The sequence below is a fragment of the Rhipicephalus microplus genome, chromosome 5 (assembly GCF_043290135.1).
Source record: "Rhipicephalus microplus isolate Deutch F79 chromosome 5, USDA_Rmic, whole genome shotgun sequence".
Lineage (NCBI taxonomy): Eukaryota > Metazoa > Arthropoda > Arachnida > Ixodida > Ixodidae > Rhipicephalus > Rhipicephalus microplus.
In genome coordinates, this window is record NC_134704.1 from 101,687,195 (window position 1) to 101,975,552 (window position 288,358).

The 288,358-nt window shown below is 45.9% G+C and overlaps 2 protein-coding genes across 3 annotated transcripts; both read right to left on the reverse strand.

Moving 5' to 3' along the window:
• Positions 1–2,183: 2,183 nt before the first annotated feature.
• Positions 2,184–31,150, reverse strand: LOC142817889 (homogentisate 1,2-dioxygenase-like). Of its 2 annotated transcripts, XM_075895825.1 has the most exons (11): positions 31,100–31,150; positions 27,067–27,158; positions 25,965–25,999; positions 25,753–25,832; positions 23,559–23,658; positions 19,549–19,670; positions 18,833–18,937; positions 18,028–18,154; positions 14,239–14,291; positions 13,577–13,705; positions 2,184–2,414 (listed from the first exon to the last, which is right to left on the reverse strand). In XM_075895825.1, the coding sequence occupies exons 2-11, from the start codon at positions 27,075–27,077 to the stop codon at positions 2,280–2,282; spliced, it is 897 nt and encodes a 298-aa protein (XP_075751940.1). In that variant the 5' UTR covers positions 27,078–27,158; positions 31,100–31,150; the 3' UTR covers positions 2,184–2,279. The 2 variants fall into 2 exon arrangements, with proteins under 2 accessions (XP_075751940.1, XP_075751941.1); XM_075895826.1 differs by lacking the exon at positions 27,067–27,158 and having other exon boundaries at positions 31,100–31,136.
• Positions 31,151–43,279: 12,129 nt separating this feature from the next.
• Positions 43,280–226,194, reverse strand: LOC142817888 (uncharacterized). Its single transcript, XM_075895824.1, has 21 exons — positions 225,364–226,194; positions 187,665–187,760; positions 171,415–171,573; positions 170,885–170,968; positions 155,778–155,883; positions 142,496–142,567; positions 138,619–138,690; positions 123,137–123,208; positions 120,851–120,922; positions 108,179–108,250; positions 107,529–107,600; positions 106,761–106,832; positions 98,457–98,525; positions 95,738–95,809; positions 94,153–94,224; positions 87,019–87,382; positions 86,097–86,343; positions 67,017–67,244; positions 65,823–66,082; positions 62,702–62,800; positions 43,280–46,011 (listed from the first exon to the last, which is right to left on the reverse strand). The coding sequence occupies exons 1-21, from the start codon at positions 225,500–225,502 to the stop codon at positions 45,820–45,822; spliced, it is 2,691 nt and encodes an 896-aa protein (XP_075751939.1). The 5' UTR covers positions 225,503–226,194; the 3' UTR covers positions 43,280–45,819.
• Between the last annotated feature and the right edge of the window lie 62,164 nt (positions 226,195–288,358).

A 288,358-nucleotide genomic window follows, 5' to 3' on the forward strand; every position in this document is an offset into this window, starting at 1 on the left:
AAACAAGTGGATCGTGGTAGCTACCGACTACCTCACCCGCTACGCCGAGACAAAAGCCCTGCCAAAAGGCAGTGCATCCGAGGTAGCTAAGTTTTTCGTCGAAAATATCGTCCTACGTTACGGCGCCCCGGAGGTCCTTATCACCGACAGAGGAACGGCATTCACTGCCGACTTAACTCAAGCGATCTTGGCATACAGCCAAACAAACCACCGCCGGACGACAGCGTACCACCCACAGACCAACGGCCTCACCGAGCGGCTTAACAAGACGATCGCCGACATGCTGTCAATGTACGTCGATGTCGAACACAAGCCGTGGGACACCATTCTTCCGTATGTGACCTTCGCATACAACACGGCGGTGCAGGAGACGACGCAGATATCTCCATACAAATTGGTCTACGGAAGGAGCCCGGCAACGACGCTCGATGCCATGTTACCCAACGTCACCGACGAAGAAAACCTCGATGTGAGCGAGTACCTTCAACGCGCCGAAGAAGCCCGACAACTTGCGCGTCTTCGTATCAAGAATCAACAGACGACCGACAGCCACCGTTACAACCTTCGACGACGCTTCGTGGAATACCAGCCCGGTGAACGTGTTTGGGTGTGGACGCCGATACGCCGACGTGGACTAAGTGAAAAGCTTCTGCGACGGTACTTCGGACCGTACAAGGTGGTTCGACGTCTCGGTCCACTTGATTACGAGGTTGTCCCCGACGGCATCACGAACTCTCAACGACGCCGATCGCGACCTGAAGTCGTCCATGTCGCGCGCCTCAAGCCGTTTCATGCACGTTAACAAACTGAAACAGTGTTTTTTTGTATTATTGTTGTATTGTAATTTATTCATTGTACTTTCTTGCATTATTATTGTACCTTCATCTTTAGTTAAAGCATCGGGACGATGCCTTTTTTCAGAGGGGGGCAATGCCACGTTCCATTTCACAAGTTTTTGTTATGGTTCCGAAACACCACACGATTCTCGGCGCAAACCGCGCCTGCAGGTTTCTAGAAGGTTCCGGACTGTAGTAGATCATTTCGATAAGATCACGCCCACTGTGCGAACGGTACAGATTGTTCTGGAACCTACGCCACCGCCAGCGATAACGCTAGAACATTCGACGGCAAGGGTATAAATGCCGACGCGCTTCGCCGCTTGTGAGTTGTTGATCGAAGGCCGACGCTGCGTTCGCCGCTATCAGTCCGAGACTGCTATCTGTGCAAGACTGCTGCTGTAATTAGACTTTCCCTTTACCGGGCACAGGTTCGCCCAAATAAACAGTTAAATCCCAACACGAAGTTTTCTGTCTTTGGCCACGTCACGACCCCGTGACAATATTCATTCAGATACAATTATTTCTTGCGAGCTTGAGATAGCGTTACGACTAGCGTGGCTATAGTACTTCATCCCAGAGTTGTGCTATGCTAGTAGTGTTCTTCCACCCTAACCATGCACTCTACCATCCACCGTGATGATGTTTGGGTAGTCCCTGCACACTGAGCATCTTGGCAAAGCATTGCAGAAAGAGAGCATTCAGTACATAATGCAATGGTTCTGAAATGAAGTTCCGCGGACCCCAGTAGATCTGTGAAAGCAATTCTAGAAAAAAATTAAAATAAAAAAGCATTCTTGGAGGCACACTATATATCCCGTGACAGACACCTTATTAACGCTGCATGTGGTGTTAGTTTATCACCCCCGTCCTTTGCTTTCTCTCTTCGAGGGGTTTCCCATCACTTCTACAAGCCCACGGCTGAGAACTACTTACATATTGCCGATACTATACAGACTAAATATCACCATGGGCTTGAGATATGACTTTCCATCCATGCTTCTATACGAGATTTCTTGCTTTGCTCTTAGCAGGTAGCAGTGTTTGTTTGTATTTGATTAAGGTGGTGGGTTGGGTCTGTTGGTATATAATTATGCCACACTATAACGCAAAGAACACACGACGGACAAAACCACAGACGACGACGAGCGCTGTCGTCATTGCTTGCGTTTTGTCCGTCGAGTGTTTTCTGTGTTATAGTGTGCCAGAACTATGCAGTTTAGGAAGGAAGATGTAGGTTGCACGCGAATGTAGCCTTGCGAGATTTGCAGCTGTAAGGAGAAAAAGGCTCCTCACGAAACTTTTTAAGGATTCCAGTGCAGGCAAAGTAAGCACACGCTTTCACCATTATACGAAAACAAGCGTCACACTTTATTGTTGAGCGTAAGACCGCTGCGACGTGGCGAGGCACATGCGGATGACACCGATATTGCTGTACTCGTACTACGGCTTCCATCTGGGGTCGAAGTTCTTGCGCAGTCCCTGCCAGCAGGTGTAGTACTCCTTGTCGAGCGCCTGCGACTCGTGCTCGGCCCACGGCGTCACCGCCATGCTCAGGGAGCTCTCGAACATGAACGCCTGCGAAACACCACTTGAGCTTAAGTCGCAACACTATACACCCTTGGCATATCGATTTGCGACAGTACTGTGCGATTTTCGCTCAAGCGCCGCTTTGAAGGGATCATGAACGATCTCTCGATTGGGCTTGGTGAGAAACGGTATCCTGCGTATAAGCAGACCCTTCCATGGGCATCTGAGCTAAACCTTGCAGTCGTTCGCGACAATGACAGCGTACAAGCGAAGCGCGAAGCTGCCGTTTTCTCAGGCAGAGCCCTGTGCTCACTCTCTTCGAAGCTGCCAGCGCCTGCTATCAAGCGTCGAACAGCGCAGCGCGCCATTGGCCGACAGCCAACGTATATCGAGTGCCGCCTTTGGATCAGATACGCTTCTTTCTACGGAGTGGCGGCGCTGCGCCCCATAGCCTGCTAACATTACACAGTGAGCCACACTCGCACGCATGATTAGCACCGGGAGAAAGCGATCGCCTTTCACCATAAAGTTCGTTCGGTCAGCGACCATTGGAATGATGGGGAGTACACGGACTAGCCTATAGTCTTCGTGCTTGCGTGCTTCAAACGCACTTGTGGCTTTGTTTATTGCTGTGTTTTTGTCTTGTTTCGAATAAATGAGATCACCGTTTCGAACTTCGCGACCCGATTTGAACTGGTGAACCTAAAAGCTTACGGCGGTGACATGCAACTGCTAAACAACTGCTTATTATCGTTTTCTGTAAAAACAGCCCCAAGCTACGCGAAGCCGAACGGAGCCGAAAGTACAAAGACAAGACGAATACATGTACTACCCATCATTCCCGTGCTCGCTGAAGCGCCATGCATGGCAGCTCCTATAGATACTATTGCGCCAGATTTACCTCTAGTGTAATGATAGGAAGTTTTATGATTTTCGTAACGCACGCTCTAAGTCATGAGTCATGACATATGCTGACGTAGCTTTCTTCGCGCGATTCCTCCCTGCTTACCGTTTAGCACGCTCGTTGGAACGAAATTAAAAAAAAAACTCTTTAGGCGAAAGCCTTTAGTGTGTCATACACACGCCTGTCCATCCGCCCGTTCTAAACGGTGCCAGCTGTGGCATATCCCTCTTACAGTCGCTCAGTAACCACGTTATTGCTGAGAGAGTGTACAAATAATAACACAGGAACGAAAAGATACGCCATAGTCAGTCTTAACAAAATAAATTAGGAATCCCTGCATGCGACCAGAATTGAAGTTTACGGGTTCATTTCCACACCACATTACATGTCAAGACACAACTTCGGTTCAGACTATAGATCTGTCTGAAGTTTGAGGGAAAGTTGGAAGGTGGGAGAGGAGGGCGGCTCCTTTGCCCCTGTAACCAACGCTCTCGGTTGGCGCATGCATTCAAGTTGTGTGCGCAGCATGTTATTAATGACCTCTATTCGTTCGAAGTTTCTACGCACCATCTGTCACAGACTCCTACGCACGAACAATCGCTACAAATTGCCTAACGAAGCCCCGAAAAAGATCAACTCTCGAAAATTGCTTATTGTACGGTCTCGGGCGCTACAAAAGCGAACTGCATCGCATTATTTTCGCGCAAAGCTCTTACAATATCACATTTAATGGGCTTCCTTTCTTTTATGGTCACGGCCACTGCATCGTTGCGCTGGAAAAGCAAAGCACAAGGACGCAGAATGTCATGCTTGCAGTTTCCTATAACGCGCACCCAATTTATCGAACGACGCTCTTTGATGTCGAGCATCAACTAAAGGCTCAGCAATTAAGTTCAGTGGGCTGGATAAGCGCCAATATGTTGCTACTAGGCGGGCACTCACGACGAGTGACTTTCCTCAAAGTAGGGCGGGCTGTGGTAGCTCTTGGAGAGCGTGGCGAGGGGGCGGGCGCTAAAACTTGTGCCGGGTAGTCTCCCCTGCCAAAGCATGCATGCTTTAACAGAAGCGCTCGCAGCGTCCTTTCTTGAAGAATGCAAATACTATAAGCTCACGCAAGCGCTTCGTCGAGCTCGTTTGAGCACCGTAAAAAAACTGCTCGTCACAAACTGCAACCTTAGCCCGTCTCGGTGATGGACGTGCGAAAGTAGCTTTCCTGTCGCGTTTATTATTTTTTTTTTGCTTAAGCATTTTTAATACCTTGTGATGGTGGTCGCGTCAATGCACTCGGGCGTGCTTAGAAGCAAGACAGTGGGTATGGAAATGATAATGTGCTTTATCATAGAGTATCAGCTCTTTTGTGCGAAACAAATGTTTCATGGAAAGTATACAAACTTATACTTCGATGCCCCGCCAGCAACGTCGTCCTACACTGGACGTCAATTCAAACTCTTCGAGCGGTATTGAAAATTTAAGAAGCAATCTCACATGACGAATGCCGAAACAACAAAAAAGAATGCATCACGACACTATAGAACCATTCTCTTATAGACCAGTGTTCAAGTTTTGCTTTGATACGTATATCGCAGTGTGCACGCATTGCTGCATCACCAGGGTCATATTGAGGCGTTCTATTTATTATAATATATTTATTTAAAACTACCAACAATAAATAAGAATTAAAAACAAAACAAGAAAACAATGTCTGAACAAGCTTGTTGATCACACTTGAGGCTCAAGGTATTCGATTTTTTACTCAAAATGTGCCAGTGACATGGCGTGCTGACACAAGTTGTTTTTCTTTGTGTTTTATTATTCGGGATCACAGTTTTCTAGCGTTGTTGTTTTTTGCTTAGAAACTTCTTTTTGTTAGATTCTGCTTTTTTTGCTTTGTCAATTAATGAAGGTCCGGTTATAGCGATCTTAATTAATCAGTTTCGTACCACCCACCTTGTCATTATTTCTTGCCGTTTTCACGCTCATGTTTGCGTGTTCATACGCGCCCCGCCGGGGCGGTCTATGCTGGCTAAGGGCTGAGATACTCGGCTGCTGACCCGTAGGTTGCAGTATCCAATTCCGGCGGCGGCGGCTGCATTTTCGCAGGAGGCAAAAATGCTGTAGGCCCGAGTGCTCAGATTTGGGTGCAAGTTAAAGAACTCCAAGAGGTCGAAATTTCTGGAGCCCTCCACAACAGCGTCTCCCATAATCATATGGTGGTTTTGTGACACTAAACCGCACATAAATATCTACAGCGTCTCTCATATTTATATGGTGATTTTGGGAGGTTAAACTCCACATATCAATGAATCGTGTTCATAAAATATTCATTTGCCGCGTCTTACAAACCCTTATCAAAATTGATAGAAAAGCAAGATGGCCGAGTCGCTCGATAGTGTTTGTGCCGTAGTTCCATACGCTTGCCTTCCTATATATGCTCTGCCTTTCAGATAGACAAATGAGTAGATATAGTCAGCGCTTTTTCCTGCATGCATATATTCTTCGTCCTATCGCCTGCACTGTTTCACAGCTGTTATACCCCTATTATATCCAGTAGAAATATCAGCCATCATGCAGACAATGCGGAATCAGGGCGTCGATGAAGTATATATAAACACCCTGGAAAAAATCTACAGGGGATCAACTGCTACCATAGCACTTCATAAAGAAAGCAACAGAATACCAATCAAAAAGTGTGTAAGGCAGGGGCACACAATCTCACCAATGCTTTTACCGCGTGCTTACAGGAGGTTTTCAGAAGCCTAGAATGGGAACAGTTAGAGATAAGAGTTCATGGAGAGTGCCTTAGTAACCTGCGCTTTGTCGATGGCATTGCATTGCTGAGTAACTCAGGGGACGAATCGCAACTCATGATTACGGAGTTAGACAAAGAGAGCAGAAAGGTGGGTCTTAAAATTAATCTGCAGAAAACGAAAGTAATGTACAACAACCTCGGAAAAGAGCAGCGCTTCGAGATAGGTAATAGTGCACTTCAAGTTGTAGAAGACTATGTCTATTTAGGGCAGGTAATAACCGCGGAGCCGAACCATAAGATTGAAGTAACTAGAAGAATAAGAATGGGGTGGAGCACATTTGACAAGCACTCTCACATTATGACAGGTAGATTGTCACTATCCCTCAAGAGGAAGGTATATAGCAGCTGCATCGTGTCGGTACTTAGCTACGGAGCAGAAACCTGGAGACTTACAAAAAGGGTTCAGCTTAAATTGAGGACGACGCAGCGAGCAATGGAAAGAAAAATGGTAGGAATAACCTTAGGAGACAAGAAGATAACAGAGTGTATTAGGGAACAAACGGGGGTTAAGGATATCATAGTTAAAACCAAGAAGAGAAAATAGACATGGGCCGGGCATGTAGCACGTAGACAGGATAACCGCTGGTCATTAAGGGTAACTAACTGGATTCGCAGAGAAGGCAAGCGAGTTAGGGGGAGACAGAAGGTTAGGTGGGCAGATGAGATTAAGAAGTTTGCGGGTATAAATTGGCAGCAGCAAGCACAGGACCGGGTTGGCGGAACATGGGAGAGGCCTTTGTCCTGCAGTGGACGTAGTCAGGCTGATGATGATGATGATGATGATACCCCTGTCACACGGGTGTTTGGACGGTCATTGAACCTATGGTCTATTGACTCAACTGTCAAGCACAGATTCCACTCGGGCGGTTTCGAAGGCCATTCAGTCAATAGCCCAGCAAGGCAACGGAGCACTTCAACACTGCGTTGAAACTTCAGCGGTCAAGCGGAAACAGCGCAAGCGCACAACGTGCCCTCTCCTTCGCAGAGTGCGGCAACGGCGGCTGCATTTCCGATGGAGGCGGAAATGTTGTAGGCCCGTGTGCTCAGATTCGGGTGCACGTTAAAGAACTCCAGGTGGTCAAAATTTCTGGAGCCCTCCACTACGGCGTCTCTCATAATCATATGGTGGTTTTGGGACGTTAAACCCCACGTATCAATGAATCATCAATCATCATCAATCCTTCGCAGTGTGCTTGCACACAAGTTATAAAGAAATAATCTGACCAGTATGCTTTAACATCGGCATATCTCAATGTTAGTAATTACTTATTAGAGTATTCTTACCACCTTGAATGTGCAAATCGCACATACTCTCGACAACAGCCACGTACTTGCCGTCAGTGTGCTCTCTCGCAGTGTATCGCTCGCCACAGTTTCACTGCTCAACAACTTAAAAATTTATAACTCGCAATAAACACTTGATTGAAATATTTAAACAACATCAACAGCCATATTTTAGTTTTGAATGAACTTGTGTTATTTAATATTAGGTGGCATTATTACGAAGGGAAGGATCCGCTGCGCCACAAAGTTTTTGCAACAAATGCCTGAAGCACTCAATGTCCATCCGAAACTGCCGCTTATCGCGACAACACCATATCTAACCGATAAAGTTGTGCAAAGAAGCAGGCAAACGTCGACTGGGTGAACAAAAAACTATATATTTCGTGTAAAGCCATTTAGTCTGACGCGAACAAGAACAGACGCAACCATGTCGCGCATGGTGCGTTGTCATCGTCGTATTATGGCCGAATTCTTCTGGTTTTCACTAGCGAGCTACAGAGTTGTGACATTTCGGTGGCCATGCACTAGATGGTCTTTCAAAAGGTCCCGTGTGACAAAGTTGTGAAGTCAGTTATTGAGACAATCAGCGGTCACGCTTCGTTGATCTTGGCAACGCTTCTCCTGTCTTTCTAAGCTGTATCATGCTACATTGTCTTCGAGAGATAAAAGTACGGAAGTTCGCACGAAGGATAAAAAATATACAAGTTTGACTAAATAAACTACGTCGTCGTGTCTGGTATTTGTCTTCTGGCTCCACGAGTTCAACATTTTCGCCGATGCCGGGCTATAATTGACTCAACACGCACTTGTTATCCGCGTAAGCATGGATGCATAACCTTGACATGTTCAGAGAAATAAAAAGAAATCACCAACCAAGCACTCCGTACATGTTGTTAACCAGCGAAAGCTGAAACGTGTGGCTGTGGTGTTTGGCAGTGGGTTTAACCCACAATGCACTGAAGCCTGTCACAATTATTTGTCACATGTTCGTGCTTCTTAATGAAATTATGCACACGTTTGCCTTGAGTTTACCACAGTGTTTATTTCAAGTGCCGCACATTGTGCCTCGCATGATCACGATTATGTAAGAGTGTCATGAGCGGTTGAATGCGTTTCGCAATCAATTAATCACAATGGTTGTTTTCGAACTACAGGCGCTCACAGACTACGCAGCCGAAGCCAAGGAGCCGCGGGAGAAACTCCCGCCGAAAGCGGGCGTTCACCCCATGGCGAACACGCTTCCGCAATCGTCACGTTGACGCTGTCGTGCCTGCTACGGCGCTTGTTAGGCGCGGCGTGACTGTAAGCGTTTGACATAGCGAGTTAACTTGGCGGCGTGGCTTGCATGATCCGCCCACCACCGGCGCTTGCATTCCCGTTCGCGACTTAGCCACGGCCGGACTCGACTCCTTCTCCGGCGCTCCCCTTATGGCCTTCGCATTGGGGCGTTTTGCTGCCTGCCGCCGCAAATTCGGGGTGGCGCTGCTAGACCACTGTTGCTAAGGGGCCTTAACTGTTGCTAGGGAGCCTACATGAACAGCCGTTTTTAGGGTGATGTCAGCCTTTGACCCACTACATGCCGCCGCCCGCCAAAACACAATGTTGCCAGACAGCAACGCCGCGCTGTCGCCCCATCTTGGTGCCCGCACTGCGTGTACGCCCGGTTGCGTTTAGTTCTCAATAATACGGCGTCGAAGGTTGCGGTAGCATGTTAAACGCTGCCGGTGAAGCCTTAGAATGCCTGGATGCTGCGTACCGCTCTGCACTAACCACAACAGAAAGGGGGTGCGAATGTTCCGCTTCCCAGCGAGCCCTGGCCGACGACAACTATGGCTGGCTCAAGTGAAGCGAGACGGCTGGGAGCCCACCAGTGCGCCTCGTATTTGCTCTGTGAGTACTGCGTATTTCGTTCACTGTTTTTTCCTGCGGCACACGTATATGTGTTTCGCGGTGTTCGCGAATGAGTGATAACCGAAGTTGTCGTTGCTGCGTCCACGCATTGCGAGTAGGAAGCCCACAAACGGGACGCGTCCGCGCGTTCGTACGGAGACGCGCTCGCTAGTCTGAGCTGTTGCCACGCTTTCGTTCGTGTCAGCGTAACCTCAGTATTATGTCGCAAGTGTTTGTGTGTGGGCTGCGAATTTCTTCGTGCGCTCACTTTGAGAACTGGGTCGCTTACACGACCCTGAGAACCGCCGCTGTCAAAAGCCCAGGTGTTGTGTGTTGTTACAAGGGCGGCTGGCTCCAAAATGGCGGCGCACAGAAAACTATGCTGAATTTGGTGGAAGCTGGCAACAGCGTGCCCCGTTGCCCGCTGGTTTTGGCTGAGTTTCTTGAAGGCACTTATTAAGATGTCTCCACCCTAAAAACGGCCGTTCATGTAGACTCCCTAACTGTTGCTCCGCCGCCTCCAAGCGCGTTCACGGGCGCAGTGTGCGCGCCACAGCGCTATGGCCATCATAACAGCGCTGAGTACGAGGAACAGAACCAACTGCGGCGCCTGAATTCTTGAAGATGAACGTTTTATCCACACAACAGAACATACAAAGGATCAGCTTTGTTCGTAGTCGTCAGCATCGTAACACAAGCATCACACTCAAACTCACTGACGAGCTTCACGATGTATCCACTCCCCGTAGGTAGACGGCGATGACTCCGCTTTCCGTTTCGTCGGCTGTCGAGGAGCCGAGGTGGCCGAGGGGCCACGCGCTGCAGGTTCTTTACGCGGCCTCTTCGTAGCCGGGACCATATACGAAGGATACTGATCGAAGACCGTGGGCACAGCTCCTAAACGCAGTTTCCGGATACGATATCCGGGAACATAGTCATTTTCCGTGAAGTGTTTGCTGCACACTACAGTCGATGCGGACTTGTCATTGATGACGAGGTTTTCACGTGAAACATTTTTCCTCCACTTCGAACACAGTTCCTCATCGCTAGGAAATTGGTGGTACGACACACCCGGTGTCTTCCCTTGCTGTGACTTACACAGCGGCACGCAACAATAAACCATGGCTACGCTAGTGCAGTTAGCGTGCCTGAGCATGTCTGATGCATTGTTTACCCGAGGTCATCGAACGCAGTCAAGAAAAGTCGCAGTCGGCGACGCGGGGAGCCGGCGGAGCTTACAGTGAGGTGGTGCTGCCCTCTACGCGTCAGAAAAAAATATATGCGCGGCGCCGGTATTGAGAAGGCCGTAAGGAGCGTGCGGAAGGAGCGTCGAATCCGGCCGTGACTTAGCGCGGCTTGGAAGGCTGCTAGATCATCGGTACGCAGTTGCTGCCGGCCCTCAGCCTCTCGGGCCTGTTCTTGAGCTCGGACTGCACCATCAGCCCGCCCACGAATGTGAACTCTCTCACGTTCCCACTGTCGGCGCTTTTCTAGAGTTGTCAACGGCTTATCCATGAGGAAGGTTTCAGTAGAAGCTCATGCGCGCGTGCTCGGCACGCGCGCATGAAACGGGATAGACAACGTCACTCACAACGCAGCCAATGACACTCATGCTAGTGTACGACGGTGAGAATGACGTAACTGATGGTGCAGCCAATAGGGCGCGCTCGTGACACTGATGCCGAACAGTTTTTCGTGTTTTCTAGTCATATACACCTTTCGCTGTAAAACTGATATAATTTGGAAGTTTAGAGAAAAGGAAAGCATAAGAGGCAACGCCTCAAGAACGTGCCTTAAGTCTCAAGAGCATCTAGATTGTACTAGAGTGTGCTAGAACCAATTTGAGTGGGCCGAACAACCAGTTCCACGCCTGTTTTCGGGTGAGTTGCGGTGAGGGTAAAAAAAGAAGAAGGTGAAGGACACTTGGTAAATTCCAAAGTGTGCTCCGCTAAAGCATGTGGGCACTCAACTGACTGAGTCATGTCTCTCTTTTTTTGCTACTTTTATCACGCTCTCTAACCGATCACCTGATTGACGAGATCGTGTAAGGGAGAGAGGCCACAGCTGTGGGGGCGGCAACTGTTGCTATGCGCCGCTCTGGCATCACGTCGTTGTTGAGAGAGTGTTAGGGGGAAAGGCTACAGCTGGCACCATAGCACGTACAGTGGGACGCAATGAGGAAACATCCAAACCTTTCGGTCGAAGTGGATAGAGTTGTGTTGCGCAGGCTGCGAAGCACGCGCATCTCACCAATCATTCTTTTGGGATGCGGACTGTGTGTGGCAGAGACGCTGATGAGCGTCCTTTGCAGCACACTCGCAGGTACCATGAAGTCCCGCGTTCCGCAATATGTGAGGTACGGTGTGTACATGCATCCAGCCTCTTCCCCTCGATCACAACACCATTTTGAGGCGAAAACAAATGTCTCATGCTCGCGTCCGTCTGTTCATGCTCTGGTTCCAGCCGTGGCCTCTCTCTCCCACACTATCTCAGCAATCTCGTGATAGCACAGCGGCGCATAGCGACAGCTGTGCCGCCACAGCTGTGGCCCCTATCCCTTACATACATAAATCACGTGATTGCTGAGGCTAAAAAAACGAAGAAAAAACTAACAAAAGAAGAGAAAAAAAGCACATGGTATAATCAGTTGAATATCCATAGGCTTTCGCGAATACACTTTGCAATCTGCAAAGTACCCTTCAATTTTTTTTTTCTATCCACGTCCGGTGCCATATTTTGAACCCCTCTTTAATCCAACTCAAAATTATGCGAATCCACGCAGCATACCCACAGTTTCCATGGTAATTGAACGATTACAGCAATAGAGATGTCACAAAAATGCGGTGGCGCTGTCATCGGGCGTTTAGTTTCGCGTGGTAGGCAAAAGCCGTCGTGCCTATACACAGTTGCTGCCGTGTTTTCCCTGATCCGTGTTTTCCCTGTTTGTTGCCCTTCAAAGTAAAAAAACGTTGTACCGACGAGTAGACATGATTATTTGAGCGGAAAGGCACGAAAAAATTGGGCTAGGTCTTTTTTTTTTTTTTGCAGTTACAAAAACCGTCGCAAGAAGATTAGCCACGCGAGAACTTAGCTTTGATGACGGTTCATCAATTATGTTTTAAAATGGCTGGCCCAACAATAACGATTCGCTCTATCAAGCGTTTGTCGTTTGAATGTGCCACATCGCGTTTTCCTATTGTTTGAATAAGCCTTGTGTGGAGGCATAACGAGCTTGTTTACCTCAAAGCACGTTAACGCTGTGGACCGCATTGTCATATGCAAAGAAACACGAATAACTTTTCGCTATTGCCATTCTTGATATAACTGCAAAAGTCTTAGCGCGACGCGTCAAAACAATTTCGTTATACTCGTGTGAACAGTCACTCGGTCACGAAGCATGTGTTTCTTTCTGTGTGGACGCGCTTAATTAGAGCAGCAGTGAACGAAACGATTGCTTTGACTATGATTTTCCTGTTTACATGCTTTATATGCGGCTGCGATGACACTCCAGATACCTGACATATAATGTATCGGGCAGAGCTGTTCTGGCTGCGCTTCACGAGGTTTTCACGTCCATGAGAATTCACAGAAAAAGAGTAATCCGGAAACTTGCCGCGTCTGTTCACTGTCTGTACGCCTTTAGCGGCCCTGACTTGAGCGTACTAATTGAGCCACGGATCTGACAGGCACATAACCACATTGTCCCCAGCATGTAGGTAAATCATTATCGCAAGCGTATTGAGGATGAGCGACTCCTAGATAAGCTTGGTCATTTGAGTGAACTACTTCGGCGCCTTTGTAATACGCGAGGATTTACCGTAACGATTCGTGGCTATGTATTCTTACACCACGCATTTGTATATCGTAACCTAGAGCTTCTCGCTGAACTCGGTCTGTCGTTCTTGCATTAGCTAACAAATTAAAACGTACAAACGTGACGTAGACTGCCAAAACGGCGATGACATTCCGCAATTGAGCCACATTTCCACCATCGAGTTACCTCATGCTTTGAATGAGGTTCTCAAGGCTAGAACGTCAACGAGGCTTACATGTTCATTTCAGAGTCCCTATTACAGCCACTGCAACTTCCTTTGTTGTGGCCACCGCTTGTATACACATGCGGAAGACGTCCCGACGTGCCATGCTCGGAGGCAGCTTTCGCATCTGCTGCGCCAGTGTTCCCGTAACCATAGAGGGTGGTAGCGAGCTTTTGGCTGGAATGGCTGGACGGAGCGTACACGCACCGCGACGTCGCTACAACAAATCCACATATATCGACGGCGCCTGCCGCTGTTTACAAACATGTAATAAATCTATACTCACCATGCATCCATCCCCGATGCGCTGCGGGGCCAGCTTGGCCTTGGATGCCTGCTCGAAGCAGTCCACGTCTGGCCCGTGAGGGGTCATCATGCTGTGCAGGCTAGCGCCGCCCCACTGGAAGCCCGTCTCCTGCAGATGCACACAGAAGGGCTCACGAAACATCATGATGATTTTTTTTTATGTAGCAGGGAAGCATCTACTATGACATTAGGTGTCATTCTTCGAAAAGTGTTGTACACGCTGCACACTTGAAAGTAATTACGTGCACTTTGCTGATGGTGTGTCTGTTTCTGATAAAGAACTGTGCCCAATGCTTTTGAAACGGGTTGGAGGATTCAACCACCCACTCCTTACGCGATTCGCATTGTCTTACGCATGACTGTTACGTCGCTGTTTTAAAGCGCTGTACTACGCATGCTGTCAGATATTCCTTACCTTACACGAAGTCTGAATATGGCCAGTTTGCAACGGAGTTTCAAGCGTTGGTGTAGCTCAATCCGATAAAAAAAAAATCCGCGTAGCTCAGTCCCATAGGCTGCCACCAGAGGGTCCGAGTACTATCTTCATTCCGTCCTCAGTATTTCATTATTTAGTTGTTGTTTTTTCTTATTTCATGCGATAATGGTTACGCATTCGCTGCAAAAAAAAGTGAATACGCGTACCTTGGCTTCATACTTCCCGGTGATAAGACCCATGAACTCGCTCATGCAGTTTCCTAAAAAAAAAGAAAACAGAAACGCAAACTGTGCAATGGTGTCTTCGATGTTTCTCGTTAAGAAAAATATCGACGAGGAATTATTAGGCAAAAAAACACTTGCGAGATTTCAATCCGATTGGCGTGACAATATACTTCTAGTGATCAGGGTCAAACATGAAAGAACAATGCACTATCTTGAAATCAAAAAACGAAGAAAGAAGGATATCAATAATACAAAAAGTAACTAAAGTATTATTACTAAGGAAAGAAACGGTGAAAAAGTGTACTGTTGTAGAAAGAACACCCGAACTATGCCAGCCTACGGTACCTTATTAAGTCCAATTGGTGCGTGCAATGAAAACGTAGAGGCGCTGTTTTCGAGGAGTTCAGGGGCTGCGCCTCTCTTAGATTAGGAACTATTTTAGCCAAATATTTCACACCGCTAATACCTAAAGGGTCATTAACGCCTTAACAAGATAGTGCGATTGTTTCATTTTTCCTTCCATTTTTTTTTGCGCGCTTCAAAATGAGAGCTCGCCTAAAACAAGGGAGGTAATTACGCGCTTTCAAGGGTATACCGACGCGAAATGTAGTGTTTCTTTTTTTCTTTCTTTTGTTTTTGTGTTGCGGCAGACGAAAAATTGAGTCCTTGGAACTCATGTTTAAATGTCCATGAACTCACGAACATTGTAATTAACTTACTCGTAATCCCATCAGAAGTGCATCGGGAAAGCACGTGGCGGCAGCAAACACAGGACTGCGTTGACTGGCGGAGGTGGGTGCAGTCAGAATGATGATGATTGTTGTCGTGGTTATTAGGATGTTGATGATGATGATGATGATGATGCAGGACATTGTGCATACCTTGTGCACAAGTTTCGGCTTGATGTTTGCTTTGTTTCGCCAATAATTTGTTACTTTTCTTTACTTACTTCCTTCTTTCTTTCTCTCTCTTTCTTTTTTTCTTATTTCATACAAAGTTGTTAATAGTACTCCAGACAGAAATTATCGTCTGTTCGTGGTTGTAATTGATGCATGAATAGACGCAATGATCATTCCCTTTACAACGTGCGATAACCTGAGTGCCACCGAGCTCGAAAGGTGAAAAACAACTTTTTTCTTCTTCTAAGTCCGCCTAATTACTCAAATATATCAGTTAAAGCAATCTTACTTTAAAAAAGAAAATACCCATAAATTTTCTACCCATTACATTCTCGTGCCGAATTACCTTATCTGTCTCGATATTCATTTTTATCCGTTACATCTACTTTTGTGCTACTAACACCTTAACCACCTTTTACATGTATATTTCTATTGCGGGTTTGTTTTCCTTCTTATTGTTGTCCCTAAATTCCAGGGCTTCATGTAAGCCACAGCTAGAACACACACCCAGGTAGATATCTCCACATTCAGTCAAAAGGGGCTCAGCCGTTTCCTCAGGTTCGCCACATTTAGCATGCACGTTTGTCTTCTTTACTGAGCTTCGTTTTATGACTACGCAATCTAATACAACCTGAGCTCCCTTTAAACAGTACACAGCGCCTCCGCTTCAATTATTATCAAATGCATTCCTCTTTACTTCATCTTTGCTTTTTCAGCAGTTACTGATAGCAGAGTTTTTTTTTTCATTGCTGCTATCAAAAAAATCCCCTCCACCTTCCTGACTTTTGCTAAGCGCTCTTTGTTATCATAACGCCACCTCTAAGTCAACGCTCTTTCTGCACAAATACCGGAACACTTCCTCGGCCCACCTACCCTCCTTCATATTCCTCAGCATCTCTTCTAAACTCATTCGCCTCACGTCAGTAAACAGCTTCCAGCGCACTCTATGCCCAAGTATAGGCGAAGCTGAACTGAGAAGGTTCAGACGAAATCGGGAGGAGAGGTACGCGACTGAACGTCGTAGTACTCACAGCAGTGACAAAAGAGTTGACCCAAGCTTCCAATAAAAAAATGCAGAAAACAGCGCCAATTTCAGCCTCTTTAAAAACCACTGCAATCGACGACTCCGTTCTCTATATAATCACGCAACGCAAACAGAAAACGCTACTTGAGTGATATGTTTCGTCGCCGTTAAATGTGTTCAGAGACAGGTTTGTACCTATAGGTGTGGCTCCAGATTTTTCGTTACATAATAGTTTCCATCATGAAGTTGTCAATAATGGTAAAAAAGTCCCCAACTTTACACGTGATTGGACACGCGTGAATCAACGATGGGCTGCAAATTTGGTGCTCTTTTGAGAATGGTTCGTCGTGCAAACTTTCTTTTCTAAGCTTGCGGTCTGCTGCACTCCCTCTTTTTGTGCCCTGAACAGTAAAACTATCTCCCCGATTGGCTAGTACAAACGGGCGTGCCCACCTTTCTTTCGGACGCAACAGAGTGAAAACCACCCCGGACTAAATCTAATGAGGGTCACGCGTCCAGAATTGACACTCACCCCCGCTGACATAATTGGCCAGCGAAACAGTCAAGTGCTATATAACAGATGCTCTTAGACTACATTCTTGACATCAAGCCCATCTGTCACGTCAATTCAAGGAGTTTAATCATAGCGAGATTCACATGCACTGACCTACCATTCTCCAAGAAGATCGATAAAATGGTTACGGTAGAATGCACTGCAGTGACCGGTGTTCCGTAGTAAAGGCATCGCCAACGTTGCGATCACGCGAGTACTTGTCATTCATGCTGGGATACAATTATTGTGCAAGGTGTTTGAAAGCTTCGCTGACGACTCATGCGAGCAAAAGTTAACGCAACTCGTTCTTATTTTTTTCTTCGTCATATCTGCAATTTTAACATGCGATTGCCGAGCGCACGTTGTACTGAATGGTGCAAAAAAGCGATCTATTGAAAACGAGTTACTACGATCTATGGCAGTTTAAGTTCAGACAATTTCTTCGCTATCGTGTATTTACACAGAATCATTCCGTTGTACGCGTTGGCAAATATACGAGTTGATTAAGGCACTACTGCGTTTCCGATATTTATTCGTTAATTTCTTTAAAATACGTTACAGGCCGAACAGGGCATTGCGTAAAGTGAGTATAAAAATGTCATGCACGTGGGCATACATTGCTTGAATATAAACAATAAAAATTATCGATTATTATACCATGTAAAATAGTTGTAAACATAAAGAAAATACAACGGGAGCTAAATACCGAGAACATGCTAAATATGGACTGTGCGACAGGCTGCCAATATTAAACAAAAGCTTTTAAAATGCTAGTGTTTATATATTTCATGAAAAGCAAACACTGCTCGAGATCACGCATCAGCTATGAAGAGCAGGTTAGTATCCAAATGCAATAAAAGTAAGAAAGTGTGCAACACAAAACAACTTATTGTTAAAAACGTGAGTAACAAACTAAATTTCCGTTAAGTAAGCAGCTAAGACTAGAACTGCGTGTTGAGATGGTTTCGGAATTTATCTTTATTCCGCTCACCTACTACGTCATTTGGAACAGAAGATGAGTTATTTAAGGCGTCGGTTTTGAGGTAGACGAGTGTGGACGAAAGATCATTCTGTAATCTTAAATGGACCCCTGTACCTGCCCTTCAATGGGCACTGGGGTCCTACCTGTATATTATTAGCCAACTGTGTATTTTACACGCACTAAACTGAAGATGATTGATCATAACAAAGGTTTCTCTCTCTTCTCTCTCTCTCGCACACACACACACATACATACATACATATATATATATATATATATATATATAATGAACAGCAAATGGCTGAATACTCACGGTGATAGTATGGGGGTCTGAAGGTGTTCTCGGCTACCGACCAACGCGGCGGGAAGATGACGAAGTCGGCGATGGCCGTGCCCGGCTTGGTCGATGGGCAAGTGAGCACCGTGAAGATCGAGGGGTCCTGCGTGATTGTTGACCAGGGTATGGCGCTCGCTGACCAATACGCAGCCAAATGAATACGTAAATGACAAACGCTTTTAAAATTGCGTTTCCCATCTCTGGTTGGTTGCTCCAACTGACCAGCGGTTTTCTTCCCTGCTCTCTACAATTTAAGAAAAAATGGAGTATTCGGGAAGCAGTTCTGCTACACAACAATAATTGTCATCTGCTGGCGCTGGCCTATTCCTTGTCGGGAATGCTATGTCACACTGATAACGCACACACCGACCGCGCACTTATATATATATATATATATATATATATATATATATATATATATATATATATATAACGAGAGCAAGCTGTCCTATCGGCAATTTAACTACTTTTGCACACACAAAATCTTCTGTACGTACTCTTTCCCGTATTCTAAAGAGTGGTTATTGAGCTCACGCTCTTGTTGTATAGCCAAAATACTGAGAATTCTGTTTGTCTTCAGCATACTGTGTTCATTTTTGTCCCGACATTCACAATTTCTCAGTTTAAGCATTCCATCATGTTTCGCACTTCATCACCATCACTGCTAGCGAGCAAAATATTGTACGCAGACGTATCTGACGCGGAAGTATAATGACGAACGCAATAGCCAAAGGTCAGAGGTAAAGAACTTTTCAGTTTAAATTTCACCATTTTGACTCACGCAGTGGTCGTATGAGACGGTGTTGACGGTGTTGAACTTGGACAGTTCATACTTGTAGGGGACATAGTTGCCATGCCACGCGACCACGTCGAATGGAGAGTGGTTCTGCATCCCAATTGAAAAAAGATAACTAAAAAGCTGCATAATTGCAAAACATCTTTGTCATTTCAGAAAAACTGATCATGCTGTACCTGTTTACCTTCAACGGCCTCTGAGACTCGCTAACATAAAAATCTATGAGTTTTACTGGCATTCTGTCGCATTGCTCTCAATAATCTATCTCTCGACTTTCAAGGTCCGCTGGCCGAATCTGTTTTTCAATCACCTGTTACAGTGCTTGAGGCAGCGACACATCCTAAACTTGTATCAAAGCTAAAGCCATGGAGAGAAAACGACGAGAACAGCGTCGTTGCTGACCTGTTATCTCAGCCTCACTAGTCAATAATTTTTTTTGTCTTTTACCAACTATCCAATACTCACCGTTTATCACGCAAGTAGCCAAGTTGGTACGTTATTATACTTGGTTGAGCAAACAACGTGAGGATGTGCCACAAATACAAGGCCTTACCGTACTCTACCCTTCGTCCCTTGTCTATGCCACGCTGCACATTCAACCGACATGACGGTTCGCCAAGTTTCTCGTGTAGCTAAAGACACGTCGAATCGTAACCCGCTGTCATTACGTGTACTTTAGTAGTCATGCTGTCAACACTGACCTGAGAAGCCTGGAACAGGCACCCTTGGTACTTGCTGACGACCAAAAAGCCGTTCACGTCCCGGTCCTCATACCAAGCTGTTGGGGTCTTGAAATCGCGAGGGTTTGCCAGCCCGTTGGCTCCTACATAGCGCAGGGTAAATTACACATTTCAATTAATTTTGTTTCGTGACAATTGCAGAAGACGGCCAGTTCAGTCATACACACATCCCTGCTTCGCTATGCTGCGGTCGTATAGACATCCGCCATGAGAACTCTATATGACTATGCAAATTGTACCTGACGTGCCGTTTTAACACGTTCAGCGAAGGATTTGAGGCATGATAGCTACATATATAACAGTGGCATAATAAATTAGGAACATGAAATGAGACTGTGACTTAACGACAAGCTATAAAATATACTCTGGAAATAATTTTCGCCACGGGTCTCTTTTATACCGTTCGATCTCTGACAAACACTTCATGTAATCTTTATGTTGACGTGAATGCAATTGGATAGAAAGTTGGGCTAGCTGGCAAGAATGCATCCTTGAAGCAGCGCTAAAAGACGCAGACCAGGAGCAACAAACACACAGGATGAGCGCTGGTTGGGGAACTCATTTTTTAGATGAATTCGCAACGTGTTGTGTAGTTGTAGCGAGGGCATGCACTGATCTCGGCATGGGCTTCAATACCAGAGGGCGCGAAATTCATTCGTAGAAGCTCAGAAAACGCATGGCAAAAACATTTAAGGCGGGTAAGATTTTCTATATTCAACCTAATTTATATCTCTTTGAAGAAAGCTGTGCGCCCGGAAACGAGCAAACCTTCACTTTGCGATACCGTTAGAACATTATTACGAAAAAGGACTGCCCTACCAGCGCCATCCCAACGTGCAAAAGCCTGCAAGGTTCCTCGAGCCACACATGGCTACAAATATTGTACCAAAATGCCAATGTCCCTATTTTCTATATAGCAGCATTGAGATTGTTATTCATGCAAAAAGTGTAGCAACGGCTCCGTGGGACCCGAGTTTGGAAGCACCAAGTTTTCACTCGTAACGCCAAGCGCCGAAATTATCGCGGGGTGAAAAAGCGGTAATAACAGGGTCGCACTTGATAGCCAACTGGTGTCTGAGCATCACAGTTCCTAAAAGAAGCTGCCTCGATGACGATGACTATAGGCTCTGGCTTTTCACAATTATGCGATCACGTATCATTCGATTCGAATATGGACCCGAATACTCGGATGCCCTCAGCATCGCCGCATTTTCGCGGGAAAACGTCGATTCTGCTGCCTTTCTGGAAGTAGCGGAAATCAGCAGGATCTCTCCATCATGCATGGAAAGTCATAGGTCAGCGAACTCATTCTAAAGTCGACTAACTCGGACTCAGACTCAGATCAAGCCGCAAGAGCTGGAACCACCAATTGTAACGTTTTCTGACTATGCTCAAAAAGTGTTATCCCTACTTTTTACGAGAACGAGGCAGAGAAGAGCATGACGGGACAGACGCTTTTTCTTTATGCGGCGCCCATCCTGTCATGCTCTGCTCAGTCTATAGACGTCGGCTTTTAATGCCTTATACTCGCGTCATCCGTTCGACGGTGCACTGGAACGGTGTAAGTTGTGGCCTCTCCCCCTTACACTCTCTCCGCAATCATGCGATTGTTGAGAGTGTGTAAAAAAGAAAATGAAAACACAAAAAAACAGTTAAATAACCGCACACTATCGCTGAACTCATAGGAATATACAATACAAAGTGTGCCTCAATTTTTCTAAAGGAAAGCAAAGTATCCACGCAACCCCACCCGCTTCCCCGACTCTTCCTTTCCTAGGCACTTTTTTTTCGTACGGCAGGGTAAGAGGGAAGGGGGTGCTCGAGTACGAAAAAAAAAGACGCAGGAAAGGAAACAAGAAAAAATCTAGAAAATACACGAGCAAAAAAAAGAAAACAAGAGGGGCGGTTGGTCGAGTACGAAAGAAAACAAGCTTAAAAATTGATTTAAAAACATGGCTGATCCCTTTTATAAGGAACTGGTATAACACTAAAGTGAAACGATTCCTCGCAGAAGTAGCTCAGCATTCATTGTGTATTGTTTCACCACAATGACGAACGAATGAGTGCTAAAGAAGAAAATGGCAATTTAATGCGAAGAGCGGCAAGCCGCTCAAAGCTTACAGTGCACATCTCATGCAGAAATCAGCCACGAAATGAGCATAAGCAGCACGAGCGCGGACAAGCAAATATCTCAGCTCATTAGTTAAAGCACGCTGTTCAAACATAAAGTCGCACGAAACAAACGCACAAGTATAGGACGAGCGCGATCAAACGTCACAATTCTTACTTCATTGTCGTATGTGAGCAGCGTGCTCCTTGTCTGAACGTGACCGCAGCAGCGAGCCAAGTGACCTTCGTGCTGTCTTGAATCAGGAGTCTGATCTGATACGCGCGAGCAGCAGAGACCGTTCCCATGGAGGCACGCGCTCAAAAAGACACGAGAGTTACCAACGTTAGAGTGCCTCGATGCGCGCATCGAGGATCCCTAACCAACGTGAGCCCGTTGCGCCATCTCGCTACTGATGACGAAAACGTCGTGAAGTTGAGGAGCTCTGAGGACTGTCAACGGTATATGGCGTATATAAATAGTTTGCTGTTAGCATGCTTGCGAACGTACGCTTTGCGACTTCAGTGGAGCAGCGAGAGTTCCTCATTGAAGCCACGAAGCATACGTTGTCAAGCATGCTAACGGAACTTCGTTACTCGTCGAGTGTGTCACCACTAACACCAGAGCGCTTATCGTCGCCGTGTGAATATACTTATGTACTGTACTATTAGCGCCATTTTATGTTCATTCCAACGCACAGCACGTCCCGCGCTGGAAAGTGAGATGTCACTGGTCCGACGCCCTGCTACGGAACTACTCCATCTGGCTTTTTTTCTTTGCAGTCTCTTATTTTACTACGGCATACATCATATCTGTGACAGAATTACGTCAGCGGAGCCATCGTGGACCCCGGCATAAAACACTTTCATGTCAAATGAAAACGACGTCGTGACGTCATTCTCGCAACGGGCGGCCCTCGGTTCGCAACTTTACGAAGGTAGCCACGTGAGAAGTAAGCAGTTATTGAAATGCAACAAAATTTCCACAATTAGCCACCATTAGGCAATTAATATGCGTTGTCATCAAGGAAAAGACACCTGAGCTCCAAAGAATGAGCGTGTAAATCCGACCAACAGAAAGAGGGTAACATGGCGCTTTCTTAGATAACCTCAGTGGGAGCGTATCAGCTCCCCTCTCCTGCCTCTCTGCTGGCTCCCCTGTGCGCTCTGCTATGGCAGTGCCCTTGTAAAGGGGCCCTCAAACACTTTTCTCTATAGCCCTGGAATCGATTCACTAAATGAGCTTATTATCCCACGAAATAACCACTGCAAAAGTTCACAAAACTCTTCCAGTACAAGTGGAGTTACAAATAGTTGTCGCACGCTGCTATTGCTTTCTCTTTTTTTCTCGTCCTGACTAAAGCGCTAGACGCTAAGCACACAGAAGGCACACAGAAGAAAATTCGTCATGCACGCCTCGTGATTTTGAGCATGTTTTCTCTTTATTTTTCCTTTATATGCGCAGCCTTTCAGGGTGATCGTGCGCACGCGTGGACAAGTTGCGGCCTCTCGTGGCGGCCCCAGTAACAACCGAGCGCGCCATGCTCAAATCAAACAATGGCTGATACTTCACTTGCAACGCCGTAATTTTTGAGCATATAGCGCCTTTGTAGAGAAAAGGGAAATCAATGTTTTTGTTAGTTTTGAGAATTTATTGCAAAATCCGGACCTCGTGTTGCGCTACAGTATTTGGCTCGCGCGGTCTCGGCGAGCCTCGACTACATAAGGCAGCGTTTTCTGCCTATGCTCAGAAAGTGTTGCAAGGCCCCTTTAAGTTCCTTCGGGCTTGTCAGCACTATAGTGTGAAGTTGCCATAATTTTTTATATACCGTGACACGGAAGAAACCATACGAGAATGCGCTCACCGATAGGACCAAGGTTTGGCAGCACGAAGTGGTTGTCGAAGATCTCGAGGACGTAGCCACGGCTGGGACTGGATACGTACACTTGGAAACGCATTCCTTGCTGCAAGAGGCAGGATAACCAGTGCCATTGCTGTCAGGACGCGCCATCAACGTCTATAGATTTCGTTTCTGTTACGAATATCATACTTCACTCGCGCCGTCTCGTTGTTTTGCCTAATATGACAACCCGCGATAGTGCGTTGCAGCATCTCTACAAAGGCTGGGCCAAAATATGTAAGGTGGTGAAGTAACGTGCGTCTTTCAAGTGTACCGACTACGAAAGTGAACGTCATGGTGGCTGTTCACTTGTAAAATACACAAAGGGTTTCTTGTAGCGAGAGCTACAGTGGCCCTGTTTTCTCCGTTTCGCTGTGGCTGGTGGCCGCTCAGTGAGCTGAGCCATTGCATAGCAACTACCGCAGCTCGTAGCACACGTCGCCACGCCATCTGGCGTGACGACAGAGGAGGAGCCGCCATTGCATCGCATAAATACAAAAATGGCGGCTCGGTGGCATTCGTCGGCACATATGGAAACTGAGTCGTGGAGGCTGAAAGAAGCCAAGATTTGTCGTTGAACCTCGGTGTTGCCAGATATTATCGAGCAAACAAGCTAATACTCATCACAGGAGAAGCTCAAAAGAAGCGGAAACATAATCAACTTTCTCATTATTTAACTTATAAGTAATTAGAATAAAAATGTGTCCCTCAAATTCGAAGGGGAGTTTAAAAATCATCTAAGCGTATTGTACAGCGAAATGATGCACAAAAATGAACGAAAGTAAATAGGTGCCTCTTAATAGTGTCTTCTCGGTAGTTTTCATTTGGTTCATTTGACAGTGCATGATACAGGTTACTTGCTCATTCCCCCAACGTATCTTTGTCTTCAACACTTAACTGCCTCAAGGCCACCGACAAATAGGCTATTGGGGAACGACTAATGCGCACAAGTGAGCATGCCATGATCACGAAAATTACTATATCTGCCGGGAAAATCCTAATTTGCACACCGAAGCGCGGCAAGCGACCGGAAAATTACACAAGAGGATCGGCGAAAGAAAGAAGCAGTCCAAATCCAATTATTGTAAGTGGAACTGACAACTCTGCTAGAACTAAAAGCGAGAGGAGGCAGCGAGTCTAGGAAGCGGAAGTAGAACGAGCTACAAGCCTTGGGAAACGTGTAGTCGTGCTAAGTAATATAATTAACAGTACTTTTCCGTACGCATAACTGAATTAAGCCAATGCCAAATTGAATTTGTGTGTCACGGGTGCCAAGCAAGACTCCTCCTTCTGTGCCATGCTCTCGCGCTGGAACACTTAGTTCTAGTTTTCGAAATATTCACAATCTTCTAACTAAATAAAACTGGTACAATTTCGATGGTTCTGGCCGAAGTTAAAAGCTTCATTGCATATAATATGGGTACATAGCTTTAATTAAAATAAAAGCCGATTCGCTTAATAACAACGATTCTTTTAATGTTATTTCATTAGCCTAAGCAGACCAAGTGTTTCTATGCCATAATGTGTTCTGATGCAGGCGTTAACTACCACGGATAGCAAGAGAGGAGAGGATAGCGGAGAGGGGGAAGGAAAATCCTGCGTTTATCTGAGTGCATTTTTCGTAAATATAGTTGAGCACAAAACAACTACGTTTGTTCGGATTACTACGTTAAAGCTGGTTGTAATAGATGCAAGCGTAGTTTACGAGGTTGCTGCCACTGGTAGAGGTGCGCGCTGTCGAGTTTCCGTGACGAACGACACCGTGTTGAACACGAACGGGAAAACGCCCCCGCACTCTTTATTTACTCTGAATATATACATGTGCCTCTATGGCACGCTTGCGCAGGGCGTTGCCCCGGTAGAGGCGGCATGACACAACGTAAACATGATAACAGCTGACCGATTACGCTACACGCGCTTTCCTACACATGACTGGTAGCTTTCAAAATGCCCTTTCAATGTTGAAAGTGTTCTTTTAAAAAATCTGAGTTTTACGGATACATTAGAATTGACGAAAACTTTAATAATGTGTGCTAAATGGGTTTTTTTTTCAGATTTATCAGAAAACACGGCGCTTTAGTGGTGACGCAACAATTTCGCCTTAAACTCAACATCAACGAAGTGCCACCATATCCTCTGAATCTTTGCTGTCCCTCACCTGAATGACGCAGATCTCGTTGTGTTCCACGTGCATCCTGCCGAACTCGGTGACGACGTTCAGGCTACCTTGCTGGGGAACTGAAAGGGGCAAAGAACAAGCAGTGGTATAAATACTCGCACCCTGTCCTCAGTGCATGACTTCACAATTTTTTTCAAGTTAACATCGAGTACTATTTTTAAAGGGATGTGGTACAAGGTTGATAGACTTGCCTATCAGGAAATCTCCATCGGAGTTGTACATGGCCCTGAATAAAAAGAAACAGCGAGAAAAATCGCTTTAAAACATGCAGTTTTTTCACAAGACTTCTTTTTAGTAGAGTTCAAGGAGGCTTAGCTACATGTAATAAGAATATCCGGGATTTTACATCTCAAAACCAGCTGTATGATTGTGACGGATGCCATAGTTGATGGCAACGAAACTTTCGACCATCCCGTGTTCTTTTACGTGCGCTAATATCGCACGGTACACGGGCGTCTATCATTACGCCTCTACCTAAATGTGACTACCGTGGCCACGTGATCAAACGCGAGACCTTCGGGGCAGCAGCCGAACACTATAATTACTGATCCAACGTGGCAGATGTTTAGCAACATGTGGCTTGCTTATGATGCTCATTTAGGCTTCCTGGTAAATGAACCACTGAACTTGTTTTCTATTGAAATATATCATATCTTATGGTCGTACAAAAACGAGCATTTCGATAAAGAAAAAGCCCCACTTCCCCGAAGAAAATTCGTGAGGAAATGAGAATGCATTTCTTGTGCCGAAAGAGGGTACCGTTGCCGTTCAACATTTGCCTTGCCCGACTTCCACTATCACCTTGAGAAGCGCCCAGCCAGCGAACGGCTGAGAGTGAGGAGCTAGCGAATGGCAGAGTAAACTGCCAGCGTTCTCGGCTGGGCATTTCCCCGCGGCGTCTCGAGCACACATTTCCGGATGTTAGTGGGAGGCGCCCAGTCAGCGAATGGTCGAGAGTGAAGCGCGAGCGGACGGGCGAGTGGTGCGCAGGGATGAGAGAGAGCATATGACAAGAGAAGGAGCGGCGAAGCACTGCACCTAAAATTATTCTTACACCATGCACTGCACGTACCCTCTCCTACCCTCTATCGCGCCACATGCTCTGGTTTCTCGGGAGAAGGATAAGCGCGCGTGCCCACAGCTGTTGCTGTCGGATAGGGAGTGAGAGCGAAAAGATAACACCTGCTGGCGCGCAGACGCCGCGGACAACACCAAATGCCTGACATTTTAGCCCGACTAAGAAATGCATTCGTATTTAAAATGCAGTCAATCTCGCAATGATTCGGCACATACTTGTCCTTCATCGAGATATTACAGCAGTACACATGAACGGCGACTCCGTGGCGTGTCCTGGCGTCACCCGTTCCACAAACAGTGTTCAGACCCTGGGAAAAAGAGCCGATTAAACGGTGAACAGTAAATCATCGTCTTTCGTTGGCAAGGAGAAAAAAACACTTCGCAGGACAGCGCAAAAAAGGAAACAAAACAAAAAACGGCATAGTGAACACACCTGACGCATTACTCTTCGCTGCCCTGTTTTTTCGCTGTTCAGCCATAATGTTCATTAAACTAATAGCCCACATAAGAACACCTCTTTTCTCCCCTTCATCACTTCCCAGTGCAGGGTCGCAAACTAGATGTGCGTCTGGTTAACCTCCCTGACTTTCCTTGCATCTTTATCTCTCTCTCTCTCTTTGAACAAAATAAATGTTAATAACTAGGACGTCTGGGATACCCATTTGTACAGGTGTCTCTGCCTAAGAAACCTGTTGAAATACTAGGCATCACATGTTTCCTTTTTCTCCTTGTTTTTTTCACAGTATAATATTAATGCGTTGTTATGAAGTGAGCGTGCGCACATATAAAACGAACACTGTCAAGCACGATAAACTGGTCTAGTTGGTACGGTTTCGCCATGAACACTAGAGAAATGTTCTCCTTTCTTCATATGCATATATACGGTCTGGTATTACGACATTCGCTCATACCCCAAGTCACTATATGCTTCCGTAGCGGCTACCCCGTATTCTAAATCGTTTCCCATAGTAGAGTACCTTGTGCTCTAAATCGTTACCCACTTTTTCTGAACACACCCACTTAGTAGAGTACCAAGGGCTTTAAGTCGTTAAACACATTTTTCTAAACGCACCTGAAAGCCCTCTGTGTGAGGCCCCAGGGACGACTTTCAGCTCTCCTGTAGTAGAGAACCGAGTACTCTGAATCGTAAAAAGAACCCTGAAACGGTTTTGACGATTTTTCGCAAACACATTGGGCCGGTAGACCAAGTCCTAAGGGTAATTTAGAGACTGATTTGAGCTCTCTGCGTAAACTGTGTAATTCGGTATACAACGCTTTCAACTTGCGAATCACTTGAGATCGCTGCAGATCGCTGCGGCTCAGCCAAGCGCGTTTTCAACCACCCATGCACTAAGTCACACGCTCTGCTCCACTGACGTCATCGTTTCCAGCTGATCTGATTGGTTGTGGAACGCGCAGCACAGACGGCCGGTATCGGATCTGCGGCGGGATTTACGCGTATGCGGTCTCACGCCACGTCGTAACGCAGGTGCCGTGAAGGCGGAGCTTGGCTCCGAGCGCTTGAAGAAAGAGTTGAGGGCAGTTAAGAGTGAAAGGCAAAGTGGAGAAGGCTGGTACGTTTTTAGTAATCGTAGATCCGTTAATAATAGATGTTTCAATTGAACTTTGGTGCCAATGATTTGCTCCAGTAGTGGTCTAATCAAAAACGAAATGTGAAAAAACCATTTCAAGGACCCTTTAACAACTTTTTGGGGCGAAGCTCCCTATGCCGTGAATCGTGCGTCGGCGATGTATGTAGTCGTCGCCGTAGTAGTTGGAAGACGGACTAGAGGAGCGGCACGTGTACACCCTTTTCAAGTGAGGAGGAAACCCGCGCAAGTTAATCATAAGTAAGAAGATAGTTGTTTCTGATAATATAACTTACAGAGACGAGTATTGTGACTTATCCCCGTATCCACAAACACTCCTCGACTCGACTTGCACCCTTCACTTGACATAGTTGAGCACTGCGCCGCTGCTAGGCTGAAAATGGCACTGCGCTTTTCAAGAATCGCAGCAGATTATCGTTGATATGCAGTGACTTGCCCGGCCTAGAGACGGTGCTCCCATCGGCTTTCTCGAGTGAAGGGGAAGCGTTTGAGTGAAGGGACGTTCTAGGATACGGGGGTCAGTCAAGTGAAGGACGAAATTCGAGTCAAGGAGCGTTTGTAAATACGGGGGTTAGGTTTGAATACCAGCCACTCGAACATGTGACAGAAACTTCTTACTTAACATATGAGACGTATCAGTGACTAATATACGTTAAGCAATCTCTTTGATCTTATCCTGATTTTCAATGGGAATCTCCAATAAAATTTGCCTTCAGTTTGATGCTCACTAAAAAAAAACTTGTAACAGAAGGACGCACTTTGAGAACTATCTGACCAGAAAGTGTTGCCACGTTAAACTTGCTGGGCGTAAACTACCTGGTTTCAGCAAGGTTTAGCGAAGGTTGGGTCGCAGTGCCATGAATATCATGAACTAGTATATATACATGAACTAGAAGCGGTGAATGGTGGGAAGTAGACACAAAGGGCAGGTTGTGAGAAAGTGCCCGAGTGCTGACTCTCGTTTAGTCCATGAAATGTCCGCTGGACGGCGGTACTTATATATGCTGAATGTATGATGAAAAGATGCGAGATGGCTGTACTTGGAGTGTTCACTAGATGGACGGACGGACAGACAGACAGATGCACGATAGGACGGACGCTTCACCCCACTCATCATCATGAACTCCGTGCTTATGATGTGATTTTTTTAAACAGAGCTCGTTCTTTTGGCCTCGCGGTACAGAATTATATCGCGCCCCTCGGTAGCGCACTGTATTGGGAGGTTTAACTAACGATCTTACGTCTGTGCAAGCACTCGCACGTTACCAACTAAGTCCATCTCTACGTGTATAGTGCCCAATGGTCCTATCAACTGTGACCCACAGTCCTCCCATTTACCGACTGTGTAACGTGCCTTGCTGGCCTCCCATCACTGTCTACAGACTGCATGCCCCGGAATCGATGTAGCTGAAGCGAAAGTGGTGGACATAATGGCCGCACTTGGGAAGCCTATGGTACCCCGACACCGACATGCGGTCATGAGTCACCCGTGGGAGCACATGGCCGCAGCAGCGTTGCCAGGTCATCTTCGTCACTTCGTTTGGCGATGGGAATGGGGCTTGTTCCCCATTCGCGATCGGCTACAAAAACCTCCTTGGGCTACAACGATGACAGGTGGTACGCGAGTCCACTTGCCCTAACTGCGTAATGATTGAGGTCAACCGGCATGTGTCGGTAGAATGTGTGGTCACCCGCCTTCTTGACGTGCGGTCCATGCTGGTTTTCATGACCAACGTGTCCGAGAGTTCGTGTCCGGTGACCGGTTCCGATGGGGGCGTTTCGCGGCATTCATAGTAGTTGCCGGCCTGCTCAGCCTTAGGCGTAACTGCAGCAAATCCGTCACTGAGAATGGCCGTTTATGTGCCTCGTTACCACTATTGGGGCACATGAGGCGTGAGGTGTTCGCATTTCTACTTGTCTTCTTGGGAGAGCTCAAGTTTTGGCGTCATTGGTTATGCTCTTTTGTCAACGTTGAGCATGAACGGGTGCTACTTAATTTTCAGCCGACACGGTGCGAAGCCGTACCATCAAGTCAGGGTTGATGAGCTTGTCGCCTTGCCCTCTGTAACTGCGTTCGCCACCTTGATATCTCATGCCCTGGTGATTCTACCACCAAGTTCATGTATACTAAGGAAAAATATGTGCACCTACCCATTCACCCATTTTAACGATTCTTTATAGCGTCAGTTCTGAGTCATAGGCGTTTGTTCATCTGTTGATCCGATTTGTGCTGTTTGCTGTATGTGAAAATTTAATTATTTTTGTTGTGTTGATGTGATGTGCAGGCGCGAAAATGTTAATGTAATCTTGAGTACTGATTCGTCACACATAACCTATGATCTGTACATATTGTAAATAAATTCTTTCTATACATCATCTGTCATTCGTTGATACCCACAAGACGGCTTTATGCTCTCCCATAGTAGAGTAACTCGTACCCTAAAGTGTTAACAAGTCTTTTCTAAACACGTTTTTTTTTCACTCAGGGACAGACTTCTGCCCTCCCATAAAAGAGTACCAAGTGCTCTGAATAGTCAAACTCTTTCCCTAAACACTACGACCTTTAGCAGCAGCGTGAACTCAGTCGCACAGTGATTTTTGTGAACAGTGCCCAAGTGTACTCTTGTTGCTCAACTTACGTCAGCAAAGTCTACGGATGCCTTGCCCTGCTCCGGAATGCTGAAGGGCTTCCACCGCAGGTGTAACAAAACGATAACGCAATCAGCGCTACAGCACTCTTGCAAAAATCAGCGGCGCTCCAGGGCATCTTTCAAAAAAGTTAACTGTTGGGCGAGTTGGTGCTTTCACATAGAGACAATCGTGAGGCCGCAAATATACACAACACACAGAAAAAAACCGACGAGGATAGGCGCAAACTATTAACTGGCTCTATTGAAAAAATATAAACACCTTCATGTATCAACATCATACGCAGGGGCACCGCCACAACAATCACGAAAATTTAAACCGAACGAGAAAGAAATTGGAATTCGGCATTGTACAACGCAATCGAGGTTTCACTTAAACATTTCTATCTGGCTTAAATTTTCGTGGCTGTTGTGGCGGTGCCCCTGTGTATGATATTGCTATATAACTGTTTATCTTTTATGCGAAGCTTTTGAAGGCGTGCGTCTGTCCATTCATTGTATGCATGTAGTAGTACGTAGCCACCGGGGGCACATGCCCGTTCTAGAGCGGGTATGTGCGACAGGGGATGCGAGATGGGAAATGACGGTACTTAGAGTGTTCACTACAAGGACGCATGGACGGACGGACAGACTGACTAGCAGACAGACGGACCGATGAATAGACGCGCGGACGTACGGACAGATGGACGCACGAACAGACAGATAGAAGGATGGATGGACTCACGGATGGACGCATGGACAGCTGGACAGACGCATGAATTGACGCACGGATAGTCGCGCGGACGGACGGAAGCACGGGTGGGTTGACGGACGACTTGTAATTGGTGATGCTTGTATTTGATAAATTTAAAACTAGATAGCTGTACTTGTAGTTGATGATGCTTGTAGTTGATAAATTTAAAACTAGATGGCGGCACATGTAGTTGATAATGAAAGATGCGAAATGTTATAATATGAATGATGTCACATATGGCGCATACCATTGGTTGAAGGCAATAGTTCAACGGTGTATGCTAGGGGGAGCGTTGTAAAGAAATTCGCTCGCTGTTGCCGTGTGCACGGAGTCGTCAGATGGTGGTGGTGGTAGTGGTTAGAAGAGGAAGAAGGCACCTCATTTCGGCAGCCCGGTAAGGAGCACGAACTAAATACGGAAGATTCACGGTTTACCGATGATTCCCTCCGGAGCTTCGCCCACTCGTCATCATTCACCCCGTTGATATGCTGTGATTTTTTTATATAGCCAGTTGGTAGTTTGCGCCCTTCCTTATGTCTGTCTCTTTCTGTGTGTTGTGTATAGTTGCGCCCTCACGATGTTTAAGAGTATAAAAGGAGCATGGTAGTAGTAGTAGTAGAAGTAGTAGTAGTAGTAGTAGTAGTAGTAGTAGTAGTAGTAGTAGTAGTAGTAGTAGTAGTAGACGACTCGTAGCGGCTACTGCTGCTATATCGTAGTGTGAGCGCAGTAAATGAGTGTCCCGTCTTTCTCATCTCTATGGTGTATCATAATCAGTGGCCTGATAGACAGTGCTCGATGTGAACATTTATGATAAAAAAGAATGATCAGTAACGTTCTCGCCTACATCGCTATTATCTAAAGAAAAGCTACTTATAAACCATGCAAACATGCGCCGAAGATATAAATACGTACGCATTCATGCGAATAATATTAGTATGCTCGTAGTGCAGTCATGTGACCTGAAAACGCACCTGGTTAGGGTTCGGGTGGTTGGAGTTCCAGTCGGAGGTGAGGTTCTTGTTTCCATTGTACTTTGTGAACGGCGTGTGCTGCACCGATGGTCTGATGCGGTACAGCCAGCTGCAATTATAGGTGATTAGCATTAGAGGCATAGTGGTTAGAGCATATATATATATATATATATATATATATATATATATATATATATATATATATATTTATATATATATATATATATATATATATATATATATATAAATATATATATATATATATATAATGTGAAGAGGTTTATGAGTCGTTTAAGACAGCGACGAGACAGCGTGAACAACCGTCCAGCGATCGGCACAGCAACGAACCGAAGCACGAGCCGAGAGAGCCGGGCGTTGGCGATGCTGCTCGCTGCAGGCACATCTTCTTCTTCACAATCGCCCCCGCTGAAAAAGGAGCCATCCTGGCGACTTAAGAAGTTTCAGGCAGAGGCTCATGGTACGGTTTCAGTCGGGAAACATGGACGATGTCACGTGAACGCCGGCGCATGTCGTCCGATCGGGAAACTGGTTCAATTAGAAAATTAACCGGAGATGTTTTCTCCAAAACGGTGTAAGGCCCCTCGTATCGGGGGACAAGTTTCGAGGAGAGTCCCGGTGTTTGGTGTGGGATGGCAAGCCACACAAGAGACCCTGGGGCATAGATGGGATCCGGAAGAGAGGTGCTACGGGTTTCTTTCTGGCGTTGTTGCTCTTCCGAGGTGAACGCACGGGCGAGCTGGCGGCACTCTTCGGCTTGTCTAGCAGCATCGGAGATAGGTGGACACTCGGAAGCATCAGGACGGTAAGGAAGTAGCGTATCAATTGTATGGGAAGGCTCGCGTCCGTAAAGAAGAAAGAAAGGTGAGAATCCCGTGGTGGTTTGTATTGCGGTGTTATACGCGAACGTGACGTATGGGAGAACACGGTCCCAGTTGCTATGATCAGATGCCACGTACATTGAGAGCATATCACCTAGCGTGCGGTTGAACCGTTCCGTTAGTCCGTTAGTCTGCGGGTGGTATGCTGTTGTTTTCCGATGAATGACGTGGCATTCCGAAAGCAGAGTTTCGACGACCTCGGAAAGGAAAGCGCGGCCTCTGTCACTAAGGAGCTCTCGAGGTGCACCATGTCGAAGGATAAAGCGTTGCAAAATGAAAGAGGCGACATCCTGAGCTGTAGCGCTCGGCAAAGCGGCTGTTTCGGCGTAGCGTGTCAGGTGGTCAACCGCCACTATAATCCACCGATTACCATCTGGTGTCAATGGAAGGGGACCGTAGAGGTCAACACCGACGCGATCAAATGGCTTGGCAGGGCATGGAAGTGGCTGCAATGCGCCAGTCGCACGTGGCAGTGTTGATTTACGTCGCTGGCAGTCAGGACAGCACTGCACGAATTTACGTACAAAATTGTACATGCCGCGCCAGTAGTAGCGATGGCGAAGGCGTTCATATGTTTTGAACACTCCGGCGTGGCCACATTGCGGATCGTCGTGAAGGGAGGCACATACTTGCGATCGTAAAGTGCGTGGAATGACCAGCAACCACCGGCGGCCATCGGGAGCGTAGTTGCGTCGATGAAGAAGTTGATCGCGGATGGCGAAATGGAAAGCTTGACGTCGGAGGGATCGAGATACTGGAAGGTTGGGCGTGCCAGATAAATATTCGATAAGAGAGGCGATCCACGGGTCACGACGTTGTTCGGTGGCAATCGAGTCGAGATTTAGTGATGACAAGGTCTGGAGGCAAGTGTTTCCGCACGTCTGGTCTGGTGGTAAAGGTGAGCGGGACAGAGCATCAGCGTCAGAGTGTTTGCGTCCGCAGCGGTATACGACGCGAATGTCGTACTCCTGGATGCGGAGTGCCCATCGCGCAAGGCGGCCAGAAGGGTCTTTCAACGTGGAGAGCCAGCGAAGCGCGTGGTGATCAGTTACTAGATCGAACGGGCGGCCGTATAAGTACGGCCGGAACTTTCCAAGCGCCCACACCAGAGCCAAACACTCTTTTTCTGTCACGCTGTAATTAGTTTCGGCTTTCGTCAGAGTGCGGCTAGCGTAGGCTACAACGTATTATGAATAGCCGGGCTTTCGTTGAGCGAGGACCGCGCCTAGCCCGACGCCGCTGGCGTCGGTGTGCACTTCGGTAGGAGCCGTCGGGTCGAAGTGGCGAAGAATAGGTGGGGAAGTGAGCAGACGGCGCAGAGTAGTGAAGGCAACGTCACATGCAGGGGACCAGGAGGTGAGGTTCACGTCACCGCGAAGAAGCTGGGTTAACGGTGACATGATAGATGCAAAATTGCGAACAAAGCGCCGGAAATAAGAGCATAGGCCTACAAAACTGCGAAGTTCTTTCATGGTCGTCGGCTTGGGAAATTCTGCGACTGCTCGAAGTTTTGCTGGGTCTGGTAATACGCCGTGCTTGGACACGATGTGGCCTAGGATGACGAGCTCGCGTGCAGCGAAGCGGCATTTTTTCAGGTTAAGCTGGAGACCAGCGTTGGTCAGGCAACTCAAAACGTGCCTGAGGCGAAGGAGGTGCGTAGGAAAGTCATGGGAGAAAACCACGACATCGTCGAGGTAACAGAGGCACATATTCCATTTGAGGCCACGTAGCGTATTATCCATAAGACGTTCAAACGTGGCAGGCGCGTTACAAAGCCCAAAGGGCATGACGTTAAATTCATATAGTCCGTCTGGTGTAATAAATGCCGTTTTTTGGCGATCGGCTTCTGCCATTGGGACCTGCCAGTAGCCAGACCGCAAATCTAGCGACGAGAAAAATTCCGCTCCGTGAAGGGTGTCAATGGCGTCATCAATGCGCGGCAAAGGATAGACGTCCTTGCGGGTTATCTTATTCAAACGACGATAGTCCACGCAAAATCGAATAGATCCGTCTTTCTTACGCACCAGGACGACGGGAGACGCCCAGGGACTGTGAGATGGTCGAATGACGTCTCTACGAAGCATATCTTCGACTTGATCGTTGATGACGCGGCGCTCTTCAGCGGAGACACGGTATGGTCTTTGACGCAGTGGCTGGTGTAGGCCGGTGTCAACATGATGTTTGACTTGTGATGTGCGGCCCAGTTGAGGTTGCGACACATCGAACGAACTCCTGAACTCATGCAGAAGATCCAGCAGGTCGGCATGTTCGGTGGGAGTGAGAGTGTCGGCGATGGCGCTGGAAAACGTATCATTGGATGACTCCCCGAGTGCCGACAGTGCTTTTGGGTGGTCGCAGTAGTCGTCCGGGACATCAAACAAAAACGAAGGGTCGAGATCCTGCACGCGGCCGAGACATTCCCCCGCAAGCAATGTGACAGGTGTGGAAAGCGGATTGCTTACGAACATGTTGCTTCTTCCGGCGGCAAGGTCAATTGTTGCGAAAGGCAGCGGCAAAGCTCGACGACATTTGAAGATATCGGAAGGCATAAAAAGAACTGTAGCGTCAGTGTAGGCGTTGCATGAAACGGGAACAAGGGCGCAATTTTCAGGCGGAATATCGGTATCTTCATGAACGAGCAACTTCGGCGGCTGATGAGGAGCGTCCAGTAATGGGACATCACACAAGGGTGAAAACTCAACTTCGGCGCGTGCGCAGTCTATGACGGCATTGTGGCGGGATAGGAAGTCCCACCCGAGGATGACGTCATGCGAACAGACAGGAAGAACAATAAACTCCACGATGTAAAGAATGCCTTCGATGGAGATTCTTGCAGTACAGGCTGCGAGAGGCGTTACCTGCTGTGCGCTTGCGGTGTGAAGCGACAGTCCGGAAAGCGGCGTGGTTACTTTGCGTAATAAACGGCAGAGATTAGCGGCAATAACAGAAACAGCGGCGCCAGTGTCCACAAGGGCGAAAGTACAATAACCTTCAACAGTTACTGCGACCACGTTAGCAGGAGAGGAGCGAGGGCTTAGACAGTTCGAAAACGGCGCAGTTCTTGCCTCTTGAACTGCGTTGCTTAGTTTTCCTGGTCGGAGGGTCCGGGCCGGCGACGCATGGGGGAGGGTGATCGCCGACGAGGAGAGGGTGCGCGTTGCGGCTGGAAGTCAAGGTGGTCAGTAGGCGCATAGCGAGGTGGCGAGACGGGCCCGTATTGGACAAAGGGTTGGCTGCCGGGATGCGACGACCGGGCATAGTTGCCGAACGTCTGAGGTCGACGGCGGCAGTAGCGAGCAACGTGTCCGGGAGTGAAGCAAGCGTAGCAAATCGGTCGGTTATCGGGCGTCCTCCAGGGATTGGCGACTGTTGCTGCCGCCCAAGGTGCAGTATAAGCAGCCGGGTGTGCGGGCTGTGAGCGCGTGGTGTAGGGTGGTTGCGGGAGCCTACGTACAGCGTCTGCATATGTGAGTGGCGCGGCTACGGGCTGCATCTCTTGCGAAAAGGCGACAGGAGGAGCCACAGGCTGCGCTGCATACGTTAGGGGCGCGGCCACAGGCTGAACGGCTGGTGGATAGGCGACAGGAGCGCCTACCGGCTGTGCGCCACCCGGGCAGGGACCACGGCTAGGTAGAGGTGGCTCGTAGTGCGCAAGAGGAACAGCTTGTGCAACCTCTTCCGATATAGCAGTGCGAAGCGGGGCAGGTAGACGGGTGGTGGTCTCGTGAGTAAAGGGCACTAGGGAAAGTTGGCGGGCGACTTCCTCACGGACGAAGGCTCGGACTCGCTGGAGCAATGGTGAATTGTCCGGCATGGAGTCGAAACTGGACAGCGACTCACCACCAGGCTTAGGCTGCCTAGTCAGAGCGCGTTGCTTTTTCAACTCGTCGTAGCTCTGACACAAGCTGACGACTTCAGAAACTGTGCTCGGATTCCTTGCCAAGAGCATTTGAAATGCGCCGTCGTCGATGCCCTTCATGATGTTTTTCACCTTGTCAGATTCGGGCATGGTGTCATTCACACGTCGACAAAGGTCGACGACGTCCTCAATATAGCTGGTAAAGGTCTCGCCAGTCTGCTGAGAACGGACGCGCAGGCGCTGTTCTGCCCTCTGCTTGCGGACAGCCGGCCGACCGAACACTTCAGCACATGACGTCTTGAAGACGCTCCATGTGGGGATGTTGTGTTTGTGGTTATTAAACCACAATTCGGCGACGCCAGTGAGATAAAATATCACGTGGCCCAGCTTGCCGGCTTCATCCCATTTATTGTTGGCGCTCACCAGTTCGTAGTGCTCGAGCCAGTCTTCGACGTCGGTCCCATCTGCACCGCTGAAGACCTTCGGCTCCCGTAGCGTAGGATGGCCAGGGCAGTTGAACTGGAGCGGAGGCGTCGATGTAGTGGCGTTGGCAGTCATGACAGGTGGTAGCGTGCGGCTTCGCAGCTCCAGGGTGTAGCGACGGGGATTAACAGCACCTTCCACCAAATGTGAAGAGGTTTATGAGTCGTTTAAGACAGCGACGAGACAGCGTGAACAACCGTCCAGCGATCGGCACAGCAACGAACCGAAGCACGAGCCGAGAGAGCCGGGCGTTGGCGATGCTGCTCGCTGCAGGCACATCTTCTTCTTCACAATATATATATATATATATATATATATATATATATATATATATATATATATATATAAATATGAAAGTAGATGCGCTTTCACATAACAACTGTTTATTGTGCCGACGTTTCGACAGGAACCCTGTCTTTTTCAAGGCATAATACTATTTACACATGTTCCGTGCTTTTTTATATCCTGTCGAGACAGGAGGGGAGGGGTCAAATGAGAAAGAGAGACAAAAAAAAAGAAAAAAAAAAGAAGGAAGAAACAGCGAAACGGGAGGACAAACAATAAATAAAATATAGAAATTCTAGGAGAAGAAGCAAGACCGACATGGCGTAATTAGAAAGAGGCAGCATTTCAACAGAGTAGGGCAGAGGTAGATGACGAGTGTCATCATTGTCAACAATACCTCCCCCGCACCCACACTTCCCCAAGTGGGCAGGGAGCCGCCGTTTTTGTATTTCCCCTTTCCGTGTAGTCCGCTGGCGGCTCGTTCCTCTTTGAAGTGTATGACAAGTTAATGGGGAGGGCTTAAGTGCTTTAAGTGCATGCTGGTGGCATCGGGAGTAGCGAAAAAGCCGGTGAATGAGGCACTGCCATCGATATTCATTATATGCATTGGTTCCTTGTCAGTGAAGGAAAAGAATGTGCGTTAAAGGATTAACGAAGGAGAAAAAAAAAAAAAAAAAGAACAGGGGGGGGGGCGAGAGACTGTACCACTCCGGGACAGTCACCACACAGTTGAGGCCCACTGGGAAGATATGCGCTTGGATAAGCGACAGGGTTGTGTGTGCCATACGATTCAACAAGTGCCCTTACACCATCGTCATGTGGGATATTTGTGTAAGGGCACGATGGTGTAAGGGCACTTGTTGAATCGTATGGCACACACAACCCTGTCGCTTATCCAAGCAAAAAAGTAATTGAAATCTTCACAAGACTTGTACTCGATTTGAACAGCTTTGAATTTAACAACCAGTACTATCTTCAAATCAGCGGTACGGCAATGGGTACAAGAATGGCCCCAAACTACGCCAACATATTCATGCACCACATAGAGTCCAATTTTCTTTCATCTTGTAATATCAAACCATTACTCTATAAACGGTACCTAGATGATATATTCATAATTTGGACACATTCGGAAAACGAGCTCCTCAAATTCATACAGGCATTCAACCAGGTACACCCCAGCATTTATTTTACACACACCTACTCTAACACTGAAATAAACTTTCTTGATGTACTCATTCGAGTTGACGATGGTGCGTTGGTAACTAACGTATACAGAAAACCTACAGACAGGCAACAATACCTGCACTTCAAAAGCTGCCACCCGCGACATTGCAAGACCAGCATTCCCTATTCCCAAGCACACAGATTTCGACGAATCTGCTCCCGCACCGAGGACTTCCACAAAAACAGCACACATATGCGCGAAGTACTCCTTAATCAAGAATACCCGTCAGCTATCATCGATGACGCCATCAAAAAAGCTGAAAATCTGGACCGCCAGATTCTTCTCAACCACCAGAGAAACGCCGACCAACACCGCAACAAAAACTTGCTATTAACTTTCACGAGCAACCCTCCGAACATAAACAAGGTCCTAAGAAAACACTTTAACATATTGGAACAGAGCGTGCGACTATCCAAAATTTTCACTTCTCCTCCTTGTGTTGTATACAGAAGGCCGAAAAATATAAAGGATCATTTAATAAATTCAAAGATAGGTGTGAAACCTCAAATTGGGTGTCACCCTTGCGGAAAAAGCAGATGCAGGGTATGCAAACACATGCAGACAACGACAGTGGCGAAAAGCACCCACTCGGATTTTAAGCACAGGATAAGAGGTGCACTAGACTGTGACTCAGACAATGTCATATACCTCTTGGAATGTGGGGTATGTAACATGCAATACGTGGGCCAGACAGACACTCCGTTTAGAATTAGATTCAACAACCATCGGGCACATGTACGATCTCTTCCAGGCCTTCCACTTTCAAAACACTGCACATTAAAAGACCACAGCTTTGATGACATCAGGGTTACACTACTAGAAAACAACTTTCGAACAATCAGAGAACGGGAACAACGGGAATCTTATTTTATCTACAAATTTAACACGATAAAATACGGAATAAATGAACACCCAGGCACTCTGTCTGCGTTACGACCGCTAAAAGACGCAAACGCTTCTCTCTAATCAGTCCGGTTTCATTACGACAATAATATTACCCGCTAACGAAGCTTTTGGCCTATGCATCTGACAACATAGAAACGATTTGCCTAATCAAGCACAGCCGGAACGCACAGATAAGTGGTCCCGGAGGTCGTACAACCCCCCCCCCCCTTTTTTTTTTTTTTTTTTCCTTTTTTTTCTTCGTCAAGCTTCAGCGCACATTCTGTTCCTTCACTGACAAGGAGCTGACAGCTAGGTGGTTTCGTTAACTTTTTCCTACATGCGCGCATATCTTCCCAGTGGGCCTCAACTGTGTGGTGACTGTCCCGGAGTGGTACAGTCTCTCGCCCCCCCCCCTGTTCTTTTTTTTTTTTTTTTTTTTTCTCCTTCGTTAATCCTTTAACGCACATTCTTTTCCTTCACTGACAAGGAACCAATGCATATAATGAATATCGATGGCAGTGCCTCATTCACCGGCTTTTTCGCTACTCCCGATGCCACCAGCATGCACTTAAAGCACTTAAGCCCTCCCCATTAACTTGTCATACACTTCAAAGAGGAACGAGCCGCCAGCGGACTACACGGAAAGGGGAAATACAAAAACGGCGGCTCCCTGCCCACTTGGGGAAGTGTGGGTGCGGGGGAGGTATTGTTGACAATGATGACACTCGTCATCTACCTCTGCCCTACTCTGTTGAAATGCTGCCTCTTTCTAATTACGCCATGTCGGTCTTGCTTCTTCTCCTAGAATTTCTATATTTTATTTATTGTTTGTCCTCCCGTTTCGCTGTTTCTTCCTTCTTTTTTTTTTCTTTTTTTTTTGTCTCTCTTTCTCATTTGACCCCTCCCCTCCTGTCTCGACAGGATATAAAAAAGCACGGAACATGTGTAAATAGTATTATGCCTTGAAAAAGACAGGGTTCCTGTCGAAACGTCGGCACAATAAACAGTTGTTATGTGAAAGCGCATCTACTTTCATATTTATAACCTTGCGGCAACCGAAGTTATTCTTCTGTATATATATATATATATATATATATATATATATATATATATATATATATATATATATATATATATATATATATATATATATATATATATATATATATATATATATGCGCGAAGCAAATATTGCCCCTCAGTCAGTATCATGTCGGAACCATTATGTGAAAATCGTCGTGAAGCATTTGTATTTAGCGTATTCCGGTCTGCAGCGATTGCGAAGTCGTATGCTCCCAAGCTGCAAACAGTGAGCACGCGGGCTGTTTGTGTTCGAGCGTGGGGGTTTACTGCGCATGAGTGCTCACGGCTCCGCTTGGTCTACTGGCTGCCGCGATGGCAGCGCCACTTTTCACCGTGCTATTCCTTTTACGTCGTAACTTAAGCAGCACAGAATTGAGCGGGGCTGAATATTTATTCACATACTTGAGTTTCGAGGACTGGCGTGCACGAGAATATCAGACTACGCGACCACGTTGAATAAAGTGATCGACTACATATTCAGTCCAGCTTCAAGGCCCTTCTGCTAGGCTGCGCAGCAAACTTTTTTTTGACAACTTAAAGCATTATATAAAAATATAAATCCTAGTCACAGTGCGAAAAGAATGCTGCAATATGTCATTACGTTTCGTGCTCTTTTAATTTCTACTACGATCTAATCGCACGTTCTGGCCAGTTTCCGGTTCCCTTAAAGCGATTTGTCTCGACCTGACTAGCCCGGTTGAAGGCAGACAAGAACAGAGGGCACAGGAAAGAAGCTATACATAGTTCAATGTGCGTGATGACCTTGAGCACTCTTCACGAAACGAAATGGCCCTCTCCCGTTGCGATTTTTGTGCGCGAGCATGACTCACTGTATAATACTAGCAGACTACAGTGTGCCGTGCCGGCCCAAATTCCGTCTGGTCCAAACGCCTGGTCTTGATTTACGTCAGCTATTGGCCAATGGCACGCTAGCTGTTTTTTGACGTCAAGCAGCAAACGCCTGCTGCTCCGAAGAAAGTGAGCACGGGCCTCTGTATTCGGAAAAGTGGCGCCTGAGAGAATAGTAACTACGCGCTTTGCTTGTAAACACTCCTTTCCGCGCATGACAACACGATTTGGCTGAGCTGGCCATAGTAGAGTCTGCTTTCCATGGGATGTGTTTTGTAACGAAGTTCGGGGTGCTTCATGAGGCATTAGTTAAGTGCGGCCTTATTTATCTAAAAGCAGTAGCCGGAGAACGATGGAAGCCTGCGATGAAATTTTAGTAAACAGACGTTGCGCGGGAACCGGCGTTTCGACAAGCAGATTTGTCTTCTTGAAAGATTGATTTGTGGCTTGAGCTGCTGCTGCATTCAAGAAGGCACCAGGATTGCCGTGAGGGGGATTTCAAAAGGCGCCGAGTTTAAAGTATTGATGTCATTTAAAAGTATTCATGTCATCTATGCACCAAATTATTCATGCTTTTTAGTCTATTTGCCTCATTTGTAGCTAAATAAAGCAAAAAGAATGATTGATTGATATGTGGTATTAAATTTGTATAACGTCCCAAAACCACGATATGATTATGAGAGACGCCGTAGTGGAGGACTCCAAAAATTTCGACCACCCGAGGTTCTTTAGCGTGCACCCAAATCTGCGCAAGCTGGCCTGCAGCATTTCCGCCTTCATCAGAAATGCAGCCACCGCAGCCGGTATTCAATCCCACGACCTGCAAATTAGCAGCCGAGCAACTTAGCCACTATAGACCACCAAGGTGGGGCCCAAATAAAACAAGAATGCAAGTGTAAATGGAATATTTAGTATTCATGAATAAGTAAATCATGTTTGAATATGTAAAACCAGAACTTTGGAGGTAGCCAAAAAACAGCCATGGCGCCGACTGAAATTTTTCGTCGCCAAACGGGTGACAAAGTTCGCATTTTGGGGCAAGGTACCCACCAACGGCAACCCTGAAAGACAAGTTTGCTTGAAGTAAGGTCACTTCATCGCCACCACTGCTCGCGAACTCTCACACCTATTTTGGTACTTACGCGGAGGCAGTCGTACTCACGTCAAAAAGAAACCTCAGGTACAGCTTTAACTTTCTATAATGCAAGTGAAACATTGAAGCCCCGGGCAGCCACAACGGAACTGACGGATTCCAGCTGAACCTCAAGATACCGCTGCCTATAAACTCTGAGAAAATAGTCTCACGTCTACTACAAAATACACACGAAAACAATGACGAAGCATTTATACAAGCGCGTCAAGGTACTGAGGCCAACGCAATCGCGACGTGGACGAAAAAGTGTAGCGAGGGCATTTCAGCCACTGATTTTGTACAAGATGTGCTCATGTGAAAAGCAAGGACTAATTGCCGTTCAGAACTGGCAACACCTCTCTATCGTGCGACTAAATGAAACGTGGTGGTGGCGACTTTATAACTAAAAAACCATTCAACTCTGACAAGGGTATGCAGAATGCACAATGCACAATGCACAATGCACAACACACAATGTCCATGTTAAGATTACGAAGAAATACAAGGGACACGAAATCTCAGTGGTCGCTTTTAGTGCTTTCAACTTTCGCGACACAGTGGGCGTAGGAACCGTGTCTTTTTTTAACACCTTGGGATTGCATGAACCATACAACTTATGAGCGAAACCGCATTCAACAAGGTGCTGTAATAGTACTCAGCCTCCTACGTTACTGACTTTAGTGTTGGCACCACTCAACAGGAACAAAACAGATTGATGAAATGAGTATGTTATAGAGCCGGAAGAATATCGTATTTACAGTATGTACATAATGACATATGCGGAAGTGAAGTTTATATTAGCAATACAGAGGGTCTTCATTGGCACCGGCAATGCAGTCTGTCTGACATAGTACTGCACTTTTTCAATGAAATGCAAGTGGTATGATGGTATGGGGTGGCAATGTCGTGCCAGAATTGTACAAGCGAAGTTTAGGCTGTACGTGGAGAAATGCGATGACATTATCCCCCTTAATTACCATAAGCGTGTCGTGCTCTCTAACACTTTTTTTTCTTACCCCCGTCAAGCACACTGTTTCTGGGACGCACTGTTGGCTCCCGCAATACCAATTTCGGGCTCGTGCAGTGCGCACGGTGTAAACGCATACCCATTTGACACTTTGATAAAACTAGTTCCACAGATTGCTGTATCCTCTAGCAGTAGCGACAAGTTCACATGCCCACGCATGCGCACAAACAAAAAACTCGGTTTTTCCTCTTGAATATAGGACGCGAGCGCGTCACAGCATCGAAAGCTGCGTGGCAGGGATTCATGTCCTTTGGTTTCTGGCCTGGTGAGTCCACTATTTACAGGTGACGCAGCTGCTAGACACTGCAGCTAGCGATGTATATTCAGATAATATAATGTACAGCCTCCAGCATTATAATGTATCGCGCGTGCGTCGACCGCGGGCAGTGTCAGCGCCTTACAACGGCAATAATGCGCTAGACGTGGAGTCGCGTGCGCCGGCGCACAAAGCAACGCATTACAAGCTCCCGTGACATCTGCCATACTGCTCTTTTCAGGGCGAAACATTCGCTTTCTTTGTTATAAAGAAGCCCGAATTCCACACAATCACTGACGGCTCACAAGATTGCCTGGCGAGTCAACTTTGCGCAGTTCATTTCGCTGCGGTGGCAGAAAGGTAAGCAGTAACAATAAATGTTGGGTTTTACGTTCGGAAACCTCGACATGATTATGAGAGGTGTACGGGATTGGCTCCGGAGTTTTGGAACAACCAGGATTCTTAAGCGAGCACCTGATCATAAGCACACAGACCTCTAGCAATTCAACTTTATTGCAGCCGCCGCGGCCAGGATTTCAACCTTTCGCTTCGGGGTCTTCATTTGAGCACCATAATTGCTACAGCACTGCATTGCGTTAACAGTAAAGATCAACAGAACGTGCATCGATAAATCACCGCTTTTCTTCACACACATTCTTTTGTTCGCACAACTATTGTTTTACTTCATGTCTTCTATAACAGAGGCAAGAAATGGCAGATCAAGAAAGGCAGTGAGGTTAACCTGTCCAAGGTAGCCGCTTTGCTACCGCGTACATACGAAAGGGAAGGCCTTGTGTAAGATACTAATACAGGCATTACGACAAGGCGCGCATCGTACTGAAAGGAACAGCGTGGTAGAGGACACTTGCACTAGCTTTGTTTAGTACGGTTGTGCGTACTGCCGGTATCGCAGATCATCCAATGGATTATCGCCGATGTAAGGCGCTGGTACAGCACGCGGTCGACGCTTGCGCGATGCACGTAAAATTGTTGGAGGCTGTTACATCATCCCCAGCGGCGGTTATAAGGAATCTTCGGATCGGAGTCTCGTGTGCTGACGTCTCTTCCACTTCGACTTCCCAGACGCCGACGTCGTCGACAGCAGTGGCGTCGTCGACTTGCCACTGGAGTTTGTTCTGCGCGCTCCAATAGCACCTGCCGGCCCGTAGCCAGTGGAAAAAGTCTTGATCTCTTCTAGCATGGGCTCGCACACCTGCAATGGGGGGGAAGGGGAAACACAAGAATAAAAAAGAGACATTAGTGCATAAAATAGCTGAAGCTGGCGTTTAGCCTTTAAGCTACAACCCTTGTGAGAAAAAAAAAATAAAGTCAACGTTTCGCCTTAAAGTGACGCAAAGAGATACCAGAAAGTTGAAATGGTAAACTTAGTAAGGTTAGTAGCTAACTCGCATTGGATCAAATGTGGTACAACTCTGTATGCAAAACACTGGTACAAGGGAATACGGCAGCTCTAACGAGCAAATTGACTTTCGTTCTGTATTCGCTTCGGCGTGACAGAACAGTGCAGCATATGTAGAGCTATTGGCTGTCTGCTGAGACCCGCTAGGAATATACGGTGCGCACGACCAAGAGTTACAACGCCCTGATCGTTAAAGAACGCATTTCGTCTCGGAGGTCCACAGCTGGCCCTCCTCTGCCTTATACAAACATGCACGCTTCGCGCGACGATGTACGGAGAAGGGGGACCATCTGCGACAGCTCTCACCCACGGCCCAACGTTATCGAATGCACCCTTCGCGCTGTAGAGATAACTGGCTCGTTTCATCTCTGCTTCGGTCGAGTTCATCGCTCGCGCTCTCAGGTTTTCAATAGCGCGTATAACACAGGAACATAGATACTGACATTTAGTGCAACCTTACGGCAATAGCAAATATCTCCCCAGAGTCTCCATATAATTCGTACGTCAATAATTGCGACCGGCAAGCGCGGAACACACCGCACTGTCACATTAAAAACACGAGGAGTGAAATTTTGAAAGCCCTTTGCCAACTCTCCAGATGAACGATTGCAAGTACAGTTGCGAAGTACCAACGAAGCCATGAATTAATATACTTTTGCGAAATAGAAATATACCCACTATGCCGTAATTCGTCATCCTAACAATAGTGAGGTACGTCCTTTGCGTCTGGAAGGCACAACGCTCACTTACGTAGCTTCACACTTTGTGGATGCTTTGGCTGATGACGATGAAGAATTATGGCAGGGCTATTTGTAATGCGTTGGGAGGTTTTAACAGCCATGTTGTTCTTCGCCAATCTTTTCATATCCGGTGACCATCATAGCTCGTAGTAATATTTACCCACAAAAGTGATTATATGCCACTGCGGATGTGTGCCATTCGACCCACCGCTCCCACTGCTGACTACTCCCACAACTCACCATTACATCACTCCCTCAAACAGCTGCCACTGCTCAATACTATCACAACTCACCACTACGCCCACTACTCCCCCCAACAACAACCACTGCACACTACTACCCCAACTCACTACTACGCCCACTACTTCCTCCGACCGCATCTACTGCTCACCACTAGGTCCACTAATCCTCCAACCACTACTACTGCCCACTTCTAAAGCAACGGAACAACAGGTCTGCTACTTCCTCCAACTACTACCACAACTCACCACTACACCCACTACTCACTCTAACCACTACTACTGCTCACTACAACCACAACTCACCACTATGCCCACTACTTCCTCCAATTACTACAACTGCTCTCCACTAGGTCCACTACGCCCTCCAACCACTACTACTGCTCACTACAACCACAACTGAACAATAGGCCCACTACTCCCTCTAACTACTAGCATTACTCACTACTGCCTCAACTCACCACTATGCTCACTCCTTCCTCCAACCCTAACTACTGCTCACTACTATCACAACTGAACAATAAGACCCCTGCTCTTTCCTACTACTACAACCTCTCACTGCTACCAAAACTCACCACTACGCCCACTACTACTGATCACTACTCCGTCAACTCATCATCAGTAGGTTCACTACTCCCTCCAACCTTCACTAGTGCTCACTACTACCACAACTGACCAATAGGCCCACTACTCCGTCCAACGACTACCACTGCTCATTACTACCCTAACTCACCACCACGCCCACTACTTCCTCTAACCACTACTGCTGCTTACTACTCCCTCAACTCACCACTAGGCTCACTACTTCCTCCAACTACAACCGCTGCTTACTTCACCATTCCTCCCACTACTTCCTCCGACCACTACTACTGCTCACTACAACCACAACTGAACAATAGGCTCACTACTCCCTCCAACCACTAGCACTGTTTACTACTACCTCAACTAACCAGTGCGCCCACAATTTTCTCTAACTACACTACTGAACACTACTACCTCAACTCACGACTCGGCCCACTACCACTGCTCACTACTCCCACCACTGAACAATAAACCTGTAGCGTCATCATCATCGTCATTCATCATCATCGTCATTTTTCTAGCCACCGCGCTGCGCCTCTCGTGCGGCTCATGCGAGAGCTCGTGGCGCGAGAGGTGGAGAACGAGCACCAGGCCTGGCGGTTCGGAAGTGGCAGCCGCTGCCGCTCCGCTTCGGCAATCGCCTTTGATAATAAAGTGGCGAGAGAACGACACGACCACGTTGGCCACCGTCCTGTCTTCCTCTCTTGCTACAAAGCTAATACATCCAGCCACTGGCAATGCTTCCCCAACTCACCACTAGGCCCACTATTGCTTCGGCTGCTTCCCAACTTCACTCGCCTACTTCATGCCGCGTGTGGTAGAGTACGCAATTTCCCCATCGAGTCCCTGAGTTTCTGTAGTCCGCGTTTGCAAAAAAAAAAAATTATAAACTGTGGTAAGGCGTGAATAGCTTTCCACACCATTGAAGGATGAGGCAGGGTTCTAGAACTTTCATTTTAGGAAATGTGCAGCTATAGCCACTCGGCTTTTTTGCGATAAATCGAGAATAAAGGGAAGGCCCTCACAGCGTGATGTGATGCTATGGCAAGAATACCAAAGCAGTGAGTTGGTAAGGCATCGTGAAACTGAGAAAATCCTACTTTGCAGCACCCTATCAATGTAGATTTTGTGAAACGCGCGTCAGCCTGTTATAGCAAACAGCATCAGAAATTTGTCACAGCCAGTGGTACGACTGTACTCTCGAAGCGTTCACACTGCAGTGTATAGACCTTTTTATTCAAGGCGATCTGGGTGCCATCATAGTCCTCTCTGGGCTGTTGTTAGCGCGAGTGACCCTCCAAGAGATGCAATGCCGAAGCTGTGACGTTGGCTTTCGTACTCTTCTGCAACAACCCAGAAAGGAGGAAATCCCTTTCTCCGTAAAAAAATGTCCATACAGTAGACCACTGGCGCACGCACTGATACACAACTACCTATGGCTAAGGTTCTCTGGCCATACGTGCAAGAATCACCGCCACGCTAGAGTTTTAGAACGACCTCTACCCCGCAACGGTTCTGTCTCCACGGGTTAAAAACCATACGCCGGACCCCTAATCTCAAAACAGACGCTCACGTGCTAATCTGCTAGCAGATGCATGTGCTGTTGCGTTTGGCGGGCCACCCTTTTGCCGCAGCCACCAGAACGGAAGAAAGGCAGCCACCTCGTTTTGTGGAGAGAAGAAGCAGCGCCAAGATGCCCTGCTGTTTCCGTGTAATGGGCACTGCGTGGGTCCTTCGGGTCCACGCCAAGATTCGACACGTGACGTCTTCAGGCCCCGTTAAAGGCCACAATGCCAACCTTCTGCCGATTGCGGACGTCATACCATCACGCTGGGCGTCTCTGACTGATGAGCCACCGACGCTCAAATCAGCACCAGATGTCCAGGCATGGCCCCTCAGAGCCACCTAGACCGTGACTGCCGTACGACAAAGCATGAGTGGTCAGCCAGAGTGGCGAGATGGCAGACTCGTTTCACCTGCTCAAGCAAGTTTCGCCGGAGGAGGCAGCATCGCCGAGGCCATACACGTGTTTGGTTAGTGTATTTGTGTATGTGGGGGGTGGTGCCAGCATAATACGCATAATAACACTCGTGTATGCTGCGGGACATGTTATTGGACAGTGGCGTATGAACCTGTTCTCTGATCTAGGGATCTGGGGAGATGAGTCTGTATTTAATCAGCCCTCGCGGGATGCTTAGTGTGGTTCACTGAGCTTGTTCACTAGACAGCCTTTTTCAATGTAGAGCTTTCAATGTAGAGCTTCAGACCAGAGAGCCTATGCCACGTAAATATTGTAATTAAACCCTCTCTACGAAGTTCAATCTCCTCTTGCCTCGATATTTCTATCCCGGATCGCCGGTGCCGCAAACCCTGGTCGCAACAGCGCTCACTGTGTTTTTACTTCAGACACTAACAAAAAAATGACTCCACCATATTTAAAGAAATCGTAATAAAATGCGAATGCATTTCTTGCGGCGAAAGTACATGGCGTAGTAATTGTAATGGCATAAATTGACGAGGAGGTGAGGGTTTGTACCATAACAATTTATTTACACATTCATAAGAACCTGTTTGTGTGGTCATGGTCATTTCCCTGGCTTGCGTTGGCACCACGTGCTCTTCGCTTCACAGCCTTGTCTTCCTTTTTTTTTCTTGTGGTCGATGTTGACGTTGAAGCTACTGCAGTGACGTCACCTCCAGATAGAGGTGTAATGCTCGGGTGGGATTGTGTTACACTTCTTGTTAGGGGTACCCTTTCCCGTCAGACATTGGCCTTCACCGACTTCTGCCATCGCCTTGAGAGTGAGTGCCAGCAAACGGCCGAGAGTGAGGCACGCTTTTCACTTCAAAGTGGGGAGCAGAGAGGAGAGAGATCGAACGACAAGAGAAGGAGCGGCGAAGCACTGCACCTGTCATTTTAGCAGAGGAGCATAATGCCAGCGTCTGTTCAACACAAACGCAGCAGAAATGCTACAAACGCGTTGAAACGCACTCCACTGAGGCGCTGGCAAGTCAATGAGATGGAAGCTCCAATTGCTAGGGGCAAGGATAAGCGCGCGCGCCTGCAGTTGTTGCCGACAGCTGTCGGTGCCCAAGCGTGACATTGTGGGGGCTCTGGTTGCCAGAGACGCACGCGCCCGCCGCTGTTGCTATGGCAGAGGGTGGTGGACAGATTCCGACGGATGCCTGACACAGCCAGACTGTGAAATGCATTCGCATTTAAAACATTCTGAGAGTTGAACTGACGGCACACGCCAAGGTGTGTGAACTCGCGAAACGCGCCAGAGACCGTCGCGTATGGGGCAACACCAAAGGTCGTTTGACAAGCTACGATGTAATTACCGATGTCTTTTACGTGGCTCACCAAACCTTTGCTGCGCCCAGTGGCGAGCTGGGCAGGACGCACGTGGTGGCTCTACGACAACTGTAGATGCGTACGTATCCCGACCCCCACTGTGTAACAGACTCTATCCTAGTACACAACCGACGAATACAAAAAAGAGAAATCTGCCGCATTGAGGTCACCTGGTTAACCCACATGCTGCGGAATTGTACCAAAAATATGCAAAGTGCTAACTTCAGAACTCTTCCACCGCAGTAGGCCGCTACCTTACGCAGCCCCAACCTCGGTGACTAACTTTGGGCCGTCCTAGGGAGCCTCATGTGAAGTTCTAGGGAGCCCTCACGTGCTGGTGGCGCGCACATGAAGGCTCCCTAGGCCGTTCAGCTAGCCCGCGATGCTGTGGCGAGGAAAAGCCTCAACGTTCCCGCGTGGGAGACCTGAGGCCCAATGGTCAAATGCCCTCCCGGAATAACAATAAAGCTGTTACCCACCATACTTGACTGACGAGACGACGGATGTGTTCGCTGTATAGCTTGTACATAACTTTGACGCCACAACTAAATTTCGCCTGCAGTTTGTTTACGGATGCTCTAATAATTGAAGACAAACGGCATATCTTATTTTTTTGCAATGAAGCATACATCACAATGTTCAGTTACGGCTGCTCGATAACCGTTTACATTGATCGAGCGGCCGTTGTTGAGTATAGTCATGTCTATGAAGAAAACCACATAACAAGCATTGAAACAGCGTGCTGGATGACAATACGTCCTTGAACAATGGCAAAACTCGCCATTGCGTACCCGGAAACCGGATTAGTTTGCAGGGCTTTGTACTTCACACGAGGACTTCGAATTACATCAGATGGCCCCTTTTCTCCACGCACCTGTTTTTCGCTTTCGTAGAGTATAAAAGAGAGACCTGTCCAGCCACTCATTGAGTTCATTATAAAGCTGCCGTGTGTACAACACAGAAATTAAAGACACTAGAAGAAAAGCCTGAATGGAATGGTTGACGAAAGCAACAAAGTCATTCAGCTAAAATGATGGTCGCCGAAGAATATACGGTTCTACCACAGTGACCACAAAGCGATTATGGATGATATTACTCTAAAGTATTGATAATCCATTCTCTCATTCAAACCCCCTCAGCAACATGTGTGGTGTTTCATACAGCTACGCTGGATATTTGCGTTTGCGGGCGGGATGATAGCCATTTTTTTCGCTTGGAGGAAAACCATATCTTAAAGCGAATATCTCTTAGTCTACCTCGTATCTTCGTTGTCATCATAATAGTAATATTAGTTGTAGTGATTGATTTGATTGATATGTGGGGTGTACCGTCCCGAAACCACCATATGATTATGAAAGACGCCGTAAAGGAGGGTTCCGCGAATGGCGACCACCTGGAGTTCTTTAACGTGCACCCCAATCTGAGCACACGAGCATACAGCATTTTCGCCTCCATCGAATATGCAGCCACTACAGCCGAGATTCGATCCCGCGACGTGCGTAATAGTAACAGTAGTAGTGGCAGTAGCAGTTTTAGTTACGTATATCACTTGCCCGTACGGATGAGTTAATAAATAAATTTAAATTACAATGATTATGCTCTGCGTTATGATGATAGTTATCATCATTACCTTCATTACCATATTGCTTACCGATGTTTTTCATGACGTGGAACTGGATCAACGTTTTTCTTGTTGCTTTTTATTCCTAATGAGAATTGGCAATGTAGTAAGCTGTAGCAGCGGTCGCCATGAGCCCGCAGTTAAACGACCAGAATCAACATTTATGTATTTGTCGCATTGGGCGCTCCAGATCATTAAGCCAACCCAACGAAATTCACTGTGAGTTTGCATCCACCAACCACACACACTTAAGCGAGGCACATCCACGCTCATGAGACAAGTACAAATCATAAGGGCACTCCCCCGAGCTCCGATTATCACAAAGAAATCACCTCAGGCGTTTATTGCGGCACTTGGTCGAAAAGCCACCGTACGAAGTGGACACACCACCATGTGCCTCATACGCAATTCAATACACCACGTACAGATCCTCACTTTACAAGCACATACTGGGCTGGGCAGAGCTACAAAGAACTCTAGCAGTACGAGTGTATTAACGTGGCAATGTATCTGTCATGAGGCTCGTTGAGGCCGCCTGATCACAACTCCCGCGAGTGATTATCTATCTATGCTTTTAGGGACGCCTTATTCTATAAACATACGCGCATCCGGCTGTGTGGTGATCTGATATGGATATGCTTCTTTCTTGTCGTCACATTTAAGATTACGCCGAGATAATAAATTACCTCGGCGTATTTATTTATTATCGACTTTTTCCACTGCGCGACTCTCTCGCAGGGGCTTATAGGCTGTCGTGCGGCCGCTGTTAACGAGGCGAAGCTACAACGAGTGAACGCTGTCAGGAATGGCGTGATGAACAATCAGCTCTATTGCTCTCTTCTCTGGTTCTGCTGTCCCTCGACAAAGTATCGCACCAGATGTCGTTCTCTCACAATAAATTTCCCCTGTCTTCAGAGGCATAAATCCACAAAGACCTCAAGGAGGGACACACGTCTTGCTACGACGTGGTCATTTTTTTCAAGTACTGAATCTTTTATTGCACAAAATTAAAATTATGCATTCACAAGTAGTAATAATAATATAATAATAAAAATAATAATATAATAATAATAATAGTATTAATATAAGAAAAGTGGCAGATCCCACGCAAATTGGAAATCGACGATATGCGAAGCACGAATGAGGAAGGTGGGCATGTTTCTTTGAAATCAGCACAACGTTATGAGGCGGAGGTAAATTATGCCGTGAATGACTTTCATGTCATGAGTATTTTATTTGTACTTGTCACTTACTTTCGTCGTCTATTCACGTCCCCTGATCCCCTGATGCCAAACTTGGTATATGTGGAATTAGCGAAACGGTCGCGACCATGCCAATTAGCGTGGCATGTTGTCAAGTTTTACACGGCACACTTATGAAGATTATTATGTTTCAACCTATCATATACATTCCTCACACATTCACGTCACGTGATGCGAAATTCGGTATATGTGGAACTAGTGAAACGGCCACGACCACGTTCTGAGCGCAGCATGTAGTCATGCTTTTCATAACACGCGTGTCATGATTATCATGCTTGCACCAGTCATATACATTCGTCATCCATTGAGTTCACGTAACAGCAAATTTGGTATATGTAGAGCTAGCGAAACGGCCGCGAGCGCATTATGAGCATGGTATGTTGTCATGTTGTTACATGACACGCATCTCATGATTATCATGTTTGCACCAGTTACATAGTTTCGTCATTCGTTTGCGTTCCATAATACCAAATTCGGTATATTTGTAGCCAGCGAAACGGCCGCAATCGCATCATGGGCGCGGCATGTAGTCATGTTGTTAGATGACACGCACCTGATAATTATCATGTTTGCACAGGTCATAAACCTTCGTGATCTATTCACGTACCGTAAAATACAAAATTTGGTAACGAAATGGCCGCGAATGTATCATGAGTGTGGAACGTAGTCATGTTGTTACATGATACGCATGTCATGATTTTTCATGTTAGAGCCCATCGCTTCTGCTCGCCATACAGTCATGTCATACCATACCAGTTTTGCAACTATCATGTCAAGATACCACATCAAGAGCAGCAATACTACAAAATTTAAATCATAACTTTTACACATACATACTATATTTTTATGTTCTAATTAGTTACCTATGCTCATCATATATTTATGTCATGCCATACCAAGTTTGGTATTGATACTATTATTGAAACGGCCAGGAGAGCTAAAAGTCGTAAGTGGCTAGTTAGATAGATACGTTCAAAATCGCTAAAGTTTGCCAAAAATGCTTCGCATATAATAATAATAGTAATAATAATAATAATAATAATAATAATAATAATAATAATAATAATAATAATAATAATAATAACATTATATTGGCACCTGGTTAGAAGAAACATCACTATCTAACTGCATGTAAGAGACATCACATGGCGAAGGTTCGTTCTCATAACAACTCATAGGCAGGCACTAGCATTTTTGCGGCTGCATCACTCGTGTTAAGGTATACAATGAAATTGGTAGCACATTTTTTCGCTAGCGTATAGAGTTGTCTTCCATCACGCACACCGGCTTCATTTCCGAGTTCTTCATACTTAGTTTCTTCTTTTCAGTAAAAGCGCCTCACCTTTTAGGGTTCGCTGAACGGAAAGTGCATTGTCCTTGACTGTCCAAAATTTCAAAGGGGAAATTCGGAAGGTAAACCTCGAAGGAGGACGCTTACATTGGGTGCACTCCCCCCCCCCCCCCCCCCATCCCAAGACTGTACACGGGATTAAGGCTCCGCCCCAACCCCCTGACCCTCCCATACTTTACGCCGCTGCCTGTACCGACATAGATGGCAGACGCGTGCGCCGCATCGTGCTGCAATAGGTCAAACGCAAAACAGTTCTCACTTCACTCTTTGGACTGCGCTTTCCCTAATCCGTCGGGGTCGCGCATGACACAATCCCTTGAGGAAAGAGTGGGGCGCTGATTACACGCTGAATGCGGCACCTCTCTTGTACCTTGCATCGGTTTGGTCCTTTGCATCTCTCTCGTCCCTTGCGATCACGCAAGCGAGCTTATGTGCTCGGCTGATTGCGAGCAGACGTGTCAGGCCGGCGCGCGTGCGTTCGCAAACACTCTAGCTCTCAGTGTGTGATTGATGATAGTGGGGAAACTCATAGGGCTCATCGCCGCGTCTTCACATGCTTATCCAGTAGGTGTTTGTTTGTTCTAGTTTTCACGTTCCACAGAAAAACCATCAGCCGACCAGAAGACGAGATGTCTTGCCCAAGAAAGTCGACAGTGAGCTACTCAGGTAAATTGTGCATACTTTATGAAATTCCAAAGCGCAATACGTCAAGGAAAAGCGAGTCTGTTCCTCGGTCAAGTGCCTTCTCATTTAATAACTAAAACATTTAGCGCCGTTGCTAATATCAGTCGACACATAGCTGTGAGCCATCGGGACGCTAAGCCGAGCTTCCTAGTGTGACGAAAGTGGGATGAGTTGAGAGTGGCACCCGTAGGGATAATTATCCACATAATTTTAACGCGACAAAACAGTGTACCTGCACGCAGAACACTGACGAAGTCGGCCACGCTTCTGTAATAAAAAAATAATGTGCAAGCATTTTGGGTTGATTACAAGTACTATAGCTTTCAGTTATGGTCTGTTATTATCTTGGTCGACCTGTTTTGGATGCTGTGACAAGCTTACGCGTAGATCATTTATGCACGAATGCGATGTGGGTGTCCGGTATTACGACACCACCTTAATTCTAAGCAAGATTGAGTGCGAAAGTTTGGTGCAGCAGCGAATATTGTCGGCAGTATGATAAAATACACACATTCTAATTATTGCACAGATAATCTCTCCAGTACTACTAGAAAAGTGCCGTTCTTTTCTGTCTCATTATCTATCGTTTTCTAGAGAAGGTGTGAGAGAATGGAATTATGCGAACGTGAAATAGCCAAGCTCATTCATGTGAATCTAGACAGCCTTCGATAAACGTCCAATCATCCTATCTTCTTAATTATTCAGCGGAGGCTCGAACAATGACGCTATTGTTTTGGCCCACTACACATGATAGGGTGAACTTTAACAACACCATTACTGAATCTGTCCTGAAAGGGTGAAAGCTTTGGGCTTTAAGAAGCATTCTCCGGAGAGAATCCACCCAATCGCTGCGGGCGGTGGGCAATGCCTGACGTGATTCGCTCATCTATTAAGAATGTCCTTCTCTGACTCTTTCTCGGGCCCCTAGAGATGAGATCTTTTCGTACGCATCAAAGCGTGTCGACCTTGCCCAATGCACTTTGAAGCCTTTGCTAATATTTCGGCGAGATGTGTAGAAACGTCCGCTTCAGTGATTTTTATTCCACCCCACCTCTGTCCTCGATACTGTTATGCCTGCGAGTCCGCAGTGAACCTCCATGCCTCGGAAAAAGGAAATCTGTGTCAAGGCCAGCACGCGAGCCCGCCTGACGCGATCAACAACTCAACGGCGTCATCACGCGACGGCGTCTTTCTGGCGCGCACGTGCAGTGAGTCATCTCATCCAGCGAGCCCATCGAGTAAACAACCGGCGCCTTCCTGTCTGGGGGGGTGACGCAATGCCTGGCGTCCTTGGGTGCAGCCACCTGCAGCGCAGCCTCTCCAGATTCGATGAGAAAGAATGACGCGGCCTAGCGGCGACCCCTTTGGAGGATTCGGACCTCACGACCAGCGGCGCTTCTGGTTGGACATTTGGTTTCTCAAAGAATCCACCCGGTGCATATAAAAGAAGCCCTGCGGCGCGTCGCGAGCAGCAGACCTGTTGGAGAGCAGATATGTGTGTCGCAGTTGAGCTATGTGTTTGCAGACATGTGTGTCAGAGAAGAGAGCTATGTGATAGAGGGTTGAGCTGTGTGTCAGAAAAGAGAGCTATGTGATAGAGAGTTGAGCAGACCCATTTGAGAGCAGAGGAGAGCTCGGCTCTTCGGGTCTCTAAGCTGTCGGCCCCAGTGCCGAATTTGTAACGACTCTGTATATATGCTGCACATAAACCTTGTTTAACTCACCGTCGTCTCGTCCGCTCGTCTATCAGCTCTGCGCAGAAGCAGTCGCGAGCTGACAAACCTACGCTACCAAACGGCTGGTGACCTTTCCGGCGGAGTTCCAAGCAGTGGCGCCTTCGGGACCGTGTTGGCGTCGCCGTCTTTCGAAACAGTGGTTGCAGCGGTGAGATTTCGGGGCGCCCTTCGTAACGTCGTCGGAGGCGCGCTTTGTAACAATACCCGTCCGTGTTAAGTACATCTGAGTTTCTCTTGATGTATTCATGCTTCTGAGCTCTTCTTAGGAGAAACCTTCCGAGACATGGTGATGAGCTCAACATACCCAACGTGCTTCAAACCTCTCTTCAATCTTGCAAGATAGGAATAGATTAAACGACCATCTCTGAATCCTTGAAAGCTTCTTCTCATAGCCTGTCTATGGTGTATCGTATAGTAAGACAGTACTATCGATGCTACTATCAATACAGTCAATGGTGGGTCACTATCGAACTTTTGATAATATGTTCACCCGCAGGTCAAGGGTAAACATACCATCACGGTAGAATTTAGATGGAGGCAAAATGTTAGAAGCCCGGATACAGCTCCATGTTAGTGCCCAATAAATAACACCATATATTCAAAGTCTCCGGTGTTTCCCCGTACAGCATTCCTCCTAGACCAATCATGTTTTTTACAAAAACTATGGATAGCGCTATCTATAGTGTGTTTGATAGTACTATCAATAGTATAAAGTTAGCCGCACGAAGTGAATGCAGCATAAACTTGATTCTCCAGTGCGTGGAGCAAAAGGAGCACACTGAGAGACAAAAAAAAGTTGACATTACGCTCCTTCGCCAGATATTTTGTTTGACACATGACAATAAAGTCGAATCGTTCAGTTGTTTAGAAAAGAAAACCCTCATATGGCACTCACCTTCGTGACTTCAAGCTTGTATTTTTTGCATTTAAATATATCAGGATCTTGATTCGTTTATTGTAAGTTGTTAGTGATTTATTGCATAATAATGTAACGATGCACATATTCCAGCATTTTCACTGCGCTAATAATGCATTGCTTTAAAAAAACATCCTCATAAAATAAGGGAGCTCAATATTGTGTACAGTAGGCTAATGCCTATGCCAAATTGTTTGGCGATATCACCAATTAACATCAGCCTGACTAGCCCACTGCAGGGCAAATGCCACTCCCATTATCCACCAATCAATAAGAAAATAACCACTCACAGCACTGTCGACAGTAACATCCGCTCTAGTACCATGGTAACAATTTGTTGTAATACCGCATACCAAGCCCCCCTCTTCCCTCTTTCCCCCTAACCACAATATTTTTCTGCGCCATAGAATAGTGAGCATAAGCATGAACATTTCAAAGAGGTGCTCCTTCGACCACACAAAACCTGTCCTTACGCTCCTTTCACAGGCCCGACACAGGTGTCTAAATTGCAGAAGCAAAAACTCGTGTTGAGACCAAGCGTTTGCACTTCTTTTACATCTGCGGCCGCATCATCATTGGTGCAGGTCTTCTATCACTTCAGGTCCTTCTTGTGGCCACCGTTGGATTTTACGCTGCCTAGTATTTTCTCGTTACGTACTCAGGATCTTCGGATGACCACCGTTGCTTTGCAACCATTTGTTTTTGGACTAACTGTTGCCTTCTTCCTCTTTAGGGGACCAGTAGGGATCAGTGCGAACCACCCAATTTTCTTGGCACATCCCAGTTTATAACGACGATAGTTTTTTTTCTTTACGGCCATACGCAGTGCACCAAGAGTTAACTCCTTCGCTATTGAAAATTTGTAACAGAGTTATCATGTATTTTATGCATACTGGTGTCTGTGTTTACTAACATCACGTTTGAATGTGAACCGAAATCAACTAGCCCGCTTTATAGCTATGCTAGAATTGATATGTGAGGTTGAACGTCCCGAAACCACCATATTATTATGAGAGACGCGGTAGAGGAGGGCACCGGAAATTTCGACCACATGGGGTTCTTCAACGTGAACCTACAGCAACGGGCCTATATCATTTTCGCCTCCATCGAATATAATCACGGCGCAGCCGTGATTCTATTCCGCGATCTGTGAGTCAGTAGCCGAGTATCCTAGCCACTATACCATCACGGCGGGGCTCTATCTGTCCTCTAGTAAGTGAGAAAACTGTAACATTTTTTCCCGGAGTATGTTAAAAGATTTTCATTATTATAAATCTGTGAAGAAAACTCTCAACAGCCAATCTACTACGTCGAAATGGTCGTACAGCGTCGTCTTTTGTGTAGAATGATCTAAAAGGACTTACACACACGACCCCATCAATTAAGCAAGTCATAATCTAGAAGTGGCTACACACTACATACGAAGGAGGAAATGACACACGGCACAAAAAGCTTGGTTCCTAAAACCGTTGGTCAGGTTGCTATCTGCTACCACAACTACTACGAGTGTACTACTAGTATTACTACTATACCACTATAGTGCATGGCATGCTGACGTACACTTGACTGCTGTGAAAAATACATTTCGTGAAAAATAGGGGTGAATTGAAGAAAAGAAAGTGAAGCGCCGACAAGCAAGTGTTGGGTGTCGCTCTAAGAAGCGCACAGGAAAAAAAAAAGAAATTTCCCGCGTAAGTATGAAGAGTGAAAGTGTTATGTGCAACGATATGCTTAAAATAATACGTCATCGAAAAAGCGCATCTCTGAAGAATACAATGCTGTAGACGTGTCAGGGCCACAATAAGCTCCACTATCATTTACATCGTAGGCTTTCAACAACGATATAAAATTTGTTTGATACTTTTGGCGAGAATCGGCACTTGCGCTAAGCATGGTACTTAACTGCAGGCGTTCTTATGCGCGCGGTAAGGTGCGCATAATTTCTCTTGCGTAGCCCTTAGCTTGCTCCCTCAGTATGTCGTTAATGCAAATGCCCCGTTTTCCTCATGCGGATCTACCGCAGCTATATCCCTAAGGTGCGGAAAGAGTGCCCAGTGCCTAAAAGAATTTGCGTGCTTCTTCTGGCAGTCCCTGGGCTAATAGCACGTGATATGCGAATAAAATTGAGCCGTTTTATAGAAAGCTAAAAGATCGAGCAGGATGATGTATCGAGTAGCCACTAGAGTGTTTAGGGCCACGGTCAAGTGCAGAAACAGTGGAAGCAACAACTCACCGGAAAAAAACTACCGCATATCCATGAAGCGACTGGTGGTGAAGGAGCTTACTCTAGAGGCTAAATCTGGCGAACCATGAATAGCGGGCCCCCCTTCGCTGCCACCTTAGCTTTTGCGGTGTTCATAGTGAGTAGCGCTATCGACGTGCACTGAGTGGTGTCCGGCGAAAGAGAAAGCAAACAAGCAGAGAGCGAGCGCTATATATAGGCGCAGCCACCTAGCGGTCTCCTACCAAACTTCTCGGTGGTGCGGCCACGATGTAGCATGTGGCAGCCGTTGCCTTGCAGCCTAAGGCGCGGCGCTGTGTCACCTTATTGCTGCCAGAAATTGAGTGCCTTTCTTCCTCTTTTCGGACCACTACCACCAGCACCACCAGCCTACGACGAGAAGCAGGCGGCGCATCGAGCATTGCAAGAAAACATGTCTCGTCAGCTGCTTCCCGAGCCAGTTGCGCTGCCGGGTGACAATGTCAGAGTAAGCTGAACAATGGTGAGACGTAAAAAAGAAGTTTGTACTGTGGTCGGGTGCAGAAAATGTGATGGAGACATCAAGACAGACCGCTGTGCCCCATTTGCTGGCCTCCCCGGAAACGGCGGCAGCGCGGAATCGGCCGGCCTATGGCAACGCAGAATGGGAAGTGGAAAGGAGGCCAGTAAATCACGTGTTCAAACGTGGCAACGTGGCAGCGCCCCTTTGCCACCGCGGATAACGGTCTATAAATGGCTTGCCGTTTCAATGTTGGACTAGATGCTCTTTCATGGCTCAGTGGCTAACGCCTCGCACTCACAAGCAAGAGGTTGAGCGTCCGATTGCCGTCGGTTCGCACCGACGGACGCTGGTCACGCCTGGCGTCAGACTATAGAGTGCTCGCGTTTCGCTAACGAAGCGTCACTGTGCCCAGCGTGCGCGCGCGTCAAAGCTACATTGGAGTATATTGGGCTCTTCATGATGAGCTCACGGCCATTTTGCTAGCTCCACATATACCAAATTCGGTGTTACGTGATGTCAATGAATGTCTAAATATATGACTGCTGCAATGCATGATAATCCTGACACGCGTGTCATGTAAGAACATGGCACCATATCACACTCATAGTGTGCTCGTGGCCGTTTTGCTAGCTCCACATATACTACATTTGGTATCACGTGACGTAAATAGAAGACGAAGGTAAACGACACATTCAAACATGATAATAATGACACGGAAGTCATTTACGTCATCATTTACCTCCACCCCATAACGTTGTGCCGATTTTAAAATGACATTTCAACATTTCTCATTCATGCTTCGCAAATCATCGATTCCCACTGTACGTGGGATCTGCCAATTTTTCTTTCTTGCGTTTTCACGTAAATAGATACGCATACTTATACGCTAAATGGCACCGACGACGGTGGCAATATCCCACCAAGAGTGTTCATATAATTGCTGTCGCAAGGAATGTAGTTTTTTTAGAATACTACTGCGTCTCAGAGTAGCCTATAAGACAACTACGCCGTAATTATTGCAAGTCCTAAAGAAGAGAGCCCTTCTCAAGCTTAAAACGCGACGTGAGCCTAAAACATACCTTCTCCACGATAATTGCTAATGAAACATATATCACAGTTAAAGAACACGGGCTTTCTTGTTACTGCAATTGACCACCGATTCCGTAGCTCCATGATAAAGAGTTGTGTTTATAATCATCGCTGAGATTTATTGGGCACGGCTCTTGAGCACATATAATATCAAAATAGAAGCTGAGAAAAGCATTATCACTGACCTTTTCCGTGCATGATTGGGTGGCCCGTAGCGGCAATATCACGCCGTTTTTCAGCGGATAGCACACCACGCTCGAGGTTTTTTTCTTCCCGAAGGTGTACTGCGAGAAAGAAAAAAAAAGTAATACAATTAAATTTTTCCATGGACAGCACAAGTATTCAGGAACCTTCAAGTGCAAATAGAATTGTGAAGAAAAAACATTAATACCACGTAATGAATAAAGTTGGTGACGCATGTGAATAACCACGAAAAGTTATGTTTAGTCGTTGTACAAAGTGTATTGTGATAGAGAAAGTGTGTCAGCGTTATTTAAACTACGTTTATATAACAGACTATTAGATCATAAGGTTTCATTGTGGGGAACACAATGTTCGATCTTGCAAGTGGTCTGTAAGGAGTTCGGTTGCGTGCCCTGGATGTCTGGAGCTAAGCTGTTATTCAAGATTTTAAAAGATAGCTGCGCGAAACACTGAGGACGTGTTTCTTTAATAACAGATCTGGTGACACCTCCGTCGTGGAGCCCTTTGTCGTGTTGTACGTCACTGAGTTAAATATCTCGAGTGCCAGCCGCTGAATCAAATATTCTTTGTTTCTTTTTAAATTCTTTGCGCGAGTACATTGCTGTGTTTTTAATAAAACACAGTTGATAGTTGGTCCTTTCTCTCTCTCTCTCTCTCTCTCTCTCTCTCTCTCTCTCTCTCTGTGTGTGTGTGTGTGTGTGAGTGTGTGTGTGTGTGTGTGTGTGTGGCGTGCGTGCGCGCGCGTGTGTGTGTGTGTGTGTGAGTGTGTGTGTGTGTGTGTGTGTGTGTGTGTTTTCGACTAAACAAGGTTGCGTAGTTGAAATGGAAACCTCCACGCAGGAAGCAGTAGGAATTGTAGAAACCTACGCTCACCGCAGTGATGGGCTTCAGTGTTCCCCCACAAGTTTGGACTTTGTACACATTCGTCTCACACAGAAGTGTATAGATTTATAATATTGAACTATTCCTCGCATACGGACCTATCTCCGAGCAGGATAAGGAAAACAATATCGATCGAATTGACATAACTTTCTAGTTGTGCTGAGGATGACGAGACGAGGACGATACAGAGGCTACTGGACAGGGATTGCAGATCACCGCTGAAGACACAACCCTGACCGCCTTGCGCAAGGTGAGCGACCACGTAGGCCGCAGGATAGAGGTTTCAAACAAACGTGGCATATCATACGATGCAAAGACGTTTTGCGGCTGGAGCGCGTTTTTGTAACAAGACGCGTTCGGAATTCTACCCACTATCTACACCTTCTAAAATCCGACGAAAAGGCTGTTGAAGTCGCTTATCCACAAAAACGCAAGCGAGCCTACAACCTTCCGATCAATGTGCCTACTTGGCATATATGAATGACCAACACCTGCCAAGAACTCAGGGAACCACAACCAACGAATCAATAGGAGATTCATTTTAAAAACACAATCAGGACGTCTTGTTCATACTAGACTGCACATTCAACAACCTACACGAAACGAAGACCATTTACGCCTCCGGGAAGTCCTGAGACACGCCATCGGCGCACGCCCTTTCCTAACGGCATAGTACCAGAAAACCATAGTGGTCGGCATCTAGCAACAGCCAAAGCTCTGGCGCACCACTGTGCGGCGAACAGGCACAGTGTTGTTTAGGTGGATGCCTCCAGCCCATACCATGAGGGATAGTACACGGCCGCGGTAGGGCACCAAAACACACTAATAGGCGGCCTAACTTTCAAAAACATGAGAGGCAACAATTGCGGAAGTGGCCACTGTGCTGGCAACCTGTCACGAGCATTCGAGAGTCATCATCACAGACTCGCGAGGAGACTGTAAACATATTGGAAGAGTGGAAGAGGATACACCCGATACCTAGAGCATGAAATTTTTGAAAACAGTGACCGCACCAACGCAACTGTGCACCGGACAACAGATGGTCCCTCACACACGTGGGCCTCGGGGAATAATGAAGAGGCCAGCGCCGTGTCCAGCGGGCTTCATTGCCGGACCATGCCCGTGCCTTACTCTGAAGTGGATGGCAATTTCACTGCAGTCTTTCTCTTCGAAGAAATCACCGAAGGCTAGCTATCAGTGAAGGCGACTTTTCATAGCACTAGCAAAGCGCTCACAATGCAGAAGGAGCGTTTATTTCTTCGTCTTATACACCAAAAGAGTACTGCGCCCCAGAGTTCCAAAACAGCAGCAGAGAGCAAGAGAGAATGCGGGAAATATATCACGCGCGTTTCTAACAAAATAGTTATGTGCCCATTTTCCTCTTTTTCCGGACTTGCTAAGTATATATCTCTACGTAAGCCTATGAATTATTGTGCAGTCGTTCTGCAAATATTGTGGCTAAGTGAATTTATCACTAGGTCAATGCTACAATTTCAAATATGCATTACACTAAATACTATGAAATAAAAATAAAAAGCTTTCGTATAGCTTAGTCAGTGGAGCTCCGGGCACTTATCGTAGCAGGCTGTGCGTTCAAAGGTTCGACTCCTGGAAGAGGTAGTTTTTCATAAGGTATTTTTTTTCTCATTTTGATGAGTTACTTTTATCAGCGTCATATCGGTGATAGAAATACATCACTAAAATTTTGGTGAACCCTGTCGTAAATTACGCATTAAAGTTATCATCACGCGACATGCCTCTGAGTTATTATCAGGAAGTCACAGAACGCCGAAGTCTATGACGTCATCAAGACGTCACTTTGTAACGAGACTTCACATGGTAACGTCATCTGATAACGTCGTCGCCTCGGCAAAGGAGCTCCAATCATGGAAACATTGCAGAACCAGCCGAGATATAGAGAGATGTTAGAGGGAGACGGCGGAGGCTCACTTTTTACAGCGAAACTTAAATAATGCTTCCGCCTTTGAGTAATATTAGGGCAATGCGCAAGGAAGCTTGTGAGTTTGTTTCCTCCTGATGAGGCACGAGTTTTAATTGTGCATGTTGTGCTAGCACGATATGCGAGTATAGGACTAATACGTGATTCATTTAGAGTAATTCTGGAAAACATCTTTGACCCGTGTCCCAAAGTACGTTGTTTCAGCTTTCGCAGGCCTCAAGCAATGAACTCCGAATGAGTGAGTAATGAGAGCATCTCACTTCGGAAAGTGAAGTCACGATCGTCTTCTTTTGGCCCCGCACCGTGGGAATGGACGACCACGACTGGCCCGACTGGCCCGACTGGCCGGACTGTCGGTACGAAGGTACCCGCTCACACTGGCGCAAGTTCTCCAGGAACCGGTTCAGCTGCTGCTTGAACATTCGCGTGGTGAGCGTGTAGAGGACGGGGTTGAGCGCCGAGTTCACGGGCAACAGAAACACTGCGACCCAAGCGTACAACGTCTCGTCGATCTTTGTTCCTGCAAAGAGAATCGGTGGAGATCACAAAACGGCGCCGCAACTTTGGGAAAATTGGGGTGGTGTGAATGGTTGTAACACGAGACACTGACAAACGTCTAGCTGGCAAGGCCGATGCTTTCGCAGCGCAATCGGTCAGTGGGTAGTTTATGCGCGCCATATTTCCCATCAAAAGGCAATGTCTTGTCGCACGCGTGGACAAACCTTCATTTGAATACGGTAAGGACATATTTGTTAGCAGAAAAATAGGTAATGTGCCGTAGATATTACAACAATGAACAGTACGAGACTACTGAGAGTTGGTCCGAGCAAGTGCTTCGAACTTTAAACCTTGTGAAATCAGGGTAAAAAGGTGAGCCGTAATTTTTGTTTTCTATTAGAATAACTTGTTCAGCTGTGGATATTTTAAAATCGTTTCTCGTTTTACGATATAATTCTGCAGAGAACACTGTCCGAAACCAGCATCCTTCGGGGGTAGCTCAAATAGTGCCATGCATACACATTTTTGAATTTTCTTACTAAGGTCATTAACAAATGTCTCCCAGGGGCGTAGACAGAATTTTTTGGGGGTGACATATCTTTGATTCGAAGTGTGGGTCATGCAGGCAGATGTTGTCGGGTGTGATTTTCTGATTTGTATGCCATGGAAATAGAAATAAAAATTTGAGAGGCCTGGCTACGCCACTGAAGTCTGCATCCATCCCTTTGCACGCGGAGAACCTGGCAAGAATCATCGACAGCTTGCGAGAGCTTCTGGAACCTCATGCACAGGCTTCCATACGCTGCTTCACAGTGTCTTTTTTTTAAAGAATGATGTTCTTGTTTCCCTCCTACACCCTTGACTAATCCCCGTAAATGGCTTTTAGGGTCAATAATTGATCGCGATGAGATTGCGAAAACGCGTTCGGGCGTCGTGGAGTTCACGTGCTCACGTACCGGCTATGGCGATGATCTTGATGAACACGATCGGCATCCAGCACAGAAAGTCGGTGCCCACGATGAAGGCGAATCGCTTGGCGATGGCTCGATCCTGCAGCTGCTGCGTGGAGCGTAGGCCCACCTTGGAATGCGTGATTGTGATGAACATGTTGAGGTAGGCGTAGGCGATGAAGGCGAACGCCACGCTGTTTACGATGCAGAACACGAACGCCGAGTACTCCCAGCCTGGGAAGGAGCAGCGAGTTGTGGAACATGGAGGACTGTGAGTAGCGCTGTAGAGCGTGAGAAGAAAACAGTACGAAAATAGCACTAACAAGAGCGCATCATTTCTAAGAAAAAAATGGGAGAATTTTCACGCACAAAACCTATTTGCTTTCTCCACTTGTTTGCACCCTTCTACCCACTTCACCCTTCACTTTTCCCAGTAAACGAACCCTAGATCAGCTCATGGGTTGTAAATAAACTAACAACGACCTTTATTCGGATATTAAAAAAAAAGGTAGGATAACTTTAGGCGACATCATGCAGCGAAAATTCTCTTTTTTACGAAGTCGATCTCATTATCATTAGGCAGATGCGACAAAATGCTTATACTGCAGTCGGAACCAAGGCCTATTAGATTGAGCCCTATTACTTCGCAATTGAGCCAATTCTGATTCTTAGGTTTTTGCCGAGACTCGGTAGAACCTCCATCCTTGTGATATATGAACAGGCACAATTCGTTGCTTTACGAAAAAAAAAGATGTAATTAGTTGTGCGATTTTACATTGCCGTTCTATGATGACATTTATGCGTTTCTTAAATACCTTTTTAACACACAATTGTTTTATGCCGGGGTCAATCGAGATTTCAGTGATGTATTTTTGTCCCGGAGATGACGTTGAAAAATTCACACGATCAAAAGACAAAGAAAAATCTGATTCGAGTTATTGACCCCTGGGTCCGCGATATCAGATGTCAGGAATCCTCTCCACTACGCCTCGCTCACTTTTTATTTCCTTTACCTACCTGGCATATCAAGACTCTTCACATTTTACATATTCGAGAAAATACGAGGGCATCACAAAGTACCGCCACAAAATACAATGAAAAACCATCAGCTATGAACTGAGTATTGGTCCATACTTTCCTATTCCTACAATGGTTATATGCGCAGAATATACTTTGATACATCATCTTGCTCTTTCAGCACTTCAAGACGCCATAGTGGAGGGTTCCGGAAATTTCGACAACCTGGGGTGCGTTAACGTGCACCCAAATCTGAGCACACGGGCTTACAGCATTTCCGCCTCGATCGGAAATGAAGCCGCCGCAGCCGGGATTCGATCCCGCTACCTGTGGGTCAGCAGCCGTGTTCCTTAGCCTATAGACCACCGTGGCGGGGCAGGAGATAAAGCTCGCCTTTCCTTAAAGCCAGGCCGTAACCATGCAAACTGTAAGGGCCTACTTTGCTAGAAGTATGACGATGAGCACGCAATAAAATGCGACTGTTATAATCAAAGTTAATATTTGAGAAAATTAAGAAATTACTGGGAAGGGCATTGCCGATGCCGTCTACAAGAGTACCGAAATAAGATAATTTTAGTCAAGAATTGCTTTTGAATGTTTAAGCAAAGGTAGAGCTATCGATTTATAAATATGTAGAAACGTTGGCCTGCTTTGAACTTTGATCTCGTCAGGGAGGTGTGTTTTTATCATGTTGCGGCTGTCCCACACCGGATTACTTGATACTGAACGCTCATCCTCTGTGTGTGTGTGTGTGTGTGCGTGTGTGTGTGTGTGTTTGTTTGTTTGTTTGTTTGTGCGTGCGTGCGTGCGTGCGTGTGTGTGTGTGTGTGTGTGTGTGTTTGTGTGTGTGTGTGTGTGTGTGTGTGTGTGTGTGTTCAGTCTTAGAAGTTGCTTCTTCTCATAGACTCACAGACTGTATAGTGTCCGTGGCTTGAGTGTTCTCAGTTTCCGTATCTCTCGTATGTTTGCAGTTCTCAAGTATGATTCTTTTCTTGCTAAATTATAATGGAAGCAATCAGCTCAACCCTTGCGTCATCAATGATGGATGGTCCTTCGGGAATGGTGAAGAGTTATTCTCGGTGGCCACGCTTTCTTCGTTTGTCGTGCATCGTTTTGCAGCAATATGGGGTTCATTTTGAAACGCTGCGCTTCAAACTTGAGTGCTGTTGATTTCACGTGATCTGTCTTATTGTGTTTTGTTCGTGGCGGCTTTTCTGCATGTTTGTTTATTTTGTCTCCTTTTCTTAAATGCTTGGTGTCCAAAATCGGCAGCCTATTTTGAACAAATAAAAAAAAGAACTCCGGGGTTTCTTTCGATTCCATTTGCTAGAGCTCCGTGGAAAAAATACACAATACTTCAGCAGTGCTAGCATAAGAGGGACTTCCTTCGTGTAACCAATGCGTGAAACTATCAGCACACAATAATTAAGTAGCGGAGTAAACACCTTAATAAGGTCCTGGTCCACCTTACAGTAATTCTGTCCAGACGAAGTAAGTGCATTCGTAAAACAGTCCGGAAATACCACACAAAAGCTCGGGATAGCCGGAGCGAAAAACCTGCGAAAAATGCTCCCGAGGTACCACGTAATCTGTCCGACCAGCTGGAGGAAAATGCCAGTAGAAAGTATTTCGGTGGTGCCACGCGATTGCTCCGGTCGACCACAGTGAAATAACTTTCGAAAGTGCTTCGGGTGCGCCACTTAACTCTTCTGGCGAGCCGAGCAAAAGTTTTTCTCCGGACGTCCAGAGCAAATATTACTCCGAGTAGGACGGTCACTAGAAGAAAAGCGTTTTACTCCGACCTCATAGTAATTTTTATTACAGTGTATACAATATTTAAAAAAAAATACTCGCGTGTGTGGAAATGACTTGAGGCGTTTTCAATCTTGCGTAGGAACTTTTTGTGTAAGACGTGTATTCTGTGTAGATTTTCTTGAGTAGTGGTGCCCCAAACTAATTGACAGTAATTAAGTCTGGACTGATACCAACTGTTGAGCTTTCCCGCAGTGGTCTAGTGGCTACTGATCCGCAGGTCGTGGGATCAAATCCTGGCTGCAGCGGCTACATTTCCGGTGGAGGCGGAAATGCTGTAGGCACGTGTGCTCAGATTTGGGTTCACGTCAAAGAACCCCAGGTGGTCGAACTTTCTAGAGCTTTCTTCTACCGCGTCTCTCATATACATATCGTGTTTTTAGGTCGTTATGCCCCACATATCATATAAAAACTGTTGAATATTAGCATCATAACATTCTGTGGCAGTATATGATCATTGTGCTAAACAATATCAATCATTTGAGATAGCTTTGATACAAGGCAATTGATATGTGCAGATCAGCATCATGGTTCCTGAAAGACGCCGCCTAATGTTTTAAAACTGGATACGAGGACGATGGGTGAGGAGTTTAGTGTTATATTTTTATTAACCGTAATCTTTTTTTTGTTTTTACTGCGAAACAACATTGTTTTTTTACTTGATTTTAATTTGAAACTGTTTTGACTTGCCCATTTGTCTAACTTTTGTAAGGTTAAGTGGGCTTCATCTATTAATTCATCAACTAATTCTCGAATAAAAATATTCTAGTATCATCAGCCTGAATTACATATTTTGCCCGAATGTTTACGTTATTACATCTATATTATAGAGATTAAAAAAAGAAATGGCCTAAGATACTGCCTTGTGGCACACCTGAAGACACGACGAGTGCACTAGAGAGATCCTGGTTTATGCCGACTCGCTGGATACGATGTTGTAGGTAGTATTTCATTAGGTATGCCACTTTGCTGTGGTAGGTTTAGCATAACAGTTTCTCTAATAAAAGGGTATGATTTATAAGATCAAATGCTTTGGCAAACTCTATAAAAATTGCTAGGATTAATTTACTTTCGTTAAATGCTGTTATTACTAGGTCTTTTTCAGCCAATAACGCCAGTTTAGTGCTAAGACCTTTGCGGAAACCAAATCGGAACGGTACTATAAAGTTATGTTTTCCTTCACATTCAGTAAATCGATTCAAAATTATTTTATCAGGTAATTTTGAAAATACCGGAAGAATAGATATAGGGCGATAGATACCCATGTCATTTTATTATTTTACTTAAATAACAGTGTCACACGTGCAAATTGCATTCCGCGGGAAAGACATAAGTTGAAAAATGTAAGAAAGAAGAGGGGCTAGAAGATTAAATACATGCTTTGTAGGTTTTGTGGTATTTAGGTAATCGTATTTAGGTGATGACTTATATCAATTACTTTAGGCTCATTTACAGGGTTCAAAAAATTGTGTTTGTAATGCAAGGAACACTACTTACATTTTATTGCCCAACGAGACGCTAACAAATTGCTTATTAAAAGCGTTTGCAAGTAGTGTACCTGAGAGCTCTTTACCCATTTATCTCTAATTTCGTGATGTTTTCAGGAGTGGCGTTTACTTTTAAGACAGTGTTTAGCCTTTTCCGCATAAGCTCAGAGCATACAGTGCATGAGATAGTTTGCAAAGTAGCTAAGCCTAGCTTTATTTATTACCTTATTCCAAGTGATTACGGCTTGATTTAAATTTGCGAAATAGCTCACAGTCTTTAGTTTGAATAAATCTGTGCTATAGGTTGTTCTTCTACTCAATTCTAGAAAGTAGCTCGAAGCTTATTCAGGACTTTCGAATTTCCCACCCTTGCTTGATGCAAATGGTAGGAAAACTAGTTGCATAGTATAAATTTAAGAATACGCAGGATAATTTCGCAGGGATCAACGTAAGTACCCCAGTGGCTTTGACGCATTAGCACATATGAACGTGACGTAAGAAGAATTCCTGAGTAATTGTATTTAGTGGTACAAAAAATCAGGTTGTGATTTATGTTGCAAGAAAAATTGTGAACTGAGTGTTTTCGGGTAAAAAAGATGACCTTGCATTTAGATGACTTCATAGTAATGAACAAAGTTTTACACCAACAGCAATTAAGCACGAGATCGTTCTGTTTAATGTGATGGTCATCTGAACTGGAAAAAGGATAAAATGCACTCATTTTCTAACAGTCGCACACGCGAAGCTAGGTTATTAGGGAGGTCATTGATATATAACAGGAATTGTAGCGGCTTAATCTACCTTGCGGTACACCGGCGGTATTGCACCATAGTGGAGACTGGAGATTGTTGACTACTGTAAACGGCTGGCAATTCGAAAGAAACTTCCAAACACATGCTAGAGTCTATGAATCTAATTTAAGAGCAATAAACAGTTCGCTTAAGATTAGTTAGTTTAGGAGCAGTTGTTATTGGCCTCTGTGCGTCAACAACAACCAAAATATGGGAGATGCTGCGATGGTAACATCAACTCGACGTCACAAGCCATGGATGCCTTGTTTCAACATGATTATTTCAGTGACGTTAGTGCAAACTATATGTAGCTTGCATGTTCAGTGTCTATTACATTATTTTAAAGGCATATCGTCAACATTGCAACAAAAAGTTGCATTGGCCCGACCCGTAGTTGGTGGGAGAGTCCTTTAGTCGAGAAGTTTGAAGCACTCGCCTGGTCCTATGGTAGAATTCTGGGCTGACATGCCGAATACCCGAGTTCGATTCATGCGAGTATGTGCATAAGCATAAGGCGGCTGGTGGAAAGGGTTTTAGACGCACGCGGCAGACAATCCACATTACTCACATCGTGACCTATGATTGTTTTCGTGATGTACTCAGCAACGTATTCACGTCCTCGTATGCAATTTTGGTACACCCCATGTTACGATGACTACAAAAGCGCTCCAACGTAGGCGGTTTGATAGAGATAGATAGATAGATAGATAGATAGATAGATAGATAGATAGATAGATAGATAGATAGATAGATAGATAGATAGATAGATAGAAACGGTCGAGGTGCCCTAGTTTCGCTATCAATTACGTTGCAGTTTACAATTGAACAAAATCAATCATTTCACATTCGTTCTTTTTATGGCTGCAAAATAGTGATAAGTTGGACCATCTGGTCCAGTTTTTTGTGAAGTTATACCACGAATTTCATGGCTGAGCTCGTTTATTCGAGCCCATTACCCACTGTTTCGTTCGCATCTGTCGATGCGCTTCAATACGCGTCATCCTTGAATCGTGATGGTATATCGTAAGCTACAAGACCTTCATCACAGAAGAAAGAAGCATAAAAAGCTTTTCCGAGGGCTACCCTTCCTTTCGATTGCGTTCAGCCCCTTTTCAAGTTGTTGCAATGTAGCCCTCATCCTTCAGACATGCATATTTTCCTTATAATTTAGGTAACACTTTTTAGATGCGCAGGAGCTCTTAGACTCACGTTGATGCCACGATTTCCTCGCAGGTGTGCTGTGACGTCATTTTGCCCCTCACCCGCAACATGCTCGCCGCAGCACCCGCAACTGCCGGTTCTTCCGCCCAAGGCACCGCGCTGTGCTCCCGACCGGGTTGCAGAAATTAGGCGCCTTTTCTCATCTTCTAACCACTACCACCACCACCACCACCCGCTCGCAACACACTTCTTGCTCGCTTCACACTCTCCAGCGCCTGCAACGCTCGACCACACGCAGAGTGGAAACGCTCTTTCGGTTCGGTTGCCTGTGATGAAATTTACATGAAACCCAACCCGCCTCCCGTGTCCTTGCGTTTCAATTGTTTGCTCAAGTAAACTCCAAACCAAGTCTTGCTTCCAATCGTTCTTCTAGCACGTGCATCATGTATACTTGTGAGGCATGCTGCATTGAATTCTAAAAGCGACCTGTTCTAAATGCTGAGAATGCACGACGGGATGCAAATATTTAAAAAGATCATGGCATATCCACGGAGTGAGTAATGATGGGTGGGGCGAAGCGTCTATCAGTCTGTCCGTGCTTACATCTGTCCATGCGTCCATCCGGGCATCCGTTTGTTCAACTGTCCGCGCGTCTGTCTATTTATCCGTCCGTACGTCCATCCATAGTCCGTTCGTCGGTCCATCCGTCCGTCCAAGAGCCTGTCTGTCTGTCTGTCTGTCTGTCTGTCTGTCTGTCTGTCTGTCTGTCTGTCTGTCTGTCTGTCTGTCTGTCTGTCTGTCTGTCTGTCTATGCGGTTGTTCGTCCGTCCATCCATCTGTCCATCCATGCGTATGTCCATCCATCCGTGCGTCTGCCTGTCTCTCTATCCGTCCGTTTTTGCATCTGTCTGTCTCTCTATCCGTCCGTTTTTGCATCTGTCTGTCTGTCTGACTGTGCGCGCCTGCATCCGCACGTGCGTCCGTCAGCCCATCTAGTGATCGCTCCAAGTACTACCATCTCGCATATTTTCATTGTATATTCATCATATACAAGTGCCGCCATACAGCGGATATTCCAAGAACTATACGAGAGGTGGCTACCTACTACTACAACTACTCCTTCTACATACATCGTGGATGCACGACCCACGGCTTAGAGAGCTTCGTCCGTAAAAACAAAGGCCTGGCAACGAAAGTGAAAGAGAATCACTGTGTCAAAATGCAGCAGTGGAAGTACTTATCTCTAAACCCTATGCTACCAAGAATACAGTTTCGACAGCAGAGTCCCGTCACTGGCGTTGAGCCATATATCGCTATCAACGTTAAACAAAGTTTTACAGAACTTGCAGTAAGCACATGTCATTCCTAAATGTTAAATGATGGAACACTGGCACGCATCTTTTTTTTTTTTCGCGTAAAAAGTTATTTTCCCAGCGTTCTTCTCGCTCAACTTCCTTTGCTTTCTGTTATAATTTATCTGTATTTTTTGTTATTCTAGCGTTTTCTCAACGCGACTCTTTATGTTTGGGCTTTGATGAGTGATTCAGCCCTTTTTATTATCTTGATATTTTAAACAATGGCTTATCACTGTTGCATTTGTCATCATAAATTCTACACTTCTCAGGATGCGAAACCCCGGCCGATAAAATATTTTTGAATGCCTAAGCGTTTCTGCGCTGACATAATGAGTCTGGGGCCCCAAAGCGCTTAGCGTAAGCTAGCGTTTGGTCAAGGAAAATATAAGAGATTTCAAACGCAATTTTAGGCGCTTTAGATATTCCTTCTATTCAAGGTCCCTCTAGTATTGGCTGAGGGCCGGCTGTCACTTCAATAGCTGCTGGGATGTTTGTTTGACGCAAGAGCTCTTGCGACCACCTTTGTGGCTCCCCTTAAATTCGAGAAATAGGTTCACCAAAGCAAAACACAAACTTCGTTTGGGTCTCACTTAAGCGCAGTGGCCTCAATGCTATTTCTTTGGGGCCCCAAAGTTATTAGGGCCCCTATTTGAAAACTTCATATTAAAAGAAGGTCATCACATAATCTTCTCTTCGGCGTCGTCTATGAAGTTTAAAATAATTGAGGTTTAGAGGTTTATTGCATAAAACCCTATGCAGACTATCTTCTGTCCTGTGGCCTCGGTGATGTGGTCCCGCAGAACTGATTGCGGAGGACCCGTCCCTTCAACGCTGTTATCAGGTGGAATTGCCTCGGCGTCGTGCATGTTTTTGCTAGCGCATAGATCAGCGTGTGGAATGGTGCACTTGTACTACATCACGTGTCCGCGCGTCCAATTTCAGCGTATGGACACTCGGACTAGTTTCGATACCAAAAATAAAGCGTCCCAGTGGCTATGGTAGCAGGCAAAAATTAATTCAGCAGTTTTTGCAAATGTGGTTTTATATTTACAACCTTTGCGCAAATAAATAGATGCGAGAATTAGCAAAACAAAAGCGTTTTCTTAGCTATACTTCTTTCTCTTTAACACCGTATAGATTCGTCCACACGCTTAATTTGTCACATCGATGGGCGGCGCTCTCGTCCTTATCTTTTTCGCTGCTGTTCCGTTCATCTGGCCCGGCCACTTTCAATGTGTGTGTACAGCCGTGGCCTCGTCTGTGTCGAGCACGCGAACGGCGGGTGTTTGCTCTGCGGGGTGAAACCTTCGGGCAGTATCAGGCTCTCACGTGATCAGCCTGGGAGCTAGGTCGTGCATGCTCCTGATACATCATTCAGAGCCCAAAACTGCCTCAAGGTTTCGACCCACAGAGCAAAAACGAGCTGCTCGAGCACTCTGCACAAACGTGGTCGCGGCTATACGTATAGAAGTTTTCTGGTATGCCTTGAAGGTGAAATATCTGGTGTGTGAGAGTGGAAACGCGCCCAAAAAGACAGGAAAAACCACGAAAAGTACACAAGGTGCTCTGTGTGGCTTATAGGTGAGACCACTCGAGAGAGTGCTGCGATTTTTGTTGTGGTTCAAAATAGATGACAGGTAAGCACACCTTTAATTCGGTCAGCGATGAAGGAAGCATGATCCTTGAAAAAAAAAGCTACAGGGTGAACCGAGAAGTTTCCGGCTATTCCTTGCAGCAATGTTTTTTCTTTTTGTTTGGCACAGCGAATTTTCCGGCATGTATTAAGCTTGTGAAGCCACTTGTCGGCACTTTCTTGTAAGCCAACTGCTTCCGGCTCGCTCGCGTAGGCTCAGAGCTTCATACCGTATCACCATGGGTCCAACTAGGCACCCTCCAACAATTTTTAGACAGTTCTAAGCATCATCATCATCATCATCATCATCATCATCCCAACTATGTCCACTGCAGGACGAAGGCTTCTGCCATGTTACGCCAGTTAACTCGGTCCTGTGCTTGCTGCTGCTAATTTATCCCCGCAAACCTCTTAATCTCATCTGCCCACCTTAGCTTCTGTCTCTCCCTAATCCGCTTGCCTTTTCTGGGAATGCAGTTAGTTACCCTTAATGACCAGCGGTTATTCTGTCTACGCGCTACATGCTTGGCCCATGTCCATTTTCTCTTCTTGATTTCAACAATGACATCCTTAACCCCTGTTTGTTCTCTGATCCACTCTGCTCTCTTCTCGTCTCCTAACGTTACACCTACCAAATTTTTTTCCATTGCTCACTGCGTTCTAAGCATACCACGTGCTGTTTTCTGAGACCTGAACTTGCAGAGTCTCTTGTGCATTCCCCTAAGTCAACTTCAAGATGAAAGGACTCGTCTCCTTCTCGAACCTTTCATCTTCCACTTCTTGCATTTCTTTTGGATTTCGATTGTCTAAGAATTGCAGGAGCGGTCTTCAATGCACGGAATAATCTAATGAACGTCTATTACTGACACTGACTACACTACGGCGTCTCTCATTATCATATGGTGATTTTGGTACGTTAAAGCCCACATAGCAATCAATCAATCAATCAATCATCAACTTTTTCGTGCATTATAACGTTAGCTTTAATATTTCAAGAGTACGACATAAAGTATAGTCGGTATTGGATAAAACACCTAATAGTTACTAGACAGTGTGTGAGTCGATTGATTTACAGGTAACAATTACTTAGCGCCTACCGACATTCGTTAACCTAACAAATAGAGGTTGGAACAAAAAAGCACATACCTAAAGCACTCGCTCGCACGTGAAAGTTTTTGGCATGTGTGAAAAAAAGACAAAGAAGAAAGTGCTTCGCGCATGCCATAAAGAGGCACAAAGGCAAAAAATGAAGGGGCGTACTCACGATCGGTCAAACAAGTGTAATTTCTTGGCTGGCAACAGGGACTTGCCGAGTGCGGCATTTAGTGCCTTATGACATGTCCCCGAGATTTCTCGCATGGTCTGATTAAGGCAACGGTAGCAAATATTCGTGCTGTTCAGCACAATTGAACTTTTCAGGTTTGCGTTTGCGTGGCTAACAATTGGAGGCAAGATTAGGCGGCTCTAATACTATATCGTATCAATACATCGACCCCAAGCAGCAGATGCACAATGTGCACACATTAAGGAGGGATTAACAAGGTTAACAGATATAGCACAAAAATCAACAGAACAACTGATTGTGCGCCTCTGAAAGCATTTTCCTTTGGTCACTACATACCCTGTGACCTCTTTCGAACTGTTGAACAAATACGGCTAAGCTTAATTGATGCTGAGAACACAACCCTCACCCTATATCACCATGCTACATTTTTCAGACCACGTGACCTACCATATGGAATAACTGCAACACTGCCATGTACTCCTGTTATTCATAGGTGAACGACATCGGTATTTAACTTTCTTTGCGATGCAACTGGGCTTTTCAAAAACTGATACAATGATGCACAGTATACCCACCTCCTTGCGGCAATCAACATGGAGCTTGAAACAACTGTTCAGCCTATCGGCTCAAGTCTTTCTTCCACTGTTGCGCGTAAGCACGACATCACAAATTCGGAGGGGTTGGAAAAGGGCCAAGCAAGCTTCCTCCCCCTACAGTGAACGCTAATCTGACAAAGATTCAAGGGAGGATGGGGGAGGCGGGAGTGCAATTGCTCAGTTCCGAATAGAAATTCAAGATGTCGGCAGGAGGGCCGCTAAAAATAAAGAAAATGACCATCCATCTTTTGAACAAAATGCTTTATTCATTCGCTGTTTTTATTCCTTTTTGTTTCTATCAAACTCGTCAAATGACTGCTGAGCGTCGGACGCATAGGCAAAGTGCGTGCCCTTGACCGCACACTAAGAGGTCTCCTGACGTGCCACCACAGACTGCAGGCGATATCGAGGACTCAGGGGAGCCCAGCGTGCATGCAAATCCTCCTAACAAATTCAGTGCATTAGATATGACTTTCCCGGTAAATCATGGAGTCAGCATGTTTATCGAAACGGCTGCTCAAGCGTGGAATACGAAGCACTTGATATTTTGATGGAAAGGTTTACGGGTGTTTTCAAGGTGGCAGGGGTGCTTGCTCGACCATTTGAGCCTATTTCAGGTCTGTCTAAAAAAAGGAGAGGAGGTCTAGCATGGCTACCGAATTTGCTGGACATTTCATGGCAATAATACTATAATAGGCTGGCAAGAAATGAAACGCCGATTTAGTTGGGCACGGAGTAGGTAAGTAGGCTGCCGACGTACATGTTTCGCGGTGAGCATGTGCAGTCACAGCGAAAGAAGATTGCCACGAGTTATCAGTTACCGAAGCGAGAAGATTGCGACACGTGGAGCTGCTTTTTTTTATTTATTTATTAATTTATTTATTTATTTATTTATTTATTTATTTATTTATTTATTTTACTATCAAGGCCCGAGGGCATTACAGAGAGGAGTGGTGAACGGAAAATTATGCAAATTTGGGTAGTAAATAACAGAACAAGAACGTAATACGACAGTGCAATAAAACAAACGACTAGAAATATCAGTACATACAATGTAGCAAGGAAATTTTTTGCAAAAATATTAAAAACAAACAAAGTAGCATGACGTTATTCCTGTTTATACAACTTTACAGCAATAATAAGGTGCCATAGATTCCAAGTTAAACAATGTTAGCTATAGCCTTTCGAAAAAGTTTATTATCAATGATGGTGATATGTCCTTGGGAAGGTGGTTCTATTGTCGAGATGTTCTAGGGAAAAATGAATAATTAAAGGTGTTGGCGTTTCCTGCTTGAATTCGGACTTTGAAGCGGTGGTCTAAACGGCGCGATAAGTAATGTGGCTGTGAAATGAAGTTATTATGAAGAAATGGGTGATGGTATATCTTATGAAACAGAGTTAAGCGAGCTATTTTTCTCCGTGATGCTAGTGATGGAAGACGTAGGTTAGCTTTCATTGAAGATAAGCTGGAAGTGCGGATATATTTGGAAAAAATGAAACGAACAGAATTGTTTTGAAGGAGTTCTAGAGAGAAGTTGAGGTTTTCTTTGCGTGGGTCCCACACTGCTGCGGCGTACTCTAGTTTCGGGCGCGCTAAAGACTGATAAAGTAGTAATTTAAAAGATGACGGGGCGTTAGAAAATTGGTGACGTAAGTAGCCAAGCGGGCTGTTAGCTCTACTGCTTATGTATTCAATATGAAGAGACCAGGTCAGGTTTGAACGCCTAAGTATTATATGAACGCCTAAGTATTTATATGAATTCACAGGGTCTAAGGGAATATTATTCATATGGTAGAATGGAAGGGTGGTAGAGTTTCTATGAACACGTTAAATTTTACATTTGTTAATATTTAGTTGCATTCGCCAGGTATTACACCAATCGCTTATAAGGTTTAGATCTGATTGAAGAGCATTAGAAACGTCAGTACTGATTATTTCACGGTAAATTACGCAATCGTCAGCAAATAAATGAACATGAGATGTCAATGTAGATGGCAAGTCATTAATATAGATTAGAAATAGAAGTGGTCCTAGTACTGATCCTTGAGGCACGCTGGAACGAACTTCAGTTACAGGTGAGTCATGATTATTAGCAGTAACAAACTGCGAACATGCAGATTTTTGTGAGCATGCAGATATCGAGAGCATAAATCGCATTTTATTTTCCAGAACAGGGAAAAGATTTTTGATGTGTCGACCTTGTGGACTGTCTACTTTGACCACCACTGACTGGCTGTAGTTACGCCAACTACACGCCCCCTGCTTCTGTTTTTTAGATGCGGAGCATCTTATACTCGCGCCTTGTAGTGCGCCGTCCGCGTCGTCCGCGCCGTCCACACCGCTTCTCGAACATTCGACAGCTGACGCGCGCGCATGCGCCGTCGCGCCGTCGCCCACTCTTCCACCATCTGTGCATCCCTTCCTCCTCTACACACCGTGCGCGCTTCACTCCTCCACCATCTGTGCACCCTTCCTCCTCTACACACCGCGTTCGACATCTACAATTCTCCTGATTCTCCAGTGGACGCGCATGTGGCGTCGCGCTTCGAGAACATTCAACAGCTGACAGTGCATGCGCCGTCGTGCTGTATATATACTCAAGGTCGGCGCTCGCTCGCTCAGTTGCCGCTCGTCGGTTGGTTTGTACGGCGCGTCGACGTCCAAGGTCGCGGTGAAATGAATTCCAACGAATCCACAAACACAATGATCGACGTCCCTTCGACCAGCGCCGCCCTTTCGCATACGTGTGTACGTGTTCACTCATTTAACACCCCCTCCTACAACCACGTTAACCAATTTAGCCATCGACCCAAGTAAGTCGCAATTTAACACCCCATTTCACAACCACGTTAACCAATTTAGCCATCGACCCAAGTAAGTCGCACTTTAACACCCCGTTAACCAATTATATGGTCCGCATCCTCCTCAGTGTTCCCCCGAGGGAAGCTGCGGGCAATTTTTTTTCTTCCGAAACGTTATTTTGATTTCACGAAGCTTTCAGAACTCTCGACACACATGAGAAAACTGGAGTGCAGTTCAGTGCAACAAAATCCGTCCCCTAGCTGAGATGTAGCTCTAAATGCACATGTCGGGCGATCGAGTTAACTCTGGACGCGTTCCTACGGCAGGCTTGTAGAGTTTGTTTCAGGCTCCTGTTACTGTAAAATTCACCCACTTTCTTTTCCTTTACAATGGAAATGTGCTGTCGACGTCGTCAACAGCACCACGACGTCACGGATCACCGCTTTTTCGAGTAACTGAATGCATTCCGCCGAAGTCCCCTTACTAGACCCCTTATACTAGCCAGTGGCTATGGATATAACAAGTGTTGAGTATTTTCAAGTACTGATAAAAACTTGAACCCATAAAGAACTTGAACTTGAAGTGGCAATGTACACTAGATGGACACATCTGTAATAGGTCCCCAAGGGTGACCGGGCAAAGCACTTCGGCAAACAGCTTTTAAGGGGCAACAGCGACAAAGATACGGTTGCATTGAACTACTCCATCGAAAAAATTCAAAACAGAAGTATTCTGCACATCCAGATCTGTCGATAGGCAATAAACAAACATTTACTAGAAGATATTGGCTTTCGGATATGCCAACACAAAGATGTGAAGCTTTCGACCAGTCTGCCAGCCATTCCTGCCATGGAAGATGGAATGCGCTTGTATTCTTGCTATTGGGCTTGGTCGCGAAAATTAACGATGCATGTCGGAATTTAGCAGCGAAACCTGTTATCAGGTCACAACGCCAGTGATAGTGGAGTCGTCCTTTGGCACCGCCATCACGCGAAATGAGAAAACAAAAGTAAAAAAAAAAATTCTTGGAACACCGGCTGACTGTAATGATCAACACAACGGGAGCCTCTCTAACAGCAGCTAATGTTCTATGCCCTTAACCTCGTTTTTCAAGATTAAGGAAATAGGGTAAGAAAAAATATTGAAAAATTATTTTTCTGTGATTTGTAATCGCTAGCGTTTTCTGTACCAGAATGTGTCATGTGTCGCAGAGCGCTTTTCTTTTTTCTATATATGACATTTCAAAACTTGTGTGGTGCCCTGCAATGCTCCACTTTTTACGTAAAAAGGTATTCCTTGCAGTTGAAGCATCATAGCCAATTGGAGAGACTACAGTTAGCAAGGTAGTGTGCATTTAGCTTATTCAAAAAAGAATGAACCCAGAACTGCGAAAATGGAAGAAACACTGGTACATAAAGCTTTTGGTTAGGAAAATATATCTGTTCGCGGACGTCTTACGGGTGGTACTATTGACAAGCACGAAAACTATTATTATTTCGCCATTAAAGTGATTAGACCCAACTTTAAGCAAATGTGAAGAACTGTCCGGGTCAATATTTATATATGACATCAAATAATATTAATCCCTCTTGACGCCTTGGCCAGAAGGCAGCTCAGACTTGGTGCTAATTCTACAAAGCCCAGTTAAATGGTTAGCCATTCATTCATAAAGAACACCTTCCAGCATCTGCTCATGAGGGTCTTAAGCCAAATTATCCGGGTTCAGCTAATCCAGAATTACTTAGTAAATTTCTCTATCGGAAAACTCGAAATCATAATGAGTAGTTGCATCTGGGAGCACTCTCCAAAAAGAAAAAAAAAACACGTTTTTCTTGGACACCAAACACGGAAAATATAAACTCTTGATGCTGTGTTCACGTTTGATTATGGCACAGTTGCCCACGAGAATAAGCCGAACTACATTGGAATTTCGTCACGGCACTGAACAGTGCAGGGCCTCGCACTTTTGACCTGCGTCAATAGTACTTTACCGACGGGACTGCACAGCAGTCGACTAAGGAGGCTCAGCAGGCAAGACGTTTCAACACAAAAATAAGTGGTATTAGTGATAAAGTTTTTCCATTCCATTGCATATTGGTGATGAGTATCTGGCTGGTGCCTACAGAACAAGGCCATTAATATGCTGCTATCTCATTGTAATTTTTGAAATAATGCATATTTTTAACTTTAAATGCGATTATCTCAAGATATGCTGTTCTTGTATTTATGTCCCTTTATCTCAGGAACTACTTTATTTACGATCATCTCATGATATGCTGTTCTTGTATTTATGTTCCTTTATCTCAGTAACTACTTTATTTAGAAACATAGCTTTCGGCCATTATTTTGATGACGTCATAGGAATGTGCTGAAGTATTGATTTTGATTGAGTGATATGTGGGGTTTAACGTCTCTAAACAACCATATGATTATGAGAGACGCCATAGTGAATGGCTCCGGAAATTTTGACCACCTGGGGTTTTTTAACGTGCACCCAAATCTGAGCACACGAGCCTATATCATTTTCGCCTCCATTGAAAATGCTGCCGCCGCAGCCAGGATTCGATCATGCGACCTGCAGATGAGCAGCCGAGTATCGTAACCACTTGACCACCGCAGCGGGACATGTGCTGAAATAGAAATGCGGCGGTGTGAAGAGGTACACCTTTTCAACATATATAATAGCTGTTACCAAGATCTTATCGGGTACCTGAAGTAAAAAAATCCTAAAATGAGCGTTTCAACTTTCAGTGCTAAATCTTCTTCATTGAAAAGAGAAATGGCTTATGAACACGACAATACTAGAATAATTACTGTATCTTATATGGTAACGGAGAAAAATGTACACAAACTTCGCCTGAAATACATGGTGGCTGAAGAGCTTACCCGGTTCCCTTAATCAATGAATGCTAAAGCGAGAAATTTGAACGTCACATTAAGAACGGCAAGCAGCTCGATACCTGCAGCGCGCCACTGAAGCGCGAACAAGTACGCTCGAAAACAACGCGCAGGTATAGACAGGACAAGCGTGAACTAACAACTGGTACAGTTGTTACGCCTTTGCGTTTCGGCTATACCCACCGCAAGTGTCGACAATGCAGAACCTGACACCCTTAGATACACATTTCTCTTGGAAACTGCGGCGCGTGTCCACCTCTGCGTTTCCCGCCACGCTGTAGAGCCGAACTATAGACGGTTTCAAGGTCGCAAGCGTTGTACCAAAAAAAAAAAAAAAAAACTTCCTGCCACCTCATGTACCAGCTCTTAACGTTGAAACCGAAAGCATGTTTTCAATTTCTTTTCAAACGTAAGGAAAGTCTCTTTCTCGTTTTTCACATAAAAGAAACGTGCGTGAAGTACGAGAAATTTTTTATTGTTTTTATGTAGCTGAAAACAACATTTATTTGAATATATTTTGCCAAATAAGAGAAGAAAACTTTAGAAAATTATTGGGCTGTTTTTTAAAGCTCTTGTGGTCCCCCAATGCTATTAAACCACATAGGTGAACAAAACCGGAAGTAATCAAGGCGCTGTGCTTGTAAACCTTGAAAGGGTCTATAGAAAGTTCACTATAAACCCAACGCAAGGTGATTCCGGCGTTTCTTTTCTTACTTTTTTATGTTTTATTCTACATCTTGAGGGGGTACGGAAAAGGGTACTGTTTGATGCGCATCTCGAGGGCAGCTTTCAATATGTAGGAGCATCGCATAATATAGAAAGCACGCTGAAGATCTCCGGAGATCCGCGTACCATTAGCGGTGAATGCTGCATGCAAATCACTCGCCGTTAATAAACCAGTTTGTCTATGGTGATTTTCACTTCAGTAGACTTTCCCTCCCGAAAATCGATTGGAATGCCTGTGGGTCAATATTATCTTACCGACTTTCCCCGGTGCATTCTGTAAACTTGTAGTGCCTTTTTCAGTGAATGGGCATCGCATTGCTCAACTTCATGAAGTGACAGATGGTCTGAAGATTCTTTGAGAAAAACCAAGTGTTCGCAGGGGTAGAAATAAATGCGCTCGCACATCGTTAGCCAACTTGAACATCATAGAGCTTGTGTTATGCAGAGAAATGGAGTGTACGTCAAAGCATTTTGTCGAAGAAATGCCTTCTGCAGCCTGATACATCGATGCCTCAGTGACACCGGTGTCCGCTTCAAGAGACGATGATTTCGAGACTTTCTCACCCACAGTGCTTGACAGTGTGATTGTTGCTAAGAAAATTGCAAAAGCCTGCAGTTTTCGGCAGCCATAGGCTGATTCCGGCTGTCTCACTAAACTAACGTTAGAGCGCAATTACGTGGACGAAAGAAGTGAAGACAGACAGAGCTGTTCATTTCGTAAAACTGGCCCAGTAACAAGTGCATAGCACTCCCTTTCTCTTTTGTTTGCTCAGCTCCCTCTTTCATTTTTGGGTGTTGTGTTATATGGTTTACACTTTTACGGGCTGTCAGACGGTATGAACCGAAAATCTCAGCACATCACTATACTGCTAAGCAGAGTTAACCATGACTCACGAAATTGCCCAAAATGAAAACCAACAAAAAATGAAGCTGCCTTCTGAAGGCATAGGCGATTTTGTTTGTAGTCTTTCATCTGTAATAAACCTGATAATTATACATAATAAAGTGAACGAAACACACCTTGACGCCGGTATGGACCAAACCAGATTCCTATTGATTACGTGCCAATTCTCTGCCAATTGAGTAACAACGGTTGTTTTCTTCCTATCAACTTTATTGGATCTTACATTGTGTGTATATCTTATAGGTGTGGCTACTATCGACGCTAACGCTTCCAAGTTTACATGCAAAGTAACATCCTATAAAGTGTGCGATAGGACGACCACCACTGCAGCTCAATCGGTGAAGCAGGCTTGGTCCTTGCTGGCAGCAAGTAGTCCTTTCGCCTCTTTATTGCTTCATAATTGATGTCGCACTTCAGTTAAAAGACTGCACTAAGTTAAAAGGTCTACATTCAGACTGCATTCAGTTAAAATACCTCAAATAGCTTCTCTTATACATTCCTTGATCTTAAACATCGTTGCTTTTCAGGAAGTTTGCATGTAACGAAGAAAAAATGAATCTTTCGATTCCCTTTCTATCGTTCACTATACGGGACGAAACTTTCACATGCTTCACCTACCCTTGGAGTCGGGGTCGTGAATGTGGAGAGGCAGGCACACGCCGTTGCTTCCGTAGAACTCTTCACCGTAGTAGTCGGGTCGCATCATGGGCACGGCGGCGAGCAACAGGGTCATCAGCCATACGCAGAGCATACACATCCACGCGAACCGAAATGTGCGACGCTTCAGAGAGAGCGGGTACACGATGGACGCAAACCGATCGACCGTGATCACCGTCAGGGTGAACACCGACGCCTCGCTGCTGACCTGCACGAAAGAACACAGCGGAGTTGGTGAACTTGTGCACTTGAAAACCTACCGAACACGACAGAGAACTTGGAATATAAGCCAGTTTCCCCGTAACAGTTGATCAATAAAGGAGATAGTAAGAAATTGTAATGGTATAAGGAGGAAGACTGGGAACAAACACTTTTGGGGCTAATCTCACGCATTTCAACAAAACGCTGTTGTATAGGAACACAGCTGCTCCAGGGACAATTTACGCACAGTGTCTTCGCATCGAGGACGCGGAACGTGGAAGGGTATACGAGCTGCCCGCTGACGGCTGCCTAGATGGTGAGATAGCATGTAGGCATGCTATCGCGACCGCACCAGTAAAATCAAAGTTGAGAGTTGCTGCTCGAGCAATCCGTTTCCTTGCCTCTTTTCGTGCTTGTTAAAGACGCGTGAGACATTTGCTTTCACTTGATCTCTGCTTCAGCCACATTCGTCACCCCCCCCCCCCCTGCGCTATTGCCCTTGGGTAGATTGTAAGATGCGCGAGGGGTCTTATCAATTTGGACTCTATACGGGACATGACGGCGACGCCAACGGTGACAGCAAAAACTTATCGAGACTGTTCATATGATCGCTATCACAATAAAATTGATAAACACGCTTAATAAATGAATCAATGGATTGAAAATCAGATGTTGTCCTTACCGTCGACAGGAACCCAGAGACGCTGCAGCCGACGGAGCGTCGCCAGCGGTAGTCGTATCGGATGTACTCTCCTCGGAACGCCACGTCGTGCGAGGCAATGACGAAAAGGTATACGCCCATGATGAGGTCGGCCAGTGCCAGGTTCTTGATGTAAAAGGAGTGCACCGCGTTCGGCTCGCGCAGCACTAGCCTCCCAACGAGCACGAGCAGGTTTCCGAGGCAGGCAACCAGCGCCACCACCCACACGGCCACGCGCAGAACCACGCTGTCCAGGAGGTGAGCCAGGCTACTGATACCATCTCCGCGTGGTTCGCAAACGCGAACGTGCAGTGCGGACGAGCACAGGCTGAAGTCACTGAAGTAGCTGCACCAGTGGGATGTAATGAAATGTTAGGAAAGGTAATGACTCCTTCCACACCACAACCGCTTCTGTGAGAAATAGATATGCTTTCAGCTTCAGTTTCAGTTTATTGAACCTACGAGGGGAGAAGGGTACAGTTATGGAGAATCCTGAAACAGGTTCCTTAATGTGAGCACTGCTGTGGGACCTCAAGTTATCAAATACATGAAGTATAGATAAAATCAATGTCAGGATCAACATAACAAAATGCGTAAATACGTTGAAAACAATAGGCGCTGCATCATGGGGCGCAATGACAAATCGAATATTTATTACAGAAATACATGTAGAAATTGAGTTGGCGAATACGTAAAAGGTAACAGAGTGGCGCATATAAAGGGTGTCACGGACTGCAATACTATTAATACATCATGCTCAGCTGCTTAGCCGAAGGTCGCGGGTTCGTATACGAGCACGGTGGTTACATTTTGATGGAGGAGGAACGGTAGAGGTCCATGCAATGCTAGTGCACGTTAAAGGGGTGGTGACATCAAATTTTGAGGCTAGAACAAGCATCTTATGGGTTTCTTCTGTATCTTAGGACCCTACGCACGAACGGTCGGGCACAGCAGATGTTGAGAATATACTTTGATTCACCTTCAAAAGGTATACCTAAATGCTCATTCTCCTGAACGAAGCCCTTCGTAAGCGCGTCTAGAACTGTCGTAGCTCTGTAGGAAGAGAACGAACGTTGCTGTGACACACCCCTCCTCGTAGCCGGTGACTGTGGGAGTGGCCGTCCCCTTACCACTATCCCGTGCGCACGACTATTGAAGTGAAGTGAGCCAGCTCTAAAGACCTCCGTTAGTGTACTGCATGGGCCGATTTTTCCGGCATGAGTGCGGCCCAGCCCGAAATTTTCATGCTCCGGTCCGCCAGAGTGTGGCCTTCTGTTTTTAAATACAGCCCGTATCCGGCCCAGGACCGAAAGGTTTGGCACCACCACACCCCGGTCCAGCCAGTTTCAGCCAGCCATCCCTAATACAAAAACGAGAAACTGTCCACTCTTCGATTATTTTGAAGATACCTGCCTCATACAAGATATATCTCATTGAGTGTTTCGGAACTTTTTTCAGTGTTGAGACTCTCAGTGGTATACTCTGTGTACTTTCGAGCAATTACGCTTGTAACGCTTCTGCGAAATTATTGCAGGTCAGTATAAAATATAATTGTAGTCATAACTGGCTGGCTCATGCACGCAGTGCTAATCACAATATCCTATTTTTGCATTTAAAAGAACGGATACGTACTACCCCTTGAAGGAAAAAAAATGACACACATCTATTTACAGCTTCAGTTTCCACAAGTTGCACGCTACCTGAGGTTGCCGACGTAAAGTAGCAACTCTCCTGCAAACGTCATTTATAACGCCATGCCTTTAAAGAAAAAACACGCTCCAGCTACTTCTGAAACGAGTACACCAGGCTGGGAACCATTACTTCATTTAAAGCCATCGTGTCAACTCTTCGGCAGTCTCCGACGCATACACTGTTATCATGCTCAAAACAGTAAGGTTATTTTCCCTATCCTTCTTCCTCGACTCGTCGCCACAGCAGTTTTATATTGATCTGTCAAAACGAGACACAAAGAGAACCGAGCAACGGTCTTCGTTGTTTCCTGATGATGCCCATCTCGTCGCCTTCTTGTGACGGCCTTCCATCTTTGAGAGCTTTCCGTCTTTTTGGAAAAATCGCTCTGGAGCCTTTTTTGGCGCTGAACTCACTGCCGTCGTACTTTCTAGTAGTCCAAGAATAAACAAGCCTCTGCCTCAGTACCCTTCTTCATCACTCCAGTTCGTGTCATGCACTACTTTCTACACCCTCCACCCCGACAATTTCACTGAACTTTTCTTATTATTCTCCGCAGGCAGCTTTTCACAGCCTGTATAATCTTTCCACAAATCCTCGCCACAGCAAAGAACGCTCAGCTACAATTTTCACGTTATTTACATGATTGTGGAGAAGTCCTTATATAATGCGTCTCAAAGGCCTCAATTTAGGTTAACAACTATCTGTCTTGGCGTTGCTTCCTTGTCGGAATATGACCGTCTACGCGTTAAAGGACAAAAAGCCTTCAGATATGCGTTAGCCCTTATGACTCCTCAAATATGTGCACTCCTCTAACTGGCACACGTATAACGATGACTTTATATGCTTTCACAGTAGAGTCCTCCCAGCAGCCATAGGCAAAACACTGTCGGTACGGTTGACATCAAGCCAAGTTAATTGGCAAACAATGTTTTGTTGGAAAGGTGTTGTAGCTGTCGAGAGATCATTGAGTCAAAAACGCGCGCATCCATCGCAACTACTTTGTTCAAAACGTGGAAGGCGTCTTAGCGACCAGAACTGACCAGACACGACCTCCTAAATGACCAGTTGTTGTTCTATAGGCCGGATAACTGCATGTCATTAGGGATAAATGACTTGATTCCCAGATAAACTAAGTAGGTGAGGGGAAGATAGAAAGCTAGGTGGGCAAATGAGATTAGGAAGCATGCGGGTATAAAATGGCAGCAGGAAGCACAGAGCTGAGAAGACTGGTGGAACATGGGAGAAGCCTTTGTCCTGCCGTCGGTGCAGTCAGGCTGATAATGATAATATATATATATATATATATATATATATATATATATATATATATATATATATATAAATATAAATATATATATATATATATATATATATATTTATATTTATATATATATATATATATATATATATATATATATATATATATATATATATATATATATATAATTAAGAATGAAGGAGCACACTTACGAAAATTTGATAATTGTTTACTCGACGTTTCGGCCGTGGCACGGCCTTCGTCAGGATTAACAGAAATACGAGTATGTGGCCGCTTTTATGGGCAGGCATGAACACGTCAGTACAAAACACGTGCGATCAGCATGTGAGTGTCACAAAAAGTTTTTTAAACAGCCGTGACTACACTACAAACCATTAAAATCTAATACAATAGACAAGATTGTGGGCATGTAAATGGCATTTGTAACATTCACCATTGACGAAGAGGATCACGCATGAAAAAAATAAATATGTGATAACCTTTAGAATGTATATTATACGTCAGGGATGCTTCTTTGAATATTTCTCAAAATTTCGGACGTCAGGCCATCGTAGAAAGGCATGACACTTTTCCTACGCATTCGTTAATGCCGGATAACAGACTGTTGAACTTGTGAATCAAGAACGATTCTCGAGTTTCGCGATCATGGTGCGATTTAAAGCCAGATTCTAATAGTGTTACCATGATCTTGTCAAACGAATGACCTGGTAGATGACAATGCTTGGACAATGGAAGATGTGGCAAACTGTTTACATCTTCCATTGTCTTCCATTGTCCAAGCATTGTCATCTACCAGGTCATTCGTTTGACAAGATTATGGTAACACTATTAGAATCAGGCTTTAAATCGCACCATGATCGCGAAATTCGAGAATCATTCTTGATTCACAAGTTCAACAGTCTGTTATCCGGCATTAACGAATGCGTAGGAAAAGTGTCATGCCTTTCTACGATGCCCTGACGTCCGAAATTTTGAGAAATATTCAAAGAAGCATCCCTGACGTATAATATACTTCCTAAAGGTTATCACATATTTATTTTTTTCATGCGTGATCCTCTTCGTCAATGGTGAATGTTACAAATGCCATTTACATGCCCGCAATCTTGTCTATTGTATTAGATTTTAATGGTTTGTAGTGTAGTCACGGCTGTTTAAAAGACTTTTTGTGACACTCACATGCTGATCGCACGTGTTTTGTACTGACGTGTTCATGCCTGCCCATAAAAGCGGCCACATACTCGTATTTCTGTTAATCCTGACGAAGGCCGTGCCACGGCCGAAACGTAGAGTAAACAATTATCAAATTTTCGTAAGTGTGCTCCTTCATTCTTAATTATATTTGCACCGGACCCACAGAATTTCTTTTTTGAATCATATATATATATATATATATATATATATATATATATATACATATATATAAGGGAAAGCAGTGTATACATAAGGGCTCGTTTTTCCGTGTTTTAACGCAATATTAATGAGATCTAACAGACAGTAATGCCAAGTAATGTACAGGGGAAGTTATTAGAACCAATGGAATGTAAATAAGAAGAAAGAAAAGTGGATGAAAAAATAACCAGCCGTGAGCAGGAACTGCTCACGGCTCACGGCTGGTTATTTTTTCATGCACTTTTCTTTCGTCTTATTTACATTCCATTGGTTCAAAGAACTTCCCCTGTACATTACTTGGCATTACTGTCTGTTAGATCTCCTTATATATATATATATATATATATATATATATATATATATATATATATATATATATATATATATATATATATATATATATATATATATATGACGTAAGAAGGCAGGGATGGTTAGGAGAAGTAAAGAAGGAAGAAGTGCAGAGTGGAATAAACATTGGGTATGAGCCAAGCCACGTCGCCAGTACATCATAGCGTCTCACGAGTCGACAGGATGAAGACCTGGCCTCTACTCATGAACCTGACATCATTCACGAAGCCACCTGCAATACGCCTCAACTGAATATCGACCACAGAAGAGGTGATCTCAGGCGCATTCAGTTACCGGCACCATGACAGAACCATCGACTGACCTCGACATCCCCAAGTACACCGGATCAGCGGACGACAGACCCGTACAGGACTGGTTCAACCTATTCGAGCTTCACGCCGCCGCTGCATCCTGGTCGGAACGGGAGACGATCATCAACTTCACTGACCACATCTCCGGTGAGGCATTTAAGTTTTACCTCACCCACATCTTTGAAAATGACGAATCATGGCAAAAAATCAAAGAGGAGATGACTACCCATTTTAATGACTATGACCAAGACTTACTCATTGCCAACCATCTAGAGACAACTGCACACTATCGTCAATTTCCTAAGCAGTCCTCAAGCATTCGAAAGTCCAGCGCGAATCGACGAGTGCCTCAAGACCAAGTGGCACATGCGTTTACTTACAGAAGGCCATGCGTACATTGGGAAAAACCCAACCGTCAAGCGCGTCTCCCTTGTACGCGAATGTCGGCATTTCCGAAGTCATCGCTTCAGCATATGACACGAGACGTTGCTGAACCACCTGATGCCCTTCACTCTTCGTCTCGCATACGTGGTCCACTACCTGGGTTTTTGTCACGCGGATCTTCAAGCGCTCCTAGCGCTCACCACTTGCCTTGTAAGGACGCCGTATTCATGGTAGATGACCTGGCGCATCGGAAAAATACCCTGTTAAACCATTCTTATTCCGTACGGTTTCATGCATCACCGTCCGGTGCACACACTCTCGAGAGTCCAAACAAAACAGAAGGCTCAGACGCATCGAACGTCGCACGCTACCAGGTGCAAGAACTACTCGCAGTGAACAGCGAAAAAGAAGCCCCTGGAGAGCTTCGTGTCGTTTCCACGGCACCGCAGACTTGCCAAAATCTGCAGTTCAAACCTAGTAATATGCATGTCACCTGTGGCGCCCACATGCAGAGCTCACCAATTCAGGAATCGAACAAATTCAGAAGTGCATGATACATCAAACCTCGTACACAGTTGTCTTTCGGAAGCGCCCTTAATGAACCCCGTCACTGAAGCCTCTGAAGAGCATGCTAGCAATGATGACGCATTGCCAACTATGCCCGACAAGCAAGACACTAGTTCACCATTCATCAGCTGTCTACAGGACGCGTCAAACACCGAAGGAAATGAGTGCCCCATTCCGGAACGGGTGTCACTACAGCCATCTCTTGAGCAGCCTCAGGAAAGCAAGCAAAGCCAAGTTCATAAACTCATGCTACAACGAGAGAGACTGCAACGAGGGAATCGAAGAACGCAAAATTCAACGGAAGCGCACTCACTAATAAAAGAACATCGGAAAATAAGATCTCTAAACCAAAGACCAATTCAAGATGTCAGGCACTTTCGCACAAAGAAAAGTCACCAGAAATACTCCCTGCACCTGCTATTACACCGACTGCACCACCACAGAAGACGCCGAGAAAGACGCGGAGGGACTGCTTGCACACCGCAAGCACTCAGACACTCCGTCACAGTCTGTGAAGAAACACGCAAGCAAGAAGCACCAGGATTGCACCATTCACGACAAAAAATACAACCCCCACGACATCCGAGCTGCCGATGCAACAATGCGTTCCAACCTTGCTCACTCCCCAGAACAGTTCAAGCAGTATTGTCAGTGTTCATGTGTAGCCCACTCTGTCCGGAACGCAACAGTCAAGCTCGTCCACCAGAGTCGTCATAAAAATCGCCGGACAGCTCCCTCGGCCTGGAAGATTTAGTGAGATTGTGAAACTCTGTCGGGACGTGAAACTGTGAATTTGGCCATTATTTTGTTTATTCTCTGCAATTTGTTGTAGCTTGTAACACGTGCCATCTTTCGGGGGGAGGTGGAATCCTGTGACGTAAGAAGGCAGGGATGGTTAGGAGAAGTAGAGAAGCAAGAAGTGCAGAGTGGAATAAACATGGGGTATGAGCCAGGCTACGTCGCCATCATCGCTTCACACACACACACACACACACACACACACACACACACACACACACACACACACACACACACACACACACACACACACACACACATATATATATATATATATATATATATATATATATATATATATATATATATATATATATAAATATACATACATAAAGTCGTACTTACATGTGAGTGATGTTGCGAAGAGGAGCGAATAGATCTGAAGAGGCAGTGCGGAACACATTCTTTCTCAGATTGCTGCAAAAGGAGAAGTGAACGCATATCTACTTGTGCTACTCGAAAACTTTAAGCAAACATAAATTTAAGGCGAAAGCCTTGAATGCCTCACTGAACGCAAAAGTTGACAACCAACACGAGTGATTAGAACAAAAAATGCCATCGCCTGAATTCTAGCAGGACTGCGAAGAGGCAAACAGTTTACTAAGATTAACTACAGGGGACTCTGGCGCTGCGATCCTTCAGTGGTCCTAAGAATGAACACATTTGATAGTCTTCGTACTTGCGGGCGGCGAATCGCACTTGCGGCTTCGTTTATTACTGTGTTTCGGTTTTGTTTAAAAAGTAAAATTCAGTCATTTTGAAAGTTTTGACCGAATTTGGAAAGGTAAGTCTAAAAAAAAATAAGGTGGTGAAGCGCAACCACTGAACATTTGCTGATTTTTGTTTCGTAAGAAAACAGCTCCAAGCCACACGATCACACACGGAGCCAAAAGCAAACACGTGCCTCTGAACGGGACCCGTCGGTCCACCTGACTTCAAGAAGTGGCCGTGATGCGGCGCTATATGAGGGGTCGCGCTGCTCGTGTCACACATGCGTCCCAGCAATTTCCCCCGAAGATGCGATAGACGTGTTTCATGCAACAATATTATACGTCTATCAGGTTTCTTCTTTCGGGCTCCTCTGTGGCTCGAGACAACGCCTCCACCGCGTCACAGAGCAGCGCACGCAGAAACTTTGCAGTAACGCTTCCCCATTGGTTGAACGCATAGCGCCACGAAAGGCAACACGCTATCTCAAAACACCGTATATTTCACAGAGCCAGCGTGACTGCCAATTTTGTGAAGACGAGGAATGCGAGACGCCGCCCCACGAATCTGTACACAACTGAACAAAAAATTACTTCATATGATTTCCAACATGGATTGCATGAGTGGCTACTCTCCCCCATGACCTGAAAGCACACCCAAACGCAAGGCGTTAGAAGAAAGTGGAAAAGGGCTGGAGGAGAGGATGGTGAACAGCTGGATTGGGCGCATCTGGCCGGCGTTGATAAAATAGAGGAGGTGGTGGCCATTCTATGCTGGGATAGTGAGATTAAGGGATAAAAAGATAAGAAGATAGGAAGAACCGAGCGCACTAGCAAAATGCTTGTGTGATCTTGAACTGCACTGAACTGTTCCATAGTGCTGCGTTCAGGATATCAGGCGCATCACGTTTCATTGCAGCTCCTCGATTCATGGTACCCACTCAAGACTTGCAAGTGATGGACGCACAATATCCAGTAGCTGTTTCACGGGAAGCTTATGGTGATTTCAGTCTGCCTATAAATACACGATGTGTGTCCAACTGTGACTGAAGCACCATGATACTTCGTTTGTGTTGTTTTGAAAACTTGTCAGCTGGCCTGACGAATGCTACTTATACGTACTATTCACTCATGGATAGTTCTGGTCTGATGCTCTGCCTCATAACCATAACACTCGTGCACGCCGCAAGAGTTTTGCATGCGAAGACAGCCATGATTCTTACAGTGATTCGATGCTTCTAAGAGGCCAGAATGTGTCGTCAGGGATAACGTCGAGTCTGTTGCCCTCCAGGTCTCTGGAAGAAGCAAAAAAAAATCTGCTATAAAAGAAACTGCAGAGTGGCACTAATAGAATTGGTTGTAATACAAGTCATATAACAGCAGGAATTGAGCACCCACACGCATAAAGAAAGAAATGATTATGTTACACGGCATTGAAAAAAAGCGTTCCTTTTCTATAATTTAGTGACTGACGGGGCTCACCAAAAAACAACCCACTTGCACATAAAATGAGGAGGGATGTAAAAAAAAGACATAAACCTTGCCAGATCCCTTAAAAAGTTTAGGAGATCTCACATACCTTGAGAATTGTTGTTATGGAAAAAATTCAGATCGAAGATGACTTAGTTGTAAATTTTCATTGAGTGAAACGTTACGAAGTGACGCTACAGATATGTACAAATGTTGCACGCGCATACATACGTTGAACAGTTGCGCATGATCTATGTAACTAATTCTTTACTGTTGCGTAATGATGGCAACAGAAGCATGGGTATTAGAAGCACCAGAAGTGATAAGCCGGTATGTAGTGCTCGTACTAAGTGAGGATATTCACAAATATTGCTTACGTTGCGAAGAAATCATAACGTATTGCTTTGCGCGCCTGTTTTCAAAGCGAAGATTTCGTGAACTACGAGTTTCTGTGCCGGTTGCATATGTCACAAAAACCCAGCATTGACGAGTGTATAGAAACGTGAGCGTACAAACATCGGCCCTTAAAGGCGTGCTGGTCACATGCATATTTGCACGCGCCGTTTTATCAATAAACATTGCTGTCTCGATTATTGCTCTCTCCTTCACGGGCTGGTGGTGCATTCCAGAGACTTTCTAATCGACCATTGTCACCCACCCAGAACTTCCTTATTTTTAGAAGGGCATGTCTGAGAAGCGATGCTAGACAAGTGAATCAGAAGACAAGCCTTGGACATAAATATGCATTGACAAATCAGGAATAAAGCAGTTGATAGATGGCGCTTGTGTGTGTGTCATTTATTTTCTGTGTGGGGTGTGTTGTGTATTTTTGCTGTTCATTTTAACTTATGAATACCTACCAACTAGGCCAAAATAAAGTTTCATTCAAGGGAATGCGAATACCATGCGAGCAGAACTCGATGATGCTATCACGTTATACTCTTGATGGCGAAGCTCAAGCGCCCTGTAGATTTAATTTTTTTTGTTAAACGAAAATTTCTCGTGAGACAGGCTTTTAACCGTGCCATCTGAATACCACAGAAAAATATTATGATGTAAACGGTCAATATTTCGGACGCGACGAGGTCAGACTATTGCCTAAGAAATTTTTTTGTGTTTTGAGCCTTTTATCTTATAGCATGTCTGATGTATAAAGGTGCCAATGTGACAAAACCCAGGAACGAGTCAGTGTCTTCACGAGAGAGCTCAGATGCAACAACCAAAAGAAACGTGTATGCACTCTATTCTTTTCATCCGCCATAACCGAACAATACAAAGCGTAAAAGCAACTGCACGTGGGCCCTCTGACCTTTTGTTTGAATTAGAGTGGTAGTCGCGCCATCTCTGCCTACCATCTAGCTGTTTTATTTAGGCGAACTAGCTAATTAAGGACCCAGACAAACTTACCCAGTCCTACATCATTGCATAAATACTGTCACAATATCTGCGTGAAGTTGCGCAAAGAAAATGCAGAAGCCGGCGTAACTAAATTATGTTAACATCCAACCCCGAACGGTACCACAAACGACAGAGGAAATACAGGAGCAGATGTCGGAAACTCTACCACATTTTTCTTCCTTTCTCTCAAGCATCTACTAATCCATTTTTTTCGTCATTTCACGTTTGCCTGTACTTTTTGAATGCCATTGTATAGTATGCGCATGAACACATGTCCAGTCTGACTGGTGCTAATCTTGTATTAGCTGCTTCGTTACACTCAATGATTTCGTATGCGTAAGGGAATAATTACGATTATTGGTATTTTTTTCTCAGTTTGATGTTTTGAGCTTTTCTTATGTTTTTGCTTCATTAAAATTTATTAGACTTGTAAAAACTGTCACTAAGCTTGTTCTCAAATTAGTACATTTTCGTCGTATTGAATAGATGTTCCCTTTGCCACCTTTGTTGCCCTTGTTGTCGTGGTCGTGATCGTGGTCCAAGTCAAGCACACTGAAGGCTTTCCAACTACGACCCTTAGCATCCCAAGTGTTGAAACTGAAGTTTTAACGTTTATTCAAGGGCTGGCATAATATTATAGGCAAGCAACGCGTTGAGTACCTCTAGCTGTAGGCTTAGACTTTTTGCCTGAGATATAACTCATGCGCTCATGCGGGAATTACTGCTCGGCAAGTGCCCCTTTTCTGTCGCTCTACTTTGTTTCTCGGTCCAGGTAAAATTACTGGTGTACAGAGCATTGAAAAGCCAGCCAAGTACGAGGGGAGAAACTTCGAATATGTTTGGCTTGCGAAAGCTATGCGCGCCTTCTCCTGTGCTGTCTTTCGATTTCCTCCATGCTCCGTGCCACCGCAACGTTTACACTGTGACCACAAAAAAAATATTTGTCGGCCTTATGCTACCCTAGCTACCTCACCTCACTTTTTTTGAAGTACATGCTCTTATGCGCCCTCTATTTGCTTCTACACTAAGCAGTTTTCAAAGGTTCAGAAGGAGCTTGACGAGCAAAGAACTTACAATGTCCGCAGGCTTCCCAAGACAGTAAATGCTCCCGTCACGTCGGACAGCTTGTTGTAAGCCAGGTTCCTGTGTACGAAGGATAAACACACTTTGAACCTATGTGAACATATAACCTATAACCAGTGTTATACGTTTGAACCTATAAAACCAAGGAGGGAGAAGGTCGAAGGAACACCAACAGCGCAGATAGTTCCAAAAGTTCATTTTTGTATTCTTTGTAGTAATATGTAGTAATATGCTGGGGGGGGGGTCATTAAAATTGAATATAGTATTATGAGGATACCACATTGGAGGGCTCCATAAATGTCCATCGCCCGGTGTTCTTTAACTTGCGCCTAAATATGTAGGTGTGCTGGCCTACTGCGTTTCGCCTCCATGTAAACGCGGCAGCATCAGCGGATTTAAATCCCGCTATCAGAAATCATGTGACGCGAACCCTGCGAGAAAAAAGTGCGTCGTCGCAAGATATGCGCGATTCCCTTTGAATGTTAAAGCGTGTTGTAGCAATATTACGCCGTATACTAAACAGCGACTATGAGAGAGTGTTCACGCAATGAGAATTGCGCTATATATACTTCTTTTAGTCCTAAAATGCAACGCGCGATAAACGATATATTATACTGCACACCTGTATTCCTAAAAGTGCAACATGCGGAAAATCAGTAATCAATCACTAGCGCAACAGCGCGTTGCACTCGTGTAAAACATGCGGGGATTGCCGTGTGTTAAATGGTTCTCAAAATCTCACCATTGACTACAGTTATAGTGACGTCTATCGCAGGCAACGAGTGATCGCTATCACGGCTGTCGTGATGCGCTCTACATTCATTCAAATAATCTGAGTCCCGTATAAGTGAACTGTCCAATTTATGTCATGCAATTGCGGGCTATGCTATTAAAGAAATCGGCAGATCCAACATACAACGCGAATAGATTTTATGCTAAGCATCCGGATGGAAGGTAACTGTGATGCAATAAATTTCAATGCGCGAATCATTACGAAGTGGCGTTAAATATATGTACAAATGCACAAACACACTTACTTTAACAGCCGAATATGTTTTATAAAACCAGTGGTTCACAAGTTGCGTAACGATTCCAACAGCTACATGAATTTTCGCTGCACCAGAAGCGGCAAGCTTATATGAAGCACTGGTGCGTGCGAGGACGGTAGTCCTAGACACCGCTACATAAATAAACTTAGGCGGGTGGCGCCCAACTGCAACTGACGTTGAACCCGACGTGGCGGATGCATCATATGAGTAATGTTGTATTGCTTATTAAATTAGATGACCGGCGCTGCAACCACAACTGACGTTGCACGAACATTAGGGTCTACTAAAGAAGAAAAAGGTTCCGAGGCCTGGTGTGGCCCTATAGAATATTTGATTGCCATGAAGGATGCTGGGTTGCGGTTCCTGCTGGGACCCTTTGCATTCTTTGCATTCATCAGGCCAACGCTGCCGATGTTAGCTTTTACATTGAAAGCAGTTATGAGAACACAACTCGGGTTACGGGCAGTTGTCCGCCACCACCATCGCAAAATACAAGCGCGCAAGCGCACATACTTAAATGTGTCTTATATCTGGCACTGTTTGTATAGATTAGAGCTGTGTGCGTGACATCCGTTGCAGCGTCCTCTTGCAATTATATTTTCCGATCTTTACTCACTCTGGCTCTGCTTATGTGATTCGCTTCTTCACGAACGGTGTCTTACTTTATTCACGCGCAGTAGACTTGTCGCATTTATTCTGACTTGATTGGCGTCTTTGGTTAACTATAAATGCAACGAGTGACCTGAGAAACAGCGCACATGTGTAACAAGAAGCAGTAATGCTTCCTGTTCGTTCTCTCTAAGTCCCCGCCGGTCACCACGCTTCCAAGAGAAGATACAGCATTAGCCATTAGTTTGTACATCCACCACTGTACTACTGCTACCTTGCAACAACGGTCTCCAGGCTGCGACACGCTTACTTTCGTGTTTCTCGTTGACCCATTGCTGACGAATCCGCGCGCATCTTAAATGTTTAGAGGAGATTCATGAACACGGACCAAGGCGAAAGGGACCAGTATGGACACGAAGGAAACAAGAGTAAGGCAAGGCTGTGTGTTCCCTTCGTGTGGTCCCGTCTTGATAAAACTGCGTTAGACATTTCAGATATGTCCTTTTAAGAAGCAAATTTCTTATATAGTCCTATTTGCTAATCTACCATCAACAATCAGTGAACGGACAAGGGACAAGAATGAGAACATAGACAAGCGTGCTTTTCTAAATTAGGATTCATATTAAAAAGGCGCATGTATATATACGGCAGCACACTACGTCACATAAGCGCGCGCAAAAAAATAAAATATCACGTAGACGTGGTCAACAGGTGAGGCAGAATTAACTTATCTCACATGACAAAATATGTGATATGTGATAAAGAAATGCGCAAAATAATCAATGAGACCATATCACTGGTATAAACCGTGATTAACCATGTCAAAAAACCAGCTCTTTCTGGGTCAAGGCTTCCAAGACGTAGATTATTGCTAAGAGTATCTGTGTCAGCAAGCCCTCTGTTGCCTTGACCCACAAAAGGTTGTCCTTTCTTGACAGCCTAAACCACAGTGCACGCCCGTGACTTGCTTTTCATGGTTTTTTCCTGTGAATTGCTGCTTCATATATTTGTCACATTGAATAACATCTTTCTGCTTCTTGGGGCTTGTTACGAGACTGCTCGTGCACTATCACGTGTTGCGGAATGCCAACATATACACATATGGTGTTTCTCAATAAACCCTCAGACGTAGGAAAGCGCTTGTCTCTGATCCTTTTCTTGTCCCTTCTCTGATCTGCGCTGATTGGTGATTGCGGGGCACCAACATTGACGGAAGTCATCTCTTTCTTCAAACAGTCGCGACGATATTGAATCGTATTTTCTTTTCGTTGCTGGATGCTTTATGTTATTGTTCCTGTTGAGCTGGAACCGCAAGCACAAGTGGTGTGAGGGATATTTATTAGCCAGCTCTCACACTACACACACACACACTCACACACACACACACACACACACAAGCACACACACACACACACACACAAACAAAAAAAACAGAAACTAAAGCCTGACTATGTTTCAGCAAAATCTGTTACAAGTATCAAACCAAGGAACGCAAACACGAAGCTTTGGCAAATACGCGACCAGAAGGAAGGCCGGCATTGCTTGCAGAAGCCGCAGTGTGGGCTTCCCTGCGGGAATGTGGATTCTCCACGTGACCGCACCCGGAGAATGGCAGTGATACGGCACGTGAAAAAACCCCATGGCCGACTCTGGTTCCCTTTGGGACCCATATGTGATAGCCGTACAGACCTAATGACACGTCACCGCCTGACGTACGTCGGCTAGCAGAAAAGACATCGCCGTCACTGCATATGCGCCTCCATTCGAACAACACTTCAGTGGGTACAGCTCTGTACCTCTCTCTTTAGAAAAAAGCCCCCATTCTATCTTTACTTGAATTACCTTATTCCCACAAAACTAAGCGATAGGAAAAAAAACTGGAGACAGACAGAGAAAATAAACTTATTTTGTGCAAGCGCAGTGTGCGCCCTAACTGGACTGTCTTCTCATGCTAGCTGGCCGCGAGACATGGACATCTTTTGTACCCGCTGAATCTTCGTGTTTGGATGGGACAGATTCACCTCTCGAGTTTCTCAGATTATTCGGGGTGAAGGTCCTCGTAGTCCAACCTTGTCATGCGTCACGCGTAACGGCAAAAAGGAGAGACGAGAAAAAAGGAAGGCAGGATCTCCCGAACAGTATAATAGACGGCGCTGTCTCACAAAAGTACATACAAATTGCATTTGAGTGAGGATATCCTAGATGGCGCTGTATTGCTACTCTCTGATTGGCTGCTGCGTGGGTTGTGTCTGGGTACGCGTAAAACAAGTATTCCCCCCCCCCCCCCCAGATAGAAAATCTTGCGTCCGTCTATCCTCCTTGGCTCAGGGAAATGTGTTGCTGAAGTCGGCAATTGCACTGATAAGTATGGACACTACAGTGACTACAATCATGATTTTCGGGTGCTATGATATGAGGCGAGGCGTGCTTACAAGTAATTATCACGCCATACATGCCCACCACTTTCAATTTGGCCCTCGATTCACCCAAACTGCACATTCTACTCTATTGCTGGAAACGATTAATGCAGGGCTACGAATCGGGCTAGTTCCTTATTATTCATTCTTAAACAAAAAAGCACAATGATAAAAAGTGGGAACGGCGAAAAAGGTACGAGTACTGCAGCTTGACTAAGCACTGCTTTTTCTGTAGGTGTGATGACAGGGTAAACGAAGTAAATATGCTTAACGCAGCTGCCTGTAGATGAGGTGATGCACTTTCTTCAAGATAACATGTTCACTACAGAAGGGCGCAGTGACGAGTGAATTTTATAGACTAGACAGACAAAATCACGCTACGCATTGAAGTCCCTTGGGCAACCGAGTCTGATATATAGACTGCCAGTAAGCGCAAAAAATTTTTCTACGCCGTAGGTAAACTTGTCGCAGAAGACTCTTGTGCTGAGCCTGTTGGTATGTAGCTTGAAAAATTGAGTCGTTCGTGTGTACATAGCTTGCAAAAAGACGTCGTTCATCCGATTTAATTGGACTAGCAATTTCCTTGCCTTGTCACTATATTTTCGCTTGATGGCTAATGTCGTTTTAGAAAACAACTTAGGCCACCGTACATTTGGGACTGGTAGAAATGAGTAGTACTTTAAGGTAATTGACCAGCTGCCTGCGGGCCATGGTCCCATATCGGTTTGAAGGTGATAGAAGCAAACTTCTTATCAAGAGACGACTAGCGTTGAACAACTAGAACATATATGTTTGATGATGAAGTCCGCTAGAGAAAGATGGGTCAATCTAGAAGAAATCACCGGTTGCAAAGTCCTAAAAATGTTGTACTGATCTCGTGTTTTCATCTAAGAAGCACCAGAATGCAGCTTCCATTTTCTGCGTCATGCTGCTTGGAGATATACTGCCTGCTGCGTCCGTGCTTGCGATCGATTCTTTATTATTCAGTGCCAGCTTAGCTTTGTAGTTTTGTTTGCATTGGTGCGTCTCTGGGGAAGAATGAGGGGACTCGTACGTAGGCTCCGTGGTTGCGGTGTCCCTGGTTTCACCAGCATTGCTACCGCCAGTGCCAGTATTCACCGCAACGTGCCGATACACGATACAACATGTAAGATCCCAGCGAAATGCACACATTTCCGCAAAAAGAAACGTCAAGCGAGAGAGACACCAGGATGCTGTACAGATCTGACCGGAAGATACGCCATTTTGCTTTTTAGCACAAAACGCGTCTACTTATCAAGGAATGACCCACTTTCAATGAAGTTAGGAATAAGTTGAAAACGGAAGCAGCCGAGCGAAGATAAACGAAGAAAATTCAAGTAGGGTTGGTGGGAGGAAGGTGTCACTATTGATCTACCACTTCTGAGTGCGTGATGTTGTTTAACGTATGGGAAGAAGTTATTGGTGAGGTTTTCCTAAACGCCAATGAAGAAGCTTGTGCTTCGGGGAATATACTACATTTATCGCCCTCTTCTTTTTTTGAGTGCCCCATTGTAGCCTCAGCTAGGCTGGTGCTTCACCTGAACCGACCAGGATTGGCGCAATAAAAAGTATAGAGAGATAATTGCTACATAAATCTCAACCAAGGGACAGCAAACGCAACCAACATTGGCAGTGAGTCAGGCGAAGTAAAGAAATTCGAGTTCCCAGGAATAAAATAAAATCAGCTTGTACAAAATCGACTAAATCAGACGTCATCGAAAGAGGCCTTTGCCCTGCGGTGTAGACTAGAGTAGCAAATGATTGCCATGACGAGCAAAATCAAATCCCCTTTACTTAGTTTTTCATGGTAACTCAGCTTTCATTTCAGGGTGGCTTACTGGCACTGTTACTTTGTGTGCCAATATTTTTTATATATTGAGCATGGACACGTTTTTCTCGACGACGCACAAGGCAACGAGAGAGCTGCTAAAACACCTATTGTCAACAGATCTGTGCGACCACCTGTAGAGATTTTCTGAGCTGCCCCAAGTGTGGTTGTGACTCTGCCTATATTACTGTTTCATTCTAGCTCTCTTTTCGCCACTTCATTCTTCCCCACACAGCACAATAGCAAACCGAGCGTGAGTCTGGTCAACTTCTTTTTCTCGCCTTGTGGCTCGGGTAGCATTCAGTGTTATTCTTTGTTGGTCTTTAACTGTCCCTCATTTTCTCTCTGCTGCTCTAACACCTTCAAAAAATTGATTGAAGTAAGTGTATTCGAAATTATTTCTTGTTCCAGGGTATCGCGCGGACAGCTTTCATAGACACACACAATGCTTTTCATTGTTTCGAGTCAAAGTTTAATGTCAATATTCCGTGCTCTACAAAAAGCGAACATGCATAAACATAATACACACTTTATATACGGGGAAAAATAATTCGAAATCTGTTGTTTGGTTGCAAGTCCTCGTTATTTAGGTTCACGAAATGCACTTGTAATGCGATTTTTTAGACATTCTACAACTGTACTTCCAGCAAGTATTTTAGGAAAGCTTGAAACGCCCAATACTTTATTTTTTGCAGCATGTTTGAGGTGTACATGAAGGAGAAAAGCCAGGCTATTGACTGAGAATGGGATTCTAATGGTGTCGATAACACTATCGGATTCTTGGTCTTGAAAGTGAATGTAAGGCGTCCTTCAAGATTGGACGCCCTTACGTTTCTTTTAAATAGCTTTGGATGCTGTTTCTTTTTTTAATTATAAATTAACTTTCTTAACAATCAGAATGTAAGTCCTTCTTGCGTGCCAACTGACGTGATCCTTGATAATGGTTTATGATGCGACCCAGCTTCGATGGGCTACAGGCAGTAGTGTTTGGTAGAGTGACCTACTATTCCGAGAAGCCGAATTCAGTTGGCCTTGTTTGCTTTTTTTATGCAGTCAAGCTATTGAGCACCATTTACTATAAGCAACAGTCAGTCCAAATTTGTGCACATTTGTTGATCTGACCTTGTTACGAGCACAAGTGAGTCTGCGGGTAAAAGCAGTCTTTTGAAAAAGTACGCCAAAGTTCCCGCGCCTGCTAAGAAAGTCAAGTTATACTTTCAGGGAAATATTTACGGCCAAAAGCACATTTCTTTTTCAGAAGTTTACGAATAAGGCGTATGTATTTTGTTGGCATGTCAAAGTAACACTTTTGCTTGAAAAAGGCCAATAATAATAATAATAATAATAATAATAATAATAATAATAATAATAATAATAATAATAATAATAATAATAATAATAATAATAATAATAATAATAATAATAATAATAATAATAATAATAATAATAATAATAATAATAACAATAATAACATCATTATATACGAATAATACCTTCAATTACACTGCCAGCTTCCCGAGATTGTTATAGGGCAAGGTTCCTGTACTGTCGGCTATCAGGTCTTCTTTGACAAGCGCTGCCATCGCCGAGCCAATGATGCTCAGCGTTTCACTTCCATCGAAACGCTACCGACGCGACCAGGATCGAACTAGTGACCCGCAGCCGAGCTCCGGAACCACTGTACCACAGAGCCGGACAAAAGAAGCCTCATGGCGTCAGCGTTGCATTTTTACCTAATTCATTTAACAGACAAAATTAGCTTATCTGTTCACCTTTATCACGCCATCCGCTGCTCTCACTGTTTATTGACTGCTGACTCATAGGTCACGTGTTCGAATACCGGCCGCGGTGGCCGCATTTTAGATCGAGGCGCAAGTGCTTGGGGCCCATGTTCTTGAATTTAGGCGCACCTTAAAGAGTCCAAGGGGGTCGAAAATTTCGGAGCCCTCCACTACAGCGTCTCTTATAGCCATGCGGTGGTTTTATGACGTTACATCCCAACAATTGTCATTGTCTTACTATTTATTCGGTCGCACTCACTTCTACTGGGATAACATGTGATTAGAACAAAAGAGAGACAAAGTTCAAAGTGGAATAATTGTGAGGAAGCAATCAATCAGGACAACAACCTACTACAAAAAAGCAGTATGTACTACATATTTTATTGCTTTTTTCTTAGCTGGATTGATGGCTCGTTTACGCTCTTCATGACGGTCAAGAGAGATTTGAACATTTTTTTATAGAAGGAAAGAAAACACACAATACGTAATATACACCTAGAACCCTTGGAGGAGCAGTGTTCCAAATAATAAAACTGAATATATCATCAGAACACTCAGAAAAGGTCCCTAAAGTGCTAGATTCAACTTACAGTGTTCGGAGAGACACAAGACCCGTGAAGTCGTGCGCTGAGAGGCGGACAAGCTTGTTCCTTGTCAGAGACCTAGAGATGCGTCAGATCTTGAGAAGCAAGCACAACGGTAGGCCTAGTACTCTGGATACAAAGCTGCAATGCGAGCCGTCCATATAGAAAACAATAGCATCTGTGAAAACAATTGAAATTCAGTAACCAATACTCCAGTGGTGTCTTCGTTATGCAGCATCGTATAACGAAATGTAATACTAATAAAAAATTTGAGGCCAATAAAGTAATAAATATAATACTAATAATAACTAAAAGTAATACTAATAAAAAACTCGAGGCCAATAAGATACGTTGTTCAAATCAATGTAATGTAAAAAAAAATCATCGACCTTGACATATCGTAACTTTACATCATGCGTTCCACAGCACTAACCGCCGTATTATAAAACATTCCTTCACTCGACGCTTCACCTTGACTTGATAAAAAATCGAGGAAAGCGCCATCTTCTGTCAAACCGAGTCACTGCATATGGGCAATAATCTGCAGTAGTTCTTGAAAAGCTCAGCGTCAATTTCAGTCGAGAAGCGGCGCAGTGCTCAGCTCAGTCAAGTGAAGGACAAAATTGTAATCGAGGAGCGTTTGTGAATATGGGGGTAAGTCTTAAATAAAGTGAAAAAAAGTTTCTAAGACTTGATTTCCAGATTCCTGAAAATTATTGCCTTTTTAAGTACTGCTAAATCATATCAGAAAAGAGTTCGCGATATGTGACTTACAGAACCTGGAGACGACTCAGATGTGAGAAGGCACGTGGTTGAACGGACTCAATATCGTTGCCATCGAGCCAACTATAAAAAAAAGAATGTAATAAAAAATGAACCAAAATGTCAGTGAACTGCGTCATTATATCGAGGTTTTATACAGGCGGCGAATCATGCTTTTGTAATTATGTCAAATGGCAAAAATATTCACATATATGGGTTAAATTCACATACAAACCCCAAAAAGTGGATGGAAGGAAGGCCGCTGTGGTAGCTCAGTGGTTAGAGCATCGAACGCGTTATTCTAAGGTCGTAGGTTCAATTCCTGCTCACGGCTGGTTATTTTTTCATCCACTTTCTATATATATATATATATATATATATATATATATATATATATATATATATATATATATATATATATATATATATATATATATATATATATATATATATGTATATATATATATATATATATATATATATATATATATATATATATATATATATATATATATATATATATATATATATGCAGCAGTGTGATTTTCTTCGCAGCAATCTTGACTACGGAAAAACACGACAAAAAGTGCAAGGCAGCCAACAACTACATGTACCTAAAGTATTACTACTGCGGAGATGCCAAAAGCGTGCGCAGTACTCACAGATGAGTGAGGTTCTTCGGATGAACGAACAAGTCTTCTTGTACGTCTGTCAGCGAGCAGCTCCTGAGGTCTCTGGGTTTCAAGGCAAATTCAGTGCAAGTGTTGGAAACTGTATAGTAGACAAATGTATATACATCGACATGTTTGCTCTAACGAAATAAACACGAATGAAAAACAGGCGTGGCATCAGCTGTATGGTGCCCTAATCTCTTACCTTATTCACTCCAAGCAGTACAAACAAGTGAATATTCAGTCCCCCAACTAGCCAAACTACCATTCTGTCAATATGTACATTTATACCAAATCGTTGCATTGATTTTAGTAATTTATTTTTCATAATTTGTTATTGAAAGGAACAGAAGCAAGCTGGAAATAGTGCCCTGAAAGAGATCCACACGACTATTCAGTATCGCAAAACAAAAATGATACATATCGGCAAATCACAGCACACGCAAAGCAAATAAACATCCGCATGTTAAACTAGAATTTCATCTCAACTTCGTAAACCACATAGGCGGTAAAAAGACGTCGTGTACAGATCAAAATGAACATAGAGCTTAATCTGGGAAAAGAAAAAAAAAAGTCATACCAGAGATTCTGCCGCTACAGATAGAGTATATTTTTCAATATTCATGCGGCCACTTTAAGTGACAGCTGTAACGAAGCTATTTCACAGAATTTTTTATGTTAGCCTCGGCGTCATTTGCATTGTTCTATGTATCAGCGTTGTTTGTGAATAATATATCAAGAAGATTTGAAGAAAAAAGAGAGAAGTGGGAGCCCTGATTCTTGAGTGAGAATCTAACCCAAGTCTTCTGGGTTTTAGGCAAATTTTCTACCACAGAGCCAGGTCATTGCTTGAAAACACTAGGAAAGAAAAAAAAACTCTATAAAAACGCCTTGAAGTGAGGGGAGTCTCCTTAGCCCACGCACGGTTGCGTGTGAAAAGCGTAGAATACCCCGAGGTGTAGGAACCTAAGAGTTGCTACAAGGAGCCACGCATTACAAAGTGCTTTGGCATATTGCACCGTGCACTACCAGCAGCAAAGTCATCAAAATGTCAGCTGCAGCGTAAGGTCGCGTGTTGCCTTACGAACGCGTCGCGGTACTTCATTATTAGTATACTAATTGTGAAGTACCCGAAATACTTTTTCCTTTATAAAGGAAAAAAGTATTCCGCAGTGGGAAGACCGAAACTGGGCATGACATTATAGGGATCTTAGGAGAATCTGAAATGGGCAATCGTACGCTCAGAGACGTCCGTTTCTTTGCGTTATCGTTGTGACTATAGTGAACTAGATTATTCTAGTTCACTATAGTGTAGAGATTTGCAGGAGACGGTGCGCACAGCATTCGATTGCCCTGTCATGTTCTTCTGTTGAAAGTGAATCTTAAGTGTCTTCCAAGTTTACTCTGCGAAGTTTTGTTGGTTAGAAGCCATGCCTAAGCCGAAACTCCGGCTTGGGCACTCTTTCAGATTCAGTTCTGATTCGGCTTGATGCTCTCATCACAAATGCTACCAGACGGGTTTAGAGGCAGTGTTTGCGAGTGCCGATGGCGTGGTGCCATGATGCCTCGGGGTTAATGGCTCAGCAAGAAGCAGTAGCCCTCCGGTAGAAGCACTTGCACAGCTGAAGCGCACTGAATGTGTAAGAGGGCCTCCACGCGTTCCTACACAATTCCAGGCATGACCCTGCTCCTCTTGATAACGACCATTCCTTACTGCGTCCATTCGAATCGGTGCCCGATAAGTGTGCAGCTGAATTTACACTTATTTCTATGAAAACATTACTTCATGTGGTTTACAGGGAATGTCGCGTGAATGTTGCTTATTTTCTCTGCAGCGCCTTTCTAATCTGTGTATAAATACGTGTAACGGATTGCGACCCTCTGAGTAATCAATCCTGGTTGCTTCGCCAACCTCCATAGCAGTTTTGTAAATGTACACTGGTGTGGTACAACTCATAAGGGCTTAGAAACTAGCAACTAGTGGCGTGTCACAGCCATCGTCTTTCATAGGTAAACTGATAACGTGATTTCACGAAGTTGCGGTATTGCTCGTGTAATTGCGGTGGACTCCTTTGGCGTTAAGGATGGTCCTGTGACAACTGTTACTCTTGCGACTCATTGTACCATCTGATCGACCAGAAATTGCCGTGCACCAGCGAATTCTAATGCGTCAGTAGAAATTAGTGAATGTAGGCTTGCTAGGACACCTATATACATTTACACCGTGTCACCCTTAATGGAAATGAACACGCGATTGCACAGCCTGCACACTGTGGCGGCTACCTACAGCTCCATCAACCAACAGCTAAATAAAGCACGTCCATCTTTGGTGGCATCACCTGTTGCGAGACTAAAGTGGGAGCATAATCTATCAGCGATTGTCGAGCGACCATCACCCTTTATTATGTTTGCCAACAGAACACGCCAGCAGCGAATGTACTTTCTTCAACTGTCGGTATACAGGGTTGTGAGCAGCCGGCGCAGAGCGCACGTTACGTGCCTCTGTGTTCCCTTTAATAAAAAACGAGAGTGTACATATGCTATCGGCGTGAAGGCGGCCGCTGCTATAGCTACCGCCCTAGGGTACATCGTTCATGTTCTGCCAGTTCTTACATTGTGCTAATTAGGTTGCATCTCGTAAATAAAGTCATTAGTAGTTAGAAATATTAAAGCACACACTATTCGTATGTCTTAATCATGAGATGCTTCGAGACAGTGACACATCCTTGCTGTGGTTCACGAGGTAAAGAGAACCGTAATCTATTCGCGATGTGATTAGTCGTTTTCGCCGTTATGTGGAGGTTCTGACCGCTGAAGACCAGCTTATCAAAGGTAAATAGTGGGATAGTGTCTGGCGCTTCCACGTGCTCTGATTGCCTGTGTGTAATATGGCGACTTCTAAGAACGTGGTGTCCTTTACTTTTGCTGTATGTCTTCTACAGGCCGATTCGCTTATGACTACTGCCCATGTTCTCAGATTTGGGTGCACGTTAAAGAACGCCAGGTGGTCGTATTTTTGGGAGCCCTCCACTATGGCGTCTCTCATAATGATATGGTGGTTTGGGGTCGTTAAACCCCGAATATTATGACTTCAGCTTTTTTTCCATGTGCTGTTTGCTCGAACGATAAGTTGGGTCATTTTTATTGCGATAAACTAAAATGCACTATGACAGAGAAAAGTATACGACTGAGCACAGAGCCTGAATAGAGAAAGAATATACACCCTTGCGTTGAGAGCTGATTGGGTGGCCAGTTTTTGCTTACCAAGTAAACCTATCATAATTCATACTAAACTGTCGTCTGTGCACATGGGGTAACGTAACCCGTGTATTTTTGCAAGGGGCAAAGGAAACGAAGAACAACGATGTTAAAGGTGACACGGGACACCACCCTTCGTTTCCCCAAGGTCATGTGCGATGTAATGAATAATCAATAATAAAAACTAGCAAGCCCTAAGGGAAGGGGTGATTTTCTATTCCTCCTTACTTTCTTTCAATTTAGTTCAATAACCCTACACTCAATTAGGAAAAACAATGAATAATGCCCTGTGGTTCTTTTCTTGGCTTGATTATCTGTTGGTTTCGTGAGCTGTGTGTAAGATAGAAACCAAGACCCTCGAATAATTCCCCTTCTTTCGTGTACCGCTGTACAATTTGGATGGAACCGTCATGCATAGATGCACAACGAAGTGGTTGCAAGGCGGGGCTCCTCGAGAGCACGCAAAAAAAAAAAATAGCAGCATATCCACGGAGTGAATGATGGAGAGTGGGGCGAAGCATTCGTCCGTCCATTTGTTCTTGCTTCCGTCCGTCCATGCGTTTCGTTTGCCTGTGTGACCGTCCATGCGTACATCCGCCTGTCCGTGCGTGCGTCTGTTCGTGCGTCCGTCCCTGCGTTCGTCCATGCATCCACCCCTGTGTCCTTTCATGCGTCCATTCATGCATCTGTCTGTGTGTCCGTTTGTCCATCTATTCAACACTCCAAGTACCACCATCTCGCATCTTTTCATCATATATTCCCCATATAGAAGCACCGCCATCCAGCAGACATTTCAAAGACTAAACGAGAGGTGGCACACGCACACTTTTTTACGGCTTGCGCTTCGGGTCTACATCCCCCCTTCAACCACCTCGAGTTCATGGTATATACTAGTTCACTGTATTCATGGCACTGCGGCTCAACGCTCGCTAAACCTTTCTAAAGCTAAGGAGGTTACACCCAGCGAGTATAACGTAGCAAGCCTTTCTTGTCAGATAGTGCTAAATGTACATGCCAATGGCTGCTAATGGGGATCGCAGCGTGCACGTTAACTAAAAGCCGAATGCTCCTGTTTTTCATTCCTCATTAGCAGGTTTTGCATGTACATTGAGCACTATTTTTCATTGTTCAACATCGGACTGAAGAAATCTGTCACCGGCACCACCTTGGAGGTCGAAATGTTATATTTGTTACACACTACAACGGCTACGAGGGACGAACAGGTGTCGATATAAGGAGGTTCGCCGCTAAAAAAAGCGTTCACTCAGATAAACGCGAGCGTCGATCTCTTCTCTGTCTGAGGTACGGTTCATTTCGTGGCCCATTCCCCGTGGTGGGTTTCGCCCAAGGAGGATTAAAGAAAAATGGCTGGAGTAGAAGCTTCCGCAATGCCTTGCCAGCAGAAGTGAAGCCAGCTTTTGCCACTGCCAAGATGGCGAAAACATGCTCTTTTTTGATAGTGACCACTTAAAGATCAAGTGGCTTTGATATGTTATGTAAATGATACGTTAGTTCTATATTATAAGATAGTTGTTCCCGACAAAATAACACACAGAAACGAGTATGGATGACTGAATTTTCAAAGAACTTTGCCTCCAATTAGAGGCTCACTAAGGAAAACTAGTAACTGTAAGACGCACTTGGAGCACTATTTGACCCGAAAATTTCCCGCATTGAACTCGTTGGGCGTGCGAGAGAAGCGCTTCGTTTTTAATCGCTGAACGGTGATACTTTATCATGCTCCTAGTAAGATGGCCGCCACATCTGCCATCTTGCTAGAGGAACGGCTTCACTTCTGCGCAATCATTTCCACTCCAGCAATTTTTTAAATCCTCCTTGGTTTCGCCAGCACTCTGAGGAACAACCAACCAACCAACTCTGCTCTGTCTCTGAGGTTCATATTACATCTGACTGCAAAAAAGTGATTCCCACAGAGTCACTATCTGGCTGTTGGACATAACGAAATACCGCTTCCATTTTTACCATTTTTGACAATTGAATTTGGTTGCCGATTTCGGCAACCAGTTGGCCCAACTTGCCATCTTGCTAATGTTCAAAAGGTAGGTAAAAAGACAGTCAGTTGATTTCCTAACATTTCAACGTACGTATGCAACCGAGAGCATTGATGCATTCAAACGCTGTTCGGGACACCCGAAAGAGAGCACACCGGGCATCGGTGATCGACAGCGCACTATTGAAGGCACTTACAGATTTACTCGCCGCAAATGTTTTCAGTACAGTTTCACTCACCCATAATAGCCCACTGTTAGTTTGCATATGTCAGCTATTTCATTGTCCCCCAGATACTCGATATCGAAGTAGTCATTTACGTTTTCCTTCGCACAAAGAAATTAAGAGAGCTGAACGAATCCACTATGTGTTGCGTTTGCTCTTGCAGCACTCCAGGACGGCGTTGAAAGACGTAACTTCGAACTTCAACATGACAGTAAAGTTCCAGTGTCAGGACGTAAAGACAAGATAGAGTGTGACACATTGCCCTGTCCTTCCTTATCGTCCTGTCCTTGCGCTGGCAGTTTGCTCACGTAAGTTTCCAAGCCCAAACCTGGAGCGTTCTAACTTAACATCACTAGTTTCTAATTTTTGAGGCCATCCACCTTCCTGCGGGAACCGAACCCAACCTACTTGACCTTAACAGTCTAGTACCGTAAATGCGGTAAGTCACCGCGGTGTGTCCTGGCATAAAGTAGGTCGAGTGAGATAGGCTATTTGACCGATGCATGCTTAAAAAAAATTAAAAAATCATCTAGAAAGGAAGAGGGTCAGTAATTTTGCGAAGACTTGAAGAGCGAGAAATTTATTCATACAAAGGCAGAGAGGTTGGCCTGGGTGGCAGAATGCTCTAGTATGTGTCGCTACACCTGGAAAGAGGAGGGAAAATAGTCCACTGAGTGATGATTGGGAAGGTAAGGAGGTGATTGTATAGAGTCCCGTCAAGTTGGCGCAATGCTATAGCTGCACATCCTGTCCAGTAGCGTGTAGAAAAGCTGTGACCACTCTTACGACCACAGTTGCGCTGTCGACGTCAGGCGAAGGACTCAACACAACTTACTAAAAAAAACAGCACATCAAGCGTTTTGCGCGCCATAATGCACCGGAGCAGGTATTTCAGTGCCTTGTGTGCAGACAGAGCCTATTTATTCGTTCGTGCTATTATACGACGCCAAGGCCTGTGTGTGTCTGCCTCGCAGACAGTGAAGCAACGGGAAAATAATGATCTCGACGTCGCTCACGCTTAGCGCTGTCAGTTACTCGGGAAAAGCTGGAGCAGAATGTCGCAAGCGCAGTGCATGCCCTACTGCTGCCCACGCAGGAGAGCTTCATTCAACGTCGAGCTTAGAAGGAAATGGAAGAAGGGGAAGGTGCATGACTAGAAATAAAGCCCTTGATACTTAGCAATGTAACAACCTATACGGTTAATCACTCGCCTCCTCTCTTTTCCTCCAATTTCAACTTCTCCGAGGCCGGTGCAGCGTTGGTATTGGCCAGATGCCGCCACGTGGGACCACTAGCAGTGTTCGTTTGTTTACGGTCGCTCGCGACTGCCATCTTGGCTCTGGAGGCGTGGACTCCTTGGGGCACAGCGCATCTGTTTTGACGGATATAAACTTGTATGAACTTGTCCTTTCGTGGGCGCTGTGCTGTGAAATACTTTTCATCCAAGAATGGCGTCGCTGTTCGTTGCCGCGGACGGCTGTTGCGCCTTCTGCTGCCAGAACAATTCTAGCGATGGCCGAACACTCTGTATGATACCGCCAGTTTAGCGCTATCAGTTGCGACAAAAGACAGTGTTACATTGAATCTGAATTGGGAACTTCAGGCCTACATTTACGAATCCACTTTCCAAAGTAAGTTGCCCGTCTCTGATTATTAGTACGGTTCAGTGTTTGCTATATTCATTGCTTGCTCTAACGCCGTAGAAAAGTCGCGGTCAAGTGTGAAGGATGTCGCTATCTCTCACTGAGGGTTCATCAACGCTTCCGCGGGGTCTATTTTTGGAGGCGAAGCTCCTCATGCCATGGGTCGTACGTCCGCGATGTACGTAGTAGTTGTCGCAGTAGTAGGTAGCCGCCTCCACGGCCGGACTAGAGGGGCGGAACGCGTGCACCCTTTTCAATGGAGAAGGAAACTCACGCACGGTATTCATATATAAAAAGATAGTTGTTTCTGATGAAATAAGTTACATAGACTAGCATTGGTGGCTTAATCCTCAATAAAGTTTGCCTTGAATTTGGTGATTACATAAAAATACTACTATCAAAAGGACGCACTTTGAGCACAACATGACCTGCAAGTGTTGCCACGTTATTTACTGGGCGTAACCTCCTTAGTATTGGCAAGGTTTAGCGACAGTTGGGCTGCAAGGCCATTGATATAGTGACCTAGTATATAGCCATGAATTAGAAGCCGTGAAAGGTGGGTAGTAGACACGAAGTGCAGGCCGTAAGAAAGTCCACGAGTGCCGCCTCTCGTTTAGTCCGTTGAATGGCTGCTGGATAGTGGTAGTTATATAAGCTGAATAAATGCTGAAAAGATGCGAGATGGCGGTAATTGGAGTTTTCACTAGATGGACGGCCAGATGGGCAGATGCATGGATGAACGCAAGGACAGACGAACGCAGGGACGCACAGACGGACGAATGAACGCACGGACGGTTGCACAGTGGGACGCATGGACGGACGGAAGCAAGAAAAAAAGACGGACGGACGTTTCGCCCAAGCATCATCATGCACTCCGTGCATATGCTGTGATTTTTTTTTTTTGCCAACACATGGTTACGTGTTCTGCTTCTCGTTGTGCGCCAACTGGTTTGAGGTTGCGGGACTGATTTGTACGCTTAGGATGTACGCGTAAAGACGCTCAAAATTGTGATTGCGCAACTTCAGATATCTTGCATTGCTGTTTTGAATAAACAGAACTAGAGTGCAGTAACTCACAATAATTTGGTACTCCCTGCTGGTTTTTGTTCCGTGATCATATATTTGAGAGCAAAATGCTCACTGTGGTTCTTTTACGTTGACCGATCAGCCGGCCGGGCAACGCGCGATACATGGTTTACAAATAATATTACAGTAGGTTACCAGTCTACTCTGCAAGCGAATTCTACGTTCAACTAAAATATACATTACCGCTTCATAAGTTACATGAAGTTTAAACTTACAGGAAGTTTTCAGAAGTCTAGAATGGGAACAGTAAGGGATAAGAGTTAATGGAGAATACCTTAGTAACCGGCTCTTCGCCGATGACATTGCATTGCTGAGTAACTCAGGGGACGAATTGCAACTCATGATTAAGGAGTTAGACCAGGCGAGCAGAAAGGTGGGTCTTAAAATTAATCTGCAGAAAACGAAAGTAATATACAACAACCTCGGAAAGGAGCAGCGCTTCGAGATAGGTAATAGTGCACTTGAAGTTGTAAAAGACTATGTCTACTTAGGGCAGGTAATAACCGCAGAGCCTAACCACGAGACTGAAGTAACTAGAAGAATAAGAATGGGGTGGAGCACATTCGGCAAGCACTCTCAAATTATGACAGGTAGATTGCCACTATCCCTCAAGAGGAATGTATATAACAGCTGTATCTTGCCGGTGCTTAGCTACGGAGCAGAAACCTGGAGACTTACAAAGAGGGTTTAGCTTAAATTGAGGATGACGCAGCGAGCAATGGTAAGAAAAATGGTAGTTGTAACCTTAAGAGACAAGAAGAGAGCAGAGTGGATTAGGGGATAAACGGGGGTTAAGGATATCATAGTTGAAATAAAGAAGAGGAAATGGACATGGGCCGGGCATGTAGCGCGTAGACAGGATAACCGCTGGTCATTAAAGATAACTAACTGGATTCCCAGAGAAGGGAAGCGGCTTAGGGGGAGACAGAAGTTTGGTGGGCAGATGAGATTAAGAAGTTTGCGGGTATAAATTGGCAGCAGCAAGCACAGGACCGGGTTAACTTGCGGAACATGGGAGAGGCCTTTGTCCTGCAGTGGGACGTAGTCAGGCTGATGATGATGATGATGATGATAATGAAGTTACATGAACAGGACTGATTCACAAAAACAAGTTCATGAACTCTTGAAGACGAAACTAAAGCGCACAAATTTTTGCCTGTCGCATTCAGCCACTCGGTAAAATTTCAAGCACTTGCTCAACGCCCTGAGATATTGATCCGGTAGTTGCCCTCATACTCTTGTCAACATTGTCGATCAAAAAGCAAACAAGCCTATCTCAGGCGCAACATATTTGTGTAAGTACTGAAAGGTGTGGTGGTTCTTTACTAGGAAATACACTGCTACGTAATTAACAAGACCCTAGTGCTTCTTACGCTGCACAAAATATGCGATGCTATGCACGAAAATGCGGCTGTTTCTTACGCTTTGATGAAAATGGCGTGCTATGCACAAAAAATTGTTCTGTCAACGACATGGTGCTGCCGCCTGCCCCTGGCCCTGCCTTCTGTGAATTAAGTTTGCGTTTCCCGAGATGACTACCAGATGGCGTCCGTATCAGAAGCAGCGCCTCCAGACAGAATAATATCGTCAAACGACGACATTTGCAGCGACGCATGCTGCTACGCGGTATTTTTTTCTTCTTTACCAACATGGGGTTATTTATTTTTGAGCAACCGGTGTAGGGCGTCACAATCTACGAGACACCATTTTTCTAGGCGTTTGAGGAATCGCGTTCATAGCCGAATTTTAAGGGGCCATTCTGGCAATGTGGAAACCGAGTGCGCCGCGAACGTCGAAGTGGCAGCCGCTCTGCTACGTCACAAGGTAATGCTCCATGTCAAACAAGTCACAAGTCACAACAATAAACTATTATTTTGTGTTTTACATATGAAGATTACAAATATACGAAATCAACAAGTTTGAAGAACCATGAAAATTGCCACCGTAGGGATTATGTATTCTGCCTCTGCATTTATGTTGTAGAGATTCTAGGATTTTGCCTTTTTCGAAATTGGCATTACCACATCTGGAATCAAACCTGGGACATTGAGCTCTTCAGAAAAGCACAATAAAAGAAAAAATAAACGTGGCTAACAGCAGAATCTTGTCGTTGAAAACGGCAAGTCTTTAGGGATATACAAACGGACTGCTTGTTATTTGCTTGTGGTGTATGGTATTATTCGTAATTTTTTATGTAATAAAAAGGAGGCGCCAACTCCCTCGAAGCTTTTCAACTTATCGAACATAAAAAGTGACATATAAACATGCAAACACAAGAGCATCAAGAAAAAACACATGAACGCCGATTACTATAAAGAACACAAGCACATGTCAAACGGCACAATATTCAGACCGAAATGTGATTAATAGTGCCTATAACGATGTCTCCCGTCATCTTGGCGATCAGTCTGCACGTATAGACAACATGAAAGCAACAGATTACGACATACCTATAAGAATCAACTGAATGTAAAAGTACGCAAAAGGCCTCTGATTGGCAGTCATGCCATTGTCTTCTAGAAATCGCTTTAGTGCTTTTAAAGCACACGCCTCCAGGGGCGTAGGCGGAAAATTGTTAAGAAGGGGTGCATCTTCTTGATTTTTTTTTCTATATGTATGCCATGGCGAAATGAATTTGGGCGAGGAAGGGTAAGCCTTGGTTGGGTGTGGCACCCCCAGTCTACGCAACTGCTCGTCTCTAACGGTCATTTTGGCCAGCGGCGCAAGGGTTTCTTCGTACTGAACGGTTTCCATCATAATGTTATTAGTTCTTATTCAAGTGAGTGTCTCGGTGTGTCATGATCCGGACAGTCTATACGGAGGCGGCATAAAGTTTCATTTCCAAATCCACATTCGCCTTCAGTTGTGTCAGTTGGGTCAATGCTGTGCGAAAAAACAACATTGTGTAGGCATACTTAGCTTTAACCTGTGAATAAGTGTATCCATTCTTAACTTTGTTAAAGTAGAAATAGGTGCAAAATGCTGTGGCAATATCTGCAAGGAAATGTGCCGTATTTGTTGCTTCTAGTTTTCATGAATCTAGAAGTGAAATAATGATGATGGAAAGGCCGGTTTACTCAACAGCTGCTCCTAAGAACCAGAGAAGCATTTAGCATAGCACGCAACGGTAAGGTGATCCACTAACGAAAATGAGAGGATTTCCCACGTTGCATCACAATAAACTGACATGACCTGACCCCCCAGAAACTCTGTCACCGTCACGATGTGCTCCAGCCTGACGTACAGCGGCGACATGTTCGGAAATTCTGACTCTCTTGGTTTCCATATCAGCTGCACGAGTGTCTTGCAATTATTCTATGATGAATATCTCAAGTTAGGCATCTTTTCCTGAATTTCTAAAAAAAAGATTGCCGTAAGTTGTGAAACGTTACGTCCATATTCTTTGTATATGAAAAAAAAAGCCATGGAACATTCGTTAGGTTCTTCTCGTGAGAGAAACTTCCCTCTAGTTGATCATGAACATTATAATAAATTACATTTCTTTCTTGCTTTTCATGCAGCTGTAATCTTAACAGTGGCCAAGTATTTTCCTCCTAGACATAGAGTTTCTCTACGGAGGCGAAAGGTGAATAGTGAATATAATAATAATCTCTACTGCTTAAAAAACACTGTGCATTTTCATTAAGGTACAGTCGGGTTCACAGTTAAAGGGGACCTTCGTGTCCACCATGTCTAGATTTTGCTCTCTGGGTAAAGCATCGTGGCTTATATCTGCGTAAGACTACGTCTGATGGACTGTTTTGACTCCTTCTGATAGACTAGCGCCATGCACAAACAATGTTCTTGAGTCTACTTGCAGTTGTGATGCCCGCATTATGTCACGTGCTCATTAGAGTGTTCGCCTTTACAGTGGACGGCGCTGTACATCATTCCAGCAAAGTTTTAATACTTTTCTCTGTTTGTATTGTCGCACTTACGCTTTAGTTGTTTTTTTAGTTCCGCACACTTTAACTTTTCTTGTTTTTATTATCCTATCCGCAGTTCTTATGTTCCAGCCCACTATATTTATTACAATGCAGCATGACTTCCGCCTTTTTAGATGCAAGTGGCCAGCCGGCTTTCATGCGTATTGATTCTTGCTTATTTTTCAACAATTTTAAAAAAATCAATATGCTTATCCTTTTTCATTACTGCTACACCACAGTATAACTTTTCCAATATTGTGGTGTAGCGGTAATCGAAAATGATAAGCTTATTGATTATTGAGCTCCCTCGAGCTAACCAGGGCAAAACACTGAATAAAAATTTACAACAAAAGGAACAAACTGTGCAGGCTAAGCATCCCACAGACCAGCCGCAAAGAGGAGCCCCTCTATTGTCTCTGGTCTGCACGTGATGGATAGCCTGCGAAGTTGAGATGCGTTCGCTAGCTCAAAACCCAGTCCTTCGAGAGTTCTTAATACGAGACAACTTTTCTCACAGTGTTTCCAGCGCCGTAAGACCGTGGAAGGCCCCCGCAGTGATAAACTCGATGGGGTTGTGAGACAAGTACCTGCAAGAATAAAAGATGGTTTGGTGCAGTGAGAGCCTGCGTTCTTTAGATCAAAATTACACAGAGGGCTTTAGCGAAATCCCCGCCTTTCGCAAACTGACTTTTTCTCGAAGCGCGTAACTTTCTCCTGAAGTTGAGAAGCTTCGGATGTCGGGCCCACTAATTCCACCTTAGGGTATATATACTATGCCTTCGGGATCAACCAGTGGCCTTACTATCTAGCCGCGCTCTAACTGGGCGTAATGCTTGGGTTTTAGCAAAGGACAGAGCACTGTTCTCCCATGGTTAAGTACGAAGTACTCGAAATTGTTAAACACTTTTTATAAATACAAGCCCTACAAAAGAAGATTTAATTTCGGTATTTATATATTTATTTTTTAAATGCGAAGCCTTTCTTAGTGAACTTCGGCGACTTTGAGCGTATCTATCTATCTATCTATCTATCTATCTATCTATCTATCTATCTATCTATCTATCTATCTATCTATCTATCTATCTATCTATCTATCTATCTATCTATCTATCTATCTATCTATCTATCTATCTATCTATCTATCTATCTATCTATCTATCAAGCTGCCTTCGACTTCGCTGTCCTGGCCGTTTGGATAATGGTATCGATACCAAACTTAGTATAGCATAACATGACTGTTTGGCGAGCATATCTGACTAGTCATAACATGAAAATTTTGACGTCTATGTCATAAACGTCATGATTTACATTTCATGGTCTTGCTGCTCTTGTGGTGGTTTCGTTGACATGACATGTTGCAAAACTAGTATGGTATGACATGATTGCATGGCGAACACAAGCGACTGACCCCAACATGAAAATCATGACATGCGCCTCTAGTAACAACATGACTACATGCCACGCTCATGATGCGCTTCGATGATGATGATGAAGTGCTGAGTGCAACGCGCTTGGACTGCTCCAGCGTTGTACTTATTTGCTCGCAAATATATCTTGCGCATATACTTTCTTCTCCTAACATCTTGGTGGAAGGTGCGAGGTAGGACTCGCTGTGTAGCCCCAGGAGTTGGATCTTCGCAGCGGACGGCGTTGCTGCTATCACGATGACTCAGCAACCAACCCAGTGTGGACAACATCCATCAGGCCCGCAGCCGATGGTTGTAATACAGCCCCGTTATCTTCGTCCATCTAATGGCACAAGTGACACAGACGTCCAACACTGGCTAGTTTACGTAACTTCACGCCACAGCTGCATTTTCCCCTTTTTTACCTACTGTTTTTGGTTATGACCAACATTTCCCTATGGACGCCAAGCGCCAGTCTGACATTCACTCATCGACTGCCTATGCTCCTGATAGTCTGGCCCATGCCGACATCGCCCGTCAAGTCTCTCGGGACCCTTCATGTGCCTCGCTGGTTTCTCAAAGGTGTGTTTATGATCACCGGCACCGCGATGTGCAGTACTCTCCGGGGTCGATAGTCTTGATTGTTATGCTGGCCCTAAGCGCGTCATACGAAAGGTCACTAGAATAACCTATGAGATTGCTTCACCCCATTACACGTCAGGAACGGCTTCAGTTTCAACCACTATAGTGCATTTCTCGATACTTAAACGATACTACTCATGCCCCGATGATTGATCGCACCGTGACCGTGCTTCTGCCTCCAGCGGTGATGTAACAGGTTGGGAAGATAGTCTACAGTCATGAACTTGAACTGTAGCAGCGTTGTGTGCTTGAACTACAACAGCGTTGTGTGCAACTGCTCGCAAATATATTCTGGCTACACACTTCCTTCCCCGTAACAATGTGTTCCTTTGGTTCTTTAAGGCACATTACGCAAACGCAACTTCCATTACTGGGAAAACTAAATGGGGTGTATGTGGGACACTGAAATAATGATACAGGCCGCAAAAGCGTTAACTGCGAGGTGGCATGCCCACAGTGGCATTAAATTGCAGCAACTGCGTACGAAACGCGATTGCCAATAGTTTATAACAATTATCAGCAAAACCATAAAGCAGTGCTTGTCTCCGTAACCAGGAGAGTGCAAATCACTTTCGTGTTATGAATGCAAGCGTTGAATCGAGGTCATTTTACAGTGTCATGACTCTCACGTTAATGATCACGTGAGTGAGATTGTGAGTAAAGACACGTAAGGTAACATACAAAAAATATAAGCAGTATTGCATTTGAGTCTGCAACCAAAAAAAAAACAACTTTCATTGAAACTTGACTCACAAGTGTCGCAGGTTCTTGCTGCTTACGAAGGTGTCAGCCGCAATTTGTCGAATCCGGTTATCTCGGAGATACCTGAAAAAAAGTGACCAAAAAAAGAGAGAGAGAGAAAGTGACCTTTAACTTTGAGATGGAAACATGAAGCTGCATAATCTTTTTATAAAAAGTGCACCGATACTATCAATTTAGACTAATCCTAAACATTCCGAAAATTGCATGTTTTCAAGCCCATTTATTTTTTATGAAATTCAATATTAGCTAACAACTCTACTGATGTTCCTTCGAGAAAATTAGTGAACTACCAAAGTTACAAAATGTACTCCAAGAGCTAATTGCGTTTTTTTAAATTTACACTCACGTAAACTAAACTAATGGTCGATCACTCCACTACTGCAGTTTTTACACTGGTGAATACTATAAGCATCGCGGAACACGTGAAGAAGGAAGCCTGGAGCACTTCAAGCTGTATTAGACATTTTTCCGATATATTAAAGGAATGTCGTTGACGGTCGCTTCTCCTGCTTGACGAGGTCTCCGAGGCCTTCGTCTTAATGATGTTCCTTCGATTATTATAATAAACTACCAAACCTCAAAAGTGCACTCAAAGAGCACTGTGCGTTTTTTTTTTTTGCGGGGGGGGGGGGGGAGGGGTATGTACGCTCCTTTAAAGAACACTAATGTTTGATCATTCCACTACTGAAGTTCTAGAACCAGAAAATACTATAAACATCTCCGAAAAAGACACGTGAAGGAGTAAGCCTGGAGTATCGCAACTTAAAATAATGAGAACATTTTCCCATTATTTCAAGGCATGCCATTGATGGTAGCTTTTGGTGCTCAAGATGGCCTCCGATGGCTTTTCCTTCTCAAAAAAAAAAACAAAAAAATAGCCTTATCTTGTGCAACATGCTTCCAATCTTCCTCGGAGCTATCAAGCAATAGCAGTAAAACTTTCGCAACAAACAAAGCCTGCAAGCTCCAAGAAACAAGGCAAAGTGTTGGTGGAAACCTTGTATATACTGGACGTCATTCTGCCTACGTCCCAAGTAATTCAGCTGTCTCGTCTCCAGACGAGTAATCCTTTGGTCGTTCCTGGAATGAGGCGCAAAACTAAGTTGATAGGCGACGGGCTGTCAGGCTAAGGCGCCGGCATGATAAAGAAATATCCGTGTGCATTGAAATGAGAATTTTACTCATTTTATGTCTCTCGTTTTTATTTGTGGCTAGGCATCACGGTAAACTAGAATGTAAGCCGGAAAGCTGGAGTGTTGTAAAGATTGAAGGAAGACGGATCGCCAAGTATTACCATGGTTACTGGTTGCGAGGAAAGGTCAACCGACGCAGCCTTCAGCAAGAAATCTCGCGGCAAGCCCCTCTTAGATTAGGCCCACAGGGCTCAAGGAAAGCGCTCTGCATCGCGTCATGTCTCATAGTATTAAAACATCATCGCGTGCGCCCTTTTCCCAATTTTTTAGTTTTTAGTGTTCTTAGGCTCTTGCTTTCACAATCTTAGGAAGCTAATAAGTATCGGCCCTTGTTTTTTCTTCTTTGTCGAGACACAAACATATTAGGCGGACTTGCTGGTAACGCTTTCGAACCAGTTGATAAGACTACTCTCAAAGCTCTCGAAGTTTCACGTGAGTCGACTTTATACGCTGAATGAAAACTTCTGTGAACCACTGCTGAGTATATCTCAAACTTGAATGATACAAAGGCAGGAGTTAATCAACTAGGAGAAGTACTTTCGCTGACTGTTTCTTTCATTTTAGAAGTATTTGTTGGTAGAACAACACAAGCGTTAATCGAAGGTCGCAGATTTGGTCCTTCCCTACGGCAAGGTATCTTTTCGCCCACCTTTCGTTCCTTACATTTAAAACACAATTACTTTTAATACCATCCCCTGTACTTTCCTTGGCATGATTGTATGTTAGGATTCATTTATTATATTATTGTGTCTGACACAGAGAACGAGTCCTTAAATGAACACTTTTTCTTTCTTCAGTCTTTCTCCTTTAGTGCGTTTTGTGGTTGTTGTTTTCATTGCGTACCAGCAAGCTAAATATCTGAGCGATAAAAAAAATGTGTGCAGCGTGATAGGTGGAGTAACTAGAGTGCGGCATTACGTGCGGCATAGACGAACGCTTTCGCTTCGTTCTACTGACTACACGGACAAAACGTTCACTTGCCATGCCTTTCACTTTTTCCTTCTCTCCTCTCTTCTTTCTATCACATTTACTTCCCCTCCTCCATCCTTAAAGGGCTAAGCCGTGCCCCTTTGATAGAAGGCAGATCATAGCGCCACTTTTATCTCTTCCTGTTTCATTACCTCTTTCTCTCCTTTTGCCGTTCGCTGTTTCTCCTCTCTGCATCCCACTTCCCCGTCCGCTCGTACTTCACTCTCGACCGTTAGCTAGCTGGCCGCCTGTAAAGAACATCCGGAAATGTGTGCTCGAGGAGACGCAGCTTAGCTGCCGACGAGAACAGACGCGTTTCGACAGCTCCATGTAATCAGCTGATAGAATAGGCTTGCGCGACCCCTCCCTCCCCCCCCTCCAACGTTCCTGCACTGTCTGCACCCTGTTATGAATTTTGCTCTGTCGCGATGGTAGCGGTGGCGAAGAGCGGCGAGCCGTCGAGCGGGCTTCGCTGAAGCCTTAGCCCGAAGGCGAAACAGGGAGGCAATCCGTTTTGAAAACAGCAACAAAAGTAGCGTTTACTGTAGCAGGTTGTCGTTTGTACAGAGCCGGCCAGCACGACAACGTCGGCTGGGGCAAAATCCCTCTAACATGGGGCCAGCACCGCCTTAAATAGCGTTTTGGGACTCTTCTGCGAGACCAGTTCCCCGTAACGGCACAGTGGCTCGGCTGAGGAGACCAGCCATACCCGGAACTGCAAAGTGGTTCGGCGGAGGAAGCGACGTTATCCCCGGAACTGCACGGTTCTTCTGCGCGGAAAGCGGCGCTGGGAGGGGGGGGGGGGGGGGAGACAGTTCGTCGGAACAGGGCTCGATCTCGTGAGACGTGCTCCCGAACGAGGAACATGTCTGTGGCACAACAGCACCCCCGCCGCCAGACAATGCATCAGGAGTTTTGAGCCGTCAGCGCGGCTCGGAAGGAGGGATGCTGGTTGACCGCCGGTAGCCGTTCCGCTCTCTCCACCCGTTAAGACTTCCTTGGCCTGCGGAGGTTCACTGGAACGACGGAGTCGAACACAAAGCCGAACCACTCTGGCCAAAGCAAGCACCCTTCAAATGCTGATCAAATCGCCAGACCAGCAGAAACGAAAATGATTCCTCGAAATTAAGCTGAGCTAAAATAAATAGCATCACGAGCAATGTACCTGAGGAGCAATGCATAATGTGGACACACCTTCAGCCAAGTGTCAGTGCATGACACTGTTGAACCAAACAGAATTTTTTTTTTCAAGCGATTCTCAATTGTGATTTAGGCAGATTGGGGACGATCAAAGCTGCTGAGTTTAACTCAATTTCGCCCCGAAACTACAATTTAGATACCAAGCACTTCTGAATCACGCACATTGGCGTCACTCGCAAGCGCCAGACTGCTACACATAACAAATTTAGTCCTCCTACAAGCTCTGACTTCAATGCGCACAGCCAATGATCATCAAAACAAGAGATAACACGCTCGATAAGGTAAGTAAATAATAATGAAAATCAAACTTGCGCGCATTAGACAGAACAAATTTAAAAGTTAACCTACACCGACGTGCAAAATAACACGCAATGCTAAACACAGAAGGTATCTTAAACAGGGGCTTTTACTATGCCTTCTCTGTTAAAATAAAGCACACTAGCCTTTGAAATATTATGAAAACAAATTTAATCGAACAAACATACTAATGTGAGCTTCTGCGATGACAAGGCAAGTAAAACTTGCAAAAATTTAGAACCATTCCTTGCTCATCAGCAGACGACAAATCTAGAAAAAGTTATTCTCAAAATAAATACAAAAAATACACTCTTCGTATTAGCGAGGCGGCACTCTCTCAAGCGAATTCTGGGGAGTCGCGCACTCCCCAGCTTCTGAGGGTTGCGGTCTGGACAAAAGGACGACAAATCAACCTGTTCGCCGAACTCAGTAGTAGTGACTTTTGACCCGCAGCCGCTGGACTCGAAGAAAGGGGCATCTGCACTGCATCGTTTACGCCACCCGTTCGACCAGTTACCCTTTCGCCACGGTGGGGAACAACCGCTTGTTTTACAGCTCAAGCGCTCGCAACGTTTCCCCATTTGCTTGCATCTACGCGGCAGAGAAAAGGATGAGACCAGGCGGTGATTTCGGCATTCCAATTTCCTTGAAATTTGGTCTTTGTTGACCTGCTTCCCCCCTAATCTCCATCTCAGTGATAGTCTGAGCCTCAAACATTTCCTGCAGGGCCCTTTCGCGATCCTATGCCTAGCCCTGAACCGGGCGTATCGACTAATGACGTCATTGCCCTTAACAGTGGCTTCAGCGCACTTGGCGCCTGTCGTCTTTTCCGTGTTACGCTTTCGCCGATGCCTCCTTTTGACAGAATGGCTAGGAATGCGGGCTGTTTCGACAAACCTAATTTCAAGTGCGCTGCCTTTGACAGGCACTGCCAAGACTCTAGACTGGTTAGCTAGCCTTTCTTCGGGCCCGTTGCTAGCTGTCTCTGCTTGCGACAGAACGGGATTCCCGATGCCATCAAAGACAACAAACACGCCTAGAGAGCTTTTGATCTGTGGGGGTCTATCGCTGTCGTGGATAGCCCTAATTCTCTGGCCTTCGAAGTCGGCCTCATGCTCTCTTTGACGCGATTCATCCTGATCGCGTGCGCTGCGAAGCGGCTCTATCACCAGTGCTTTCTGATGTACCTCGGCTTCCTTAGCTATGCGATGGACCTCGGCCCCTAACTCCTCGCGGTGCACCTCAGCGTCACGCTCTCTCTGGCGCACTTCGGCGGCTTGTGCTTCACGACGGGCCTCAGCCTCCATAGCTTTTCGGCATGCCTTATCTTTACGCGCTTCTCGACGCGCTTCTAGTTCTAGCGCTCTTCGGCGAGCCTCGTTTTCACGCGCCTCCACCTCCATCGCCTTACGCCGCGCCTCATCTCGCTCTCTCTGACGCACGTTGGCGTCCTGCGCTTTGCGATGGGTCTCAATTTCTAGCGCTTTGCTGCACGCTTCAGCGCTGTACTTGTATGCTCGACTTTCACAGTCGGCAGTACTCATAGCAGCAAAGTGGCGGAACAAAGCGTATTTAATCCTATCAAAGTCATGCGCTTCCTCGGCGGAAAAGCACCCCAAAACGCTTGCGACTTTGCACGGAAGCAACGTGGCAAGCTTTTCCCACCATAAGTCTCGCCCGACACCAACATCGTCGCAGACCTCTTCAAAATTAACGAGAAAAGACACGATATTCTCGTCCATTCTGAAGAGTTCAAGTCGGTATTGTGCTCGTTGCCACTTAATCGCTTCAATTTGACGATCAAGCTCTTTCATTCTGAGAGCATGCTCTCTCCTTTTCCGACTCTCTTCGGCCTTCCATTGTTCGTGCCTTTGAACTTCTTCGGCCTTCCATTGTTCGTGCCTTTGAGCTTCTTCGGCCTTCTGCTTATGCTCACAAATAAGCTCCCAAAACTCGTCAGCTTCCTCGGCCGTCACATTCTCTGCCCGCATTACCTCGAGAATCGCTTCCCTTGTTTTAGCGGACCCGGCGGAAATCCCCATGGCTCCACAAATTTCAAGGAGGTCCTGCACCAGGTACTGCTCCATCGCGATCTCGTCCCTCGTGATGCTCTACTACTGATATTCACCATACTCTAAAACTAATCTCGTGGTTTAAAGTAGGTGAATATTAAATTATAACCGCTCAAACAAAACAAAACAAAACAAAACTCTCTCCTAACATCTGCCTGTGCTAGAGAGGTCTGGCGAAATGAACAGTAAACGTTGGGCACTCACCCAACCAAAGTAGCCGACGATGGTCCAACTCGTGGCTGCCGTCGAACAGTATCAGGCCTTCAGGGATCCGGTCCAACTTGCCAATGTTGAGATCCGGGGTTGCTTGTCCCAGCTTGCCGAACGATGAGAACAGGGTAGCGTATACCAGCGTATCCAAACGCTGATATCAGGTCGGTCGTCCTCGAGCTTTCAGGGGTCCGATCCGGCGTGCCAAACGTAGGGTAGCGTATCGCAGCGTAGCCAAACGCTATCACGGCGGTCGTCCTCGTGCTCAGAGATCCGATCAGACTTGCCAAACGTAGGACATCGTATCCCGAAGCTGCCAACCACTGTTATGAATTTTGCTCTGTCGCGATGGTAGCGGTGGCGAAGAGCGGCGAGCCGTCGAGCAGACTTCGCTGAAGCCTTAGCCCGAAGGCGAAACAGGGAGGCAATCCGTTTTGAAAACAGCAACAAAAGTAGCGTTTACTGTAGCAGGTTGTCGTTTGTACAGAGCCGGCCAGCACGACAACGTCGGCTGGGGCAAAATCCCTCTAACATGGGGCCGGCACGGCCTTAAATAGCGTTTTGGGACTCTTCTGCGAGACCAGTTCCCCGGAACGGCACAGTGGCTCGGCTGAGGAGACCAGCCATACCCGGAACTGCAAAGTGGTTCGGCGGAGGAAGCGACGTTATCCCCGGAACTGCACGGTTCTCCTGCACGGAAAGCGGCGCTGGGAGGGGGGGGAGACAGTTCGTCGGAACAGGACTCGATCTCGTGAGACGTGCTCCCGAACGAGGAACATGTCTGTGGCACAACAACCCTAGCTCAACGCAACGACGCCCAGCTGTCCGGCCCCACCGGCTAAGAACAGACCTGCGGGACGCCCTGGACGAGGCCATGGGGTCGCCCCATGCTATCTCCTTCCGGACACCATTGACGACCTGGACTAACCACCTTGGCGCCGTTCGCTTCAACGTTGTGCCTGTGACGCTGGCCAGGACAGTTCCGGCGTCTCACCCGTTGCATCTGGCGGCGGCAACGCTCCCGCGTTATTGATGTGAACCAGTATCGAAGGCTGCAGCGGAGCTCATGACGCAGCCATCACAACTAGCCTCCACTTCAAAACGCAGTGCGAAACGCGTGGCTGACTGACAAATGAAAACAGACGATTTGTCTGCTTCTACCCCACCGGAAAGCAAGCGGCAATGTCCCTCTCCGGCAGCTGTTGCTTCGCCTGGCGCCGAGTCTAAGTACAAGGTCGTCGTAAAACCACGTGAGTGATTCGACGTATCAAAATTCTCAGATCACCTCCTTCAGTCAGCCTTCGACGCCTGTCTCGAAACCACCGCGTTTCAAGTTTTCTCTATTCACCATCCCACCAACAGCGTATCCTTATTAGTGCGTCCTCTAGCGGATGTTGACCAGCTCACCCAACTGCGAACTCTGCCAGTCACAGCTGATTGTATCGTGCAAATGAAAGCGTACTTGAGTTCCGGCTCGGACCAGCGTGGGTATGTGGTTTCTGGGGTTGACCCAGGGGAATCACCAGAGGGCCTTGTTGCTTCTTTGACCTGCTCCACTCACAAGATCGTAACACCTCGTTATATGGGCCATGGACGCACATGCCTGCTCACTCTCCAAGGGCCTCGAACGCCACCAAGCCACATTACGTATTATAGATTTTTCCTGAAATTTCATCTGTACAAGCCTGGTGTGGCACACTGCTATCTGTGTTTTCGTACTCGTTACATGCGAGATTCTTGTCCCCAGCCGGCAGACACTTACATGGAGTCCTCCGAGACGTGCACGTACAAATGCGGGCTCTGCCAAACGGATGATCATGATACAACGTCGAAAGATTGTCCAGTTAAACAAAAGGCTCTCAAAGCCCATCACCGACGCAAGCGCAGCCAGCGTACAGTGACACAAGAAGAAAAGGATGCCGACATTCCGATTAGCAATCAGTTTGAACTCTTGTTCCCCTCCGAAGAGGACACACCAGCATTGGTAGAACTTGACAATGTTCGCTATGCAGCCCCCACGTACACCGACGCCATCAAGCGGGCAAAAAACGCGTTCAGCAGGCTGCGAACACGCCTAGACTGAGTTATACGTCGACAGAGGATCTGGCGAAGCTTGAACAACAGATAGCGCAGCTCCAAGTTGAAGTCATGCGCCTCGATCAATGCAGAACCCATCTCGCTCGACCCGCTGGACCAACTGCTATGCGCGGTACAGACGTGCCGTATGCTGCTTCTGTGCCTGAATCATCCTCTGCAAGCACGTCAGCTCCAGTCAAGATGACTCCGGTAGAGCTCCTCCACTTTGTTGCCCGGCAACTCCAAGAGCTTTCAAAGGTGTTGCTCGCAAACCTTCCACCACAATGACCGCTCCTTCGAAAGCGACGCACCACCACTGTGTCCTGCAGTGGAACTGCCGGGGTCTTCCAAATAAAGTTGGTGAGCTTCGCTATCGCCTTGCGCTGGGGAAGCTCCCCGCTTGATGCCTGCTTCTACAAGAAGCGAATTCACTTCCAAGCATCTCTGGATTCACTGCGTATGTTTCCCCAACCATCCCTGATCAATGCTGTACCAGTGCGTTAGGACCTCCAGGCAAGGCTGCGGTGTATGTTGTGACTACATATCCTCAAATGTAAGTTCCCCTGCTGCCGTGGTGTAACCAGTGGCAAAAAGTGGTAGCTGTGCTCGTTAGATTTCCGCGTACTGACGTGATTGTGGTCTCAATTTACGTGCGTCCGTATAGTGGCAGCGCTCCTCCATTGCGTTTAGGGGGGCTGGCTCACTTGCGTCAAACCAACCCGGGGTGCCCAGTGCTAGTTGGGGAGACTTTAACGCACCTCATCAATTGTGGAGCTACCCTTCTTCCAGTTCTAGAGGCAACATCGTGCTAGACACATTTACAGACGCGCACTTTGTCCTTCTGAATGCCGCGGCCACTTCTACACGTCGATGGAATCATCCTTGTGCCCCACCCTATGCGCCGGATCTCTCGTGGTGTTCGGGCATGTGTGACGTTTCGTGGGACCTAGAACCAGACTGCTGGGGAAGTGATCACCATCCGTTGATAATCGGTTTGGCCGCATGTAACCATCATCGCCTCCGACGTCGATGCCGTACAACCAACTGGGACCTATTCTGCAAGGAACTCAATGTCTCGATTGCTGATAATCGTCTGATCCATTGCAGGTATTAACCAGAGCTGTACAAGCCACCACGCAGTCAAGCTGAGTAGAGGAGAACAGACCACATCCAAGTTTACATCTTCTGCGTGTGTGGGCAGCTCGTCGTCGTGCAGAGCCAGCCTTACACCGAGATCGGGCAGCCACTGAGCTTCGTGATAACCTCAACAGATTTACCGCTGCAGCGCGTCGCTGCGAGAAGCGTCTCGCCCGGGAACGGTGGATGGACTGGTGTGTGTCACTCGGTCCATCGTCCTCAACCACCTCAATATGGCGAACGTTCTGTTCCGGGGCATAGAATTAGGCACCTGTACGCCGGACCCAGCGGTCAGTGCGTGTCTTTCTGGACACACGCCAAGCCAGTTCGCTCCAGAAATAGTTAAGGCTTTTCGCCCAGCCTACAACCAGGCCCCACCCCGATTTGACTGTCCGTGTAACCTACCTGCGGAGGTTGGCGCAAGTCCCAGTATGTCAGACATCGAAGGCATGCAAGTGCCGTACACGATGGTTGCACTCCAGGCAGCAATTGACCAGGCAAAAGTATGCAAGGCACCAGGACCAGTTGGGATCTCCTATGAAATGTTAAAAAAACATCCAGGCTGCGGCGGCTGCATTTCCGATGGAGGCGGAAATGTTGTAGGCCCGTGTGCTCAGATTTGGGTGCACGTTAAAGAACCCCAGGTGGTTGAAATTTCCGGAGCCCTCCACTACGGCGTCTCTCATAATCATATAGTGGTTTTGGGACGTTAAACCCCACATATCAATCAATCATTATGAAATGTTAAAAAACTGGGATAGCCCTGCACTGCAGTGGCTGCTGAACACGCTTAACGCCATCTGGACGACCGGATAGCTGCTTTAATGAAGGAAGCATGCCGAAGTTGCGCCGATACCAAAGCCTGGAAAGCACTCGAGAAACCTCTCTAATCTTCGGATGACTGTTCTAACCTGTACGTTGTGAAAGCTTTTTGAGCACATCCTGGTGGCTGTGAAAACACGCCTGTTACCATCCGGCCTAGATATGCTTTCGACCGCATCTGAGCACGGATGATGGCCTAGATCATTTGACGTCCATGGTGCTTATGGGAAAAATATTAAAGCAGCATTCGAACGCTTCTCGCCACGAACGTTCCTAAGGCCTACGACAACGTCAGCCGCTGTTCAATCATTTGCATAATGCAATGGCTTCGACTTCCGCCTCACGTCTGCGACTCTGTGGTGTATTTTCTGGCACACCGTACCTTCTGCATCCGAGTAGGCAAAGAATGAACAGGACACTTTGTAATGAAGCTGGTTGTACCGCAGGGCTCGGTGCTCGCCCCGATATTCTTCAATCTTGCCCTGTTGCCCCTCGCGGGGCAACTAGCACGCATTCCAGGTGCCTTCTTCCTTTTGTATGCGGATGATTTGACTGTCTGGACACTATATCAAGACCTGCAACACCAGCAGGAGGCACTCCAGAATGCTCTGGACAAGGTGTCGGACTGGTGTGCGTGCATAGAACTGACACTATTTGCTACGAAGACTGCATTCATGTCTATCACCTACAGACGAGGTCACCATCGCCACCTGCAGACGCCAATTTGTTTGAGCCTAATTGCCACACCCTCACTCGTGTATCCACAATCCGTGTGCTCGGGGTCGAACTGGGCGCACCTGCCTCCGCGAATGCGTAGGTTCGCTCTGTTCATCGGAAGAGTGCTAATACCCTCCATCTCATTCGTCGCATCTCTCAAAAGACCGGAGGTGCCTGTTCTCGAATGGCCCGTATTTTGGTGTGATCAATCCAACAACCTCGGCTCGGTTATCAAGCTCAGTTTCAATGACTGACATTGAGAGACTGGGACTTGCTCGAAACCGCCAACCGAGATTCCATGTGGGCGATTACGTGCCCTTCTCGTATCGCGACCCTCCAGGCGGAAGTGCAGCTCGACACCCTCGACGAAATTGTGCACCCGCGTTGAGTCCTTCACTACCTAAAGAGTCAAGATGTTCCAGCAGCTCTAGCTAACCACTCTAATACAATGCTGCCGCAGCCTGACGCACCTTTGGCAGAATTTTCACCATGGCTCAAGGCACAGGCCAGTGATAACCAAGCACTGACCCGCCTGCGACAATCCTTCGGACAAGCGGTATGGGTAGACGCATCTATTGATAACTGCGTTCTACAGCCAGTCTTGTATGCCCCACGCTACCTGAAATTCCACATATCTGCTATTACATAACAGAGGCATCGTTACGATCCGTATTAACGGAGCTCACTGCGATACGCGACGGGTTAACAGTAATGCTATCCAGAATGGATTCTTTGTCACACGATAAATTGCCTGTATATACGGACTCCACGCAGGCAGTTCGAGAGTGGCGAAGAGCGAACAGCTCCCTCGATATAGCCTGTGATATACACCGACTGATTCACTCGTGTGCCTGTCCTGTCCGCGTATTGTGGACCCGCCGGTCTACACCGGCTCACTTGGAAGCAGATGCCGCTTGCCATCCAGCGGCTGTCTAACACCCGCGGCCTCTACTTCGTTTGGACCCGAAGGACAGCTTGCTCGTGCACAAAGAAACCCTCCGGTGCTCCACGCTTGCACTCATTCCTCCGCGTGGATCAGACCATCCCGCTGGCTTGACTCGCCGAGAGGAGGTTGCTGCGCTCAGGAGGATTCGTGTGGGCGCCGCCTTGACTCCTGCAATCCGGGCTACATGAACATCCGGTGCACAGCATCTGCCAACGACATGCTCATTCTGAGCGGCCCCGGCCACAGAGGCAACGCTTGATCACCTATTGGGAACCTTCACCAGGCTCGCTCTCGCGACCAACGCGGCCTTCACCACCACCCCGGCCAACCACCCGACTTGACGCACTGGACGCATGGTCCACTGCATCGACCACTCCTGGCCTTTTTACAGGAAACAGAACTTTTTTTTAAATGCGAAGCATTTTTTACTGAACTTCGGCGACCTTGAGCGTATCTATCTATCTATCTATCTATCTATCTATCTATCTATCTATCTATCTATCTATCTATCTATCTATCTATCTATCTATCTATCTATCTAATCTCTCTAGCAGCCTACGACTTTTAGCTCTCCTGGCCGTTTTGATAATGGTATCGGTACCAAACTTGGTATGGCATAACATGACTGAATGCAGAACATAATCGACTAGTCATAACATGAAAATCATGATATATATGTCGTTAATGTCAAGATTTACATACTATAGTCCTGTAGCTCTTGCGGTCGTTTCTTTCACATGGCATGTTGCAAAACTGGTATAGTATGACATGATTGCAAGGCGAACACAAGTGACAGACCATAACATAAAAATCACCACATGCGTGTCATGTAACAACATGACTACGTGTCATGCTCATAATGCGCTTGCGGCCATTTCGCTAGCTTCGCTTATATCAAATTTGGTATTACGGGACGTGAATGGATGACGAAGGTATGATACTGGTGCAAACATGATCAAGATGAGATGCGTGTCATGTAACAACATAACTACATGCTACGCTCATGATGCGCTCGCGGTCATTTCGCTAGCTTCACATGTATCAAATTTGGTATTACGTGACGCCAATGGATGACAAAAATGTGTGACTAACGCAAACATAATAATTATGAGATGCGTGTTTTGTGAGAACGTCACTACATGCCAAGGTTAAGGCACAAATACATTTTGACATGACGCGGTGCGCGTGCTCGCCGGCGTTGCCACTCCAGGCGCCGGTCCTGCCATATACTCGCAGGTGCGTGCCACGTTGTGTTGCTTTAACGCATGTGCGTTTCAGCGCGTGCGGCGTCCCTCCGTCACGAAAAGAGGGAGACGCAGTGCTGTGTGGGTAACGCATCGGCATAGAGTAATGTTACTCTACGGCATCGGCGCGAAATGCAGCATGTCGCATTTCGCACGAGTTGCCGTCGGGCCGCGCCGACGGACGCTGGTCGCGCCTGGCATTACACTATAGAGTGCTCGCGTTTTGCTAACGTAGCGCCACTGTGCCTAGCGTGCGCGCGCGTGAACGCTACAGTGGAATATATCGGACCCTTTATGATGTGCTCGAGGGCGGTTTGCTAGCTGCACATATACTGAATTTGGTGTTACGTGACGTGAATAGATGACGAAGCTAAAGTAGACATCAAAACATGATTATCAAGACACCGAAGTCATGTATGGCATCATCTACTTCCACCTCGTAACGTTGTGCTGATTTTAACATGACATATCAAAATTTCTCATTCATGCTTCGCATATGATCGTTTCCCACTGTAAGTGGGATCTGCCAATTTTTTATTCAGCCGGTGCCGTAGGGCGTACTGGCGCCAATAAAAAAAATTGCCCGCAGCTTCCCTCGGGGGAACACTGAGGAGGATGCGGAACATATAATTGGTTAACGGGGTGTTAAAGTGCGACTTACTTGGGTCGATGGCTAAATTGGTTAACGTGGTTGTGAAATGGGGTGTTAAATTGCGACTTACTTGGGTCGATGGCTAAATTGGTTAACGTGGTTGTAGGAGGGGGTGTTAAATGAGTGAACACGTACACACGTATGCGAAAGGGCGGCGCTGGTCGAAGGGACGTCGATCATTGTGTTTGTGGATTCGTTGGAATTCATTTCACCGCGACCTTGGACGTCGACGCGCCGTACAAACCAACCGACGAGCGGCAACTGAGCGAGCGAGCGCCGACCTTGAGTATATATACAGCACGACGGCGCATGCACTGTCAGCTGTTGAATGTTCTCGAAGCGCGACGCCACATGCGCGTCCACTGGAGAATCAGGAGAATTGTAGATGTCGAACGCGGTGTGTAGAGGAGGAAGGGTGCACAGATGGTGGAGGAGTGAAGCGCGCGCGGTGTGTAGAGGAGGAAGGGATGCACAGATGGTGGAAGAGTGGGCGACGGCGCGACGGCGCATGCGCGCGCGTCAGCTGTCGAATGTTCGAGAAGCGGTGTGGACGGCGCGGACGACGCGGACGGCGCACTACAAGGCGCGAGTATAAGATGCTCCGCATCTAAAAGTGTGCTTGAGACGCCGCTTTGAAACGCCAACGACAAGCCGAGAACGCTGTTTGTTTTGGTCACTTCATTGCATTTTTAAAAAGCTAGCTATTGGAGGTGAAAACGCATACCACGTTTCTCGCGACAGAAAAACACCACGCGTGTCTGCACGGGTCAAGGAAAATAAAAACATTATTCTTCTGAGGCTGGGCTCTGGCATGAGAAACGCCGTTATGAGCGCCATGCATGCAATGCATTCGCATTTCCTCACGATTCCTTTCGGGAAGTTGGGGGCATTTTGTTTCACTAATAAGTAGAATGATCGCTGGCAATTTTGTCTCACCCCTTTTACTTAGATGCTGCGCTCTCTCGGAATTGCATGTTTAAACCGGAAACAACTATCTCTTTAATCGAAAGCCTATTACAAACTGTGAAATCTAAGAATCAATTGAGCAGCTTTTATGCTCATGAAGGAATTCGGGTACGGCTGTGTGCACCGAATAATGAAGTATACTATCAGCGAACCATATGTTCGCTTTCGCAGCACACTCAAAACGTGTCATTCGCTGATTGAGATAAGTGCAGGGCACTGCTTTCAAATTTAAATGCCGCTATGGGATGTTTCTGTATCTTTATAACTTTTAAAAAATCAGCAAGAAACGCTAGCACACTAGAGCTAAGTGGTCCCAAATGTTTCGCCATTATAGCCCATTTCCTGAATACTCGCTATAATTGCCAGCTCGCGTTTAGATTTTAGTAGTCGTACACTTGACGACATTATTGAAAAAAGTAAATGGCCGCGTGGTAGGGACATATATTGGTAATTACCGTAAGTTTCCTTAATGAACTAAAAGCACAACTAACTTGCTCACCTTTCAGTTAAAAGTTAAAATTTGCGCTTAGATTACTCAACTTCCTGATGCACAGTGAGTTTCAATAGATGAGCTATTTGAAGCTTTCACCAAAGACAAGTTTGGGCTCTACTAATATTCCCAATAATCGGCATTATTAATTATGGGCATACAGGTTCATGAGAACAAAATAACACTACCCGCACTGCTTACTTCATACATATTTGAACATGAGCCACAAACAGGCTGTTCAGTCTATGTTCCTCTGAAGATTTTCTCCTTTCGCCATGCAATCGACTTTTTTTCTATTATTTATTATTGAAGTGCACGTCGTTTAGAGGATTTCTTGGTGTTGACGGTGTCAACTTAAACAGAATATAAAAACTAACACTATATATTTTAATATGTATGTCACTAAAGCAGAACCGACTTGTTCGTTTACAAAATATTCACACATTCTTGTTTTCGAGCCACATTCAATCAAAGTGACTCACACATTTTTCAGCATGGGAAGGTTCCCAAAGACGTCTTCATCCAAGTTGATGACCTCAGATGAAGACAGCACACTGCAAGGAAATGCGACTATGTTTAATCAAGAGATGACACATACCAAATTGGTGCATTATTCTTAACTTTCTTAATTCGAAAGCGAATATCAGTACAGTACTCATGGACTGAAACTAAACATGAAGTTGTCTGGTGCAGTGACTGATATGCGCAATAGCTGGAAATAACCACGCCATGTCGCAAAGAATACGGTCGCTAAATATAATGTTGGCTCTAATCTACCTGTTCAAGTCAAAATTACGGTGGTACAATTCCAACTGGTGACAGTAGAAACTAAAGTGTTTGTGTTACTTTGCCCTTAATATTCCCGTTTTAATATGGCATTACTGTATATAGCCTCATACGACGAACCAAATTAAATTAAACACAATATTTGTAAAAGAAACGAAAAAGTAAGATCACTACACACGCTCAATTTGAGTTTATGATTACCAGTGTGTTATGTATGGCTGATAGGGAGCGTATGAGGTCATCCCCTGGAACAGTCTATTAGCCCCGAGAACGAACACTGGCATTACTGCAAGCGTCACGGCAAGGACACTACCTCTCCGCCGTCGCTTCTCTTGTCTTTCGGGGGCCGCCGCGTACTCGCTCTTTAGTGATACGTTGGTGATTACTTCGCAATTGCGTGGAGTAAATCTCAATATACAAAGTGAAAGGTTTCGTAACTAGTGAAAGTAATCGAAGCTGCAAAAGGCTTTCATCACTTAGCTTAGGATCGCCAGACTCCCGTTCAAACAGAAGATTTACTGTGAAATTGTTTTTGTTTTTGTTACGTACACCGAGAAATAGGAAAATATGCCAAGTGGTTGTAACGTGGTTACTACTAGGCGTACACTCTGAGATGAGAACATACACATTCCAAAGTATCAGAAGTTAAATTAGGATGCTTTCAATTCATTGAATACATTCTGCTTCACCGTGCAAGTTGCGCCTGCGTTTGCTAGTAATCTAAATGCATTGGCGCAATTGCGCTTTCTCAAGCAGAAGACCTTACATGAATCTGCTTGTCATAAGCATGAACTTGACATATTCGGAAAATAAACGATAATGTACCGAAGCACGTGCAATCATTTTGGAAGTGTTGGTATATGTCCGCTTACTTCACATTACGTGTTTCTTCTCAACGGTCGCCAAACATTGTGTAGTCGTATATCCTGATTTGCGTTTACTACTGGGGTGATCCACCACCACGTCCCAAACAGTATTGAAAACTTCATGTGGGAGGATTGCGCTGATAGCAACCATTCCAACACAAACGCCAGAAAGTCGAAATGAACTCTTTCGATGGCACAGTCAGTGACGTGGCCCAAGTAATAATTGAACCAGCTTCGCTTCAATAAGGTGACGACTAGTCTCTTACGTCATGTCCACGCACAGGTAATCAACTGCTAGGAAAAATCAATTACGAGGTGGCTATCGAAACTGATAGTTACGAGTGAGATAACAACGTTGCTACGATTCTGCACGAAGACAGAATCTAACGGCAATAAGAATTTCTGCACATAACAAAAATAAATTTCGTGAAATGAAAGTTTAAAACTATCGCGAGAGAACCTTGAAACTAAACAACATGTTGAGTGAGCAAGTACACGAGAAAAACAGATAAAACAGCGGCGATGGTATTCTAGGGCAAGCGCATTCGAGATACTTTGCAAGACTCGATAATGCTCGTGAGCGCGGAGCTTGTCACACCAGCGAGAGCACTGTCTTTAGATACGTTGATTCCTCTGTTACAAATAACTCTGTTGGAGGAGAAACCCTCAAATTTCCTATACGAATCACCCATGAACAGCTCAAGCTCATAATGTAAACATTGTGCCTTGCGTCTTAAAAACACGTGATTATGTGCCAATGAGTTCGGTGTATCTAAGCAGAAGTGTGTTCCTGCTTTTCACAACTATCGGAGTTCGGCTGAGTGGGCAGGAATTAAATCTGTTATTGGGGTTAGCAAGGCGACACAGACCTCTTCACCACTTTCCCATTGCCTACGGCCACGCGCATGATTGTGCAGAAGCAAAAGTAGACATTTGTTGTTTTATCAGCCGCATTACCGATTCTGTTTTCGTCATTCATCTGGAGCTTCAGACGAGCAGAAGTGAGCGACAACAGCGGAACAGCGCACGAATCGACCGCGTCATTATGTAGGTGCGCGGCGGTGGGCATGGAAGTGCCAGATTTATTTGTGACGTCACACAGGCTTGCCACCAGGAGGCACCACTTCAACTTCTTAGGGCTAATAGTAGGTTACAGTTGAAGAATAAATGTAAGCTGCTCCCACAGGGGTTACTGTCCCTACTATAGGGACAACTTGCATAATTATTTTCCTTAATTTCATTCGGTTATTTACGTTACGTCAGGCAGATTTTACGCATCTGGGGCATATCACATGCCTATACAGGCTCCTTTGCTAGTGTTTAGTCGCACAAGCTTAGTTCTTGGCCAATCGCATGAAAAAAGTCTAACTTCATTGCTCCACCTAAAATATCGTTTCAACAAGAAACGAGAAACTTTTTATTTTTAATGAACGTAGTGTTTCCATTACCAGCGAAAATGTACTCATGGTTGGAACGGAAATCGCCAATCATTGCTCTCTCAGACAGATGCATAAGAAGCATGCTACAGTACTGGAAGTGGAGCGTGTATATTTAAAAACGATATTCTTTCTTGGGATACTTTCTCCCGTATTCAGAAACGCTGCTTCACTTGAACTTGACTTGCCACTGACTTCAATGTAGCACTAACTCGTTTCGAACTCACTGTCTTTAGGCGGTGCCAAGGCCACCAACCCACCGACGCGTTCCAAACGCGCTGCATTGAAGGCGGATTCAAGTCAAGTTGAAGTCAAGAAGCGTTTATCAATACGTGGTTTATACGCGAAAATTTCGGTCTGTCTACACCTGTGTCTATTGGTCCACTGTTCTGTTTCTCATCCCAAAACGGCTCAAACTGAACATCTGCAGTTCCCACCAACACTTCTCTGGTCTCTGTCTTCATACTTGTGCGTATTATTGATTGAAAAGCAAATGTTGCACATATATGAGGCAGAACATCAACACGCCACGGACTATACTGTGGCGTGTTTCTTGATACTACAAAAGGCATACGTAAGTATTTTTTAACACCGTAGCTTTTACTACGCTGCGCTTACAATATAATGCTATGTCGAAAAGGCAGGCGGAAGAGTATCGTCGTTCAACGACTCTGCAGTGAACCTTGCAGATAAGGGGCCAATGTTTTTTTTTCTTAGGTTTAACTGAATATAGCTATAATCTTAATAAATGCAACTCTACGACAAAAACTGCTCAAAATACATGTAGCTAGTTTGCGTCCGTTCTCTCATTCAGCCAGGAATGTACCTAGCGATTCACAAAGCATGTTGCTTGAGTTCTTAGAATGTTTGTCATGTTTGTAATAATTTACCACTGACCGCTTAACTGTGCAGATACTCAACTACCACCAACATCCTACCAGCTGAGTGCGCGAATATCTTTATTACTTAGCCTCAAAGACATGCCTATTGTGCCGAGAATTCTACCAATGATGGCTGAACATCAAGCGACACGATATACATGTCTCGTCTGAACTATTCCTCACTGTACGACTCACAATAATAACTATTTCAACATTTTCCACCTATAATAGTTGGCCTGTGTCATGTGTATTCGTGGTAAGATGCCACCCAGAGTTCACGCGGCACTCTCCATGCTATCTGCAAACGAGGTTGCATATTATGCCGTAACGTTAATGAACACGCCGACGAACATTACGCTCATGTGGAAGTGGGCTGCCCGGTAGACTTACAGTATGGTTAGTTGAGGCATCAGCGGGAAGTCACTCTTCTGTAGCTTGGAGAAATGGTTCCCAGAGATGTCCCTGGGAAAAGAAGGCAGGATGGAACGAATAGCATTTTACTACCGCTCACTCTATTCATTGCTTTGTCTTCATTGTCTCAAAGCTCAATTTAACGTGAAGAAACCACCATATGATTACGAGAGATGCCGTAGTGGAAGGCTCCGGAAATGCCGGTCACCTAAGGCTCTTTAACGTGCACCCTATGCTGAGCACACGGGCGTAGAGCAATTTCGCCTCGAAATGCAGCCGCTGCAGCTGGGATTCGATCCCGCGACCGGTGGGTTAGCAGCCGAGTGCCTTAGCCACTAGGCCAGTGCGGCGTCCTATTTAAAAGCTGATGAAATAGCTGTGAAGAGAGCAGCTCATGGATTGCAAGAAGAATAATACTAATCATAGTACCAATAATGAAAACGTTATATTTTTCTAATGCTGTAAGTTCAGATAGAAAGGCAAAAGATATAAACGTGAGGCAAGTATAGCAGCATTGTAGGTAGCTCTGCTTTTATATGCGCATATTTAAACGAAATGAGTTATGAAATATCAGTGAACTCAGTTTGTAGGTGTCTGTGCATTCTAAGAAAAACAGGGCATGCAAACACGGACACACGGTGGAAGTCCGGACAACACGAGCACCTGCTAATGACTCCAGAAGCACACAAAAGGCGGGAGATATAGAAGTCACGAAAGCCCATGTGCGCACGTCCATGCAATATAGCAGAACCCATCAATCTAGCACGTGGCGCTCTACATGACAGATAACTGTCAAGGCATTTGATTTTATATTTATTCAAATTGACTGAACGTTGCCTCATGCGTGCACTACAGCTATTATCGATGTGTCAATGCTTAAATATTCAGACGCGTTGCTTCATTCTTCTTCCGGCGCAAAACTTCACATTCTTCGAATCTTGACGTGCACATAAACTCATGAGAGTTGTTAGTAGGCTTCTCCAGTTTTAAGTATGTGTTTCTAAAATAGACGCAAGAAATGCGAAGCATTTCTTTACGTACTGCAAGCGCGTTTATGTCTATCTATCTATCTATCTATTTATCTATCTATCTATCTATCTATCTATCTATCTATCCATGTACCCACATCCTGGTGCTCTTATGTAACCGCCTTAACTTGGAGTACACCAAACCAATGTCATTAAGGTGGGGGGGTAGGGGAGTGGTAAGATGCGTTTGCGAATTCGACGCACTTGTCACGACATAACTAATGCCCCAATGTCGTCGTGCACGTCATCACATTTCCAAAAAAAAAAACTGGCACATACTCAGGAACAGATAGTCCTAACCTGTCCGCCACGTCTTTGCCAGACATGGGAGTGGCTCGCTGCGTGCAAGTTCACGCCCCGCCAGACCTAAATAAAGTTTTTCCTACCCATACCCATGCTCGGGGTCGGGTATGTGCTACATGGTATGCCGGTATATGCCCCAGTTAATAGACATTTTATGTCGACCCAGGAACGGCGAGAACAGAAATGGGTAACTCTAACGATTGACCGTTAAAAAATCACAGCATATCTACGAGGTGATTGATGACGAGTGGGACGAAGCTCTCCATAGGAAGGTTAATCACCCTAATCGATCATCAAGCCAAGGGCGTGAGAGACACTGTGTGCGGTATACAGATAAACTTTCATTGTTGTTGAAGAAGAAGGACGGATTGTGGCGTTCCTTGAATAAGACGAATGGACTGACGGACCGAAGGACGGAAGAAAGGAAGGACGCACGGACGCACGGACAGCCACTTGGATGGACGGTCAGAAAGACATATGGACGAATGAACGAACGTACGTATGGACAAATGAATGAACGCACGCGTTGACGGATGGATGGACGGATGGATGGACAGATAGACGCACCTTTATAATTGGCCAATGACTGTTGAAGCTCTTCTGGCATGTTGTCGACAAAGAATATTGCAGCTGAAGGCGACCAAAGAGCTGCTGAAGTTTTTGGCGGCGAAGCTCCCTAAAGGGCCCCTAAGCCACCTCTAATATTTTCCCAAACATTTCAAGTAAACAAGCGCGTTGCATGCCGAATGCCGTCACGATCAACGATGCCGCACGCCCCAGTGCTACAGGTAGCGGGCGCGTCACAATTTCGCAAAAAAAACTATGGCTTCTTCTTTCCGGTCCCCGCCATTCCAGCCACTGACATGCGCGACATCACCAGTGAAACTCAATGACGTTACCACTTCCGATGCTTGTGATTAACCGAACGACAACCGACGACTCCAGGTCACTCGGAAAACACTGTTTGCGCGCACCTTGCTGTTCTTGGTCGTGCGGCCCGTAACGCAACAAAGGGTCCATACCGGCACGATTCGTAAGTCATGGGCCGGCACGACAGCAACAGCGGTTAGTCAAAAATCACTGCACCCAAATGACACACACAATACCGTTGACGGCGAGCTCGGTCGTTGGAGGGGGGGATCGCGGCAACCGGAAGTAGACGCTGTCTCATACAGTGTGTCAGCAGTGACGTATGTCACGCGAGATGAGGAGGGGAACTCAGCTGACTAAGCGAGGAGGGGCCAAGCGGTTTTGTAAAGGGTAGCGTAGGAAAGAGGGAAAAAAGCGATCGTCGCGTTTCGATCATCAAACGCGTGTAACTCCTCGGATATCCCGTCCCAGCACTTGAGATTGAAAGCTGTCCCACGCCCCTATCGCCTGCGATACGTAAAATACTAAGTGTTCATCCCTTACCACGTAACATGCACACCCAGCATGACAAGGGCCGGCGCGAATCCCACGTACGATACCTCAGCCGTATGCTCGAAGACATCCCGGAATCGCGTACTTTTTACACGGACACAGCCCGAACTCGCGAAGGTTACACCTCGGTAGTGTTAGATTCATGATGAAACAAGCGCAAAAATACACACACTCAGCGAGGACACAGACAAGCGCCACCAACACGCCCAACTGGCAGTCATCCTAAGTGTTAGATGGCACCAATTGCCTGCAGGACTGGGCTGCAATGCGTGGGACACATGACGTTCACGGCGAAATTCTTGGAGTTGCTCTAGCGATACAATACGCTATCCGTGTTCACAGTGAGGTCTACATATTGACAGACTCGCAACAGGCATGTCAGGTCTTCCTATCAGGGCATGGCATCCCAAGAAAGGCCCACCAAATTCTCAATCAAATGCCACTAACAGAGTCTAAGAGTACTTTTCGCATCTACTAACTCTGGACTCCTGGTCATGCCTGTCTGCCAGGCAACGAACGCGCACACGCTGTTGCCCGCGAAATTTCCCTCTGGGCGGCCCGGCAAGACGAGACGACCATTGTGGAGTGGGGGGATCCTCTTCCCTTTTACAAAGACATTTTTCGTCACTACAGGAAAGTCCATCGCCCTCAGAGCGCCCCACCGCCATCTTTCTCACGAGAGGAGGCAGTAGCGTTACGCCAGCTACAGGCTAAAACATTTCCCAATCTAGTATCGCTTCATAAATTCTACCCGCAGTGCTATGCAGACCGTTGCCCTGGCTGTCGAAACTCCCCCACGACTTTCCATGTCTCGATAGAGTGCACTGAGAACATCTTTTTCCCTTATCTGCTTTCCTTCCCCCTTTACGTAACGAGGAGCTGTGGGATGATGCTCTCCGCGATGGACCTCCCGAGGTCCTCCGAGATCTGATACAACGGGCCTGGCTCGTCACTGGAGTCGTCTTAGGGACCCCGGACTAGCGGTTCCTCCCATACCCTCCTTCTCCATGCTTTTGTGAATAAAGATGTTTCTCCCTCTCTCTCCGCTATTGCGGCACCGTTTCGAAAAATTCTCATGACTACGTGTTCGTTGTAAACTCAAGCACGACTTGCTCACCTCAACTAAACGCTGGGTGGTTTAGGAGCCATTTAAGGCGTGGGTTGTGCATCTCCTGTATGTAGTAGCCACCTCTAGTTTTAATTCTTCGAATGTCCGCTTGATGGCAGTACTTGTATATGATGAATATGTGATGAGAAGATACGGGATGGTGCTACTTACAGTGTTTATTAGATGAATGGAGAGACAAACAAACTGACGGACAGGCTGACCGACAGACAGACTGACGGACGAATGGACGTTTAGACAGATGGAGAGACGGACGGACAAAAAGCCAGCCAGATGAAGAGACGGAAGGACATACACACGGCGGATGGACGAACACAGCGATCGGATGATTCAGGGTTAGCCGATTAAACACTTCGAAGCTTCGCCCCACTGATCATCATAAACTCCGTGGATATGCTGTGATTTTTTCGGGGCGAAACTTTTCTTAGCCTAGCCTTGTCCTGCATGTAGCGTAAGCCAAAGAAGAGACAAGAAAATAAGGAGCCCCAGTATAATAGACCATGCTGTCTGATAGAATTACATACAAACTGCAGTTGAGGGAAGATATTTTAGATGGCGCTCTACCGATACTCTCCCATAAGCTGCTGCGCGGGTTGTGTCTGGGTGTGTGAGGAAGAAGTGTCACCCTCAGTCTCCACGCTAGTTGCCATACGAGGCGGATCGTTGGTGGGACATGAATGAAACAGAGCGGTGGGCGCGTTGAAGACGCTTACGCTCGGCTTCCACTGCTCGCGTCTCGTCGGTGTTATCCAGGCACCGGCTGCATTCTTGAACGTGATCGGACGCATGCACGCATGCACGGATCGACGGATGGACGGGCGGACGCACGGACGGATGGACAGAGAGACAGTCGGATGAACGGACAGAGAGACAGGTAGAGAGACATATGGACGGATGGACAGATGCACACACAGATAGAGAGACAGGCAGACAGACAGATGTACGAACAAACGCACGGATGTATGCATGGATGAACGCACGAACGGTCGCATGGCGCATGAATGGGCGCACGGACAGACGGAAGCATGAACGCTTCGCCCCACTCTTCACCATACACTCCGTGGATATGCTGTAATTTAAGAAAAACGACCTTGACAAGTGGCTGGGATAGTCATGTCGCGTTTCCGCACCAGCTTGGTGAACCCTTACTTGCTGAGTGATTGCGCACGTGCTATGTGATGTGCTCCCTTTCTGTATATTTCCTCCCTTTCTGTCCCTATTTGCTCTCTTTCCGCCCTTTCCTCTGTTTTTTGTTAGAACGGGTAGGGTAGAAAACGGTTATTCTCGACTGGTTCACCTCGCTACCTTTCCTTCTCCACCATTCTCTCTCTCCCCCTATCCATTGTCGTCATCGCGCCTTACACTTCAAAAATGGTGACGTTAGTTATACGAGTAAATAGTGGGTATATGGCTATTGCGTGGATAGTTTCGCCATTATTTGAGCGCGGTGAAAGAATCGCTGGTGGTAGAGAAAGATGAAGGCTGGCTGCTCGGTCGGACGTTTTCTGCTGTTTGCCGTGCTGTTACTCTTTCTAATTTTATTATCGTGCGAATAGTTTTCTGCTGACCATGTATAGCTTGCGGCCGGGTTTCCTATTTTATTGTTTCATGCGGCTCGTATGAGACGGCTGTTACACCAGCACAGTGCCGCATCTTATGCTGTTGTAACGGCTTTCTAACAGACAAACAGATATCGATTCGATTGTCCACAGGAGCGTTGCTGCCGTGAAACACCGAATTGAACGCGACACTTCATCATGTGCGCAAGTATGTGGATGGAAAAATTTTATTTCGTCAGAAAGCAACTGAGGATGATTCCGTGTTAGATGGCCATCAACCCAAGGTTGGCGGCGACCTGTGTGGCCCACTCCACGACCCTTAACTGGACGACTGGGTCTGAGCTGGTCAACACGGCCTCCCAGTGCTCAAGAGAGGGATCACGCATAATATCCACCGGCGGCGGCACTATGCTACATTCCCAAAATATGTGATCATATGTTGCCACAGCCTGACACCATTTGCATTGCGGCTTAATCTCCTCCGGGTACATTTTGTTCAACACGTAAGGGTTGGGAAAAGATCGCGTCTGCAGTTTTCTCCAGACGCATTCCTGCGCCTTAGTCAACCGCTTGTGCGGGGGCGGATAAAACCTCCGCTCTAGTTTATAATGATTCGTTATGTCATGAAAGGACACCAGCCCATCTCTCGCGGACCTCCCCGGAACTGGCGGCTCACCTACCCGGCTGACGAAACCTCGAGCATTCAGGTGAGCCGCCTCGTTCCCAGGGTTCCCAGAGTGTGCTGGTACCCAGACAATTTCTATTTCTCTCATTTCTCGTCCCGTGGCCCTATGCAGAAATCGTGCAGCGGTCGCCGATATTCTGCCCCTCGCCAGATTTCGGATGGCTGTCTTTGAATCACTGAAAATCAAATCTGACTGCGAATTAGTTATAGCTAGCGCTATCGCCGCTTCCTCTGCAGTTTCCGAGGAGCGGGTTTTGACCGATCCAGAAGCGATCAAGCGCCCCCACCTGTCCACCACCACAATCACAAAAGCGTCTTTGTCCTTATATTCCGCAACATCTGTATAGACTGCCGCTTTGTACTCGCCGTACTCAACGTGTAAAGCTCTGGCTCTTGCCTGCCTGCGCTGCGTATGGTGAATCGGATGCATATTTTTGGGCAAAGGTTTTATGTACAGGGCCTTATGTAACTCTCGCCGCACCTGAATTTTAGTGTCCCCAGTGGGAGCCTCTGCTCCAATGCCAATCCTTTCCAATATAATCCTGCCCGCTTTGGTTGTCGAAAGCCTAGCGTGCTGCATCACCAGATGCGCTTCCCATAATTCATCCAGGGTGTTGTGTACCCCTAGTTTTAACAGCCTTTCTGTAGGCGCGTTGTAAGGCAACCCAAGCGCTGCCTTGTAAGCTTGCCGGATCATAGCCTCGACCTTACCTTTTTCTGCGGCATCCAACTTCATATAAGGTGTCGCGTAAGTAATCCTGCTGAGCACAAACGCCTGTACCAGCTTACAGAGTTCTTTTTCTTTAACCCCGCTCTTACGGTTAGCGATTCTTCTGATTAGCCTGACAGTAGCATTGACCGTGGTCTTAAGTTTTTCAAGGGCCACCCTATTCTTCCTGTTAGTTTGCAGATATAGGCCAAGAATTCTAATCGTTTGAGCTTCAGCTACCGGCCTACCCCCTACCTTTACCTCTAACGGCGGTGGCGGAATATAGTGTCTTGCATGTAGCCCTCTGGGTTTGTCCCGAACCACAAAGAGCTCGGACTTTGGCTGAGAGCATGAAAGTCCCGCCTCCCCTGCCAACTCTTCGACAATATTAACTGCCTGTTGCAGTGTTTCTTCCAGATGCGCGTCACTACCCCTGGTTACCCATAAAGTAATATCAACTGCATAAAATGTGTGTTTGAGTCCCGGTATCTCCTCCAGACTCGGCGGTATTTTAATTAAGGCGATGTTAAACAGGAACGGTGACAAAACTGAACCCTGCGGCGTCCCTTTGCCTCCCAACGCGAATGAGTCCGATTTGATATCTCCTATTGAAATTTCTGCGGTTCGGCCCTCCAAGAATGATCTGATGTAGCGAAATGTCCTGACCCCTGGGCCAATTTCCGATAGGTTATTCAATATTGCCTCATGCGAAACATTGTCGAAAGCTTTATTCAGGTCAAGCCCCAATACAGCTTTGGTGCCCGTGCCATGCCCGGGATTGACTACATCATGTTTTAACTGTATCATGACATCCTGTGTGGACAAATTGGCCCTGAAACCTATCATAGTTGGGGGAAAGATGGCCTTGTCCTCTGCATAATTCTGAAGCCTGTTGAGAACCACGTGCTGCATCAATTTGCCCACGCATGATGTCAGCGATATGGGGCGCAGGTTTTCCAAGCAGAGTTTCTTGCCTGGCTTCGAAATAAATATAATCCTAGCATGCTTCCATTGTGCTGGGATCTCCCCGGCCACCCAATACTCATTTATCAAGTCAGTATTTGCCCCGACCGATTTGAAATCTAGGTTTCTCAGCATTTTATTAGTAACTCCATCCGGACCTGCGGCAGACGTAGTACGCAGCTGCCCCATGGCAAACTCCACCTCCGCAATTGTGAACTCTTCATCTAGGTCTGAGTTTTCCACCCCCGAGTAGTGTGGCAAGCAACCGTCTACTCCATCAGTTATGTACCAATTCCGGAGTTCCTGTATAAACTCTCCAATTGTGCCTTCATATTGATGCATTAACCGAGTCATTTGCCCCCGTTGCGCCGATTTTGTTGCTGCCGGATCCAAAAGATGCCTTAACAGCTGCCATGTCTTTTTGCATCCAAACTGTCCATTCATGCGATCACAAATCTGGCCCCACTGCTTGGCTTGTAACTCAATTGTATAATTTTCGATTTTACGTTCTAACTTGGCAGTCCTTCTGCGAAGGACGCCATTATGTTTTTGCTTCTTCCACCTTCTCAAGAGACTCGCGTGTGCTTCCCACATGTGTAATAGTCTCGAGTCAGCGGTAAACTCCTCCTGCTCGACTGGCACTTCTACCGTGGTATTACTTACATCCTCCTTGAGCGCCTGTACCCATGCATCCAGGTCATTAATTTTCCCGTTTACAGTGTCCGCTCTGTTTTTCCTAAATCTGTCCCAATCTGTAATTCTATGCCCCCTCACTTTGTCTTTATGCTTCGCAGCGCTAAACGTCGTGGAAAGGATATAGTGATCACTTCCTAGCGCTTGTCCCGTGTTAATCCACTTTGCATTACTGATGCCTCTAAAAAACGTAAGGTCTGGGGAGGTATCCATGCTTATGCTGTTGCCTATCCTCGTATGATCTTGTGGATTGCTTAACAGCGTCCATCGCAGATCCCGGGCAACTTGCCAAAGCCGATTGCCCTTTGGGCTGGCTCGAATATAACCCCACTCCGGGTGAGGCGCATTGAAATCTCCTACCACTATAAGCGGAGCGCGAGCTGCTAACCGTTGAGTTTGAATCAGGAGTTGTGGCAAGCCCAATCCTTTATCTTTTGGAGAACTATACACATTAAGTAAAAACAGACTCTTCTCATACTTTCGTTTAGGCAAAATCACAAGCAAGACATAGTCTTCCCTGCTGCTATCTACGGAATGCTGAATGGCAGTGATGTTGCGATGGACTAGCACGGCTGTGAAGACGCGTGATACGCCCCTTGAATCAATTCCTGGCGCTGTAAATGCCTTAAATCCAGGTAATTTTACGGAACCACTAGCCTCCTGTAAGGCTATTATGTCTGGTTTACTGTGCAGATTTTGTACGTGCAACTGCAGGTTACCCCGCTTTTGACGAAAGCCCCTGCAGTTCCACTGCCAAACCTCAATTTGCTGGCGAGGCGCCATGATGAGGCACCAGGTTGACTAATGGCACTTGGCCACCCACGGGAGGCAGTCTTGCCTCCAATAGAGTATGAATCTGCAGAAACATGCCCATGACCTGGGTTTGGGAATCCTTAAATTCAGTGGAGAGCATGCCGAGACGCTCCTCTATTGTGTCTAATCTGGCTTCGATCTTTTCGACTCGAGCCTCCAACCTATCCTGTCTTTTCCCTTGTTTGCCTACTTTATCCGCAAGTGTTGTTACATCCGACTTAAGACTAATGACCTTAAAAACAGGCTGTGGCATGTCTACTGGTGACGTTTCGGCTAATCGTTTTGCGTTAGCTACCTCATCCCCCGGCAGTGGTCTCTTCACTGTCCCCCGATTCTCCACTTCCATAGCTGCACTCTCCTGTACGCGAGCAGACGCCTCTTGCGTCGCTTTCTGTAGGCCTTGCACTGCTGGTGCCTGTGTCCCCTGCCGTTGGTCGTTTCTAAGTGTGCGTTCCATCTCAGCAATTCTGTTTTCCATTCTTTTAATCAAGTCTCCCTGTCGCTGAACCAGCGCTGCTAACTCGCTCTCTCGAGCGGTTTCGTTCTGGGAGGCCGTGCTTGACAAGCTCACCTTTTTGTTGGTGTCGCGTGCGAAGCTGTTGGTACTGGATGCTCGTCCACCATCTTGGCCGCCCCCGCGCCCTGGCAATGGCGGGAAGGAACTCGACCGGTCCCTGCTTTTGCTTCTGCCTTCTTTACCCCTCGGTGACCGCTCCGTGGCCCTCGAGGAACGCTTATCGTTGCCAGCTTCGCTCTCTCTTTCGATGCTCTGCTGCCGGCCTGTCGGTGGCTTGTGAGCCAGGCGAAACTTGCAGTTCAGGCTCCCTGTGTGATGCGCACCATGGCACACGATGCAGACCGGCGTGCACGTAGGTGGCTCTTCTTCTGGCGGGGCAGGATGGTCCTTCCCGCAACGGTGACATAGGTTGCTCTTCGGACGATAGCAAACGTCCGCTCGATGTCCAACTCGTCTGCAGTTGTAGCAGGTCTCGACTAAATTTCTGTACGGGATCACAGCGTACAGACAGTTCCAGTAAGTAATCTGCCGGGGTATGCGTTTTCCCCCGAACGTAATCTGAATCGCCTTTGACTTTCCCAGAGGTCTCGCGTCCAGAATGTCTATGCCTTCATTCTTCTTCAGGAATCCCGCCCGAACTTCTTCCACTGGGCATCCATCATAAGCATTATAAATCACTCCCCGCACGGAGTTCTCCAACGGCGCCACGAACGCCGAAACCGGCAGGTCACGATCACTCAGCTTGAGCGTCTTCACAGTCGCATATGCCCCACTGCGATTTATGCACGGTGTGCTCACCGTCAACGTGTTGTTTGTGCCATTAACCCGCACAATGTCTTCTTCCGCGGCAATCGCACTCGTTAGACGCGCTGCTGCTCTCAGTGCACATCCGAGTTCTCTCGCTGTCACAACACTCAAGTCCCAGTTCTGGGGCCTGTACACAATCTTGAAATCCGTGGCTGGCAACTTGAGAAACGGTCCGCGTTTCTTCCATACCGGCGCTTTCCCCCGCTTGACTTGCTGCGCTCCGTGCGTCTTGCGCCCGTCGCTGCCGGCCTGCGTCTCGCAAGGCTTACTCTTGGCGTTGTCGCCATGCTGAGTCTTCTTAAATCGGTCCTGTGCCTTCAGCACTGGAGCCCACTCTCCCGCTTCAAAATCTTCGGGTGTTATAGTCTCCCCTTCGACGTAGTACTCCATCTTCAGCCCAACAAGACCCGCGGTCACCGGGCGCAAGTCAGACGCCGGGCGACGCGGCCCAGGCCAGGCTTGGCCTAGGAGATAGGCCTAGCCTTGCCACCGCGGGGTTGATAGGAAAATCTCGGAAACTCCAAAAACGGGGAAAAACTTGCCTAAACGAGTGGTGTCCGTAGGTACAGGGCAACCTCCTGCAGACGAGCCCACTGACAGCAAGTCCAGAAAAAAGCGCGTCCGCCGATAGTCGGTCACCGGGCCGGAGCTCATGCGAAACACGTCCGAACAGCGTCTAACTCCAGCCGCCTCTCCATTTAAGAGCCTGTGCGCAAGTAAACGCCAGCAATGTGGCGTGCCGAGCAGCCGTCACAGTACGTAATGAGACATACCATACGTAATACGGCACTAAACATGAGATTTACATCAGTGCTGCCCTGTTGTATTCACCCCATACTATTTCTTTTCATTTCTTCAATGAACAGCTGCTCCAGAGTGCATGTTCGGCTTGTTTGTCGTTCATCTTTAGAATGAAGCAAACTAAACACATGACAAGAAACAATGTGAAATTCACATTCACTTGCCTCTGACGTTCAAAAACGAAGTTCTATTGAATCATCACATAACATATACAGCCCTTCTTTACACTTTATTAAACCTTGCACTTGGTTGTTTTTGACAGTGCCGTTAGTGACGCGCATGGGTGCATGTTAATGTGATAAACAATCGTGCCATTACTCGAACTCTCTATCCATTTAATGAAATTAATGGTTTACTTATACACTCGTTGTCACCGGTGAAAATATGACGACGAATTTCACTCACTTACTTTACGTTTTTGTAAGAAGTCGCCGAATCAGTAATCAGAGCAAGACAGGTACACACACTTCTTTCACAGTACTGCAAAGAAAACTATGAGGCTGTTATTTTTTGTGTGTGTGTGTGTGTGGGGGGTGGTGTATATATGCCCACACATCCTGTCGCTGAGGCATCTATCCAGTCTACTCAGTATAGCTTATTCCTCAAGTGGTTGTAATCCAATAATTGACACCAATCGCACACACTACAATCTTTTTCTTGGTGTGTATTTTCACAAACTGTCATTTTCGTACGTTTTGACGGGGTCTTCTAGAAAAGAATGTTAAATTTCGTAGGGGTTGAAAATGAAATAGAAATAATGAAGCTATTGGCCTTCTTTTTTCTCATTTCTACCCTTCGTCACCTGTTATAAATATATGGTATCACCACCAAATTTTTTTCTGTGTTCGTACCTGTTGACAATTACTTTCACTGAACCTGCTTCAGCTATGCTTGCGACACTATGACGATGAGAGAAACAGAATATGAATAGTATTGGTGTCAGACGATGCTATGTTGATCGCAATTAAGCCTATCTGGGACCTAATATCTCACCATTGATCGGCACCCTTCTTCATCTAGCGTAAAGAACTAATCGCGATGAAGAGATACGATTCGGATAAGGCCCGATTGTGATCAAAAGCGTGTGCATGACCACGGTATAAAAGAAAGACAGAGAAATTAACCGGAGCTGTGCTCGGAAGGCAACACTGCACTGGGCAACGGGTAAGCAAAGTTAAAGAGGAAAGAAACGTCAGTGCTTCAGCCGACGTAGTAATTTGCCGCTTGATATCACAGAATGTGAATCAGTACAGTAATATTTAAAAAAAGTGCTGTTGTTGCCGTTTGGAAATGTGATGAGCAGCCGTGTGGTCGCAGTATCTTCGCAACGTTGAAAAAATGCTTAAGTTCAGGTATTCGACAGCAATGCCATAGCGAAGCGTCTCGTTCAATGAAGTCGGACAAAAGCACAAGAAATGCACAATAGTTTCACCGAAGGCCCACTTGTTGCACTCGGTGCTGTATGCTATCTCAACCTTAATTGGGTCGTTGTTGATTAACAATGCACACAGGCGCAGAAGGGTGCAATACAGATTCTTCTGGCACTATCCCACTAAAACGACATGCTTCAGCACTGCCAAGTGATTGCGGCAACTAGGGCAAGGACCTCGCTTATGAAGCTGCCACAAAAGTATGCACCGAGGCGAACCTTGGTAGAATACCTTTATCAAGTATCGACTTGCCTGTCGAAATGGCAGTTCACATATAGTTGATTGCCTTCCCTAGAACCATCTCTACGGCTCTGATAAAATTATGTGGCTGAGTAGCATGCACAAAAAAAAATCTAATCCACAGTTGCATATCTACAAAAGTATGTAAATTTCCGCTGTTCTTACAGGTTTGTGACGTTTTGAGGAATGGTTGGTGGTAGGGCCCGCAGCCCGGTGTTCTCACAAAAGAAGCTGTTGTTTTTGGAGCAGCGGCATCCGGGATGGATCCAATCTGAAATAGAAAAACAAAAGTATTTTAAATAAGCAATGAAAAAGAAAGGTATAAAACTAATGTTTCTCAGTTGTAGGCTTAGTCATGGAGCTTAGACAGTAAAGTTGGCCGTAAACATGTTCTTTGGGATACTGAAGCTTGTAATAGAGATTTTGATTCACTTGACGACACTTCGCGAGACCGGCATTGGCGTCAATAGATAAAAAAACTAAATAAAAAACCGCCAGGCCTGTGCGGGACGCGCAGCACAGTGATAGTGAAAGCTACAAGAGCGGCCTTTCTATAGAGCCTTTTTTAACATTTTTGCGGCAGATAGTACAAATGACATAAAAATAACTTTTCTGCAGTGGGCAAGCGTCCACTATTCGATTGTTGTCTATTTTTGGAAAATCATGGTGCCCCGCTACAACCTTGTAAGGCATCATTGCGCTTTGCTGATGCTTGCTTATATGTGCTTTACGGATGCTTTGACCTGAAACCTTCATAGGGTTAGTTTGCATCGGCGTTTCAAGCAACGATGCTTCAAGCGTTTTATGAACAACTAAAGTTTCGGCCGGGCTGATATTCGGAGTTCGTGAAGTTCACTGCTGAAGAATCCGTTAAGAACACAATGTTGTATGGAATTCGTTTTGTAATGGCTATAATACATTTGTCGGGGTGGCCTTCCATACGTACGTTATGTGCATTCCTTGACCTCATTTGTAATAAATACCAAGTAACAGAGGAAAAAAAACGTTGGCATAGCTCAGAGGCACAATACTGGACTACCACGCAGAAGGTCATGGTTCGATTCCCACCCAATCGATGCTACCTTCCATTATTTATAGTTTTTTATACTTCGCGTGATTCTGGTTCTTGTTATCAATGAAAGCTAGAGACATTTGCGGTCCAAAAATGAGTCCTTGTGATCTCATGACAGCTTTCACTATAAAAAGTCCGTCAAATTCATGTGATACTCAAGTGAATGTACGTATGCGGTCGGCGTACCAAAAGCCACATGACCTCATTCGAAGATGACATAAATGATGCCACCCTATAAATTCACGATAACTTCAAAGACGTCGGGAATTCGAGCCACCATAGCGACCTAATTATGACGTCACAATGAAGTCAGAACATGACGTCTCATGATGGCGTCATTGTATAATTTCGACGATCAGTCAAACTCAAAGGCAGGCTTATTACAAAGGCTGTGAAACTCTCTGAAGTGTAGTTTGGAATATGGTAAAGTAATACATACACTGAGAAGGAAAATCAGAGTAAGAAGGCGGCTTTCACTTTCTACTCGTCTTGGAGGTTGCATAAAAGACACTGCGAGAATTCCCATTCTAAATCTTTCCATGCCGTGTTTTCCATGCCGTGACGTGTTTTCGTCACGAAAATGATGTCAGAAAATGCATGATCTCATATAAAAGAAGAACTTGAAAAAAACGTTACATTGACGATAGTCAAACTCACGACCTCTTGGCCATCGACAAGAATCACCGGGCACGCTATTCATAGCGTGGCGAATATGTGGGACGTCGCAGTAAACAATCCTGAGATGAAAGCCTAACAATAATTGATTCGAGAAAAAAAAAAGCAGAAGCTTGATGCTGCTTTTGCTTGCTACCGGTCAGCTGTCAGCTCACAATAAGATAACCTGTATACGTGTAGCCAACAGCCAAAATAGAGTGTGTGACACTCGCCTTTTTTTTAATAAACGTATATAAAGTGAGGTTGGTGCCAATGCGTGGCACCGGCTACTCCTCTTCTTTTGTACGAAGGTCGACATCCCATAGTTTGTAGCAAACACAAGGCTATATAATGTACATAACACGACACTTACACAATAGGTCCACGTTTTTCAATACTGAAATGTGTCCACACCTCACAGAAATGTGTCCACACCACATATAAATGCATCCACGCCATAGAGAGCTTGTAAAAACACAAGTAATCATGCCAATTCACGTGTCCACGAAAAATAACAGCATATCCACGGAGTGAACGACGATGAGTGGGGCGAAGCATCCGTCAGCCCATCCGTGCTTTCATCCATTCATTCTTTCTTGCTTCCGTCCATCCGCGCGACCACCCATGCGTCTATCCATGCATCTGTCCGTCTGTCTAAGCGTCCGTCCATGGGTCCATCCATCCGTCTGTCGGTTCTTTCGTGCGTCAATTCGTCTGTACTTCCGTGCGACCATCCATTCGTCCTTTCGTTTGCTAGTCTGTCTGCCCGTCCGTTCGTGCGTCCGTTTTTGCGTTCATCTAGTGAACCCTCCAAGTACAACCATCTCTCATATCACATTCCATGTGACACATACCTGCTCTAGAGCGGGTATGTGCTACCGGTGGCTACTTACAATTACTACTACATATATCGGAGGATGTACAGACTCACGCCTTAAGGAGCTTCACCCTTAAAACATTACACCATAGTGAAACACCAAAATATTGTTATGAAACATACCGGCTATCAATAACGATAACACAGTTTTTTTTCTTTTAATACTTTTGAGATATTTTTTATTCTTCCAAAAAGTGAACAAGTGCACACGCTGTAGTAGCTTGTAGCTTTCCTTTTGGTCATGGACCCAAGATTTCCGCAATCGATTGAGGTGGCTTATTCAAAGAATATAGTTTTTGTAAAAGTTTCTTTGGAGGCCTGTCATAATTTTTACAATGTAGAAGAATCTGCTCCACGTCTTCTTGTGCTTCTCCGCATAAATGGTTGGACTACCACCTTTCCTTGTTCTATAGAGAAAGGCCTCCTCACACTCGCCTTATGACTACTCATGATGCCCGCTGAGGCTTCCACGTTTAAGTGCACATATATACCCTATAAAATTGACCAAGGAGTGACCGCCGCCGTAGCTCAGTTGTAGAGGATCAGACGCTTCATTCGATGGTCGCAAGTTTGATCCCTGCTGATAGCATTTTGCCTTTCGTCTACTTTTCTTTGACTCATTTACATTGCAATTACTTCCAATAACATTCCATTATTTCTCTCTATGTTGTCATTATTATTGTATCTAACAAATAAAACAAGTCATTAGACAGACACTAATGTGAGACGATGGATTGGTTTAGGTTGATAGTGTTTTTAAGAACTGTAACGTCGTTAAACTTACCACTGTAAGATCATTATTCGAGGAGTAAATCAAAGTCGAAAGTACCGTTTTTTCAAGTTCGCGCCGAAATGCAGCTACGTGACACCGCTAATTCAAAACTTTACTTGTACTTAGGTAATACGTGCTTGGCGAAGTTTCGCGAAACTTGATTGATTGATTGATATGTGGGGTTTAACGTCCCAAAACCACCATGTGTATATGAGAGACACCGTAGTAGAGGGCTCTGCAAATTTCGACCACCTGGGGTTCTTTAACGTGCCCCTAAATCTGAGCACACGGGCCAACAGCATTTCCGCCTCCGTCGGAAATGCAGCCGCCGCAGCCGGGATTCGATCCCGCGACCTGTGTATCAGCAGCCGAGTACCTTAGCCACTAGACCACCACGGCGGGGCTTCACGAAACTTGGTGTATAAGTCCCTGGCCCATATTAACATACAGGGTGCATTTTTAACCTGTATACACCTTTTCACAGGAAGGAAAAAAACACCGCCATGATGGGCTGTGCGCGGGAGTACAAAGGCTAAGGGCACAGCGTTGCCAGTGCATTTTTGAGGGGACGGGCCAATTTGCACAGTCTAAGGAGGGCTATGGCAGTGCCCAGGCAGGCGTTTATGAAAAGGAGAATACAATGTCTAAGCTCATGCCGTCATGGCACTTGGTGCAGGAATTTCAAGGTGACGCCGTCAGCCACATCCTTTTTGTGCGTTTTATCGCTTGCCAAGCGTCATCTTTTGGCCAGCCTGGTAATTTTGAAATTTCGAAATGGCTTTTACTATTAAAAGAAAAACTATTTGCCTCTTCAGGGTTCCTTTAAACTTACGCTTCTTTCATTCGTTCATAACAAGGATCCCGTTCTGGCACACTTTGTGCCCTCTCGTACATAGTGTGCGAGGGATCATTAGCCAGCTACCACCTCGCAATAAAATAACGCTTCACGTGACACCAACCGCCAGGAAACAATTGTTCCACTCTCGGTGTCATGGCTACTAGCGGCGCGGACCAATACCCCCAGGTCCAAAATGCGCATATATACCCTTTGAAGTGGACGTAGGGATACCCCCCCCCCCCCCCTGTAGCTCAGTTCACGGAGCATTGGACGCGTTCTTCGAGGAGGCAGGAACACGAAGAGAAAAGGCAGGGAAGTTAGCCAGATGAGCGTTCGGTTTGCTACTCTACACTGGGGATAGGGGGATGGCGATTAAAGAGAGAGAGAGAGAAAAGTGAAGGAGAGCACAGCACGCACAAAGATGTACAGTCAGTCAGTCACTGAGGCGGGGAACGTTTCTGACCGACATGACTTCAGCATTCTTACATGCGACAGGGAAATTGCGACATTGGAGAGGGTCATGGGCGATCCTTGAGGACTAGTGAAGCGCTGAAAACACTGGATTAAGAACCTCCAGCATTGTCAGGGCTGTTTGAGCTGAAGAAGTATTTAGCTTTTTCAAAAGCATAAATATGTTCTCTATGATAGATCGTAGCGTCACAGGGATGTCATGGTCTTTTTCATGCATGGCGTGGTTAACCAGCGCTGTCGTTGACTCGGTCAATGTCGGCTCGGTCTGCTGCGACCGTTCCATTTGCTGTGGATTTTGCTGTGGTTTTGAGTGCGGTTGTGGTTCTGGCTATGGTTGTGGCTCTGGCTGCAGGTTTGGTAATGCCGAGCCAATTATCGGTGTCCATGCGCTCTGGTGTGGTCCTGTCTTCCGGAACTGACGCGGACACGTATGGTGTAGGAAGCAAAGGAGGTCGTGTCACCTGTGAACCACGTGTCACAGAGTTCCTTGAACCACTACAGTGTCGGGAGCGCTGCATTCTGACGACAGCAACAGCTTCCCGACGAGACGACCGGTCTCGCACCATGCGCTTAAGAATGTCTTTTTCATTCTATATCTTGGGGCAGTCATTTGACGAAGCGTTGTGGGACCCGAGGCAATTGCAGCACTTGACTACCATGTCGGCGCAGGAGTTTGTAGCGTGTGGTTCGGCGCAACGCGAGCAAATCATCATGCTCTGACACTTGGCTCTCACGTTTCCTAACCTCTAACACTTGCGGCATGAAGTGGCCTTGGAATGAACGGTCGTACAGGATGCTGAAAGTGGCCCACCTTGACTCGCGAGTGCAGAGATCGCAAGGACCCTGCCGGCAACAGTCACCTTCTCGTACACTTTTCTTTCTTCAGGTTTACATTACAATAATTTCTAATAACATCACCTATACATATCTTGCCATCAGGTTTTCTGTTAGGTTTCAGTAACAAAATGTTTTACTTTCGTGTTACACCAATTCTTACGAAGTTGGGATCAGCCATATTTCGATTGCGAGAGAGAGAGAAAAATAAACAAAAGGAAAAGACAGGGAGATTAACCTAGACGAACTGGTTTGCTACCCTGTACAGTGGTGGGGAAAAGGGCCGGAAAGAGGATAGCTATAGAGAGATTGCAATCTACGAGAAAGGCATGACCTTATTAAAAACACCACCTTCTTTGATAGACACATTACCATCTTCCTAATCCTAATGATGACCAAATTCTTGCGAACTTAAACGGCAAAATGAATATGATTCTTCACTAGCATTGCTTGCACGAATAGCTCAATCCTTGCACACTTACGGCGTTTACCTCTTACTGCGTAGGCTCAGTGACTCGCAGTGCCGTGGGTTGCAAAACTCTAGAGAACTTCCGAGAACTTCCGAGTCGGGATCTGCGCTGGCCAATTCTTCTAAAACAACTCATTCAATCAGTGCATCCCGTTAGGCAGCACTCACAAGGCACGGGCCACAACTATATTGTTAAAAACATGGCACGCGTGAAAAGTCCGAACAGCTGCCGCTTCTTGAATATTTATAAGTGCCACAAGAACTCGACGAGACGCGTTGGATTCGCGCGGACAAAGTGACGTGCCATTTTTGCTGTTGTCACGACAGAACCTAGCAACACTACGGGTTTAACGCTCACTGGTCGATTTTTCTCGCGCAACTCTTGACAGTGACATGGCCGATCAATAAAATCGAGCAGCCGTGACAGTTCCTTGAATATGTGAGCACTGCGCCAACCTTGGCGATTGCAAAAGACTGGTGGGTTATTGCAATCAATATTTGCCACCTCACTGCCCCAACAGACAGGAGCCTGTTCTTGGGGGTCTCATGTGCAAGTGATGTTACTTAACGATGGTGCTGATCACTACAGACTTCACGGCAAAAGGCAGAGGTGGGGTCGAACGAGCCTTTTCAGAAAGACGTGGTGCGCAGACATATATGTGCACGCAGAAAAACTGACACACACAAACACACACACGCACACACACACACACACACATATATATATATATATATATATATATATATATATATATATATATATATATATTTATATATATATATATATATATATATATATAGAGAGAGAGAGAGAGAGAGGTAAATTTCTCACAACTAGTTTCCGTATTCCGAGCAATCAGATCTGTGATTACGTCGAATGCATGGCACGGAAAGCCCGCTGATCATTCAGGAGCAGCTCCACAATGAAAAATTGAAGCAAGAGGTGCTACGGAACGACCGCTGGTATTTAGGACTATTGCTTACACATTGTTCGCAATGATAATGCTCTATGTTCGTAAAAGTCAAACACGTTCAACGTAAGTTAATAATACCTTGGGTTATACGTCCCGAAACCACGCAATGCTTATGAGATTATGAGAGACGCTGTAGTGAAGCGCTCGGAAACTTTTGACCGTCTGGTGTTCTTTAGCTGTCCCTGACATCGTACAACACACAGGCCTCTACTGTTTCACCTCCATCTAATACCGGTGTCACACGGGCACTTTTAATCGCAATCAGGGTGATCCGGATGAGTTCTCTTGATCGCGACCAACTTCATGACCGCTGCTACACGGCCCAAGCTAATCCGCTTCAAGCTTGCATCAGATGAAATACTCCAGGCAGCATTTGCGTGCCGTAAAACATGTCACTGATAAAACTCGACGCACAATATATCTATAGAGCCCTTTATCAGCAACGTTATTCGTGCAAGAACCACTCGAACGTCCAAAACTTTGCAGGCCACTGCGATAGTAATTTCATAAATCCATCACTCGTTGAAATTTTTCTAGCACTTACTTGTATTGCTGTGTGAGATTAATAACCTTCACTTTTTTTTTCTGATGGCCCCCGCTCGTAGCCGTGTTGTCGTAGCGAAGCGTCAATCTCGTTGCACGCGTCAGTGTTTCACTTCTGGCACCTCAAGTCTGTTCCAGTCGCTGCTGCCAGCAGTCAATTGCTCTCAAGATCTCTTCATTCAACCACGAAGTGCGCGTACGTTGCGACGTAGTCGAAAGGCTTGCTACACTCATAATCAGTTTGCTTCTAAGTGTTCCAACAGCTCCGACGGAGCGAGATTTGAACTAAGCGCTGAAGGCAACAGTCGACTGCTTGCCGTCTGCTCTCCCGTAACTACATGCGGTTGATGCGAATCCTAAACTATGCAATATTTTAGTGATTGTTTCAAATTAAACAGTTTAGAATTTGCTTTTTTATATACAACTAGTTGTTTCAAAACGTTTTTATCGAGCTATGCTCGATTTTTTTTTCATTATGGTGCTTTCGACAAGCTCAGCTAGGGGGTGCAAACGGCAGCAAAATGGCGATCTTTCGGGCAGATTCCGATGCTAGGGTCACGATAGTCTTGATCTCGATAACGCCTGATCCTGATTAAAAGTGACCGTGTAGCAGCACCTTTTCTGGATCGGGATTAATCCGGATCGATACTGATCGCGATTTAAAGTGCCCGTCTGACACCGGTATGAATGGGATCGCCGTCACCGGGATCGAACCCGGGACCTTCGAATGAGCAGCTGAGCACAGTAGCCACTGTTCCATCGAGGTGGATGTTTTCCGAAAGTTCAACACGAGGAATACGTGAAAGACAAATTTATCTTCTGCGTGTACAAGGGTAGTAAAAATTTTGCGGTCTGGCATCTCAAGTAATCCTAGGGCATCGTGGCATGCGAACATTTGACCTCCCCTGTACAAGTAAAAAAAACGAACTTGATGAATTTATTGTGTCAATTCACATATTTAAAAACCCGGCACGGACAACTTCAATCTTGATTAAAATAAAATGCTATTTTACTAGAATTCTAAGACAACAAAGTACACCAAAAACATTCGACAGATGATGCGAGAGAATGCTGCTGCGCAATAATATCGAATGGTTGTCCTAGCTATGGCATCGTTTCAGTGTTACTAAGATGTTGAAGCGCTGAATTTGTGAGACCCCTTGACTATTGTGAGACCCCTTGGCGGTGAGCGTGCGCTGCAGCCGCTTTCCGAGCCCTCCGCTCTGCCACCTTGTCTTCGTCGTTCATAGCGAGGAGCACAAGTGCAGTGACTGCCGGTGAAAGAGCAAGTGCGCCATGGTCGAATACACGCAAGAGCACGAAAGGCAAGAGCACGCGCATTCGACCCATCGGAGTGGAGCGAGCGTCCCCAGCACCTTCTAATGAGCAGTTCGAGTACAAGCAAAGCGAGCGCTATCTATTGAGCACCCCGATTATTAGCGGGTGGCTACGACGTGACGCGGGACTGACCCACACTCTAAAAAGCTTCGCTCCTAAAAAACTAGCAGTTCCATGTACGAACACAACGGATCAGCAAAGCTCCTTGAAAATGGGACGCAGGCGACTATGTGCCTGATCTCGCGGTTCGCTTCCATGAAGACGACGGGGTGGGGAGCGTGTGCGGAGAGCGTTTGCTGCGCTTGGTGGCGCAAACAACTCAGCGAGTGAGTGTGGCGCGTGCATCGCAGACACTGCGCCTGCCTTCTCGCTGCACTGAGAGCGTGCACCTGTTGTTTCGCTCGGCGTGCTCTCCCGGTGCAGGAATCTTCTACGGCGACAGCTGCCAGGGCGGGGTACCGGCCTAAGTTACCTTGCAGACGATGTTTGACTAATGCCGACCAGTGCTGTGACTAGTCAGCCGAGAGGGCAAGTGCAGTCACCACCTGGCGGCTACCTGCGAAAGCATACCTCCAGGTGGATTTCTCCCTGTGTCATCTGCTAGCCACGCCGTGATTGAATGTGCATTTACGTCTTGCACGTCTTCAAATGGTGGTTTGTTTCGTAGTGTTAGCGCCAGTTTAAGTGCTTGTACGTATGCTCAACGCTATGTACAGAAGCATTTGACCTTAGGATTTAGAATGTTGTAGGTTGCTCGATTGGTTGATTTATATGCGGGGCTTAACGTACCAAAACCACCTTGTGATTATGAGAGACGCCGTAGTCGAAAGCCCGGGAAATTTCGACCGCTTGGGGTTTTTATATGTGCACGTAAATCTGTGCACACAGGCGACAGCATTTTCGCCTCCATCGAAAATGCAGCCGCCACTGCCGGAATTTGAGCCGGCGCCTTGCGGTCAGCAAACAAGTACCTTAGCCACTTGACCCTTGCAGCGGGGCGTTGTAGGTTGCTTGGCTGCACATGCACTCTATAATTGATTGATATGTGGGGTTTAACGTTCCAAAACCACCATATGATCATGAGAGACGCCGTAGTGGAGGGCTCTGCAAATTTCGACCACCTGGGGTTCTTTAACGTGCACCCAAATGTAAGCACATGGGCCTACAACATTTTTGCCTCCATCGGAAATGCAGCCGCCACAGCCGGGATTCGATCCCGCGACCTGCGGGTGAGCAGCCGAGTACCTTAGCCACTAGACCACCACAGTGGGGACATGCACTGTAATAAGATCAGTGGGGGCGTTTGTCGAGATTCTTGGGTATTACCGTCAAACACCGCGCTCAACAGAATCATTTGAATTTGATTGCTGTTTCTGCAGTTTAGGCAAATCGTAGAGAACGCTTGGCATCGCCCAAATATCTATCTATCTAGCCTCTATCTATCTAGCCGCCTACGACATTTAGCTGTCCTGGCCGTTTCGATAATGGTATCGATACCAAACTTGGTATTACATAACAACAGTATGAGGAACATATTTTACTTGTCATACCACGAAAATCATGATGTGTATGTCATGAATGTCACGATTTATATTTTATGATACTGCAGCTCTTGCGGTGGTTTACTTCACATGGCATGTTGCAAAACTGATATGGTATGACATGATTGCATGGCCAACACAAGCGAGAGACCCTAACACGAAATTCATGGCATGCGTATCATGTAACAACATGATTACATGCCACGCTAACGATGCGCTTGCGGCTGTTTCGCTAGCGTCACAAATACCAAATTTGGTATTACGGTACGTGAACAGATGACGAAGCTATTTTACTAGTGCAAACATGATAATCATGAGATGCTTGTCATGTAACAACCTGTCTACATGCCACACTCATAATGCGCTTGCGGCCGTTTCGCTAGCTTCAGATATGCCAAATTTAGTTTTACGTGATGCCAATGGATGACGATGGTAAGTGACTGGTGCAAACATAATAAACATAAGATACGTGTCATATGATATGTGATACCTTCTACCGAAAACGAGGAAACCACAAGTGGACATGGAGGAGCTCTAATGGCGAAAATAAGAACGAAATAGACTTTATAATGAGTGGACACCCAGGCATCGTGCAGGATGTGGACGTGGTTGGCAAGGTACGAAGCAGTGACCATAGAATGGTACAGTCTCGAATTCGCCTAGACTTGAGAAAGGAACGACGGAAACTGATACGCAAGAAGCCAATCAATGAGCTAGCATTGAGAGGTCAAGTACAGGAGTTCAGAGTCTCGCTTCAGAACAGGTACTCGGCTCTTAGTGAGGAAACCAACCTTAGCATAGATACAATGAATGAGTATCTGACGAGTATCATTACGGAGTGTGCAGTCGAAGTTGGAGGCAGGGTAGTTAGACAGGACGCTGGCAAGCTTACCCAGGAAACGAAGAATCTCATTAAGAAGCGCCAAATCATGAAAGTCTCAAGTACAACAGACAAAATAGAACTGGCAGAGCTTTCGAAGCTGATTAATAGGCGTAAGGTATCCGATTAAGAAGGTATTAACTGGAGAGAATTGAACACGCTCTGAAAAATGTAGGAAGCGTCAAAGCAGTGAAGAGGAAACTTGCGATAGACAAAAATTGGATGTATGCACTAAGGGACAAAGAACACAAAATAACTTTCAATATGGATACGATAGTTAAAATAGCGGAGGAGTTTTACAGGGATCTGTACAGTAGCCAGGACAACCACGACTTTATTACTATAAGAACTAGCAGTAACCCATAATACTATAAGAACTAGCAGTAACCCAGATGACACCCCACCAGTAATGATAGAAGAAGTCAGAAAAGCTTTGGAGAGCATGCAAAGAGCCAAAGATGCTGCTGAGGATCAGGTAGCATCAGATCTGCTGAAAGATGGAGGACATATTGTGTGAGCAGAACTAGCCGCTCTGTTTACGAGGTGTCTCCTGACAGGAAGAGTACCAGAGTCTTGGATGAACGCTAGCATCATCTTAATACATAAGAAAGGAGATGACAAGGACTTGAAGAATTACAGGCCGATTAACTTGCTCTCTGTAGTATACAAGCTATTTACAAAGGTGATTGCTAACAGAGTAAAGAAAACATTAGAATTCAATCAACCAAAGGAACAAGCAGGATTTCGAACAGGCTACTCAACAATCAACCACATTCATACTATCAAACAGGAATAGAGAAATGCTCAGAATGTAACCGACCACTATACATAGCCTTTCTAGATTACGAGAAGGCGTTTGATTCAGTAGAAAGATCAGCCGTCATGCAGATACTGCGGAATCAAGGCGTCGATGAAGTATATAATAACATCCTAGAAGAAATCTATAGGGGATCAACTGCTACCATAGTGCTTCATAAAGAAAGCAGCCGAATACCAATCAAGAATGGTGTAAGGCAGGGGGACACAATCTCCCAAATGCTATTTACGGCGTGCTTACAGGAGGTTTTCAGAAGCCTAGAATGGGAACAGTTAGGGATAAGAGTTAACGGAGAGTACTTTAGTAACCTGCGCTTCGCCGATGACATTGCATTGTTGAGTAACTCAGAGGACGAATCGCAACTCATGATTACCGAGTTAGACAAGGAGAGCAGAAAGGTGGGTCTTAAAATGAATCTGCAGAAAACGAAAGTAGTGTACAACAACCTCTGAAAAGAGCAGCGCTTCGAGATAGGTAATAGTGCACTCCAAGTTGTAAAAGACTATGTGTACTTAGAGCAGGTAATAACCGCGGAGCCGAACCACTAGATTGAAGTAACTAGAAGAATAAGAATGGGGTGGAGCACATTTGGCAAGCACTCTCAACTTATGACAGGTAGATTGCCACTATCCCTCAAAAGGAAGATATATAACAGCTGTATCTCGCCGGTACTTAACTACGGGTCAGAAACCTGGAGACTTACAAAGAAAGTTCAGCCTAAATTGAGGACGACGCAGCGAGCAATGGAAAGAAAAATGGTACGTGTAACCTTAAGAGACAAGAAGAGAGTAGAGTGGATTAGGGAACAAACGGGAGTTAAGGATATCATAGCTGAAATCAAGAAGAAGAAATGGACATGGGCCGGGCATGTAGCGCGTAGACAGGATAACCGCTGGTCGTTAAGGGTAACTGACTGGATTCCCAGAGATTGCAAGTGGGGTATGGGGGGAGACAAAAGGTTAGGTGGGCAGATGATATTAAGAAGTTTGCGGGTATAAATTGGCAGCAGCAAGCACAGGAACGGGTTAACTGGCGGGACATGTGAGAGGCCTTTGTCCTGCAGTGGACGTAGTCAGGGTGATGATGGTGATAATGATGATGATGATGATGATGATGATGATGACGACGTGTCATATGAGAGCAGAACTACATGCCACAGTCAAGGCGCTCATACGTTTCGACATGACGCGGTGCGCACGCTCGCGGACCTTCATTTCGTCGCGTGACGCCGGCGTTGCCACGTCAGGCGCCGGTACTGCATATACTCGCAGGCGCGCGCCGTGCTGCGTTGCTTTGGCGCATGCACGTTTCAGCGCGTCTGGTGACCGTTCGTCACGAAAAGAGAGAGACGCAGTGTTGTCTGAGTAACGCATAGGCACAGAATAATGTTACTCTATGGCATTGGCACGAAATTCAGCATGTCGCATTTCACGCCGTTTGCCGTCGGGTTGCGCCGACGGACGCTGGTCGCGCTAGGCGTCAGACGATAGAGTGTTCCCGTTTTGCTAACGTAGCGTCGCTGTGCCCAGCGAGCACGCGCGTCAACGCTACATGGGAGTATATTGGGCCCTTCATGATGCGCTCGCAGCCGTTTTGCTCGCTCCACATATACCAAATTTGGTGTTATGGGACATCAATGTATGGCGAAATATGTTAGGGGTGCAAACATGATAGTCAAGGCACGCGTGTCATGTAAGAACATGACAACATACCACGCTCATAGCGTGCTCGCGGTCGTTTCGCTAGCTCCGCACATACTAAACTTTGTATCACGTGACGTGAATAGATGACGAAGGTAAACGACACATTAAAACAAACAAGATAACCATGACACGGAGGTCATTTATGGCATCATTTACTTCCACCTCGTAACGTTGTTCTTATTTTAAAGTAACATGTCAACATTCCTTATTCATGCTTTGCATATGATCTATTACCACTCTGCGTGGGATCTGCCAATTTTTATCATTAAAATGTATTTAGGGAGAGGTTCGTGCCTAGGTGGCGCCAGCTACTGCTCTTTTCTTGGGCAACAGTCGACATCGCATATTAGGTAACACACACAAGGCTATACAAAGGTACGTATCACATTCATGCACTGAGTTCATATTTTCAATACAGAAATATGTCCACATCAGTGTTTCGACCATGCATAATCTTGAGCGTGGGGCAATGGGGGGAGAAGGCAGGCGGAATATTTTTGGTGGGGTTGGGAGCCTTCAGCTTTCCATATTTTCCGCTGGCGCCACATCTGAATAGCCCTGAAACAGTAAGAAAACACGCGGGCAGCAAACAGAGGCCGCGAATTTCAGCCTCTTGTTAAGCATCTGTACCGAGTACTTAGCGGTGAATGAGCGCGTACAGGTTTACAAATGTGCTAGTTCACTTGCTACGACACGTGGTCAACCTTGACTACAACAGCACTGCTATGGGAAAACGTCATACAGCGCGAAAACGCATAATGTCTCCAAGGGGGAGCATTGCTTCATTGGCACTACTTATAGTAACACTGAAGGGGCTTCGTGAATCGGTTCGGTAATGAAGAACGTACGGTCACCGCCACTGTTAGGGGGCATGCAAAGCGGGTGACCGTGCTACCCGGAGCGCCACGACGGCCACCGTGCGAACTACTACGACGCAAGTGCAGTGGGCGCCACAGGCAGAGTTAGCTGCGCGTCGTCTGCTACGTTGCTTCCCATTTCACCTCGAGCTGTGAAACCTAAGTCGCGCACGTCGAAGTGGGAGGCACCGTAGCCGAAAAGGCACATCGAATTTCACCTCTGGCGTTTATAGCGCTTGCGCCGCAATATTTTGTGCGGCGCCCACTTGGTGGCCCGACAAGAGCGGCCACGCGTACCACGTTTCCTCTAACAGTTGCCGTGACTGTACTAATATTACCGGCAAGCTACACTCAACGCGTTTTATTAGTTGAAAATGGGCTCAAACAGCCCACAGTGAAGTGCCGTTATGTGTATCTGTAGACGCACCGCCAACCGCTTATTCACACTACCCATGGTACCAGCTCTATTACGATGTCATGGCAAATAACAATATTTCCAGTAGTGCTCAAGCACTACTTGAGGACAAGGCGTTTCATTACGATGTTTCTCCGTCAACAATATAGTTTTCGCTCTCTCTGCCGATCTCCGTTACTACAGTATACGACCGCGCAGTATTGCCAATCAGACTCACCGCATTTTCCAGATTTTTTTTCACGGTCCTCATCAGGCCGTTTCTGGAAGTAGTCTTCAATGAACTTCTTCAGGTTCTCGTCCCCTGTGGAGTAAAATTTTGTATTTATCTCTTAGAGCCCGTCGTTCATTTTGACGATAGGCTTACGTTGAGGCACATGACTTACAGTAGCACTACTGCATCGAAACGTCTGAATGGTCTTACTGAGAGTTCGTGTAAAGGGCGCGTTTATTACGTTGTCCCCCACATCTCACCAATGAGTGTGAAGCAAACGCAATACTTGCGGCGGCGTTTATTTGGCACTGTATATTTTACTACGCTTTCACTTTAACCTGGAGTTCGAGTGCACATTCCTTATGGATGCATAAAAAAAAACGGAACAAAGAATGCACCAGTGAACGCTGCTTACACCCCGTTTGCAAAATTTTATGCGCGTGGCTGTAAAGGACAATCAGTTCTTAACGTTTGTGCACACAACCAAACCTCAATGCTTTCTTACATTACGGCATATAATGCTGTTCTATACCTACCGCATGCTTTTTCGTCGGAGCCCTCCGGGCAATCCCGCTGTCCGTCGCATATGAACTCTCGTCGTACGCAGTGCCTCCTCGCTTCACTGCAAGGAAAGTGGCCCTCGGGACAGGTGTGCTTGGTGGCTTTGCCAACCGTAGCAGCGGACGAGCACAGCACTGCAAGTAAGATATGTCTGATTGATTGACTGATTGATTTATTGATTTTGTTCGAGGATGTCTCGGATACAATGGCAAAAAGCAAATGCGTTCTGCGTGACGGGACTACAGAACACGATGGCGTGCAGTCAGCCTGCAGTGACGGAATGGGGAAAATTATGTACGCTGAACACATGCATAAAATGTTTTATGTAAAGTGATGCCAAAAAGTGCATAATTTTATACTCATTCAGGCAAATTTGTGCAGTTACAAATAACTCATGACCAGAGATCTTGTGCATCTTGGCAAGCTCAGCGGAACAAAACAGAAAAGAAACGAACACGTAAGCAGCACTAGCGCTAGTCATCTACTGAAAGTTTACTCACATAAAACGACGGAAATTTGCAGACGTGACCACAAAATGGTAATACATATACAAGCCATGCAACATTTATGGCAAAATAGGTGTGCGGGAATTAGCTAGCAGGTTTGAAACCAGGTTTGCCTGATTTTACTATTGTTTGTCCTAATATACCCAGACGAAATAAAGTCTAAGCCTATTTAACACTTTGGTGTCACTTTCGGTTTCATTTTGGAACGACCAGTAAGCGCTCAGTGATTGCGATATATTCGCCTGTAGGAAAGCACACAAATGGCTTTGTATCTGTACTTTATTGAAGGTTATAGAGGATTGAGCCTCCGTTTTAAGCCACGTCCTTGAACTACTCGGCTGACAGACGTAATCACGTGCTCCGCGCGCCTAGGACAGAGAAGGCAATATTCTAAATTTATCTGAGAGCATCCTCGTCCAAAACTTGTTTGGTTCGGCAGTGTTACGATCCACAATGTTGTACTCACTAGATGTCCTACAGCGGCGGATGCTTGTGGGTCTTTCTGCGACATTAACCATTGTTCGGTTCTCAAGTGCCGAAATGACGGCATGGTCATTAGGAACACGCTACTCGAGCGCTCAGGAAGTTTCAAACCCCTGGGGTTCCTTAATGCACACTGATGTCGCGCGGTACACTGCGCCAGAAGAATTATCGCCTTCATCGAGAATGCGGCCGCCGCGGCCTAGATTCGGTCGCGCGACATCGAGCACTTTGTCCAAAATGAGCTCGTCGTAGCCTCAAGAAAAAAAAATTGTCGTTTTTAAAGTTTAAAAATGGTGAAGTTCGCGTTCTCCTAGGGAAGACGGATCAAGCGATGCTTGATGCGTACGTGCTTTGTCTGCTGAATTGTTATTTTCAAACCGTATTGGTCATTGTTCCTTCCCAAACTTTTCCTGCATTTAAACCAGGGAGCGGACCATCTGTCTGTCACGTACGAAGCACCGCCACACCCCAGTTGCTACAAACAAAAAATTATATATATATATATATATATATATATATATATATATATATATATATATATATATATATATATATATATATATATATATATATGAAAAAGAAGTGTGTATGCTTAAGGGCTCGTTTTTCCGTGTTTTGACACAATAATAATGAAATCTGACAGACAATAAAGTATAGGGGAGGTTATAGACCGAATTGTAACGTAAGCGTAAAAGAAAAAAAAAGTGGGTGAAAAGATAACCCAACCTGCGACCTTCGAATAACGAAGGTCGCAGGTAGTTTATGGTTGGAACATATCACGGGTGAAAGTGATTCTCGCGAGTTCGCGCGACAGTAGTCATGTGACATCAGCTGCAAATGCGAATGGTTTCTTTATGCATAGTGCAAGCACTGTGGGCGCGCCTCTCTCTCTCTTCATCTATCTATTTATCCGCCAGTGCCAGTGGTATGCGCCGCAGGTGATTGACGCGTAGTATTTACGCAGAAACCACGAAAACCGGCATGGGCAATTTCAGTGCGTGAGCTTTCAGGAAAACCAGTAATCGGCAGCGTTGACAGGACAAATGCAAACCCCAAATATTCTACGGGGCAATCACGTATTCTACCGCAGAACCATGTGAGTTCACAGAACTACTTCTCAAATAGGCCCCAATGTTCGTAAAACGTCAGTAGTAGTTGCAAGGCTAACTATCGAATTTTATAAACCATACATTTGTACTCATACGATACAACCATCACGTCAGGCTAACGTCAATTCTAGTTATATGCCATGCACTGTAATTGATTGATGTTCATCGTCGCGAGCACCAGCGCTTCATATCAGCTTATTGCTTTTGGTGTTTCTAATACTCTTGTTCCTGTCCGAAACATGAGTAGGCTTCATGTCATGTGGGAGTGCATGACGTTTCTATAATAAAGTATTAGGCATTAGTATAGAAGCCAGTGCTTTCGAAATGCTGTAGGAATACCTATGCATGCTTGGCGCTGACGAGTGGCAGGGATGAAATCTGTTCTCTTGCTCTATGATAAACGCATAAGGATAGATATAAGCACGAGCACTTCAAAGCTGCGCATCGCCATACCCGTAGAACTTGTCATGATAATGACGGCAGGTAATGTGCACCACGCTGCAACACGTTCTAATTTTCATTTTCACTGGCTTTCAAAGAAATAAGAAACAAGTTTCCCCAAAGAACTATTACCATGGATAGCGTAGAGTTTTGTGAAAAAAGTAAAAGTGTTTTTTTGTACGCTTTAACTAATCGGTGCTCTTTTATAAGTGTTTTGGGACTTTCTTGATTACGAGGCTTACGCATTGTTTGTTGTTGTGGTAGTCGTTACTAATGTGTAGTATGATTTGTTAAACATTCCAATCACTTCCTTTCCTCGTTTTGAGGCTTACTAATTTGTTTGTTGTTTATCAGTCAGTGTCTAATCGGACTCATTGTACAATGTACTCCTATGTACTCATAAGTACTGTCAGCCCGCTAATGCTGACAGTATTTGACAATAAATATCCTCCTACAGGCCGCAAAGAAACTGTGACGAGATGTTGGGGCCCTTATTGTGCTTCTGCGATCTCTACGCTGCCCGCTTGGTCTAGTGCCTGTTTCGCTCGTTTACTGATACGAAGGTCGATGGATCGAATCCCGGCTAAGGTGGACCCATTTGTTTGGAGGCAAAATATGAGAGGCCAGTGCATTTAGGCTTTGGTGCATGTTGAAGAGCACAAGTGGTCAAAATCAGCGGAGCCCCCTCCACTGAGTTTTTTAACGATATCTTCTGTTTGAGACGTCATACTTCAACAATTCTTAGTCACGAGGCCAACACAAAACCAAACAAAAAATGCTTAATGGGCTAGGCACTGCGTTTAATAATAAAAATACATGTCCCCTCGAAAACGTTAATTTTTTAACGTGAAGTCCTAAAGGTGTACTGATACGATTTTGAGACATGGAAAAAAGAGACATTTTCAGTTACCTTGGCATGCAGCATAAACACTCTCTGCACACCATAGTCAACTAACAGGAGGAATAAACTTTATTATAAGAGACCAGCAGGTTTAGGTGGCCGGGCCTAAGCCTCCCATGAGGGGACGTCAAGGGCTTGCCTCGACGCTGCCTCGCGGGCGTGCTGGGTCGCCCAGGTTTGGTCGTCAAGAGCGGAGCTCCGGAGAGCCTCATGGAGCTTCGACTAAAGGGTCGTGGCGTTAGTGAGTCTGCACTCCGCCGGGCACTCCCACAGCATGTGCGGAAGCGTAGCCGGGTAAGTGCCACAGCAGCGGCAGTGGGAGGTTGTGTACACGTCCGGGAATTTGAGGTGAAAGCGTGTCAACTAACACGTTAAATGTAGTTTTTTTTTATTTTGAAGTTTTCACCGCTGAGAATCAGCAAGTCAGCGCCATCGCAATTGACATTATCCCGATGGCTCAATGCAGTGCAACTGAGTTGGCAGACTCTGCGCCTCGCATGCAGCCTAGAGCAGAGAAATTGCCGTCAGCATTGCTTGAGACAATGTACTCGTTCTTCACGTGTATTCCACGAGCAGACGAGAGATCTGACGCTATAGTACACCGCGAATTGCTGTTTTTCCGTGACGTCACACTGCCATGACACATTATCAAAAAGCTGATTATTTGAAGTCGAAACCGAAAATGCCCTTTTAATGTAGCGGAATTTCAAAAAAAAAATACACCATCTGCTGCTAAAAGGAATAATGTGTAGATGCGAAGCAGTGGGCGCTAACGCTTACACTGGTGGTGGCGTTGACACTGGGGGTCATCGTGGCGTTGCACAGGAGAAAAACCTGGGCATGCGCAAAGCACGCAGTGATTACACCGGTGTTTCCTGCCGGAACATGCCAATCACTGCTAATGGATAGTGAGAGACAGAAGACTCCGATCGCATGCAGAGACCCGCAGCCCGCTTTTAGTTTGCACGCACGCATCGAATTTTTATTGTTCAAGAACGCACGGAAAAAAATCTCCCACCGGTACTACCTTGGAGGTCAAGATCCAGTGCATATGTATACGGAGTGGCCAGTAAACGGTAGTGGTGCACGAGCAGTCGTTTCTTGGGGGGCTTAAGGTGTGGGTCAGTCGTTAGTCAGTCCTGCGTTACGTCGTAGCAACGCGGTGGTCGTAGCGAACTGCTAATACCATAGGGTTTTCTAAAATTAACTAGAGAGGACTCTGGCGCTGCGATCGTTTAGTGACCATGGGATCGATGGGTAGTACACACATTTGCCTAGTCTTCGTACTTGCGGGCGACGAATCGTGCTTGTGGCATCGTTTATTGCCGGTTACGGTTTTTTTTTTTAAGGAAAGAACGAGCTCTTTTTAACTTTGTGACCCGATTCAAAATGGTAAGCTTAAAAGGATAAGGTTGTGAAGCGCAAACGGTGAACATTGCTAATTTATGTTTTCGTGAAGAATAAGCTCCAAGCCACACGAACACACACGGAGCAAGAAGCAGGCCAGAAGTACGAAAATTAGACAAATGTGTGTACTATCCATCATTCCCATGCTCGCTGAAGCGCCGTGCGTTGCAGCTCCCATAGACACTAGCGCCAGAGTTCCCTCTAGTGTATATTAGGAAACTCTAAGGCTAATACTCGGAGTGCTCACTAGATGTCGATGCAGCAATCGCTCTACTAAGGTTTCTAGATGAAACAAGTGTCCAAGGTAGCGACGCCTTTCCCTTTCCTCCTCGCCTATGTCCCTGGGGCGCCCCCTAGAAGGTTCAAAACTTTGATCTAAAAGCGAATGTTTGGGTACAGTTGCTATGGTCAATAGGTGTAAATGAAACAAAATATAACGAAATTAGTCGTAAGTAAAAGAGCAAGCGGGATGTGCGTTACTCAACTGGCAACGTTGTGCAGGTCTATATTTTACACCACTAGCCATGGCATCTCGCGTCATCCATTGTAGTTCGTGCAGTTCTCCGAATGTGTTTTGTTCGTGCTGTGTCACAATGAACGCGATTCTTGCTGGATCCTGTCAGTGACCACAAGGCGTGACGTTGTGACGAGTGATTACAGCCGACTTGTGCACACGCAAAAAAATCTACGGCCAGACTGGTACAAACGTTTGACTAGCAACCCTGCGATGACAGTTTTCTTTAAATGTGCCTATTTGGACAATCGTGATGCCAGGTGATTCTGATGCGGTGCTCGGAACTTCCTGAAAAGTGAGTTTTATTGGTGAGGTGTCACGAAGCAGCGCGTTTCGGCTCAGGCGTGAGCTGGTCAAGCGGGAAATGTTTCTGAAGGTGCGTTGCTTACAAACTCCAGCTGCTCTGTATACGTGCATACACACAAGCATTTGTACCAACTGACATGCACTTGATATGCATTAGACGTGCGCCTGGCGTTTCAATGAAAACCGGCAAGTAAACTCGCCTCGCAGATCCGCGTCGACGTAAGTTGACTGAGTTGCACGAAAGCATTGGCGTGAAATATTTCATAGCTATACTTGACGGTGTGCTTTATATCGGATAGCACGAGGTAAGTTGAAAAGAGCGAAACCGTTTTCTGCTGTTTTACGGCAACGCAGCATTGTTGAAAAACACAGATATTGCATTTAACGAGCACCGCGAAACAATCTTGGTCAACTTGGAGCACACTGAAACGCTTCTCCTCTTCAGTCAACGCCTCCTAGAAAAAAATGACAGTATATCCACGGGGTGAATGATGGAGAGTGGCGCGAAGCATTTGTCCGTCCATTCGTTCTTGCTTCCGTTCATCCATGAGTCCGTCTGTGTGACCGTCCGTGCGTCCATCCGCCTGTCCATGCGTGCATCTGTTCATGCGTCCGCACGTCCATTCGTGCGTCCGTTCCGGCGATCATCCATGCATCCGCCCCTGCGTCCGTCTATGCGTCCATCCATCTGTGCAGCCATCCACGCGTCCGTTCATGCATCTGCCTGTGTGTCCGTTCGTCCACCTATTCAACACTCCAAGTACCACCATCTCGCATCTCTTCATCATATATTCCCCATATAGAAGCACCGCTATCCAGCGGACATTCCAAGGACTAAACGAGAGGTGGCACACGGACACTTCACACGGCTTGCGCTTCGTGTCTGTTTCGCACCTTTAACCACCTCGATTTCATGGTATATACTAGTTCACTGTATTCATGGCACTGCGGCCCAACGCTCGCTGAGCCTTTCTAAAACCGAGGAGGTTTTCTCCACTTCCAGGAAAACGATATCTTGAAGGACTACGAGCACAATGTTCACGGTGAAGTAGTTTTCATACCGCGTGAACAAAAGTAACTTTCAGTTTGTTTGTTGTAGCGTTCAATAAATTGTGTTCAATAAGACTTTGCTGAAATCATTGTATTTTGCATTTTATAGCCTTATAAGGGACACGCATTTATTGAATACGTGTGGTATTTCTCTTCAAAAAACGTTCGGATTATAAATTTGAGTTATCTGGAACGAACAAGTTGTTCTAGACTTTACGCTTCCAATGTCTACAGCAGCATCAGATGAATGTGGTGTGTGCCTCATCATATAACAATAACTAAGGTTATACGATTACGAGGAACATCGTGTTGAAGAACTTTGAAAATTTGGGTCACCTGTGGTTTCTCTAACATGCAGCTGAATTCAAGTGCATACTCCTCTAGCATTTACCCCTAAGGCCACTGCAACGGTTTTTTTAATATATATGGTTGAATTTTAAAGAACAAAAACGCAATACGGCTTAATTAATACAATACCTGCAAGATTCGGCCATCGTATTCGCATCTCCGACATGTGGCACCGCATTATTCACAGAGCTGGTACTTTAATTGCCCACTCGTAATAACCTTAGTGCACTATCACTGAAAATAACTCCCGCAACAACAAATTAAGGGCAAGAACTCCCTTTAACACTGTGCATAGGATCCATTACGTCGCGGTGACCGGTCAAATGTAAGGTCCCTAGATGAAACAAGGTAGCGTCACTCATTGTTCTCGAGCCGTCCTCCTCACTCTCTCGATTACTCCTCTTTTTCTCTGATATCCGCGTCTGTGATTGGTGCATTACTTGTACGTGATCTTGCAAATGGCTGGTGGTGTTATTTATTCTTATGCAAAAGGTTCGAAACGAGTACGCATGCGCATATGGCTCCAGCCGGATTCTCGCCGTGACCAAAGACAAAATCGTAGCCAGAACATAAACTGAAGAGAAGGAGCGTTTCGGTGTGCGCTAAGTCGACCAAGACGTTCAATGCAACATCTGCGTTTTTCAGCAATGCTGCGTTGCCGTAAACAACAGAAAATAGTTTCGCTCTCTTCAACAAACCTCGTGCTTTCAGTGATTTCCGAGATGAAGCGCACCATGAAGTGCAACTATGAACCATTTCACGCGAATGCTTTCGTGCAACTCCGTCAACGTATGTCGACGCGGATCTGCGAAGCGAGTTCACTTGTCGGTTTTTATTGAAACGCCAGGCGCGCGTCTAATGCTTGTCTAGTGCATGCCAGTTGGTACAAATACATGTGGGTATGCACGTATACAGAACAGCTAAAGGTTGTAATCAACGCACCTTCAGAAACATTTCACTCTTGGCCAGTTCCCGCTTGAGCCGAAACGCGCTGCTTCACCTCACCAGTAGAACTCTTACTTTTCAGGAAGTTCCTAGCACCGCATCAGAATCACTTGGCATCACGATTGTCCAAATGGGCACATTTAAAAAAAAAACGTCATCGCAATGCTGCTGGACGAGTGTTCGTTCCAGTCTGGTCGTAGTTATTTTTTTCTTGCGTGTGCACAAGCCGGTTGTAATCAATCGTCACAACGTCACGCCCTGTGGCCACTTACAAGATCCAGCAAGAAGCACGTACACTGTGTCGCAGCACGAACAAAACACAATCAGAGAAGTGGACTAGTTAGAACTGGACGAAATACCGCGGCCGTGGAACTAAAATGTACTACGCAAGACGCCATGGCTAGTGGTGTAAAGTATAGAACTGCCCAACGTTGCCGGTTGAGTACCGCACATCCCGCTTGCTCTTGTGTTGTGCCGTTTATGTTCATAAAGGTAACTGTTTATTCTACGTCTTATTTCGTTCCATTTTGCTTCATTTACATCTATTCACCGTAGCAACAGAACCCAAACATTCGCTTTTGGATGAAAGTTTTAAACCTTCTAGGGGGCGCTTCAGCCAAATAAGCGAGGAGGAAAAGGGAGGGTGTCGCTACATTGGAAACTTGTTTCATCTAGGGACCTTAGTCAAATGGCATCGGAAGCGCCACCTAGGGAGCGGGCAACGAAAGGGGCCGCGTTTCGCCGCCTCGCCCCAGCGAAGTTTGCAAACTGAAGAAGAATCTAGCAACCTTGCATGCGTACTCGTTTTGAAACTTTTGCATAATAATAAATAACACCACCAGCTGTTCGCAAGATCACGTGCAAGAAATGCACCAATCACAGACGCGGATGGCAGAGAAAAAGAGGAGTAATCGACAGAGCGGGGAGGACTGCTTGAGAACAATGAGTGACGCTACCTTGGAAACTTGTTTCATCTAGGGACCTTGCACTCTACCATTACTCGAATCGCTCGCTAGCTTCACTCCACTTCGAAGCGTTGGAAACGCGTGCTCTTGCCTTTCCTGCTCTGGCGTGCGTCTGCTCTTGGCGCAGTTCCCTTCTTGCCGGCAGTCACTGCGATTGTGCGTCTAGCAATGTACGACGAAAACAAGGCGGCGGAGAGGAGGGCTCGGAAAGCGGCTGCAGCACGCGCTCGCCGTGAAGAGCTCTCGAAACGGCTGCTCAACGTGCACGAGCGGATCCCGAGCTGAGAGCCCGCGAAGCTGCGGTGAAGCGTACGCAAAGACAAGCGAATCTCGAGGCGGCGTATAGACACTGTAATCGTCAAGCGTTCGATTATTCCCTCTGTGGATATGCTGCGCTTTTTTTTTTTTCAATCTGGAAACCCGCTGGCACACGCTGCTTGCGTTGCATTGCGAGGCGAGGAGCGTATGAGGGAGAGTGGGAGTGGATGCGCATGCGTTGCACGCTGGATTGAGCTCCTAAGGTGCTTCGCATCTGAAATATATGCGATGTATTCCCAGGCATCTTGATACCAATTTTAGGGTTCTGAAAAGTTGTTTTTTTTTTAAAGCAACAATCCCAGAATTATAAAAATTTGTGTCAGTATTGCGTTAAAAATGGTGTGCTAACAGACCTGTCACCACGCTTCACTCAAGCCTTAAATTTCATCTCTGTACTTCGTTAAAAAATAACAGGGGCGGGCACGAATTTCAGCGTGCACCCACATCATCATCTGTCCTCTGTTAAAAAACCTCCGGGGTTATTCCTAATTTACAGCTCGTACTCTCTAGCCCTACTTCTCGTCTGCAAAAACACTTTTTTTCATATGCAACGTTAGCCTCGCATGCTGTGAAACAAGCAGCGTCCTCTTTATCACACTTCACGGTGTTTATGACATCAGGGGACATAATTTTCCCAGATTAAACGAGCAAAGCTGTCAAAAATCAAGTTTTTGAGGGAAGTGGAAATATTATGATTAAAAGCAGACTACATGTTTTACAACAGGCATGGTAAAACGTGTAGATTGGTTAGGTGGGGAGCTGCTTCAACAGTTGGGCTAGAAACACGCTCTAGCAAAACGCCAGAGGTCGTTTGGACGAACACTCCAGATGATGTTTGGGCACACTTAGAATTCGCACCTACGACTTTTCCTAGGCAGGTTTGTAAGAAAAACAGTTCTTTATACTTAATTGAATCCTGGCAAAGAGTGCGTTAGCAGCCGTTCGCAACACTTGACGTTGAATATTGTTACGGAGCTCGCAAACACACGGAAGAGAGGAATGAGCGTATTTCCTATATTTACATGCCAAAGTGACGCTTCAGAGCTGCCAGTCTCTCGCGCGGCGAGTCCACTTCTTTTTCATCGAACCGTTGTCCACGACGGTAGAGCCATGCCCACTGCCTCGTAATATCACCCCCGGCGAACAAAGCGCCGTCACGGCGCCCCTAAGTCAATCAGGACTGGCAGTATAGTAGGGCTTTAGGCGCGACACATGAACAACATCAGTAGATGGTGTAGCAGAGGATGAGTGCGGTTGAACGGGAGTGATGAGGTAGTCGACGTCGGTGACCTTGCGGAGAACTTTGTAGGGTCCTGTGTATCGTGGGAGGAGCTTCTCGCACAAACCTTCACGTCGATACGGCGTCCAGAGTAGGACAAGAGAGTCATCAGGGTAGTCAACGTCGCGGTGCGAGTCATCGTAGCGGACTTTTTGTGCGGCCTGAGAAGCACTGAGCCGAGTGTGCGCGATTTGGCGAGCGACGCGGGCTCGAGAAGCAGCGTCCTGCGCATACACCGTTGGTTGGATAGTAGCAGAAGGAAGGAGTGTGTCGAATGGCAACGCAGGGTTGCAGCCGTACAAAAGAAAGAATGGAGAGTAGCCGGCGGTGTCATGTCTTGACGAATTATATGCAAATGTAACGTAGGGGAGCATTGCGTCCCAGTCACGGTGGTCAGCAGAGACGTACATAGACAACATGTCTGTAAGAGTTCGGTTGAGACGCTCCGTGAGACCGTTAGTCTGGGGATGGTAGGCAGTAGTAAGGTGATGTTCGGTAGAGCAGCTCCGGAGGATTTCGTCGATAACTTTTGCGAGGAAGCAGCGGCCCCGATCCGTCAAAAGCTGGCGCGGAGCTCCATGCCGCAGAATGACGTCATTTAGGAGAAAGTCTGCGACGTCTGTAGCGCAGCTAGTTGGCAATGCACGAGTTATCGCGTATCTGGTCGCATAGTCGGTTGCGACAGCGATCCACTTGTTGCCTGACACGGACGTCGGGAAAGGTCCGAGCAAGTCGAGGCCGATGCGGAAGAATGGTTCCGGGGGAATGTCGATAGGTTGGAGCAGGCCAGCCGGACGGAGAGCAGGACGTTTCCGACGCTGGCAGCGCTCGCAAGCAGCGACATAACGGCGCACAAATTTATACATGCCAGGCCAAAAGAACCGTTGCCGCACGCGGTGATAGGTGCGTGAAAAACCCAGGTGTCCCGCCGTCGGTGCGTCATGCAGATGTTGAAGAATAGTGGCACGCATGTGTTGGGGAATAACTAACAAATATTCCGGGCCATCAGACTTCATGTTGCGACGATACAGAATGTCGTTGCGAAGGACATATTGACGGAGAGAAGGGTCGGAATGTCCTGAAGATACTCGCTGAATGACCTTCTTGAGGGTTGCGTCCCGGCGCTGCTCTGTGCCGATGTCGTGCAAATCAGATATGGCGAGCACACAAGAATCGCCTTCATGGACAGCGAGGCTAGCAGGGTCCACCGGATAACGCGAGAGACAATCAGCATCTTGGTGCAACCTGCCCGACTTATAAATTACGTCGAAGTTATACTCCTGGAGACGTAGAGCCCAGCGACCTAGGCGACCAGTTGGGTCCTTGAGCGACGACAGCCAACACAGAGCGTGGTGGTCCGTAATAACTGAAAACTCGCGGCCATACAAGTAGGGGCGAAATTTCGCTACAGCCCAGACCAACGCAAGACACTCGCGCTCTGTTATCGAATAGTTTCGCTCAGATGTGGAGAGAAGGCGGCTGGCATACGCAATAACACGCGTTTGGCCTCCCTGGTGTTGAGCGAGGACGGCGCCGATTCCGTGAGCACTGGCGTCTGTGCGTACTTCAGTCGTCGCAGACGGGTCAAAGTGAGCCAGTATTGGTGGTGAAATGAGCAGGTCGATCAGCGTGGAAAACGCAGCTGCTTGGTCTTGGCCCCACGAGAAGGGCACGTTCTTTTTGAGAAGATCAGTTAGTGGTCGTGCAATTGTAGCGAAATCGCGTATAAAGCGGCGGAAGTACGAGCATAAGCCCACAAAACTCCGAACATCTTTGGTTGAAGAAGGCAGAGGGAAATTCTTGACAGCGCTAATCTTGTCAGGGTCAGGTCGGACGCCAGCAGCACTTACAAGATGACCAAGGATCGTGATTTGTTGTCGGCCGAAATTGCACTTTTTCGAGTTCAGCTGGAGTCCTGCTCGACGAAAAACGGCTAAAATGGTCGACAAACGAGTTAAGTGAGTTTCAAATGTTGGGAAAAAAACAATCACATCGTCGAGGTAGCAAAGACAGATGGACCATTTATAACCACGAAGAAGAGAGTCCATCATGCGTTCGAACGTTGCCGGGGCGTTGCACAGCCCAAAAGGCATAACCTTGAACTGATAAAGGCCGTCCGGTGTGATGAAGGCAGTCTTTTCTCGGTCTAAGTCGTCGACAGAAATTTGCCAGTAGCCCGAACGCAGATCAATAGATGAGAAGTATCGCGCGCCATGAAGGCAATCAAGGGCGTCGTCGATTCGTGGCAGCGGATATACGTCTTTGCGGGTTATCTTGTTCAAGGCACGGTAGTCAACGCAAAATCTCCAGCTGCCATCCTTCTTTTTCACTAAAACAACAGGTGACGCCCATGGACTTGAAGAGGCCTCTATGACTCCTTTGGAGAGCATTTTCTCGACTTCTCGTTGTATGACCTGGCGTTCGGACTGGGAAACACGATACGGTCGCCGTCTAACAGGATTAGCATCGCCGGTATGTATTTGATGACGCACGAAGGACGTTTGCCCTAAAGGGCGGTCATCGAAGTCGAAAATATCTCGGTAGGTAGTCAGAACGTGGTGAAGTTGCGCCAATTGACAGGGCAGAAGATCAGGGGCGATCATCATCGTGATTTCGTCGCTAGGTGCGTTTGCTCGGCTGGCTGCAGTAGGGGACGAACAGTCTTCAGGGTCCAATGCCACGATGCTACATGCATCAAGTGGGGAAACGTGGGCTAACGAAATGCCTTGCGGGAGAACTTGGGTCGAACTACTGAAGTTAAGGAGCGGAAGCTGAACGTAGTTGTCCACAATAGTCACGATTGTATGCGGCACAGCAACACTTCGAGCCAAGAGCACATCCACCAATGGAGACACTATGTAGTCACCGTCAGGAAGAGCTGGTGATATCGTTAAGGCAACACACGTGGTGGCTTGCGGTGACAGCCGAACATAATCAACAGCGCACAAGCGGTGTGACGGTGAGGACGGCACAGGTCCAAGTCGAGGCAGTTCAAGTTGAAGAACGCCGGTTGCACAGTCGATGAGAGCAGCATGGGTGGACAAGAAATCTAAACCAAGAATTAGGTCATTTGGGCACTGCTCAATAACTGCAAAGAGAACAGATGTGGGGTGATCGGCGATAGTGATGCGTGCTGTGCACATTCCTGTGATGGCAAGACTTCTTCCGTCGGCGACACGAATAACGCCAGGGGCAGCCGGTGTGAGCACTTTCTTCAGGCGGCGACGAAGTCGGGCACTCATCACAGAAATATGCGCCCCAGTGTCAACAAGTGCAGAAACAGTCAGGCCGTCAACGTCGACGTCGATCAAATTTCGTCGTGTCGGCAGTACAAGGAGAGGATTTGAGGTCGGTACCGAGGATGCAGCTTCACCTCCAAGAGCTGCACCGCTTAGTTTCCCTGGTGAGAATTGAGCGGGGAGGTCGGGCGTCGTCGTAGAGGAGAAGGGGACGACGGGCGACGTCCTGGCGGCGAACGAGACTGGTGACGTCGAGGCGACGGTGAGCGGCTGTGCTGCGTATCAGGGGCATCGCAGGCGTAGGAATCGACGGGCAGAGGCCGGCGGTAGTTGTCGGCGATCGGCTCAGGAGGTTGGAAACGACGGTAGCTATCGGTGCGGCGAGCAGTGTTATACTGGTTTCGGGACGAAGACCAATGGTTGTGGCAATACCGTGCGACGTGACCTATGCGGCGGCAGTTAAAGCAGATCGGCCGATCATCCGCAGTTCTCCATTCGGCCGGATTGCGAGAGCGTGGATAAGACCTTTCTTGGGGTGGTGACCTGGGGCGAGGCGGCGACCTTGAACGGAAGCCAATTGGTCGAGACTGAGCAACGGCGCAGACATCGAAGCCCAAATTGCTCAGTTCTTCCCGCACAATCGACTGTACCAAGCAAACCTGAGGTACTTGCAAATCGACGTGGCCGTTGGCGGGAAGAGTAGGTGTAATTGCTTCGATTTCCCGCCGGACAATTCGCGTAATTTCAGACGCTGGTGAAGACTGCCGATGGGAGGACAGTCCATCTTCGCAGGAGGACGTCGCTGCGGTGTTCGGCAGTCGAGTAAATGATCTTGAAATCCGCCTGCTTTTGGCCAGTTCAAAACGCCGGCATTCCTCAATAATTTCGTCGACGGTCGCACAGTTCCGGCACATTAGCAGGTTGAACGCGTCGTCCGCTATGCCCTTGAGGACGTGGCCAACCTTGTCAGACTCCGACATGTCGTTGTCAACTTTACGACATAGAGCCAGCACGTCCTGTATATATGAGATATACGGCTCTGTGGACGTCTGAGCACGTATAGACAACTCCTTCTTTGCAGCCGCCTTTCGACCGATGGGCTTCCCAAATAAGTCGCGAAGCTTTTCCTTGAAGGTGTCCCAACTGCCGATCTCCTCCTCATGGTTCTCATACCAGACTTTGGCCGTGCCTTTCAGGTAAAACAGCACATTGGCCAGCATAAGAGTCGGATCATACCGGTTGAGAGCACTGGTGCGTTCGTAGTCGGCTATCCAGTCGTCGACATCAACTTGGTCCGTACCGCAGAACGTTCCAGGATGCTTCGGATGCGTCAGCACGTACGTGGGTGGGGGTGGGGCCAGTGGAGGCGTTGCCGTGGATGGTGCGGGCGTCGCCGAAGCCGATGGAGAGGTGGCCGTGGGATCAGTCCCGTGTTCCATCACGGAAACTCCGATTTGACGACCACTGCGGAGCTCCGTTGTATGGCGCTTCGTTACCCAGCACTCCCACCAATTTGTTACGGAGCTCGCAAACACACGGAAGAGAGGAATGAGCGTATTTCCTATATTTACATGCCAAAGTGACGCTTCAGAGCTGCCAGTCTCTCGCGCGGCGAGTCCACTTCTTTTTCATCGAACCGTTGTCCACGACGGTAGAGCCATGCCCACTGCCTCGTAATAATATATTACCTTCTTGGAAGTACGTGTAGAAATTGTTATTACGAAAAAAAATAGCGTTCTGTTCTCTGTAGTATGCTTTTAGGGACGAAGCTGCTTACACTGTGGCTCAGTCCGTCCACCATAGTAGCCACCCGTTACTTCTCACAATGTGTACACTAAATGGTGCTACGCTGTTGCAGCCCGTAGAGTGCCTCGACGGGCACGCACATCGAGGCTACCTGACAATGCGTGAAGTGATCACTAGATGCAGTGGATGCGTGTTATGCGTGGTTTAGTTTGATAGGAGTTTGATCGGATGGCGGACGAACAGATGACGCTGAGCTGAGAGTCCGCGAAGCTTCGATAATCATTCACTTTGTGGATATGGTATGATTTATTTATCTATTATATGAATATTTATTCAGATACGCACAGCACCTATGGTCAACATTACCTAAACAATTACAGGAACGACTCAACCAGGCGTAACAGCTCGCTGCCAGGGGCGTAAATAGCGATTTTCGTGGTGAGGCGGGTGTCCAAACTTTCCTTCTTTTATTTTTGTTCGTGTCTGCACTTTCATGTGCGCAAATACATACGTTTAAAATAAGTAAAAAAAAACTCAAGCTGAGGTTCTTTATTCTCCTGAATCAACCCCTCACTACGCCACTGCGTAGCGGCGACGTCAATCGATCGGCATGAAGCATAGCAGACGAAAGCTTCGGGCATGTTGAAGAAACGATACTCGATACTTACTCGCAGTGAGCTGTAAAAAGATGGTCGCTCTCATGGTACATTTCCAGGAGAGGCACCAGCAGATGCCACGTGACGTCGGGGGCATTCTTGCATGAACTGTAAAGAGAACCAGTGACTGCACTTAATACTCTCGCATCGTACGCAGAAACGATTGTTCCCAATGTTAGGCGAATGAAGTGAGTCTGTTTGAGTTCGCAGTCTTTCGGCAACCCCTTTGACTCTTTTGATTGAAAGACTTTACCTGGACATTCTTGTGTCAGCTGGACGGGAGCGCTTTCACTGTCGAGGTATTAGGGCCATCGTGCTACCTATTACAGTTTCTGAAGGCAACGAAATCACTGTTGCGTTTTCTCAAGGACACCGGTCTGATTCGTCGTCTGCAATGTCAAGCGCGAAATTGGCACGCGTCGGCTGAAGCAGCGACTCTTCTCTCCTCTAACTTTTTCCCCCTCACCTCTTCACCCGTGCCGGATAGCCTACCATGCTCAGCCCAGGGTAACCTCTCTACCTTTGTCTTTATTCATTCGCTCTCTCTAACTCTCTTTCACCCCGAAGTTTCACTGCAAAGCGAAAAAGGTTGGCGTGCCTAGCTCATTAGCTCATTTGGTAAATTATTTTAAGGAAAGCCATCATATGACGAGCTTCCTGTGTGGTGGAGGAGGTACAAAGCTGAAACCAATGTTAGCAGTTCCCGGAATAGCTGCTCGTAACAAAATAGGAGTCGTACGCAGCTACCCTAAAAGCCGAACAAACGAGATTAGTAGAGGGAGATATGTAAGTAGATTTATGGGACGCTAAAGAGAAAAAACTGCTTTTTCTCGCATTATTATAGCACTTTCACAATACAACAACGGCCACGTTTGCCGAGAATAGATGCTTAGAAAACTACTGATTCGCGCAAAAAATTATAATAAGGCGTGTGACAACGAAACTTTGAGTTTCCTGACAGATTTTGAGGGCGTAGGCTGGGGCTTATGTAGTGCATATTCCGTAACAATGAGGTAAAATGTCATCCGAGAGGTCCAAGACTGTTAATAAAATATCAAGTTCCCAAAAATTCATTAAACAAGTGTCACACAAGTATGAAAAATAACATTAAAATATATGACGTCACGCACGCAGCTTTTACCACGATCTTAAGAAATGAATCATTGGCAGTTGTCTACTCCTTAACTAAAGTAACGTGCATATTGTCATGTAATTATCTACAGCCGTGTTTTCAGAGAACGATTTATCTCTGTAACACGATAATATATATCCCTTAAGTGTAGTGGCGGATCCAGGAGGGGGGTCGGTAGTAGGGGCAATCACCCCCCCCCCCCAGAAGCCTGTGTTAGCACGCCCCCCTTGACTTCAGTGCTCTTACTCTACCTCCTATCACCTATTAAGACAAATGAGTGAAATACCTGTGAGCACACGTTAACAGCATTTGTGCGGCGAAGGCTTTTTTCTACAATAGTAAAAACAGTCATGACCACGTCCCCTCTACAGTGATATTTTAGGCGTCCCCCACCCCCTTAATAAAAGTAGCTGGGTCCGCTCCTGCTTTAACGTTCCTTTAAACAGGGTTTTGTTTAGCTTAAGTCACACTAGCGTAATTGGAGAGGTATGAGAAGGAAACTGGAAACGTAAGTTAATACCAGCGTGGAGCAGCTTAAGATTTTCAGCACTTGCATTGGTTTTCCAAGTGATTTGCATTCCGCATGTGACTGAAATGTTCTAACCAATGTAAATATTGTTATGAGTCATGACCCATAACGATTGAGCAGTTGAACTCAAAACAACAGCGTCATTGGCGAGAGCTGGTAAGGTTTATTGACTACAAAATATCTTTAAAAGCTGAATGGACGGTACGTGCTTGAGGTTGTGCATGCTCTGTTAGTGTAAATGTTTAAGTGAAATTTTGCGGTTTAGCGTGTGAGGACCCTGATACAATTACGTGGCACACCGTACCGTAAAATTCCCTTAATTGTACTCTTCATCATTCCCCTGTGCACACTCGCAGTACCCACGCAGCAGTATTGGTCGCGTGAGGTTCCTTGACGTGCACCCAACTCAATAATCGTGCCGGCATTCTTGCATATCAGACACTGTCGAAAGGCGCCTGACTTAGGGAACCTTTACGTGCGCGCGTTTCCGTGTTTTACGGTAATGTCAGCCTTTGACCCACCACTCTCCACCGCTTGCTAAGCCACAATGTTTCTAGTCTTGGTTTTTATGGCAACAAGCGTCATGTTGCTTCTCACGGCCAGGCGTTCCTTCTCCGCCGCACTGCACCAAGTGCATGTTGGCGCGGGTGTGGAAGCTACGGTGTGAGCTGCGTTTGACTACACCGTAAACCTAGCTTCCGCTACGACACCATCCTCACACTTAGTGCACTTACAAGAAATTCAGAGTGTAAATGACAGGGTGCTGCGTACTACAATGCTAAACCATCTGGAGACTCCCCGCGTCCCGACTTATTCTAGCTGACGGAAACGCTGGATTACACAAGTCAAGAGAGATTGCTTGGAGCCGACTACTTCTCCCTGTGTTTGTGAAGTGAGTGCCTGTTCCATTCAAGTAGATTGAGTATATCACCGCATATTTTGTGAAATTATTGACTCATTCATGTGACGAAAAGCAGTTTGAGCGAAGTAAACACAACAACTTGCACAGTAAAAAACGCATCAGGCTCCGTTCGGCTAGGCCGGGTTATGCGAGCGAAAGCTGGTTAACATGAGTATGCTTGTTTATCCTCGTAGTCAAAGCGCAGTTCACCAATCGAATGATGTAACTAGTCGAGCGTGTGGCCCTGCATGCATTCACTATTTGCGTTTCATCGGTTTCCGATACCGTCGCCGCATTCGTCACAAGAAACGCCAGGCCCGTATACCTCCAACAAACGCTCGAGTTCGTGTCTTCCTTTGCTGGCAGATGTTCGCGTTCCTGCACTTTCACATCGGTCGTTGTAGAATGGCCATTCGGAGAGTTAGACAGGCAAGCCTATGAACGCGTTGCAACCGGAGAATCGACTCTACCCCTCGTTGCCTATTCTGGACTCCAGGCCACCAGGGCCAAAAATGGGGAATGAAGCCGCGAACACGGTGGCCTGAGAACTCGTTCACCGGGCATCCAACTTAGATCCTGGGTGCCTGCAACCCGAAGGCGGATATCTGCTGACATTCAAAGATATTACGACCTATTGCAGGTATCAGCCCCATCAATACCCACCTCCTGCAAAGGAGCTGGGGAAGGCTAATAAACGCATCTTGCTGAGATTTTTCACCAATACTTTATTGTGCCCGGCAAACATGCAACACTTTTATTCATCCTTCACTGGTAAGTGCCAATGCTGTGGGCAGATGGCTGAAACATACCGCATCATTCGGGCTTACCAGCTAAACTCACCTCTTCCCCCCAACCCTAACCCTACCAGGGAAGAGTGGGAGGTGACCCTGCTGGGTTGCTGGAATCTTCAAGCCCAAAGGGCCCTGGTCCAGAGGACTAGGTTAGCAAGTGTCACTAATGAGGTCCCGGAATAAGGACTCCACCCACTATGAAGCCTCTGAAGGGCTGCACCTCTCCTCTTTTTTTTCAATAAATGTTTTCACTCACTCGTTTTCCTATAGACTCTTGTAGTCTTGCGCAGTTGCAACACAACTAAATTTTGTTTAGCTTGCCTTGGGGTGTTCGTTCTTCGCTTCATTGACACGCGGAACCACACTAAACCTCGCTAAACAAAAAAAAAAGATTTTAGTTTAATAATATCGTATGCGACAGATTTGCTGTTCGTGTCCATCCGTCCTGTCTGTCGGCCTGTCTGTCGGCCCTGAACAGTGCCGTATATATGCACTAAGCAAGTCGGTTGTTCGCCCCTAACTCAAATATGCCCTATGGGAAATTGGTGCTGCGTCGTTTTTTTTTATCGTCAGTTTGTTTCATAACAAGCCACACAAAATATTTGATATCGTGAACTCGGTTTTTATTAAGTGCTTGTAGAGAAAATCTGTATATATTCTATGTATGACTTTTCGCCTCATTGCTTTATTGTAGGCCCACTGCGACGAAACAAGCTTCAAGCAAAGAAGGCAGGATGGTTTGAAGAAATTAAGGCCAGATGCAGTTTGTGTGCTGTTTGCAATAAAATCTGACCTGGCAAAACTTGGTTTGTCCTTGGTTGCTTCCCTTCCTTTCCTTCTAGGCTAATATACAGGCTTGTGGGAAAGGAGGAGGGTTGTAGTATTATGATTGAGTGTTTCACTACTTTCTGATAATGCTTACAGCTTGTAAAGTTTTAAGCAGTCCATTGTACAGATTTTTTCCCAGGAAGATCCATCATGTTACCCAAATATCACATACCAACCTCACACTCGGGACATCTTAAGGCATTACAACACCCCAAATATCTTTTCCTTCTACAACTGTTTCCTGTTTCATGTAGAACACTACATTATAAATTCAGCAAATAGCGTATTTACCAAAATAGCCTATCTACAAAAAAAAAACAGTGGAACTTCTACCAGCCGCCACAGTGAAGTATGGTTTATACCACCCACACGAACCAATTGTGACATGCAAATGTTAAGAGCAAATTACTCAGATTGCTTAATTCACTCGAAAATGCTGGCTTTATTACATCAAACATAACGTGGTCTCAACTAGCTTTACTTATTCAGTCACCCTTTTCTTCTTTTCTTGTTTTTTCATTGTTTTAATAAAAAAAAATTGGCCCCGGATCTGCATGTTAATCTGCAAATGTCGTCGAAAGACGATAGTGTTGCGTGTGGAGAGAGTGAACGAAACATTTATTTGATGCTCTGCACAAGCAACTCGGTGAATGGTACTCTGGAGGCGCTGCGTTAGAGTGCCTCGAGCGTGCAGCGGAGGCGAACAAGCGGATCAAGTCACGTCACACGTGAGACATGAGCGTCATCTGGCAGTTTTCTTGGATAACGAAGCGCGTGGCTCTCAGACGGGTGTGTGCACCCGTCTCAGAGGTGATAAGGTGTAGAACGCAAAGCAACGGGTAGGTGCCACAACCATCTGCGTCTTAGCCAAGCGTTGGAAACACTCGCCTTTTCGTGCAAGCGTTGCATGGTCAGCGTAGCGTGATAAGCGCTATGGTACTTAAAATTACTTAAGTATACCTTTTATAGTAAAAGACGCACATGCAGGATATATAAATGTTGTTATGGCGCCCCAGGCATGCGCAATAATTGCTTTTTTATTGACCATTGCTCAAGTATGAACGCTAAATCTTGAGCAACATTGGTGGGCGCTGCGGATACAATCGGCCGTTTCAAGTACTTGGTGCTGTTAATAGTGGACAAACAGACAAATGTACAGACAGACAGACAGACAGACAGACGACAGACAGACAGACAAACAGACCTGAACTTTTGCGTCAAAGATCCCCAAGAAAGGCTATCGCCTTTAATATGATGGCCTTTTTGAAGAACGTGCTTGAGGCCATACACTTGCCTTGTATTAAATAGATTGATTCCTCACGCACACCTATGTTTATGTTCTGCACAATATATTGTTCTTTAATATGCGAAGCCTTTCTTATCGAACTTCAGCGACTTTGAGCGTATCTATCTATCTATCTATCTATCTATCTATCTATCTATCTATCTATCTATCTATCTATCTATCTATCTATCTATCTATCTATCTAACTATCTATCTATCTATCTATTTGTTTATCTATTTATCAATCTATCTATCTATCCGCCTACGACTTTTAGCTCTCCTGGTCTTTTGAATAGTCGTGTCGATACCAAACTTGGTATGGGATACCATGACTGTATTAAGAGCTTATTTGACTTGTCATAGCATGAAACTCATGACAAGTGTGTCATGAATGTTATGATTTACATTTCATAATCCTGCAGCTATTGTGGTGGTTTCGTTCACATGGGATGTTGCAAAACTGGTATGGTATGACATGATTGCATGGCGAACAAAAGCGACAGACCCTAACATGAAAATCATGACATGCGTGACATGTAACAAAATGACTACATGCCACGCCCATGATGCGCTCGCGGCCGTTTCGCTAGCGTCACATATACCAAATTTGGTATTACGGTACCTGAATAGATGACGAAATTAAGTGACTGGTGCAAACGTGATAATCATGACATATACATCCTGTAACAACACGACCACATGCCAAGCTCATGATGCACTGTCGGCCGTTTCGCTTGCTTCACCTATACCAAATTTGGTATTACGGGACGTGAATGAATGACGAAGGTATGATACTGGTGCAAACATAATAAACATCAGATGCCTGTCAAGTAACAACATGACTACATGCTACGCTCGTGATGCGCTCGCCACCGTTCTGTTAGCTAGACATGTACCAATCTCGGTATTACACGACGCGAGCTGACGACATAGGTAACTGAAAAATCAAAGCAGGATAATCGCGACACGCGTGTCATGTAACAACATGACTACATGCCGCACTGATGATGCGCTCACGGCCGTTTCAGTAGCTTCGCACATGCCAAATTTGGTATTACGTAACGCCAATGAATGACGAAGGTAAGTGACTGGTGCAAACATGATAATCATGATGTGCGAGTCATGTGAGAACATGACTGCGTGCCACAGTGAAGGCGCCAATACATTTTGGCGTGACGCGGCGCGCGTGCTCGCCGGCGTTCATTTTGTCACCCCAGGCCCGCGTCGCCACGCCAGATGCCGGTCCCACCGTATACTTGCAGGCGCGTGCCGCACTGCGTTGCCTTGACGCGTGCACGTTTCAGCACGTCTGGCATCCTTCCATTAGGAAAAGAGGGAGACGCATTGTTGTCTTGATAACGCATTGGCGCGAAATGCAGCATGTCGCATTTCGCGCCAGCTGCTGTCGGGCCACGCCGACGGATGCTGGTCGCACTGGTCGCGCTTGGCGTCGCGTTTTGCTAACATAGCGTTGGTGTGCCCAGCATGCGCGTGAGTCAATGCTACATTGGAGTATACTGGGTCCTTCGTGATGCGCTCGCATCCGTTTTGCTAACTTCACATTTACCAAATTTGGTGTTACGTGACGTCAAATGATGACGAAATATATGTTTGGTGCAAAGGTAATAATCTTCACACGCGTGTCATGTAAGAACATGACAGCATACCATGGTCATAGTGGGCTCGTAGCCATTTCGCTAGCTCCACATATACTAATTTTGGTATCACGTGAAGTCAATAGATGACGAAGGTAAATGACACATCCAAGCATAATAATTTCTTTACATGGAAGTCATATACGGCATCATTCACCTCCACCTCCTAATGTTGTGCTGATTTTAAAGTGGCATATCAACATTTCTCATTCGTGCTTCGCATAACATCAATTCTTACTGTAATTAGTGGTATCTGCCAATTTTATTGTTGTTAATTTACTCTTGCTTGTTTTGTCTAATTGTTAATCATTGTTGATGTCATTCTAAATGTTGCTGTCATTATGAATATAAGCACGTCTTTCGCCATCTCCACCAACTGCCGCCATCATAGAGAACGGGTCCAAAAGCTCCTCAAGCTGCCCAGACCAGCTTTTTTCTAGGCCCCTGCCATTATATAGGATTTTCATGATGGAAATAAACGAATGAATAAATGAAATGAACAAATGAGCTTGCTACAGGAAATTACACTACGATGGAAAGCAATAATTAGGGTATGAGGAACAGGCTAGCGGAGTTACGCGGTAAGATAACATCGCGAGCGACCCGGTTGCTTGATCTGCTTTGCCCGCCGTTTGATCGGCCTTCCCTGTAATACATGACGGTCTCGAGCCTTGCACTAGAAGTCCTTTGAGGTGTCTGCAGCGATAATGTGAATTTGCTTCAGGAATGCCGCGCAGACGTTGACGTCTCTTCATAGTGACATGGAGGCTCTCTCTTTGCAAATATAGAATGTTATATTTCACTGAGTATCCTCACTCCGCAAATACGGTGGGTCTACCAGGTGGGAGAAACGAACCGTGTTAACGGTATTTTATGTAAAGTCGAATCATGAACATGTTCCTCCTCTTCTGCATTATATATATATATATATATATATATATATATATATATATATATACATATATATATTTAATAATCAATTTATCAAACACCCCCTTCTCGTTGCAACCGACACTGCCTTCAACGTATATTAGCGACCACTGAGAACCAACATGACAGCCCGTCAAGTATGGCGGCCGTTTTAGCCACTTGCAAGCGACCGTGATCGTAGTTGTCACGACCCTAAAACACGCAGACCCGCGCACATGAAGGCCCCCTTGCCAGACTTAGCTCGGAGTGAAACTTACGTCATCGTACTGAGTAGCGAAACGCTTTATGCAAACAACATCCCCGATAGAACGCGTACCAGTGCGGCTGTGGAAACACCAATAGTGCGGTGCGGATTTCATTGTGCCATGTCTTAACAGACACGTTTCTTTTTTTCAATGCAATATACTCCCGGAGCATATCCACCTTCACAAATATAAGCTGTATCGCAGAATGAGTGTGTGCTTCAGCTTCACAAGTGATTGCGTAAGCAGAAATTGGTACGACTCTCTTTGAAACTTACGTAAGATAAGGGGCTCAGTTTCAAGCGGCACCGATCAGAGCGCTACTATATGTAAACATTCGGACGCCATGAAACTCGTGCGCAGTGAGTATGTGGCGTTCATCGGCAAACATGTCTTGCGAACAGGTTGCGCAAAAGCGCCAAACAGGCACACACACACGCACGAAAAAAAAAAAAAAGCCGCCAAAAGGCAAGTGTCCCGCTGCTATCCTCCTCTTGCCAAAAGCATTATATAAGGTCCGCTGAACTTTGGTATGAGAATTTCCGTTGAATAGCCTGGCGCTAGCAAAAGCTTTCGCGCAAAATATCTGCATTGAAAGAATATTCGATTCATATGACTGATCGCAACCATCGGTGGGAAAACAATTACTTCTTTCGCAACGGGCCCCTGCTCGTCGCCGTGGGTGCAGAAGCAGCCTCGTTTGCGCTATGACACCTTGGCCTATTTCGCTTTGTGCGAAGAGCTGAGTTCAACCACACACAAAAAAGGGATCTTTTCGCGTTCTACGTGGGCCCTAGGGGGTTTACTTTAAGGATAATAATAATATATCATTTAAAGTGTAACCTGCCGAAATTGCTATTTGCTTTCGAGGCATGCCATAGTGAAAAACACCAAAATATGGTACCATCTGGTGTTATCTTTAACGTTCACTAACATCATTCAGCACATCAGCCTCTGGCATTTATTTCTCATCCACTGAAACGGGACCGCCGTGGCCGAAATGAAATCCATGACCTTTGTGTGAACAGCCGAGCCCCGTTACGGCCACAGCAACGCAGTGGATCGTCTCTAGCCAAGCAAACCTAGTATTCTTCGCCTTCATCTTCTTTCCGTTCGTTTACCCTCTCCAAGAACTGTATTACCGACGCGCTCGGACTGCCGCTTTCAGTACAATGGCAGGGGCAAACAGCACTTCGCCCCTTCAGGGAGCCCTTGCTGCAGACCAACTTGCGAAGAATAAAACATAGAAAGAAGATTATGGGGAATCGATTCGTGTCAGTTATTTTTCGCGCTTCGCAAAGCGACACCTTTCAACGCGCGTTGGCTTGCAGGACGAGTCATATGCTAACTCTGCGGAGAAGAAAATAACGCTTCATTGGGCACATGCATGCACTCATTATTTACCGTCTAGCTCTTGAGGCTTCATTTCAAGTGCCCTGAACTTTGGCGCACAATTAAATAAGCCAAAGCCTATACTTGAAACGTCAGTGTCAGCTCAGTCATGGTGGCTTATATTTCAATTGATTGTGCGATAAATTAGCATGTTCATCTCCTTAAACATTTGGCCGCCAAGGTGGCAGCTCGTGAAGACCTATTTGTATTTATCGATGTGCATAATCCACCACCGCTGGCGAGAAGTTTGATGCGAGTGTAATTTCTTAGTTCATTGTTGTTCTCTTATGCCTTCCAACCGCAGCAGTTTTGAAGCTGCACACGAGCATCAGTGCATGTTACGAAGAAGTGGAAGTTTTATGAACAATGAGATTATCATTATTGTAATAGCGCTTTTTTTATCTAACTCTGTAACTTTTTATTTTTGTATTGGTTTTCACTGTTATACATTATTCACAATATTTATGTTGGTAAGCAATAGTGCAGTTGCCTTCCATAAGATACTGCATGTTTTATTTTTCTTCCCCATTCCCCCTCTCCCAATGTATAGTAGCAGGCTACAGCATACTATCGCTCAGGCTGACCTCCCTACCTTTCTGTGAATACACCTCTCTCTCTCTCTCTCTCGGTTTAGCCCATCTTCTGAGCGGGTATGTGCCATTGTATCTAGGATACAGACAAACAAACAAACAAACAAACAAAGGAGCAACATCACACTTGATCCCAGCGAAGCTTATACTATTTCGCGCGTTTCACTCTTGGCTGTCACCAATCTTATTTTTGCGCTGAATACGTTTGTATTGTTTTTATTTGCTCTTGAATGTTCGTGGCATTTATACGGATCAACGGCATATTTTTCTGACAAAAGCACGAAGCGCTCTCGCTACGAAGCTAGAAACGCTAAGCTTGAACGATTAGATTCGTGAAGTCAAATAAGTTGCTTTCAAAGTGATATTTAGCGCAATGTAACACAATGATGCGAAGCGAGGACAGAACACGTGTGCTAACTTTCAAGGAAATGATTTATTGCAACGAATAGACAGGGTGTTTCAAGAGAATTGCCCATTATTATTGAAAAATAACAAAGAGGAGGTATCTGCGTGGTACCTGTGGTGTTTCCTATACTGTGACAGAAGACATCTTCAGATGCGTACGAGCAATAATAACGGCAGTACTTGTAGAAATCAACAGGATTAATCTTTAACCCGTGTAAATAGGTGATTGAGTCAAATGGGCAAATTCAAGTCCTTCCTGCGAATAGCCCATAGCAACTTTTAAGTTCCCGAAAGGCGGCCACTGCTAATTCCCGCGGGACGTTGAAATCTGGCTTAATTGTCTGGCGAAACCGAAACTGACGGACCAGACGGCGCCTCCACCATTCACTCTGGAAACATTTTCAATGACAGCACTGCTTCCCTCACGTCGCGAGTGGAAGATAAGCGAGCTTCGATAAGCAGCCATGCGGCCGGAATGCGCTTCCACGAAACGATGTAGATTGACGGTATAACGACATTTATTTTTAATATGTCCTGAATATTGTTAGTGTTAAAAATGGCAGACGTGTTATGAAGTTTTAAACATATATCTAAAAACCACCAATTATTTGGATACTGCCTAATGCGAATGAAGAATTTGCACTATCCGCCTCAGTAAATCAGTCGTGATCAGCTGCTCAACTGAAGGTCGTGGGTTCGATGCCGGCCATGAGGGTCACATTACGATGGAGTCGTAATAATAGGGGCCTGTTTACTGTGCAATGTCAGTGCACGTTCGAGAACACCAAAAGGTCAAAATTTCCGAAACCCTCATCCACGGCTTCTCTCATAATCATATCTCGGCTGTGGGATGTAAAACTCCAAATATTATTATTGTTAATTTTAAGCACAGCTTCGTGTGGGGGCAAGTCTAACTATGCAAGGTATCGTCGACGTCATAAATCATGATTTTTGTGAAGTGCGAAAGCATCCACTAAGTCTTTATTCGTCTTTCTGCAAATAATCGTGGTACGCGCTAGACATTAGCTATTATGTGCACTTTCTTGATGTTGCATGTGGCTGATGACAATGAATAACTGTGGCTGAGCACTTTGCAATGCATTGGAAGCATTAGATCACACACTTGTTGCACAATTGGCATTGTCTGAAGACCGGACTGATATTTAACTCTCATGCCATGCTATATTACATTGTTAACACGATTCCTTGCCGACATGACGCCTGCATAGACTCTTTTTGAAAATGAGCTTTAAACAACAACGTTGCCCTGCGACAGAAGGCACATCTACCATGCGAATGACCTTGCACTAATCCCATTCGATCTCGCATTTTTTTTTCCTCACTTTAAATTTTCATGCTTAGCGGTCACTTTTTCGTGTCTATCGGTAACGCCACAGCAACGGCGACGGCGCTGAACGCAGGTGCGTAAGAGCTGCGCTATACAAGAACAGTCAACTTTTGTAAGCAATATAGCCCTCCCAATGTCACTGCTAGTGCACCTAAGCTTGTATTACGTGAGCAATGTAATATTACAGTACAATAGGCTCAAATAAAACATGAAAATCAAGTTCGTGTTTTCGATTACCGTAAAATATTCGCAATTGTTACCATAGGCATTGAAACTTTGAGTTATCTTACTTTTAGAGGTTATTTCCCTTAATGCCTTAATGCCCTTGATGTCCCTTAATCCGAGTCGCACAAATTTGCTTCACAGCTTTCTGGCTTCTGCCATTTTTTACAGTCCCCTCAATTCTCTCCGTGTTATACTTTATGATGTCGGCTATACGTTGCGCCTATTGATCAACGTCGAAAGCTCCCCTAGCTCTATATGGTCGGTTGAATTGGAGCCTTTCCTGATTTGTCACCTTTTCAAAAGATGTTTCGTCTCCTGAGATAGTTTGCCACTGTTCTGTCTAGTGACGGTGCCTCCGACTTGCATTCCACATTCTTTGATTATAGTAGTAAGATTATCGTCCATTGTGTCAACGCTTATGTCGGTTGCCTCATTTAGAGCCTTGAATCTGTTCTGAAGCGAAACTCTGAATTCCTGTACTTTCTCTCTCCCCACCAGCTTTGTTTATTGCATATCAGTTTATGCCTTCGCTTCTTTATATCTAGGTGAATCAAGTTCTTACCAATTTATGGTCACTGCATCAGATCTTGCAAACTACTTCTACTTCCTGTACAATGACCCGGGGGCACCCAGAATGAAGTCTATTTCATTTTTAGTTTCACTATCAGGTCTTCGTCATCTCCACTTACGGTTAGCCAGTTTTCTGAAGAAGGTATTCGAGATCCGTAAAGTAGGTTTTGCAAACTCTACTAGTGTCTTCCCTCTGCCAGTTCAAGAGCTGATGCTATATTCCCGTACTGCATGATTTCCGGCCTGTTTTTTGCCTATTTTGGCTGTAAAGTGACCCATCAGGATAATTTACTTTATCTTCACCTAATTAGTGCCTGACCCAATGTCTTGATAGATGCGTTCAACCAAATTATCATGATGGCTCTATGTAAGTGCGTAGGCCTGTACCACCTTCATGTTGTATCTTTTGTTATACTCTTTTATGATACCTGCCATCCTCTCACTGATGCTATATTATTCCTTTATGTGGCCAGTGATACTCTTATGTATAAGAAACCATACCCCTAGTTTTTTTCTGTCAACTAGTACAAGTAGCATAGGACGTGTCTATTCTTCAGCACATTATAAGCCTTACGTGCCCTCCTAACTTCGCTGAGCCCTATTAACTTCCATTTAACACCCTCTAATTCCTCGATTAGCTCAGCCAGACTCACCTCACTAGATAGGGTTTCAGTGTTAAAGGTAGCTAAGTTCAGACTCTGATTGCGGTCTGTCCGGACCCAGAGGTTCTTGCTCCCTCCGCTGCGTCGCAGGTCTGAAGCCAGCTTAGACAATTGCTTTGCAGATGCGGCGGACTGAGGGCCAAGGGTTAATTGCTCTATTCAAGGGAGGTAGTGGCCAATCACTGCACCAGAGTGACCGTTCCTGCTCAGGTTAGGAAGTGTAATACCGGCAGGAGGTCGCCAATGAGGCCGCACCCCAGACCTCTTCTTTTTTCTTTTTAACGATTCTTTTATCACGCATTTTAAGTAAATATACAATTGTGAATAGTGCGGCATGTGCATTGGAATTAAACATTGTCACGACATGCTAGGCTGCATTGCTATGTCTAAGTAGAGGGTTCTATTGCACTTTTTTAGCACTGTCCAACACCACCTGACAGCCTAGCAGCTCTCAACTTCACATTTCTCGTAGCTCATCTGGACATTTGTGAACTCTTTGAAAGTCCATATTTTCACTATTGAAATAGTGTGGCTTCAAACTTCTCACCTTGCCAGCTTAAGCCGGTTTAGGGCTCTGGATGACTCTCCTTTTCACGCATTTATTTTTTGCTAACCTCTTCCTGTCTCACTCAATTTTGACAGTGTTGATTCGGAAGCGTCTGTTATGTCAGAGTTCTGCTTCCCTCACGTCGCGAGTGGAAGATAAGCGAGCTTCGATAAGCAGCCATGCGGCCGGAATGCGCTTCCACGAAACGTTTGCCGTTTCCTCTCAACTGACAAGTTACGCGGTCCTGTTTCGCGAGCTTATCGGCTACTTCGATGTCATTGTCACGTTGAGCGTATACATCGCGGGTGGCTGGAGTGCATGAAAAGTAAACGAGAAAAGTTTATAACTGCTAAAGAATGGACTGGCGCTGCCTTTAAGGCTGTATTCCACGCGGTGAGTGATCCAAACGTAATATTACTTTTGTACGAAGTTTCTTGCCTTTCACCGCTCTCTACGTTTTCATCCATCATTCATTGTTATTAGGATAGCCGTATAATCAATTACTTACATGTATATCGGGCTTCCGACTAAGAACCATCACTATATCTATTTACCAGAGTTTTATTTACTACTCAAATGCACCAACAAAATAAAAATAAATATTTTTAATGCGACGTTTCGAACGCCATCGGGCCTTCTTCACAGAAAAGCTAACACAAACGATGCCAACCGTTGTGTAGTGTCCAGACTGTGCGGGCATCTTGCATATGCTTGTTCTCTAGTTTCCAGTCTCCTGACATGTGTATTGTTAGCAGATTGCACGTAGAGGCATTCTAGTTTGAAAGAGTGATAGCCTGGTTCTTTACGGCATTATTGAGCAGCCTGATTTTTTTATATGTTTGACGGTAATCGCGGTGCAGGCACTTTACAGTTCATATGCTACACCATACTTGAGCATACTCATATGCCTCACCATACTTGAGCATACACACAGTATTTACGCAATACGAATCCCACTAAGAGACGTCGTTCTGTACTTTCGCTTCATTTTGAAGAAGTACCCCGTACGGCTTTGGCAACGGCAATATCAAAGCCCCGCCGCGGTGGTCTAGTGGCTAAGGTACTCGGCTGCTGACCCGCAGGGCGCGGGTTCGAATCCCTGCTGCGGCGGCTGCATTTCCGATGGAGGCGGAAATGTTGTAGGCCCGTGTACTCAGATTTGGGTGCACGTTAAAGAACCCCAGGTGGTCTAAATTTCCGGAGTCCTCCACTACGGCGTCTCTCATAATCATATAGTGGTTTTGGGACGTTAAACCCCACATATCAATCAATCAACGGCAATATCAAAACGCTTGATTTTCCTTACTTTGCACTTCGGCTATTTCTTCGGTGACCATTTCGTAAGGTGTCATGCGTTCGCTGATAAGCTATGCACACTTGGAATTCATGGGGCGTTTCATAAAGGAACAAAAACAATCGCTAGGCGGCCACTGCAATAAACGATTCCGCCAACAAACTCACTACAATGATAAACACAAAGCCAATATAACCGGTGGATGCCATTTGAGCGTAGATTTGCAACAACGAGTCGAAGTATCAAGCAATGCCAGAAGTGCGCGCTGCCCGTGCGTCAAACAAAACATTAATTGCTAAAGCATGTTGAAGGATAACTAAATTGCCCCAAGATTGGGAGCCAGTGACACCGTGAACTTTGAGCCTGCGCAGATGGACGTCAGCTGTAAAAAACTTTTGTTGCGGTAGCAATTATAAGGACACTCTTGGCTGGATTTTGCAGCCGGCGTCAGCGTCGACATCAGCGTCATGCAGCGTATATGTATACTTATCTTTATATATAAAAACGCAAAAAGACAAAAGAATTCATCAAGACGAACTCCCGCGCGCGGAATCAAATGTGGCACCTCTACGTCGTTAAAACGAGGCGTTAACCACTGAGCCACCCCGGAGAACCTTGTTCACCATTCAAACGGCAAGCTATTTGTTATCTACTACTCACTGCTGCTGTGTTTTCGGCATTACCAGAAAGATGGCGCAAAGAGCGCACGTCGCCACATCGCGCAGCAGCGCCCGCTCTAATCTCTCTGGCGTACTTTGCACGGCTTAGAGAAGTGGAGCGACGCTCCCTCGCGTGCCCTTATCTCGCGGTGGCGAGGAGTGGAGGATCTTGCGCCTTGGTTGGCCTCGGGCTTTACGTGGAACAATTCTGCTGCAGTTACGGGGCGCACAAAGGTCACTGCAATGATTGCAGTCTCCATTTGCGAAAAGCGCGCGCTTTTCAGACTCAGCGACGTAACAAATTAGACGCTTATTCGCGTGCACCCGTACCTGTGAGTACGTTTTGTGCGTCAATTGGGCGGGAGGAACGTGGGGCACGTTTCGATCTGCTTTTCATTCTGCGCGTGACCTTTAAAATTGTTGCTGTCACGTTCATTGCTTCGCCTTTGCGGCAAATCTGTGACTTTTTATGCTAAACAACGCTATGAAATGTCTGCGGATTTATTAACACGAGTGCGTTTCTTGACACCAAAGAACAAGGCTGGGCTATCTCTATTTTCTAATGCAGTACGAAAACCGACCGAGCCAAGATATTATTAGGGAATATAACGTCTATGTATGAAGTTCCATTAATTAATTTTTTTGTAGGTCTCAGAAGTGCTCGGAGTGTTTGCGTACAAATATTATCGATTAAATTGTCTCCATCAAGCTACTGACGTTCACGAATTTTGTATTCTTTTAATGAAAATATGTGGCAACATATTCAATATGTACGCCCGAATACTGTGATGGGACAAGTAATCAACGTGCCTACAATACTGCTCAATCAGCTGTTCAACACGACAGGCTCATGACAAGAGCATCGCAGACTGGTGATGCTAGCCAACTTCGAGTGGCCGCACAAGAAATCATTCTCCCCTCTTGATATAGAGCCAGTAGACCGAGCGACCAACACCACCAGGACGCACACACTTACCGTCTTCAGACATCTATACTGAACTCCGCCGAAGAGGGACGTTCGCTAAGTGTTTCCCTCCAAGCATCAAAATGGCTGGCAAACCTTTCTTTTTTTGTTATAGCTGTGGTAGGGAGGAGACATCACAGCACGCCTTCTGTGACGGTCCTCGCTACAGTGTGCAAAGACAATCACTCGCGGTCGCTTCATCTCACATACACTACAGACTGATGGCGGCAGCAACCATTTCAGATTGTCATCATGAGAGGTTGTCGCGGATGATGGCAGTGCTTGAATTCTCTAGAACATCAGAGTTCCACTGGAGGTTATAGACCAATGGCGATATCGGGCCTTACTTTTCAAATGCGCATGACCCCCTCCCACTCATTTTCTCTACCTCTTTCAAACTCCATCATTCTTTTCCCTTTGCATGTACCTGTATTTCTTATTTATAAACCGGTTAACATCTCCATTTTTGATGGAGGCTGAAATGGTGTACACCCGTGTGCTCAGATTTGGGTGCAGGCTAAAGAACCCTAGGTGGTCGAAATTTCCGGAGCCCTGCACAACACCATCTCTCATACGGTGGTTTTGGGACGTTAAACCCCACATCTCAACCAAATCAACCAAACCGGTTAACATCCCTGGCTCTACGTTCACGACAACGTCTTCCGCAACATATCACCTTAAGATGAAGCCGAGAATATACAACGGGAGTCGGTATGATTGACCCAATTCACACGCGAGGCTCCCCATCTTGCCGCAACTAGTTCGTATCCACGCATGCGCTCTCGTAACACTCACAACGAATCAAGACGTGATTAAAAACCTCCGCTAGAATAACTTCGAAATGCGAAGTTAGGGAGGAGACACGAAACGAAGTCGTGTCTCCACCCTTCCTATTTCGCAGTACCTGTAGCGCAGTTTTTTTAAAAACGAGAAACAAAATACTTCACTTTGCTCAAGAGTCGAGAGTTATTTTCTACTAACCGCTGCGCAAAGTTTAGTGCAAGCGCTACGTTTATTCACTTATATTGAGAGAGAAACAAAAGCCAGCGTAAAGCTAACGCACGGTATAGGTCTATGATTCGCTCTACTTGTCACTGTAAGTAAGCCACGATGCGTCTATAAGCCGTCACATATACATGCATCTGCGTATGTATACGCCGTCATTCCTATTGCTTACACCTTGCAGATTTCTCACAATCGATAAGCGTATGCAAGACCTCACGGTGTGCATGTACACGTCAGCCCTTTCTTTAATCACGCAATCGCATTTCAAAAAAATATTTGAGCGCAAACACACGACGCATTCACGCACACACACACCCAGGAATCAAACACACTTAGCGCTCCCTTCCAACTGAATTATTCACGGCACTAAGGCTTGAATATATACATGGGACGCATGCGTGCAATAGCATCAAAGAAGGCCAACAACATACACTATGCAGACATGCAGTTTATCATTTCACAGCCTAGAACCGATAAACTGGGATTCACGTTGCTGAATCTCTTTTTCAAAAGTGTAGACGTGGAACATGGCAAGCAATGATTGCTACCCAGCCCTCAAAGGATTAGGCCACAGGCTGTGCTTTTATCCACAAGCTCTCGCAGAATTTCAAGAAAGTCACGGGCAGGCACGGTCTGCCGATTGTGTTTCGGGCACCCGAGAAAATCGGGAAACAGTGCCGACGAATTTGTCATAGCAAAAAACGCGGCTGCGTGAAGAAGCATGAGAGGCCTTATGTTAAATGTTCCACGGGTGTCGTGTACTGGATACCATTATCCTGCGACAAAGTACACATCGGTAAAACCGAAAGATGTATTAACGACTGTTTAAAGGAACATGTCCAAAAATTAACGAAGCGAGATGACAAGTAAGCGAACCTGGTTGCGCATGTCATTTTGTGTGGTTGTGAGGCACAATTTTTTTAGACAAAGATTCTAAGCAGAGACGCAAGAAAAAGGGCACGTGAAGTGTTGGAGGCTTTTTTTATGAAAAAAAAAAGAATCAATGTGTAATTAAGCGCCCCTTCACTATGTCTGTATCCACGTGAGTCACAGTTTATTGGTTCTAGGCTGTGAAATGATAGACTGTACGTCTGGATAGTGTACGGTGCTAGCCTTCTTTGATGTTATTAGGCGCATGTGTCCCATCTAAAGATTCAAGCCTTAGATCTCTGAATAAATCAGTTCGGAGTGAGCGCTGTGCGTGTTTGATGCCTGGGTGTGTGTGCGTGAATGTGTCGTGATGATGATGATTTGTGGGGTTTAACATCCCTGAACCACCATATGATTATGACAGACGCCGCACTGGAGGGCTCCGGATATTTCGACCAGCTGGGGTTTTTTTAACGTGCACCCGAATCTCAGCTCACGTGCCTACAACATTTCCGCGTTCACCGGAAATGCAGTCGCCACAGCTGGGACTCGATCCCGCGACCTGCGGGTATCAGCAGCCGAGTACCTTAGCCACTAGACCACCGCGGCGGGGCGGGAATGTGTCATGTGTTTGCGCTTAAAGTAATTTCTTTGAAATGGTATACGTACTAGCCCAACAAGTTCTTTTACGTCATCACAGATAGGCTAACATTGTGAGCAAGCTGCATTTCCCGAAGATATTGCATTGAAATCGACAAAAACCTCGGACCATTGCGTGTAAAATATTTAAATTTCGAAGATTAATATAAATCGCTTCTCGACAGCCTCATTTCACACGTGGTATGGCGAAAAAAATTAAATTTGTATGGGTTGATGATTGATTGATTTGTGGGTTTTAACGTCCCAAAACCACCATATGATTATGAGAGACGCCGTAGTGAAGGGCTCCGGAAATTTAGACCACCTGGGGTTCTTTAATGTGCACCCAAATCTGAGTACACGGGCCTACAACATTTCCGCCTCCATCGCAAAATTTGTATGAGTTGTCTAGTTTGGGAATGCAGCAAATAAATCGAACGTATACCACTGTGAATCTAAACTGCAATATATCAGGCGATTCAACCAAATATTTTCCGCGCAGCGCGTGGCGCAGCTGCTGCTTTGTCTCATATGCTCAGGGAGTGCGGGTCAAGGGTCCAAGCCTCACCAAGGAAGAGTGGGACGCGCTCCAGCGAAGTCCCGCTCATGAAAAGCAAATCCTCGCCGTCCAGCGTGTCCGTGATCGCACCGCCTGGCTATAAAATTGTAGGTCCCATCGTGGGATTAGCCAGGTGCGCGTTTTATTGCGTTTTGCGGGACGCAATAATAGTTTATGCACTCACCCACTCACTCACTCTGTCACGGAGTATGTTACATCATTAAGCTTACGAAAGGCCAGCAAACTACCATCGCTCTTGCAAAGAGTGTTTTGGTATAGTTTAGCTTTGGCTTTCGGACATAAGCATATTCGCAGATAGGGTGAGAAGAGCAAGGCAGAGGGATAAACATGATGCTAATATCGACCATATTCATGACGCACTTCATTATTTTCAGACGGGCATAGCACCAAAGACCTGCTGCAAAAAGAGATTTGTTTGACGTCAGTAACATTTTTGATAAGTCAACAGGGGAGACACAAACGATGCTGGCATTTACCGCTCAGAAAGTCGATGTCCGCTGCACAGACGCTATTGACACGTCACTCCAATAACGTAGCCAGGAATAACGTGTTTTTGGGGGGGGGGCGGAGGGGGGAACAGGTGGGCTTCTGTGGTCGTGCACGCGTTTGTATGTGTGCGCTCACATACGCATGTAAAATTTTAAGGGTGGATTTCAACCCCGCCCCCTTGAAGGACGTCATGTCAAAAACCCAGGTTAGTCCAACGCATAGGGACCACCAATCCAAGCATGCTTATATGGAAAATTCGGACGCCATTAATTTACTGCAATTATCAGGGAACTACTTCTACGAACGCTGAAAATTTCTTATATTTATTTTCCTTCGTAATATCAAGTCTTCCTACACAGCTTGGGGATTTTAGGAAATAATACGGTACTCCCGCAGTGGCGTACCTACCTTACGCGTGTGGGGGGCAAATGTATACCTCACTCGTTAGCCATATATATATATATATATATATATATATATATATATATATATATATATATATATATATATATATATATATATATATATATCACGTGGCTGACCCTGTTTTGGCGCTTCCAGTAAGGAAATACTGAATGAAGCATTGAGAAAGATTTTTGTCAGAATCATCTGCTCACATCGGCTTCGACAGTGCAGGGATGATGCTATAATCACTTTCGATGAAAGAAAGTGATTTTTCCCAAGAAGCAAACACTCTAATTGGTTCATAAAACGATTTCTTGTTCCCATCCATAACAAAGCAATATACGCTTTCACGCCCTATAGCGTTCTTTGCAATGCTACATTACACGGCGCGAAAGCATCGCATAGGTGGCCCGCAAGGCAGAAGAACCTTCAAGGAAAATCGTCACAGCATAAATATTGGAAATATTTCCTTATAATAAAACATTGCCTGGCAGTATTTTCATTTTCTCGTTACAATATAACTGAGCAAATACTGTGGAGAAAAGGAAAATTACGCCTTAGTTGTTGTTTTACCCAGCGTACATCCGAAAGTGACCACTGTCGAAAAGGGGGGTTAACCCCCTCACTCCTTTTCTCAGGGGGGAGACGGCTCACGCCCCCCTTCCACCCCCCCCCCCCCCCGGATGATACGCCTATGTACTTGTGGATCACCTTACACTGGTAGTACACATGTGCGCATGCTTTTTCACTCATTTCTGGAGCCAGAAGACCTCTCAAATTACATACAACGAGCCTGCTATTTTCGGCGGGTGATTCCCATCTTTACGGCCCCAATTACAGTGACGGCAGCAGCCTTTACGCATGACGCAGGGAGAACATGAGCTGCTCATTGATGCACGTGCGTAGGATATCAGTTGTGAATTGTCACCTACTCTGCATTGCGATGCCGTCGCATAGCCGTTGGGCATTGTATTGCATGACTTCCGTGCGCAATCATTTGATTTCGCTTAGTTTTTTGCGTATTCGACTGCGCAAGTGGGTGAGCCAGTGTGTAGCAGAAAAGTGGGAAATCCTGATAGGCTCAATGCTGAGTGCTCACATCGTACACGTGTTCAACGAAGAAATAAGCAGCACGGAAGATATAGCGCCTCTAGCAAGCGGCTGACGGCAAGGAAAAAAAAAGCAGGCTTATGGAGAAGGCACATCAGAGTCACAGCGAAAGCTAGAATATTGGCCCTAAAAGCCTTTTAACTGCTGCAAGATACTTGTTTGATGCCCACTACTGCATTAACAACAACAACAACAACAACAACAACAATAATAATAATAATAATAATAATAATAATAATAATAATAATAATAATAATAATAATAATAATAATAATAATAATAATAATAATAATAATAATAATATCTGGCTAGTAGAGCAGCAATTGCGATGCTATTATTCGTCGTTCTTCTTACAAGCGTTGTATCCGCTAAACACTTGCAAGGACTTGTGTGCCCATTGTTCATGCAGTACCTGATGACAGTGGGGAATTACGTCCGAAGAATTCATGCTTTTCTAATGCATAAAAGAATCTTATCTAATGGGTTGGACTATTTTACGGCCCACTCACATCGCTATTCGCATTGTGTGACGCCTCGTAGTTGTTTTGCGCTTTATTACTCATATTATTGCGATTCCTTGCCCGACATCAAGCTGGTCTAAGGCAAGTTTGCGAATATGTCTCAAGCACCGACGTGGCTCAGTGGTGGAATGCTGGGTTGGCACGCTGCAGACCCGGGTACAGGCCCCACTGTGTCCTTAGTACTAGCTTTTTTTTTTACAGTGAAAGCTGTTATGAGATCACAACTCGGGTAACTAACAGTTGTCCGCCGCTTCCACCGCCACTACCGGCGCTGGTGTCCATAACCACATCTCAAGAAATTAGAAAAAAAAAACCTAGCACCAAATACACAATGGGGCTCGAACCTGGGGGCTAGCCCAGTGTTCTACCACTGAGCTACGTTGATGCTTGTTACTTGTTGGGGAACTTGCCTTAGGCAGGCTCGATGTCGGGAAAGCGATCACGTTAATACGACTTATAAATCATTTTGAAACAGCAAAAGAACAACCAGGTGTCGCACAATGCGAATAGCGTAACGAGTGGACCCTTCAACGCTCCAACCCTTTAGAAAAGCTTCTTCTTGATCCCCCATTACCTGTGGCGCATACCCACTTTAGCCATAATGCAGCATGATCGTAAGCCACTCCATGAACAATTAGCATAAAATTCATGGGAAGTGTTTAGTCAATACCACGCTTTTCAGAAGAATGACGAAAAATAGCTTAGCGAATACATGCCTATTACCCAAAAGTTCAATATTAATGCCCTAGTGGGTATAGAGCAAGTGTGTCTGCAGTAGTTACCAATAAAGTGTTTTAAAAAGGCTCTGAAAGGCCGCTCTTCTAGCTTTCGCTGTGGCCGTGCTGCACCTTCCGTGCAGGTCTGGCGTCTTTTTTTTTCTTATGTTACGATAGCGGTTACGGACTCCGGCAGCGGAGGCGACGAACAACTGGCGCCGCGCGTGGCCCGAGTTTCGATCCCATAATAGCTTTCGCTGTAAAACGCCAGGCTTGCGCGGAAGGCGCAGCACAGTCACAGTGAAAGCTAAAAGAGCAGCCTTTAGAAGCCTTTTCTGAACACTCACAGGGTAAATGCTGCAAGCACACTTGCTGCAAACACAATAGTGCATCATTAATCATCATTTCTGGATAGTAGGCCGGCATTCACTATTATATCTTCTGAGAAGCGTTATGCACTAAATTACTTGCAAGTAAATTTGCGCCAATTGTACCACTCTTTCGTCTTCGTACTCGGAATGGGCTAGGGTCCCTTGATATTCGTTATTGTTTTCAGACTAGGGAGTCCAGGACGTTATAAGGGAACAACTTCCAGTACGAGTTTCGGGGATGTGTCAGCAGAAAAAGAAAAGAAAAGGAAAGAAAAGAAAAGGGAGTTCGGAAGGTGCAACCGAACACGCTCTGATAAACATCAGACCATGGTAGGTGATAGTGTTCGCACTCTGCAAGAGGCATCAAATGAAATATACCAGACACTGGCTGCTTTTGATCGATGCGATTAATCTTTCAGACAGAGTTTCATGCGGGCGGAGAAAAGGAGGCTGAAAAAAAAAACGAAAGAATTGAACGCAAGACCGGGATAAAAACCCTTTCGGTCGAGCAGCTTGATTACGTGTCCTAGTACTTCCTCCTACTTTTATTTTTGTTCCTTTTTATTTTTCTTCAGTGCATCTCTGTAATTACTTTGTATACGCTTCCTATGCTTCCGATGGAGTAAAGATTTACCACATGCTCCTCACCACTGCATCCATGAATCGGGCCCACGAAAGTGCAGAGCTACGCTCAAGAGATTATTCCTTGATTTCGCGTGACAGAATCCAAACATATTTATTCATTTATTTATTCAAATTACCTTACAGGCCCACTGAAGGGCATTGAGTAAGGGGGGCATAAGTATACAAACGAAATAACAATAAAGGAGAAAATCAGACGAAAAAATATATACAGATGTAAAAGATTACAAAAATCAAGGTGCAACAGCGTTATACAATACTAGAGTGCAACGAAATCAGGTTGTCTCGAAAAATTTCACGGTTACAAATGGATACAACATGATCCGGAAGACCGTTCCAATATGCAATGGCTCTAGGTAGTGATCATAAGTTAAATGCCTGCGTGTGACCATGAATGTGCATAAAACTGCGGGCATTCTGAATGCAGTGGGAAGTGCGCGCAGGAGAATAAAGTGGCAAACAGTGAATTTCGTTACTATAAATGTACCTATGAAACAGACCTAAAAGAGCAATGTTGCGGCGTATTTCTAGTGACTGAAATGCAAGGTCTTGTTTTATTAGGGTAATACTTGAATGATAGTCGTAGTTTCCGGGGAGGAATCTCGCTGCCCTATTCTGGACGGCTTCCAACATACGTACCAAGTAATCTTGATATGGTGACCATGTGGATGGTGCATACTCTAGCTGGGGGCGAACATAAGTAATATATGATAATGCGCGTACGTTAGAAGGAGCGTTGCGCAAGTTTCTGCGGAGATATCCGAGAGATTGAGATACTTTCGATGAGACAGCTGCTATATGCGTAGTCCAGGATAGGTTCGATGTAAGGTGAACGCCTAAATATTTGTAAGATGGTGTAGCTGACACAACAGCGTTATTAATCTTATAGTCAAATGATTAATTGTTATGCTTTCGAGTGAACGAGATTAACTTGCATTTAGAGGCGTAAAGGGACACCTGCCAAGTTTCGCACCACCGGATTTTGTCAAGGTCATTTTGGAGAGTGGAATGATCATTAAAACATTTAATGTTGCGGTATATGGCGCAATCGTCAGCGAACAATTTAACTGTTGATGAAAGGTTATCGGGAAAATCATTATAGTATATTAGAAAAAGTAACATACCTATTACACTGCCTTGGGGAACACCGGATGTGACGTCGCAAAGGTTAAATGAAATGTCGTTGATCACCGTAAGTTGCTCACGCGAAGAGAGGAAGCTTCGTAGACAAGACAGGATTAATGAATCTATACGGAGTGCGGCCAATTTAGAGATTAAATGACAATGAGGGACAGTATCGATTGCCTTGGCGAAATCAAGGAAGAGGCAATCAGTTTGTTCGTTAGCGTTCATATTAAAGTGAAGGTCAGTCCTGAATTCGAATAACTAGGTGTCACATGAGTAGCCTTTTCTAAAGCCATGCTGATGAGAGAAGAAGAAGTTGTGCGATTCAAGGTGATCGTAGATATGAGAAGCCACGATATATTCAAGTAGTTTGCAAGAGATGCATGTAAGTGAAATGGGTCGATAATTACGGGGCGAGTGCCTGTCACCGGACTTAAATACGGGAATCACCTTACCAATCTTCCAATCCTTGGGCAGTTCGCCTGATGATAGCGACTGGTTAAATAGGAGACAGAGGAAGCGGCTGGAAATATCTGTGGTGTTCTTCAGTATTTAAGAGTTATTGTTATCAATACCTGATGAAGTAGAAACCTTAAGATTCGTGATGAGTTGGGCTATACCTTCGGCAGTGACAATGATTGGGGCCACTAAAGTGAAAGGGTGACCTGGAACAAATGGCACATTGGAACAATCTTCCTGTGTAAAAACAGACGCGAAGTACTCATTGAAAGCAATAGCAGAAGCTTCATCAGAAAGCGGCGTTAGTTCACTATCGTGTATTGTAACGTGATTAGGAGACTTGTTGTAGGGTGAAATTATTTGCCAGAACTTTTTGGTGTTATATTTAAGAAGTGACGGCAAGTCCTGCGAATAATATTTATTCATAGCTGTGTCTAAGGCTTTACAATAGTCTTGTAAGCAGACCTTGTATTTATCCCAGTAGGACACAGAGCCAATGCGTTTTGCGTTGTCATAGAAACGTTTCTTTTTATTTCGTAATGTTCGAAGATGTTTAGTAAACCAAGGGTTAGTTTTATCGTTGAATGCAGAGATCAGCGGCACAAGCTGGTCAACTAACTCTAATATTTTTTGTTTAAAAAGAATCCAGTTTTCGTTCACGGTTCAAGAGGCGAACGACGGCAAAAAAAGCTCCTGATAAAAATCTTGTGGCTCCGTCCTGAATTGATGAAAATTAGCACGGTTCTAATCCCGGACTGTTTTTCTCACTGAGCCTGTGAAAGTTACAAGTAGGTTGATTTGAAAATTAAGGAGCTTCTGGTTGCTAAATCCTTCTATGTAAGAAATCGCTCCAGTGGTTTCTGGTGCATTAGTGAAAACAAGGTCAAGTATGTTAGTACCACGGGTGCATTCGTGAACAACTTGTGATATGATGTAATCGAGGGTTTCTTCGAGAAAATTTGATGAGGCGTGACATGTCTTAGTCATGATAGACCAATCAATAAGCGGGTAGTTGAAATCGCCAAAAAAGTATATAATGTCAGCTGGATAGAGTTGCGTAGCTGGTTCTATGTTGTCACGTAGATCTTTGGGGAAAGAGGAATGGACATCCGGTGGACGGTAACATGCTCCTATAAGTATTTTTGCATAAGTTGTAACGCATGCTGTCCAAGTTATCTCTTTAGAGGGGTTATATCAAGGGGAACTGATGACACTGTCTTTGTTACTGCTATTAGTACGCCTCCTCCTCTTCTATCGACATGGTCACGTCGATATATGTTATAGTTGTGTTTATCTGGGAACAGTTATTCGTTGGTTACGTCAGGTTAGAGCCATGTCTCCGTGAGTATTAATATGTCGGCATCACTATCATCCAAGTAAAAACTCAACTCATCCCTCTTGGGAAGTAGGCTTCGAATGTTAGTAAAAGACACAGATGAAGATGGTGACTTAAACCGACTCCACTTACGCCTGCTCGTGTTAGCCTCTAGCTATCTCGTAGACAGCACAACTACGTTGCTAGAGTGATCGAAAACGTAGGTGTTATTGTCAATGCGAAGTTTATCAACGGATAGCTTAAAGCGTTTGTTTTGAGCCTTTGCGTATTCAAGACGTTTTTGGCGAGCTTGTCGCATTTTCATGAAAAAATCTTCGCGTATGTAAACATTAGTCCCCTTAAGCTTACGCGAATTCGACAAAATTTGCTCTTTGTCCTTGAAAAACGTGAACTTGACAATAATTGGCCTTCGTCTACTGTGTTAAATCTGCCCAGCCTGTGCAGGCGCTCTAATTGTGGACTAGTTATGGAAGTGCCTAGGTGGTCTGAACCAAACTTCACTATCTTATCTTCTGAGACTGCCCAGTTCTCATTGGGGTCATATTCACTGCAGGGTCATCACCTTAGCTATAGTGACATCATATTATTCCCATGCCTCGCTCGCACCACACACACATGCGAAAGCTTCTGCATAGAGAAGATCGCTAAATCACTTTCATCGCGCACCTTGTGAATGTGGCAGAAAAATTCGAAAAGAAAGCTTCTTATTAGGCATTTATTACAGAGAAAGCTGTTATGAGATCACAAGTCGGGTCACGTGCAGTTGCCCGACACCACCGCCGCCGCCGCCTGTGTCCGTAACCACATCGCGTGAAATTAGAAAAAAAAACTAGCACAAATGACACAGTGGGGCTCAAAACCGGGTTCGCTGGGTGCAAGCCCAGCATTTAACCATTGAGTTACGCCGTTGCTTGTAAATTGTCAAACTTGCCTTAGACAGGCTTGACGTCGGAAAATCAATCGCGTTATTACAACTTACACAAAGCGTTTTAAAACAGCAAAAAAAAACAACCAGTCGTCGCACAATGCGAATAGCGTAACAAATGGGCCGTCCGATGCTCCAATCCATCACAAAAGCTTGTTCTTGTTCCTCTATTAACTGTGGCGCATACCACTTCAGCCACAATCGCTCATCGTCATCAGCCACTGCATGAACAATTGGCACAAAATTCCTAGCAAGTGTTTAGCGGATACCACGCTTCTCAGAAGGATGACGAAAAGTAGCACAGCGAATGCCAGCCTACTACCCAAACAAATTTATTATTAGCGACCCAGGGGGTATCAAGCATATGTGCTTGCAGTAGTTACCAAATATGTGTTTAGAAAATGCTCTGAAAGGCCATTCTTCTAGCTTACGCTGTGACTGTGCTGCGCCTTACGCGCAGGCCTGGCGTTTTTTTTTTTTGTGCTTTTGTCAGCGGTTTCCGCACACCATGCTTCGGTGTGTTCATTAGGACGACTAGTCAAAGTATTAATGGATGGGCTGGTGAGTTGATATATATATATATATATATATATATATATATATATATATATATATATATATATATATATATATATATATATATCACATAATCTGAACCGGTCTTCTCATGTAAGATAGCTAACAATGCTAACAAAGCTCTTGGTCACTTTCGTCGTAACACCCTCCCTCAGGAAAAGTACTAGCCTACGAAACTCTAATTCGCCCAAAACTCGAACACGCATGCGCCATTTGAGACCCATCACAATGTAACTGTAGTAAATCTACCGAAATAACTCGAAACCGTGCAGTTAGATCCACTATTCTGATTACTCATAATACACCAGTGTTACTACCCTTAAAAGTAAAGCAGGTTTACCTAACCTTTTTTTTACGACGTAGGTTTACGACCTACGTCGTAAGATTTCTATAGGCTGTCCTTATACCACAAAATGTATCACGCGTTTCATTATTAACTCCCCCATTGAACCAGTCCATCGGACTTCAGCCCGCACAATTAAGTCACCACAAGGCCGTCTACTACCCCCTCGTGCTTGCACCACAGCCCACCATCATTCCTTTTTTCCCTCAGGCAGTCAGGGACTGGAACGATCTTCTCTCAAGAGCCGTCGACCATTACAGCACAGATATATTTATGAATGCCATAGAATCGTTGTTTTATTAAGTCTATATTGTTTGCCCACTAAATCATGTAAAGCCCTCTTTTGGGGGCTTGTGATGAAGTATATATATATATATATATATATATATATACATATATATATATATATATATATATATATATATGTGTGTGTGTGTGTGTGTGTGTGTGTGCGTGTACTTTGGAAAGGATAATTAATAGGTCCGGTACGATAGATGACTGAAGAGAAGGGCGCACGTACGAAATGTGGTTTTCGGATGTATACACAGGCCCAGTGCACACCGGTCAAATGCCTTGCGCAACGAGAACATGGTACAGGCGCACAGGCGCATGGTGGCGGCAACATTGCACTGTCAATGTGTCCGCCTTGGAAAACACCAGCAGAACCTGTCAGCGGTTGGCTGAAGTCATTTAGCCATGCACTGCCTAGACTGCGGCTGCTACGCGCATTTTGAGGTTAGCATTGTTTTAGGCAGGCATGGCGAATGAATTCTTAGAGAAATTTTAGAGGCAGCTGAAATTCAGAAGCTGCGGGAGAGTTGTGTAAACAGGCATAACATATTCTTCTCAAATAAGGACATAAGCTACTTGAGGCGAATGCATTTTGAATAGATTTATTCTGTGCTTTACACTGTTATAATTTATTTCCGCTTTTAACGCATTAGATTTTTTTTATCTTTCGTGTGTGGATCCCTACAGGCTTCTCTGGCTTTAACGTACTCACCCTAGTTCGTTTTAAGATAATTATAATTCTTTTTTACTTCTTTCCTAGTGGGAGTGTGCTTTGTGGCGTAAGAACTTTACAGTGTGTGGTTATCTTCGTTTGATTGTCCTTTTAGCAAGCAGTTGTCACATTGTTTCCATCACTTCGTTTTTTCGGTTTATCTATTATGTTGCTTCGATGCGTGCCCACTGAAGACCCTGCGTTCTAAATAATGAATAAGTTGTGAGTTCAGCGCTGTATGTTTGCGTTTTTCCTTAGTGTTCCGCCTTTCTTCGCACTGGCGAATCTATATATTTAACGTATAAATTCAAAAGCGCCCTGATGAGGCTAACGCATCTGTATGGTCTGCTTGCCAAGTTACAGTTGCAGCATTGTTGCCTTGTATTATTGTGTCACTTACACCTGATTCAATTAGTCCATTTCATCATCAGCCCCTCCTCCCTTCCTCAAATTGTCACCTAAACGTTCGGACGACGAAGTCTTAGCTGATTCGCCCAAGTGAGCATTTTAACAGTAATTAGCAACGAACAACCAAACAATTGGGCAGGGGCACGGGCAGCATTTTTTCGGGGTGGAGGGAGACAGATGTGTTTGAATGCTATTTTCTTCTGAAGATACCACGGCGAAAAAAAAACGGATTGGGGGAGGGGGGGGGGGAGATGGACCCGTTAGTCAATCCTCTGGCTATGAGCCACTTCACTGGAGCGACGAAGCTTACCAAGCGCAAATCTCATTGTCTGCACCAGTGTTGTCGTGTACAGTCTCGGTGTTTACTATCCTTATTATCTCTTTCGCGCAGCGTTCGCAAACAACGCAAGAAGATGCCTCAGTATAAGCTCCTTGCCGGAATGCACCTCACGCAGGGTTGCTAATCCAATGAGGTTACTAAGCATCGAAAACGGGAAGAATGACAACAAAAGGTTTGTTTAGTAGAGTCAATGATAAGGGTTGGTGGCGTTCGTTATTATAGGTTCCTAAGACCATGGCCTGACGGGCAATTCTATTAGCGATCATGGCAGATCCAGACCTAACTTGATTGCTATTACTTGCGTGGTTGCAGCGGCATGGTGCAGCCGAATTCGGATCGAGATTGGCACGGAGGTCAGTCAGAATCGCGATCACCGAGCCGCACATCACGATTCGCATATCGCGATAGTCCTGATTCCAATCGAGCCTGATCGTTATTAAAAATCACCGTGTAGCAGCCCCTGATTCTGATCAAGCCTAAGCTGAATCGATCTGACTTGGGCCATGTTTGTCAACAAAAGCCACCCGTCTGACGCCAGCATAATTTGTCCGCGTACTTTTTAATATTGCAGTGGTACCTGAATACCAGATTGTGTTTACCGTGTTAGTATAAAGCATGTTTTAAGCAAGCCACAGCCATCATAAAGTGCCGCATTCCAATAATCTGACCATGACATTTGCGTCATTTGTTGGGCTAACTGTAACCCTTTTTCGTATCAGTGGAAGTTGTGTGCAGTGTAATTTGCCCGTTCTCAGTGATATGCGTTTGCCATAATGACAGTTTTCTGATAGGCCATGCAGATTACAGTTGCACATACCCGTATTATGGGAAAAGAGATGTCTTCCTTTTTACTGAACCAGTTTTCTGACGCCAGAAAACTGACCTGACGCCAGAAAACAGCAAAGCACAGTCGCGATCAATAGGAGTTGCGACACGCTGGCTGTGGTTAAAATGACCCCAAGCCTGAACAGTGTAACTCACCAACGCCTCCTTTATTTTTTTCAATGCCAGTGCAAACGTGCGCTTCTCAATGGGAGCCGTCGGTCCACCTTAAAGGGGTAGTGCCACTGAATTTCGAAGCTATCCCAATCCTGTTGAGAGTTTCCTCTGTATGCAAGGACTCTCCAAACGAAGGTTCGGACACAACAAACGCGTAGACTATATATTTTAATTCAATTTTAAATGTGTAGCGGAATTCTCTCTCGCGATCTCTTTCTATTGCTTGCGCAGCATTACTGACGTTTCAAAATAGAAGAAGCAGCGGCAGTTTTCATGACGTCACACCAAATTTGTAGTGACGTGACTAACCTCCGCCATCTCCGAAATGAGGCTGCTGTTAAGTCTGTACTGGTGTCCCTTGCAAAGACACTGCCTGTGTTCCAATTCTTAGACAGTCTACGCAGACTTCTTAAAAGACAGCACCAAGTCTATGCTGTCCGAAAATTAGAACACATTTAGACGGCTTTGACGTGACGAGGCGCCACCTCGCGTCGAGAAGAGAAATCCAAAATGAACAAACATAAGGGTTGCATTTTCTGGCCGAACTTGTGTCAAAATCTGAAAAAATAAACGCTACTCACATTGAGCTTCAGGAGAAGCGTCTGCTTGTGTGCAGATGACCATTCCGGTGAGACTAGGTCTATCTGAGTGATTCGCTGAGTCGCCATCTTGTTCAGATGGCAAAGTAGCCTGCATCGCAGTTGCTACGATGTGGTCTTCTCGGAGCCGCCTACTTTGCCGGCTACGTCAAAATTGGAATGAGACTTAAGATGGCCGCCGTCCATTTAGCTGTCTATTTAGTCGTCTACGGTGAGTATTGTGTGCGTCCGTCGATGACACTGGTTGCTTTCAAAGTGACACTCGACGCATCCTTCACGGGCTACGAAGGCCTCCGCCAGAGACGCTGCGCGCGTCCAACAGCGGGGCGTTCCCTCCTCCTGAAGCGTACTGTACATACGTTATCAACATAAATGCTTTGTTTTCTTCTGGCTGCCTTTTGCCTTGCAACTGCCTGGATGATACTGCAGCTGGCCATGGTGACTGTCAGCACGTTTGTTTTGCTGGCGCTTGTGTGGCACGTGTGTGAGAGAGCAGATGAAACTCGGCACAATGTGCGTAACAGCCTTGTGTGGTCATGTGACCAAGTCACCTATGCATCGACTTCACTGCCCAACTCGGCGCGCCGAAACAAAAAATGGGCCGCCTAAGTAGAGCAATACTGAATTATTTATCTAAAATACACGAATCTTGGTGCGCCTATTATGCTTCCTGAAGCTGAAAGAAACGCTTACAGCAAAGAACACGCATGCGACAAATTTGGTAGCACGACCGCTTTATTTGAGAGAGTGGTCGTGATGCGGCGCTTTATTTGAGGGGTCACGCTGCTCGCGTCACACACGTTTCCGAGCGTTTTCCCCTGGTGATGCGACAAACGTGTTTCCCACTCCAACATCACACGTCTGTCAGATTTCTTCCTTCGGGCTCCTTTTTTTTGTGGCTCAAAGCAATGCCACCGCTGCATCAAAGCGCTTTCAATGTCAGCGCATGCAGTTGCGCTGCCGTAAGGCCTTTCCATTGGTTGTCCACACACTGCCATGAACGGTGACGCGCTATCTCGAAACACTGTATCTTTTACTGAACCAGCGCGACAGCCATCATTATGAACACGAGGAATGCAAGACGCCACCCCACGGATCTGTACCCAACTGAACAAAAAATTACTTCATACAATTTCCGTCGTGAGTCACTACATGATGCATTCTCTCCCCCACGACCACAAAGCACTTACGAAGGCTGGGTGATGCGCGAGAGCAGGAAAGGGCTAGCGAAGAGGGTTGTGAACGGTGGATAGGGCGCATTTGACTGGCATTAATAAAATAGAGGAGGTGCTGAACTGACAAACGTTATATGAGTTCAGAGAGTACCACCAATTGAGAGAAATTATTTCAATTTAATAAGCGCGACTGTACAAGTGCATGACAACGTTCTTACTCAAAACACGATTGACCTCACGAGAATCAATGAACGTAATTTCACAGAGCTTCAAGAGAAGCCTGTTTCGGATGGGACATAGATGGCTCTGTATTATGCTTACTATCTCTCTGTTAGTTTGTAAACCACTGAAGTTCAGTTCACTTTGCTGTTTCTCAACGGTCCCGTTTGAAGAGGTGTTACAGAGGGCAGGCTACATCATTTGATTGATATTCAAGGTAATCACTAATAAAAAATTGAAAACGAAATTCAAAATAACAATAATGGACTGTACGAAAACACGCATTATTAAGGAATTCGTAATAATAGACGTTCATTATTTGGCAATAGGTAAATAAGCAAGAGCATGTGGAAACTCAGCTTAATACAACTACAAGAAATCTTTGAGGTTGGTGAGCGATGTCGTTGAGGTTGGTGAGCGAGTCCAAATTTTGACCTATAGGTGGGCCTTGAACCGAGTGATCGTGTGGATAGTTATGGCCCCGTGCTTCAGAACGTCGTGTGCCTCTTCCGCAACAAAGCCCGAGGCAGACACCCAGACTGCCGAGCTAGAATCTTAGTATACTTGTGGCATTTTTTCATGCAAGAGTGCCAACGCAACAGCAACTTGCTCCGCTTTAGAAAAGGTAATGCTAGACACTGAAGCCAACGAAATTATTTGACTTTTGTTATCTATTGCGACCACGGTATAGTGAGATGAGCGTTCCTTATATATATTGTGTTGCATCTACGAAGCGTTCCCAACCTCCCGGTAAATAAGAATTGTAAATAAATGTTTTTCAGCAGCAGCAGATCTACGAAGCACACCGACTGGTGATCATCCTTGATCTTCTTCAAGATCGTAGCCACTCTTGCTCTACGCATTCCATCATTGTGATGTGGATTCGTATTGCGACGGATCGGTGGAACAAGAATATTTTCTCTTTGCATGCACTTCAGTGGTTCGATAGCTTCTCTCCTCTGCTAACACTGAATTGAGATCCAGACTGGCTGCCGTTCTTCTCCCCGCCAAACAGCAAAATAGAGCCAGCTGGGGCGATTCCTGTGCTTTTATAATATTCTGACAGCGTATTGTGCTTGCCTAATATACACATGCATTCTGTGCATGCAGTCATGAGAATACGGAGCACCCTTTTGATGTTTCACTTAACGTGGGTGTAAGCATCTTTTTCTTGAACTTGAGTCAGTTGTGCATGGCTGCTACGTGAATGATTTGGCACATGAGGAAGGCATAAATAATTTGGAGCAAATTGCCTTTTTTAAGGCATCCTCTTCTATTATACACCCTAGAGTAATGAGTCTGATGACCATTCCCGTTTTCTTGGTAATCATGTTAAAGGTAAACCTGTTGGATCGATTGGAAACCTTAAGGACTTGGGTTTTTATCACGTGTGGTTAGCCTGATGTCGACATCTCTGAGTGGCTTCCATCTCCTTGGCTCTGGACCTCGTTTGATCGGTTTATGAAGTAGTAACTCGGACTTACTAAGGTAACATTTTGCTTCTGTGTTTTCCCGGTAGTATTCTGCCTTATTAACTGCCTCTTGGAGACTCTCCTACACGTCTCCTTCACATCCCTTCGAGCACCAATAAACGTATGTTAATAAGTTAAGCGTGTTGTTTTGGTAGTCGGTAAAGTAAACTCTGCAAAAAGAAACGTTTTTTTTTAATTTTCTGTTTTTATGGACAACAGGATACGCGATGCTTCTACTTCTTGTACAACGTCAGTTTGCCTGCTGACGCAATCAGTTGCTTTTCAGGATACCTTGAACTATAACGGTAGAGGGCTCACTGGCGTCCAACGCTTGATGTCACCGATGTCTCCTTGGACAATGAAGAACGCCAAGGGCATATGAACATCGACCGGTGAAAGCTGCTTACAACCGAGTATCTCATTCGCAGGATACGGTCACCCCCCACTCCCCCTCTCTGCCATATTTTAATGAGATAGAACTTAGGAGCTCGTTCTGCAGAAACTATGGAATTGGTGTCAATGGTTGTCATTAAAAATTATCATCTTGCCATAAACACAAAGCTGAGAAAGATGCTAGTGAAATAAACAATAAAGTTTTTAGGTTCGAGTGAGCATTGAATCGAAGCCGTCTGTGTGGCCAGCAAGAGTCCTACCGTATAGCGATGCTATTGCTTGAAACTTGTTCAAAAAAAAAAAAAACTACATGGATGTCATGTATAGCAAAGCGTCTCTTTTATGCATCATATATTGCATGGCAGAAGCTTAAACTCGCGCCAGGCGTCAGAACATGGGGATTGCGGAAAGAGTGCTTGTTATGCCCATCACAACCATTGTCAGCTGCACAAGCATCAACACAAAGAGCAGCTTCGTAGGTTCGCGTGTTGCCTTACGAATGCGCAGTGAACCCTTCACTGATTCACCAATGGCAGAATTTTGGGTAGTGGGCTCTTAAGAAGTGTACTTGCTGTAGGCATTCAAGGAAATTTCGAAACGCGAACTTCACGTGCATATTAAAATTACGGCACGGTAGAGGCATGCACTGAGATTAGAAAGTAGGCTAGCCATTAAGGGGACCATTCGCACGGAGTCCAATTACGCTATCACGTTCTACTCTTAAACGCTAAGCTCTAGCATGATCCATGTTTTTAGCGGCGAAAACAATGACTAGATGCAAACAGAAACTTAGACCTTGAAAGAAACTTTGCATGTGCGTGCGTCACTGTTTTTTTACGTATTTCGTGTGTTTGTGTGTGTATCCACTATTTTCGCTGTAAATAAAAATTTGGTGAGCAACTATTAATGCTCCACACTTCCTGGAAGTATAAGTCATTTATAATAATTATCGGTGTTCAACGCCCCAAGTCGACAATACGATTATACGACACGCTATAGTGGAGAGCTCAGGAAATTTAGACCACTTCGGATTCTTCGAAGCACGTCTTCATGTAAGTGCACGACCCTCCAGCTTTTTCGCTTCCATCGAAAACGCGGCCGCCACAGCCGAGACCGTTAACCACTAGGTAACAATGATTGGTCGCAAATATGACTCGAGTGGTGAACACGCCCCGTAAACACGATGCACACTTTCACTGCAGCATCACAATTGAGAATCATCATCATCATCACCATAATCATCTTCTTCATCATCATCATCATCATCATCATCATCACCAGCCCAACTACGTCCACTGCAGGACAAAGGCCTCTACCATGTTCCGCGAGTTAACCCGGTCATGTGCTTGCTGCTGCCAATTTATACTCGCAAACTTCTTAATCTCATCTGCCCACCTAACCATCTGTCTCCCCATCACCCGCTTGCTTTCTCTGGGAATCCAGTTAGTTCCCCTAATGACCAGCGGTTATCCTGTCTACGCGCTACATGCCCGGCCCATGTCTATTTCCTCTTCTATTAAGAATATACACCGTGAAACAAGCTACGAGAACTAACGAGTTTGGACAAACGCTTTCTCGCATTACACAAATTACTTGGTCCATGTCCTCAAGTGCATCTTCAGGAAAAGACGAACATCTTCCTGAATAATCTCTTAGTGGACAGTGGACTGGAAGACGCATGTGATATACAGTTATTAGTTACTATATGCGCAATAAAGTGTTAGTTCATATGCTGTGAGCAGAACTAGAAATACGAGCTTGTGGACGTTTATGGCAGTGTGAATTTTTGGAAGCAAGCTTTGCATTAGCATGGTCATGTGTTAGCATTAGCATATATGTGTTCTTGAGCACATACAGCACTCAGCCACTGTTAACATCGTATACCAATTTTTTTCTTTGATGTTTTGTTTCAGACCTTACATAAATGAAGTACTCGAAGTATTATAAACCTCAACCTCTCAAAAGCGAGACAAGTATAAAAGACAGCATACAGCAACCGGTAGATGAATCAGTAGAACATATATACGTAGTGCGTCACTTACCAGAGGTCACGACAGTTTCGGCCTTTGTACGTCCGGGCAAGGTAGATCGCACAAAAGCAACACCCTTTGCACAGAAACGCACTCTCACAGGCTCAGTGAACCTATACTGCAAGTGCTTGATCTTCACACCATTCGGCATCCATCGAAACTGATTTCGTCGATGTTGAACACAGAAATTCTGCTCTATCTGTTGATGTCGGCATCTAATAACAACGCACAGTAGCACACGGCACAGATGACTCCATTCGGCGAATTCTCGACGACAACGCACGTTTCTCGTTTAGCCTGCAGCAACGTTCTCAGAGCTTCACAATAAGAGTAAAAAAATTAAAAAGAATTCGATAACTGATCGAGCGAATCGGGGGCACGCAGCTCACAATGCAGCGCTGCCAAAGCGCGAGAAGCAACGAAGACAGCTTGGCTACACGCACACCGTGTCAGGACCTCGCTTGATGTCGCGGCATTCGATCAAGCACGTGGAAGGTTTGCTACCCTTCGGGGTGAACGGTTCGAAGGACTGTGATCGAGCGATACAACAACAGACACGGCTCTTCTGTACAATTTTGAAACACCACTCAAGCATAAAAATAAAACAAAAAATAAACGGACGAAACGCCGAAGAAGAGGCCGCAGAACTCTCCGAAGCAAAGCCGCGCGATAGGAGACAACGTGGAAGAACAGCTGCGGAGAAGCAAGAGCAATGCTCCGCGGGAGGCCCCCACTAGGAAGGCGGTCGGAGCGCGAACGCCGGCCGCTTCCGGCCTGAGCAGGAGAGAGACTGCGAACTTCAGCGCCTGTTAGAACCGAAGCACGCTTTGTTTTTGTTTTTGTTCGTTATGGCTTTTTTCTTTAGTTTCGGAGGAAAGCGTCGCTGATAGGACGACGACACGAGCGCGCGCGCTCGGCTCGGTGCGACGGCAGCGCCGAGCCCGACCCTGGCGAAGGTTTTTTTCACCGCGATCACGCCGGTTGGCTCTCTTGCACTTCTGCACGACAAATGGATTAAAAAACCAAGGAAAGAGATCGAAGGGTAATAGGGGGGGTGTCGTTGTTGCGCGCGTTATACAAAAAGCGGAACGTTGTACGCGGGATGCACGTGACACCGGGGGGCCGCGGGACAACGGCGTGCAACAACGTACATTGAAAAAAAAAACATAACGCACGATCGGAGCACGCACACAGCTGTCGCATGTGACTTCTTAAAAACGCAGCTGCATATTCGGCTTCTCCGAGGTGAACAATCCGGCAGCGCGAATAAAAATCGAAATGTTTAAACCGGTATGATTTAGAAGCTATGTTGGTGGCATATTCAATTCTCCACGCGAAGCGCCCTGACAAGCGCTTGAAAAGGTCGTGCGATATAGCGGAGTTGAACAGCTTTGAAACTAACGCCCTAAACAAGAAATAGCACCTGTCAGTAGCTAATACTTGCCTTCTCTCTCTCGGTAAAATTTATGTCAACGCTCCATTGTGAACGCCTGAACAATAGGGATTGCTACGAAATAAAGGTACTGAACACTGAGCTAGGCAAAGGCTACACTCATGTAGACTGACCCGGGCACACGTGTCTTCATAATAATAATAATAATAATAATAATAATAATAATAATAATAATAATAATAATAATAATAATAATAATAATAATAATAATAATAATAATAATAATAATAATAATAATAATAATAATAATAATAATAATAATAATAATAATAATAATAATAATAATAATAAATTGTTATTATTATTATTATTATTATTATTATTATTATTATTATTATTATTATTATTATTATTATTATTATTATTATTATTATTATTATTATTATTATTATTATTATTATTATTATTATTATTATTATTATTATTAGAGCGGACGAGTTTTCTGTTTTCTGCATTAAAAATAGAGGGACGACGTATTCACGACGCTGCATTACTTGATATACAAAAACAGATACAGAGGATTGAATGCGTGTCGAAGGGGAGCAATTAACTGCACCCTAATCACCAGATTTTTGTACGAGCTGATTTTTCATGGGAATAAGGGAAAAAAAAGAGCACTCACACGGATCCTAGTGAAGTTTTAAAATTAAATTTTCCTAAGCGGAGGTTCGTGCCGATGCGTAGCGCCAGCTACTCCTCTTCACTTGCACAACAGTCAACATCCCTTATTATATAACAAACGCAAGGCTGTACAATGGTACGCAGCACAACACTTAGGTATTGAGACTAAGTTTTTCAATATAGAAATCTGCCCCTACTAAAGTGAACAGAAGAAGTCAGGCCACTGAAATGTTCAAACAAAACATGAAAGATCACTAAAATGTTGTCAAAGCTGATCATGTCTTTCGGGAGCATGTAGTCTATTAAATACTGCAATGTCTTCACAAAAGTTTTCACAAAGATAGTTCTATGAAAATGTAAACACAACAATACTGTATTGAAAAATACATGTTGACAATGCCAATACATTTCCTTTTCTGTTTTACTACTTTCGTGATATTTCTGAGTCCTCGAAAAAGTGAACTACTACAGCAATGAACTACAGCAATGGTTTGCAGGGTTTTTTTTTTTGGTCATCTCTTGTGCATTCACGCAGATTGGCCCAAACACTAAGGCTTTTTTTTCCTTCTCAGTCGATGTATAACGCAGCAGTGAAGACTGGCCACGTCAGCCCAGCGCAGTGTTCAATTTAAAGATGATATATGCATAGTCTTTCTTGTGGACCTTCGACGCAAAAATTTTGGCCTGTCTGTCTGTATTTTTGTCTGATTGTCCGCCCTTAACGGTATTCTAAATGGCACCATAGTGGCCAATTAATATTCCAAACAGCCAACCCCATCCGCAGCGCCCACCAATACTGCTCAATGCTTAGCGTTCATACTTGTGCGATTGTCAATTAAAAAGCAATCATTGCTCATATCTGAGGCACTATAACAACACGTCAATATTATGTATATGTTTTTTTACTAGAAAAGGCATACATAAGTAATTCTAAGGACCGTAGCATTTATCACAATGCGCTTACCATGCAGCGCTTGCACGAAAAGGCAAGTCTTTCCGACGCTTTGTTAAGACGGCACGGTGGTGGCACCTACCCGTCGCTTTGCGTTCTACACCTTATTGCTTTAGAGACGGGCGCGCACGCCTCGCGCTCTATTTTCGAGGATAACTCTCAGATAGCGCTCAAGTCTCATGTGTAACGTGGCCTGATGCGCTCGTTCGTCTCTGCTGCACGCTCAAGGCACTCTAATGCAGCGCCTCCAGAATACCATTCACCGTTTTTCTTGCGCAGAACATCAAAGGAACGTTTTGTTCACTCTCTCCAGGCAGAAGGCTATCGTCTTTCGATGACATTTGCATTGTAACATGCAGATACGGGGCCATTCTTCTTCTCTCAAATTCGCATGCTCTCGGGTTTCGCTTGCTGTCCCAATGAGGGAGCCAAAACGCCATCGTGTGCGTCACGCCGGAATTCGTGTCTACATGATGACGTCCGAAATGTTTGCGATTGGCGACGTCATGAAGACGTCATGTGGGTACGCCATAACATGATTTATCGCACCGCTTCCCGACTTCACCAGAGGGTCGCTGCCGATGGTTCATATTTGCTGTTTGATGAGGCTCCTGCAGGCTTTTGCCTTAATAAAAACATGTTAACACTCGCATTCCATACAATATAAGCAGAGGAATAATAAGGGTAGGGATGAGTACCGCAGGCACTCCCAAATTTTGAAATGAAGTGGACACTGTACCTTAGGTAAAGAGTTTGCATTCATTTCACACTATCAATTCTAACATAGCGGGCTGAATCTTGAAGTATACTAAAGGAACTTGACGAAAATTGAAGGTCGGCGAAGCATAAAATGGAACGGGAAACAAGAGCCGTAAGATTAAGAAGCCTGAAGAACAAAATTGGCTGGCGAACAATTTTTAAATAAATATATTATCACATTTAGCGAAAAAAATATGCCAATTATCGTTTGCCCCAAGACCAATAGCTCCAACAACCGATGGTCAGTTACAGCAGCGTAATAGATAGCAAGTAATAAAGCAGCACAATGGTGGTCTAGTGGCTGAGGTACTCGTCTGCTGACCCGAAGGTTGCGGGATGGAATCCCGGCTGCGGCGCTTGCATTTTTGATGTGGCGAAAATACTGTATGCCCGCGTGCTCAGATATCGGTGCACGTCAAAAAACCCCAGGTGGTCAAAATATCTGGAGCACGATCATATTGTTGTTTTGGGACGTTAAACTCCACACATCAATCAATCAATTGACCATCAAGAAGATAATGGAAAACGCAGACGTGGACGGCAGTGAATTTGACATGGTGAAAAACGTATTCAGTTCACGGGAATAGAATGGAACCAGCTCGCATGTGTTTGGTTCCATTAAACACAATTTCGAGGGGCCCGCAGTGTATACAAGACATGGACTTACAATGACCAGTATAAAGGGCAGATAGCCTCTCTCTATTCCGGCTTGCGGTCCCGTTGCCTGTGACTGCGTGCGTATATCTACGGAGAGCTATAGTGAGCTTCAAGGCCTCAACAGGTAACGCTTGCGAGATTGGTGCACAAGTGTGAAGGTGCACCGAGGCCTGTTGTTGCAGCGCATCGCATCTCTTCTTTTTTTCTCCTGCCCCTCTTCCTCTGTCCAGAGTAGCAGGTTAGAGTGGACTACCTCAGGCCGAACTCTCTGTCTTCTAATAAATGATATCTCTGTCTCTCTCTCAGTCTCTTGCAGTAACTCTTTTTTTTATCCTTGCGCTACACTCTTCTCTGGGGTAAATACAGGCTGTACTTGGCTGTGCTTCAAATTTTCAATAAATGAGCTTTTCGCTTTGCCTGAATTGCTTAAGCTGACAAGTCAATACAAGCACTGTTGCCTGCCATCCGCATACATTATACCGACGTCATTTCAACAATGAAGGATTTTGTACCTTTGGACGCCTTTGTTGTGACGTCGATTGATTGTGTACGCTAGCTCTTGCAGATGTGCAGGGCTTGCACTGCCTTTTAGATGCGGAGCATCTAATACTCGAGGCTTGTAGTGCGGCGCCGTCCGCCAACTTCCTCCTCCTTCTTCCACCATCTGTGCATCCCTTCCTCCTCTACACACCGCGCGCGCTTCACTCCTCCACCATCTGTGCACCCTTCCTCCTCTACACACCGCGTGCGCTTCTCCTCTTCACGAACATTCGCTAGCTGTATAATGTAGCGCGCATGCGCCGTCACGCTTCGAGAACATCGGCAGCTGACGCGCGCGCATGCGCCGTCGCGCTTCGAGAACATCGGCAGGTGACGCGCGCGCATGCGCCGTTGCGCTTCTCCCCCTTCTCGAACATTCGACAGCTGACAGTGCATGCGCCGTCGCGCTGTATATATACTCAAGGTCGGTGCACGCTCACTCAGTTGCCGCTCGTCGGTTGGTTTGTACGGCGCGTCGACGTCCGAGGTCGCAATGATCGACGTCCCTTCGACCAGCGCCGGCCAAAGTGTTGGCGGAACCGCAACCAAGTCGTCGTCCGAAGACAAGGCAGCGCGGAGAAGAGCTCGCGACGCCGAACGTAAACGTCGGCGTCGAGTGGAAGATGCTCAACTTAGAGAACGTGAAGCCGCTGAGAGACGTCAGCGTCGAGCAGCAGCACCGGATTCAGCCGCTTTGAAACGTAAGCTTCGACAAGAGGACCCGGACTTTCGAAAACGGGATACGTGTCGTACGTGTTCACTCATTTAACACCCTTCCTACAACCACGTTAACCAATTTAGCCAGCGACCCAAGTAAGTCGCAATTTAACACCCCATTTCACAACCACGTTAACCAATTTAGCCATCGACCCAAGTAAGTCGCACTTTAACACCCCGTTAACCAATTATATGCTCCGCATCCTCCTCAGTGTTCCCCCGAGGGAAGCTGCGGGCAATTTTTTTTTATTGGTCCACCATTGGCCAAGCTATACAAGTAAAGGGGCTGCTCACGCATCTGGAGTCTCGTATTCTTTATAATTGCTGCTGCATGAGTGATAGGGTATGTTTTTTTTCCCGCAACGCACATTGAACACCATCTTTGACGGAATAAATCTGAGATCATTTGCCCGTGCTCAAAGGTGCAAATTACCTGAGACAAACCGCAGTTAGAGACAAGATGGAGAGATGGGGGCACATAAAAAAGTGCCCCCACCTCTCCGACAAACAGACTGACAGACGAACCTTCATTAGCAAGTGTGTTTCAACCCCCTGGATCCCTGGACCACCGCGCGGCCTCACATCACGTCTACATGGCCATATCTTTACCCGCGATGACAGCGGCTGCCCGAGTCACCACAGCAAGCTGCAACACCGGGTTCTCAGACAAGAGCATGATCTCCCAGTCCTCCCAGCTTGAGATCGCAGGCTGTTCCTGCGGGGGAGAATCAGCAGGGCAGCCGGATAGGATGTGGAAGACAGTGGCGTGAGGGTCGCCGCAAAGGGAACATTCAAAGGAAGTGCCATTGTAGTGGGAAATCAGCTGAGGCGAAGAAAGAGTGAGTTCCTGGAGACGTCTCTATAGGATTTGTTAGGGGGGCGTAATAGTGGAACTCAGGGGAGAGTAAATCTGACGGTTCAAACGGGGTATTTGCGTGAGCTCTGCAAAAGTGTGCGTCCGCTCCTTTGAGAAGCCCGAATCAAGGCTTTCCTGTGCCCCGTAAATTAACCCTCGAGCCAATTTATAGGCAGCCTCGTTTTTTTTTGTTCCCTGAATTAGCCGGTACCCACTGGAGCTCTACTTTTCGCAGTAAATATTGTGTGGGCGTGTTGAACAACAGCCAAGCAGAGGGGTGTATCCTGCTCCTGGCATAGTTGTACAAAGCAGTTTTGGAGTAAGTCAAGATGTACTGTGCACCACCCTACTGAAACGTTCCGTATGCGATGTCCAATAATTCCGTATGTTTCCGTAAAAATCTTACGAAAATATGTGAAAAATATATGGAACACATATGTATTCTTTATGGAAACATATGGAATTATTGGACTCGCATACGGAACGTTTCAGTAGGGCAGATTGTGCAAGGGCTAAGGTTATGGTGGTCTCCTCTGCGTCCTCAGCTGCAGAACCTGAGGGGAGGCAGTGAATCAGGGGATGAGGTAGAGTAGGTTTGTAGGCAACTGCTACAGCTTCCTGTTCTGTAAAAGCGGCGTCTATGAAGTGAACAAAACTACGAAGTGAACAAAAAGAGTGCTCTCGGCTCGGCTTCGGCATTTTAAAGTGGTGTCTCGAGCGCACATTTCCTGATGTTCTTGATAGGCACCCAGCCAGTGAACGGTCGAGATTGAGGCACGAGTGAACGACAAAGTAAGGTGCGTGGAGGAGAGCGAGCGAACGGTGAGAAAAGAAGTGGCGAAACACCGCATGTATCCTATCCTACACTCTGTTGCACCGCATGCTCCGGTTTCTAGGGCCTAGGGTAAGCACGCGCGCCCACAGCTGTTCCTATGGGAGAAGGAATGAAAGCGGAGAGATAACGCCTGCCGGAGCGCTGATGCAGCAGACAACTCCGGATGCCTGACGTAGCACGACTCAGAAATGCATTCGCATTAGAAAAATTAAAGCATATGCACGAAGTGAATGATCATGAGTGGGGCGGAGCGTTCGTCCATGCATGCGTGCGTCCATGCGTCCGTCCGTATTCTTGTCTGCCTGTGTTTGACTGTCTGTCTGGCGACGAGCAAGAGCTTCCGCAGCCCTCCACGCCTGGCGCTTCGCTTCGTCCATGCCTCACCGACGATCCGACACGCCCGGTGACGATCCAGGTGACAGAGAGGCACTTTTTTCCCGCGCACCCAGGCACAGCCCGCGCAGCAGCCAGGCGGAGAAAGCGGTAAAGCGGCTTCTGGAATATCCTCACTCAGCTGCTGTTTTTTATACATCTATGAGGCAGCACCCTTTATACTGTTCGCGAGATAGCGCCGGTTACGCCTGTCGTTAGACATGGTGAGACTAAAAGGAACCGTGCTCCTGAGAACGAAATTTCAAGGCTGGTGTCACCGGTGTGTTTCTGTGTTTAGAAAAAGTTGTTAACGATTTAGAGTACGTGGTACTATACTATAGGAGAACCGTCCTGTGGGCCTGAACGAATGACGTTGAAGGTCGGAGTTTGTTTATAAAAAGTTTGTTTTATCGTGGGATGCAACAAACTTATGGAACGAGCGTCTATACAACAAGCACAATAAATAAAATGAAAAAGAACGACCTACACGACACATTTAAACAAAAGTGTCCAAGTCCATAGGGTGTCCCTAACCCACGTTACTAGTGACTATATACACTGCATATATACACTAATCACAACATGGACAATGTACATGATGATATATGTACGGAATTTACTAGACTTGGTGAAAATGTTAGCAAGTATATAAAACAGGTATCAAGATGTGTGCAATTTACACAATTTCCAGCGTTAGAATGAAGCACATATGCACAAGAACTCACGTCCATACGGGGCACACACAAACACATAGAAACAGTAAGCACATACAGATTACATGAACTAATCAGACACTGACAGGTGACCTGGCTACAGGAACCAGGCCAGGTCGAAGACTAATCGAACACGTCCGTCAACTACGGACAGAAAGCGGCATGACCATTGTCGTAGAAATTATTCCTCCCCAAAGAACAAAAATTTCTCTGACAGAAGCGGTAGAAGTTCAGAGTATAAGCGTTCCAGAATCCGAAAGAGAGCACAACGATGATGACCTGCCGCAACAGCCTCGCACCTAATACGCCACAAACAAAAAGCTCCCGCAGCTATTAGAAGGCGTGCAAAGCGACTACGCGAGCAGCGACCAGATGTGACAAAGCGATTAACTCCTAGGCCACGAACACCAATGTTAACGGCCTTCCAAAACAACCTTGCAATGACACATTGCTTCAACATACGCTGGTTAGACTCCTGTAACAGGCAGTAAGGACAAGTGGAAAATAGGAGCATGCCTCACTTCTCCAGTCTGTCCCATGTTCGGAGTACTCTGCATCCAAGACGCCACATGAAGTCACGGAAGTGACCAGGCAAAAACGATGCCGTTATCGCTCTCCAAGAGAAATGTCTCGATTGTGCTAGACGGGCTAGCGGAACCAGAGGAAGCAGAAGAGCCGCCGTTGTATCAACAATGCGGCTTTCGAGAATGTCCACATCGGGAAAAACCTGCTGCACGTGTCGATAAAATGCTACTGACATTGAGTAAAATGCAGGCATGTTAAGTGTTTGTGGTGCAGAATTAAGCCCTGCATCTGGTGGTGAATAACGTATCTTGGTGCTTAAGAAATATCAAGCAAGATCACGCGCAGGACACTGATCACCGTGCAATAACCGAAGTAAAAATCGTAGGGCAAGCAGCCGGCGGCGAACAGATACGGATAGAAATGTGAATCCGCCGCAGTTTCTCGGTTGCCCAAGTGCTGCTCGGTAAACCAGCTCTGTTCCACCTGACCAAAAAAACTGAGCCAATGAGGGATTGCAACGACCTAGTGACTCGTAATGGGGGCTGTACGACGTGAGATATGTACCATGCATGGCCGTAAAACGCAGTCTGTGCTGAATACCTTCTTTCGAGCATCGGTAAATCATACTCTTGTGCTTCCAAGACGTGTCGTTTTACATCTTCGAATACTGAAACTCGCAAGGAGGCTGATATGCCGTAGAAAGTATAATCAAGCCCCAGAATGTGAATGGAGTCACTTTTTTGAAGACCGAAAAAGGGACTTAGGCCGACGTCTGGGGTACCAATGAATGAATATCGACAATTTGAAAACATTAACGCAGCCCCTGAAATCTAGCCGTACTCGGCAAAAAGTTGTATAGGCTACGGTATAAACTGCCCCCTTCTTTAAATGCAACGTGATGTCATCAGCGAATGCTGTCACCGTCACGGTACCACTACCTGGAACAAGAAGGCATCAAACGCATAGATCAGTGATTAGTGAGCAAAGGAATGGTTCGAGGCAGAGCAAAAGTGCAGGGGAACAAAGGACAACCCTGGCGAACACCTTGGGTAATAGAAAATGCTACACTCTCTAAACCTCAAGGAACAACGTGCTGCGTATATTTCGGTATGCGTTTCTGAGAAGCTCAATGAAGTTTTGGGCGAAGCCAAATGCTGCCATTACACTAAATAGAAAGCTATGTTCGAGGCGATCGAATGCAATTTCGTGGTCAAGTGAAACCAAGAGTCGCCGTGCTGATCTTGCTAACGTGTACGCTATTATATCACGCGTAACAAAGGAGGTACTGTACTCTTTCAGGAATAGAGCATCCCTGATTATGGCCTATTTAGGAAGGCATCAGGCTTCTCAAACGCCGAGTGATAACCACTTCGAAAGTTTTATAATCAATGCTGAAGAGCCAAATAGGTCTCCACTCCTCTGGGCGAACAAACGATGGGTCTTGTTTAGGTATTAAAGTGATTCAACCATCGCGAAAGCTATCAGAGAAATCAAAGTTATCAAAACAGCGGAAAATAACAGAGGTTAAAAAAGCACTAATGTCATTCCAAAACGGCAGTTAAATTTCAACAGGCAACCCGTCCGACCCGGGGACCGAGCCCCGCTTCATAGAAAACAGTGCCTCTTTCACTTTGTCAGCTGACGGAGTTGTGCAAAGTTGTTCAGCGTCTTCAGATGAAATTCAAGGGAGCCTACTTAACATTGTGGGTGTCTTGGTGGTATCACGATGTGATGACATTGTCGTACGAGCCATGTTGGCAAAGTGAGCTAGGAAAACTGATTTATCACGTGCCGGCGGCAACGCAGATGGTAAAGATGTGGTGGCCTGAGTTCCTAGTGGCCTTAACGGGTTGAGAAGCGAGCTTTTCGCAAAACGTAGAACCGCAAAGCGAGCACATGTAGTACGTCTGCAACGCCAAGCAGCCGCCGTCAATAACGACGCTGCAAGAAGGCTTTGAAAACGAGCCCGTGACTCTCGCTACCATGCGCACATGAAGGGAGTTAGCCGATCAACCCGAAGAGCAATACGCAGCTTTGTGGAAGCGTCCGCTAGTTATTCGGGCGTACCGAGTATAAGGGCATGCCCTGCTACTGAGCAGTGTAAATGCCACTGTATTTTGAGCACGTTCCACGCTTCCGGACTGCATCCTAGAAGAGAGGCGCGCACGATTCTAGATAACCTGGAGCGTGAACGCGCGTCATGCAGAATGCAGATGTGAAGATGCCAAGATCTCACTGAGGATGAAAAGGGAAAGTAAGAACCGAGCGTCACTGGTTGGTGGTCCGATATATAAATAAAAGATTATGGTAATGTTACTACATCAGAGTGCTATACGTAAGAAGCTAACGCACTCGGCACATAGAATCAATCCAACCGACTGGACGATGTGTTACGCCGCCAAGTCCAGGCATAATGTGGTCCATGCACTAGTCTGTACGTATCTATGAAAGAGAAATGCTGGACAAGGCGACGCACCTCCCGCGCGTTCTAATAAGAGCGACCTCTTCCTGGACCTTGCATCTCAGCTATACACGTCCTGGTCACGGAAAAAATTGTTAGACATCACTGCTTGAGCTGGCCCATAAATACACAAAACGCGCAGCTTAAAGGATGAGAGGACGCAGACAAAAGCCAATACCTGTTCACTGCCATCATAGGAAACATGGTGATTGCGAAGAAGAGCGCGGTTGAAAATATTAATTCCTACTCCACTGAAGTGAGATGTTGCGAAAGTAACAGTCTAAATTAAATGTTCGTTTGAATGCACGAACGTGGTCGATGATAAAAAAACTGGTTTCTTGTAGACATCCAATATCACAATGCTCTGTATGGACTAAGCTGATAACATCGGCTTGCTTTACTGGGTTACGGAACCCTTGAACTTAAATAATAAAGAAATGATTTTCAGGGTGTCAGTCATATTGAAATGTTTGTGAGTGACTGACCTGGTCGTGTTTTTCGAATCGTATATAACCCCAGAGGTTTGTCCAGGCTAACTGGAGTGCACACACTACACAGCACATTTCAACCCTCTATACGAGGGTCCAGGTTGCTTTGGTTGCTGGGACTCGGAGCGGCTATCCTGGGTGCTGTCCAAGCTGGTGCCTGACTTGTGAGCACGCTTGACATCTCGCTGGGTTTGCATTTCCACGTCACATTCGTCTAGGCTAGAAGAGAGTCCAATGCTACTGTCGACTCCGAGGCTGAAGCTGCTCTCTGACGAATCAGTAGTGGTAGGGCTGCACCGGCTACGTTGTTGTCGCCTCCAACGACCTTGATCACGGATGGCTTGTCGAGACGCGTCAGCAAGGAGCTCTCAAGGCACCTTGCTACTTTTTTTAAGGAAGTCGCCAGCCTGGCTTTCGGAATAATCCGAGGGGCTTTGCTCATTCGGTTTAAATTCCATTTCTGGCGAAACACCAGTGCCTTAGACCTCGCAATGTCGGCGTCTACTAAGCACTCAGCTGCTACGTTAAGCGATGAGCCTGGTGCGTTGGGGCCTACAAGCATTTATTTCTCGGCTCGGGCTGACGTCGAACCTGGCACGGTAAGTTTGCCTGGGACAGACTCGAGGTCAACCGCGGTGGCTTTTCTTATCGTTGAGATTGGCGAAATTGGCAATTTAGGTGTGGCCAAGCTGCACACATCCTCTTTTTTGTTTAATGTAGCACTCAGAATTGAATCCTGGCGTTCTACTAGTAAAGCTCTGGATTCCAGTTCATCTGTTGCCGTTGGTGACATGGACGGTATGGCAGGAAAGTTCCCCGCAGCAGCATCTGAATATGAATAATGCACAGGGCAGACGGTGGTAGAGTGGCTATCTCCACAACGTAGGCTTGGGCGGTCGCAACCTTCGCTTTTGTGTCCGTGCACACTACAGTAGCCATAAAGTGGGGCAGTGCACTGTGCTCGATAATGACCACTAGAGCTACACCGACAACAAACACGTTGCAGACCACGGTAGTCGAAGGTGACTCGATGACCAGAAACGCGAAGATAGTTGGGGACAGGATTTGTGGGACTCATTTACATCAGGACAAAGAATGTGCCTGTGAGAACTCCGCGTCTTCCGCTCATGAAACCAGCGGTCACAGTCAATACCTTGCCATATTGGAACAAAGCCTGGACGAGTACCTCGTTGGAGACGAAGGCTGGTAAGCAGAGGTAAGCAAAGTTAGTTACCTGCGGGCCGACAGGAACGACAGGAATACGCTCGCCACCGATGGTCAGGTGACCAGCATTGAAGATGAGAGTCATTTAAGCCATGCTCTTGACAGTTACTTAGAAGTTCATGGCTCCCATGTGCAGAACACAATGTACCTCTGAGAGGTCAACTATAGAGGCTGTCGCGTCGACGACGGTCTCTGGACTAGTTCCCACAGGGACAACGGCATCGAAGGCCTGTGCCTTCGAAGGCGTCCACGACGTTGAAGGTGCCATAGCTAGATGAGGTGCACGTGCTTGACCTGGAACACGCAGGAACGTCAACAAGATCCCTTTGTCTTCGTCTTCACAAGACCTAAATTAGCCCACTTGTTTGGAAACATTTATTGCCACAAACGTCATTAACACTCAACATAATAATTCCTCCTTAGACATACAATAACGTTGATGACCATACAGACTTCATTTACATGAACGTCGATATGAGATCACGTTGAAAGAACATGGACATTTGATGGTTCACACAAACACTAACACAAAAACATTTCAAGGTAAACAAGACCACAAAAAACATGAATATGTACATTTTGCATATTTGCATGCTGGCATGCCATTTCTGCCGGCGCGTTGACACATCAGCCTACTAATACCAGGCTGGCCGAAAGACAAGTTGCACTCGTCCGTTGCAGACCGACACAAAAGGGCAAGACCAGTGCCAAGAAAACTCCACTTCACCGTGGAAGAAGAGGTCCTCCGACAAAACACACAGCAGCTCCGAGTACAATTGCTCTAGGATCGGGAAGAGCGCTGGCGGCGGCGGCGGCCCGCTGCAACCGCCTCGCAGCGGTTGCGCCAGAGGCAGAAAGAGCCGGCAACAATGAGAAGACAAGCGAAGCGGTCTCACGAACAACACCCAGAAGAAACGAAGCGGTTTACTTTGATGCAGCGAAATCCAGCAATTACGGCTCTAAAAAACGCGAGCAATGACACAATGCTTCAGAAAATGCTGATTTGTTTACCGAAGGGAGCAGTTCAGGCCTGTTGCTGACTGTACCATTCTCCACCTTTCTAGGCGGTCTAGAGTGGGAGGCACACCCTATTCCAGGCGCCGCATGAAGTCCCGGAGGTGTCCAGGCAGAAAATAAGCCGTTAACAAGCTTCAACGCACCCGACGAGAGTGAGCACGGCAGGCCGGGGGAACCACAGGAAGCAGCAAAGCAGCAGTTATCTCAACTATGTGGTTGTTCAACACGTCTATGCCAGGACAGGTCGACTGAACATAGTGAAAAAAATCACAACATATCCACGGAGTGAATGACGATGAGTGGGGCGAAGCGTCTGTCAGCCCGTCCGTGCTTACGTCCGTCCGTTCGTGCTTGCTTCCGTCCATCCGCGCGATCATCCGTGCATCCATTCATGTGTCCATTCATGCGTCCATCTTCTGTCCATACATTCGTGCGTGAGTCCGTCCATCTATCCGTCTGTCTGTCTGTCTGTTCGTGCGTTCATCCGTCCGTACGTCTGCGCGTCTATCCATCCGCCCGTCCATCTGCTAGTCTGTCCGTCCATCCGCGAGACCATCTAGGGAACACTCCAAGTACCGCCATCTCCAATCTCGCTTCCCCTGTGGCACATAACTGCTCTAGAGCGGGTATGTGCCACTGGTGGCTACGTAATACTTCATACATACAAGCGATAGACAGACCCACGCACTAAGGAGCTTCGCCCCTAAAATGCAACAGTTGTTGCATAAAACGAAGGAAGTGTTATGGACTGTAGCAACCTGTTAAGGTGCACAATAGGCATCAAATGCCGAAGGTGAGTACCCACAAAGAAATATGCAAGCGCTTGTGCGGGAGATTCCTCCCCTCGCACTAGGCGCAAAAGCAAGCGTACTGCCAGCAACCAACAGCATATGGACACTGATGGAAAAGCAAAGCCTTCCTTAGAACGCTGCAGTCCCAGTGCCGAAGTAGAGGCCAATTCAGTGCCACCTGACTAAAAAAAAGGCATATCTCACGCATAGTAGGAATTCATGATATGTGAAGCATGACTGAGGAAGGTTCATATCTCACTTAAAATTGTCACAACGTTACGAGGCAGACAGACGTACTACCTAGTAAACACAAGTAGAAATGCCATGTGCACTGGCCTATCCAGATAAGATGTAAGTATGCTGTTTATAGTCGTGTAACGACGGCTCCACTAACGTTTGAAATGCGAGCCCCAGCTGTACGTTGTTCTTGCATTAGTCCTTGATGGAAGCGAACGAGTAGGCACATAACGAATAAGCGTCCATGTGTGGAAAGGGTTGTCAACACATCGTTAACATCATTACTGTGAACAGTCAGCACCAGCAGCTGAAGAAGAGTTAACAAATTCGTCTGATATTGTGGTGACGAGGGGCCTATGTACACTGAAGTATGAAGTGTAGTTGAACTGCTGAAAATCGTTGATGTCTCTTATGAAGAAGTGATCAATGACACCTCCAATCCTCGTTGTAGGCATAGGTCTAAGGATGCCCTGTACAAACCAAAAATATCTTCCATGAATTGTATGAACCAGGCGTTGACGGGTTTTGACATATCTACATTGAAGTCACTAGATATGATGAGCGACATACTCCTCTCGGCAGAATTATTATGGACTGTATTCTCCGTCGTAGTGGCGCAATTGCCAAGACACATAGACAAGAAGCTTTTCACGGACTCTTTTTGCGCACCGGGGCTCAGGTAAATGGCAGCGAACGCGATTTCACTATCATTGTAATTTATGTGCGCTATACAGACATCGCCAATTCCACTGCTGGCGGCTATGCTTTCGGTGATTGGAGGTTGGTGCAGTTCAATGCCGGCAATGTCGATGTTTCACGTCGCAGTGTTTTTATATATGGCCACGCTGGCGCATCTGCAATGAGGCTGCTAGCTATGGACGACAGATTGGAATTCCTTGATGGAAATGGGCTCATCACTCGAACTTTCAGGAAGAAGCAGTACGGAGGTTTGTTTGAGCACAGATTCTTCTTCAATGTCTGGCACGTGTGCATGAAGAGACTGGACGCTGAGTGCAGCGAGTGTGAGTTGTTTCCTCTGATTCTGGTGCCGCACGAAGGCGTCAGCCTGGTCTAGGATAGTAGCCAGCCACTTTTTTGTTAACCGGTTCACTTCGTCCGCAAGTTGTCTGTCGATTGAACCACGCGAGTAATGAAACTTGAAATCACACTTTGCGTTGGTTATGTATAAGCCATCTAGAATAATAGCTCTAGACAGGGCCACGGAGACAAGCCTCAGGGTATGGCGCCTGCCTTATTCGTAGACTACCTCAGCCTACGTGGCTCCTTGAGACTTGTGTATAGTTATCGCATTGGCTTGTGCGAGGTAAACTGTGTTCTCTCGCAAGAGATCTATTCCCTTGCGTAGATCGTGTTGGTGGTGGTTCGCAGTCCCATGGACACCAACTGCGATTGTATGAAGGGATTTGCAACCATAACTTGTTTCATTTTAGCCCGAGCGATGATGCCTTCTGCAGATGTCGGGAACTCCAGCCACAGACGCACGATGTTGGCGTGTTCATCATGCTTGATGTAGCGCAAGGCGCCCATGTTTTCATTGAGGAGACCATCGCTGACGCCTATGTTGTGTGTGATTATGTAGAGCTTGCCGACGCTCAGAAAAATCGAGATGGCAGTCCCCCCCCCCCCCCCTGTCGCTTGTGTTCATGTTAGCCATCTTTGAACGGGTATGCTTGTACGTCTGCTCATCCTTGTAGCCGGTGGTCTTATCGCAAGCAGAATGGCGTAAGATGTCGCCCACATCCTCGACGCAGTGGGCATTGTAGCGCCCGCATTGCCGTTGAACAGCCGGATGCCACTTGGGCACTTTGTGGCAGCTCGCTCGAATGACAAAAGGTGGCTTGCAATCATCGTGACGTCATCCTCGCTCAGTGCGAGGCCGTCACCCGATCTCGTAACAAACGATGAGAAGGCTGCGTTACTTTGGCCGACAACACGAACGAGCTGGTGGTAGTGGAGAGTCTTTCACGGATGTTCCGTCTTTAGCTCCCTCACTTGTCTCACGCTGCGCCTGAACACCTCAGTTGCCTTGATGAAAGAAAACTGACAGAAGTCACCACACATGTAGACGTTGAGGCCTCGAAAGGATTCGTGAATGCTCTGCGTGATTTGGCGCAGCCTTTCATCCACTTTCACCAGCACCTCGCAGCCCATCATGTTGACTTCGTCGACTAGTATAGCCTTGACGTCCCTGAAGGCACATCGGTAGGTATTTATATCGCTGTGACTCAAGCCTCCATCATCCTTCTTCGTTGTTATCTTGAGCGCCGAGTACATGGTGATGCCTCCGATAGCAGAAGCGGCTTTCCCCCTTGTTGCCATAGCGACATAAGCATTGCTTGCGGAGCCAGGACTCGTATAGAGCCGGTTTAGGTATGCTTCAAGAGGTCAACCGTATATGTCTTGCCACACCCCGCTGGTCCCGTCAGAAAGACTCCAATCCGTTTTTTATTGGACAGCTGTGAGCGATTGATGACCACCAGTAGTAGTCAGTGCTGCTCCTGGTTTGTGAGGCGCATGGCTGCACAGTAGTCCCTGGCCCTCATGACGTCCTCTCTTGTCCTCACTGCACGGCATGTGTTACCTGCTTCACATGCAGAGGTGACGTGTGCGATATCAACATTTCCGGGTCAGTCTACGACAGAACGCTTTCTTGCCTTACCACAATTTCTTCTTGCTGTTGGTGTTTGACGATGTTATGTTGCAGAAGTTGGTGGCACTTGTGTTCGAGGTCCTTCCCAGAAATGTTTCCCTCGAACTCTCTCTTTTTGGACACAATTCGTTCGAAGTGGGTCTAATAGAGGGACTTGAAATTTTTTAAACATCGACGCTCTTGCGCCTGAGCGGGTGAAATAGCGTGACCATTTCTCGCATGAAATCATCCACGTCCTCTTTTCTATAGGCTCGGTATCTGATGATCCCAGGCACTTTGCAGTGTCGATACTGGCCTTGTTAAGGGTTGTACGTATAATGCACGACAAAGCCCACGAGGCACACGTCAGCCATCTCTTCGAGATGATCCTCGTATTTCGGCACCACATCCAGCTTCTACACGTCAGTGGAGTCGTCGTCTTCATCCTGTAATTCTCGCTACTGCTTGCAGAGGCGTACTCGCTCGTCGGGGTGCATGGTAGGTATGAAAGAAATTTGCCGGCTGGAATCAGACATGTCAAGACGAAAGATGATCCACGCAGCTTCTTGGGTGCTCATCTCAATGCAGTTAAGCACACGTACACCAAGCTCACTGACAAGCTTGGGTGGTGCTTCTCAATGTCTGCACGTGCGGTGTTCAGATTCGAGAATCCATGGTTGGACTTGTTGACGTGGTTCAACACATACCCCGCGCACAAATAGGCATCCACAATCACCTCAACGTCCATGTTGGAGTTCAGGACGGACGCTATCCACGAATGAAAGGCATTCACAAATTGCGTTTGGGGGTCTTTCTTGATTGAGACTATGGCGTGATTGATGCCTGCTTTGAGTACCTGGATGTATTCAGAGTCTGTAGCAATACCTTTGTTCTGCCAAAACTCGTCAACTGATGCGTACTGCACTTCTTCCAATTTGCTGTGCATACGGTTATACTTTTCACACAAGGCCTTGAGTTCCAGTGTGATTCCTTTGTGCATGAGAGTGGGGGTGAGAATACGTGTCTCCTGCATTGGCCAGAAGGGAACATTAAACTGACACACGTTCTTACTTTTGTCGCGCTTGTAGCAAATGTGTTGGTGTATCTGGAAGCGCTGGCACTCAAGACGCTGGTATCCAGGCTCATAAGCGAATTGACCAAGGCAACCTTGCAAGGCATATCGTCACTCAAGTCCTCGTGAGGCGCCTCGTTGAACCATAGGAGCAGGTGCGTGTGTATGCTCCCTCTCTGTTGGAACTATATTTGCTTAAAGTAATCCACAACGTGATTATTCGTGAAGGTGGATATCTTAGTGTTCTGCAGCACCACCATGATGACACGAACCAGTTTGTCGAAGAAGAGGGCGCAAACTACTGAGTCATTGTTGACTAGGCTAGCCTTGTACAACGAGTGCATGTCATCGACTTTGTGGCAGCGCTTCTCAACCGGCTCGTTCAGATTCTCTATAGGTTGAAGAAGGTGCTCATTGCGTAGCTCGAAGATGCTTAGAGTCATAAAGAGCGTAGGCTTGCCGAGTTGTCGGGTCATCGCGAAGACATCTCTCTTCCTCTGCGCCAAGTAATACACGTAGTTCGGTGTGCCTCTTAGGAACACGAAGTCTGAACTGGTGCACTCCTCGACAAAGCTGCGGTCTTCCAAGAGCTTCTTCGTTATATTCTCAGTCACCTGGCAGTTTCTGAAAGTGACGCCAAGCCCTGCGTGTATGTGGAACCACAGGACTTACATCACCATATACAAAATGTGGGTGGGCATGATACCACGCCGATCAGTGTGGTGAATTCACAGCTTGCCAAGTCGAAAACAGTTGGGTGTACATCGGAGCTGATGCGCCTGGGACGCTTGAAGTAGATGTGCTTGAAAGAAAGCTGTTCTGCGTGCTCGTCGTACAGCACGCTTTGTGGGGCGACGTTTTCACGGGACTTATGTATAGGCAGGCGGTGTCATCCCATATGACTGTCTGTTGGCGCAGCGTCAGAAGCCGATTTGTGCACACGGGGTTTTTGATCGTGGTTGCGTCGTCTTCCAGGCCCTCTAGTGTCTCCATCTCATCTGCGTTGGCCAGATCATCCAGGCACTGATCAATGTCTCCCTCCGGCACCGATATGTGATAACGCAAGTAGAGCGGGGTACTGCGCAAGTAGTCAAGCCACAGCTTCAACTCTGCCTTACGCACCACCCCCTATACATACACCGACTTTAGCGCCTGCATTTTTTTAAGCTCAGAAAGATAGCCATGTCGTCCGAGACAGCACGTGGAAGTGACTGGACCATCCGATTCACTTTCACAGGCACGTTGGTCACTTGGCCTACTCTTCCGAATGGCGCCCCGCGCCTGAGGCGGCGAATTCGCATGAATGGTATGCGGGAAGATACAGGCGCTCGCTGATCTCGTTGAACGGAGGCATATGTGCCAGCTTGGATACGATCGGGTTGGATAAACTTTTATTTAGGAGGAGGAGGAGGAATAAATGAGGAAGGACAGGGAGGTTAGCCAAACTTTTATTTAGTTCTCCATAACACATATTTATTTATTTACTTATTTATTTACAGTACCTCAAAGAACCCAATGAAGGGGTTTTACATGAGGGATGGGCTATTACAATCGGTTAAAGGAGTAGATGCTCGATCGCTGTTTTGAAGTTGATGATACTGGAGTGGTGCGCAACGGAGTGGTGCGCAACATGATATCACTGTGTTGTGGGCTGCTCCCACGTGGTGACTGAGATGTCGAGCTACTCAGCCGCCTCGCGGGCCTGGTGGAGAGCCCAGAGCTGATCTGCCAAGGGCGAGCTGCGGATTCCCGCCTCCAATCTGGCAGAGGTGATGCTCGATAAATGAGCGAATTTGGTACACTGCCAGTGCATAGGTGCTAATGAAGCTATTTACCTTCAATATGGGCGAAAATTACTTCGGTATAGGGCCGGGCACATTATGTGTAACATTTTCTAAGTAGGATTTATCCGCGTTTGCGAAAGCCTTACTGTAAGTGCTTGGGGCAAAATTAGATTTTTGTGAGGCGGAGACAAAATCCTTCTAGACAGGTAGAAATGTTTAGTGAGCTCGTTATATGTAAGAATTTGCCGGTTTTCCCCTTCACCGGTAGAACGCATTCTCTAGGAGGTGCGGTTGGAGAGGTGTCGTGCCGCCTCGTGTGCTGCTTCATTTAGATTGGGAGGGGAGTGGTTGATTTGTCAAAGGCGAGCTGGGAACGAACTCAGAAGATGATGCGTTATGTCCTTGCCATGTATCTTTCTCAGCGTTTGATCTGAGACCGTCTCCTCTGCGAAGGCCCGTAGTGCTACCATGAAATCACTGCAGATGGCTTCAATGTTATCCATCTTGAGTGCTAAGGTGATGGTCACCTATTCCGCAATGATTGGGTCTTTCGTCCTGACCGTCGCTGAGTTGACGACATGGTCAGCCCCATCAACCACCACTGTCGCAAAGGCGTAGGAAGCAGCGTTAACAAATACGACCCTTCGTTTCTCGTTTGATACTTGATGAAGTATAATTCTAGCCTTCGCTACTCTTCTTGCAATGTTGTGTTCTGGATGCATGTTTTGTGATATAGAAGATACCGTGATATTCTCCTTGATGTTGTCGGCGATATCATTGTACTTATTCTAATCGTCATTGGGTGCTGGCCCAGCTCCTGCAGGATCATTCTCCTCGACCTTGTTGTAGATAACTTTGCAAACTGGGCTCTCTCTTGGGCCTCTGCTATTTCTTCGAGGGTGTTGTGAATGCCAAGCTCAAGTAGACGCTCGGAGCTCGTGTGTATGGGTAGGCCCCGGACCTTCTTGACAACTTTCCTGAGGAGCACATTCAGTTTTTCACACTTTGCTTTAGACCAGTTGTGCATTGCTGCATCGTACGGGAAGCGGCTTAGAATAAACGCATCCATCAACCGAATGAGGTTGTCTTTCTTGATGCCATATCTTTTGTTGGCCAATCTGCGTATGGGGTGCACTGCACTGTCTGTTTTGCAGGTTGACTTGGCTATAGATTTGCTGTTAGCGCCACAAGGCTCTATCAACATGCCCAAGATTTTGATGGAGTCGACCCTTTGGGTGGCATCCCCTTAATTTGTATGGAAGTGGTTGTCTATCTGGTTCAATGGCTACCATCCCCTGGGCTTCGGTCCCGGCATCTAGTCCGAGACAGTTAAAGGTCTGACTTGCTCGAGGAGCACTCGAGCCCTGAAGGACGAAGGTACTCTTCCACGGTGTCAATCGCCTCTTGCAGGAAGCTCTAAATCTGCCCCTCACTCCCCACTGTACACCAGATTGTAGTGTCACCTGCGTAGTTACTGTGCTCGAATCCTTCGATGCTCGATAATTTTTTTGACAGTCCAATTATGGCAATGTTGAACAGCATTTTATTTATTTGATACCCACAGCGTCATAAAGCATTACAGGGGGGGGGGGGAAATACAACATGATTACCAGACAGAACACAAGTTCAATTTGCAGCAAGTACAGTACAGCCTATGCAGATAGTAGGAAGTACACTGAATACACAACGTAACGGAGATTGACAAAAATGTACAAAAAATGCCATCGGGTAACATACAGTAAGACGAAAACAAATACAATATGTATACCGCACAACAAAACACCCGTCATCAACTGAACAATTCACTTGAATCTAACAAAGGACAAAATGAATCACTATAGCATCAGCGACAACGACCGCTGAAGTTAATTGATTTTACTGAAAAACCGTTTTAGGGAAAAAAGAATTACTGAACGCTGATGTCTTACATCTGTACTCCCGCACTTTGTAAATGTGATCGACTCGTCCAGACACGTAATGGGGTGGAAAGATGTAACAGTCATGAAAAATACAAGTTAGAGATAAGTACATATCATGAAAAAGCTTCAGACGCTGCTTAGCCCGGTGTGTGACCAACTGTTCGCATCCTAAAGCTTGCTTGCAGCGGGTCATGCTGAAGTTGTGGCTCTTAATGTTTCCCAGGACATAACGGGCACCGATGTTTTGCACTTTTTCCAGTCTAATTTTATCGAGGGCAGTGGGCGGGTTCAACACGCTACTCGCTTAATCAAGTATCGACCGCACGCATGATTTGTACAGTAATTGCCGCGTGGACTGGGGAAACTCACGCGTGTTTCGCCGCAGGAACCACAGCGGTCTACAAACCAAACCTTAGCTGTCGCCTAATCAACATAACGGTGCAAACACAAAGTTGGCGTGAAAAATACGCCTAAATACCTCTGCTCAGAGACTTTTTTAAGACCTTCTTGTTTATAGTATACGAAGGCAAAGCTTCATCCTTCTTTCTAGAAAACGTCATACACATTGTCTTCTCTAAATTAAGTTGCATTTGCCATTTTTACACCATGCATTTATCTTGTCCAAGTCGTCTTGAACTGCGCCCCGATCATTTTCGCAGTTTATTGCTTTATAAAAGATGCAGTCATCTGCAAACATTCTCATCGACGATTGTACGTCCAGGGTGATGTCATTAATATACCTTAAACAGAATAATTAGCCCAGTACTGACCCCTGAGGGACCCCGGACGTCACATTGGTAATGTATGACTGTTCACGTATCACGACGTATTCACGATGACGTACTGCTGCCTGGCATTTAAGTATTCTGCTATCCAGTTAATAGCTTTCGGGCTAATCTTGTATTGGGACATTTTATGCAATGATAAGTTATGGGGAACCAAATCGAAAGCTTTTCTGAAATCCAAAAAATGCAGTCAATACTGGTTCGGTTGTCCAGTGCGCATGCTATCTCATGAGTAAGTATAATTAACTAGGTCAGACAGGAATGGTCCTTGCGAAAGCCATGTTGGCGTTCATTTAACGTGGAATTGGCTTCTAAGTGCTTCATTATTGACGAATATAAGACATGCTCTAAAATTTCGCAGCAAACGGCTGTTAACGATATAGGGCGATAATTTGAAACAATTTCTCGTGGTCCCGATTTGTGAATAGGTACAACAGCAGCCGATTTCCAATCACTAGGTAAAGCACAATCGTTTATTATTAATAAATACAAAGATTATTACTAAATACCGAGACACTATGTGCGCACAGGATTTCAAGAGAGCATTTGGCAGTCCATCGGGTCCAGAAGCTTTCGATACATCTAGGCGCTTTGACAGGGTTTCAACTCCTTGGCTATTGATGAAACCACTGCCCCTTGCGACATGCCCCTTGCTTCTAGTTCAATTTCTGTGGTCTCGATATATGAAATCTTTTTCATGGCTTTCCTATCTGTAAGAAAGGACCATACGTAGTCATAGAAGGCTTTCCCCAGCCCAAGCTTGAAAATTGCTTCGGGTATGAATGAGTGGTAGATGTTGTCAAACGCTTTTTCTTGATCTAGCCACAAGATGGCTCTCACGTTTCAGGTTTCGTTGTTGATGACCTAGTGTAAGATAAGCTTCATTGCGTTTTATGTGGATAGCCCTGCTATGAATCCATCTATATTGTGTGTATAGATATCGTTACTTTAAATGTACTTGTTTATCCTGTGCAGTATGACATGTTCTGCAACCTTGCCGATACATGATGTCAAGTATACTGGCGTCTTGTTCAAGTTAGGGGGCTTTGCTGGCTTAGAAAGAAGGATCATGTTGGCCAGCTTCCGCTGCTCTGGCACCGTACCTTCTCTCCATGCTGCATTGATCTATGCTTCAGGGTCTCACTCGACTCGTCATCAAGGTTACGAAGGGCCTTGTTTGATATACCGTCCAGACCAGGGGCCGACCTGCCGTTGGAATTATGCAAGGCTCTTCGGATCTCCTCGGTGTTAAAGTCACCTTCAAGACCTGAACTGGGCGTGCCCTAGTACTGTCTGCTTCGTGGTTCTAATCCTATCATGATAAAGAGGTGCTTATGGGCGAGCCGCTGCATGACTTGCTCTTCTGTAAAGAGCCCTATCTCTTTATGCAAACTTCGAGCGATAACATGCTTTTGATTTGTTTTGGTGGTGTTTTTGTTGAGGAGATGTTTTAACATATTCCATGTCTTGCCATTGCGCATCTGGCTACCGACGGAGTTGCAGATTTTGTCCCATTGCTGCTAGACAGTGCCCGACAATGTTCCTCCTCTGATCTGTTTACCTCAGTTATCTTCTTCCTCAGTTTTCGGCTCAGGCGCTGACCCTTCCAATGGTTCAGTAGTGCTTGCTTTGCCTCAAGAAGATGGGTGAACCGGCTATTCATTCTTTCAACCAGAAAATATGTCGTACTGGTTGAGGAGACAGATTTGATTTCCTCTTTATTCTGTTTGACCCACTGCTTCAAGCTTGGTCTGTGTCCATCTTGTTCCTTTTCCATCTTTAACTTCGTGTACTTATCCCAGTCTGTGAAGTTTAATTCTCTCTGCTACTCACGCTCCACGGAGAAGGTAGTGGCAAGAATGCAGTGTTCACTCCCGAGGTCTACAGCAAGGTTCATCCACTGGGCCTTCTTGATGTTCCTTACAAATGTAAGGTCTGGGGTGGAATCCCTGCAGCAGGATGTAACAAGGCTTGTTGGTAGGCTAGGGTTCGTGATTAGGATGCGATCAAGTTCACTGGCACTTTGCCAAAGTCGATTACCTTTTCTAGTGTTGTACTTGCAACTCCATGTATGATCATGGGCGTTGAAATCACCTGCTATGACGAGTGGACATTCCCCGGCAATACTAACAGCTTTCTTTAGAGCCGTCTTGAACACTTGTTTTTGTTCCTTTACACTGCTATATATATTAAGAATAAATATGCTCTGATGGTTGCTGGTACCCGGCACGATCTCTACCATGACGTGTTTCAACCGGCCTGCTTCTATTAAGGTCGTGGGTTATGTGCATTAGTTTGTTGCATACGGAGGTGCAGACTCCCCTCTCGTTGGTGTCCCCTATTACAGGCCAGAATACAGGCAGCGTTGCTTCAGGTGAAATGGTTTCTTGCAATAATATATCATGAGGCTTTTCTTGGCTGCTCCTGATCTACTGCTGTAGGGTTGCCTTCTTTTAAGGGTAACCTCTACAGTTCCTTTGCCACATACGGAATGCTTCACCTAGCGCTGCCATCATGGTTATTACATGGGCCACCAGAGCCTGATGCTGCACCTGTCGACAGGTTTGGTATCACTAGTATTGGTGGCCGAAGATGCGAGTTTGGTGCATGAGGAGGCACTGCTTTGTTGTGCAGATATGCTTCGACATTTGTTATAAGCAAAGTCATATGCTCTTTCAGTGCCGCCGTGCTTGATAGTAGCCTGCCCATCTACTCGCTAAGATTGGCTACTACCTGGCTGAGCGTGTCGAAGACCTCTTTCATATCTGGCATGGTCGTTTGGTTGGCTTCCACGTCTTCTGCCATCATGCCCTCTTTTTTGTGATTCTCGCGTCCCCCACGTTTTCAGCCACAGGAACATCAACTGGCTGAGGTGTTGGTTGTGAAGACTGCGTGCTGGTCAGCTTAGTCAGAAAAGTTTTCACTTCTTTTAACTCAGCTGATAGCCTCTCATTCAATTTTGTCAGCCTCGTGTTTTCTTGCTCTAGCTGTGCAATTCCATCATGCTCTGGCAGCTTATCTGTCGTCTGCTCTGCCGCACCGTTATGCACTCGCTCAGCCCAGCTGCCTTTCGGTGCAACTGCAGGCGTCCTCCCCGGGTTGGAAGCCATGATCTCGAACTGGATGCCAGGCAGCTGGCCATTCAGGTGCCGTCCAGGCTGCTCCTGACCCAGATAGTGACCTTGAGAACTCGAGTGCCCCTATGATTGGGAGTGAGCCTGTGGTCTAGAACCTCTTCTGGAACGCAACCTCCGCTTAGAGTGGGGCCGCCTTTCCCGTTCTTGTGTAGTCTGGATGCTTTGGGTCTCGATGGCTGAAATTAGCTGCTCGTCGTTGATTTCTGAACTCGATGTCATTGATGCGTCACGGGCTTCTGTGTGTGGTCGCGATCTTTGCCAACGTCTGCGTCTGACGACGTATTGCACAAAGAACCTGTTCTTGCAGTCCTTGTCTGCCACGGGATGGTAACCGTCACACAACCTGCATCTTGAATTGCACTAGTGCAGCCTATCTGGGTTCTTGATCTCGCAGCCTTTGCACATGGTTTCAGCTGGGTTCGAACAGACGTCAGACTGATGTCCCAGCTTAGATGAAACAAATGTCGATGTTCTTGCGGTAAAGGAAGCACTACAAAAATGAAGGATCATATCTCACGAATCTCAGAAATTTGTGTCTTTCGAACGCCATGAGGATTGTCCCAATGTCCTTGATTCGCTTGGCCTGCAGCGCGAGCGGGTTGTTCGCGTTCACATTCTTTCGAGTCACAATGTCCTGAGTATCGCTTACGGGGATGCCGCGAATCACTCCTCTACAAGTACCGTGGGGTACCATGGCGTTCACGCTAACCTCGAAAACTTTGCCTCCAGTGTCGATTTTGGTGACCTTGAGGTATCTTGAAGCTCTGTCCTGGTCCGGAGTGTTTGCCATCATAATGTTCTGCTGCAAGTTAGAACAGATGATGTACTGCATGGCTTCCTCCTTTTTGACGCCGGCTGCCAGTACTGTTGCATCTGCCAAAGCTCCAGTGCCAATTCTCAAAATATCAAATCCTCCACGTGGCTGTAGCACAACTTTGCTAAATTCCTTGGGTATAGCGGAATGCATCCAGCTCGCACGATTGCGTGCTTGGTGTCATGTCTACTACAACTGGCTCAAGCGTCTCCCCCAACGCCAGCGTTGGTCGAGCCCTTGGCAGCAGGAACGCTAACTGCGGCTAGTTTCATTCTTGAGCGTCTCACTTCGGCTTCCTTCCAGCCCACGTATAGACCTTTTCATAAATACGCCCCTGACGGTGAGTTTTTCGTCAGTTTTGCTTCGCAAAGGAGCGTGTGATAGCTAGCGCCATCATGAGGGCATGGAAAGCGAGCCGTCAAATGCGTGTGGGCTGCGATGTTTGTGTTCGCGGCTAGTTCTCCGTATCATCCACTGCAATCGCACCAATTTCTAGCTCTAACGAGCTTCTAGTACTCACCGATAAGCTTTTTGAGTTGCTTCCGCTGCACAATCAGCAATATTTTGTAGCCTTCAACGGTTTAGACGAGCAGTTTGTCTTGTTATGACTGGCAATGCATGGATCTGGCCTGCAATAGACTCATCAGCGTGCCCTCCCGACGCGGTCCGCGTCCTGCAGGAATGCAAGAGGTGTCTGTGTGTGCTGCCAGAAACGCGCGTCAGCGTCGCTGGGCAACACAGCCTGCATCGTCTGCTCCGGTGCCCACACATTGGCGGTAGACTGTAGTTCGCGTGCACGGCGCTAGGGGCGCCCTTTTCGAAAAGGGTCTACTCCGTGCAATCCTCTGGAGAGATAACCTCTCCATTTAATTGGTATTCCATTATCAGTTGCAACTCCTGGAGCACGCAAAGCGTTGAGTCACGTTGACACCGGGCCGGCGCATAGCAGCAATCGCCTCCTTGATTAGGCCCAAATTATCCGATGGTGTTGCCGTGTAAAAATGACCGAAAAGTGGTTTAAAAGTAGACTCACTGGCACAAAGGTCGTATCTACTCATTTTTTGAGAACTTAGGCACATGATGTGACTGAAAACTCGGTGACAAATTCGTGAATTCCACGGTAAAGCATTGCTGAAAGCAGGAGCCGCCGTTCGCGCGTCCGCACTGGTCGGCACCTAGAGCGTCAATGTGCTGGCTTCGTCGGGAAGAAAAAACCATTGGAGCGCCAAAGTCGGGGAATCTTCGCTAATTCGGATCTTTTTACAATCCTACAGTGGGATTGCCGGGTATTTAAGGCACGCGCTATGCGGGCTGCTGTCCGGCTGCATTTAAAAACCTATCCACAATTGCCTGCGGTAGTGGCCCTTCAGGAGCCGGGCGAGCACGCTGCCCTCACATATTAAAACGTGTATCAAAGGAATGCGCGAAGTGCCCTCTGCGTGCATCGAAATTACACCGCCAACCAGGTAGATCTCGACTGCGATCCGGTTTACTCGTATGTCATGGTGACTATTCTCCCGCTTAGGAAGCAGAACGCGTCCCTACACATCCTCAACATCTACAGTTCACCCAATCTCCGTAACGTAACTTATAATGCTGTTTTTAGCAAAGCCCTTGCAGTGGCAGGCAGGGAACCACTAGTCATTGCAGGTGACTTTAACTCCCCTAGTCCCCACTGGGGTTACTATAAAGAAAAACGGCGTGGTAGAAAGTTGGCAGAGCTTATTTCTACCCTGGGCCTCACCATCCAAACCGACTCTGCACACCCAACCTGCATTGGTAACTCTGTAAGTCGAAACACATATGCTGACCTTACACTTACCAAGCATATCAGGCATGCAGACTGGCTCAACACTGAGGAAAATCTCAGCAGTGACCACTGTATTCTCCTCACTACAATTCGGACGTATCCCCTTACCCGTCCCCACCAACACGCGAAACTTCCGGACTGGATGAAGTTCCGTTCAGAGTACACGACTCCGGCTTCCATAGCTCAACAAGGCTACGTCACTTGGGCTCGGCACTTTGTGACGTCGATTCGCCAAACTGAGCAGACGGTTAAGCTCTCAGAGGCCAAATCGGCGGTAGATAACCATCTCCTCCGACTCTGGGAGGCTCGGCATAGCCTCGTCTGCCGATGGCGCCGACAAAATCATAATCGTCAGCTCAAAATCCACATTCGAGACCTCACCCAAGAAGGAGCCGAGTACGCGGCCCAGCTCGCTGACTCCAATTGGGTAGAGCACTGTAACAACGCTGCTAAGCATATGTCAAACCGCAATACGTGGCGTTTTTTCAGATCCCTCATAGAGCCCACGCAAACCCGAACAGAAACGCAAAAGCATCTTCAATGCGTGCTCCACGCCTATGCGGGTGACGCGGATAAATTGGCACAGGCTCTTAGGGATAAATATCTCTGTGGCTAACAGGACCCCATCAGACCGGCGTTCTCATATGCAGGTTTAGAGAACGCAAATTTGGATCATTGCTTTCCACTCCACGATCTGAAGACAGCCCTCTCCAAAATGAAGCGAGGAACAGCGTTGGGTCGGTATCGAGTGACGTTTAAGCTTTTAGCCAACCTCCCAGACCTGGCATACCTTCACCTCCTCGACTACTTCCATTGAATTCGGAAGGGTGCGAACCGCTTCCGATTGATTGGAAAATGGCCCTGGTAACTTTTATTCCCAAACCGGGCAAGTCAATAAATATAGAAAATCTCCGACCCACTTCCTTAACCTCGTGTGTGGGGAAGCTTATTGAAACATTTGTCAGGGATTGGTTTTCCGATTACCTCGAGGCCCGTCGAACCATTGCCGACACTATGTACGGCTTCCGTCCACATCGCTCTGCTCAGGGCATTCTCCTGCAACTCCACCGTGACGTTATTGAGCCGGTAGAACATCCCAGTGACGACAAGGTAGTCCTCGCTTTGGATCTCAAGGAAGCGTTTGATAACGTTACCCACGAAATAATTCTTACCCATCTGTCCCAAACAGACTGTGGGCGTAATGCTTTCAGGTACATCCGTGAGTTCTTGATAGAACGCCAGACGTACCTCCGCATGCAAGACAAGGAGCACGGTCCGTATCATCTAGGTACTCGAGGAACACCACAGGGAGCGGTCCTCTCTCCCCCTCTGTTCAATCTCGCTATGGCTCATCTCCCCCCCCCACTGCTGAAAGATACCTCCGCTGTGCGGCACGCTCTGTATGCCGACGATATCACGCTGTGGGCAGCATACGGTTCTCTTGGCAGCATTGAGGCCAGTCTGCAGCAAGCAGCATCGGTCGTGGATGTCTACGCCCATTGCTGCGGCCTCGAATGCTCTTCCACGAAATCGGAGTACGTGAATCTTCGTCCAAAACCAAAAGACACGACTCAAATCGCACTTTTCCTGCGCACCGCGCCTATCCCGGAACGCGAAGAAATCCGCGTCCTAGGGCTCTTTATACACAAGAGCCGGAAAGTCGATACCACCCTGCGCAAATTACGTATGGTCGAGGATCAGGTGGGCCACATGGTCCGCCGAGTCTCGAACAAGCGAAAGGGTCTCAAATGCCGCGATGCTCTACGCCTCGCCAATGTTTTTCTGACCAGTCGAATTCTTTTTTCGACACCCTACCTACGTTTGCGCAAATGCAATGAGAACATGCTGGAGAGCATTCTCCGAAAAATATACAAGCGCGCCCTAGACCTCCCGATCACGACGTCTACAACGTCTTGCAGAGCTGGGCATGACCAACACGTACGGGGAACTCAAAGAGGCCCATCTTAACAACCAGTACCTGCGGCTTACCAAGTCGCACGCTGGGAGATGTCTCTTACGCCACCTCCGGGTCTTTTACACCTACAATGCAGAGGAGCGGACCACGATCCCAGAAGACTGACGTAGAGCATTGGTTATCCAGCCTCTGCCCCAAAAATTGGCTAGGGGACTCACGAAGGCAGGAGAACAGCGTGGGTTACAGCTTTGCAGGGACGCTATGGGTCCCGTCTTGGAGTCTTCCATTCGGACGCGTCCGGCCCTCACCATGGGGGTGGTACACGGCTGCGGTAGTCCATCAAAACGTGCCTGTCCAAGGGCTCACATTTTGAACCACGGACATCACTCATGCGGAAGAAGTCGCCATAGCTATCGCCACAGTGGACCCCACATCTCGGTTTATTATTACTGATTCGCGGAGCGCGTGTCAGAATCTTTGGTCGTATCACCGTTCGCGCTGCTCGAATCCTTAAGCGCTGTGATTTCGTGGACGGCCCGAATACTTGTTTCGTCATTTGGACTCCAGCTCACGCAGGACTAGGTGGTCACCAGGCTGCCGATGCCTCGGCCCGTGCGCTTAATTTCCGAGATCCGCCTCGCCCTTCATCGCCTGATGATCAAGAACCTAATCCGGTAACTTCCTTTCGCAAAATTACAGCGATGTACAAATCGAACAGGCTCCGATTTCCGCTTCCAGCACCGGGCCTGACTAAGTCTGACGAGCGCTGGCTCTTGCGCCTTTACACCAAAACATATTGTGCCCGGCTATACCTAAGCCCTTCAATCCGGCCTTCACCGGGGAAATCCCACACTGTGCCCATCCGCTTGCGGATACTTTTCACCTGGTGTGGGCATGCCCTTCTAACCAGGCGGTCCCCTCAATCACTTCCCCTACACCCCCTACCCGGGAGAGCTGGGAAACTGTCCTGCTAAGCTGTTCGGCCTTGGCGGGCCAAAGAGCCCTCGTGGCCAGGGTGCGTGCCGCTGCCGAAGCCACAGGTGTCCCGGACTAAGGACTCCTCCTAGAGCTTGTAATGCGTCAGCCCTTAAGGTCGTCCCTCTCTCTCAAGTTTAAATATTTTAATAAATGTTTTTCACCACCACCACATCGGGGAATCTTTCCTTTAGAAAGAGTCACCCTGCAGATAGCGCACGTTTTAAAGTTGTGTACGTCTTCTTCGGGAAACACGGGAGCGAGGACGAGAATGAACCGATCTGCAATATTTGACACGTCCGACGCCAACCACAGGTGGTCGTAGACGCAGCATGACGCCCCGAATATATCATGAAAGAAATGCTTCTCTAAATGCTTGTTTGTGCCAGCATACAAAATAACGGTGCGGGAGATGATATGTTGAGCAGAACACTGCGAGCGTTCCACCAGTCATATGCCTCGCAAGCAGGTAGTGCGCGCTTCACCTTGTAGTGCCGCATGTTGCGAACGAGCCGCTTGTCACATCTGTTCTAAGCGGGCCGTGCGTGCTTCGCACTGGAGCACCGCATGTAGCGAACAAGCCGCTTGGTGCATCTTTTGCAAGCGGGTCGTTCGTGCTTCGCAATGTAGCGTCGCATGTTGCGAACAAGCCATCTGCCGCATCTATTCCAGGCGGGTCATGCGTGCTTCACCTTGTAGTGCCTCATGTCGCGACCGAGCCGCTTGTTGCATCTGTTCCAAGCGGGCCGTGCGTGCTTCACCTTGCAGCAGTGCATAGCGACGGTGATCGCCAGCGGCACGACGCCACTTATGTTCTTCAAGCTCGTCGGTTTTGGGAATCTTTTTGGACGCAGCATGACTAAGTAGATTCATACGGAACACAAAAAGTCACTGTTCAGTTATGATGCAAGTGGAATCAATAGGAGGGATCATGGTTGAAACAGCGGCACAGAAGTCACTGCAACGGCACTTCAGAGTGAAGCACTGGGCATGGAAATTGGCAGTCACCGCGAAAATCATAGAAGAATCGAGGCCGCCACTATGCCCGAAGCGTCGGCATAGCCATAAAGTAAGAAAGGGCAACCGGAGATAGCGGATAACTGCAAGGACGCAAGTGTAAAGTACGTAGTAGAAGCGCTAGCGCAAGCTCTGATAGGCTTGGTCGTTGTGCATGATACCCCGGCGTTCGCGTCACACGCGAGGGGAAAACGACCGAATGGTCCAGTGATCAGTTCCATCCGACAAAATAGGCCGATCCCACGTGCAGTGGGAATCAATGAAATGCGAAACACGAATGAGAAAGGTTGATATGTCACTTTAAAATCGGCACAACATCACGAGGTGGGAAAATGATGCCGTACATGACTTTCCTGTCATGAGTATCTTGTTTCCTTGTGTCGTTTACCTTCGTCATCTATTCACGTCACATGATACCAAAATTAGTACATGTGGAGCTATCGAAACGGTCGCGAGCACGCTATGAGCGTGATATGTTGTCATGTTCTTATATGACATGCGTTCGCACCAGATGAAAGATGCCGTAGTGGAGGGCTGCGGGAATGTCGACTACCTGGGGCTCTTTAACGTGCACCCAAATCTGAGCACACGGGCCTACAACATTTCTGCCTCCATTTGAAATGCAGCCGCTGCAGCCGGGATTCGAACTCGCGACCTGCGGGTCAGCAGTCGAGTACTTTATCCACTAGATCACCGCGGTGGGGTGACGTAGTTAAATGACATATCGAAACATAATAATCATGACATGCGTGTCATGTAGCAACATGACTACATGCCACACTTATGATGCACTCGTGGCCGTTTCGCCAGCTTCACATGTGCCAAATTTAGTATTATGGGATCTTAGAGAGAGAGAGAGAGATAAAGGTGCAAGGAAAGGCAGGGAGGTTAACCAGACGCCCATCCGGTTTGCTACCCTGCACTGGGGAAGGGATGAAGGAGAGAAAAGAGGTTGCGGAAAGATAAGAAGGTACACACAATCACGAGCACACTCGGGGAGCACACACAGTCTACAGGCGGTCGCTCAGGTTTGTTGACTTTAGGTAAAGTAGCAGTGCTTTAGTTGCTTTCTGCGCAACTGAGGCAGATGCCCAAGGTCCTAGTATCTTCTGCACACAAAATGGTCCGGGGTCAAGTCGATTCAAAACCATCCGTAGCTGGCATCGCTGTGTGTCGTAGAAAGCGCAGCTGCACAGGACGTGTTCGATGGTCTCTTCATCTCCGCAGTAGTCACATGTAGGAGTGTCTGCCATACCAATGCGAAAGGAGTACGCCTTTGTGAATGCAACACCCTACCAAAGGCGGCATAACAGTGTCGCATCGGAGCGGGAAAGTTGTGATGGTAGCTTTAGCTTGAGCGAAGGATCCAGTTCATAAAATTGACACCTTTGGAAGCTGGTAGACGACCAGAACGTGCGTGTGAGATCTCGAGCCAGCAGGTAAAGTTGTCTTGCTGCATCATTCCTTGATAGAGGAATCGGGACTACACGGGTTTCTTCATGGGCTGAGCGGGCTGCATCATCGGCTAATTGATTTCCGGTAATACCGATATGTCCAGACAGCCGTTGATATATAATATTATGCCCTCGTGCTAGAGCTTCATGATGGCAATGTCTTATTTCTTGTACCAGTTGGTCATGGTTCCTCCTACGCATGGCAGACTGCAAACTCTGAAGCGCTGCCTTCGAATCACAGAATATGACCCATTTTCCTGGACGTTCTTGAACGAGATATTGTAAAGCAGCCCTTATAGCAGCAAGCTCTGATGCCGTAGACGTAGTCATATGCGACAACTTAAACTTGATTGTCATTTTAATGAATGACGAAGGTATGTGAGTGGTGCAAATTTAATAATTATAAGATGCGTGTCATGTGAAAACATGACTACATGTCACAGTCAAGGCGCCAATACATTTCAACGTGAGGCGGTGCGCGTGCTCGCCGGTGTTCATTCAAAGCGCTGCGTTGCTTTGACGTATGCGCGTATCAGCGCGTCTGGCGTCCCTCCATCACGAAAAGAGGGAGACGCAATATTGTCTGGGTAACGCATCGGCGCAAATTTCGCGCCGGTTGCCGTCGGTCCGCACTGACGGACGCTGGTCATGCCGTTCGTGCCTGGGATCAGACTATAGTTCTCGTGTTTTCCTAACGTAGCGTCGTCGCTGTTCCCAGCGTGCGTGCGCGTCAACGCAACATTGGACTATATTGGGCCCTTCACGATGCGCTCGCGGCCGTTTTGCTAGCTCCCCATATACCGAATTCGGTGTTACGTGACGTCAATGAATGAGGAAATATATGAAAGGTGCAGACAAAAAAATCCTGACGCGCATATCATATAAGAACATGACAAGATACCACACTAATAACATGCTCGCGGCTGTTTCATTAGCTCCACATATACTAAATTTAGTATTACGTGACGTGAATAGATGCCGAAAGTAAACGACATATCTAAACATGATAATCATGGGATGGAAGTCATGTACGGCATCATTAAACCTCCACCTCTTAACGTTGTTCTGATTTTAAAGGGACGTATCAACCTTTCTTAATCGTGCTTCGCATTTTATCGATTCTTACTGTACGTGGGGTCTGCCAATTTTTTGCTAGGAGGCGTTGCTCCTACTGGTGGACGCCCCTGACGTAGAGCGCACAGGGACATCCGCAGCGGCTATATAGCAACTGCTTTTGGAGTGCTGTTATTTGGCAACGAGTAAACCACAGAGAATTATACCATGTAAACAGTGGCCACTCGGGCTTTTTCGCGGCCCAGCAAGATAGCCTCTGACCAAAAGCTAGATGGCGCGCGTCGCTCCCTGAAGGATACGGAGACTGACATGTGGAGAATGGGCATGATTAAGAAGTCCGCACTAGAGATCTATCGAACTTTTAAGCAGGAAATTTCCAAGGAAAGGATCTATGATAATACTCGAGGTAGTTCTCCACTGTTTGAGGCCAGGACGGGAGTACTGCGAACCAAGACATATCGGGCCAAGTACGAAGGGGTAGACACAGTATGCAGTGCGTGTAGAGAGGAAGAGGAAACTACCGAACACTTGATAATGTTCTGTAAAGGACTTCACCCTATAGTTCAGGATGATGGCGCAGAGTTCATGATTCACTATAACGTTCACTATAACCATTTACTATAACGTTCATGATTTCTAGAAAAAACGTGGCGAGCACAGTGGCTATGTTCACTTTAGAACCTAGAAAAATAACAGCATATCCACGGGGTGAAGGATGATGATTGGGCGAGGCTCCGGAGGGAATCATCAGTAAACCACGAATCATCCTTGTAATTCACCGAGTCGATCATTTATAGACCTGAGAAGCGCTGTGTGTGTATGCCGTTCCACTTGGGCCCTCCGCTCTCGTACGGCAGAATCCTGGTAGCGAACGAATTTTATTAAAACGCTCCCCCTAGCGTACGTCACTGCACTAAATCGAACGATTGACTTCCACCAATGACAGGCGTCATATGTGACGTCATTTCTTGTATAACATCTTGCATCCTTCAATAACAACTACAGGTACCGCCATCTAGTGACCACTCCAAGTGCCGCCATGTCGTTTTTACGTGGCCTCCGAGATTGCAGGCGCACGGCGTGGTTCTCTCCGGCCGCCCCATTTGCCGCGCTTCCCAGCAAAACCAGAGAATCTCGCCTCACGCGCCCGGCTACCACTAGAGGGCGCGTTTAATGTGGGATAAAATTTGAGAAGCGATTGAGAGAAATGGGGGAGGAGCGCTGGGCTAGGAAGGTTTTCAGCTACTTGTACATGGAGAATCTCGATACAAAATGGAGGAATCGAACCAGGAAATTGACTAGTAAATACTTAGAAAACAGCAGGTGGCCAAACCAAAAAGAACTATCGGTTAAGAAGAAAGTGAAGGAAACGGAGACTGACATGTGGAGAATGGGCATGATTAAGAAGTCCGCACTAGAGATCTATCGAACCTTTAAGCAGGAAATTGCCAAGGAAAGGATCTATGATGATACTCGGGGTAGTTCTCTTCTGTTTAAGGCCAGGACGGGAGTACTGCGAACCAAGACATATCGGGCCAAATACGAAAGGGTAGACACAGTATGCAGTGCGTGCGGAGAGAAAGAAGAAACTGCCGAACACTTGATAATGTTCTGTAAAGGGCTTCACCCTATAGTTCAGGATGATGGCGCAGAGTTTTTTAAAGCGCTGGGGTTTAGGGACCGGGAGGGCAAAATAGACATTAAGCGGGTAGACTTAACTAGAAGGAGGTTATCTGATTGGTGGCTAAAGTCAAGGCACGAGTGAAAATAAACTCTTCACTGCAAAGTACGAGTCCTCAAACTCACTTTTTAAAGAAAACAAATTAATCGAGTTTTTGGTTCATTAAGTATTACGGCTTGGTGGCGCTAGCCGCCGCCCGACCTTAAGGATACAGCCATATCCATCCATCCATCCATCCATCCATCCATCCATCCATCCATCCATCCTGTCTTTCGTGACGATATATAATAGCTGCCTCAGGATGCCAATGAGAACCTAAGTTTGGAATCAGATTTTTGCAAAGAAGGAACTTTATTGATTTGTGCAATTTTTCGCATCCGCTTTACAACGTGTCTCACTGAGGATGTTAAATGCTTTACTACAAAAATCAGTAAAGTCTGACTAGAAAGTGTTTTTCTGCATTTATTTTGCACAAAGGGTACATATCCTTGTGATTTACATGTGCTGTACATGTAACTCCTTTTGTGACCGTATGGGTGTATAGCCTAGTAGTAAAGACACTCATTTTCGGAGCATGAGAATCCGGGTTCAAATCCCAGCATCGGAAAAAAAAGTCTTGTTTAATTTATGCAAAAGACATTATCGGGTCTGACCAGCCACTCGTGGCGCTGAAAGCAGCGTCATAGCTGGGCCGCAGAGCCCTACCGGAGTATTCACTCCTTACGTATGTTTCTCTATGAGTAAACTGTGTGTTTAGAAAAAGCGGTGTAGTTTGTGTTTAAAAAAAGTTGTTAACAATTTAGAGTATTTGCCACTTTACAATGGGAGAGCTGAAAGCCGTCTCGAGTGGTGTAGTTCACTTGACCTTAACAGACAGAGCACTGTTCTGATTTACGCTCAAGTGCGACGTTCGTGCCTATTCATGATAAGGACCCACAATTGGAACACTAGTTTCATTTAGGACACTTTAACGTCCTGGTAAATTTTGTTCGGTACTCTACCATCGCTGCTCAGCCAAACTTAGTGAAATTGAAAACAACGCGAACTCTTTATTTAATATAGTACGTGGTGTCTACACTTGCCGAAAAGCAGCACTTGCGATTTTGGTAAAAACAAGCTAGAATGACTTTCTCTCTAAAGAAGGACGGGCCTGCGCACAAGTCGTTTCATGGCAAGTGGTTCGGAAAAGCGCCCCCAGAATGAGGATTCCACCGACACCAAACGCTATATTGAACGTGATACATGCACACGCGCACACACAAACAAAGAAAAAAAGGCATTTAAGTAAGTAGTTTATAGTGACTGTTTATCAGCTGACTGTTCTATCTCTACAAACTATTTACAAAGACAATAGGTAATAGAATTAGGGCGACATTAGCGTTTGATGAACCGATGGACCAAGAATGATTTCGTACAGACTTCACTCGACAATAGACAATATCCATACTATCAGTCAGATAATAGAGAAATACGCGGGATACAAACAACCCCACTACATTGCCTTGATAAATTACGAGAAGGCGTTTGACTCCATCGAGGCATCAGCAATAATGCAGTCACTACGGAACCGGGGCATAGAAGAACCCTACTTACACATACTGCTATGAACCTACATTGGACCCACAACCTCCACAGTTTTTCATAAAGAAAGCGACAGAATCCCAATAAAGAAAGTTGTAAGGCAGGGAGGAACAATCTCTCCAACGCTATGCACCGCGTGTTTACAGGAGGTTTTCAGTACCGTAGATTGGGAAGAGTTGGGGATAAGAGTTAAGGTGGAGGGTATATTAGTAACCTGTGATTCGCTGAGTACATTGCCTTGATGAGTAACTTAGGAGACATTGCCTTGATGAGTAACTCAGGGGATGAATCACAGCTAATGCTTACTAAACTGGACACCGGAAGCAGAAAAGTAAGTCTGAAAATTAATATGAACAAAACTAAAGTAATGTGCAACAGTCTCGGCTGAAAAAAAAAGCTTTCTGTGATAGGGGGAGAGACGCTGGAAGTTGTAAAGGAATAGGTCTACTTAGGACAGGTACTAACCATGAAGCCGAACCATAAGAGTTAAATAACTCGAAAAATAGGATAGAGAGAATCACATTCAGCAAGCATTCTCAAGTCATGAATGCTAATCAAGGCATTATCCCTCAAGAGGAAGGTTCACTACAGCTGCATCTTGCCAGCCCTTAAGGACCTACGGAGCAGAAACTTGGAGGCTTACCAAGATGGCTGTGCTTAAATTGAGGACGACGCAGCGAGCGATTGAAAGGAAAATGATAGGCGTAACTTTCAGAGACAAGAAGAGAGCAGAGTGGGTCAGGGAACAAACTGGGGTTAAGAATATCATAGTTGAAATCAAGAAGAAGAAACGGACATGGGCCGGGCACGTAGCACATAAGCAGAATAACCACTGGTGATTAAGGGTAACTGACTTTATTCCCAGACGAAGCAAACGCACGAAGGCGAGACAGAAAGTTAGATGGGCCGATGTTATTAAAAAGTTCGCGGTTTTAACGTGGCAACAGAAAACACAAGACCGGGTTGATTGGTGAATCATTGGAGAGACCTTTGCCCTGCAGTAGGAGTAGTGAGACAGATTATGGTGATGATGATAATAACGCTGAGAATATCCACAGGCTTTCGCCGAACACACTTTAAAATTTACAAAATGTACGTTAATGTGTTCATTACTGATAACTGATAGAGGCAGCGCGGCGTCAGTTTCTGATTGTCGATGTGTTATAACCGCAGTCAGTACGGGTTGAGAAGAGCCTGATATTTATTGAAATGGCTCCACTGCAGAGGCGCTGCCGTTGTGCAAATTGATTTCAATAAATACTGCCTAGCTGCTCATATTTGCGGTGAGTTTACTTTTTTAAGGTCTATACTTTAGCAGCTGCTTAATGTATACAGAAAAAAGGCACAGTACTGCAGGTGCTTTCAGTGACTACCAGCGACCATGCATCAAGTGCTATCAGTATTTGTGACGGCTCATCTTCACAGGGCTGACAGCATCTCTGTTCTATGCTGATCTAACTGGCTCACTGTGGAAAGGTTGAGCTTTTTGTCATGTCGGCTACCCCACTTCTCGGTGTTCTGTGGCTGCGAAAAAAAATGGAACGTTAAACCCTGGAAAAAAATGAACAAGCAAAGAGACCATGTAGCAAATTCAAAAAATAAGGTAAATGTATTGTTTGCTCAGCACTAGTTCAAATTTCATGCTGGAAGAGACTTGCCAAGTGCAACTTGAACGCGTGCGACCCGAACATAACTGGCTAAGTCACCCGAAAAGTATCCACATCAACTTACCATGATGTCACAGTTTTGACGGTGCCTATATTAGAGCCTACCTACTGCCGCATAGGCAAGAAATGAAGTTGCACTTTCAGGGACAAAGCTTCTTAAGCTGCGGGTTGTGCGTCCCTGATGTAAGTAGTAGTTGAAGTAGTCAGGGTTGCCACTGGTGGCTACGTTTCTCCAAATTCGCGAGTTTTAGGGACCCGTGGGGACCTAAAATTATGAATGGCGACATGGTGAATTTACGGCTTAAATTTCGATTGTGTTATGCATTCTACACTCAGTATCTTCAAAACGAATGGGCAGCATCAACTTTTCAAACATTTTATAGCTTTAGACTGTCTAGTAGAAGGTGCACTTTCTGCTACATTCATTAGGTCTGTCCTGTTTCTCAGTTCCACTATACCATTGAAGCACTAACGTACTGGTGCGTCCGCCAGAAACCTCCCAGCAAAGTTTACGTGAATGGAGTGCTTTGCGTTGCGTGAAGCGGTGTTATAAGTTCTTTAGGTGCTTTGAAAGTTTTAAGTTTTTTTAATGTTTCGCTTCTCAAGTCACTAGGTGACGGTTAGGCCACGCGTGATCCGACCACAGCTCCAACTGTCCTCAATAGCTTGCGGACTTCTTCACTACATACTTAAGTACTCCGTGATTCGGTATGTAGAGTTTAAATTTGTTAACACACTTTTCGGGCCGGCTATGAGGTCGATTTCTTTGCGCAGCCTTTAAAAACTGCATTGAGGCGAACGTGTAACGTAAGCCTGACTGCACAAAAAGTGGGTGCGGGCATTGCCACGGTTACGCAGTCCTTTCAAATTTATTTCTGCTATTTTGTAATAAGTTTGTTCAAACTTTTGACACGTTATTCCACTGCAATGAGATTTTCTAAAATCAGCAAGAAGACTACGCACGCCGTCTCTACCTTGTTGTAGCGACTGTTTCGCTCTGTATTCGATACAGCTGAAACCATCACAACCTTTTGTTATGAGGCGCTATAGACTTCAGGGTCTGCTGGTGCATTCATGCCTTTCTCAGTGCTCCCATGGTGAAGCGGGTGATGAGGCTGCAAGCCCAGTGAGCCCTTCCATGGTGAAGTGGGTGATTCGACTAGCATTGAAAAACATCGATATAATTTAGGCGTTCTGGATGGTACTGTATTGCAGAGAGCAATACATATTTAGCAATCTTCACGTGGCTTGTCACACTTATGTGAGTATCAACTTTTTTGGCAAAATTTGCAGAACAATGGCGACTTTCGGCGGCTTTTTGCTAGTCATTTGGCGAATTTCACTGATGTGTCATTGGCAATCCTGGTAGTTGTAGTTGTGGTGGTAGTATTAGGTATCCAGTTCTCGTTTAGTCTTTGGAATGTTCGCTGGCTGAAGGTACTTCTGTATGATGAATATACGATGAAAAGATGTGAGATGGCGGTACTTGTAGTGTTCACTTGATGGACGGACGAATGGAGAGTCACAAATAGACAGACGATGGATCAACGGACGGACGGAGAAATAGACTGACAGACAGACAGATGGACGGAAAGAAAAACAGACAGACATCTATCCATCCATTCATCCATCTAGACAGATAGACAGAATCCATCCATCCATCCATCTGTCTATCCGACAGACAGACAAATGAATGGATGGATGGATGGATGGATGGATGGATGGATGGATGGATGGATGGATGGACGGATGGATGGATGGATGGATGGATGGATGGATGGATGGATGGATGGATGGATGGATGGATGGACGCACAGATGAAAGGGCTGAAGGACGAAAGCATGGATAGACGGACGCATGGACCATAGCAGGGTTGTGCAGACAGGCGGACGGACGGATGGACAGACCGAAGCATGAACGCAAGAATGGAGGGACGCAAAGACATACAGACAGACGGACGAATGTATGGACGAATGCAGGGATGAAACTACAGGCGGACAGACAGATGGACGCATGGACGGATGGACAGAAGCACAGACGGACGGATGAACGCTTGGACAGACGCAAAGACAGAAGCACTGACGGATGGACAGACGGACGCACGAATGGACGGATAAACGCATGGATGGATGGTTGCATGGATGAACGAAACCAAGTATGAATGGACGAACGAAAGCGTGGACGAACAGACGCATGGACGGAAGCACGGAGGGATTGATGGACGGATGGCCCTTCACCCCTCTCATCATCATTCGCTTCGCGAAAATTCTGTTATTGTTTTTTGTAGCTCCTTAAGCTGTGCGATGCTACTGCATGTCAAAGTACAATAGGTGGTCAAAATCTGCGGGGCAATCCACTGCGGCATTCCTCATAAACATATCATGCTTTTGGCACTTCAATGAGCCAGTCACCATGTTTGACAATTGAGAGCTGTCAAGCACAATGCGTAGACAAGAAGTTCATGATCCCGTCTGCCAAAATTCGCAACGCTACACGCCGTGGAAACGGGTCAAATTTCAAGATGAACGCTGCTCCCCAAAGAGTTTCCTAATATGAAACTCTATGCTGCTCCCTCTCCCTTCTGCCGGCGCGCTCCCAGAGAATGAGGGCATGACGTGCGCGTATGAATGGCCCTACGTACATGGCAATGCAGTCACGTTGGTCCTCTACGTAGACGACGCTGCTCTGACGTTGCAAACAATGGCACGTGACGTGGAGAAAAATATTTAACATGGCATGCGTATATTATGTGATTTCTTGCTTGAAGAGATTAATAAAGCTCTAGATAATTATTGAATACAATAACAGAATGTGGGCGCTTTTTTTGCCTTTTCTCCCATGAATTGCAACAAGATGCGGGGCTAATGTGTCGGCGTTTCGCATGCGTTCATATTCCCGCGGTCAACGCATCGAGCAGACGACCACCGTGGAACGCTTCTACGCGTTCGCGCACTTATTGTGCTCATCTATCCTACCACGTCTAAGCCAGCGTTTTCAAACCACCCCGCAGAAACAGACAGAAGACCAGCAGATAACGCTGGTCAACAAAGCAGTGCGCTGGCGTGCTTTGGGGTTGGACTTGTTTGAGCCCGTTATGCGCACGTGACCTCTTCGTTGGATGCCTGAGAAAGGAAGAGGGTTGGGGAGATGTTTGGCTTGCGAAGGCTACGCAGAGGAGCGGCAAGGGTTTCGAGCTCGCCTCCTCTCATCCTCGTATCGCGCCGCCTAAAAAAACATTTTATCCGCTCGTAATGAACTGATTTAAACATATTTTTGTGGCAAAATATTCCGCATCGGACACCAAACAACTTCCACTATATAACTAAAGTTTGGTATGGGGCCTGGTGAGTGGCCCTTTAAGTCCCCGAAGCTTTGATGTTTTCATGCACATTCACGGGCACACGCGAAGAAACACTAACGTTTCATGGTAGGAGAGTAAGAAACAAACGTCAGCATAGTTCCCCTTCGTGAAGGGGCCTGGTTTCTCACAGCAGCCCCTCCCTCTATTACGTCAACGTATGGGATAGACAGTGCGCCCCCTCCCCTCAAAGATGACTGGGCAAGGGAACCTTTCCCCTTTGTGTGCACGGCTACCGTGAGATATAAAGATGAATATATCGGTCGTTCGATAGTGAAATGCTTGTTGGTCGATCGAAATCATCCGGCATCGGACGCATACCTGCTGACAGAGTGACACTGTGTATAAAGAGGCGTAAAGATTTCCCTGTAGACTCTTAGCTCTGCCGTTTCAGTAATCCATGCATCACTGCCATCAGGTGAGAAATGTGGGAGGCGTACCCGATGCAAGCGCACGCAACCGCCAGCGCTGTGCACTACGAGACAGACAACAAAAGTGCTGCAAAAGTTGACAAATTGCTCCTAGGGTCAAATCAAAAGGCTCGCGCAAACGCTCGTCCACTCAAGGCTCCTATATGGACTACCCTTCCTGGCAATGACGGTAACTCGAATTGAAAAACTTGAATGCATCAACAAAACATGCATTCGCATCGCCACAGGGCTACCAAAATACACCAAAGTTGAAGACCTGTACAGAACAGGCCTACTTCTTCCATTACGTGACTATTTAGAGCCTGCACTGCAAGCTCTAAATGAGTGCCTCAAGCTAACCAGCCCTGGAAGAGCCATCAGGAAGGAGCTAGGTCTAAGCAACCAAGACCTGCCTCTAATTCTACCCACCAGTCCACCATGGAAAGATATTACCATGACAGACAATCGGCCGCTTCCAAAACATGGACCAAGCCTCGGACAATCAGCGATTGGCATACTACGCTCTGCGGCATATTGAACACCTTGAAAGTATACCTAACGGAGAAGATATAATCTACACGGATGCCTCATGCACTCTAGGAGGCTCCAACAAAGGGGCATTTTTCAACCTGAGAACAGGGGAAGCATCCCCATTCTTTATTACGCAATCCTGCTTACTGCCCGAAGCAGCTGAAGGGTATGCTATTTCGGAAGCGCTAGCCCATTACAATCAAACAGGATCATCGACACAAGCTATTCGCATTTTCAAGGATTCGCAGCAAGTGCTTGAAACACTCTTAACTAGAAGAAAGCTACCTGCCCAATGCCGCTCAACTTCAAGAACGATCAGTCCGGGTACGAGTTCTTTGAATTCCTGGACACACAGATATACCGATACACGAGCTAGTTCATCAACAAGCCTTGCAGCATCACAGCAAGGAACGACTAGGGGATATGGGCTCGAAGCATGCCGCAACGATGACCCAAGATGAGACCCATGAAGGCAACTACCGAGCAAAAGTTCAACGCCTGTGGCAATTAGGAGCCAAAATAAAAGAAGCTACAAAACACGTAGCCCACCCCAAGATCCACCCGCTTCTACGAGGTCACACTCAGAAGATTGCAAACACGAAGCTTCACGACAATGCCGGTCTTTCACAAGATACACCCGACAAAATACTCCGACCCCCACTGTGACTATTGCCACGAGCCAGCAACGACGGAGCATATCTTCTGTGAATGCCCCCTTCACGAATCAAGCCGAGCTGCATTTATGAAGAAAGCCCTACGTACCCTGCCTCAGCTACAGCAAGACATGGAAGGTACTACCAACTAGATAGTTGAAGACCCACTTATCAGAGTCAGTCTAAACCTGTGGTGTGCTGCCTTGCGCACGCTCGCCATTCCCTTCCCAGCAGTGACAAGCTGAACAGTTTGAGGTCACCCGAGTTTTTTTTTTCTTCCATGGTGCTGAAGCCAACAAGCGAGAGCACATTGTAAATACTCAAATAAAGTTTTCAATCAATCAATCAATCAATCAATCAATCACGCTGTCGTCTGCTTGGTCTACGCTTTGGCTTTGCTAGGGCTTGTACAAGATGTACAGTGGCGCTTGATGTAAGTTGCCACATGCTGGCCATGGTTGAAGAGGCCCTTGCCTACACTTTAACCCTCGATGTGGCAGCTAGGTGCGCGTGTGCGAGTGGTTTAGTTTTAAATGCGAAGCATTTCTTAGCGAACTTCGGTGACTTGAAGCGTATCTATCTATCTATCTATCTATCTATCTATCTATCTATCTATCTATCTATCTATCTATCTATCTATCTATCTATCTATCTATCTATCTATCTATCTATCTATCTATCTGGTCACCTATGACAGTTAGCTCCCCTGGCCGTTTCGATAATGATATTGATACCAAACTTGGTATGGCAAATCTTGACTGTATGAAGAACATATTTGTCCAGTCATGACATAAAAATCATGACATGTATGTCATGAATGGCATGATTTACATTTCATGGTCCTGCAGCTCTTGTGGTGGTTTAGTTCACATGGCATCGTGCAAAACTGGTATGGTATGGCATGATTGCGAGGCCAAGACAAGCGACAGACTCAAAATAAAAATAATGACCTGCGTGTCATGCAACAACATCAATACATGTGACGCCCATGATGCGCTCATGGCCGCTTCGCTAGCGCCACATCTACCAAATTTGGTATTACACTACGTGAAGGAATGACGAAGGTATGTGACTAGTGTAAACATGATAATCATGAGGTTCGTGTCACGTAACAACATGACTACAGCCTACGCTCATGTTGGGCTCGCAGCCGTTTCGCTAGCTTCACATGTACCAAACTGGCTATTACGTGACGCGAAAGAACTACATAGGTAAATGACACATCCGAACATGATAATCATGACATACGTGTCATGTAACAACATGACTACATGCCACACATGATGCGCTTGAGGCCGTTCCGCTAGCTTCACATATACTCACTTTGGCATTACGTGATGCCAAGGGATGACGAAGGTATGTGACTGGTGCAAACATGATAATCATGAGATGCGTGTCATGTGACAACGTGACTACATGCCAAAGTCAAGGTGCCAATACATTTCGACATAACGTGGTGTGCGTGCTCGCTGGCATTCATTTCGTCGCGTCACACCGAAGTTGCCACGCCAGGCGCCGCTCCTGCCATATATTCACAGGTGCGCCGCGCAGCTTTGCTTTGACGCATGCGCGTTTCAGCGCTTCCGGCATTCCTCCGTCATAAAAAGAAGGAAACGCAGTGTTGTCTGGGTAATGCATCGGCATAAAGTAATTTTACTCTAAGACATCGGCGCGAAATGCAGCATGTCGCATTTTGCATTGTTTCTCGTCGGGCCGCGCCGACGTACGCTGGTCGCGCCTGTCGTCAAACTGTGCTTGAAATTTGATAACGTAGCATCACTGTGCCTAGTGTGCGCACACGTCAACGCTACAAAGAAGTATATTGGGCTCTTCATGATGCGCTCGCTGCCGTTTTGCTAACTCCACAATTACCATATTTGGTGTTACGTGATCTCAATGAATTGCGAAATAGATGACTGGTGCAAACATGATAATCCTGACACGCGTGTAATGTAGGAACGTGACAACATACCCTGCTCATAACGTTCTAGTGGTCGTTTCGCTAGCTCCACATATACTAAATTTGGTATCACGTCACGTGCATAGATGACGAAGGTAAACGACACATCCAAACATGATAATCATGATACGGAAGCTATGTAAGGCATCGTTTACCTCCACCTTCTAACATTGGGCTGATTTTAAAGCGAGATATCAACATTTTTTCATTCCTGCTTCGCATATCATAGATTCCCACTGTTCGTGGGATCTGCCAGTTTTCTTTTTAATTTTTATCTGTAATACAGACTGCATGCCAAATGACCATTAATACCGTGACACAATTAGCAGGTCGCTCTTCATTTCGAGCACTTCATCGTAGCATTTTATCAAGCCACCGTTCGTCGGCGTGACCGGATGGCAACCGGCGCAAAATTCGCGCCGATGGATTAGCCATACAACACTGCGTCTTCTTTTTTTTCGTGATGGAGGGACGCTGGACGTGCTTCAACGCGCATGCGTCAGAGCAACGCAGCGCAGCACGCGTCTGCGAGAAATGCCAGGACCGGCGCCTGGCGTGATGCGACGAAATGAACGCCGGCGAGTACGCGCACCGCGTCACGTCAAAATGTATATGCGCTTTGACTGTGGTATGTAGTCATGTTCTCACATGACACGCATCTCACGATTATCATATTTGCACCAGTCACATAACTTTGTCATTCATTGGCGTGACGTAACACCAAATTTGGCATACGTGAAGCTAGCAAAACGGCCGTGAACGCATCACGAGTGTGGCATGTAGTCAAGTTTTTACATGACACGCATGTCGTGATTATCATGTTTGGATGTGTCAACTACCTATGCCGTCCGTTCGCGCCGCGTAATACCGAGTTTGGTACATATGAAGCTATTGAAATGGTCCCGAGCACATCATGAGCGTAGCATGTAGTCATGTGGTTACATGACACGCGTCTCATGGTTATCATGTTTGCACCAGTATAATTCCTTCATCATCCATTCACTTCCCGTAATACCGAATTTGGTATAAGTGAAGCTTGCGAAACGGCCGCCATCACATCACGAGTGTGGCATGTAGTCATGTTGTTTCGTGAAACACATTTCATGATTTTCATGTTAGGGTCTGTCACTTGTGTTGGCCATGCAATCATGTGATACCATACCAGTTTTGCAACATGACATGTGATCGAAGCCACCGCAAGAGCTGCAGGACCATGAAATGTAAACCATGACATTTATAATATACATATCATGATATTATTGTCATGACTAGTCAAATATGTTCTCCACACAGTCATGTTAAGCCCTACCAAGTTTGGTATCGATATCAATATCGAAACGGCCAGGTGAGCAAAAAGTCATGGGCGACTACATAGATAGATAGATAGATAGATAGATAGATAGATAGATAGATAGATAGATAGATAGATAGATAGATAGATAGATAGATAGATAGATAGATAGATAGATAGATAGATAGATAGATATGCTCAAATTCTCCGAAGTTCGCTGAGAAATGCTTCGCATTTAAATATGAAGTTTACACTAAGCCTCGTAAGTTTCGAAACAGTGAAGTTGGGCGATTTTACACAATAATATGGTTCCTCTCTTAGTGTCCTGTAATTTGCATCCTGCATGCAAAATGTCTACGTTAAAGCACAATTTTTTTTGCCTACAGCTTGAGTAAGACGTCGGTAATCATGTGAATCGTTTTTATGCAATAAATGATATTCTTTTGGTATTACTCGTATCGATGTTGGACATAGATGAAATGAAATGTCAGGACTTGCAACTTCTCCTGCTTTCTTCACCAATACCCATGAGCTAAATTTATCTTTATGAATTTTACATTACTGGCCACGCAAGTTGAGCCATTCCACTCGAACACAAACATTCGAACACAAACACATGGGATATAGCGCACAAGTTGGTCAGAAGAGACCGCATAAACTGTGATGTCGTGGCCCACCAACATGAAAACTCGAGGTCCTACCTAATTATTTTTACGAAAAACTGACACGAATGCCAACATTTGCATTGACAGCAAATTAATATTTCGAGGGGGGGAAATGCACGAGTGTTATAGGGGGAAAAACGAATAGTTTACTGGAATTGGCGGAGATGTGAACTTTACAGCAGCACCGAGTCATACAATCGTATTTTAGCTAGCATCAGGTGACATTAGAATGCAGGGCAATGGAAAGGTCAACAGGACTACTTAAATAATTCTCGCAAAAACAAGGCATCATTATCTGCGCTGTTCCGTGCAGATACGCGGATTCGACGGAGCTGAAGAAAAACAATTATGCCAAGACAGACAAAAGTCTTAGCTCAAAAGCAAAAGATGATCATCAGCTTCGTTAACACGGGTGATATGAAAATCATTGTCACGTGATTACGTCCCCATGTAACGTCTTCGGGAGTCGCAGATAGCCAAAATGTGTGACCTCTCTGTGACGTCACATGACATAGTCGCTTAGTCAAGGACTAATCACGGAAGCAGTGATAGGGCATGTAGGGTGCAGATAGTTTTCAAAGGTAGGTGGGGGAAAACCACTAAATCGAATGAAGACAAGAAAACTACAAAGATCGTTTTCGCATTAGAGAAACATCCAAGGCGAAACAATGTGGGATCCAGTGTTTCTTTTTTTTTTACGGCTTTAAGAAGCCAGCTCATCAGGAATATTATAAGTGAAAACAATCGATTTTCACAAGACGCTGCATGCGTCCTTTCGGAAGTGCCAAAAGAGTGTTGACCACATACAAAAAAAAAAGCTTTTGTACAACATACGCCCCTTCGGAAAAGCTAAGTGCTGTTTGGGGAGTGAAATTTAAGTTCACCGCCTTGCTCTTTCCTGCCTAAGATATTAATAAATGAAAAGGAAGTAAGCAAATCAGCAGCACGCCTCGGCTCACGTTGTATTTTTTTTTTGTAGGACGCAAAAATTAATTCAGCCCACAAGTGGCCTCCAGCACAAGGCGAAGATGATTGCAAAAAACACCCTTTCACATAATACGCTACTCGAAGAAACAAATACTTCATGGGAATATTAGGGTACATTATATCTTGAAGGCGAGATGCTTACGTTGTTCTTAGTATATCGTGAAAGCTTTATAATATTCACATTGTGCGTTTTATGCAAAATTATTTGTATTTGAGTTTTTGCTGTATATGTTAAGCCGTACAGGACATCAGATTTTTCATGTGTACATGTAAAGACATTTTGCTTGCCAAACCTTGAGCTCGAGCAATGTGACTCCAGTATTTTCTCGGATTATACTGTCTCTTAACATCTTATGTTTGAGCGTATTACATGTATACTGTGCCTGTCTAATTATTCTATTTAGTGTTCTGGCTTTCATTACCTTAGCGAGAAAAAACGGCTGGGGCCGTCATAAAGGCACAAACATTTACTATTCCGAATTTCGATAAGGAACGACACAAACACTTTCGATAATTAGTCAAATGCGTAAAGCAGGAAGCTGGGCGAATCGTAAAACCTTTTTTCAAGATTATTTTTGTGAAAAAAATGATCGAAAATGAAAGGCGCAAGACAAGTAGCTGTTTTAGTACAACTTCGTACAAGCCCAGCACCTTTCGTCGTTTGCAACTTTGTGAGGTTTTAAAGCATTGAAAAATGCGTTAGAAGTCACATGCAGTTATATTCAAAAATATGGTTTGTGCATTTTACCGGTTATGCAGACAAGACGCAGGATATATTAGTGCTGCAATAAACAGTCAACTCCGGTCTATGTCGCTAAATTGCTATTTCTATTTGCCCAATCACGTTATTTAGTCACCGCACTTTGAGATGAACGTTTGCTTATTCGCTTATTTCCTACACTCCAAGACTTATAGAAACTGCATTGCAGATGTGTGTTTTCTCAAGTCTCTGCAAACTAACATCCAAATGACAGAACAAAATGATAACAAGAGCAAAAAACAAATTTGGTGCACACAAAAATAAAAAAATACACTGCAAAAAGCTTCGAAACGATTTGGTGTAAGACATTATAAACTGGACTTAAACTGCTCAGCAGTACATTACTATAGAAAGAAGAATTGAGATAGGCAAAAGTAGAGGAGAGACAAGAAGATTACCTATGTGTTCCTGTGCTTTAGAAGGGGAACGACGGTGCAACAGAACAAAGAGAAAGGTGAGAGGCTGGAACTGCGTTATTCTATAAGACTGGTAAATTTGATTATAGTGCTTCGATTAGCTAACATATGTTTCTTGCGGAAAAGTGTTTAATTAACTGTCTGGCTCTTTGGAAGAGCAGCAGCGGCTTTCATTATTCAATCTTCCTCCCGAGAAATCTGAACAAGATCAAATTAGTTTATGCAAATCTACTCCTAATAATTTTGCACATTGTGGACATTAAGAGAAGTGCCTTGATTTGCTTCTGTTGCTCCCATCCGTTTGGCAAGTACATGTCGTGTTTAGCTACACTCTTATTCAGAAACATATTTTGCGGACATGATGCCAAATTTGTTACATTCTAGCAAAAGGTTTTCTATTGCAGTTAGGGTTGCGCGTGGCACATATTACATCATCATCGTTACGCAGAGGTTCTGTTTTTACAGCACAACATGCGGATGCTAAGCAGAAAGGCAAACACGAAACCTTGCACTTGCAAAGCGTGAGACGTGGAGGCACCTTCGCTGTTTTTGAGAGGGTCAACCGACTCGATCTGGAAGCGAAGCTTCATGACTGTCTGCCAGATGTCGCTGACCATCGCCAGGTAGGTATAGGTTCCCTTCCTTCCATTCACCTATTTCCTACTACGAGAATTTACCCTTCCATTCTCAAATGACAAAGTTACATAAAAGGCGGCTTCACACACCATCGCTTTTGAGCTCTTTGAGATTCATACGCTCCTACAGTGTATGTAAAGAACACTTTGTGCGGTATCTTATGCGTGTCCCATTGCTTCTGTGCAAACTCAATCGACGACTGTTTTCTTCTTTTTTCTTAGCAACTAAACTATTACGCGTTTTCAAAATCGTATTTTATTCATGCTTTTTCTAGCATTACCTAAATCCCACTTTTATGCTTCTATATTTAAACTAAACTACCCCAGGCGCTCATTTATTTATTTTTAATTCAAGAATTACACCGCATCGCCCTTGGGCGTTAGAGCAGGGGGGGGGGGGGGTTAGAACAGAAATACAAATAGGTCTTCATTTGCACAACATGCAGTTTTTTCAGCAAGCTTGTTCCATTCGGCTACACACTTCGGAAAAAAGAATTCGCAAACATGAACGTCCTGTCCGGTATTGACGGCTTTTGCGTTTGTGATCATAACGAATAGAAACATAAAACAGAGGATTTATATAATTATCCTTGTTTATACTTACTTTGTTGTTCGACATTTGAAAAAAAACTGTTTCAGCCTAAACTTCCATCGTCGCGAAGAGAACAATTCCCGATTGAATTCTTGCTTCATCATTGTGACACCGTTCGTAATACGGTACCTGCCCAGGATGTACCAGGCTGCTCTGTTTTAAAAACCTCCTATCTGAGAAGTGACGCTGGCTTCCGATGGATCTCATAGTTGGCAGGCGGGCTCTAATATTGGTCTTACACATTCAAGTTCACGACATCTTAGGTTTTGTTGAACAAAGTTTAGCTCCCATCCAGCCTTACCAACTGCCTCACTGATGTGCGCATTCCATGGACAATCAGCAGAAAACATTGTGCTTAGGCACTTAGAGACATTCACTGTGGTAAGGAACTCCTTATTTATAGAAAAGTTATTTATCAGTGGTTTCTCTTTCTAGTAAAACACATACAAAAGCACTTTTTTGCATTTAAACACATGTTCCACTGTTTGCGCCAATAATATATTCTGTTCGAGCCTCCCTGTTATTCTGTCACAGCTTCATCACAAGATATACTTCGGTACGCCGCGCAGTCATCTGCGAACAGTTGCAAGGAGGACGCAATACCCAAATTTATATCATTTATGTATATCAAAAATATATAGGTCCCAATACAAAGCCCTGTGGGACTCCTGAGGTGACATCTACGTAACTGGATTTTTTGTCATTAACATGAACACACTGGCTGCGCTCTGATAAGAAATTTTCAATCCATTTGATGACATCTCTATGTATACCGATTTGCCGTAGCTTGTAAATAAGAAGTGAATGCGTAACCGTGTCGAAAGCTTGTCGAAAATCTAAAAACAAACAATCTATCTGGCCCTCAGCATAAATTTCACTTCCTACATCGCGATATAATTTTACAAGTTGTCTAGTGCATGTCCTTGCGGAAACAATGCTGTTCTTTAAATAAGGTATTGTTCTCCATGAGGGGACTCATTATATCTGAGTAAATTATTTGTTCCTTAGTTTGCATACAATACATGTCAGAGAGACAGGCCTATAATTCTGCACATCTTTTTTCGAACCCCCTTTATGAATTGGCACAACGTGTGCTATCCTCCAGTCGTAAGGCGATTCACTGGCACGAAGCGACTGCGTAAAAATAACGAAAACATAAAGGGACATGGTCGCAGCACAGTGCTTTAATACGCGAGGGAAAATACCATCAGGGCTAACTGCCTTGATTTCGTCCAATTGCTCCAACAACTTTTTCATACCGGACACACTGAGTTCCATCTGCGTCATAGGCGGCACATTGCTAGCAGCTGTCGTGATAGTTTCGGCTTTCGCTGGAAGAAACAATGAATGGAAGAAGTCATTTAGATACGTTGCCTATGCTTCATCATCCGCGACAACTTGGTTATTGCAAACAATTTCTGGAATGCCCAGATCACTTGATCCGCACCCCTTTAATTGATTGATTCGTGGGGTTTAACGTCCCAAAACCACCATATGATTATGAGAGACGCCGTAGTGGAGGGCTCCGGAAATTTCGACCACCTGGGGTTCTTTAACGTGCGCCCAAATCTGAGCACACGGGCCTACAACATTTCCGCCTCCATCGGAAATTCAGCCGCCGCAGCCGGGATTTGATCCCGCGACCTGCGGGTCAGCAGCCGAGTACCTTAGCCACTAGACCACCGCGGCGGGGCTCCGCACCCCTTTGAATACGTCCAAAAAAAGCTTAGGATTGCTTTTCAACCTTTCATTTAGTTCCTTGAATTAATTTTCATTTGCGATCATAGTAGATAGCTTGTAATAAAGTGGTATTTGTGCCAATCTCTCAAAATGAGCCTTGCTCTTCGTTTTCTTGTACTGCTCAAAAATCCGTTTCCTTTTTTTGTATAATTCGTATAATAGATGATGTAACCCAAGGTTTTTTTCTGTTTTGAAGTTTTGAAGAATATACGTTTGGTACATGCTCGTTCACAAGCTCACTCAATTTCACTTTGAACGTATTCCACAGTTCATGAATATTACAATCGTTCACTAAGTAGTCAGAAGTTGGCAGGTATTGAAGAAGTTTCTGGTTGATACCTTCATAACTTCCTTTATCATGAAAAATTATTGTCCTATTTTCACAAGAACAGAATCATCGAATTTTCATTTTGCTGGTTTAAACAACAGCCAAATGGTCGCTAATTCCTGGCACGAATGTTGTAGAGCTTGCAACATTAGGTGAGCTTGAAAACAACAAATCTATGCTATTACCTTCACGTGTGTGTTCTCTTACGTATTGTACTAGACCATATGTGTCTACCACCTTTTTCACTTCAGAGATCGCAGCACAACGAGCAACAATGTTACAATAATCATCCTGCCAAGACAAATCAGGCAGATTAAAATCACCATCGAACAATATCCCTTCATCAAACACTTCTGAGATAATCTCAGACAAGGCACAAACTACGCTCGGATGAGAGTTCGGCGCACGGTAAACCAAGCAAACAATCAAACTAGAGTTGTTAGGCAACACAATTTTACACCAGATTGTTTCGATAGCCTCGCTAGACTGCAGTGTCGTATGAACAAGCAGCAAAATGCCCCCTTCAAGGTTCGGCCGATCTTTACGACAACTGCGTGATCTTAGAAAAACACTTCGCTATCTCCGACAGTTGATTTGAGCCAAGATTCAGTGCCAAAAACAATATCTGCTTCCACTGATTCTATCAATCCATCAATCTGTTCTACTTTATTTGTTACACTTCTGCATTTAACTAATAAGACAACATGATCTTTCTGTTTTTGAGCTTATCTTTTATTTATTCGTCATGTTTTTGAAAACGGGACAACCTCCTCCTTTTCTTTATCCTAATGAAATGCTCTACCACTCACGATGAGCTTATCAAAAGTCAGCTCAGCTTAACTTTATTTTTTGTGGGCCTTGTTAACGTTAGCATATTGCCATAGCTTTTTTCTGATAGCATGCGTTTCAGGTGAGTAATCTTCGTTGATACGGTACGCCGTCCCTTTAAGTTTCCTGGTGTTTGACAGAATTAATTATTTTCATTAAAGATGAAAGACATACAATGATTGGTCGTTTTGCTTTGCTGTCATAACATGAGCCTTTTCAACGCATTTAGGCTCAATGGCCAAATAAGATTTACAAATATCATTATTCAACTGCTCCGTTTTGTCCCTTGTTTAAAACTAATCATTATCTTATACCCCGTAGAATACAATCTATCTTCAACAGCTTCGATTTTCTAAATTCACAAACTTCAGTTCTAATTTCTCGACTTTATTTAAAAGATACCTAATTACATCGGCTTGTTCGGAGACCAATTTATTAACCTTTTGCAATTGTCGTTGAGTGCCATTTGAGTCTTTGCTCATTTCTGTCTTTAGAGTTTCATCTTTCATAAGTATTGCTTCGATGGTGTCTAGTTTACTGAAAATGGCAGTTTGTCCATCCTGGATGTTTTTCAGCAAGTTACCTGTATCACGAGGGCCAGGATTTAGCTCAACATCACCTGATAGCAACAACATTAACACAAGACACATCAGTCTGTTTAAGAAAAAAGAACCACTTTTTCCACCCTTCCCATAGACCCGCTTGTAACAAGGCAACAACACACTTGCCAGAGTAGGTGGAGCCGGCACAACTAGTAGAAATTTACGAGTCATAAACGGACAATTTAGACTAACCTGCACAAGCAACGAAGGCGTGAGTCGCCTGTCGGTGAACGTGCCGGCTCCAAATCGCACGCTGGCAAACTGCTGCTCGCTTAAGTAGCCTTCTTGGTCATCAAGTGGTTTTCAGCCAGCAAAGCATGGCGGTACGATGCTCGCGATGTCATTTCGTCTTTCGCGCGTGGACAGTGGCTGTCCATCGACATTACCGACTACCGGCGGCAGCCAGGTGATATCCGATGCTGCGCACAGGTTGGTCCCGGAACAGAGCGTCACCCTCCATGGACGAATTTCACACGTATTAACAGCAAAACACGCGTGAGATGTCGTCTCACATCTCCTCTCTCGCCGCTACAGTGGTGACCCGGAGAACGCACCTTTCTTCGAGCCATTGGCTGTCATGTTACCGTGACTCTGCCCGCCAGTGCTGCCGTTCCTATCGACCTACCGCAAGGTATGGTTTACGCAGCTCGACGCCTTTCATGCGATGAATGGCGTCAAGGACCAGCCGCCGATGCACGCCATTTTTCTCGACGCTCTTCCAGTAGAGCTACGTCATCTCGCTGCCAGGCGAGAATGGGAAGGGAGACGAAAATGCTGTAGGCCCATGTGCTCACATTTGAGTGCACGTAAAAGATCCCCAGGTGATCGAAATTTCCGGAGCCCTCCACTACGGCGTCTCTCATAATCATATGGTGGTTTTGGGACGTTAAACCCCACATATCAATCAAATCAACCATGACTTCGCTTCCCAGGCTACTGCTCTTACAACCTCTCGTCCGGCCACTAGCGACGTGAGTCCTGCGTCCAAATGCCTATTCGACGAAGTTCACGACATTCGTATAGCATGTGACCAGTCAGCCACGAGCAGCGTTTTTTCATCGACCTCGGCCGACGATACTGTAGGCATACTCGCCACCCACTCGTCTTGGCCGACCTCCACAGCTCACAACACCTGTGACGCGTCTGGTGTCTACCACGACTACGGACATAGTCACGCCCGCTATTCGCACTTTGGTTGCTGAGGCTTCAGCGTCGACGATGTCCGAAAGCGCCTCCCCGCACACCTCAATGCACTGCGCATTCTGCCAGCAACGACCATCCTCGCCCTCGCAGTCTTCTGCAGCCAAAGGTAAAGTCACAAACTGGCAACCACAGCCAAACATCCGAGACATTGCGACTATGACTGATGATCTTGAGGACGACGTGCCTCGTCCGCTTATGTCACAACAGACCGCACATCTCACGCCTACCGTACAGGCGACCATCTACCACACCAACCTGCGCACGAACCCACGTGCGGCGACTACAGAAGGTGCTTCCCCAAGTCAAGGGTACGCCCACTGACCCTCCTCTAGAATACACACCTGCTGGATCCCATGACACGCCTCCTACAGAGCTCTTGACGGATACCGTGCGCCAGCCGGCGTGTAACTGGCATGTAGGCACGTCCTTCCACAAGCCGCAGACATCATTCACCTCTACCAGACGTGTACAATGCTACTTACCCACTGCCAACCTAAGCGGTCAAGTCCACTCTTATTTGGATACCGCTCAAGTCACGACACCTGCGTACCGACATCGGCCTCAGCACTGTCCACGCCTGGGAAAGCACCATCAAAGCCGTTGATTGTCGATGGGTGGTCTGCAAGACCTCACTCCGCCACTTCTAATTGCTTCGTGCACAGGGGCCAAATCGGCTTTCGTACACCCGCCTTCACCTCAACCTGAAGGCACCTTACCCTGAAGGCACCTCTACCTGCAATGCTAACTCGTGACAACCTGTGCTCTCCCGGCTCGCCCCCGATCGTATTCATGTCACCCACTTGTGTACGACCACAGCGACCCGGCGCTTACTTCTTCGTCCACTGCGCAACTCCCAGTGTCGCCCACCAGTGACCCACGCGTTGACAACCTGGACTTCCCAACGGACACATTACGGATTGCTGTTCATGTATATAATAATTGTCGATCTCGTTCTTATCCCATATACCTTCAAATCACGCAAAACGCTAGAGGGGGAGCCCTGTAGGGCCATCATCATCATCATCAACAACAACAAGAACAACAACATTTCCTGACCACCGCGCCACGCCTCTCGCGCTGCTGAGGCTAGCTCGAGTTGCGCGAGAACGAAACGAGTGCACACGCCTGGCATGTCGGACGCTGGCAGCCGCTGCGGCTCCGCTTCAGGCCTGGAATAAAGTGGTGAGATCTGCACGACATTGTGTAGGCGTCAGCCGCCTACATGACGTCATCTCACTTCTCTATCTCGCTCGCTACACTACCATTTAAGCGTCACGCAAAACCACCAGAAAAGACAGAGCGTGCTTGTACATGGGTTCCTTGCTACGACATATTTGATTGTACCACTGGATGAGAACACGGCAAGCACGCAAGTGTAGATAACCAACATCACTTGCTGACAGTCTGTCTTTCTGTCAGTGCGGCCACCTATAGCCCAATCTCACCGCAAATAGCGCTTATCCGCTGCTGTTTTAAGCTCATTGTCGAACCCCCCAATGCATCGGTAAGCGGCTATTTACGGCTACCAGGTGCTGCATATTAGTCACCCCCCCCCCTGTTCTTTAAAAAAAAAACAAGTCTTTTTTGCGGCATTTCAAAGTGGAAATTTTGGTCTGTCTGTTCATCAACAATTTGGCCACCCGGCAAAAGTTTGTCCGCTTGCTCAGCACCCACCCATTTCACAAATATTTGATTAAATGTTAACAACAATGTCCAATTGAAGCAAACACAGAAGAACAAATTGCTCGATTTGGTTTTTTTAATGTGATATTGAGTCCCTTGTAACTACGAAACAGGGGCGCTCTTCATCGTATGAGAATTCCGACAGCTGGATGGAGCTCTTGGGCAAGCTCCAAACGATGTTCACCCAGCTACAGAAAAATTGCAAGCAGTTGCAATTTACTGAATAATTTAAGTTATAAGTGCGCTGCCTCTTCCATGAAAATCGACATTGTAATGGGCATAAATAGTGCCACATATTCCATAATAATGCTCACCGCTCGCATAAATGCGTGTCGGTGATTCTTTAACTGCACGTAACTGACTGATGAATTAACTTCCGTTGACCGTTAAAGATCAGTGAAAAGAATCGGCTAAATAACATGCCACAAGTGTGCAAAGGATTCTAATTCAGGATAACGAGTCCAGAGGTGCGTTCGATAGGTTCTGTCCATGAAGTGTGGCGGGATGTCTATTTGGTCTATTTGTTCTATTTTGTGGCTTCTAACTCGCAAATTTTGTTGTCCCCTTCAAGTTCAAGTTAAGGAGTTTCAACAACAACAACAACAACAACAACAACAACAACAACAACAACAACAACAACAACAACAACAACAACAACAACAACAACAACAACAATAATAATAATATTATTATTATTAATATTAATAATAACATTATAATAATAACAATATTAACATCTTAGTTCGTGACCACCTTGTCTTCACTGACGTGCATTGGCATCACACAATACAACAATACACGGAAATCCAGCGTCTCGCCTTCATCAAAATGCGACCGCCGTGGCCAGGAGCTGTCTTCGGGTCAGCAGCGCAGTACGGCCACCGCTATACACCATCGCGACGGACCGAAGCTCGCTGCTGAGCAGCCATTTCTCTTTTCCAGTAAATTCAATACACCAGTGCCGTCAAGTGGTTTTCTAGCCCTGTTTTTTTTTAAGTAAGACCATGTATTCAATTCAGCGAACAAAGAGGCATTTTGCTGTTGACTCCTGCACCTGGAGCTTGACTGCTTGTATTGTTATATTGTAAACACAACTGCACTCTAGCCTTATTATTGCTACAAGGCTGGACGTCTCCATAACGTTTGTAAGCGCTAAAAGCGCGTGTGCGTGTAAGACGTGCGAAATACATAGGACAAGTGCAATACTTTCAACTGAAACTTCAATGGAAAGGAACACCATATGTATAGGTTTGGCCTCCAGAGAATAAAAGCATGAAAACAAGACAAGAATTAAAGAACAATAGATCAAGATCATGTATCTATGTATTTTTTCTCTTCATTCCTTCGTATATCTGAAGCATATTGAAAACCAGTCGCTATCGGCGTTTATATGTGTATTTTACTCTTGTGGGTTTGCGTCTCCTTAACGGTATCTTGGGCGCAAGCATAACGATTAGAGTTGTTATGGTGTTCAGTGTAAACATATTATGATCCGCTTAGGAAGCTTTCTTTCCTAATATTTCCTAATAGCTGATATGGTCATCTTTTTTTTTCGCAGGCACAATGTCTTATTGTTTAATGCACATGAAGACGCACACGCAGGTGGGGAAATGGCTATGTGAGCCCGCAGCTGGCACCGACGCACGCTAAACACTTGCGTCCCATCAAAACAATGTTATACACGTTTGTTCTCATATACGCAGCATTCTGCCGAAAAAGAAAATGACGTCGCAGAACCGAGAACTTTCGCTTGTTAGCGATACGACCGAATCGTGTACTCGAAACAGGGTTATCTCATCTCGTACAATCTATAGAACGCAAAACTTGCCTGCGCTAAACTCTGGTGAACACTTCAAAACAATTCATTTCCCCCTGCACCTTATAGAACGGCTTGCGTAATTAGGTCTCCGTGGGCTACCCTGCGGAACATGAAACAGCACTTACGTGGAACCTTGTTGAATGGCTCACAACTACGGCGGGACGGTGATTTTTATTTTGTGTTATTCGTTCACAGGCCCAGCCTCCTCATTACCTGCGTTACGTCGGAGTGTTATTTCTATTTCATACATGTGCACTCGTTTAGGAACGTTAAGTAACGGGTGGGATACCGAATACAGTGCAAACATTTTTACTGGAGCAGTCAGTGGAATGAAGCAGATAAACACGAAGTACCTGTGTACATAGTTTCCTACAGATACACTAAACATAACACTGGTGGCAGTGTCTGTGGGAGCTGCAACGCACGGCGCTTCGGCAAGCATGGGAATGATGGGTAGTACACAAATTTGTCCAATAGTTATTCTTTAGGCTTCTTTTGGCTTCTCGTAGCTTAAAACTGCTTTCTCACGAGACGACCATCGGCAAATGTTCAGAAGTTTCACGTTACCACCTTTAGGCTCGCCAATGCAAATCAAGTCGGGAAGTTTCAAACAGTCTGTTGTTTTATTCGAAACGAAAACAAAACAACACAGCAATAAACAAAGCCATAGAAGCGTTTGAAGCCCGGAAGCATAAAGGCTAGGTGAACTTGTGGGCAGTTCGTGATTCCCGTAAAACCTGAACGATCACAGATCCGAAGTCCGGTAACATTTAGAAAAGCTCTTGTCTGTATAGTCGTTTACACTCTAGAAACAAGTTTCACCCAAAAAACTGCAGTGCGTCAGCGATTCATTCATGCAAGAGAGTCTGGCCGGGTGATTTCCCTGGTTACCGTAACTTCTTCGCTACTTACATAATTAAGACGCGTGTTAGTAATTACTACTACGCCGTGCTTTCTTTACCACACGGTCCCTGTTCTTCCGCATGCTTCGCATCATGTTGATTCCCTAGGTATGTGGGATCTGCCGAATTTTATGTATAACACGACGAGTTCGACAATACGCATGAGACCATCTTGCCCTCTCAAGCTAATATTGGTTTTTCGGAAGAAGGTCCTGACGAAAACACCTAAACGTAGGCGGCCAAATAGATAGATAGATAGATAGATAGATAGATAGATAGATAGATAGATAGATAGATAGATAGATAGATAGATAGATAGATAGATAGATAGATAGATAGATAGATAGATAGATAGATAGATAGATAGATAGATAGATAGATAGATAGATAGATTGATAGATAGATAGATAGATAGATAGATAGATAGATAGATAGATAGATAGATAGATAGATAGATAGATAGATAGATAGATAGATAGATAGATAGATGCCAAAAATGCTTGCAATACGAAAAGAAATGCTTCGCATTTTTAAACGAAAGAAAATGTCATCGACACAAGGCATGTTTGTACAATATTGCACAGTTAGCTTTTCATTCGTTACTCTTGCTCGTTATCCAAGCAGTCATTTATATTCATCGGGCCGATATTGAGCACCCCTGAAAATATATTGGCGAAATACATGCCGTATCTTCAGTGCTGAGAAGTAATTTGGACCCCGAAGTGCAGCCGCATAAAAGTAAATTTCACTGGCGTTTTCACGCACACAATAGGGGCGATGGACTAAAGTCGTGGAAAGCATAAATTAGGACAAATACTTAGCTTTCTTAGATGTTCACGGCTGTGGTGTACGTCGTTATTTAAAATGTCGGGGGAAAAGCATTTTGTGTCAACTTTATTCCGTTGCCCTGGAGTGGTTTTGTTCAGGGCTATTCATCATGAAATATGGCTGTCACTCTGAATGTCACGCAGTCATGGTCGCCAGAGCCGGTGACATAATGTCAAGCCAAGAAAAAGTGTCAGCCTGATAAAAAAATCACAGCCTATCCACGGGGTGAATAATGACGAGTGGGTGAAGCTCGTGGAGGAATC

Bases quoted from the DNA above. Each gene is read 5' to 3' on its own strand.
- LOC142817888 (XM_075895824.1), bottom strand. From the start codon at position 225,502: ATGCCGAATGGTGTGAAGATCAAGCACTTGCAGTATAGGTTCACTGAG. The intron at 171,574-187,664 runs GTAAGTATCGAG...TCTTACTTGCAG, and splicing joins CTTTTTACAGCTCACTGCGA to TGCTGTGCTCGTCCGCTGCT. The intron at 98,526-106,760 runs GTAAGTTGAATC...CTTCGTACACAG, and splicing joins CTTGTGTCTCTCCGAACACT to GAACCTGGCTTACAACAAGC.
- LOC142817889 (XM_075895825.1), bottom strand. The intron at 18,155-18,832 runs GTGAGTCAAAAT...ACAATCACGCAG, and splicing joins CCGTCTCATACGACCACTGC to GACCCCTCGATCTTCACGGT. The intron at 2,415-13,576 runs GTGAGTATAGAT...GGTGTTTCGCAG, and splicing joins GCATCGGGGATGGATGCATG to GCGTTCATGTTCGAGAGCTC.